Source organism: Mytilus californianus, unplaced genomic scaffold, assembly GCF_021869535.1.
Source record: "Mytilus californianus isolate M0D057914Y unplaced genomic scaffold, xbMytCali1.0.p SCAF_10, whole genome shotgun sequence".
Lineage (NCBI taxonomy): Eukaryota > Metazoa > Mollusca > Bivalvia > Mytilida > Mytilidae > Mytilus > Mytilus californianus.
The window spans coordinates 44,809,784-45,098,141 of record NW_026262582.1 but is presented as its reverse complement, the minus strand read 5'-3'; the positions used below and the strand labels follow the sequence as shown (position 1 = coordinate 45,098,141).

Genomic DNA, 288,358 nt, shown 5'->3' with positions numbered 1-288,358 from the left:
AAATCAACTCCGTGGACACATGTTAATTCATACAAAATGTGCACTAGTCCAACGCTTCAAGTTTACACCCCAATCAAATTACAAAAAGAAGCATTCAATTTTGATCATTTAACCTTGGACGCAATATGTTAGTATGATATAGCCAATACTATAGAAACCTTTTACGCAACCGCCTGTCAAAGAATATTGGACAAAAGGATGAGATGACCACTCTGCATCGGATTATTTTCATGCTGTCAAAAACAGATTACATAATAGGTAAGATCAGGTAACTCAATAGTAAGCTAGCTGTTAGGTGCATCATGAAATCATTTAGTTAAGGGTGGGATCATATTAACGGAACAGTTAATAAAAGGCAATAAAATTATGCGTCAATGTTTCTGGAAAATCTCTTTGATCAAATATATTTCATTATCTGAGTTTATTTATTGTGTATTCTGCCTTGATCCCAAGATGATAATGATTTCATGGTTTATCTTACAGATTAGGAAATCAGAGAAAGATTGAACTCATATTGAAGTTGAACACCTGCTATTCTGAATTTGAAGGATGTTTTGCCATACTAGGGAAACTTTTAAAAGTGATTTGCATTAAAATTTACAAAATACAGTATATACCTTTATTTTGCGAAATCAACTGCTCCTACAATTTTCAATCCAGATCTCTGAAACTTCACACATATTGAAATTGTGCACCTGCAATTTTCAATTGTTTGAGGTGTTTTTCCCCATTTTGCCAAATTTGTGAAAACATTTTTCAGCAAAATCAACAAAAGATGGCAATGATATTTTGATATCTAATGACATCACAAACTACTGTGTTGATGGTTAAACGTCCAACAGCAATGGCATCGACCTAGTGGATATAGGACGGCTGGGTTGTCTGTCCTTTGTCCTATAAAACCGTAGTTTTTTCATTTCAAATTCAATTTCGGTTTCAGAAAAATAATTTGGGTTAGATAAAATACATTTAACAATCCACTGTTGTGTGTTGCATAGTCATCTAATGTTTGTCGTAAACGTTTTTTAACATGAATAACTTGGCAGGTGTCACTGAATATTTTCTTCTGGTTCTTGTTTGCTGTGTGATGTTCAACTCTTCAGATTTGTTTTTGATATTACTAACATTGCTTATATACCTCTGCTGGGTACTTGCATGAAAATACGAAAAATGTTTTTTTTTTAAATGCGGTATTAAATCTCAGGAAATCATTTAAATTAAGGAATGTATCTCCTTCGTGCAAAGCTTTGATTTCGTGTCTGTGTTTGGATATACTTTTTTGTTTGAAAGCCAAAGATGTATAAGAACTAAAACAGTTGAAGAGCTAAATGACAAAAAAGTGCCCAAACAAGCTCCCGATTGTGTCCGTAAAATTTTCAATTGTTACCACTTTTAACCTTTGGTCTAAAAGTGTCTATGTATGCAGCAACCCTTCATGATAGGAAACTGATGTACTGATAAATTGTATCAACTGGGATTCATGGTATTGATTCATGGTATAGATTGCAACAGGTTATCACGCACGACGTGTGTCACTAATTGATCAGGAACTTAAACTTTATGGAAATGCCTGTACCAAGTCAAGAATATGACAGTTGTTTTCCATTCGTTTGATGTGTTTGAGTTTTTGATTTGCCATTGATAATGGACTTTCCAATTTGAATTTTCCTTGGAGTTCGGTATTTTTGTTATTTTACTTTTCATTTGTGTTTAGTTTTCATTGTAATGCTTTGTGGATTATAAGACGTCTTTTCGTTCTGTTTAACTTGTTTGGAATGTCGTGTTGTCTGTCTCAGACAGGTGTTTTTTTACAACAATTTACAAACCACTACACAGAAAAACTAGAACTTGGGCAACGTGGACAGGGGTTCAACTCATATACTGTCAGTTCAATCTCTGCTAGTGGCATCCATCTTGTCAATGGCAGGTACTAGTAATTGCAATATGATGTATCATAAAGGAGAAAAAAACAGCAAGTTGAATAAATCAATGGTAATTTTTGACTCATATATTCCATAATAATATTAAGTACAAATTTGATGTGCATTTCGACAATTAATTACTCTTCAATGTGCTCGAGGCTTAACTATTTGAAAATCCTAAACATGGTACAGACGTTGAAAAGCTGATAAAACCAAAAAATTACCAACAGTACGCCAAATCCGACAAAGGAATTACGGAATACTAGCTACTGCCCTGGTGAACTCTCGGAGACTAACAGTCCACATGTAGAGGTGAAGAAACAGTGTTAGTTATAACCTAATGCTCATCAGTACAAGTTTTCTGCACCAGATGCACATTCTGGGAATTAATGTCTATTCAGTGATACTCGAGGCCAAAATCCAAAAGTAATACAAGCGTTGACGATCTAATAAAAGCAAAAGGGACCAAATATAAGTCAAACCAGACAACGAATCTGAGATTATCTTTAGAGAGATGCCTTCTTTAAATTAGAATGATTTCCAACATATTGTATTCGTTTTTTCATGCCAATACCAAAGAACAAACCGAAACCAGAAAAAAAAAATCAGAACTATATAAAAATAAGGAGATGTGGTACGATTGCCAATGAGACAACTATCCACCAAAGTTCAAATGAAGTGGATGTAAGCAATTATAGGCAACCATACGGACTTCAACAATGAGAAAAACCCATACCCTATTGTCGACTATAAAAGGTCCCGACATGAAAAATCTAAAACAATTCAATTGAGGAAACTAACGGCCTAATTTATAACAAAACAATTTACGAAAAACAAATATGACAGACATGAACCAACGAAGGAGATATTTTTTAATTTGAATATCTATTTTAAAAATTTTCAATTTTACTGCAAATTTCAATAAAGCAATAGCCGTATTTTTATGTGATACAGTCGGGACTAACAGTCTACCAGCAAAAAGATCGACCGAGTGGTAGAAATGAGAGCTAGACTAACCTAAGATGGCTATACCTTTCATGTCCCTGCTGGTCATATAGCTCGTAACATTTCTACAAATTTAACAAGAGTCTGCTCGTAACATTTCTACAAAGTTAACAAAGGTCTTCATCTTACACAAAAACTGCTCCAACAGAGTTATGAGGCAGAACACGAGTTGGCTAACTGGTACGATATATCGGTGTCTCAACAAATAAGGAACCAGATATTTTACAACGTTTTAATTGGTCCATAGTAGAAAGTTGTCTGATTGGCAATTATACCAAAATGTTAATGTTTATGTATTTTCAAATAAAAGTAAAGAATTTGCCTTGCAGATGGCTCGACCTGTGAATATAAGGAAGTTAACCTTCTCGTTTAAAGATGATCAAACTCTAGTTTCGATACTCCTTTTGTAGAGCACATCATAGAGAATCTAAATGGATGGTGGTGGTGGGTGTCTTTCATTTCTGTATTCTTTAGTTTTTAGGCCCTTTTTCTCTATTCTTTTGATTTTACGATTTGATAAGGGACTTTCCGATTTGAATTTTCCTTGGAGTTCGGTATTTTCGTTATTTTACTTTTTTCTTTATATTGATTGCCCTTTATTCTCCATTCTTTATATTTAAGCACCTCACTAGTCTCTATTCTTCATTTTTTTTTGTCCATATTTCTCTTTTTTTTTTTTTTTTTTTCCATTTTTCTCAATTATTTATATTTTTTGCCCATTATTCTCTATTCTGTAAACCCCTATCTACATCCTCACCATAGGTAACTATGTTAACGCTTACACGTCTACTAGCTTTAACAACACTATTGTCGATAGTACCATATATGATTTTGTACATTTATTAAATTCAGATGTTTTAAACTATGTAAGTCGGAGAAGACAAGAGCTGAATTAATGTGACACTAATTTGCTGATGCTCAATTGTCAAGTTTCGATCAAGAAGAGACGTATCAAGGTTACAAGGAAACTGAAGAAATCGAATGAACTCTACAAAAAATGTGATACCGGGCGCGTTGAAAAGTGTCTCTTGCTATGCATGCATCAACCTCCATTCGAATCCCTACGACAAAAATGTCATGATTCGGAAAGGGATTAGGAGACAGTCAGAAGAGGAAAAGAGAATTGAGGATTTTACAGAGAAGTACAGTGATGATTATCCTATAACAGAACTTTGCCATATTACTACTTTCAGATTTGCAGGAGACAGGAGTTGGTCATGGTGATTGATACAAAAAAAACAGATTATACTTTAATTTAGTTTATTGTCGACATTATGAGTTTGAATATCCTTTTGGTATATTTCGCCTCTCTTTCAAATACATTTAGATTGTTTATTGCAGATGACTCGGATAAACAGTCTTCAATTACATTAAAATCTCATAAACTTTACAGGATCGTGAGGACACAATCAGGGGAGAAAATATTTTAAATTATTGTCCCTAGAAAAAATAAAAAAGACAGTTTTGACATTACATGCATTAGGTCATGATTTATACTATAAAAGGTTTATGACTATGAAACATTTCTACTAGCCAAGAATATTAAGTTTAATTGCTTAGTTTAATGGTCATGTCCGGAATGCCAGAGATGGGTTATGAAAGGTAGAGTTGCTAAAGATCCACTTATCTGTAACAATTGCATCGTTTACCAATATATATGTTGTTGGTCAACTTCCTTTATCTTAACATAGATATATATATGTTTGTACGGACTATGCATCCAGGTACCCATAAACATTAATTGGCTAACCAGAAGGCAGAAACCGTTGCAGAAACCTTAATCTAGCTGTTGTCGACAGTTGTGTTGCAAAAGAAATGCTGACAGAATAAGCTTCGAGTTTTTTTCCGACCTTATGGTTCAGGTATATTAATTATTATCAGTTCATTAAATGTGAACAACACCGTATCATCTAAAAATATATGCTCAGAATCTATCCGAAAACATGGGACAAATACATACAACATACAGAAAAGTTCTAAGTAAAACTACAGGTTTATGTCGTTTGAGTCCAAGGAACACTTGCCACACTTAAAAAAAAATGGAGTGAACTTTTTGAAATGATTTTTTTTAAAGTGAGACGAGGGGAAATCTTCGACCGATGACAAAGTTAGTTGGACAGATCGGGAAAGTGGTCAAACAAAAACAGAATATATTTCCTCAAAAAAACAAAAAAACAAAAAACTCAAGAGCAAGACAGTTTTGAATAAGACGAAAGGTTTACTTCCAACACATACATCTAAGTTACTTGCTAGTTGGAAAGAGCATACGATATAAAAGTCAAGATCCGTTTTGTTGGTTAAAATGAAACGTACTTTAGCAAAGTTGTTTCACACTAATATTTTTAAAATTTAGAAGGACAGGATGGATGGTCTTGAAAGTAGCAATAGTTAAATACGCTTTAATGAATAGAAGTAATCGGTTTTGCGTGGAGTATTGTTCTTTGATATAGGGGACATATTTCGATCCTTAACTCATGTCCCGTATAGACGAGACAAAAATATGTATTCCAAGGCTTCCTGACATATCATTTAATGCTCAGACATTCCCAAAGATATTTTAATGTATTAAAGCAAAACAATGCTCAATTTTCAAGAGGCGGCGTTATATGGCCAATCGTTGTTTGTCTTGATTATTGACCAAGATCTACCAAAATACAAGCTACGAATGTTATTTAAATGTATGATAACAATACAGGTATTTCTGTAAGAAGGCGGAAAGTGCTATATATGTGTTCATGTAACGGACGATATTTTTGGAAGTATTTTGGTTTAAAAATGCTGTTTATATAATATAAACAGTTATAATTCTATAGTTTGATTCGACATTTATATCAACTGGGGGAGGGGGAAGGGAAGAGGGATTTATACATGTGTAAATTCTACAATTATATAGAAATTGAATTTATATTCAGGAATGTATCACATTCAATAAAAATAGTGAGGTATTTCAAATTAAAAATCTAAAGTTTTTGAAAATTGTAACAAGCATTTGAAGTTCGATAAACCTTGACGTCTTAAAGCTTGACCGTCGTCGAAAGGTTATTTGGCTGGCTATGACGAAACTCATATTCAGCTGATAACCTAACTAACTACTTTTTTGATGATTTTAATTTGTGTGTTTTATTTGAAATGTGGTATATTTTTTTCGTGCATTCTTACAATACTTCATTTCAATCATATCTTCTTCTTTTTATACTTACAAACCTTTCCATTGAAAAGAATTATCGTTTATCCATTTTAAATATACAAATTGAAATGACAAAACGGATAAAGACACATAAAACATAAATAGATTCAGATGTATTATATCAAACATTAAGCATTCGACTTTAGACATAACACATTAAAATACTTAACAATGTTCTACTTTTTGCAGATAAAACCTTCAAAGGAGGAGTCGCAACAATCGTCATGGAGGTTACAACGATCATGAACGTAGATTAACAAACAGTCTTTTGGGCTACCAAAAGATCCGTTCGGCTGTCCAGTACCGAATGCAAAGTAATTCATCTTGGTCATCTTTCCATTCCTTATCCATCTCCAATCTACGCCAGAAATATATCTGTTGATGTTACGTCCACCAATGTAGAAACTTAAACCTTTTTTTTTAAGTAAAGTTGTCATTTCAATTCAGAAAATGCTAATGATTTGACCTGATGAAAAGTTAGACATCTGTCACTTTAAAAGAAGATAAGAGATGATAAGGGACAAACTTTAATAAAGTTTAACGATACATTATTTCTTTGGGAAACATTTTAAGATATTACGCAAGGTTAACAATCGTGTAATAGAGAAAAAAAGAATGCCTTCTGTTCATACTTGTGTTTTTATTTAAACTAATACGCTGTGTTTTATATATGAAGTCACTTTTAAAAACACTTGAGCGATTGACTCGAGTTAAATTTCATCACGTACATTTAGAAAGAAAAAAAATAAACAAATTTACGAATAAAAGGAAGAAAACAATTAAACTCCTTGAAAAAACTATTAACACGTTCTCTTTTATGCTGTTTAACGCCACTTACAACTATCTTGACTATATCGTTTTTCCTCATTTGCAGATTCTATCATTCGACTCTACAACCACAATTGGTTGATCATCCTGCATATAAACATAATTGAAGAAAGGATATGGGGGATGGATATGAGACAAACATTTTTAAAACAAAACACTTGTTTAATCAAACGTCTGCATATTGGCAAAGGTTTAAAGGTCTTCAATGATTAACCTGATAGAAGTAAATCAATTATATTCAAGTCCGAAAAAAAACATTGTATGAGTTAGAGGCTATTGCCCTAGATTTATTTACCACATGTCGAATTGTGATGAATTCCTTAACTTTTTGCAAGGAAACGATAACAGCAGATTTCATATTTTAGAGTAAGAACTACTGCAGTTGTCACATTGTTAATTCATAGCCGTGTTAGACATATCGATTTATCACAGAGAAAATTGTTTATCATTATTTCATTTACTGTATTATCATTACTTTGATATACACTTACAGAATGTAAACGGCATAAGAATTGGGGGACAGAAGCACCACGGAAACCGATGATAAGTCGCTTAGCAAGTCAAAAAACTGAGCAATAACTATGTTTTGAAATATATAACATGAACACATTTTGTTGTTATACTATTTATGCAAATAATGACAAATGTGTACTATTCTCCATGTTGGTAATAACAAAAAAATTAACTAAACAAACTATATTATGTGAATTTACCTGTATTCATCTTTTTTAATTCACGTCTTATTAACAGCAATTCATCCAAGGTCTCAAATACTGCCAAGTTCGCACCATGTCTTAAACATATCGCCTTAGAATAATAATAAAAACATTGTACTAACTACACATTGCAGGTGCATAATAGTTACTCTGAATAATTATGAGATCGTTTAAATTGAATTAAATGTATCAATTACCAACCTTCTTTTATTTTTATATTAGATTATAAGTATCGTTAATTGGGAGCAGAACAGTACAAATGTAAAAAATATATAAAGAATAAAAAATTGTGAAAATAAAGAGTATTCTAAAATGTTATTCAAGTGAGGCACATATACAAACACACACACATTCTACGTATATAACAAAGGCAATATCCCATGTCACGTTTTCTTTATTTATAAGGTAGCAACTCTTTCCAATTTTCCTGTAGGAATAACTGCAAGCATCTGTTTGTAAACAAAAAAAAGTCACATACCCCGCATTAAATAAACTTAGTGACGTCCGAATCTAAAACGTTAAAACGACCGAATAAAAAACGAAGTTAAAGAGCTCCAAACGTTGTCTACAATGGTCTCAAAACACTTGTCTGCCATCAAGTAACAGAAAACATTAAATCGGAATGAGTATAGTAAAAAAGAAAAAAACAGAAACCATTAACACAAAATCTTTTGATCTGGGAAGAAATATCTAAAGAAATCGTGTAATTAAAAAAAAATGAAATAACTCTTTGGTCGACTCAACTGAAATTCGTGCAAATCAGCGAAAACAACCAGATGATATCTTTTTCAACATATAGAGGAGTATATAAAGATGTGTTTAAAATAGGAATATAATGTGAAATTATCTCAAAGTTCTGTTCACGTTTAAACAAAAACAAATGTATTACAAATAAAACACAATTAGAGAAAAAAAAAGAGCGAGTCGACCATGAACATATTTAGTTTGTCGTTTACAGATTAAATTTACGAAACGTAAAACAGCGTAACCAGATTTTAATTAAAACATACCTGCATGATTGTAGACTACATGTAGTTCGCAAAAGACAAAACGCAAAATGTAATAGCAAACATACTAAATAGGAGGAAAGTCTACAAATCAAAAGAATTTTGCATATACATGTATGTTAATATTGTGTCAATTCTGATATCAAATTTAATTTTTGTGGGAACAGATGTGTAAAATCGATCTAATGATAGGTGATTCTTGGAAGCAACTTGATTATTCAAAGCTACTTCACAATGAGCCGTGTAACAAACATAGTAGTGTTGTTGTACCATTTATAATAGTCAACGTTCATTTTATAACACAAACCAGTGTTAAGCATTTGTCTTTACATTTGTACTTAGTATTTAATAAATATGTTAAGTGTTTCTTTATCATGATAAGTCGTGCAATTCAATCGAGATAATGCAAATTTATATTTATCCGATATTGACCTAATATTGTATACATAATATGCTATAATATTGATCCTGCTACATTTAATTATATTTTTGTAACTAGTTAAAAAAAACAATGATACCATATCAAAAAAAGTATGTTACTCCAATGCAATCTGTCTACAGTAAAGTTTGAGATATACCTAGTGTGTGATATGACAAAAGTAGTGGATTATTTTAAGGTCTCATTTTTAGTAAATTTTGTTAGTCAGTACCGGGTTACCTCTCAATTTTGTATAGTTATAGGGACTTTGTAGGTTCACCACACGATGGAAAATCTTGAAAAGGAGTAAAGAGGTGGCCTTAGTTTAAAAGTTAATGGAGGTAGTCAAGTCTTTAATTTGTAATCATTTGTGCCTCCATCAAGGACATGTAACGAACTTTCCCAGTTTATATTTGGATTCAAATTTATTCTGTTTACTAAAGAATATTCCAGGAAGAGTTGTGCAAATTAACTTCAGTATAATAATTATATATATCAATTCTACAGGATTATGGTGCTTAGTCCAGTGTTTACATCTTTATTTGTTCATACAGTAATGTTTAAGTGTTGACAAATAACTACTAGTAATCAATAATGGTTCATAGATTTCAAATTTTTTAACTGTAAGAAAAACAACAGTTTTTATGAGAGCTTAATGCATGAGGATCTGGATGGAGTTTTTATGAGAGCTTAATGGATGAGGGTCTGGATGGAGTTTTCTCATTTCTTTATTCTTTATATTTTGTGGCATATTTAAAATTGAGGATGGAAATGGGTAATATGTCAAAGAGACAACAACCCGACCAAAGAGCAGAAAACACCTCAAGGCCACCAATGGGTCTTCAATTCAGCGAGAAAATCACCCAGCTAGGGGCGGGCTTCAGCGGGGCCCTAAACAAAAATGTGTACTCGTTCAATGAAAATGGACGTCACACTAAACTCCAAAACATATAAATGAACTAAAATTAAAAAACATACAAGACTAACAAAGGCCAGAGGCTCCTGAGTTGGGACAGGCGTGAAAATGCGGCGGGGTTAATAGATATAAGAAGATGTGGTATGAGTGCCAATGAGACAACTCTCCATCCAAGTCAAAATTTATAAAAGTAAACCATTATAGGTCAAAGTACGGTCTTCAACACGGAGCCTTGGCTCACACCAAACAGCTAGCTATAAAGGGCCCCAAAAATTACTAGTGTAAAACCATTCAAACGGAAAAAACAACGGTCTAATCTATATAAAAAACCCAAAACGAGAAACACTTATGAACCACATCAACAAACGACAACTACTGAACATCAGATTCCTGTTTTGTGAGATCCCAACCCTCCCACTATACCTCTATCCAATGTAGAATAAACAAACACACAACTATTTGTCTGTCCTTTTTTGCCGATTGCTCTCAATTCTTTATATAATAGCACCATATCATTCTCTCTTAGTACCTCTCTATTATCTATTCTTCAATGAGTTGTCTTTTCTCTGTACTATTAATTGGTTTTACTCTTTATTTCCTATATTGTGCCCATAACTTTATATTTGTGGAAACTAATCAAGACACTTATGCATTATCGCCGAATATGTCTTATCAACTTCATTTCACAGGAGTAATACGACGGTAGACCGTTGTATCTAACGTTTATATTTATCCTAGCTTTTTCTTAAGTTCGAGTTTTGCTTTTTGTGAAAGTTTTGGTGACTGTTGTTTGCCTTTCAATCATTTCTGTTTGGACATATTGTTGACTGTTGTTTGTCGCACGTCTTATGTTTTTTTTTTACGTAATGGTATTGCCATCAATTTTATATGAAAAAAAATAAAATGTACAAGAAGTTAATTGTTAACAGCAAATATTTTGCAATACAATATATCATTCATGATATCAAACGTTTAAAATTGCAGAGATTATTTGTATGTTAGTAAGTTAAAAAATAACAACAACAATAAAACGGAAAATCATTTAACGAAAACTCATTGTTGCGCCTGTCCCAAGCCAGCAGCCTCTGTTAGTCGTGTACGTTTTTTTTAAATTTTATGTCATTTATATGTCTCGGAGTTTAGTTTGACATCCATTTTCACTTACACATTATTATTTAGGGGCCAGCTGAAGCCCGCCTCCGGGTGCGGGATTTTCTTTCTGTGTTGGAGACCTTTTAGTGGCCTTGGGCTGTTTTCTCCTCTTTGGTCGGTTTGTTGTCTCTTTGGCACATTCCCCCTTTTCCATCTTCAATTTTATGCAACGATACATACACACGAACATTACATACATTGTCCTAACCTTTCAAAAGAAAGATATCCAATCATTACCTTAAACAATTCCGAGATGACTGAGTTTAAATGTTTTATCAATTAAATGAATAAATAAAATGGGGTTTCTTTCAAGTTATATAAATACTATAAATTGCCAGTTTTACAGTACTAGATGCGAATTACGTCAATTAGAACTAATGCACGATGGCAAAATGTTGGAAAATCCAATATAAAGGGCTTGTTAATCAAATACGACAACCAATCTATTTCAAAGCCCGAAAATGAATCAGAGATTTACATGAGGGCAATATATTTCTTAATTTGAAATATTTTTTTTTTAATTTTGTTACAGCAACTTTTAAACTTACTATACAATATATATTTTGCCCCATGTTGAAGATCGGACGTTGACTAATGACTATAATTACATGTATCCTCGTCATTTGGTTTCTGTACGTTGTCTCATTGGCAACTACAATATATCTCCTTAGTGTAACATGTATCACGTTTGAAACGTTTAAACGTTAAAAGACGATCTCATCAAGACAACGCAATGCAAATTTCATACAACTATCAGTCTTTTTCCCACGATCTGTTTACCCTTCCGGAGTACCTGAGATCACCCCGGTATTTTTATGGGGTTCGTGTTTTGCTCAGTCATAGTTTTCTATACTGTGTGTTATGTACTGTTGTTTAACTGTTTTATTTTGTTTATTTGCCATGGCATTGTCAGTTTGTTTTCGATTTATGAGTTTGTTAGCTATTATTCGTATGTTTCTCTGTCCTGTATGTTCTCCCATTTATTTGTATTGTAGTCCTGTCATGTAATGTTGTCATTTTGATGTTATATTTAACATTGTAATAAAAGCGGGAGGTTTGGCTAGCCACAAAACCAGGTTCAACCCACCATTTTCTTTCTTAAAATGTTCTGTACCAAGTCAGGAAAGTGACCATTGTTATATTATAGTTCTTTTCTGTGTGTGTTACATTTTAATGTTGTGTTTCTGTTGTGTCGTAGTTCTCCTCTTATATTTGATGTGTTTCCCTCAGTTTTAGTTTGTAACCCGGATTTGTTTTTTTCTCAATCGATTTATGAATTTCGAACAGCGGTATACTACTGTTGCCTTTATTTGAATATTCCTTTGGTATTTTGTTTTTATTTTTTTATCATCAGCTAAACAAGCATTTTGTAGTTTTTAAAATGTTTATTTGCGCAATATATATACTTGAAAAGTAACTATACTTTCGTACACTGATGTTGTTTTATACTTATTTCTAAATTGCAGTTCATTCTGTAGACTCTATTTCACTATCTGTTTCTACAGCTACTACACATAAATCCATCGTCAATAATTGGTTCAAAATCAACGCAGGGTATGTCATTAAGATCATCTGTTATAGGGCATAGTGGTGGTCTGTTACAAACTAAGGCTAAAATAGAATTAGATGATACAAAGCAATGTACTAGTATATGAACAACGGAAAATGAATATGATAGAGCTATTAAGATGTTGACCAAGTGTTAATTAAAGAAAGACCGGTCATTCAATATGGCAAACCCGTTCCGTGGATTAATAGAAGTCAAAGCTTGTCGATGAAATCAAATTAAATGTATAAACACTGTAGGCATAGAAATAAAAATAATCATAACAGGCAGCACTAATTTAGATAAGCATTCCAGTATGAGTTGTTTGAACTTTATTTGAAAATGAAAATAAAACAAAAAATCAGCCTGATAGACATAACAGCATACAAGATAATTCTAAAACGCAAAAAAAAAACAATGATAGTGATGTAGGTCCAAATATTCTTAACTCCATATCATAGCATAAAACTTGCTATCGTTTCAAAAAGATTCGTAAATCGTACGATTACGACTGGTTGTAGGATGACTTACCGAACAAGTTTATGACTGCTTCACATAGGTGTCGGAATCAATCCGCACCGACATTTGATTACGTGTATTATGTGAAAGTCTGAAAATGAAGTCAGCGAGAACCCAATACTGTCAGTTCGTATATGAACATTCTGGATTTTAAGAAGATCTCTGTACAGCTGATAAAAGACGGACGAGCTTATTATGAAAGAAAAAGTAGAAATGAAAGCCTCAATGGTAGATGATTGTGAATTCTCCAGTAGAAAATGAAAGCCTCAATGGTAGATTATTGTGATGTTTCCTTTGAATTGTGAGTTAAACCTGTGGAAAACCAATCCCGCAAAGCTAAGTGGTACAATATATCTGGATGACGCGTTCCAACTCCGATGCGCACAAAATCAATTAGTACTAAGATATATGATCAAACCGTTTCAACCAAACTTTTTCAGGCAGATGAAGAAAAAAAACAAAAAAAAACACAGAAACTCTTTAAAAGTAAGCGTTCATATTTTTTGATATGCTGCAAGCCTCTCTTAAATAATGGTTTATCTTTTTTAAATGTCTTTCTATAGTTTATTCATTAATTTATATCAGGACAATTTGTTTCAACTGGGAATAACATGGCTAATAGAAGTTATCTTTTGGTCCTAGGTTGCTTTTTTATTTATTTTTAATATAGCTCCCATATTTTTTATTTCAAATATGAAAGGATTCAATATACAATTTGTATTTTTTTTACAAACCCTGAGAGATCAATAGATATACACTGGCATGTGCCTTACGCGTGTCACACTTATTAAGTCAATACAAAAATTCCTTACCAAGGGTCTTCTATGACCGTTCATGCATTTTTGCGTGTCTGGATATTTCATTCCCGAGCTTCCAGAGATTAAAATGTGACGCATTTGCACGACTATAACTCAGACGGCACTTTTGGTCAGGTACGATTATAAAATTTGAAATTGTTTTATGGAACACTTTGACTACAGCGTTTAAAAAGCTACAAACTCTTGACTTTATTATATAAATTAATGAACAATTGTCTATTTGCTCGTCGGAATCATGATGGAAAATTTATAAAATTTGGCTGTTAAACATTTGTTTTTACTAAAAAAGGTGTCACCAAGTTTTGGAAACACCAACTCACATTTGATAAAGTTATGCTGTTATATTTAGTCTAATAATCTATCTTAATATAAAACATTAAGTTTTGTTTCATTCATGGTCATGGCTACTACATTTTAAGTGTAAAAAATCTTCTACATCCTGTTGATACCTATATTTTGGCATTAAATAAGGTCACGTTTCTAAGACTATTTATGACGTTTTTACACTAATTGCGCTGCATGTGTACTGATTCATACTAATGTGTGGGAATCAGGGGTTATTTATTATTTGTACATGTTGAAATTAGCTTTAACCTAGCTTTTATTAACTGCAAATACACTAAGATCTTATATCTTTTTGTGTGCTTCGAACCCGTCCAAACTGAATTTATTTAATACTTTTGATAAAGTAATAAAAAAAAACGACGGAATTTACAGCCATAAACAAAAAAAAAATTATAAAAAGAATGAGATGTGGATAATCGCCAATAAGACAGATATACACCAGATGACGTGGATGTATCGGGCAATTTATGTCACCGTGCGGTCTTCAGCGATGATAAACGGCCGCAAAGTTTACTTTTGTGGCATTTTAGTCAAAAAGAAACACGATTGCAACTTAATTTATACCTACGAAAACTTGTTGTTTTTAATTTAATTGTGTCAGCTTTTTGAAAATTGCACCACATTATACTTATATGAAATTGATTCATATTTCCCCCAAAACTGAAACAGAACAGTTATGTTCAATTTTAGAGTAAAAGAGCAAATATATGTTTTGTTATCATAAACTGTATTTTGATTGATTTTCATTTGCTTTCGCCCTTTTAACAATTTCGTTTTATTTTTTTTTAGCCTCGTTTTTTTTTTCGTTGGTTTGTTTCTTTTCATTTTGTTTCACTTTATTTCGAATTTTAAATACACTCTCATGCAATAGGTCAATTATATTAGTCATAAAGAGTATTGCTCTGTGTTCAAGGCCGTACTTTGACCTATAATTGTTTACTTTTTACACATTGTGACTTGCATGGATAGTTGTCTCATTGGCACTCATACCACGTCTTCTTATTTATATATACAATGCATATTTTAAAAGTTTTCTTATAGACTTCGAACATGAATTCTATTATGATCAGTACAGCCAGCGGAACATTTCTGAGTGTTCACTTGTTTAAAAGTTTGGTGTGATTTGTGTCTCGTTAACGTTCACCCAACATCCCTTTATATAAACAGTTTTTGTAGTTTCATCCTAATTTGTCTTGGATAGATACTCTATTTACATAAACATATCGGTATATATTCCATTTAATTGATACGCAACACCACGAATAGAGTAAATGATCATTAAATGTCTGTCTGAAATGATCGCTCTATCAGGAGAGCATTTATTTCCATAATTGTTTTTTTTTTCTATTGAAGTGCACGATGAAAAACGCGTATAAAACTTGACAGTTTACTGTTTTGGTTTCTTAATTCTACATCCGTCAAGGGAGATAAACTGTTTATTGGGACAAATGGCAGGAACTGAAAAATTTAGGAATAAAAGTATTAAATACGCAAAGACGGAGTGAAATTACATGACAAAGCTAAGACTCAAATCATCTTAACCCTTTGGTACGTTTATTTATTCAATGTATATCTTTAAAACCTGTGTCTAGCTGTTTCTCTTATCTCTTAAAGTTAAATAAAGGCAACAGTATTATGCCGCTGTTCAAAAGTCATAAATCGATTGAGAGAAAACAAACCCGGGTTACAAACTAAAACCGAGGGAAACACATCAACTATAAGAGGAAAACAACGGAACAACAGAAACAATGAAGTGAACAAAAACAAACGCCAACATACATAGAAACGAACTATTCGATAACGACTGCCATAGTCCTGACTTGGTACAGGACATTTGAAGGAAAAAATGGTGGGTTAAACCTCGTTTTATGGCTAGCCAAACCTCCCGCATATATGTAAAAAAAATCACTAAAATGACAACACTACGTGACAGAAATACAGCACAAACACACGCAAGAACACTCATCACAGAGAAGCGCAAAAAAATAACAATATAATAGCCGATACAACATGTAAACCGCAGAATAACAACAAACATCTTCCATTAAAGTTAAAATTGTTATATTATGCATAAGACATGTCGCATATTCCTCCGCTATTTGCAACGATTTACCACTGACTTGATCCAGATGGTAATTTGCCCGTCCATCTTAAACTGTAAATATTTGTGCAAATGTCACATACCTTTAACATGTCTTACGACTTATTTCACGATTTACCACTTTTTGTGAAACGAATAAAAGAAACACCAACTATAGTGATCTTCTTCGGTAAGTGAATATTACTTTCAATGAATGAGATGATATTCAAATGCTTACGTTACTTGTATACTGTTGGTCTTTGCATATTTAGGACATACACATGAGCTACATGTACGTATGCTTCAGGAAAAGATCTTACGTGAATTATATTAAAATGTTCATGACTTACGATTTTTTTTTATTATAAAATTTTTTTTATGAATAGTCACTCGAATGTTTGCGAATAGAATAATCGTCAAAGTCCAAACACAAAATAGCTGCGAATTTATACATCCACAGCTAAACGGATGCTCCATTTACCTGCATCTGTTTTACCGAACGACGAGGAAAATAGGAAACTACAATTTTACATGACAGTTAAGTTTTGTTGTTATTGAAAAAGACAAAAATGTTAATATTAGCACTGCATTATTTTAAGGTATCTATTCACATTATACAATACATATCATGAAGTATATGAAACTTACGTGCCGAAATCACTGTTCAAAAAGAAATAAATTATAATTTAAGTAATATATTACAAGAATGCTTCATTAATTTTAAATGTCTGTAATTAATAATAGACTAACAACGCATAAAGCGTTATCCCTTGTATAATGATATTGAATTAACAAGTATGAACATTTTCGATCTCAAGGATTCTTATAAATTTTTGTATGTATCCTGAAAATAACTAAAAAGATAAAAAAACAAAAATGTCGAAGTACAAGGAAAATTTAGAACGGAAAATCAAATGGCAAAATCAAAACCTCAAACTCACTGTGATATTCCTGGCTTGGTACAGGCATTTCTTTATGTAGAAAATGGTCGATTAAACCTTGTTTTGTAGCTAGCTAAACCTCTCACTTGTATGACAGGTGCATAAAGGCATATTGATATAGGACATTTGAATACATATTGTTATTGAAATCCTTTTCGAGACAGCAACTTTTATATCCGAAACAGTTTCAATATATTAAATACTAGTTAATATCGCATAAAAAGTTCAGAAATATGTATCTCGAAATCCTACCCTGCAAAAGTTATATGTTCTAGATACTGAAATATCCGTTTTATTGAAATGAAATAGTAAGGAGTAACCGACTTGGTTTTGCAAATATAAATAGTTAAAAAAGCGACGAAAGGCATACGTAACGTGACGTCATGACTGCAGTATTTATCGAAATGTTATTTCCCAACGTTTTAAGATGTAACATAATCAATTCAATGATATACATAGTAATAAAACACGGAACTTTTAGTAGCAATACATATTGTTGCATTTCAGTTTTAAAGAAAATTCGTATGACAGGTATTAAAGAGAAAGAAATTAAAGATAAACATGTGTTTGCGATAATAACGTTCATCCAAATAAACCTTTTACTTTTTTCTACAGAATATTCAGTATGCCATACCTCAAACAGTATAAAAGTAACCCAACAGGTTGCTGTTATTCTTCAGGAGAGCATATTGATGTAACCTTTCTAATAGTCATGTGTAATCTAGGATCTGGCAAAATTTTACAAAAATCTATGTGATCGCCCATGTTCGTACCTATTAGCTTAACTTTGGGGTACTGATGACTGCTGTTTCACAAAAACAGGTGATTAGCGAGTAAAACATTTATCTTCAATAGTGTTGGACATAGCTATATCAATATCTTAAAACAACTATCGGAAATTATTTGCCTATACGTTTTAATGAGTTTTGATAATCTATGGGATGTGTTTGTTTTCTAAAAATTCTTACACAGATATACACTCAGGGATGTATTTTTGAGAAACAGTACGCCGGGGAGCTCTTGTCAGTTTGTCTTGAGACCCCTTTCTGTTGAAATACTAATTTGAAATATTTTTTCAAGATAACATTGTTTGTCTGTTTGATTTCCTCCTGATATTTTTACTTACTTTGTCTTGCACGCTCGTCTGAAAAAAAATATGTTTCTTTATTCTTATTTAACTGGCGGACAGGAACATTGGTTATTATTATATATAAATGATTAATCCATTTCTAATGTTTCGAAAACAGGCCTCCACTAAAATATAAACTGACCGAAGTTATAAAGTTTGTATAGATGAACATTCCCTGCCACCATATTTTCAAAGAACTTTTATAGTACATCAACAATCATTTTAAGTATTTCGGGATTATGATTATCTCGATAAACATGGAAAAAAACATTTGCTAAATATCGAAGGTCAATATAACGAGGATAGAAAGACAATGCATTGCCAAAAGGAAGAAAAGCTTGGGATGAAAAACAAAAGTGCATTTTTGATCAATTCTAAATACCAGACTCGGGAGGGAAATGACGTTAAATTTTTAACACAAGATGTATTAACTAGGAATTTTGGACATTCTGATAATGAATACTGATATCAACTTGATGATACTTTATTAAAGATGTACCACTTTCTTAATCGATATGATATGGATGTACTGAGAATGGACTTCCGACTTTATATCATCAAATTACACAAAAATGATACAAATTTCATGTAGATGGTTCAATTATCTGCATCATGTGCAACCGAGAGCAAATGTTTAAAAAAACAAAGACAATAGAATTCCTAAAAGAATAATTCTAAAACAGAACATATATAATGTACATCAATCCTTTTCTGTTTTCTTTGATTGTGACATCACCGAAAACAACCCACGAGTAACATGACGAGTGCAACTAATAGAGAAGGATCCCATCATTATTCTTAGGTACATTAGATAATACTAGTTTGTATTTATGTTCCTGTTGCTCAGTCTTTACTTTTGTATGTAAAGTTAAGTGAATTTAGGGGTCTTTTCGTCCTGTTTTTTTTTTATGGCGTTGTAAGTTTATATAGACTTATGAGTTTAAATTTTCCCCTTGGTATCTTCCGCCTCGTGTTCTTTTTACGGGAACATAAAACTCACATAGATAATATTTTATTCGTGGGATCATAATTTTTCATAACAATTTAATGTTTACTATATAAGATATCATATTATTATCATACGCCTGAAATAAGCACAAAATACGAAATTTGCGATGATTCCTATGTATAAAAAGCATTGAAACGGTTTATAATGGTTGCCATTGACTAGATATTCCTTAGAAAAACGATGCTTTGTCCAATGTATCGTGGGATAGTTTTAATAAATCATATGTATTTAGCTATCAATATTTGCATAAAATGGAATATCATGATTTATTTTGTAAAAACAGTTTGAGTAAAACTGCTTTTTGATGATGTTTTCCTAGTTCTGTAATGCAACAAAGAACAGTTTAAGGTTATACTTACAAATTTGACCTCTTCCTATGTAATAAAAATGAGAACAATAAAACTATGGTATATTTAATATTTTCCAGTTAATTTGACAAATTGTAATTTAAGTACGACAGCTATTTCTGTTAATTATAATCAAAGTATTGTAAACCGTACTACGTACAGGGAATAACAAGTAAATTATACAAAAAAGTACAAAAACTTTCGGGAAAAGTTGATAATAAACAACAATACAGTATTAACGTTAAATGCAGTAAATGCTTTTTTTCATATTGACAACGTCCAAATTATACTCTTTTTCGAAATCAAAACTAGCAGTGTTGCGTGGTTTTCAATGGACATTTTAATCTCTACAGCCCTTTTCTTATTTTTCCCAAATCATCGGGACTTAAAATAAGACATGTTGACATGGTTGAGCCTTAAATCTGTTTTTGTATAACATAATTTGACTGTGTATGAAAACAGAAAATACGTTCTAATATGAATTAATTGAATAAAGTATATTTACCGACAGCAACTAATGGTGAAAAACTTCCTGTACAAACGTCACAAATGGATGGCTCTGTAAACAATGTCTCTTAAAGCAATTTATACAGAAATTTTGAATAATTTTGGTGTAAATGTATTTGTATTGATCTTTTCAAATAATTAAAAACAAAAAACTGAAATACAAACAAACGCATACTTTTGTTTGAGTTTTTTATCGTTAAGTTTTGATTCTGAAACTATTTAATAGCTTTGACATTGACACGGTCTCAAGTTTCTGAAATATTTTCATTATCTAGCAATGGTGCTGATGGACTGCTTCTCTGCGAGGGTATCGCCATCTTAGTTAAAAGTGCTTCGGTACTGACATGATTCATAACAAACATTTCTTGTTTTCATTCTTTTACAAATCATTAAAATTCATCCAAACTTTGTTGTTGTTACCTCAGTAGCACTCGAGATCTGCGTTACATTCTCACTCGTGTCCAGGGAACACAGGTGATATTTAATGACCACTTTATTATCACAATCAAAAATATTGTAATTTTTTTATAATCTTTAAACTAAACAAATTATATAATTTTAAATTAAGAAAATAGTAAAGAACACGCAATACAGTTATTTATACATCTGCGGTTCTCAAATATTCGGCTTTAGGAGTTCCTGATGAAGGTAAATCCAGAAAAGCGTTTCGGACTCATGAAATTATTTGACGAGTTGTTTTCATAATTATTTCATTACATCATCTGTTTACAGATCTACACATGTCTACAAAAAGGTAAATTGTAAATAAGTTTAAGTGCATTCCTATATTTTGTAAAAACTGAGTAAGAAATGTTTGTATCATAAGCCGTCCAGGCAGTACTTCAATACTGGCTATATATGAAAATATGGCTATTGTTTTATTTATATTGAAACAGTTATGAAATATGTATATTCCTCTTGCATAGCTCTGCTTCGTTTTCTAAATTTGAATTAATGTTCACCTCCATTCTGTTTTGTTTGTATCAGTTCTTTATTGTTTGTATTAGGTTTGTGATTTTCAAAATGTTTTGGCCTTTAAGATCAATAATGAGACATTAATTGACAAAATAAACCCCGGTATAGTAGAATTGGTATCGTTAATGGTATTGAATAGATAATCGCCAAAGTCTTTATAATTGAATTTATAGATATGTTAACTAAAACACACTCTTGACCTAGTAATTTCATATCAAATCGATAGCAATTCTTTCTAAATTCCTCCGATGATAAATACATAAAGATATTGTTAAACTTAAGTGCCATCTCTTTTGTCCGATGATAAATACATAAAGATATTGTTAAACTTAAGTGCCATCTCTTTCAGGCACGACTGCCCTTAGAATCAAGTATTATTTTCATTAATGTGTAAAAAGAGATACCAGAGGACAGTCAAACTCACAGATCGAAAATAAACCGACAACGCCAGGGCCAAAAAATAAAAAGACAAACAGACAAATAATAGTACACAAGACACAACATAGAAAACTAAAGACTAAGCAACACGAACCCCACCAAAAAAAATGGGGGTGATCTGAGGTGCTCCGGAAGGGTAAGCAGATCCTGCTCCACATGTGGCACTCGTCGTGTTGCCCATGTTATTACAAATCCGGTAAATAGTCTTATTCGGTAGGTCACATTCGTGGTGAAAAAGGAAGTGGATTGTAATTACGACATAAGGAACATATCCGATATCATCTGTGAAAAGGTATTCCATAACGGTCAACCAACTCGTGATGGCGTCCGTAAAAATTACGAAGGGATGATTTCAACTTCACCATTTGGAACTCTTAGTTTAATAGCTTCCTTGTGAGCAGCAACCATCTACCAAGGAAATCATGATAGGAAATAAAAGCGCGGGAATATCGTATCAATTGGCAGATAAATACTCCGTATGCAGGCGCTGCTTGAATGTTGCTACATAGAAATGTAAAGTTCACAATTGGAAAGCTGAACTCATCTCTTTTGTCGTAAAGTTTTGTTTTCAACCGACGCTCATTGTCAATTTCTAGATGTAAGTCAAGATATGAGGCAGACTTAACTGTATCTGTTGTATCCTTTATCTCTAGTTCGATGGGATAGATGCGTTCAACATCGTCACCAAATTTTAAATTATTTAGTGAGTGAACATCATTTATATAACGGAAAGTAAAGTTAAAGGATATTGCTATATTTTTATCTTTCTTCCTAAGAAGTTTCTGTATGAAGTCAGCCTCATAAGAATAAAGAAACAAGTCGGCAAGAAGAGGGGCACATTTGGTTCCCATTGGAATGCCGACAGACTGTTGAAATACACGTCCTCCAAACGTAACAAATATGTTGTCAATCAAGAAATCAAGCATCTTGATAATGTCAGTTTCAGAAAATTTATTGTTCGAATCAGAGTGATTCTTTACAAAGTAGGATTTATCCCTCCCCAAGACAAGATACTTGTTTCTACGTTCGCCATTCTCTTTTATAAAACAAAGCAATACCAACTCTTTCAATTTGTATTTTAGTTTGGAATGGGGAATACTTGTGTAAAGTGTAGAAAAGTCAAATGTTTTTATACTATTGCAAGATGAGAGAGTCTTAGATTGTTTGTACTCTAAAAGATCTTTGGATTTGTTAAGTATGCACATCTGATTCACGCCACCTTTAGAATAGGCAGTTTCACAATAACTTTGAAGCCCGGCTTTGATTACTGATAAAATAGATGTTAATAATTTTGAAAGAGGTTTCGTGGAGCACTTGGAAGACCCGGCAATATACCGTTGTTTGTAAGGACACTTATGTAGTTTAGGTATCCAATACAGTGATGGAAGATCCAGTTCTTCATCATTGGTTGAAATTCCAAAGGAGCATAAAACAGACCTATGATTATCCATGATTTCCTCTTTGGTAAGTGTCGTGAGGGTATATGTTGAGTTTCCAAGTGAATTGTCAATACCTAATTCATTTATCAAGCAGTTTATGTAATGAGATTTACACACAAAAACGATGTTGTTTGGGGCTTTATCTGCGGGGACAACAACATATTTGTCATGGAGGTAGGACAAGTGTTTTGCAACATTTGGGTCTTTAAAGATTGACGTAGCATGGGTATTGATAGACCCATTTAGTGTCTTAATTCTGATTTGTATCAACGACCTCACAGCCTTAATCCATTCGGAAAGAGTATCTACGTCTTCTTTCTCGCGTTTAGTCCACTGCCTAGCATAATTCTCGACCGAATCCATCAGTATTTTGAAGTTGTATTTCCAATTGATGGTTTTAGGCTCACGATATTTCGGACCTTTGGATAACACATTTCACAGGGAAGTGTTATTGACAATGTTGAGGTCTCCGGTAATAACGTGGCCAGCCGGATAATATGTGAATTGGGAACTAGCACAGGTGCAATCAGGAGGTTTAGACTTGAAATCGTCAATATTGTAAGTTATACCAGCAACACATGCCGATTACACTTAAAAAATTGCCGTATAGATTGTTTTTACAAAGTGTTATTGTTAGCATGTTATCTGTTTAGGACATTGCCTGACCCGCCTGGCTGATTGTCGTGAAAAAGTAAGAAGAGATCCAATTTGTTAATTAGATAAAAGGTCAGGCTTTCTGGTAATTGTGTTTATAGTTGGAGATTGTTTTTCATGAGTCACGTTTTTGTGGTTGATATGTACTGTTGTACCGTCCAGCATTTACTAGTAATTGATTCCAAATTCCATTTTTAATGATATAAGTCGCAGAAGAACGTACAAAGTATTTAGAAAAATGGAAATATTCATGAAGACAATTTTTTGGAATAAAAGCAGACATTTGGTTATCTAAAAATTCTAGCAACCAAAGTTCACAAACGCATACAAGCACAAAATATTCTACAAAAGACTACAAACTGAGCAACATGAATCTCATTCATTACTGAGTGTAAAGTTTCAAGACTGTTTAGGGTTCATGGTAATTTCGTATTTTAATCAGATCGGATTTATAAATTGCTAAATAATGTGGCTTCTTACTTAAAAAAGAGTAACTGAATACTGTACACCACATGAATTTAGCATTTGCTTTTTGGGGTTCATATTATTGATTTAATTATTTTAATTTTGATATTACGTGAGTATTTTTGGATTATTTCATGTCTTTTCTAGTTATATTTTTTGTTTGCTTTTATTAATGGATATTTTTGATTGTACGTTTTGTCTTCAACCTTTCCGTAGAAAACGTTGCTACACTACTTACTAAAAACAAACAAGGAAGTGTGCTGAACAATACAAATGCCTGCAAGGTATACCTTTAAACAATTATTTAATTATTCCTTATGTCATTTATGTTTGTTTTAAACCTAAGCATACGATATATTGATACATACAAAAGGCAGATATCTCTGTATCTGAAATAAGGCTTCTATAATGTATCAATTGCAAAATCTAACGCTTATCTAACATGCTTTTTTGGGTTGCTCACAATATTTTTCAATATAACGTAACTATAAACAATTGTCATACAAGATCGAGGTTCAACTAGCTATAAAACCAGGTAATACCAGCAATTTTCTTCGGAAAGTCAGGAAAATGGGAGTGTTTTTTTTTAACTTGTCCCGTTGATTTTTATTGACTTCCTCTTTTTGAATTTGCCTTGGAATTTGATATTTTGGTTATACTTTTTTATTATCAATGTTCAAATATTGCAAATCAATGTACGGCAAACGGATCTATGCTATGCATGCATCTTAAAATTACTCACTAGGTTCGGGAGCAAAGATAAGGGATATGCTGGCCCGACTATTATAAGCAGAATATTTTAAGCACCTGTATGTATTTCCCGATCTGTAAAAATAAAAGTACAGACTATAACCATTCAATACATTTTTTTTAATCAAAAATACAGAAAAACAGAACATACATATTGATGTGATTTGAGGCAAATCAATAAATCCGTAACTCGGATTCCTGCATTGAAAATAATGATGAGTCTTTTTTTAGTTTAACTGGACTAGAAAATGACGACTAACAATCTAGTATTAAGTTAGAAATATAAGCCGTGAAGTACGTTCAATACTAATTTGTTGGCCTTTCTTGATTTGTTTGTCAATTTCTGAATCTTGGGTTTTCTCTGCACATCCAATAATGCACCTTATATCTTCAATGCGTTTTTCGTCGTAGAATATATCATATTATTTGATATCAATTTACTTTGTTCCTTAATTATTAATCGACCTCTCTCAATCATTGAGGAGGTTAAGGCTTTAAATACAAATTAAAGCAGTGATATTATAAATATAAAAAACTGTTATGGACACCTTGTTTATTACCTGTCTTTTTCAATAGTATACAGAATTATCTTCACCAACCGGAAACCAGACACCGCGTTTTTTAAAAGTTGATTCAAAACCCATGTTTGTTGTTTTTCTTCACAAACATGTCGGAAATATCTACTCATGATTACTAAATCATGTAGCAGATATCATAGTTCTTCTCATAACCTATAAGTTTCTCTGATAGGAGACTTCAAAACTTTCGACATTAAACACACTTTTCTTACGTTTTGTACCTTTAGGCCACTCTTGTCATGTTGGAAATTAATTCTCAATGGATTATCTCCCTTTTAACATACCTAAGATGATTTTAAATTTTAAAAGTAAACGAAAACTGATGTCGTAAATGCAAACGTCTCATAAAGGATCTAACTTGGAATTAAAATTTATTTTCTTCACACTTCAAAAATGAATATAAATAAATCGTTTGATGCTAGTTTCGTGCTTATTATTGCAATTAAAGCTCATTAAACATACTTGTATATTTCAGTTTACCTGTTACGAATATTGTACTTTATGTTTATCAGTGGAAATTATATCAAAATATTTTGGAGGGGAAAAAACGACATTAATAAACAGTACTGTAAATGTACTTAATCATATGCACTCAAATAAGATCTATTTACACTATCGTCACAGTAGTCAAACTAGTCTAATCCCGCCACATTCTTTATATATCTGTCCCAAATCAAGAACTTGTAATTCAGTGTTTGTCTTTTGTTGCTGTGTTACATATTTATTTTTCGTTCATTATTTTGTACATAAATTAGGCCTTTAGTTTTCTCGTTTGAATTGTTTTTCATTTGTCATTTCGGGGCCTTTTATAGCTGACTATTCGGTATGGGCTTTGCTCATTGTTGAAGGCCGTGCGATGACCTATAATTGTTAATTTCTGTGTCATTTGGTCTCATGTGGAGAGTTGTCTCATTGGCAATCATACCACATCTTCTCTTTTATATGAAAGATCTGAAAGAATCAAAAAGTGTTCAATCCTTTTAAACATTACTGTGGATTAATTACTATTCGTGTGAAGCAAATTTTCGTAGATGTCGTATGTAAAGATAAACCGCAACTTTAGATAATAAAAAAAAATACAAATTTTATATAGTCTTCTAGGCAGATTTTGGCAAAACCACGAAATTAGATATTCCCTAAAAATGTATGTTTTCCTTAATCTACGAAACTTAGTGCCTTAAGAAAATAAAAGAATCAACAGTCGGTATTATGATCTTAGCACTTTAGATCAGAAATGTTAGTTGCAACGTAACTTTGACGTAATGAACCTTAAATTTACATATTATTAAAAAGAACATTTGAATCTTAGAATTTGATTGATTTATCTATGAGTCATAGCCTGTTACAGGAAGAGATATCTGAAACATATAAAGACTTCTTTTCGATGAAGACATAGATCATGTCTAAAAGACAATAGCATGTTATTCAAATGAGAATATCTTAGCAGATTTTGAAAATTTGCATGAAATTTTAAAAAGTTGAAGCCCTAAATAAATCATTTAAGACAAAACATGCAAATATAGATACTGATATATTACAAATAAAAACATCATAGATACCAGGCGTACAAAGTTGTACGCAAGATCTAGATGTGCGTATGTCTTCGAAACATCCGAAGGTTGTTATTTAGTAGATGCAAGCAGTGGCTTGATTATACATATTTTTTTTAACATGGTTGAAGTCACAAACAGACGTGTGAAAAAGGTACTGAAAAGATGTCTAATCTTGATCTGCTAATCGTATTTGCAAAAATTGAATATCATACCTTGATACAAGAAATGGTCCACGTCTTGCGTAACATGACCTTTCCTCCACACCATTCACTATCAAAATTGACGTATTTGAACACGAAAATTCTAAGGTTACTCTGTCATTAACCCAGGTTCCTACATCAATGCGGAAACATGGGTAACTGCATTGTGCACTCGCTAAAAAATAAAAATAAAAAAAGATCAGCAGATGATCTATTAAGAGTTTTCAAACCAGATGACATTATGACAATCTAGCATTGTATTTCTGTTGGGACCTATACGACCTTTGGACCTTCAGACTAGTATATATATATATCACGTTATAGTTTGCATTGTCTGTTAGGTGTTGGTCAATATGTTTTAGATACTGTTTTCACTTGTTTGATCGCAGCTCAGTGATTGAATACACAAACGGAATTATACAAACCCACACTAATTTTTAAAACTATTACACATTTCAACGTTTACACTCATATTATTAATCGCGTTAGGTACTTTAGCGGTTATAACAATAGCTAATGCAATCCATAACAACTAAACAGAACTTGAAATTTGTTATTTTTCTAAACTAATCAAATATGCTAGCAAAATATCTGTTGTAGGGCTGTTTCCGAACCGATTTTGATTGCAAATTTGTCTCTTTGGTCTTTTTTTCTTTACACTGATTACGACTAAACATTAGTAGGAGTTGAGGCTATTTTTATGACCCCTTAGAATATAAGTAAGAAGTTTAGAAACTCGTAAGCAGTTATATGAAACATATCTTGTTTTTGTTTGTTTTAAAGAATATGTTTTTCTATTTGTAAAATTAAATTGCTATATAAATTCAAAACTTTAAGACCTAATACGATTTTTGACTTTTTATTGTACAACCATTTATCTGAAGTTGAAACAAAACGAAACGCTAGACCACGGCTCGCGGTTTTTCGCAAATAAAAAAAGTTGACGGCAAAATCAAATACACAAAATAGAAACTAAAAACCGAGCAACAAGAACCCCACAAAATAACCGGGGTCGATCATAGATTCACTGGAAAGGTCAGCAGATCCAGTTTATGTGACCCGCGTCGTGATACTCTTTGAAAAAACGTACGTTGTTCAATCAAATCAAATGAACGTGACATCAAGCAATAGCGGATTGGTAATTGGTTTCCATCTAACACTTAGACATCACAAATATGTTAACTATATAATAGGAAGTACCAACTTATCTCACTTATTTGTTGCAAAAGTATATAAAAATCATATATTTTCGGAATCAGTATAGATTTAGCTATTATCTGACCCAATAATTGACATTTTACACCAAAATGGTATATTTTCGTGTCTAGATATGTCTATTTGTGGTGGAAAGACCTTCAATTGTTCTCTGAACAAGTGGTTTTTATTTATTATTATTATTATTCTTTCTCCGCCAAACTTTAACGACCTTTCCCTGAAACAGTACGATACATGTTGAATTGATATTATGTATCATGTATCGGTTGATCAAAAACTATCTTGAGGTTAAGGCACCACGCAACAGCATTTCCTTTATAGCGGTTATCCCCCTACACCGAAAACCTTTTTATCGATTTTCCTCAGAAATCGTATAAGATATCATTAAAAAAAAAATTAAATTGTTCCTTGGGACATGGCGCAACTTTTTACATTTAAGTCGAAGTTATTTGTTGACTTTTAATAGGAGTTATCACTCCTTAAATATTTGACGTAAGTGGTGTGTTGCTAAATCTCATAAACCGTTAGTCGTAAAGGCATAGGACTTTTTTGATTTGAGGTCCTTGCTCCGTGACCTTGAAATTGAGGTCAAGTTCGAAGGTCAAGGTCATTACCTAGATTTTGACCTTAGCTTGTTATCGAAATTACTCGATAACTGTAAAAGATGGCTGATTGAATGTAATGGAGAAAATGTGTCTTATAGAGATCTACATTTGTTATATTTGTCCAAATTATTGAACCAGCCGTTATGGACTTAAGGCCCCAAAACCTAAAGTTGTAACCCTGTAACACTCTCTGGAGCGAAATTCTTCACAAATATTTTAAATAATTCTAATATGTAATCTTTTTTCCAAAAGCTGCTTTTATAAACTGTACTTTTTAATGTCTAACAGGCTTATAAACTACCAGTTTATATAATATTTTAATAAATGTTATGCAATAAGTCTTTTAACACTGTAAGATATAGACTCGTATTGAGGATGATCTATCAATGTTATCTATTAATGTTCTACTATAAATATAGATTCTACCACTGCATCGAGTGTGATACGATATTTATCCAATCGAGACAGTTAAATTTTCAAATTTAAAACGCGAGCTCGCCGAGCGTTTTCAATATTTAAAATTTAACTGTCGAGAGTGGATAAATATCGTATTACTCGAGATTTGGTGGTGGAATCTGTTTCTCTAATGATTTTCAAACAATATGCAGGCAAACTTATTCCGTCTTTTCGAATGATCTGTAAAAAGATGTGTTCTTTCTATGTGATGTCATATGACATGGTCGCCTTTTTTCATGCCGTCACAATAGGAAATTCAGAGGAAAGCAAGTAAATTCGACGTCATAATAGGATTTTAACCAATGCAGAACTGAGATCAAAGGAACCACACGTTGATTAAATTTTTTTATACAATGGGCGCAGAAAGGGATAAATTGACGAAGAATTAGAGAAACTAATATCTCAAGTTGGACTACAAATATATCAATAAATACTGATGTTCTGTAACTACAGGTTACATAAATCAGTATGTGATCTGATACTGGAACTAAAAAGTCGGGGTTATGTAGCCTTAGACCTAAATCATATGTGAACACTCTAATAACTATAAACTAAGTTCTATTTATAATGACCAAGGGTTGTTTTCTAAATATGGTAAAGGTAGTAGCTATCCTATCAACCATACACACTAATAAAACAATTTGTGAGCTTGATAGTACCAAAAATCAGTCTCAAATGGTGTAAATTTAACAAAAAAGGAAAAAGGAAAGACCTTTCAATTGTTCAGGAACAGTTGACTTTTAAATGTATTTATAAAATTGAGAATGGAAATGGGGAATGTGTCAAAGAGACAACAACCTGACCATAGAGCAGACAACAGCCGAAGGCCACCAATGGGTCTTCAATGCAGCGAGAAACTCCCGCACCCGGAGGCGTCCTTCAGCTTCATTTTTAAATTTTCCAACTAGATAGGAATCCTGTTAAAACGTTTAATATTATAATTAAGGCATTCCCTTTGTCAGTTAATTTTTCATATATTACGTAAAAAAATTACTTTTTACAAGCATGTCTTAAATCCGTGATCTATGCATTACCTTTTTGTTAAATCCTTTGAGTATTAATTGTAGGTGTGTTTAATGGTCATTCTGATATCCCGTTTCTGTTATGAAAATGTAATCAAGCAAGCTTCTTGATTAAAGTATCAGTAGTAGCCAGATTTCAGTCTGAAACGGTCATATTGGTCTGATCAAGTCTGAATCGACTGAATTTACCGCGAGAGCAAAACGTAAAGACTTTTCATACTTTCAGACGCCGTTCGGATCGATAGTCCCATCAGATAATTCAGTCCGTTAAGGCATGTCAAGATAAACAAGACTGAGTGTTCTAGCGAGCGATTAAGATCTGTTAAGACGGTTTCAGACGAAATCAGACCATGGATACACAATAACGTTAAGATGTTGTCAGACCGTGTTCAGTCGTGTTCAGATTTGAATAATTTGAATACAAAACGGGGTAAATTTACCCAGTGTGTATCAGGGGTTGCTCCCCTTTTAAAATAAAATCGAAAACTTAAAGATGACGTTCTTTTATCTCTAAGTGGTGTTTTGTTTTTAAATCTATTTCATTAAATATCCTTTTATCCTTGAATTTTTTACTACGTAATTATCAAACATTGTTTCTTGTTCAATGTGATATGTAATACAATAAAGTGAAGTGAATAAATCTGGGACTATTATATTAATTCTTATATATAAATGTTAAGAATATTTAAAAGTGAATTTCACCGTTGTGTGTGTTCGTGTGTTTTAATATACGGGCGTTGAAAAATGTAGCTATTTAAATATAACTTTTTAATTTGTTTGCTTGGTCGAGCCTGATGATTATTTATTAGTTAACTTTTTATGTCTGTAAGGAGGCCGTCACACGGATAGTGTTACAAAATCAATGATTGGCACTTGAAAAAAAAGGTTTTTTAAGTTCTTCAACAACTTTTGACAAAATCTAAACAAAGTTTTACTCTTTTAATATTCAGGTTTCATAGTAACATTAAATCTATAAAAAAAAACTGAAGTTCAAAATTAAAATAAAGCACTTGATTCATTCGGAGATATTTTACACGATGCTGATGTGGTAGCTTCCGAGTAGTTTCGATTAACTATTGAGGGACACCATTTTTGTCGCTGAAGCCTGTTGACGTCTTTTTATTTGCATTGGTAAGGAAATAGGACAAACCCGTGAGTACGATATATATATATATATATATATATAAACGCCTAAAAAGTGTACACAACAACACCAATAACAAAAAAAGGAACTATAAATGTAATTATTTATAAATATTTCGGATAACAGATATCCTTCATCAGTAAATATGATTGTGATGTTGGATGAATCATATATCAGTCTACTTAGATTAAACTATAACAATCTTGAAATTTATACAATAAAAAAGTCCAACGGAACATCAGGTAAGACGCTTGCACAATTCTAAATATGTGTTAAACACGACATAGGTTATATGACTAGTTACAACAGAGAGTTCAAATATATGCTTTAAATAAAAATAATAATGTGCGATGTGAACTAGCACAATTCTAAAGCTTTAACGGTGACGACAGTTATGATGTTACAAGAACGATTGCGTCAATAAGAATTCCAAATAAACAGCACTGAACGATCTAAATTTGTAAATATTTCAAATTTGACAACGGTAGAGTAGTTACAACAGATTCTGTGTATTTAAACATCGCAAACAAACGGCCGTTCAAATATGTAATAATAAATTTTGACTAAGGTTAACTAGTTGAACGTGGCTTGGTACTTTTACATCCCTAAAAAAATTAAGCAATTTAAATTGGTATATTCAACAGATTTATTTTAGAGATGAGTAAGGTAAAGAAATAGAAACAGAGACTGTAATAATAAGTAATATAACCCAAATGTGAAGCACTGCATGGAGTCGAACTACATCTTTTCATTTATCCCATTTGGTGCCAAAGTTGTTAATTTTCTTATCCAAAATCTTTCCCGAGTGAATCTATCCTCCCTAGACCAAGCAGAGTTGTGGTCATTGATTGTAATGGTCAGTCGATTGAGATCTGCCTTAGTGTGGCCAGGGGATCTCAAATGTCGACTGAGAGGGAGGTCTGGCTTGCATTGGTAGTCGCTACGATGACCGTTCATTCGTTTGTGAAACGGCTGTTCTGGCTCGCCAACATTCTGTTTACTACATTTACACTGTAGGAGATACACAACATTTGTAGTCTTGCAATTAACATTGCAAGATATGGTGTATTCTGTACCAGTTGAGTGACTGTTAAAAGTCTGGGTAACCAGTATTTGTTTGCAAGTCAGACATCGTTTGTTTCCGCAACCCTTGCACGAGCCCACAGACGAAGAGCCTGCTTGAGAGGATAAATTAGCTCTCACTAGCAAGTCTTTAAGGCTTTTGGGCCTACGGAAAGCCAGTACAGGTGGCTCGGGAAAGATCTTGGATAGCTTAGGATGTTTTTTTTTTATTTCTTTCCAATTTTCAAGGATTAGGTGAGATAAGTTGTCAAATTTTGGATGGTAAGTCAACACAAAAGACACCCTCCCATTGACCTTTTTGACTTTATATTGTAAAAGTTCATTTCGGCTGATGTTGTTAGCACGTTAAAAAACTATATCAATGTCTTTTCTTTTGTAGCCCCGATGTTTTAGGTGACCGCGAAGTTCTTGTAGTCGTTTTTTTTTTCAATATCGTTGGTGGAGCAAATCCTTTTTATTCGTATGGCCTGGCTGTAGGGAATGCTCTTGGTGCAATGTTTAGGGTGACAACTCAAAGGAGATAGATATTGATGTTTGTCTGTGGGCTTGCAATACAGATCTGTAAATATGTTTCCATCCCTCACTTGCGTTGTAGTGTCAAGAAATGTGATCTTAAAGTCAGAGATTTCATATGTGAATTTTATTGAGGGATGGGCATCGTTGGCATGTTGAATGAACAAATTTAGTTCTTGTTCAGTATTATCCCACTTCATGTCAATATCATCGATAAATCGGAACCAAGAGAGGGGTTGATAAAGAGAAGAATTGAGAATTCTCTGTTCTAATTTCCCCATAAAAATATTGGCATAAGACGGGGCCATCTTTGTTCCCATTGCTGTTCCATTAACTTGGAGAAAGTGTTCACCAATGAATGTGAAGTTATTGCATTGTAATACCAAATTTAGAAGCTGGATGAGACATTCAGTCGGTGGCTGTAAGGTGTTACGAGAGTTTCAGACTTCCCTACAGGCTTCAATACCATCGTCATGTGGGGATGTTAATATAGAGGGAGGTAACATCAAGCGAGAAAAGGATTGTTTCAGGTGGGAGAGGGTTCTAAGATTCCATTTTCTTAAGATAATGTGTTGTGTCTTGTATATAGGATGGTAAATTTTCCACATGTGGTCTCCAATGAAAGTCAATAAATTCTGATATTTTCTCTGTAGGGTGGTCATTGGCGGAAACAATTGGTCTACCTAGATTATTGACTTTATGTATTTTGGGCAGAAGATAGAAACGCCCCGGCTTAGATTTTTCAGGTTTTAGATATTTAAATGTGTTTTCATCAATATGTCCCTGTTCACACATGTTTTTCAGGTTTGTGGTGATCTCTTTGTTGAATTGAGGGGTAGGGTCAGAGTCTAATTTCTTAGAAAATCTCTCATCAGAGATTTGACGTTCTGCCTCTTGAATGTAGTCACATTTGTCCATGACGACAACAGCGCCACCTTTATCGGCTGGTTTTATTATAATGTCGTCTCTGTTTTTAAGTAACCGCACAGCTTCATTTTCTTCAGACGATAAATTGTTGAATGTTTGGGAAGTGGCAGTGGACAGATGTGTTACTACGGATTTAATTTTGTCAATAATATGTTCTAAAGTAGCACATTTACTGGGTTTAGGAATCCATGAACTTTTTTTCCTGAATCTGGGAATATCGACATCATATTTTTATATATATAAAAATGCACTACCAATGCAAGCCAGACCTCCCTCTCAGTCGACATTTGAGATTCCCTGGCCACACTAAGGCAGATCTCAATTGACTGACCATTACAATCATTGACCACAACTCTGCTTGGTCTAGGGAGGATAGACTCACTCGGGAAAGATTTTGGATAAGAAAATTAACAACTTTGGCACCAAATGGGATAAATGAAAAGATGTAGTTCGACTCCATGCAGTGCTTTACATTTGGGTTATATTACGTATTATTACAGTCTCTGTTTCTATTTCTTTACCTTACTCATCCCTAAAATAAATCTGTTGAATATACCAATTTAGATTGCTTAATTTTTGAGGGATGTAAAAGTACCAAGCCACGTTCAACTAGTTAACCTTAGTTAAAATTTATTATTATATTTTAACGGCCGTTTGTTTGCGATGTTAAATACGCAGACTCTGTTGTAACTACTCTATCGTTGTCAAATATGAAATATTAACAAATTTAGATCGTTCAGTGCTATTTATTTGGAATTCTTATTGACGCATTCGTTATGTAACATCATAACTGTCGTCACCGTTAAAGCTTTAGAATTGTGCTAGTTCACATCGCACATTATTATTTTTATTTAAAGCATATATTTGAACTCTCTGTTGTAACTAGTCATATAACCTATGTCGTGTTAAACACATATTTAGAATTGTGCAAGCGTCTTACCTGATGTTCGGTTGGACTTTTTTAATGTATAAATTTCAAGATTGTTATAGTTTAATCTAAATAGACTGATATATGATTCATTCAACATCACAATCATATTTACTGATGAAGGATATCTGTTATCCGAAATATTTATAAATAATTACATTTATAGTTCCTTTTTTTGTTATTGGTGTTGTTGTGTACACTTTTTAGGCGTTTATATAATTTATTTATTGTGTACATGTATCGTTACTCGTAACGATCCAACGCCCTCGTGGGAAAAATCGTTGACTATTATTCAGACGTTTTATATTTATATATATATATATATACAACTCGTCTTAACATCAGCCCAACAATGTTAGATCTGTAAATTTGATTTCGCAAATTTTTTGTTCTTCCCTCGCCGGGATTCAAACTCATGCTCCTGAGATATCGTGACACCAAATCGCCTGCGCTGTATCCGACGCGCTAGACCACACGACCACCTAAACTTCACAAAAGAAAGCTTTCGGTGGCCGGGTGTTACCTTTCCTCGTCAGTTTTAATCTAGCGTCGTAATACAGTACATGATATATAAGGCATGAAGATGTAATTGTTACAGATCAGCTGAAATATCTATTGTAAAGGATCCTACAAATTAATGCAAGATACAGTCACAGAAATAATTATATTTATAAGTACGTCTGAACCAGTGACAACTCTACAACAGATTTATCCATCTGATCACCAGCAGTGATGGTGATACATGGCTGTGTACATTCTGTATATACAACTTGTCTAAACATCAGCCCAACAATGTTAGATCTGTTAATTTGCTTTCGCAAATTTTTTGTTCTTCCCTCGCCGGGATTCGAACTCATGCTACTGAGATATCGTGACACCATATATTTTGTTTTTGGTATCACGATATCTCAGTAGCATGAGTTCGAATCCCGGCGAGGGAAGAATAAAAAATTTGCGAAAGCAAATTTACAGATCTAACATTGTTGGGCTGATGTTTAGACGAGTTGTATATATATATTTATATATATATACAAGTCTAAATTGAAAACAACGTCCAATCCTATGATTGCGTTGGATAAAAACCGCAAATTTTATACGTGTGCATGTAAAACAAATTTCTTGGTAGAGGGGTCTAAATACAGCACAAACAACATTTTCCAAAAGACCAAAATAGTGAAAAAGTATATTTTAACAAAACGCATTTGACTAACAGGTCGAACAACGGATGTTCTTAAACCCTGCTGACTGCCATTGGCGATTGCCAAATAAATTGATCACCAGTACAAAATGGATCTTAATATTAATTTAATACCAAACAGAAAACAATAAACTTGTGGAAAAGATTGTTTACCACAAACATGAGGTGCAAAAATTTTATACACCATATCCGGATTTCGACAACTAATGTCTCTACAGTGATGTTAGGGATCGAAACGGTATTTGGAAGGCCATATAATTTACCTCAATTTAGGATAGACTCTTGAATTTAAAAGAGTCGAAATAGGATGAACGGATCATATAAACCCGAAGGAAAATATAATACAAGCTCAAACGGAAAAATATAAACAAGTCTAAATTGAAAACAACGTCCAATCCTATGATTGCGTTGGATAAAAACCGCAAATTTTATACGTGTGCATGTAAAACAAATTTCTTGGTAGAGGGGTTTGAATACAGCACAAACAACATTTTCCAAAAGACCAAAATAGTGAAAAAGTATATTTTAACAAAACGCATTTGACTAACAGGTCGAACAACGGATGTTCTTAAACCCTGCTGACTGCCATTGGCGATTGCCAAATAAATTGATCACCAGTACAAAATGGATCTTAATATTAATTTAATACCAAACAGAAAACAATAAACTTGTGGAAAAGATGGTTTACCACAAACATGAGGTGCAAAAACTTTATACACCATATCCGGATTTCGACAACTAATGTCTCTTCAGTGATGTTAGGGATCGAAACGGTATTTGGAAGGCCATATAATTTACCTCAATTTAGGATAGACTCTTGAACTTTAAAGAGTTGAAATAGGATGAACGGATCATATAAACCTGAAGCAAAATATAATACAAGCCCAAACGGGAAAATATAAACAAGTCTAAATTGAAAACAACGTCCAATCCTATGATTGCGTTGGATAAAATATATATATATATTACACTACATCCTAAACAAAAATGATAGCCTAGTATTTGATTAGTTGATATGATATCTCGAATTGGGATGTATTGTTTATTTTATAAATTACTGCAGTATGTGACTCAACCTGAGAACTTTTATCTAAACTGTTAGATTAATCAATTGCACCTTATATATCATTGAAAAATTAAAATACAGTTGTAGCATCAACACTGGTAATATTTTTATATTATAACACTTTTAAATTAATTTTTAACAATTGAAATATTATTGCAATATTTAATAATGATTAAATCATTGATCACATAATACCCGTATAAACCTCAGTATATATAGATAAAGAGGGGGCCGGTTATATTATATTGCCAATGAGACAAGTTATCGCCCTACGACAATGGCTAAGGATGTAAACAAATTACGGTCAGTGCTGAAAAATTGAGATCGGGTAGGGATGTTGATTGATTTTATCATCGTTTTATGAAAAATATTGATATGAGATGTTTTGACAGATGAAGGTTGAGCTTTATGTGTTCTATTAATCTGTAAAACATTTATGAAATAACATACATAGCTGTTCAACGTCTTTTCGTGAATAATCAAAAAGACTGCATGAGCAACAGGAAATGTTGCATATACGTCAATAAGATATTTCCCAAACGACATAAGGAAATTCAAAGACACCTAGAGGTCAACATTCAGTCGTTAACAATAAACATGTAGTGTAACAATAGATTGTAGCTCAAACTGGAAAGAAGTGGAGACAAGCTTGCATTCGGCCAATACCCATCATCGTCCGGTCTGAATAAGGACATCAGAGCAAACACATGCATAAGAATGTCAGGATCAACTTCGTTCTATTTCAACCAGATTTACTTGATAACTTGTAAACGTTGAATAACAATTTTTGACAATTTTAAGTTTTTTACTTACGATCTCGAAAACATAAATACATAGGCAGAAATTGTTAAGGATATTGAGTCATTTTGTATAGTCAAGGAAAACAATATGAGGACTTCTTAAATTTCGCGAAAAAAAAGATATAAAAAAGGTCAACTAAAATTTATTCAAATCTCACGATAAATAGGAAAATATACCTGTTTATTAAAGTACCTTGCTTTGTGATTAAAAAAAAAAAGAATGCAATTGTATATCAACTTTTTCTTTTTCTTTAAATTTGTATGTCATTTGTATTGAGGTAACTCATCAAAACGATCAACTAATACTACTCAAAATAGCCTTATTTTGTCATGCCCATTATAATGTTATTTTATAATTTCTTTATTATATTAACTTTGCTGAATGAAAAACATGCTTTCAAAACTTTAACTAAATGTTAACCTCGGTACAAGGACATAGTTCGTAAATATAAATCAACATGCAGACATCTTACACGTTCATGTATTTCACATCCATTCTTTTATGGTAATATTCTATACAAAGCACACAAATGTCGGCATTCACCTCATAAGCTTATCAAACTGTAAAAGGTAGTCAGTATGACTAATGTGGGAAGAATAACTTGTTGACCAAAGTCCGTTTTCAGAGACAAAGAGGCTGCCAAATGTCTATCATCTCTTCTCGATAAGTATGTTGTTGTTCCTGCGGACAAAGCTTCAAATAATATTGTCTTTGTATGTAAATCGTACTACTACGAGTTTCTTGTAAAAGAATTAGGAATAAATGAGCACTCTGGTAATCCCACATACAAAAACATATCATTTGACAAGGATGAGATTTTGGCGAATCATGGGTCCTTCATGGTTTCAGTGGGCGTTTCATTAGGCAATAAATCGGAGGACTTGCCTTGTTTGTGTTGGATAACCGAGCTTCACAGGGTTCCGTGCAGGCAACGGTACATTGCCGGCTCATCTGCATGTTCGAATAAAGAATTGTCCATTAGATTGACAAAAATTCTGTCCGCAGTGAAAGAGGGTCTTCTAAAATACTGTGAAACTGTTTACTCGCGTAGTGGTATTAACCATATGTGAATTCTAAAAAACTCTAAAGAACTTCTGGATGATTTTAAATCTCGATCTTTTTCTGAAATTGGTTCTGTCAAAACTTTTGATTTTTCAGCCCTGTATGCCACCATTCCCCAAGTGAAATTGAAAAATCGTCTAAAAGAAGTAATCCACAATGCTTTTCAAAATGAAAATGGTAACATACACTATAGATTTATTACTTTGGGATACCATACGGCATGTTTTGTTAGTGGTGAACGGAAGGGTGAGACATGCTACACAGAGGAACAGGTGATCAGTATGCTGGAGTTTCTTATTGACAACATATTTGTTGAATTTGGAGGTAGACTTTTTCAACAAATTGTCGGCATTCCTATGGGAACGAACTGTGCGCCTCTCCTTGTCGACCTACTTGTCAAAAACAAGAAGATCAACGTAGCCAGATCATTTAATTTCACATTCAGATATATTGATGATGTTCTTTCCATTAACAATCCAAACTTTTCTGATTGGGTTCCATTAATATATCCCCCAGAACTAGAAATTAAAGAAACAACAGACACGGCTTCCTCCGCCTCATTTTTAGACTTATACCTCGAATTTGACATACACGGTCATTTCAGTACCAGAATCTATGACAAACGAGACGATTTTAATTTTGAAATTATCAATTTACCCCATCTTTGTAGCAATATACCAACTTCACTTGCATATGGGATATACATGTCCGAACTTATTCGGTAATCAAGAGCTTGCAGCTCCTTCTCAGACTTTGTAAATAAACTCATCATAGATCCCAGGATCGAAATTTTATATTTACGCCAGACGCGCGTTTCGTCTACATAAGACTCATCAGTGATGCTCGAATCAAAAAGTGTTAAAAAGGCCAAGAAAGTATGAAGTTGAAGAGCATTGAGAACCAAAAATTCCTAAAAGTTTTGCCAAATACAGCTAAGGTAATCTATTCCTGAGGTAAAAAAGCCTTAGTATTTCAAAAATTCAAACGTCACCAGTGTCTGAGCAGAAAGTTGATGAACCAGGGGTATGTCAAAGAACGTCTCGTCTTTTTTCTAAAAAAGTTCATCGGAAGATACCAAGGCCTTGTTGATAAATATTCCGTATCAACTTCACAAATAATACACGATGATCTTGAAGTATAGATTCTGGGTACTGACACTGTTTATCATCTTAATAACGTGTTATAGTATTGTTTTATGTGTCTTTATGACTATTTCTTTTACTGTTTAGTCTGTTTTTAGTGATATCCATTTGACGTGGCTCTGTACTTATACATCCTGTCATTGTGTTATTGTTCTATGGTACAATTTTTGTATTCTTGTTTTTCATTTTTGCTAATGTGCTTTGTATATATGCCTTTTTGTGTTTCTTTGTTACATATGACGTGGCTCTGTACTTATTCATCCCGTCATTGTGTTATTGTGCTATGTTAACTTTTTGTATTCTTGTTTTGCATTTTTGCTAATGTGCTTTGTCTATATGCCTTTTTGTGCTTCTTTGTTACATATTTGTTTGTTTTAATAGTGATTAAGATTATAACACAATGTTGACTGCTGTACCCCTATTTTTGACATTTTTACCTATTATGTCTGTTTGTTTTGTTCACATATCGTTGTCAATATGATGGAATTTTATGCAACTGTCATACAAGTGAGAGGTTTTTCTGGCTATAAAACCAGGTTTAATTCACCATTTTCTACATAAGAAAATGCCTGTACCAAGTCAGGAATATGACAGTTGATATCCATTCGTTTGATGTGTTTGAGCTTTTGATTTTGATTGGGGACTTGCCGTTTTGAATTTTCCTCGGAGTTCAGTATTTTTGTGATTTTACTTTTTGTTATAAATTCATAGATAGTTCATATATCTTCTTCCGTTACTGTGTTTTCGTACATTCGTGGTTTTCAAAAGTTGGGTTTGAGCGGTGAGGACGATGAAGCCAGGATAAACGGAAATTGTACGGCGCTATTTTCAATACTTACAAAAAGCTGTATGGTCAACTAATTGTTTATAAATATATATATATATATAAATATATATATATGTCTGTGTGTGTAAGTGTTTTTTTTTTACCGAAGTCTTTGATTTAATTTCCGTATTTGATTTCGAACAAACTGAAATTGTAAGGTGTTATTTGACTTACAAATAGCTTTATGTTCAACTAACTAAATAAATACGTAAGATCTCTTTCGATTTCAATATAATAATAAACGAGCCTTCGGCAAATTATTATTACTATTTAAATTAAATAACGAGAGTTGATATCAAGCGATATCCAATTTTCACAAGTTGTTAAACCTATTTCTCGTATGGTCAACACTCTCAATGTGTAAAAATAAAAATTCCGGGAAATATTGATCTAGTCTTTTGCACATTCCAATATGACGTCATATGTCCTTTTCTAGTGTCAAACTTTAACATCAGACATTTTAAGACTTATTGTACTCTTCAGAATGTAATAAAATTTCACAAAAAGAAGATTGTCAGGTGAAATGTGTGAGTGTTTTGTATATTACTGAAGAAATCACAATGTCCGTTGCATGGACGAAATGTACATCGTCTTAACCTTTGAAAGTCATCATTGACCTACTGAATAACCAATGGAAATGCTGTAATATCATCTTGTGATGCTGGATAAGCCAATCAAATTAACGCAGATTTTCGTATCACTTTTTCGTATCACACTCCGTGCAGTCCATGCAGTGTGATACGAGATATATCTATTCATGCAAGAAATAGATAACAGGCCTTGTGTACAACCATAAGAGAATGTTTAATGTCACATCAAACTATCGATTTCAAGTGAACTGAGTTATGTTAGTATAGAGCTATCATACCAAGCGCAGATTTAGTTTTATGCATCTGGATCGGTTAATATTATTTCTAAGCCAGGTTTTATTCTACTTTTTTATTCTAAATCTTCCAACTTGTTGTGTTTGTTTTGAATCTGAATATACACTTATATTAACCATTAACCTGTTTTGATCGGAAAGCGCATATGATCTAACGTTATTGGATCTTTGTGTTATTATACTGCAAATAAACAACCGCATTTCATTTCAAAAAAGATCCTTTGACTTCATGTCCCGGCAGTAAAACAGTACCGAAAGTGCGGCTTCTGTTTGACTTTCTTGTGATGTATAATAAATACGCAGCTATATAAGTCCTGTCGCAGTGAACATTATAATTCCGATGTGAAGGCACAGTACCGCACTATTGCACGTTGAATAACCCTTGCAACAACTCTACGATCGGTCCCAAGGTTTCATGATGCACAGCAACATTTTCTTAGAAATGAATCAGTTTCTTCTGCTAAAAAAAACAAATGGCATTTAATAGCAACGAGAACAGTGCATGCTATTAGGGCCTCTATCGTCCATTATGTAGGGTTTGTTTCCTACCACTATTCTTACCTTCTACGACCCATATTGCTGGACGGGGTCTTTTAAATAATGACGTTAGTCTGGTTATGCAGTATACATTAAAAACATACACGAGACTTTTCAATGATCCATGAACGCAACAGATGCCTTTTTCAAAACAGTTTTTGATTAGGGGCGTTAACAAACGCTAGATCTATATAAGTTAAGGCCGATTTTCAAATAACCGTTTTTGCTCAAATCATAAAATAATTTGTAAAGGGAAACAAATCACACTGTATCCCTGTATAACAAATATTATGAGAACAAACATGTTATATTAATAAATACATCTGGTATAAGATTATTTTTATCCTTTTCATTGCGCAATGATCTGTTTTGCAGTCCTATTTTTGCCGTAAATCTGTAATGTAAAATATGTGTAAAGTCAGAATCATTGTCAATTCCGTCACAATGAGCTATTCTCGTTCCCTGTTCTTTTAAATTTGAAAGCATTAGTACCAGTAAAATATTGAAAAAAATTGACATTAAATTTCTACATACATTTTATACCTTGAAGTTAAGAACATTTATTTTTCTTCCAAATTTTTTAATTAATTGGTTAATATTTATTTATTTACCATTGGTAATTGGTTTTTGTCGGGGGAAGGCACTAATAAATACAACATTCGATGTCCCCTATTCATTAAATCATAGTTGAACCTTTCTTGACTATTTTTCCTGTCAGATTTTGATTCACTTCTGTTTATTTAAAAACCAATCTTGACCATGTTAAACTACGTTTATTTATTTATTTTTTACGTTTAACAAAGTGTTTTTGTTTTTATGAATTGTAGATGTCTATTTAAGTCATGATTTTTGTTATTTCCCCATCCATTTCCATCTGAACTGTAACATTTATCTATAAAAACATTGGACGCTAAGCAAGCTACAAGTAATCAATAAATTTTAAAAAATTTTGTTTTATGACTTCACTATATAAAATGAAATTTAACACATTCAAGTTTTCAGAATGAATATGGCTTCCAGTCAAATGTGTGGACCATGTACAAGGATGAACAAATTAGCTTCTGTCGTAAAATTTTGCACTGATTGTGAAGATCCCTTATGCGCAGATCTAGACTGTGTCACCACCTACAAAGCAATCAAGGCTCTCGCTTCACACCATTTGATCGATGAAAAAGTTCAAACAGACAAGGTTTTTAGCATCAAAAGAAGCTGCAGTGACAATCCAGATATGAGTTTAGAGTTTTACTGCTCGAATCATGAAAGTTTATGCTGTCGTATATGTTCCGTGAATACCCATCGCACATGTGGCAAAATTTTACCGATCGATGTTGCTGCACGTGGAATAAAGTCATCAGTAATGCTGAACGATGTAACAGCAGATTTAAAGGGTTTATTGAGAACTGCCGAGAAATAAGTAGAGGACAGAGCAAAAAACACGGAAAACATCGGAAAAGCTAACGCGACCACTCTGCAAAAGATAGTCAAATTTAAACGTCGTATAATTCAGGAGTTAGATGAACTAGAAAAGAAATTAATGACAGAAGTTGATGAAACTGAGAAAAAGCTTTTCAAAAAGGCCGAATCTGGCCTTTCAGACATTGAAATCTGACGTAGATATACCAGAACAATTGGAATTTCTTACAAAACACGGATCAGAAAGCCGAATTTTGATGCTGTTGAATACTGTCAGAGTGGATATTTCAAAATAAGAGAACGACTTCCAAAATTGGATCCCGTCATACGAGTGTATTGACGTTATCTTCATGCATCAGGAATAAAGTCCGCACATAATTCTCTTGGATCGGTGGAAATAAAATCTGTTCCATGTTTCATTACATACAAACCCTCTTAACTTGATCAAGCCCAGTTACCACAAGAATATGAAAAAATGCCAACAAAATTCAAACTCAAAAATGAATTTAAATTTCCTTATTCTAATGGCAGAATAGCTAGCATTGTTGTAACGAATGATAATAGGCTGCTGTTATGTCATTCGGGAGACAGGAGTAAAGCAATGTCGATATGGTCAGAGACGGGAGACCACATTCAGGACTGTAAACTGGCTGCTCCTACAAGGGGTATAGCTGTAATACCAGGAGATGAATCAGTTGTAACATTGCCATCCATTAATTCGGTTTAGTTTGCTAACATAACCAATATTGTAACAGGTAATGTAATAGGAGTTCCTGATATGGCCCATGGAGTCACAATTGGAAATGACATGATAGTATTGGATGGGATGGGACACGTTTATTTTCTCAGCATGACTGGAAGTCTCATGAAAACTTTCAATGTCGGGAGTAGATTATTGTATTCACTGAAGGTAAATAAGATGAGTATGATCTTTTGCTATGAGGGAGATAATGATATACTCCATTACATTGATATCAATGGAACTGTTATTTTCTCATACAAATCTCTTCGTTATTTCAATGGACCAATAGACCATTGGATGGTAAAGAGAATCTGTATGTAACAACCTGGAGAACTAACCAATTACATCGTCTGTCAACTGAAAGGGAGATGGATTGAATGAACCGTTTGGAATTGCTGTCAACAAGAATTACACTAAACTGTACATAGCAAACGAACTGGGAACTGAAAATAAAGAAGTATTGATATTTGATTGTGCTTAGAAACTGCGTACAACTCTAACACATTGCAAAACTAGTTTCACTTGATAATTTGTTAAAATGCCTCCAAAAAATAGAAATCCTGTCCTGTATGGTTTGTTCTTCCATTTGGAGAATTTATGTTGATTTGAAGGAAATTACAAAAACACCATATTCTACAGAGAAATAATTATGACATTACCGCAAAGCCAGTGATTAGTGCATTGATAAAAAGAAATGATCCATAAGGAGAGAATATTAATCTACTGTTAATTGGCCACGTTATTTTTTAAGTACCTAGCAATCTATTAAGTTTTAGAGTGTATTACTTGTATATGATGTGTCTGGTACTGACAGTTCTAATCAAAGTTATACAAATACTCTTTCAATTTAAAAAAATACCATCTTTTACGCATTTGAGTGTGCAACTCTAGAGGCAAGATTATCAAGCATAGAGTTTCATTTACATAAAAAGAAATATTTACAGTTGTTATTGTCTGATAGAATTAGATACAACTCTTATGTGCTCTAACATGTTCAATGAAAGAGAAACTTTTTTTGTTTGTGAATATATCATTTAAAAAATATCAAATATGTACAGCACAAATTTATCATTCAAATTTTATGTTTTTGATAATGCACTTTACAAGTATTCAAAACACCAATGAAAACTCATTTTCAGATTAAGATCGAAATTACTATATAAATTTTTTGACTTCTATTTCTCCATGAACAATATGCTAAATGGCCCTAGTACATAATTGGTAAACAAATGTTCAGCATCAAATGGAGTGAAACAAGTAAAACAAAATGTATTGTACATGTAAATGTGTTTATCTGTTATTAGCTAATAAGCTTCTGCATGAAATTTTGAAATTTCGTGATAAACAGGTGAATAAACCTGTTTATAATTTCGCCTTGCCTTGCCTTGTGATTTAATAAATGATTACAATGCGATTATATAACAACAGTTTCTTTATTTAAACCTTTATGTCATTTTTATTTTGAAATATTTTGAATGCTCAGGTTCTCCTACACTACAAAGATTTGTAAGGTTTTTGACAGAAATGTCTTTTTCTGTTAAACGGATGCTTTGCAAGTTTCATAAGTATTGTAAAATAGTGGTAAATATTTCTACAGGTATGTTTTTTTTTTAACTGATATGTGACAGGGTATATATTTTTGATAAACAAAATATATGAAAAGGGTGGGATACATAGCTGTCTCAGCTGCTCACCCCTACCAAAGAAAGATTACAGCCTATTTACGAGTGTTAGACATGATTTTGCTCCCCACCTCCGACAAAATTTACAGATGAAAATTCGATTACGATCATTTAGACAAAGGGCGAATTTCGGTTCGAATTTGTAGTCAATTTATATGTATTTATTAATAATTTCGTATCATAGTTTCAGATTGAATAATACAACATTTGTAAGGTAAAACATACCAGTCTTGTGTAAATGTTTGCATCAATATATTTTTATTCTTTGATATATGTAATTATCGAACATTTCAAGGCTTGGAATTGAATGTATTTCCCTTTCTTTGATTTTTCTGAATAAAGAAAATGATTTATTTATTAACGGAACTTGTTAATATCAAAATTTTAAATGAATTTAAATGGTGAAAATTATAAACTGATATATTCGTCACCATTTTAAATTCATATTCGAATTTAAATGTTCATCTTGTTACTTTGAGTATGTTTCCCTAAAATGATGATGTCTATTGCGTAGAAAAAGGATAAATAAAATAGGGGCCAATTTGTCAAGGAGTAACATCCTGAAAGGTAAAATAAGTAGATCAGTAAGTGATATTGTATAAGTAGCTTTTTGTCCATAGCATTCCAAATTTATATTTTTTTCAATTAAATCATCAATGCAAAGTTATGCCTTGAGGGGTTGATAGCATTTAAAATTAAAATACCAACTATTTTCAGCTGAATTAAAATATTATTACGTTTTATAACGTAAAACTGGAGTGACCCGGAGTATTTATAAACTTAATGTAGGACTAAGGTTGTTATGGAGCGACAACTTTAAAACTGATTCGGATTTAGTTTATATTTGTCTTATCTATTACTGACCATCGTGTTACCAAGAAACGATAGCAAACACAATTCTAACATCACGATTTATAAGTTTGTTCTTGTGTAGCTAAATTAAGCAATTTAAACTCCGCCCATACAACACATGCCATTTCTATTAATAAATGAAGTAAAAGGGAAGATAACTCCGTTGTAAAAGATAACGACAACAGTATGTATAATACCATTTTTTACTATTTATTAACATATACTATTACTTTTCTTATTTTTCAAAGGAGATGTTTACTATTAATATATGTACAATGTACAAATATACTCTGAATTAACAATCGAAGTTGTACATAATGTGTGTATGAAATATTGATACGTGGTGACCATTCGAAATCAATAAGTGATTTTACTTCCTGATATGATATATAAAACTTTGTTCATTCTTTTTTTTTTTTTTGGGGGGTGGATTTGATTTGATTTGCTTGTTTGTTTGTTTGGATATTTTCACTTGTAGTTTTACTCAAGACAGGCATTCCTTTTAGATAATAAAAGATAATATGTAATAACACGTCAACATCATTCCGGTACTTTTACAAAAATAGGGATATTGTTTAACTTGAATTTGCTGTTATAACATTTATGAAATCCTTTTTAGGTGTAATACCACCATTGATTTTCCCCTATTAGTCTTTGTTAAATTTTCACTTTTCAAAAGATTGTGCAGAATTAATTTATCTTTGTTTCAAAAAAAGAAATACTTAGCATGATTATAGTTTTATCCTGTCCAGTACTATAGACAAAATTTCACATCACATTTCATTGCATATAAGAAAATAACCATCACTGGAAGTTAACCAATCAAATTTTCACCCCTTTTTTTCCTGAGTACAAGCTTTAGTAACCATGTAACCTCAAGTTTCCAAAATATTCTATAGAAACATCAAATAAAAAAATAATGGTGCTTTGAAACACCAAAGATATATGTTTATGACTCAGAATTTTTTACAGCAATGAAATGTACGATTAATTTCCTACAACTGTTCAAATTCAAGGGAATATTTTTTTCGACCCTTTTTCGTATGCAACCGGATGCGATGTACTATGATTTGGTGGTATTACACCTAAAGAACAATTTTTTGTTGAATAAACTGAATGCGATTGTTTTCCTTTGTAATACTGGTTATTTCAAGCATTACTGTCAAGTTTTGTCATAATCAGTTCAATAATTTGAGAAAAATCTAGTATAATGTAAGACGACATCTACAGCCATTCGAGCAAACTTTCTTCGAAAAATCCAAATCAAGCCGCATCATGATAGAATATAGTGTGGACCAATAAATGATCAAATATTTATCTCATCTGCCTACAAACAGTTGAATATGATACAAAAGTTGACTCTAGGATGATGAATACCACTAATGGACCTCTTTGTCTTCATTTTTAGGTCCCTTTTGGTCCATTTATGCTTCTCATTTCCTCAAAATTTCAACTTTTAGGCCAATAAATACAAATTTTGGGGTAACTTTCACTCATTTATGAAAGAAATGTGATCACAAATAAGTAATCAAAGTATTAAAGCTGAATAAACTATCCATATAAAAGTTTACTGACTCCATTGAGGTTTCAATAAGTCCTTACGTAAAACTTAAATTTACGCCGCGTTCCAGAGAGGGACATAACAAGCTTCCCTTTTAATGAATAATTTGTTGTTACTGCTTCAAAAATCATTTCCTTTACTAATAACTATATATTTATTAAAGTATTACATAGGAAAAAGTTTTCTATTATAGCAAAATATAAGAAATAAGGAAAAAGGAAGAAGCTCCCTAAAACACTGAGTATGGCTTGCTCTGTCTACTAATATTCATGGTAGAGTCTTATTTCAAGACAATTTTCTTATAAAATGTGTTTTTGAGACTCAATCCACTCAGAATATTTCATTTTTGTAATATTTCACTTAAATAGCATGAAATTTTAACAAATTAATGAGGGTACACACAAGGTCAAAGGTGCATGTGTAGCGTCCCATATTAGGTGTAATACCACCATTGATTTTCCCCTATTAGTCTTTGTTAAATTTGCACTTTTCAAAAGATTGTGCAGAATTTATCTGTGTTTCAAATAAAGAAATACTTGGCATGATTATAGTTTTATTCTGTCCAGTACTATAGACAAAATTTCACATAACATTTCATTGCATATAAGACAATAACCATCACTGGAAGTTAATCAATCAAATGTTCACCCGTTTTTTCCTGAGTACTCGCTTTAGTAACCATGTAACCTTTTTCGTATGCAACCGGATGTGATGTACTATGATTTGGTGGTATTACACCTTTGAAGTAAGAATTGCATGCCCCTCATGAATAGCTTTCGGTCCAGAGTCTAGTTCTGTCTTTGATATTAGTCCTTTTTAGTTTAATCAGCTGTTAAATGTTTTAATTGGGTTTCTGATTTTCGATAAGATTGTCCATGATCGACACTTGCGAGACATTAATTGTCGATCATGAATGTAAGGTATAACCACTGCTATTAAAAGTAGGTTCCGCAGGGAATTTACCAGCCAAAAGCCAGTAACCCGGTTTGCACATCTACTGCAGTAAAATTGTACGCGTTATTGTTAATGGCATAAAGCTGACTTATTGTTTAACACGAAAGAAAAAAAACATGAAATTTCAAAGGCGATAACGCAAATGGCAACACTGGCGGGCATCATAGTTTTGTCTTTATCATTGCTAAATAATTCAAATCAATAGACATGGTCAAATTATACTGGCTCTTCTATAGTTTGGTTTATCGTCTGATTGTCCCCTTAGTATCTTTTTCCCTTTTGCATGAGTCAATTTAATCTAAACTCGATTAGGGGAAATTTATTCTGTTTATCATTAGTGCACGTCATCTTAATTTGAATTTCATGTGTATCTTATGTTGATTTGTGAAATTCATTAGACGTCGAGTTCCAATTGGTGACAATAGGTTACATGGCATATTGAGACAGGTGAGCATACCAGTTATAAAATCGGATACGAACAAAAAATATTAAACTGAAAATCAATACCAAAACTACTTTTCAATTACATGTAACGATTTGCTTTGAAAATTTCAACATAATTTGCTTTTATGATGCAACTACACATCATGCCCTTGTCAATTGTATTTTTTCCTACATTTAGTATATAGTGTTATTAACTGGCTGTTTCTGTATTTGCCCTGTTAAAGATTCGAGGTTAGCTGTATTGGGCCCGAGACTCGAAGAGTCGAAGGCCAATACAGCTAATCGAGAATCTATAACAGGCTCAATACAGAAACAGCCAGTTCATAACACTTTTATTAAATGATTTTAATTCTTCAATTAAACTAAGCAACTTACCTTAAAGTAGAAGAAGACACAGAAATTCATATCTGAACTTGTCTTTTCGCATTCACGATGGATTTTTTGTTAACATTGTCAGATGTAATTTCTGATTTCTCGTCCAAGTACTTAATCTTATGCTATTACAATTCATTTTATCTAGCAAATATAAAGTAGCTGGGAAGAATAAATCAGACATTTTAACTATTCTTGCTCTAGAATCGTCTGCATTCTGATAATTGATCAACGGAAATGAAACAGTAAAAATAATAAGTCGTACTCGAAAAGGCTGAAAAATATTTCCGGTTCAGACGTTACAATACACTGAACATCATTTAAACTTTTTAAATGATATTAAGTTCAAATATATGAATACAAATGATTTTTATGCATAACGATACGTCCAAAGTTAACTGTTACGTAAGCTTATGCGTAAGAAAATTGAAACCGGAAGTGAACGTCCCGCATTTATCATATTAAAAATTAACATTCCTTTATACTTCATTAAGCATAATATCATGTAATATATAATCTATATTTGTATCTAAATCATTATTTTTATTCATATGTATACATGAATAATCTAAAAATGCAAAACAATACCAATTTATTGACCAGATTGACCAAACAATTTGTAAATATGTTTTAACAATTAGAACAATTAAAACAATTATATTGGCATCAGGATATTTTTTTTTTTAACTTTTGATTTTGAAGTAAACGAATGTTCATTGATTAAACTGGCAAAGGCCATTTTTGTTTTTTTTTACCATCAAATGTATATGTTAAAATCTGTTCAGATGGATATTATTTAAACACTTTGCACAACATTTTAAACGTAGCAGTCAAAGCATACAAGTATGGAGTCCAATATACTCAAAATTTGGGAAAAAATCTAATGATGATTAAATGTAGCGATGACCTCTTAAATTTGAAAACATTTAAACAAAAGCTTGTACAAATTTTTTAACTGTTAAATAGTGCATATAAAAGTTTTATTCTAGCGTGTTGTCATTTTTATGACTTTATTCGATATGATATAGTTCTTACATGTCTTTGGAAAAAGTAATTGAAATGTAATTGATTACATTGGCACCGCAACTGTTACGCAATAATTACAGTTGAAAATCAATGTACTTGTATTGTTATTAATTACATTTAAAAATCAATTTGATTGAAACGTAATTAATTACTTTGGCATGTAATTGGTGTAAGCTATTATCATCAATTGACCCCCGTACTCGCAAACTTTGAAAAATGTCTACTATTTAACCACATAACTAATTTAAACCAAGATCGGGCTGAACTACCCACAGAGTTTAAGGTTTAAAGTTTGTGTTTATTGTTCCTGTCAATCAATCTAAGTGCCGTCTATGACTAAAAATAGATCTAACGTGTAAAATACAATTAATTTTCTTGACAGCATAATACATAGAGAAAATCTAACGTACCATATGATATCAGAATACCAAGATCTAACTACTTTATATTTCTACCAAAATTACTAGATGACTTATAGGAGTTGTGGCCCTTAAATGACAATTTATGACAAATTTTGGTGTTTTACTTACTTTCTCGAAAACTGTAATACACAAACAGAAACTGTAATCAGAAACAAAATCATCAGTAGTTAAGAATAAAACAAAATCTTTATTCAACTGAACCCATCTACAGATTTCAATTAGGAGTTATCGCCTCCAAAAAACTGTTTTCGAGTAATGTTAACGTTTTGCCTACTAAATTGTAATCCATTTAGAGATAAAAAGAAAGATTAACAGCAAATACAATCATCAATACAAGACCTCAAAATGTTAATAGGACTAAAACCATTAATTTAGAGATTATTGGAATTATTCAAAAGGAATGTAACAATATTTTACTATTTTACTAAAATCATTTGTTGACTCCTTTGGAATTCTTGTCCATTACATTGTGTTTACCAAATGTAACGTTATTGCCTAATGTCTTGAAATCTGTAATGAACACTAAAATTAGTTCAGATAAACTTTAAAAGGCAATGGATACTCAAACATGATCAGCAATACTCCGTATATGCAAACATTTAATATCTTTGTAGGCGTAAATGATTAATTTGATCCTGTTACTTAAAAGAAAAATCAATGGCCTTCATTAAGCTTGAATGCGCTTTAAAAACTGTCTATTTGAAAACGAAAAATGTTCCTCCGCAAAACCTTTGATTACGTACAAGGTGAACATAAATATCAAAATACCATATGTTTCTAAAGAGAGCAATTCTGGTTGTTAGAAACCTCTAGTTACCATTTCGTATGGTTTGTGTCTTGTCATTTAGAGCCCTTGAGGTTATACGGGTTTATTAGATAATTATACAAGCCAGTCTGATTATGGAATTGAAACAATTACATGTGTAAGAAAATCCAATGCCCTGAAGAATGAAGAAGAACCCTTAAAACTATAATTGATGATTTGTCACCTGTAGAACGCTGTGGGATGTATCAACAGTCACTCAAATTAGTAAAGCTATCTTTAAGATCTATAAGTTTTTGCGTTTTTTGCCATGATGTTTTCATTTGCATCGACTTATGAGTTTGAATATTTCTTCCCCCTCTCTTTTAAAGTCCATTTTCAAATAGCCGTCTTAATTACAAAATTTAATTGTATACCTTTGCATACAATTTGTATGGAAGGAGCATGGTTTTGAAGTACTTATATATTCATTTAGAAGCAGTTATGTTTTGACATTTTGTTTAATAATCTATTTTGCAATTCTATTTTTACCATCTGTGTGAAGTTAACATTATTGATCGACCCCACACAGTACATGATGCATATACCTCTTGCTTTGTATAGGCAAGGATACAGCTTGGACTATGTTTATGAAATTATGTTGTTTTCCTCGGCAAAAAAATAACAAAGGCAATAATTTGATTAATTTAAAAACAAATTGGACGTTCAGCAAGCAGCAATCAGTCAACTGAAAAAAACACGTATCCAACGTTTATTTTTTCATAATGTATATATTTTTATATGTATTCACCCCTACATGTAGCAATATAAAGTCAACAACTAACAGTGTGAAATCTAATTGTTCTCGATTGTAAATATAAAAACAAGAAGATGTGGTATGATTGCAAATGAAACAACTCGCAACAAGAGACCAAATGACACAGACAAAATTACATTTCTGACACTTCACTAGTGAAATATATAATAAAACTGAACCTATATGTTTTTTTCAGATTAATTATGGCTTCTAGTCAAATGTGTGGACCATGTTCTAGGGTGGACAAACTAGCGTCAGCTGTAAAATTTTGCACTGATTGTGAAGATCCGTTGTGCGCAGATTGCGTCACAATGCACAAAGCAATCAAGGCTCTCGCTTTACATCATTTGATCGATGAAGAAGTTCAAACTGACAAGGCTTTCAACATCAGAAGAACCTGCAGTGATCATCCAGAGATAAGTTTGGAGTTTTACTGCTCAAATCATGAAACCTTATGCTGCCGCACTTGCTCCGTGAATACCCATCGCACATGTGGCAAAATTTTACCAATAGATGTTGCTGCAAGAGGAATAAAAACCTCAGTGATGTTAAACGATGTGAGAGCAGATTTAAAGGCTTTATTGAAAACTGCCAACCAATTAGGAGAGGATAGAGCAAAGAACAAGGAAAATATTGGTATAGCTAAAGCGACCACTCTACAAATGATAGCAAAATTTAAACGGGAATTAATTCAAGAGTTAGATGAACTAGAAAATAAATTAATGACAGAAGTTGACGTAACTAAGAATAAGCTTATCGAAAAGGCCCAATCTGACCTATCAAATATTGAAAGCCGGCAAAAGGCCATCGTAGATATGTCAGAACAGCTAGAATTTCTTACAACGCACGGCTCAGACAGCCAACTATTGATGCTGTTGAATACTATTACAGTGGATATTTCGAAGCAAGAGAATGACTTTCAAAATTTAATCCCGTCTTACGATTGCAGTTATATTAATTTCAAGGCATCAGGAATAAAGTCCGCTCTTAATTCTCTTGGATCAGTGGAATTAAAATCTGTTCCATGTTCTATTTCATACAAGCCTTCTAAACATGCACAAGCACAGATTCCACCAGCATATGAGAAAATGCCAAAAAAATTCAAACTCAAAAATAAATTTAAAGTACCGTGTCCCGGCGGGAGAGTAGCAAGCTTTGTAGTAACGAATGATAATAGGCTACTGTTATGTGATTCTGGAGACAAGCGTAGACCATTGTCGATGTAGTTAGAGACTGGAGACCACATTCAGGACTGTGCACTTGCCGGTACCGCGTGGGGAATAGCCATAATACCAGGAACAAACGAAGCGGTTGTAACATTGCCTGATATGCACTCGGTTCAGTTTGTTAACATAACCAGTATGGTACCAGGTAATGTAATAGAAGTTGCCTTGGAGCCTTATGGAGTCACAATTGTAAAGGACATGCTTGTATTGGGTGGGACGGGGAAAGTTTATTTCCTCAGTATGACTGGAAGTCTTAAGAAAACTTTCAATGTCGGAAGTGGATACTTGTATTCACTGAAGGTAAACAAGACGGATATGATCTATTGCTGTGATCCACAGGGTAATTCACTTCATTGTATTGATATAAATGGGACTGTTATCTTCTCCTATACATCTCCTACTTTTAATAGACCAGTAAACATATCATTTGACGGTAAAGATAATGTTTACGTTGTAACCTGTAAATCACACAAATTACATCGTCTGTCACCTGATGGGAAACTCCTTGACATCCCTCTCAAGAATCAAGATGGATTAAATGAACCGTTTGCAGTTGCTTTCAACAAGAATTATACCAAACTGTACATATCAAACGGACGGGGTATTAGAAATAAAGAAGTATGGATATTTGATTGTGCTTAGAAACTGCATATAACTCTAAAGACTTGTACTAGAGTATCACTTTATAATTTGTAAAAATGCCTGCATATAAATTGAAACCTTGTCCTGTCTCTGAAAGACCTTGATGAATTGTGTATAAATGTTCTGTTCCCTTGTTCGCAGAAATTATGTTGATTTAAAGAAAACAACAACATCACCATATTATACAAAGAATTTATTTTATTTTATAATATTACCAGAATGCCAGTGGTTAATGTATTGATGTAAAAAAAAAAGTATCCATAAGGAGTAAATATGAATTTACTGTTAATTGGCCAAGTAATTTTACAGTAATGAGCTGTCTCTTAAGTATCAGCGTGTATTCGTTGAAAATGATGTGTCTTATGAAGAAGTAATATTGACAGTTTTAATCAAAGTTAAACAAATTCTCTTTCAATTTTCAAAAAAAAAAACACATCTCTTAAGCATTTGAATTTGCAACTCTAGAAGAAAGATTAACCCGCCATTAATCATTTACATATAAAACAAAATACAAATGTTATTGTCAGATAGAATAAAATATATCCATCTTTATTTTTTCTTGCTTGTGAACTGTCTGCAGATTTCATTAAAGAAATAGTAAAAGCTGTAAACCTTTTTCGTGTGGCCATTTGAAGCATAAACTTATCATTCAGATGATATTTTTTTCACATAATACACTGTAATCAAAACATCAATTAAGTTTAATTTTCTGATTATGATCGAAATCACTCTAAATCAACTATTTTTGCCCAAGACTTCTGCAGGCAAAATATGCAAAATGCCCAGATTCCATAATTGCTGAACAGATTTTCAACATCAAATGAACAGAAAGTAGCAATAGAAATATATGTTATTAGATAATCAGCGTTTCATGTTTTTTTTTAATTTGGTGATAAATAGTAAAAGATACCTGTTTCATGTGTTTGTAATATTGCCTTGGCTTGTAATTTGATAAAAGATTACAATGCAATTATACAACAAAATATTTTCTTTATTAAAACTAGTATGTCATTTGTAAGGAGGTAGCTCATTAAAGCAATAAACTGTCAATTAATCAAATTCAAAAAAGCCTCAGTTTTTGACGTGCCTATGTTATGTTACATCTATCAATAAAAACATACTCTTCATAGATGATTTTTCTGTATGATATTCATTTCATTAAATAAGAAGCAAACTCTCAATCTATTGAAAGATATAACTTAAATAAAAATTTCATGAAAACAAATTAATACAATATAAATGGTGTTTATTAGAATTAACAAATTTGACCACACTTGGCTGTCGCTTAATTAAGCACAGTAGATACAAAACACATTATACATATGTTATGAAACATTTGTGAACTAACTAGTAAAAATAACCAACAAAAAAAAATATATTCCAGTAGTGCTTCACATTTCAGTAATTAACAACATCATCAGTTGCTCCTATTTATTGGATTGATGAACTGATAGAAAGGAAAAACAATTATTTATCTTTATTCTAATTCTTAATACTCCACTATAGTAGTCCACAGAAGTAAAGTTGGTTTTACCTATTCTGTTAATGTTTGTCCTTGGTCAGTTCCATTATTAAAAGGTATTGAAATAAGTGTTACTTGCCAAAATAGATGTGTTTAAATGGAAAAAATTTATCAGGTGTAAGTTTTTATCAAAGTTCTGCAAAGAAAAATTCTGTTCCAATTACATTTCTTTACAATATTTTGAAAGAAGAAAACTTAAACTGACCACCTGTGATATAATATAAACTAGAATTCTATACTTTCGTCATGATTTTTTAAAAGACACCAAAACACACCCAAATGATATATTTTTCAGTTAAGCTGTCAGAAAATTAACAGCAATTAAACAGTTGCATATTTTACTTTATATTTGCATGAGTGAAAGATATGTAAATGAAGGGTTAGATCTTAAATGAAAATTATGGACAGAAAGGTCAATATAAAATAGAAATGACGCTAACATACAAATCAATCTACATCATAGGTAGATATACTTTGATTGTATTTTCTAATTCATTTCTTTGTTTATACTAGATAGTCTTGTAGAGAGGTATTATTGTTAATTTACTTTTTCCTAGGTGTTTTCTTTTATCATGCAAAGTGGCATTGTCATGAGATGACTACCAAAATTCCATTTAGTGGTGTTGTTGTGTTGCATTACCATTCAATATAAATCAACGGAAATGTAGCGTATATGTAAATGAGACATCAATTCAAAGATATCTCAATTTATTCAAGAGAAAAGCACTTATTTTTTTTTTTGTAATAACTCTATATTTTTTAAGAACTAAACCTGGCAAATAATTATTGTTTCCATGAACAGATAAAGCATTATTCTTGGTTGTTTGTTCCATAACAAATTTTTAAATTGTAATCAATGTTTTATGACGATTTGATGGCTAGTATAATGACTATGATTATTAATAATATTCTCAATACAGATTTAATTATCATGCAGGCGGTGTTGCCACGATGGAAACAGTGCAGGCGGTGTTGCTACGATATCAAAGAAGCAGAGATTCGAATCCCACGGAGGAAAGAACAAAAAATTGCTGACGAAAATTTATAGATCTAACATTGTATGGTTAAACTTGAGACGAATTATATATATGTTATAGATTATGTTATTAGCCCTGTATAACCACGGTTATCCAATAAAGAACGTCTGTCCTAAGTTTGTCACGTATTTAGACGTATAGAATAAAATCATAATTTGATGTGACGACGGACAAAACATAGCTGATATGAAAGATATACCAGGCTACTTGCCACTATACATCATGTACTGTGTTCCAACCCTAGATAAAGCCGACGAAAAAGTAGTACAGGCTGTGTTGCCTCGATGTCACATAAGCAGGGGATCAAATCCCACTGAGAAAGAACAATAATTTGCTCACGCAAATTTACAGATCTAACATTGTTGGCCTAAATTTGAGATGCATTATATATATAAATATTACAATACATCATGAACAAAAATGATAGCCGTGTATTTGATTAGTAGATATGATAAGTGATTTGTATTGTTTATTTTATAATTTACTACAGTACGTGACTCAACCTGAGGATTTTTATTTAAACTGTTAGATTTATCTATTACACCTTGGACATCATTGAAGAATCAAAGTATAGTTATTGCATCAACACTGGTAATATTTATATACTGACTGACTTTAAAAACGCAACACTCATTTTGTTGATTTTTTTTCCACATCATGTTTGATTCTCATACAACTACTATTAATGCTTACCATACTTCTTTCTCTTAAGAAAAAATCAACATCTGACTTACCTGTGGTTATTGAACATACCGGATTTTTGAAGTCGCACGAATTTCTTAAAGCGAAATTTGGAACCCATAAAAGATTTTTTCAGTTTGTTTTGCTTCGTGAAACAGTTCTTTCAACCCTTTGCCACACTTAAATCAGTTTAGAAATGTTGCATCTCCATATTGCCAAGACTGAGGAATAAAAAACTGAATCAGCCCATAAGAATACTGCAAACAGGAAAACGTGAACGTGCTGCAACCATACAGTTTGACTTCAGAAACTCGTCTTGCTGTCCTTCCGACAACGATACAGGTAGACGGGATTTGTTACTGACAATCAATGACCAGATCAACATGTAGTGACAATGCAACGTCAATAGAATTTGATTACGCAACGTCATTTGCAAGACATGTTTACGGCCGCAACGTCAACTGCTTATCAAATTGCCGAATGCCAATGAGCACAGATTCATGCCATAAACGTTTCCCATAAACTGAACTGCCAAAGAATCGACCGAAGAAAAACATTTAAAGCCCTGAAGTTTCCACCGCATAATTGCCAAAACCCATTGAAACGGGTGAAACAAACGCATATTCAGAAGGTGTAAAACAGAACCCAAAACATGTGGAACAGAATTTGTTGATCTTTCTGACAATCATTTTGGCGTTTGTTACAGGGAGTCATTGCTTTTGACGGTGCCACATTCATTCAAAAATTTAAAAAGAATAATCTAGTGTTGCGTTTCTAAAGTCGGTCAGTATATATTATTGCACTTTGAACGTATTTTTTAACCATTAGCTTAAAAAATATATTGCAATATTAACTATTGACTAAATTATTGGTCAGACAATACCCGGTATAATATATATATATATATAAAAGAGGCCTGGTATATAATATTCCAAATGAGACAAGTTATCAAACAAAAACCGAGCCTAAGGATGTAAACAACTTAAGGTCAGTGCTGAATAATTGAGATCGGGTAGGGTGTTAATGAATGTTATCACAATAATTACGTAAATATCGATATGATATATTTTGAAAACTAAAGATTTAGCTCAAGATGGAACGGAAAAAACACAGCATCGTCGTACGGTCCGATTGAGGACTTCAGACCAAATACATTCATAAGAATGTCAGGATCAACGTAGTTTTTATTTAAACCGAAATTATATGAAGATTGATTGCAGTGATTCTTTAATAAAAATAATTTACAAATTTTAGTTTTTCACTTACTATCACGAAAACTTTAAAATACAGGCAGAAACTATTAACAGAAAAATTCATCAGCAATGCAGGATATACAAATACTTAATTTAACTCTACCCGTCTAACGATTTGAATTAGGAGTCAATGGCTTAAAAAAATACTATTCTCGCCCAATTTTAACGTGTTTAGCGTTTCTATGTATGTTGGCGTTTGTTGTTGTAGCAGTTCAGTGTTTCTGTTGGTCTGCAGCCGGTTGTACGAACGTGTCATTAGACTATTGAGTCATTAAGTCTTCATTAGCCTAATGCATCATAAAGGCTTAATGAAGACTTAATGACCCATTAGGCTAATGGAACGTTCGTACAACCGGCTGCTGTTGTTTTCTTCTTATAGTTGATTTAATTCCCTCGGTTTTGGTTTGTGACCCGGATATGTTTTCGTTTACTCGATTTATGACTACTGAATAGCGGTATACTACTGTTGCCTTTATTTGCCTTATATGTTGTTACTTAAAAAGATACAAAAAGAAACATTATCAGAAAACACGATCAGCAATACAAGACAAACAATATTAATATGACTTATATAAAAGTAAGGAGATGTGATAGGATTGCTAATCAGAAAACTATCAACCAAAGTTAAACGAAGTGAATTAGATGCACTTTATCTGTTAAATATGGAAATGGGGACGTTTAATCCATTGCTTCATAAAGGCAAAATACAGCTTATCTTTACGTTTCAGAACTATGTTTTTGGTTTATTATTTAAGCTGTGGCATGTGTGGCATGGCAAAGTTTCTTTTCATCCAGCAAACATTCTTTTTCCACCAGCATTCCAAATTTCCCGCTCTTCATCTTGGTAGTTTTGCAAGCAGCAGTCAACTATCAATTATTTAAAAATATTTTTTCAATAATTTCAATGATAGTTGAAGAAAACAAGGACCTATTGGTAATATGAACATTTTTTTTTTCAGCGAGTCGCACTAAAAGTTTTTTTTAGTTTGTTTTCCTTAGTCTATGTTGCTTTATAGACATTCTCAATAAGCTTTGTCAGCGGAACATCTGTTAGTTCAGTTGACTTAGAGTCTCCGAGGGTTTCACCAGCCTGTAGCCAGTACTTCGATAGAGTCGTGAAAATAAGATTATTGTTTTATTTTACTGATATAAAATTTGATATAAAATCGTTCAAATTAAGGACTGTATTTCCCTCGTGCATATTTTTTCTTCTTTTTTCGGATTAATGTTATTTATCAGTCCTTTTGGGTTAAATCATCTTTTCAATATTGATATTTGGTTTGGATTTTAGAGTACTTTTGGTCTCGAGCATAACTGGAAGATATAACTTGTCAAATGTGCAACTGCAATGAGCAGTAAATTTGGCACCATTAATACTATAAATACAACAGGGTCATTCCATTGTCGGTGGCAAACTGTTATTCTCGAACGTTGTCTCCAACCCAGTAGTCAGTATTTCGGTATGTAAATCTGCGGTTTTAACATTGGTACCGTTTATGTTATTGGCAGAACGTTGGCTTTTTGTAAAACAAGGAACAAAAGAAAAACATTTATGCTTTTCGTGCTTTCGCTTTATGAAATATGAAAGGCGACAAACATAATGACCGCGTCTGTGGCCACCATATATTTTCCCTCACCATTGTTAATTACCGATTAAAACAAATAGCTTCGGTCAGATTACTCGTTCTTATATTTTTGTTTTATCAGTTGATTTTTCCCTTGATATTCTCTGTCCCTTTGTATGATTTTGATCTAAACTAGCATAAAGGCTAAGTAATGGTGTTCATCCTTTGATCACGTCGTCTCATTTTCATTTCAGGTTACATAATGTTGATTTGTATTTCCAGCACTTTGTTGGTGGTACATATCTGATTCAATCACTGGTAAGCTCAACTGGCCCATTATGCCATATTTGAGCTTTGATTGTCAATTAGTCTCCGTCGTCGTTGTAAACTTTTAACAAAATCTCCTCTTAAAGCACTTTACCACTTTCAACTAAGCTAGGCTGAATGATTATTAGAGTAAAAAGTTAATCGTTTTTCTTATTCCATTCAATTATAATGACAACAATGGTTCGAATTAAACTTGAGGGAAACATCACCAGCCCAGTAGTCAGCACTTCTGTGTTGACATGAATTATCATTGATATGGTCATAACTACAAATTAACGGTTTACAAAACTTAGAATGTTTGAAATACTAAGGCTTTCCTACCTCAGGAATAGATTACCTTAGCTGTATTTGGCAAAACTTTTAGTAATTTTTGGTCCTCAATGCTTTTCAACTTCGTACTTTATTTGGCCTTTTTTACTTTTTTTATTCGAGCGTCACTGATGAGTCTTTTGTAGACGAAACGCGCGTCTGGCGCAAATACAAAATTTCAATCCTGGTATCTATGATGAGTTTATTATCCAAGTTATTATTGACTATTACCAAACTAAAAGACAAACTGAAAGAGTTGTATTTGTTTCATAAAAAAGAATGGCGAACGTAGATACAAGTATCTTGTATTGGGGAGGGATAAATCCTACTTTGAAAAGAATCTATCTGATTTAAAAAAAAATTCTCTGAAACTGACATTATCAAGATGCTTGATTTCTTGATTGACAACATATTTGTTACGTTTTGAGGACATGTTTTTCAACAGACTGTCGGCATTCCAATGGGAACCAATTGTGTCCCTCTTCTTGCCGACTTGTTTCTCTATTATTATGAGGCTGATTTTATACAGGAACGTCTTAGGAAGAATGATAAGAAGTTAGCAATATCCTTTAACTTTACTTTCCGCTATATAGATGATGTTCTCTCACTAAATAATTCAAAATTTGGTGACTATGTTGAACGCATCTATCCCATCGAACTAGAGATAAAGGATGCAACAGATACAGTTACGTCTGCCTCATATCTTGACTTACATCTAGAAATTAACAATGAGGGTCGGTTGAAAACAAAACTTTACGACAAAAGAGATGATTTCAGCTTCCCAATTGTGAACTTTCCATTTCTATGTATCAACATTCCAGCAGCTCCTGCATACGGAGTATATATCTCCCAATCGATACGATATTCCCGGGCTTGTATTTCCTATCATGATTTCCTTGATAGACAGTTGCTGCTCACAAGGAAGCTATTAAACCAAGAGTTCCAAATGGTGAAGTTGAAATCATCCCTTCGTAAATTTTACGGACGCTATCACGAGTTGGTTGACCGTTATGGAAAAACCGTTTCACAGATGATATCGGATATGTTCCTTATATCGTAATTACAATCCACTTCCTTTTTCACCATAAACATGACAAATGTGACCTTCCGAATTAGACTATTTACCAGATTTGTAATAACATGAGCAACACGACGGGTGCCACATGTGGAGCAGGATCTGCTTATCCTTCCGGAGCACCTGAGATCACCCCCAATTTTTTGTGGGGTTCGTGTTGCTTAGTCTTTAGTTTTTTATGTTGTGTCTTGTGTACTATTATTTGTTTGTTTGTCTTTTTATTTTTTAGCGATGGCGTTGTCAGTTCATTTTCGATCTATGAGTTTGACTGTCCCTCTGGTATCTTTCGCCCCTCTTTTATCATAAATATATAGTTAATCTGACATACCAATAATGATCAGATGCCAAGAATCCCTACCTTTTATTTCAACAAAAAATATTAGATATCTACTAATTGAAGTTGTAGCCCTTTAATGAGAATTTCTTGCCGATTTAAGTTTCTTTGATATATATCTGAAAATTTAATGAAACTGTTAACAGAAAAAATTATCAACAATACAGGACATACAAAATTTGTATTTTACTGAATACATCAACCAATTGTTTTAGTAGTTATTGCCTTTCAGAACATTTTGTTAGCTTTTATATCCATTATGCTGATAACTATTACAGATTTTATTAAATGACAACACTACGTGACAGGAATACAGTAAAAACAAACGCAAGAACACTCAGCACAGATAAATACATAAATAAATAAAATAATACAAGTAGTACATGTAGTATATTATAACATTTAAACAGCAGAACAACAACGGACACCTCCAAAAATTTACGACATCACACCAGGACACCACAAACGAAATGTGATATGCGCTTCACATGAATGGATCAACGTCGCAAAAAGTGACGTTTTTTTTTTGTGACGTTTAAATTATCACAGGTAAATTTCTAAAAATAAAATAGAGTTATTTATTTATAGACACGTACAAGGATATTAAATTGGGATTGAGTTTGTAATGATGTTATTTTATATATTTTCTAACCATGACAAGAATATTAAAATGGAATTGTGTTTGTAACAGTGTTATTATTTGTATTTTCTAACCATGTCGGTTTTTCTTCTTAATTAAAACTGTGTATAAACAAAAATAATCCTGTGCATTTAGTGTATTTTAATTCGCGTGTTAGCCTTTTATGAAATGAATAGATAAACACATTAAAATAATGATCAATTTCTTAGGAGTTCTTGCCCTTACCATTCTTTACCGATTAAAACGTTATTATCTATCATCTTGAAATCTATATTTTGAGCGTTCCTGATGAAGGTAAATGAAGAGATTTCGAAGAACTTCGGACGCATAAAATTTATCACGCGTTGTTTTCGTTTTTTAGCGGTTTTGTTAAAGCTGCATTGCAAGGTAGAAAGATCGTGTAAATAACACAATTGAACATGAAGTCACGTAAAAAAATAAAGCCAATTGACGGAAACTGTATACTCTTACCATCTAGGGTCCGTTTGGCTTTACACTTTTTTAAAATAAGCAGTCCTGTCAGTGTGGTAATGGATTTATAGTCCAATACATGCGTTAGAAAATCCAAAGGTTATCTTGTATGAAGAAGAATATTTTTTGTCCTATGTTTTACGAATGTAAACAGTCACTTTAATTGGTGACGCTGACTTCAAGATCTATAGTTTTAAAATGTTCTTCTTTAAAATTGTTAGAGTAACATGAAAAAGGAAACAACTTATAGGTTAGACAAACTGTATACCATCCTGTACCAACGTTATGAAAAATGCATGTATTTTATGTTCTTATGTAGTCATTTAGCAGCTGTCATACATTTCTATTATGTAATTACCCATTTTACATTTCTATTTTACTATAGATGTGTAATGGAGGGACAGTGTGAAAATTATAGTCACAATCCATGTCTGATTCGCATGCTTCTCATAGCTAAGAATACATCGACTAAGTACATAGGCGATAATTTGAAAATAAAATGACTGTCATATATAAATTTGTCTCGATACAAAACCTGGTATTGCTCACCACTTGCCTTTTGTACAAGAGAGGCTAAAGATACTAAAGGGACATTGAAGTTCATTAGTGGAAAATAAACAGACAAAGCCAAGGCAAAAACAAAAGTCTACGGAAGAGTAAGCAGATCCTGATCCACTTGTGGCACCCGTCGTGTTCCTCATGTTTGTGCAAAGTCGGGGATATAATGTATGTCTACAACGGGGTTGAATGTATTACAATTAAAACATATTCGTCATCATCTGTGAAACAGATATCCGATAACGGTCAACCAACTCGGGATGGCGCCTGTAAAATTTAAGAAGGTATGATTTCAACTTCACCCATTGGAACTCTTGGTTAAGTATATACTTGTGAGAGCAGCAACCATCTATAAAGGAAATCATGATAGGAACTGCTGGAATGTTGCTACATAGAAATGAAAAAGTCATAATTGGTAAGCTGAAATCATTTCCTTTGTCGTTAAATTTTGTTTTCAACCGACCTTCATTGTCAATTTAGAGATTTATGTCAGGATATGAGGCAGCAGTTAACTGTATCTGTAATATCTTTTATCTCAAGTTCGATGGGATAGATGCCGTCAACTTAGTCATTAAATTTTAAATAATTTAGTGAAAGAACATCATCTTTATAGCGGAAAGAGAAGTTAGAGAATACTGATAACTTCTTCTCATTCTTTCTAAGAAGTTTCTGTATGAAGTCAGTCTCATATGAATCAACAAACAAGTCGTCAAGAAGAGGAGCACAGTTGCTTCCCATTGAAATTGCCAAATGTTTGTTGAAAAACACTTCCTCCAAACGTAATCAAGTAATCAAGAATCTTTATAATGTCAGTTTCAGAAAATGTTTTGTTTGAATCAGAGTGTTTATTACAAAGGACGATTTATCCCTCATCTAGACAAGATAATTGTATCTACGTTGACCATTCTTTTTTATTAAACAAAGCAAAACCAACTCTTTTAATTTGTCTTTTAGTTTGGAACGGGAAATAATTGTGTAGAAAAGTGTAGAAAAGTCTAATACAATAGTTCTGATCGATTTCTTCTATTTATAAAATAACCCCAAACGTTGTAGGTGAGTTCGACTTGAATTCCTCTGAACTCAATGGACTCTGATTTTCACTTTTCCTGCCGAAGGTCTGGGGTTATCTCCGGCTATCTCTGTCAATACAAACTACCGTTACTTTATGGCCAATAGTGCTGACATGGCGTTAACATTAATCAATCAACAAATAGATGTTTAGAAATATAAATACATGTACTCATCCCTACATGGTGCAGTATAAATGTGATGAGGGTCGACAAACTGCATGAAATCCAAAAAGTAAAATAACAGAAAAATCGAAATCCAAGGGAATTAATTCAAAACGGAAAGACCTTTATAAAATGACAAAATCAAAAGCTCAACCACATCTAACAAATAGAAGAACTGTCATATTCCTGACTTGGTACAGGGATTTCCTTGTGTAGTAAATGGTGGATTAAACTTGGTTTTATAGCTAGCTAAACCCCTCACATGTATGACAGTCGCATAAAATTCAAATATATTGACTACAATGTGTGAACAAAACTAACATACATAATAGATAAAAATGTCAAAAACAGGGGTACAGCAGTCAACATTGTAATATAATATTAATCACTATAAAAACAAAGAACTATTTCAACAACAAAAACACAAAATGGCGTAAAAACAAAGTACATAAGCAAAAATAAAAGACAAGAACTCAAAATTGACCACAGCACAATGACGGGTTGTATAAGTACAGATCCACGTCATAAGTATATAATCCAAAATGGATAAACAATAAAGGTTGAACATTTACAAGGACAAAAATGGGGAAACTTTAATTAACTAATTCAAATTATTAAAAACGTCAGTACCTATAATCTATACTTCAAGACCATCATGTATTATTTGTGAAGTTGATACGGAATATTTATCAACAAGGTCTAGGTATCTTCCAATGAACTTTTTTTAGAAACAGGACTAGACGTTCTTTGACATAACCTTGGCTCATAAAATTTCTGCTCAGACACTGGTGACGTTTTATAAAGTCTAAATACAATGTTGCAAGCTCTTGAATACCGAATAACTTTGAAAATGTATATCCCATATGCAGGTGAATTTGGTTTATTGCTGCTAAGGTGGGGAAAATTTATAATTTCAAAATTAAAATCATCTCGCTTGTCATAAATTCTGGTACTGAGGTGACCGATTATGTCAAATTCGAGGTATAACTCTAAAAATGAGGCGGAGGAAGCCGTGTCTGTTGTTTCTTTTTTCTAGTTCTTGAGAATATATTAATGGAACCCAATAAAAAAAGTTTGGATTGTTAAGGGAAAGAACATTCTCAATATATCTGAATGTGAAATTAAACGATCTGGAATCATGATATTCTTGTTTTTTGACAAGTGTCTGAAGGATCTCCGACTCATATGAAAATAAGAAGAGGTCGGCAAGAAGATGCGTACCGTTCGTTCCCATAGCTCAATTGTTCAAGATCACATGTACATTTTCTGAAACTTTACTATATCAAATGAAATCAAAATATATTATTTTCAGAGAAAATATGGCTTTTTGTCAAAGGTTTGGAACATGTGCACGAATGCACAAATCAGATTCTGTCGTACAATTTTCACTGATTGTCAAGATGCCTTATGCGCAAATTGTCTTGTCACCTACAAAGCAATTAAGGCTCTCGATTTACATCCTTTGATAGAAAAGGAAGTTCAAACTGACAAGGTTTTCAGCATCAGACGAACCTGCAGTTACCATCCAAATATGAGTTAAGAGTTTTACTGCTCGAATCATGAAAACTTGTGCTGTCGTACATGCTCCGTGAATACCCTGCGCACATGTGGCAAACTTTTACCGATCGATGTTGCTGAACGCGGAATAAAGTATTCAAAAATGCTAAACGATGCGACAGCAGATTTAAAGGCTTTATTGAAAACTTCTGAACAATTAGGAGATGACAGAACAAAAAAACAAGGAAAACATCAGAAAAGCTAAAGTGACCACTCTACAAAAGGTAGCCACATTTAAACGTAAATAAGTTCAAGAGTTAGATGAACTAGAACAGAAATTAATGGCAGAAGATGAGGAAACAGAGAAAAAGCTTACCCAGAAAGCCAATTATGATCTCTCAGACATTGAAATCCGACGAAAGGATATCGTAGATACATCAGAACAATTGGAATTTCTTACAAAACACGGCTCAGAAAGCCAAATATTGATGTTGTTAAATATTAAAACATATTCGTCATCATCTGTGAAACAGATATCCGATAACGGTTAACCAACTCGGGATGGCGCCTGTAAAATTTAAGAAGGTATGATTTCAACTTCACCCATTGGAACTCTTGGTTAAATATATACCTGTGAGAGCAGCAACCATCTATAAAGGAAATCATGATAGGAACTGCTGGAATGTTGCTACATAGAAATGAAAAAGTCATAATTGGTAAGCTGAAATCATTTCCTTTGTCGTAAAATTTAGTTTTCAACCGACCTTCATTGTCAATTTAGTGATTTATGTCAGGATATGAGGCAGCAGTTAACTGTATCTGTTGAATCCTTTATCTCATGTTCGATGGGATAGATGCCGTCAACTTAGTCATTAAATTTTAAAATATTTAGTGAAAGAACATCATCTTTATAGCGGAAAGAGAAGTTAGAGAATACTGATAACTTCTTTTCATTCTTTCTAAGAAGTTTCTGTATGAAGTCAGTCTCATATGAATAAAGAAACAAGTCGTCAAGAATAGGAGCACAGTTGCTTCCCATTGAAATTGCCAAATGTTTGTTGAAAAACACTTCCTCTAAACGTAACAAATATGTTCTCAATCAAGTAATCAAGAATCTTGATAATGTCAGTTTCAGAGAATTTTTTGTTTGAATCAGAGTTTTATTACAAAGGACGATTTATCCCTCATTTAGACAAGATAATTGTATCTACGTTGCACCATTCTTTTTTATGAAACAAAGCAAAACCAACTCTTTCAATTTGTCTTTTAGTTTGGAACGGGAAACAATTGTGTAGAAAAGTGTAGAAAAGTCGATTGCAATAGTTCTGATCGATTTCTTCTATTTATAAAATAACCCCAAACGTTGTAGGTGAGTTCGACTTGAATTCCTCTGAACTCAATGGACTCTGATTTTCACTTTTCCTGCCGAAGGTCTGGGGTTATCTCCGGCTTTCTCTGTCACTACCGTTACTTTATGGCCAATAGTGCTGAAATGGCATTTACCACAATAAATCAACAAATAGATATTTAGAAATATAAATACATGTACTCATCCCTACATGGTGCAGTATAAACATGATGAGGGTCGACAAACTGCATGAAATCCAAAACGTAAAATAACAGAAATATCGAAATCCAAGGGAATTAATTCAAAAAGGAAAGTCCTTTATAAAATGACAAAATCAAAAGCTCAACCACATCTAACAAATGGAAAACAACTGTCATATTCCTGACTTGGTACAGGGATTTCCTTATGTAGAAAATGGTGGATTAAACTTGGTTTTATAGCTAGCTAAACCCCTCACATGTATGACAGTCGCATAAAATTCCAATATATTGACAACAATGTGTGAACAAAACAAACAGACATAATAGATAAAATGTCAAAAACAGCGGTACAGCAGTCAACATTGTAAAATAATCTTAATCACTATAAAAACAAAGAACTATTTCAACAACAAAAACACAAAATGGCGTTAAAACAAAGTACATAAACAAAAATGAAAGACAAGAACTCAAAATTGACCACAGTACATTGACGGGATGTATAAGTACCGATCCACGTCATAAGTATATAATCCAAAATGGATAAACAATAAAGGTTAAAAAATTTACAAGGACAAAAATGGGGAAACTTTAATTAACTAATTAAAATTATTACCAACGTCAGTACCTATAATCTATACTTCAACACCATCATGTATCTGTGAAGTTGATACGGAATATTTGTCAACAAGGTCTAGGTATCTTCCAATGAACTTTTTTAGAATCAGGACTAAACGTTCTTTGACATAACCTTGGCTCATCAAATTTCTGCTCAGACCCTGGTGACGTTTTATAAAGTCTGAATAGCAGCTGCTAGCTCTTGAATACCGAATAACTTTGAAAATGTATATTCCATATGCAGGTGAATTTGGTTAATTGCTGCTAAGGTAGGGAAAATTTATAATTTCAAATTTAAAATCGTCTCGCTTGTCATAGATTCTGGTACACCGATTATGTCAAATTCGAGGTATAACTCTAAAAATAAGGCGGAGGAAGCCGTGTCTGTTGTTTCTTTTTTTCTAGATCTTGAGGATATATTAATGGAACCCAATCAGAAAAGTTTGGATTATTAATGGAAAGAACATTCTCAATAAATCTGAATGTGAAATTAAACGATCTGGCTTCATAATATTCTTGTTTTTTGACAAGTGTCTGAAGGAAACTCCGACTCATATGAAAATAAGAAGAGGTCGGCAAGGAGATGCGTACAGTTCGTTTCCATAGCACAATTGTTCCAGATCACATGTACATTTTCTGACACGTCACTACATCAAATGAAATCTAAATTTAATTTTTTTCAGAGAAAATATGGCTTCTAGTCAAAGGTGTGGAACATGTACAAGAATGGACAAATCAGCTTCTGCCGTACAATTTTGCACTGATTGTCAAGATCACTTATGCGCAAATTGTGTTGCCACCCACAAAGCAATTAAGGCTCTCGCTTTACACCTTTTGATAGAAGAGGAAGTTCAAACTGACAAGGTTTTCAGCATCAGACGAACCTGCAGTTACCATCCAGATATGAGTTTAGAGTTTCACTGCTCTAATCATGAAAACTTGTGCTGTAGTACATGCTCCGTGAATACCCTTCGCACATGTGGCAAACTTTTAACCGATCGGTGTTGCTGCACGCGGAATAAAGTCATCAAAAATGCTAAACGATGCGACAGCAGATTTAAAGGCTTTATTAAAAACTTCCGAACAATTAGGAGATGACAAAGCAAAAAACAAAGAAAACATCAGAAAAGCTAAAGTGACCACTCTACAAAAGATAGCCACATTTAAACGTGAATTAGTTCAAGAGTTAGATAACTTGAACAAAAATTAATGGCAGAAGTTGAGGATACAGAGAAAAAGCTTACCCAGAAAGCCGAATATGATCTTTCAGACATTGAAATCCGACGAAAAGATATCGTAGATACATCAGAACAATTGGAATTTCTTACAAAACACGGCTCAGAAAGTCAAATATTGATGTTGTTAAATACTATTAGAGTAGATATTGCAAAGCAAGAGAACGACTTTCAAAATTTGATCCTGTCTTACGCATGTAGTGATATTACCTTTAAAACATCCGGAATAAAGTCTGCTCTTAATTCTCTCGGATCAGCGGAAATAAAATCGTTTCCATGTTCTATTGCACACAAACCTTCTAAACACTACCAAGCCCAGATACCACTAGAGTATGAGAAAATTAAAAAAAAGTAAAGCATTATCGACATGGTAGGAGACGGGACACCAAATTCAGGACTGTAAACTGGCTGCTCCCGCGTGTGGTATAGCTATGATACCAGGAACAAATGAAGCAGTTGTTACACTACCATATATAGTCGCGATTCAATTTGTTTGCATAACCAGCATGACACCAGGAAATGTAATAAAAGTTCCTGTAAAGTCATTTTGATTCACAGTTGTAAAGGACATGATAGTATTGGGTGGGGCGGGAAAAGTTTATTTTCTCAGCATGACAGGGAGTCTCAAGAAAACTTTCAATGTCGGAAGTAGATTATTGTATTCACTGAAGGTAAATGAGATGAATATGATCTATTGCTGTGAGGTATATGATGGTTCACTCCATTGCATATATGTCAATGGACGTGTTATCTTCTCATAATCATCTTTAGATTTCAATGGACCAATAGACATGGCATTGGATGGTAAAGAAAATCTGTACGTGACAATTAGGAAATCAAACAAATTACATCGTCTGTCACCAGATGGGAAGCTTATTGACATGCTCGAATCATAAAAACCTGTGCTGTCGTACATGCTCCGTGAATACCCATCGCAAGTTGACCGATCGATGTTGCTGCACGCAGAATAAATTCATCAGTAATGCTGAACGATGCGACATCAGATTTAAAGGCTTTATTGAAACTTCCGAACAATTAGGATATGACAGAGCAAAAAACAAGGAAAACATCGGCATAGCTAAAGTGACCACTCTACAAAAGGTAGCCACATTTAAACGTGAATTAATTAAAAAATTAGATGAACTAGAAAAGAAATTAATGACAGAAGTTGAGGTGACAGAGCAAACGCTTACCAAGAAAGCCGAATCTGATATTTCAGACATTAACATCCGACGAAAGGCTATCGTAGATATATCAGAACAATTGGAATTTCTTACAAAACACGGCCCAGAAAGCCAAATATTGATGTTGTTAAATACTATCAGAGTAGATATTGCAAAGCAAGAGAACGACTGTAGTGATAAAACCTTTAAAGCATCAGGTATAAAGTCTGCTCTTAATTCATCTCGGATCAGTGGGAATAAAATCGGTTCCATGTTCAATTACATACAAACCTTCTAAACACGATCAAGCCCAGATAACACCGGAATATGACAAAATACCAATTAAATTTATTCTCAAAAGTAAATTCAAAGTACCTTATCCTGGCGGATCAATAAGTAGCATTGTTGTAACGAATGATAAGAGGCTATTGTTATGTTATTCCGGAGACAAAAGTAAAGCATTGTCGATATGGTCAGAAACTGGAGACCACATTCAGGACTGTGCACTTGCGGATTGGGTTTGGGGTATAGCTATGATACCAGGAACGAATTATTAAGTTGTAACATTGCCTGCCTTGAATGCGATTCAGTTTGTCATCATAGCCAGTATGGTGCCAGGTAAAGTGATGAAAGCTCCCGACAAGTCCTAAGGAATAACTGTTATTAAGGACATGATGGTATTAGGTGGGAAAGGAAAATTTAAGTTTATTTCCTTAATATGACAGGAAGTCTATTGAAAACATGCAATGTAGGAATTCATTACTTTTATTCACTGAAGGTAAATAAGACGGATTTGATATATTGTTGTAGCGTAAATACTGATACACTCCATTGCATTGATGTATTTGGGACTGCTGTTTTCTCATATAAACCTCCTGATTTCAATGGACCAGTAGAAATGGCATTAGACGGTAAAGAAAATCTGTATGTAACAACTCTGAGTTCATCCAAATTGTTTCGTCTGTCACCAGATGGGAAGCTTCTTGACATCCTACTGAAGAAGGTAGATGGATTGAATCAACCGTGTGGAATTCACGGCCGACACTCGGCTAACCGAGAGATTGGTCGGTTAATCTATATTGAGTATGCGGCTATATGGGCGGTTGGTCTGTTAATCGGGTCGGTTATACGTCTGTTAAGAGTAAAACGCACAATTTAAATGTTCAACTCTGTTAAATATACAGATTTTTGGCATATTATAAGAACCAAATAAAAAAAAGAAAAGTGTCTGACAAAATCATATCTATCATAGAACATTTTCCACATGTAAAAACATTTCATAGTCTGCGCAAACTTCAGTAAAACTAAAAGGCGTCGCGCAAGTATGTGGTATTTATGCTTATACGCATAGCAATTGTTTTAATAAAAGGCGAAACAAACAATTTTAGATATCATTTAAAGGACACAAAATAGTACTTTGGTTCTAAAAAATAAATTGACATTAGTAAATATTTCATAATTGTAATATAACGTGAGTAATACCACGTTTTAGTGACTATTAGAGGAATAAAGTCTGTTAATGGGTTGGACAATTAAAATTGTGTCAGTTAAGAGTTATTTAGCCACGACAATAGTTTTGCTACCTTTATAATTTCCCATTAAAAAAGTTAAGAATGAGATGTACTTGAGTAAATAAAAATGACAATACGGTGCAACAGTATCCTTGTAGTAAGGGCATTTTTATTTTGACTTTCTTTGCATTTTATTGAAAGGTGTGTCACTGCAATATAGCGTGATATGGATTGGCCGCTGGAATATGCATGAATTTATTATTAACGTTTTCAATCAGCCTTGATTTTTGTGTCTGTTCAAAGAAGCACGTTCAAAAATCCGACTGAAAGTGTCTGTCTTATACAACACCGGGTACATATAACGTGTTGTCGTTCTCATATGGACATGATATTTGCCACTGGACGTTAAACTCTAATTCGTCAGCATCATCTAATTAGTTCTTTTGTTCTATGACTTAATCATATGTTGTTTACAAAACATTCTAAAGAAGTAAATGGAAAGAAGCGAATGCAGCTACATTTGATTATCTTACGTTTTAATTCATTTTATTCCATTTAGTTCCTTTCTATATATACATAAGTGCAGAGGAGAACTGCAGTTGTGCGCTTGTAAAATTCTAGCATTTGTCACCAATTTGAGTACATCGCAATCCGTTACTGTTTCAACCACCCTCTCCCCCTGAAATTTTGTTTTGTTTGCACTTTACAATATTTACTGAGCTATCAGATTCAGCGGTTGACAGGAGGCCAATGTTTATCGGACTCCAGTCTCAAATAACATATAAAGTGATATACAGTAAAAAAATTGCAAAGCATCTATATAGACATCTTCGCTAGCCAAGGGTTACGATCCACTTCCCTCCTCTCCAGCCAAGGGTTACGATCCACTTCCCTCCTCTCCAGGAGAGGAGGGAAGTGGATCGTAACCCTTGGCTAGCGAAGATGCTATATAGATATCGTTGTCTATACTATTAATTTAAAAATAAGGAGATGTGGAATAAATGCCCAAATTGTTTTAATAATCATCTTGGAGGGTCTAAATAGTAAAAAGGGGTGTTTCATGCGTGTATTCTTAAACAATTGTTATTTTTCTCTCTTTTTTAGCAATGCATCACTCTCTACTGTCCTTATCTATTATTCTATATTCTGCGTCTCCATCCAGATTCTCGTGTATATACCATGAGGGTCCGGATTGGGGTGTTGTTTATTTCTGTATTCTTTAAATTGTTATGTCACTTTTCTCTACATTTTATTTATTCTTCTCATTATTCTTTCTCTATTCTTTAAATTTTAGCATCCCAATATATTTTACTTACTGATGTTTAGTTACATTACGACGTTTATCTCTGATATAAAAAGCAGATGTGGTATGATTGCCAATGAGACAACTCTCCACAAGAGACAAAAATGACACAGAAATTAACAACTATAGGTCACCGTACGGCCTTCAACAATGAGCAAAGCCCATACCGCATAGTCAGCTATGAAAGGCCCCGAAATGACAATGTAAAACAATTCAAACGAGAAAACTAACGGACTTATTTATATATAAAAAAAAATGAACGAAAAACAAATATGTAACACATAAACAAACGACAACCACTGATTTACAGGCTCCTGACTTGGGACAGGCACAAACATACATAATGTGGCGGGGTTAAACATGTTAGCGGGATCCCAACCCTCCCCTAACCTGGGACGGTGGTATAACAGTACAACATAAGAACGAACTATAAAAATGATGTATATACTGGTTACCAATGTAGATGACAAATTGGTGTCATTCATAACAACGAAACAGAATTCACATGATATATGCGACCATTCTTGAATGAAATTAATATTACTTTAATATTACACTTTTTGAAACCATTTTTATCAATTTCCAATTTCCATTGTCTAAATTTATGTTTCATTGTTCATGTGTTGTTTCTGTATATTTTAGCCACTCGTCTAGAGCCTACCCATTTGATCCGATAACTCCCCATAATGCAATCAAATTATATTTTCATTGCCATTCATAACTCTTAACAGACCAAATAACAGACCGGGTTTTATACATCCGACCCATTAACAGACCAGGTTTTTAATAAAAATTGATTAATATCACCAAAATACAGATTTTCGTGTAGATTTTTCACACAATGATATTAATATGGTTAACAAACATAATGCCTGTCTTTTTTCGATGTTCAAAATATTGCATGCAAGTAAATTCAGCCAAGTTGTCATTTTATGTACATTTTGTGTGTGTAAAATGTGTATAAATTTATTGATGAGTAACCCGCCTTTACATTTTATTGATTGTTTATCGAAGCTAGAAAAAAATAATTACACCACTGGATTCAGTACATTGAATTGTTTTGTCAGACATGAATAATTTTTATGATAAAAATATATTTAAAAAGTTATACAATGAAACATACTGAACTTGCAAGTATTTTCTCGATAACACCTGATTAACAGACTTTAGCCAACCCAATTAACAGACCAACCGCCGATATAGCCGCATACTCAATATAGATTAACCGACCAATCTCTCGGTTAGCCGAGTGACGGCCGTGGAATTGCTTTCAACAAGAATTACACCAAACTGTTCATAGCAAACGGACAGTATGGTGTCGATAAACATGTATTGATATTTGATTGTGCTTAGGAACAGCAGATAACTATAAAGACTCGCAAAACTAGCTTCACTTGATAATTTGTAAAAATGCCTCTAAAAAATGAACCCCTGTCTTGTCCCTGAAAGCCAACGTTGACTTGTGTATTAATGTTCTGTTCCCCTGTTTGAAGAATTTATGTTGATTTAATGAAAATTACAAGAACGACATATTTTACAAAGAATTCATTTTATTTTATGATACCACAAAGCCAGTGATTAATGCATTGATGTATAAATGATTCAGAAGTATTGAATATTGATTTGTCATATATATGTCATCTGGTACCGTTTATGTTATTACTACCACTGGGTCGATGCCTCTGCTGGTGTACTAATAGTCCCCGAGGGTATCACAAGCCCAGTAGCCAGTACTGGCATGAAAATACGGTTTTGTGTAATTGAAATTTTCTGTTACAAAATTTTGAAAATTATTAAAAATTAAGGAATGTATCTCCCGCATGCAAAGCTCTGATTCCTTGCCCGGCTTTGGCTATACTTTTTTGTCCTTTTTGGTTTATAGCTCTTCATCTTTTTAATAAGCTTTGGATTTTCAAATATTTTGGCCTCGAGCATCACTAAAGAAACATTGATTGTCGAAATGCGCATCTGGTGCAGTAAATTGGTACCGTTTATGTTATTACTACCACTAGGTCGATGCCTCTGCTGGTTGACTAAAAGTCCCCGAGGGTATCACCAGCCCAGTAGCCAGTACTTTGGTACTGGCATGAAAATACAGTTTTGTGTTATTGAAATTTTCTGTTACAAAATTTTGGAAAATATCTTAAATTAAGGGATGTATCTCCCTCATGCAAAGCTCTGATTCCTTGCCCGGCTTTGGCTATACTTTTTTGTCCTTTTTGGTTTATAGCTCTTCATCTTTTTAATAAGCTTTGGATTTTCAAATATTTTGGCCTCGAGCATCACTGAAGAGACATTTATTGTCGAAATGCGCATCTGGTGCAGAAAATTGGTACCGTTTATGTTATTCACCATGTATTTAAATGAGCTTCCTTCAAAGTGTACGAGGTTTCTTCCGCAGTAAACGTGTCTCTGCTGAAGAGGTAATATTGACAGTTTATTTTAAAGTTGTACAAATATTTATTTTCAATCTTGACATATTTAAGCATCTTAATTTGCAATTTTAGATGAAAGACTAACAACAGAATTTCATGAAGATGCGTATGTTTTTCATTATCAATAACTGTTACTTTCTGGAGAAATTGGATATATTTTATATATATACCAGGAAATGTCTTTGGTGAGGGGGACATTTCTTTATTTTACATTCTGCAGATTCCAATCAAAATTTATTAAAGATGTACATGTTTTCATGTTACCTTTAGAGCATGCACATAAACTTAAATGACATTTTTTCAGATAATCCACTGTATTTAAAACACCAAATAAGGCTCATTTGCTGATTAAGGTAGATAGGGTGTCTTCCTCCATCTTGAATTTTGAAATACCAGAAAACAATCGGTCTAGATCTTTAATAATTGGTGCAAATTTTGAGAGTAGTAGGTAATTCATGTGTAAGAATTTTCATTTTAATATAGAAAATGACATATTTTATCATATTTATGGTTGTATTTTACAAAAAAACGGAATACTTTTGTTTGATTCTATTATTTCCATCTTTGCCACATAAGGGGAGGCAACTCAAATGTAAGGGCAGATAATTCAGATAAAGGTACTTTTACACTAGAATGTGTTAGGAATTTGCCTATTTTGTTATGTAGCAAGAAAACGGGTCCCGTGACCCCATTTTTTCTTTTTCTTATCTGAAAGCATACTATTAGAGCTATCTTTTCATATTCTATCTCAAAATTCTATGGTGTAGTTTTCGTTTTATGGCAGAAAATTGGGTTTTCCATGCATAATCTATACAAAATCTGTCAATTTTGCACAACCTGTAGCGTGAAAATAAGCCCCGTGACCCATTCTTTTTATTTTATTTTTTTAAAAAGCATGATATAAACTACAGTTTGGCAAATTATTAAAAAAATGTATGGATTATAATTTAGACACCCCATCTACCTTAAGACTGAAATAACTAGTATATAACTATTTTTTTATTGTGTTTGTTAGAAGTAACAAACCTGATCACATGTGGTTGTCCCTCAATTAAGGACAGTTGATATATAACACATTATAAATATGTGATAAAACACTTATGTACAAGTAAAAATAGTCAACAATAAATAAAATATATTCCAGTAGTGGTTCAAATTTCAGTCATCTACCACAGTTGTTCCTATTTATTGAATTGATGATCCGACAGAAAGGAATAATTAGGGTTTATTTTATGTCTTATTCTTAATACTGCATACATGTAGTAGTCCCCAGAAGTAGAGTTAATTTTACCTATTCTGTCACTTTTTGCCCTTGGTGAGTTCCATTATCAAAATTGTTACTTGCTAAAATAAAATTGATAAAATGAAAAATAAATCGATCCATGTGTAAGTTTTTATCAAAATTTTGATTAAAATTATTCTGTTTCAATCACATTCTTTACAATATTTTGAAAGAAGAAAATTCAAACTGACTAGCTGTGTGACAATATCAACTAGAACTCTGTACTTTTGTCATGTTTTTTTTTAAATGACACACAACAAAACGTTTTTAGTAGGGTTTGTTGGCCCAGTCTTTAGTTTTCTATGTTGTGTTTTGTGTACTGCTCTTTGTCTGTATGTCTTTTTTTCATTTTTAGCCATGGCGTTGTCAGTTTATTTTCAACTCATATGTTTGAATGTCCCTTTGATATCTTTCGCCTCTCTCTTAAACAAACCTAAAATGATATATTTTGTCAGTTAATCTGTCAGAAAATTGCCATTAGTTAGAGTTAAAAAGAAAATTATGGACAGATGGGTAGATGTTAACGTAAAAAAGACCCTAACATACAAATCTATCTACATCATAAGGTAGATATAATTCTTTTTCACATGTATTTTCTGATTTATCTTCTTTATATGTACTAGATAGTCTTGTAGAGAGAGACTGCCCTAGATGTTGTCTACTATCACGCAAATTAGCATTGCCTTGAGGTGACTACTAGATATCCATTTAGTGTTGTCTTGTTGTGTTGCTGTCCCGTTCAATTTAAAAAAGAAAATGTAGCGTATATGTGAATAAGACAGCATTTCAATGATATCTGAATTTATTCAAAAGAAAAAACGTGTCGAATGTATAAAAAATGATGAGAAATTGCATAAAGCATATAAACAAGGACTTATGTAAATATTGTAATAACTCTATACGTTTTGTAAATAATTATTGTTCATTTGTTTCCTTGAACAGATTAAGCATTTTTCTTGGCTGTTTGTTACATACTAAATTTATATTTTTTATAATTTTTTATTGACTGGCGATTTGATTGGCTAGTATAATAGCTATGGTCATTTATAATACTCTCAATGTAGGGAAACAAAGATAATATTGGTTCTATGCTCCATCTAAAAAACAAACAAACAAATCAGCTTCACTGTTCTTTGTACACATTCAAGTTGTGTATTACAATAAAGCAATATAACTTTACAATAATATAGCTTTTGTTAGTCGAGAAACAAATTTATAATTTGTTTTAAATGTTTAATGACAGGCGATTTGATTGGCCAGAATAATGGTAAATTTGATCGACTGTGTTACAACCCCAGATAAAGCCGACAAAGAAAGCCATTACTCGACTTACGAAAGCTATATTTTTGTAAAGCCTAGTTGGTGGAGTAGTCTAGCACGCTGGACACAGTGTAGGTGGTGTTGCCAAAATGTCACAGAATCAGGGGTTCAAATCCTACTGAGGAAAGAACAAAAATTTCCTGACGCAAATTTGCAGATTTTACATTGTTGATACAATACATTCTGAACAAAAATGATAACCGTGCATTTGATTAGTAGATATGATATCTCGGAATTGATTTGTATTGTTATTTTTATAAATAACTGCAGTACGTGACTCAACCTGAGGACTTTTATCTAAACTGTTATATTTATCTATTAAACCTTGGATATCATTGAAGAATCAAAATACAGTCATTGCATCAACACTGGTAATATTTATATATTATTACACTTTAAAAGTAATTTTTAACAATGAGCTTGACAAATTATTGCAATTTCTTATATTGATTAAATTACCCGGTATAAACATCTGTATTATATAAAAAAAGAGGCCTGGTATATTATATTGCCAATGAGACAAGTTATCTCCCTAAGACTGAGGATAATGATGTAAACAACTTACGGTCAGTGCTGAAGAATTGAGATCGGGTAGGGATGTTGATTGATTTTATCATCGTTTTTATGTAAATATCGTTATGAGATTTTTTGACAAATAAAGGTTGAGCTTTATGTGTTTTCTCAATCTGTAAAACAGTTAAGAAAAAACATACCTATCTGTACAACGTCTTTTCGTGAATAATAAAAAAAGACTCTACATGAACAACAGGAGATGTTGCATATACGTCAAATATACATTTCCCGAACGATATAAGGAAATTCAAAGACACCTAGAGGTCAACATGCAGTCGTTAACAATAAACATGTGTTGTAACAGTAGATTGTAGCTCAAAATGGAATGAAGTGGGGACAAGCTTGCAGTCGGCAAATACCCATCATCGTCCGGTCTGATTAAGTACTTCAGATCAAATACATGCATAAGAATGTCAGGATCTACCTTCTTTTTATTTCAACCAGAATTACCTGATGACTTATAGGAGTTGAAAAGCAATTTTTGACAAATCTTAGTTTTATACTTGCGATCTCGAAAACATTAGTACACAGGCAGAAATTATTAAGGATCTCAAGGCAATTTGTACAGTCAAGGAAAACAATATGAGGACTTCTTAAATTTCGCGAAAACTGATAAAACAAAAATTTATTTAAACCCAACATCCTACAGTCATATAAAAGGTAGTCAGTATGACTTATGTGGGAAGAATAACTTGTTATAAATTTATCGATAGTTCATATATCTTCTACCTTTACTGTTAATTCGTACATTCAGGGTTAAAAAAAAGTATGGGTTGAGCAGTGAGGACGACAAATCCAGGCTAAACGGAAATTGTATAATGCTATTTTCACTAACTTTCAAAAAGCTGTATGATCAACTAATTGTATATATACATATGTCTGTGTGTCTAAGTGGTTTTTTTTTACCGAAGTCTTAATTTAATTTCCGTATTTGATTTCGAACAAAGGGTAATTGTAAGGTGTTATTTTCATTGACTTACAAATAGCTATATGTTCAACAAATCGTATAAATACGTAAGTGCTCTTTTATCAAATAATTTTATTTACTTTCCGCATTTAATTTTTTTTTTCCATCATAAACCTACTGAAAATGTATAATGTCACATCAAACAGTCAATTTCAAGTGAAATGAATTATTTCTGTGTGTGTAAGTGTTTTTTTACCGACGTCATTTATCTAACTTCCTTATTTGATTTCGAACAAACGGAAATTGTAAAGTGTTATTTTCATTGACATACATTTTTCCATCATAAAACTATTGAAAATGTTCAATGTCATACCAAACTATCGATTTCAAGTGAAATGAATTATGTAAGTATAGAGCAATCATACCAAGCGCAGATTTAGATTCTGGATCTATCTATATGATTTCTATGCCTGCTTTTGTTCTACTTTTTTTTATTCTAAATCTTTCAACTTGTTGTGTTTGTTTGAATCCGAATATACACTTATGTTCACCTTTTTTTCCATCGGAAAGCTCATATGATGTAGCGTTATTGGATCGTTTTGTTATTATACTGCAAAAATAAATAACCACATTTCATTTTAAAAAAGATCCTTTGACTTCCCGGCCAGGCAGTAAAACTGTATCGAAAGAGGGCCGTCTGTTTGAATTTCTTGTGATGTATAAATACGCAGCTAAATAAGTCCTGTCGCGGTGGAAATTATAATTCCGATGCCTCGTGTAGGCACAGTACTGCACTCTTTGCACGTTAAATAACCCTTGCAACAAATCTACGAGAGGTCCCAAGTTTTCCTGATGCACAGCAACATTTCTGCTTATATCCTGTGTATCCTAATTTTTCCAAAGGCAGTCCAAATCACCCACCTTGTGCATGTTGTGTACGGGAATCATTCGAAAAGCTGTTGATTTAGAAATGAATCATTTTCTTCTGCGAAAAAAAAAAGGCATATAATAGCAAAGAGAACAGTTCATGTTATTAGAGGCCTCTATCGACCATTATATAGGGTTTGTTTATCCCTGCCACTATTTTTGCCCTCTAGGACCCGTATTGCACTGGGTCATTTAAGTAATGACGTTAGTCTGGTTATGTACATTAAAAACATACATGAGACTTCGAGGCTCCCTGAACGCAACAGATGCCTTTTTCAAAACTGTTTTTGATTAAGGGCGTAAAGAAAGGCTGACTTAAAGATCTATATAAGTTAAGACCGATTTTCAAATAATCGTTTTTGCTCCAATCATAAAATAATTTGTAAAGGGAAACAACTATTAGATAAGACACACTGCATCCCTGACTGAACACACTATAGAAAGAACATGTTTTTATTAAAATATATCTGGTATAAGCTTTTTTTATTTTCGTTTCGTAATGACCTGTTTTGCAATCCTATGTTTGCCATTAATATGTTATCTAAATTATGGGTAAAGTCAGCATCATTGTCAAATCGCGACCAATGAACCATGCTCGTTTCCGTTTCTTTTATATTTGAAAGCATATGCAGCTGTTGTTGCAAAATAAAAAACAAATGCGTTAATTTGAAAATTCGTAAGGGTTCCGCGGAACCCAGTGTCTCGCCTACTTTTACTGTTGTCTTTGTCTTCAGTGTGATAGGGGAATGCACATATTAGATTTACAGTTAATGAAATAAAACGTTTGAAATGTATGAAAAAAGTTATGCTTGTAAAAAATGAATACAGTATGCAATCAAATCTATAGATTTATAAAAGAGTTGAAACATAAATTTATTGAATGAACAAATGATAAAGAAGATAAAAATTTTACATTTTCCGCTAGATACTATCTTTTGATTGTAAGAAGCTTCTGTCCAAGTTTGGTAAAAATCAAGGATAGTTTATGAATCTAATAAATGTTTTAAAAACTTTAACTGCAGACTGTATGTAATGTTAACTGGAAGAAAAACTAAGTAACAAGTAATATACGGAAAAACAGTATATAAATTTTTACAAAATTTCCTTCTAGATACTAGCTTTTGATCATAACCAAGCTTCTGTCCAAGTTTGGTACAAATCCTGGATATTTACAGAAAGTTATTAAAAATTTTAAAATTTTAACTGGAAGAAAAACTAAGTCCATTTATAAGTAAAGTACGGATAAACAGGATTTTTTTTTAACAAAATTTACTTCTGGATACTATCTTATGATCATAAACAAGCTTCTGTCCAAGTTTGGTAGAAATCCAGGATAGTTTAAGAAAGTTATTAAAATTTTAAAAACTTTAACCATAGAGTGAATGTTATGTTAACTGGCAGAAAAACTAAGTCCATTTATAAGTAAAATACGGATAAACAGGAATCTTTTTTTTTTTTACAAAATTTACTTCTGCATACTATCTTATGATCATAAACAAGCTTCTGTCCAAGTTTGGTAGAAATCCAGGATAGTTTAAGAAAGTTATTAAAATTTCAAAAACTTTAACCACAGAGTGAATATTTGTGGACTCCGCCGACGACGACGACGCCGACGACGGAATTTAGGATCGCTATGTCTCGTTTTTGCGACAAAAGTCGCAGGCTCGACAAAAATGGAACATCGGAAATAAAATGAGTGACATCTATACAAATTGTTTTACCATTGGTAATTGGTTTTTGTCGGGGGGAGGCAGTAATAAATAGAACATTCGATGTCCCCATACCTTAAATCCTAGCTGAACCTTTCTTGACTATTTTTTCCTGTCAGATTTTGTTTCACTTCTGTTTATTTAGAACCAATCTTGACTATGTTAAACTACGTTTAACAATGTGTTTTTGTTTTCATAAAATGTAGAAGTCTACTTTAGTCATGATTGTTGTTATCTCCCCATTATTACCACTAGAACTGTAACATCAATGTATAAACACATTGGACATTCAGCAAGCAACAAGTAATTAATCAATTAAAAAAAATTATATATCCAACATTAATTTACAAATATATTATATATAAATATGATTAAATATTTTCATTCCGATGTTTCAATATAAAGATATCGACTTACTGCGTAAAATTAAATTGTTCCCGATTGTAAGTAATTTTTCCGACTTCACTACATAAAATGAAATTTAACACATTCTACTTTTCAGATTAAATATGGCTTTCAGTCAAATATGTGGACCATGTACTAGGATGGACAAATCAACTTCTGCCGTAAAGTTTTGTACTGATTGTAGCCTGGGGTCCTGGCTAATCTGTCAGTATAGCCAGGCGTGTATCAATGTCCTGCCTGTCAATGATTGGTTAATACTAATTTTGTCGCGCAATGTTTGTTTTACATCTGTATCCAATCAATTTTTGTTTAACATCAATTAGTAAAAATTAGACTGTATTTATTTTTCTTTATGAATTGATGTACAGTGTTATCATATCTAATTATTAGTATGATGATAATTAGTAAGCAGAAAAGGGTTAATTCTTATCAGTAATCAACTGGTGAGAAAGTTAAAAGTTTAAGATTTCACATGACCAAGGTGTGAATTGGATTTTACTTTTACGACCTAATTTACATGTACACATGTATCTCAAAGGGCAAAATATATATGGAAAAAAACATAAAAAGTAAAGGCCAACAAAAATTGCAGTTATTTTTTTTTTTTGGGAGAGGGGTTACATTTCAAATGATGTGTACATGTGCGAAGATACACCATCGTACATCTATTTTAAATTATAATTACATTAGACAATTACAATATTTATTAAATTTGATTTTTATAAATAAAGAGTTGTTTCGTTGACTCTTACCCCATATAATCCTTCCTGATAAAATATATATTAAATGTACAACATTTTTCAAAGTTTCTTTTGATTACACATACTAGTATTTATTTATACTGTTTAATATATATTTATTTTATTATATTACTGACAATAGGGACTCGTCAATCTGAGAGCAAAATGTATTGAATCAGAAGCAATGTTTCTTAATCATTGGTTTTGAAATCTCTGGTTTACATCAAACATCAAAATTTATGCAAATATTTATTCAGCCTCACTTTAGATTCAGAGTCAACTGGCACTGAATCGATCACGTGGTATTTGTTCCCCACCTGGCCCTTGCGACGCGCAGCTAGATCGGGCCGGGATGCCAGGCTATACTGATTGTGAAGATCCCTTATGCGCAGATTGTGTTATCACCCATTAAGCAATCAAGGCTCTCGCTTTACACCATTTGATCGATGAAGAAGTTCAAACTGACAAGGCTATTAGCATCAGAAGAACCTGCAGTGACCATCCAGATATGAGTTTAGAGTTTTACTGCTCGAATCATGAAAGCTTATGCTGTCGTACATGCTCCGTGAATACCCATCGCACATGTGGCAAAATTCTACCGATCGATGTTGCTGCACGCGGAATAAAGACATCAGTAATGCTGAACGATGTAACAGCAGATTTAAAGGCTTTATTGAAAACTGCCAAACAATTAGAAGAGGACAGAGCACAAAACAAAGAAAATATCGGAAAAACTAAAGCGACCACTTTACAAAAGATAGCCAAATTTAAACGTGAAGTAATTCATGAGTTAGATAAACTAGAAAATAAACTAATGACAGAAGTTGATGTTACTGAGAAAAATCTTACCAAAAGGGCCGAATCTGACCTTTCAGACATTAAAATCCGACACAAGGTCATCGTAGATATCTCAAAACAATTGGAATTTCTTACAAAACACGGATCAGAAAGCCAAATATTGATGCTGTTGAATACTATCAGAGTGGATATTTCAAAGCAAGAGAACGACTTTCAAAATTTGGTCCCGTCATACGAATGTATTGATGTTAACTTCAAGGCATCAGAAATAAAGTCATCACTTAATTCTCTTGGATCGGTGGAAATAAAATCTGTTTCATGTTCAATTGCACACAAACCCTCTTAACACGCACACGCTCAGATACCACCAGAATATGAGAAAATGCCAACAAAATTAAAACTAAAAAATGAATTCAAAGTACCTTATTCTAACGGGAGAATAGCTAGCATCGTTGTAATGAATGATAATAGGCTACTGTTGTTATTCGGGAGACAAGAGTAAAGCCTTGTCGATATGGTCAGAGACGGGAGATCATATTCATGAATGTGCCCTTGGTGATAACGCATGGGGATTAGCCATGATACAAGGAACAAATGAAGCAGTTGTTACATTACCATCTAAAAAATCAATTCAGTTTGTTAACATAACCAGCATGGTACCAGGTAATGTAATAAAAGTTCCCAAGAAGTCCTATGGGGTAAGTGTTATTAAGGACATGATAGTATTAGGTGGGAAAGGAAAAGTGTATTTCCTCAGTATGACTGGCATTCTCCAGAAATCTTTCAATGTTGGAAGTGATTATTTGCTTTCACTGAAGATAAATAAGATGGATATGATCTATTGCTGTGAATCAGATAATGATTCACTCCATTGCATTGATATAAATGGAACTGTTATGTTTCATATGAATCTCCTAATTTTGATGGACCGGTAGACATGTCATTGGATGGTAAAGAGAATCTGTATGTAACAACGTGGGGTACACACAAGTTACATCGTCTGTCAAAGGACGGAAAGCTTATTGACGTCCTACTGAAGAAGGGAGATGGATTGAATGAACCGTATGGAGTTGCCTTCAACAAGAATTATACCTAACTGTATATAGCAAATGGACATCACGCTGGAAATAAACAAGTATTGATAATTGATTGTGATTAGTAACAGCATAATACTCTATTACAAAACTAGTTTCACTTGATAATTTGTAAAAATGCCTGCATAAAAATTGAAACCCTGTCCTGTACCTGACAGCAAATGTTGAATTGTGTATGTTCTGTTCCCCTGTTTGAAGAATTTGTGTAATTTAAAGAAAAAAGCAACAACACCATATTTTACAAAGAATTCATTTTATTTTATGATTTTACCACAAAGCCAGTGATTAATGCATTGATGTAAAGAAACGATACATAGGGAGTGAATATTGACTGACTGTAAATTGACCATGTCTTCTGCTGTAGAGAGGTATCTCTAGAGTGTAAGAATGTATTCCCTTGCAAATGTTTCTGGTGAAGCAGTTATTTTGACGTTCTAATCAAAGATGTAAGAATTCTCTTTCAATTATGAATAAAAACCATTTGTTAAGCATTTCAATTTGCAACTCTTGAAGAAAGATTATGAAGCACAGAATTTTATTATACACAAAAAAAATTATTTACGATTGTTATTGTCCTATAGAATTAAAGAACTCTTATATGCACTGGAAACATGTTCAATGAAAGAGAAACTTCTTTTGTTTGTGGATATTTCATTGAAGAAATATGAAATCTGTACATATTTTATTTTGATTATATAAAGTACAAGTTTACATTCAAATTTTATTTTTTGGATAACACACTTTATTCAAAACACCAATGAAAGCAATCTCAGCAAAAAGAATGAATGATGAATTGAATTTTATTCTTACTGCAGTCTTGTGAAGTGAAGTTTATTTTACTAAGCTTGTCAATTCTGTCAACTGGTCATTTCCATCTAAATCGTATCAAAAGCTATTGACAAAAATGTAACCTGACAAAATAAAATTGCTTAAATGTGTAAGCTTTTATCAAAATTTAGCATAACAACATTCTGTTTGAATGACAATATTTTGATAGAAGATATCTTAAACTGACCAGCTGTCTGACAATATAAACTGGGATTATACGCTTTTGTCATAATTTTTCAAAATTCATTACACCTTTGTCCTTTAAGTTGTTAGAAAATTACCAAAGGGTTGTATATTTTTCATTAGCAAGATATTTGTAAATGAAGGGTTAGAATTAAATAAAAATTATGGGCAGAGAGGTAGATTTTAATATAACGGAGACCCTAACCTTCAAATCAGCTACATTACAAGGTAAATGTAAAAGGATTTTGATCATATATATTTTCTTTACACATACTGGTTAGTCTTGTAGAGACATTCCTTTGTGTTGGCTACTATCATGCAAAGAAACATTGCCAGAACATGACTAGATATACATGTTGTTTTCTGGTTGTACTGTTGAAAATGAATAATAGGAAATATATGATATATATATTAATGAGACAGCAATTCAGTGACATCAGTGACTTTTAGCGAAAAAAGTGCTTTTCAAAATTTACTTCATCATGGAGATGCTCAATTTCTAAGAAAGAAGATATATTCATGTTTTCTGAGAAATTTCATTGCATCTTATTTCTTTCATATCTTTTTTGTCTGAAATATCAATTATTTGTCTGATTTTTTCTAGCATGTTGCGAGACCAGGAATCATTTTATTTATTTTTCATCTCCAACAGTCAATTAAGAGCAAAATTTTCAATGACAGAATTTTAAGTAAACTCATTCCAGGTCAGATAAAGCATAAAGACAAACTTTAGAAGTTTAATAAATCTAAGTTGATGTTGTTATTTTAGGCCTCCACCACCAGGACCAGATAGTTTGTTACCACATGCCTGCCTGACTCACTCTCACTAAAGTCAAAAAGATGAACTGTTCTAAAGTTTCTATTAAATAATAAATGTAGTCATGCTCTTGGTTCGACCAACCTCAATACCAACTGGCATGAAAAGTTAAATGAAATTTCATAAAACATATAAACAAGCACTTATGAATTTTCTTGCAAGAAAATGCTGTTATAAAATCTATACTTTTGTGAGGTGGATCTGTCTAATAATTATTTTTTAATTTTTTTGCATAAACTGATAAAGCATTTTTCTTGGTTGTATTTCAAGAACACACTTTGTGACCTTAATTAACATTAATGTCAGTTGAAGGACCTTCAATATTAACTAAAAGTGATTTACTGCAGAAAAGTGAGCAAAATGATATTTGAATAACTACATTAACATGAATATTCAGTTTTATCTACACACACACCAAAAAAGTGTATCAAATATCTCTCTTTACATAAAATTTCCGAATGGGAGATAATCTGTAACCTCCCTAAAAGATAATTTTTTCAAACTGTTTCCATAAAGTTATTTGGAAATGAGAGATAGCAAGCAATGCAAAGAAAAGCACATGGCACATGGCACAATAAAAATGAAAATACTGTGTTCAACATATTCAGAGTGAACAAGTATGTTAATAAAGAAAATATATTATATACAAAAGTAGAAAAGAAAGACTTTTATCAATGATAGATAATTCTACATATGAGAATTGATATCTTAAGACATTTACAAATATTTAACTATTGTGTTTATATCTCAAACACAGAATTGAGTTTTAACAAAGTCAGATGAAAACATTTTGCTATGCACATCAAAAAAATTTTTTTTTTAAATGAAATGATAGAAAACTCCATTATGTTATATTTTTACTTTTAATATTGTGCTGTTTTTATTAAAGCCATAATGAAATCATGTTCCTTTTAAAAATAAAGTTATTGAAACTCAAAAATATTTTATAGTGTATATACTTTATAACAATAAGGAGATGTGGTAGGATTGCCAATGAGACAACTATCCACCAAAGTTCAAATAAAGTGGATGTAAGTAATTATAGGCAACCGTACGGCATTTAACAATGAGAAAACCCATATCATATATTCGGCTATAAAAGGCCCCAACATAAAACATATGAAACACTTGTTTGCCATTTAGGACGGTTGATGCAAATCTAAGTAACATTGTTATTATTTCAAACATATAATATATATACATAACAATGGAATGTATAACAATATGATATATTTTTAAAAAAATCATCAGATTTTTTTAATATATATAGCATGAAAAACTAGTTCCTCCACTTCCAATTGAAATAAATAAAAAGGTCCTCACTCATATACTACAAAGAAGCTTCATTTTTTCATTCATACCACTGCACTTACAAATAAAAATTTTGTACACAAAGCAACCTCTTAGAAAATTACTAATTCAATAACAAACTTAATAGCACTGTTTCAAGATATAAAAATAACAATGGTATACACTCATCATACAGTTCTTACATATATTTTCATACTTGTGAAAACTCTTTGCTTTATACTTTTACTAAGAATAAAAATTTTAAAAATACCAATCAGAATATCCCTTGATCAAATTTTTTATCTGTAAATTTCAATAAATTTTGGAAAATTACTGCATTCTTTTTCAAATTCTGTGAAAAAAAACTAATCTACAGTCTCCTACACAAACATATTCTATATTGCCACGAAAGGCTTTATTATAATTATTGGGGGTAGCCATTGCTGTTGCGGTTGAACTGGCAATGTATGGATATGGGATTTACACTAGTGTCAGAGCATTTTTATTTATTATAAAAATGTGCATCTGGTGCAGAAAAATTGGTATCATTTATGTTATTCATGAATGAAATATTAATGAAAATTGTTCATATCAAAATGAAATATCTTTGAAACGCATCATAAATTTTACAATGTCTTTTTCTTATTACCTTAATCCAAAAATTTTACAATGTCGTTTTCTTAGGCCAAAAATAAAATGTTTGATGTTGCCTACCTACAAACCTAAAAAGCTAAAAAAACAGCCTACCCAAAAAAATTTATGACACAAAATCGTTAATTTTTTTTTTTTAAAAGCTTTTTTTGTTCTTTAACGTCATTTCCTTGTCTAAAACATGTACCTTGTTGCCCCCCCCCCCAAAAAAAAATAAAATCCCTACCTACCTATCCAACCCCAAAAGGCATGGGTAGGCACCATTAAACAAAGAATTTGTTAAGAGTGGCCTTATTACCTTCATCCATAATTTACAATGAAAAACTGTACCTGGGAGGACAGAATCTTATGGGTTTCAGGACTGATGCAACACCATGAAATTTAACATGGAAAGAAAATAAATTTTTCATTCATTTGCTCAATTTTCTCAGCATCTATAAAAGAATATCTGTAAGTTTAACAAATTTATAGATGTCATTGAAGCATAAACGAAACTTAAAAAACAAATTTATGCGCTATTATTTTAAAAGAAATATTCTTTCACCCATGTTTAACATACTACATTATACTCAATACATTCATTCACTACTAATATATATCTTCCAAAACAAAGAGAAAAGAAGTACACATTATAACACAAAATATCACAACCATTTAAAAATGCTTCAATAATAATTTAAAAATTCTTCACATCTAAGATCTGTTTTATAATAAATATCACACATTCTAACATTATGACAGAAATACATCATTTGGACAGGACAAGACGTCTAAATGGACGGAATCAACAGTTACTTTTGACATTTGTCGGTTACACTTGGCACTTGAACACTTTTACCTGAAAAAGATGAAAAAATAATTACTAATCACAAAAAATTTGTCAGCAAAAATTTCAGTTAATTTTATATCATTTAACTGTTCCTGAATTTGATGTTACACCCATTTCTTTGTATCTCAAGTAACATCAAAAAGTAATTCCAAAGTGCAAGTATCAAATAATTTCTGGAGATGTTTCGTAGCTAAAATTCTGATGATTAATGTCCCACAACTATGGAATGACAAATCAGAATATTTTCAAAATTCAAAGGGAACTTACTTTTACTAATCAGAACCTTCAGGCTTCTGCAATCAAGGGGAACATACATTGATACCACCCTAGGCAGTTGACATGAAACTGACATTGTTTTGTACAGTCTAACATAAATCTCAGTATCTATAACTGGTTTCCCTCGACATAGAAATTCTGAATAGACTTACATAAATCTCAATTATCCTGTAAAAACTTATAAAAATCTTAATTATCCTGTACAAATTTACATAAATCTCAATTATCCATGACTGGTTCCCCTGACTCCATATCATCTAAATCTGGCACCATTGATTCTATCTGCTTCTTTTTTCTTCTCTCATTCATTTCTAGAAAGGAAAAGAGATCTTGATTTTAACCTATTTTAAATCAATTACTAACAAAATTAATCTAGGTGCATCATATAGCAGATACATTGTTATTTTGAAAGATAACCTTCAAATAAGTTGTCAATTTATGTTATATGCTTGTCTTTTTCCAATTCTGTATGGTAATGGTAATACAACTGCATACCAAATACCATAGACTTATCATAAGTCGTTCCCTTTCAACAAACCTAAACACAAACATGGACTTGTAAACTATGTAAAAGTTTCAAAATCAATGAACCATGATGAGGGGGTGGGGCTATATAATCCATGGAAACTAGACTTGCAAATGCCAATACATTTGCGTACAAAATATCATTGACTTAACATTAGCGGTTCATCTTAAATTGATCTAATCACAAACTAATACATGTAAACTAAGCAAAAGTTTCAAAGTCAATAGACCATGACTGAGGGGGCGGGATCAAATATTCTCCATGGAAATGAGATGTGCTAATGCTTATACAACTGCATACCAATTATCATTGACCTACCACTAACGGTTCCCCTTGAACTGACCTAATCACAAACTAATACATGATAACAAAGCAAAAGTTTCAATGTCAATAGACCTTGACTGAGGGGACGGGGCCAAATAATCTCCATGGTAATGAGATGTGCCAATGCTAATACAACTGCATACCAAATATTATTGACCTACCACTAGTGGTTTACCATGAACTAGACCTAATCACAAACTAATACATTGTTGCCACCGCCGCCGTTGCCGCCACTGCCGTCGACGCCGGAAACAGCATACCTATGTCACGCTTTTTGACTCTGTCAACGCGAGACAAAAATTGGAGAATCCAATGTACTCCAAAAGGCTTGAGGCTCAACAGGGTAAGTGTCTACATTTATGCATGTATCACCTTCCATACCAATCCACACTCAGTCAAAATGTTACAATTGGTAAAGTTTTATACACTGGTGACGCATTATTAATTGTGCGATACCAAATTTTGTGGAATTTGTTGATATAGGGTAACTCGAATTTAACATGTTCAATGAAGTACCAGGGCTCACGATACCATGCGACTTGGGCAACAAAGTGGCTTTCCCGGCCATCACTTTGCTTTGCCTGAAGTCAAAAGCGAAATCTAGTTGCCCTGTTGTTTATGATACTCGCTTTCAGTCGCTTTCATCATCCGCAATATTCAATTTTTACCAAGTCAATTAAACAGCAATTTTTCAGTAAAAAGTAAAGAAATTCAAAGACATAAACGATTTATTTTCTCCAGAAAAGAGGTTAAAGCATCGATTTTAAAGTTGGTTGCATGTTATTTCATAAAAACAATTTTTTATCACTTCCGGTACTTGTTAGAGAGCGTACATCAAAACATTCTAATTTTCAGCAAAATAAGTTTGTTACTTCATTAGAACATGATGAAATTTGCCTGAAGTAAATTTGTTATCCATGTATTGCATTAAAAACGTCATATTCCTTTCCAAATAGCGTGTCAAACATCGTTTATAATTGTAAATTTTTCTTCGTCCGCCATTGAAATATTTGTACTAAACTACTGATCAGAACCGGACCAGCTATGACCGAAATCCGGATTCTTAGGATAATAACTACTGAAGAATGAATGGCACAGCTGACAGAGGAATATTGATCCCAGAAGGAAAAATTACGCATTCCATGCGCATTAACATACTTTTGGTTAGATCTACTTGATTAATGTATATATTTCCATGTATATGAATTGTTTCAATTTATTAATTAAAATTGCTCAACATTGTAGTGCCGCGAGCGAACGAGCACTTCTCTTTCAAATCTCACCACTTCTCCCTCTCAGTTTCAAAACGAGAAGTCACTTCTCCCTATGATTCTGAAGTAGTGTGAGCCCTGAGTACATGTGTATGCAGACTTTGGCAAAACCAGGATATGAAATACCAACAAAAATTGCTGCTCATGAAAATAAATGAATCCAGGGTATCTGACAACAAAAAATTTACAATAAAAAATTCAGGACATTGAAAAACACGAAATTTTATATAAAAACAGCAAAGGCCAAATTAAGTATATAGGACATTTCATTCCAAAATAAACTGAGCATTCAATTATTTTCATTTTCGACATTATTCTTTTCTTTAAAAAAAAAAAAAAAAAAAAAAAATGTGTTATTATCTCCCCTGAAACTTGTGGCCATGTCAACTTCCAACCCTATAATTTCAATACTTTGTTTTAGACCCCAACCACTCATAACCTAAAATTTTAGTTTCACATACAATTCTTACAAAATTCTAAGGAAAACGCAACCACCAACAATTAATTAATTTGAGTGCCTCCCATTCCTTCAGCATAATCAATTTGGAACAGCCCTAATGTAAAGCACATATATTTGAAAGTAAAACTTAACTGGAAAAGAAGAGTTAAAAAAAAAATACCCTTACCATCAACTTCAGGTCTATTTTGAGCAGGAAGTCCTAGAATGGGCATATCATCTAAGGCACCATTCATCGATAACATTTCTGGTTCTTTCCGTTTGTGTTTAGACATGCCATACTGACTACCAATCAAAGTCTCTGTATTATCACTAGTGTCTATATGTCCATTCTCCATGACTGTTTTACTGGTCGCTGATACTTTCTTTTCTTTTCTTGGAGATGGGGCTATATTAACTGCAAAAATACAAATATATTTATTCATGCTAAGAAAACATGGATAGATCTGGATAGAATTTTAGTAGAAGTTCTGCGTTTATCTCAAAAGTTTTTTTTGTAGATTAAGGACAGATATTTAATAGTATTTGTTAAAGATATGCACACCTTGCACAGACTTGGGGCATAGAAACAAAAGAACATCTGAGAGATGTTTACAAAAAAAACTATGAGAGATAATTGATTGGTTAATTGTTGTATGTTTAACGTCCAGTGGCAAATATTTCATGCATGTTCAGGACAAGAACAAATTAGCAATAGAGGAACTCAAAAGTTGTGCGTAAACAAAATATCTGTGTAGTGATGAATCATACTTTGTACCCCGAAAATTTAACCACATGTGAAAATGTCTCAGCTTCAAAACGAGCCATCATACATATCTAAGTTTACGATATGGACTGAGCTACAGAAGAAAACGTTACCATTACCACCTATGTAAAATCAATTGCGCATATTGCCCCAAATGCAATAGGTAGGTCCTGTAATAGAGGCCATCTGGGTAGAAGGTTAGGGGAATTTGAACAGCCACTGGAAAATGAGGGTAAATTGGATATGGAGATGAATTTTACCTTGCAACGACAGACCCCTCAAAGAGTTGTTGCAAGGGTTCTTAACATGCAGAGAGCATGGCTAGCTATCTACACGAGGCATTTATGTCTTAATACAGTCTAAAGATATAACATCCCTTCCTTTCCTCCATTTAACTTAATAGAATACCCCTTAAAGATGTTATATTCCTACAGTTATGATTGAATCTTTTCTAATTCTTACCAGCCGCATTTGTTGGTAGTCCTTCCACTAATCTAGCACCCTTTCCTAATTTATCAATCATCAGAGCTACATGTTTCTTAACTTTAGTCGTATCCTCTGGCATCTGAAGAGGCTGTGGATTCAGTGTCTGGTCCTTAGCAGCCTTAGCCAGTGTGGTCCGTAAGACATGGGTCACTGCAGCATCCACGGACTCTACCCACCCCTAAAATAATATTCATGTGTTACACGATGACAAATTAGTCATAAAAGCTCAAGCATACTGTTGATTCATTATTATTAGTTGGATACCAATTTTCGTGGTTTTCGTGGGTACAGGTGAACCACGAATTTAAACGTTAAACAAATTACAAATTTTCTATCAGGTTATATGCAGACTTTGGCAAAACTACAAAATCACATATCCATGAAAAGGCAAGTTTTACGCAATCCACGAAAATGGAACCCACAAAAAAAAAATCGTAAGGGTTCCGCGGAACCCAGTGTCTCGCCTACTTTTTCTGTTAATCGCAGGCTCAACAAAAATGAGGAAGTAAATCAATAAAAATATTCCTCTTGATACTATCTTTTGATTGTAAGAAGCTTCTGTCCAAGTTTGGTAAAAATCCAGGATAGTTTATGAATCTAATAAATGTTTAAAAACTTTAACTGCAGACTGAATGTAATGTTAACTGGAAGAAAACAAAAATTTCCTTCTAGATACTAGCATTTGATCATAAACAAGCTTCTGTCCAAGTTTGGTACAAATCCAAAATAGTATAAGAAAGTTATTCAAATTTTAAAAACTTTAACCACAGAGTGAATGTGTTGTTTCCTGGCAGAAAATCTAAGTCCATTTAAAAGTAAAATACGGAAAAAATGGATTTATTTTTTACAAAATTTCCTTCTAGATACTAGCTTTTGATCATAAACAAGCTTCTGTCCAAGTTTGGTACAAATCCAAAATAGTATAAGAAAGTTATTCAAATTTTAAAAACTTTAACCACAGAGTGAATGTGTTGTTTCCTGGCAGAAAATCTAAGTCCATTTAAAAGTAAAATTAGGAAAAAATGTATTTTTTTTTTTACAAAATTTACTTCTGGATACTATCTTATGATCATAAACAATCTTCTGTCCAAGTTTGGTAGAAACTCAGGATAGTTTAAGAAAGTTATTAAAATTTTAAAAACTTTAACCACAGAGTGAATGTAATATTTCCCGGCAGAAAAACTAAGTCCATTTATAAGTAAAATACGGAAAAAATGGAATTTTATTTTTACAAAATTTACTTCTGGATACTATCTCATGATCATAAACAAGCTTCTGTCCAAGTTTGGTAGAAATCCAGGATAGTTTAAGAAAGTTATTAAAATTTCAAAAACTTTAACCACAGAGTGAATATTTGTGGACGCCGCCGCCGACGGAATGTAGGATCGCTATGTCTCGCTTTTTCGACTAAAGTCGAAGTTCGACAAAAATGAATCCACAGTATTTCACTGTTTCAATGGTTACCAAGGCTTTGAGAAATCAACTGGACATTTGGTCCAGTAAACCATTCTTCTTAACTGGACCAGACTATTTTTTACAGGACATTTACACATATGATTTGGACAAAAATTAAAAATTTTACTGGTCATTTGTTACAGTAATGCATATCACTTAAATTGACCAAACCAATTTTTACTTGACTTTGCCCAATGTAGGGCAACCTTAGGAATGACTACTGTTTGATGACATCATAGGAAGACAGCCTACCAATAACAGTTGCTACCCATTTTGATTTGTTTCTTCTGTTTTATGTATATGTTCACCCTACCCAAACACAACTCCAAGCCAACCTTTCATTGCTCTCACTCTTTTTAATGCTACATGCTGAATTTAGAAGCAGCAAATAACAATTCTAGAGCCTTTTGGTTTGACCAACTTATCTGTTCATTTGATATTAAATAAAAAAAAATTATAGAATTGACTGTAAGAAATATAAAAACTCACATTATCAAGGCTGTCTGTAACTACAGGTGTTATGGTATTGAGCAAAACTTTGTATTCTTCATCAGACATATTGGTCCATAATTTGATTATATAGTTAAATAAATGGGTCCCACTACTCAAACCACAGGCAGCTATTTCTTGTGAAGTTTTATTATCCTCTATAGCATCTGCTAAATGTAAAATCTGAAATACAGGGTAATATTTTTACAAATTAAATATGTAGAATACAATGTAATATAGTCCTAATTAATTGCAACTCTTGTATACAGTGTAACAGTGTAATATTTAACTAATTCAAATTTACAGGGGGGGAGGGCGGAGGTCACTGGTTACCCCACTGCCCATAATTTCTATTTTCAATTGTAACAGAGTTGTATTTGCTTCCACCACTATTACCCATAATAAAAACATTATGTGGTGTGCAACTCTCCTATACATTTTTCTTCTAATAACCATATAAAGTCCAAATTACACAGAGTTAAAAAAAACGCAAAAATTATATGTTGACACATTATTTCAAATCAAATTTTTTAAATCTTGCTTTAAAAAGATTTCATTGAATCTTGAAAAAAAAATAAACATACAAATTGTCAGAGGAATCATTATCATCATAAGGTATTATGTTTCTTGGATTCTGTGGGTATAGATTATAATTCTTAAGCATATAAACATTACCTCAACCACTTTTTAACTTTTTCTATCCTTACCATGGGTATAAATGATTAAAAAATGTTCAAAGAGAGATAACTCTGTAATGTTCAGTAAAGTATTCTAGAAATTATTAATTCTGACAACATGTAAAGAAAATATCCTGTTTTTTAATTCTTTTTAGAAATATTATTACCTGTCTATATGTTCCCTCTAATAATGTATCTAAATTTTGTAGTGGAGCTGGTGTCTTGTCCTTAAATCGTGTTAAAAGTCGTCTTTGTATTGATCTAAACTGTGCTGATCGTTGGGAGAGCAATTCTTTACATCTATCTGCATTTAATCGGAACTGTGGAAAAGAAATCGCTTTTATAATTTTTGTGAAAAATCAAATTTAAGAAATATTTATCATAATAATCACAATTTACAATTTGAGTGATCTAAACAAAAATCCAGTTCAACCTGATGCAAGAATTAGACTTGACAAATTTCATTTAACAATTATAAATTTGGAAGGATTTTTACCATTTAAAAACCTTCAGCAAATAGTCATTTCTGGAAATAACAGTATAGAGCATTACAACACAAGAGTGGACACCCTGAAATTTCTCGCTGCTTAATGGATTATGAAAAATAGATTGTCTTTGAGATCAATGTCATGCTACTATATACTAGGGATGTCAACTCGGTGAAGATTTACTAATCGATTACACGTTGTATTTACCGAGCGATACTCGAGTACTCGCTCGGTAAATCATTTACCAAATGGAAACACAAAATTATACCTATTGTATGTATTGTGGGTCGTTGACTTATGAATGTTAAACACTCAATATTATTACCTAGGACTAGATAATAGTCCAAGGAATTTTATACCATAATTAATAGCTCATTTACGTACTAGATGTACTAATAATGTAAACTGGCAATAATCTAATCAAGTTATTAATTAATATCTTTAGAAAATGATTACTCAAACAACAGTATTTGGGAACCGTAAAAAATCACATTTATTTACCAACAAAGGGGTGATGATTAGAACTTATTAATCCCTTTAATCATTTTCTGAGGGTCGTCACAGGGTCAATGAATTTGTTCTTATTTAAAAAATATTACCTTGTCAACTTTTTCTGGGACGAGGCGATTTCTCAAATTTTAGGTAACTTAAAGTCCTGCTGATGAAAATATATGCTCTGGCGATACAGAGGTGGGGCAATGACTAAGATTAGCTAAATGTGTAAGCCTCGGAAAAGTGCTTTTGGTTATATATCTTACCTCTGTTAGGAGGAATTTTAAATGCAAACATTCGAATTGTATTTTAACTTTTATTAATTTTGATTAATATTTAATTTCACGGGCGGCGCTCTAAAAAAACATGTTTTTTTTGTTTAAGCTTAAGAAAGCAACAACATTCTAACAGGAGACGATTAGTCGAGTATCAATTTGGCAAACGATACTCGGTACTACCGAGCGATACTTGAGTACTCGAGTACTGGTTGACATCCCTACTATATACTGATCAATAAATCATGAAATTGGGTCAAGGTCAATCTAAAAAACTGTTTGTGTGTATCCTTGATTTATTTTTAAAACTTGAAAAAATAGTTCACATTATCATCCAAAGTTTAATCATTAAATAAACCATGTGATCATTGAAAAATTATACAACACAATTTCAGTTCTAAAATATTCCTGTCTTAATTACTTCTATCTTAAATTGCTTTTTTGCTCTAGTCATGATAAGTCATGACTCATAAGTAGGAAACAAAACTCACCTCAAAATGAATGTCTACTAAATCAAAGTATTCCTGTAACGGCACCTGGCCGGAATAATATATAGCAAAACTTCCCGTCTTTCCCTTGTTAAAATAATTATTTAAACGACTAGAGAGTTCCTTGACTATCAGCCACATGCCTTCAAACCTGTCACACTGTAATCTGTACCGTTCTAAAATATATAAATTTCAAAATTTTAAAACTTATTTAAATAATAATACTTGTACAATCGTGGTTGATATGTAGATACAGATGTTCCTAAAACAAGACATTATTATATAATTTCAAGTCACAGTGAGGCCTTCTACTTGGAGCAAAAGGGAGCAAGTCCAAGACTACTCTTGCACTGGTTTAAGTCACATTCTTTGTCTGAAGTCTATCCCTCAACATCTGTGCATTAAAGTGCTGTTTCAATCACCCAACCCTCCCCTAACCTGGGACAATAGTGCAACAGCACAATATAAGAACAAACTGTAATTTAGTCTGTAAATATAAGTTGGAAAAGGCTTGACTAATCAGATCGACACAAAGCACAATAAATGATTAAAAAAAGACTATAGACTCAAAGTTCATTTTTTAAATTTTCTTAAATCACATTTTTTATACAATGAACACAACTATTGATACCATTAAAAATACATCCTTTTAAAATGTATCTGATAAAGTGTCATAAGCCTAAACATTGGATTTTTTAAATAACCTAAAATGAATGAAAACTATAAATGATCTTCCATAATAGAATAATAATGCAGCTCTTGGACAATTTTATACTTACGAGAAGTTTTTGAGGCAAGGACTGTGACAATTGGTCCTCCATAATACTGGAATCCTAACGCAGCTCCTGGGCCTGAAGCATTTTCACCAAGTAGCTCTGAAATATAAATTTTTTAAAGTTTAAGTTTATATCACAGACCTTCCAAACTAGAAGCAATTAATATACTTGGTTATCTCTAGGGTAATATGATCATCATCACCACATTCAAGGCAGGAAGGATAACAAATTGTTCAATTCAAGAGCAGAATCTTTTTCAAGTGATTTCAGGCAGTTTCCAATCCTTTTACTTGGGATTTCATGTTCAAGTACACAGTTTCAACTACTGAAAATATAAATAAACACTTCATGGTCATCCAGAGGTGGAACTATGATTTTTAAATTTAATAAAATGAAAACAATAAATTTTCTTATTGTATGATTGATGATAAACAATTTGCTTGTAAACTGAACAACCATAAAGCAAATTGTCTTCATGTTCCTGAAAACACAGGCAACTTTGGCAAGGTAAAAAAAATATTTAAATGGCAAATTTTGTGTAAAAAAACATGACTTGCATGCTAGGCAAATAATTTCAATTTTTTTAACAATTTATTTTTTAATGGCATTTAAAGCTGACTGGGTCATTAATTTAGATGATGACCTTGCCTGTTTGTCAAATAGTGATACTATTATCATATGTCTACCCTATTACTTATGTTGTTTAATAGGCAGCAAAATATTTCATTCATTATAAAAAGGCTTCATCATACCTGGAAATATATCATTCAGGTTTGTTGGGGGTTTATTTGTATCCAATGTGATCTTATACTCAGCTGTTTTAACTGGTAATACTGGTTTGACTACTAACTTCAGTGGTAGCTTCACTGTGGCTGTAGCTACCCGTGGTGCTCCTGTAAAGTAGGAAAATAATACAGTTAGGTTAGGTTCAAAACATACTGCAGCAAAATGTTCAAAACATATTGCAGCCAATTGATAAACTAAACAGCCAGTGGCAAATATTAAAAGCATATACTGATGTTAATGTGATTATAAAGCCTGCTTGAAATACTGAGCCAAATTTTGGATATGCTGGTTAACATGGTAACAAGTAGACAGGTCACAACATCCCAAAGAGTAAACCATTTTTTTCATTACTCTTAAATGCCACATTCTTAGTGCAGATGCAGCAAATGCCAATTTTAAAATCTTCAGTTTGACAGCAATGTGACAGATTGATAAATTGTCATTTAGTTAATGTCTGGTGGCAAATATTTCAAGCTTATAAAATTTGTTAACAGTTCTGAAATAAAACATGAAAAGAAAGTAAAACTAAATGTACTGTGACCAAAGCTAACAAATTGATATTCCTCGCCCCTAGCAAAGTTCAAGATTTCCTAAGAGACCCCAAAAATAATTTGGATAAAAAAACAAAACAGGATGGTGGTGCTTTATAAAAAGATTCCACGAAACCTAAAATAAATGCTAGAGAGGGGTTTGAGAGGTGTTGTATACACAAAATGATCTTAGATAAAGCAATCACAAAGTCCATGAAATGCAAAGTGAATTCCAAAGAGGGAGAATCAAAATGTAAACATAGTTTACTTTGGTGAACTTTCATTGTAAGGCTATAGACTCGCCAACTATTAAAGCATATCACCTTTTATTGATATTTACCTGAAGCACTAGTATAGTTAGCTGTGACAGAGACTACTAAATCTGGATGTAATGCTTTTCTCTTTTTATTGATATTTACCTGAAGCACTAGTATAGTTAGCTGTGACAGAGACTACTAAATCTGGATGTAATGCTTTTCTCTTTTTATTGATATTTACCTGAAGCACTAGTATAGTTAGTTGTGACAGAGACTACTAAATCTGGATGTAATGCTTTTCTCTTTTTATTGATATTTACCTGAAGCACTAGTATAATTAGCTGTGACAGAGGCTACTAAATCTGGATGTAATGCTTTTCTCTTTTTATTGATATTTACCTGAAGCACTAGTATAATTAGCTGTGACAGAGGCTACTTAATCTGGATGTAATGCTTTTCTCTTTTTATTGATATTTACCTGAAGCACTAGTACAGTTAGCTGTGACAGAGGCTACTAAATCTGGATGTAATGCCTTTCTCTTTTATTGATATTTACCTAAGGCACTAGTATAGTTAGCTGTGACAGAAGCTACTAAATCTGGATGTAATGCCTTTCTCTTTTTATTGATATTTATCTGAAGCACTAGTATAGTTAGCTGTGACAGAGGCTACTAAATCTGGATGTAGTGCCTTTCTCTTTTTACTGATATTTACCTGAAGCACTAGTATAGTTAGCTGTGACAGAGGCTACTAAATCTGGATGTAATGCCTTTCTCTTTTTATTGATATTTACCTGAAGCACTAGTATAGTTAGCTGTGACAGAGGCTACTAAATCTGTAAGTAATGCTTTTCTCTTTTTACTGATATTTACCTGAAGCACTAGTATAGTTAGCTGTGACAGAGGCTACTAAATCTGGATGTAATGCTTTTCTCTTTCTACTGATATTTACCTGAAGCACTAGTATAGTTAGCTTTGACAGAGGCTACTAAATCTGGATGTAATGCTTTTCTCTTTTTATTGATATTTACCTGAAGCACTAGTATAGTTAGCTGTGACAGAGACTACTAAATCTGGATGTAATGCCTTTCTCTTTTTATTGATATTTACCTAAGGCACTAGTATAGTTAGCTGTGACAGAAGCTACTAAATCTGGATGTAATGCCATTCTCTTTTTATTGATATTTACCTGAAGCACTAGTATAGTTAGCTGTGACAGAGGCTACTAAATCTGGATGTAGTGCCTTTCTCTTTTTATTGATATTTACCTGAAGCACTAGTATAGTTAGCTGTGACAGAAGCTACTAAATCTGGATGTAATGCTTTTCTCTTTTTACTGATATTTACCTGAAGCACTAGTATAGTTAGCTGTGACAGAAGCTACTAAATCTGGATGTAATGCTTTTCTCTTTTTACTGATATTTACCTGAAGCACTAGTATAATTAGCTGTGACAGAGGCTACTAAATCTGGATGTAATGCCTTTCTCTTTTTATTGATATTTACCTGAAGCACTAGTATAGTTAGCTGTGACAGAGGCTACTTAATCTGTAAGTAATGCTTTTCTCTTTTTACTGATATTTACCTGAAGCACTAGTATAGTTAGCTGTGACAGAGGCTACTTAATCTGGATGTAATGCTTTTCTCTTTTTACTGATATTTACCTGAAGCACTAGTATAGTTAGCTTTGACAGAGGCTACTAAATCTGGATGTAATGCTTTTCTCTTTTTATTGATATTTACCTGAAGCACTAGTATAGTTAGCTGTGACAGAGACTACTAAATCTGGATGTAATGCCTTTCTCTTTTTATTGATATTTACCTGAAGCACTAGTATAGTTAGCTGTGACAGAAGCTACTAAATCTGGATGTAATGCTTTTCTCTTTTTATTGATATTTACCTGAAGCACTAGTATAGTTAGCTGTGACAGAGGCTACTAAATCTGGATGTAATGCATTTCTCTTTTAATTGATATTTACCTGAAGCACTAGTATAGTTAGCTGTGACAGAGGCTACTAAATCTGGATGTAATGCTTTTCTCTTTTTATTGATATTTACCTGAAGCACTAGTATAGTTAGCTGTGACAGAAGCTACTAAACCTGGATGTAATGCCTTTCTCTTTTTATTGATATTTACCTGAAGCACTAGTATAGTTAGCTGTGACAGAAGCTACTAAATCTGGATGTAATGCCTTTATCTTTTTATTGATATTTACCTGAAGCACTAGTATAATTAGCTGTGACAGAAGCTACTAAATCTGGATGTAATGCCTTTCTCTTTTTATTGATATTTACCTGAAGCACTAGTATAGTTAGCTGTGACAGAGGCTACTAAATCTGGATGTAATGCTTTTCTCTTTTTATTGATATTTACCTGAAGCACTAGTATAGTTAGCTGTGACAGAGGCTACTAAATCTGGATGTAATGCCTTTCCTCTTTTTATTGATATTTACCTGAAGCACTAGTATAGTTAGCTGTGACAGAAGCTACTAAATCTGGATGGAATGCTTTTCTCTTTTTATTGATATTTACCTGAAGCACTAGTATAGTTAGCTGTGACAGAAGCTACTAAATCTGGATGTAATGCCTTTCTCTTTTTATTGATATTTACCTGAAGCACTAGTATAGTTAGCTGTGACAGAGGCTACTAAATCTGGATGTAATGCTTTTCTCTTTTTATTGATATTTACCTGAAGCACTAGTATAGTTAGCTGTGACAGAAGCTACTAAATCTGGATGTAATGCCTTTCTCTTTTTATTGATATTTACCTGAAGCACTAGTATAGTTAGCTGTGACAGAGGCTACTAAATCTGGATGTAATGCTTTTCTCTTTTTATTGATATTTACCTGAAGCACTAGTATAGTTAGCTGTGACAGAGGCTACTAAATCTGGATGTAATGCTTTTCTCTTTTTATTGATATTTACCTGAAGCACTAGTATAGTTAGCTGTGACAGAAGCTACTAAATCTGGATGTAATGCTTTTCCTTTAATAAAGAAGGAAACAAAGCTTTCCGATGGTTTACTTGGATCTGAAATGAAAAAAAATGCCTACATGGTGAACCAGTTGTTTTGAGCAATAATATACATGTGGACCACTAGCGGTGTACATGTATAGTTTAATTAAACTGATTTAAATTTTTTCTATTAGATTTTTTTTGCCACAGATACATAGATATTGTAAATTTAGAAATTATTGCGATGTTTTTATTATTGCGAAAAATGCGATAGGGTTATAATCGCAATAATTTAAACTCGCATTTTGAAATTTTTTATATGAATTAAACAGGTTTAATCTCAATATCTCAAAAATTAAAATCGCATTTTAGTCTAAAATGACAAAATCGCAATAATAAATGCACGCAATAATTTCTGAATTTACAGTAACTAAAAGTCAATTTGCCTAGACATCAACGAGAAACTTATTAATTTGGCATTAGTTATAGTTACGACCGACAATGGATTTCATCATATTATATTCATATCTTTACAAGACCTGCCCTTGTTATAATCCCATTACACTATATATTAGAGAATGACGGTAAACAATCTTCAACTGAGAACAGAAAATATATAATTTTTCATTTTAAGCAAACTGCAAAATTCATATATGACACAAACCTTAAATCACATTACGAAACATATATTTATTCTGGCCCTAATATGTTTTTTATTTAATGAACTTGTGAGCTGTATTGTAGTTTAAATTTTAGTATTTAAAATCTTACCAACACTAGGGATTTCTATTGAGGTTTGATTTGAAGCCAATGGCCAGCTGGCATGTATTAACAATTTGACATTTTCTAATGTCATCCTGGATTTCAGTTGAACCTGAAAATTTATCAACAATAAGGTTATACTTTTCTTTCTGAAAATTACAAAACAATGAATTTAATAATACAGCTGAAAGAATATAAAATACAAAACTTTTTTTTCTCTGATTGGAAAACTGTAAAAATGCTCTCACTTGGAGATTTCAATGAAAAATTATACAAAGTCATTTATTCTCTTTTACAACTATTCTCATGTTTCACTGGTTTGCATTGCAAAAAATTCAGCAATAAATGATTTAGTTTGTCATAACAATATCTAAACTATAAATTAAATAAAACAGTTTTTTTTATTTACAAAACCACATTGTTTACGGTAAAGTGTGTGTGTGTGTGTGCCCTCATGTGAGAAACTTATTTATTCATTTCAAAGCTTTAATAATGAAAAAAAAAAATGTACACAGATTTCAAGTATTCCATCTCTGTTCAGAGTTTTATCGCTGTCAGGTCAACATCCTGCATTAGAAAAATTGTACTTTTAAAACAAGTTTCTGGTTTGGGGTCAGTTATGGTGTTCTGTTAATTTGATGTATCCTAAATTACTCAAGTATGTTGTAAGGTTGGGGGGACATTATTGAAAGTCCCTTCCTACACCCTCATATCCATTTAAATAATGGATTAACCCTAATGCACTATAATAGATATAAGAAGATATAAACATGATTAACTAATTAAGATTAGTCATAAATTACTTTATTAGGTTATTGATTGGAAAAGTATACATTTGAGTAAAATTTTGAAAGAACATGCAATTTTATTTAAGAAGTCATTCCTGCGCTTGTACAAAATCAAAGTGAGTACAAAAGGAATTACCGTAATCGGGCTTGTATAGTTCGCACTGGTACATAGTCCGCACCCCCTTCTCCCCACGAAATTTCAGGTAAAAAAACTTTTTGTAACTGTTAGAAAAGGTCTAATGAAACTCCGGTAATTTTAAATCGTGTGTGTCGTTTGCGGTATTTTCTTGGAAAAACATATTTTCCATCACCAAACAGACGCTGAAACTGCTTGTAAATGGTTCTAAAACACTTCACGCTGGTTAAGATAAGTCTAAATCACACAAAAAACAATTTAGAAACTTGTGTATGTTTAAACTGGAAGTTTGAAAAGCACGTGTAAAAGATGAAAAAACCCGGTGAGAGTCGAAATCTGTATATAATAAATATCACTATCATACAACTTTGAAAGTAAAATAGTTCCCTCCTTATATAAAACAGTGTTTAATATATCTATTACATTAATGTTTGAAGGGTCTTAAGCTAATACAAAACATATTTGTCAATAGGAAACACCAAAACAGAACGAATAATAACCGATTACGTTTTGTAGTTTACACATTGTAAGCTAGTTTACGTTTTTTTTTTACTTTTTTTGTACGATTTCATTCAAGCAGATACCAGTTTATATTTAGCAATGCATTGAAAAGAAAAGAGAATTTTGTAATGAAGCATTTAATTTTTAAATTTATCAGTATTAATTTGATATTGAATAAAAATAACTTATTAATATGGATTGGGTAAAATTGTTGGTTTGAAAAATGATAAGAGTGCCCTCTACAATGTCAATAACAAACATGGCGGAACGCAAACAAACCACATCACGAAATTGAAATTTCTCTCATTTCTTGCTTATTGTACTCTATAGTCCGCACCCCTGCTGTCAGGGTCAATTTTGGAGAATAAAACCGCGGACTATACAAGCCTTTTAACGGTATTTACATGAATCAATTCTGTATGATTTTGTAAGTCACTTGTTTAACATCTTGAACCACTACCTACCCTGACAGATATGGACGGAATAGGATCTGAGTCCTGGAATTCTACTCCACTGGCAGTCTGTAAACAAATAAATGTGTCAAGAATTAGTATAACAAGTTTTCCACTGAAAATGTAAGATGTAGAAGATATTTGGTACCCTACGTAAAATTATTTCAAAATATATCTGTTTTCCAAAGAGGATTAAGCAATAAAAATCAAAACATATAAACAAGAAAATGTGGTATGTTGCCAATGAGATAAATATCCATCAAATAATCATGTACAAAGATGTGAACAATTACACTATACAACCTTAAACCATGAACAAAAACCATACTTTATTATAAGTAATAAAATACCTGCGAATGACAAAATGTTAAACATTCAAAAGAGAAAACCAATGGCCTATGAAAATGTTATAAATGTCATGTATCTTCCCCAAAAATGTGAAAACTGTGTGCCTCCAGATGCTTGGCAGATTTTGCCACCACAGTCAACAAAAATTTCTAGATTTTACAATGCCTTATCTCCCTTTCAAAATCTAAAATAAGTCTCTGGTGATCAAATCTTTATCCTTAAAGGCTCCAATATACTTACAGAAACTTCATCAAAGCCTGGGTTAGGGGATACAAATATCGTCAAATCATCTTCTTGTTTCAAATTAGGTGTAATCACTGAAAATACATAATTGAATTTTATCATTTTCAGTAATAGATATGCACATCAAAATATTCTGAACCATGCACAGAAAAATTTGAATGGTACATGCATATATATTCAGTGAAATATATTTCATTAGCATTTTTTATGTTTTACTTTTTGTATTTTTATCTTGATTACTATAGTACATTGGTTCAATGTGTAGCTAAAAATAAATGAAGTTGATCTATGTTTGGTGGTAATAATCATTTTGTATAAGATTTATAACATTTGGTTGAGGCAAAGTTAAGTTAGCATGCAGAAATGGCAAATTCTGCAATTTTTCCATTTTCAAAGGGTCATAACTCAAGAACAGTGAAAGAGACGTCACCCAATTTCTAACTTAATCTGTGTTTGAAGGTAATAAGCATTGTTTATCAGTTTCATAACATTTGGTTGAAGCAATCTTAAGAGTGAGAAACGAAAAAAATTGCAATTTCCAAGTAAATAAGGGGCAGTACTCTAGAACGATAAGTGACTCAGTGCCCAAATTCTAACTCAGTCTGAGAGTTTTGGTTCTTAACATTGTGTATGAGTTTCATAAAATTTGGATTAGAGTTAGAGTGAAGGAATGAAAATGAGACAGACAGAAGGAAGGAAAGATGGACAGAAGGTCAAGCGTAACACTTAATGCTCCCTTTGTCTAGCGGCGAGGGCATTAAAAAAAAACTCAGAACGATTTTTTATAAGCGAACTTTTGATGAAGAAAGCCACAAAATTTATACTATGCTTGAATTTTCAATTTCTATGTCAGTGAAATAGCTATAAATAAAATCTATAATATAGCATATGGTAAAAAAACAAGAACAATAGTTAATCTAAACATTAAGTTTCCAGTAAATACCTGATTTGTGAGCAGATTTTTTAATTCTCTGTTGTAGTGAAGCCATTTCTCTATCTAATTCATCATAATTCAATTCTCTGGCTTCTGTCGTTGGTGGAATAAACAGAGCAGGATCTGTTCCCAGGTAGGAACAATCTAACCGACCCTTATCACTTAAAGTTACTATTACACCCTTCAGTCCACTGAAATAAACAAAAGACATTTTACTCAATATGTAAACTGATTCACTTGAATTGTTGAGTAAAATAAAAATAAAATTCTTGATAAAAGTATGAAATAAACTGTTTATCTTTTACAAATTGATGAAATATGAGTTGATAAGGCTCACCTAGATTTATGATTTTGTTAAACATAAGGTAAGAACTTCAGAATATAAGTAATCTACATTCATATCCGTAGATATGGGTATTTCAACACCCTGAAGTATCCAAGTACATCCTGAGGCAAAGCCTAAGGTGTACAGGGTACTGAAGATACCTTAGATGAACTTAGATAACGAATTTATCCCCAGTCTTAGTCCGAATCTGATGATTTTTAGGGAAATTCAAGCACAAAGTGTAACTTGAAAGCAATGTTTTGTTTATTATTTAAAAAAGTTTTATTGAAATTTAGGCATTTGACATATTTTCTACGGGGTGTAGGGTACTTACTACCTTTGGTAGAGCCCTACATGTAGTCAAATATAAGACGTTTTTTAATTAAGAGACAAAGAAACTGGAATCAAATTTGGCGCTCAATGTTGCGAGCGTTACGTCATAGACAGTGTAACGTCACGTGAATCATTTGCATAGCTAGGCCAGTAGTCCTGTTCATAAACAATGTGGCGGCTAAGTGATGCATTTACTTAAACGGCATAATAGGATAGAATCGTTAGTGGATTACATATTCTGATTTCAGACATCATGGATCATCTACATAATTCAATTTTACACCAGGAACAACCATGGAACTAAGGAAAACAGGCGTGAAGTTCCCCGGGGTAATGGGTAGCAACATCCGGGTATATGAGTAAGCAACACCCCGGCCTATAGGTTTTTTAATGACGTGCATTAGCCAATCAAAATCCGAGATATATACTAAGGCGGTGATAAATTTGTTTAAATACTCAATTTTCCAGTTTACAGGGTTAAGATGACATGTTCTTTTATCAATTTGGCTTCAATTTTTTTTTAATTTAGCAAAATGTCCAAAAAAGTTAACATACTGTTAGATGAAAAAAATTTGAACATATTTATTAATATACCATTCCTTCACAGACCATTTTAACTATCAGATATAAAGGGTTTAAGATGAGCAACAAACCTAACATTAGCCTAATTTTTTTTTTAATTTTCTACCAACTTATTCAACCTTAAAAAACATTTCTGTAAAGCCTGTATAACTATTCGTAATTTTTTTAGAAATACTTACGAAAAAGATCCTAAACATATCTGTACAGGCACATGATCAAGCTTGGCTGACCATTTTAACATGACATCTTGAAATACCATTAAAGACTTGGTATGTGTGCCAACTAGGTAACTTATAGTCCCTTCTTGCACTGAAACACAAGTCATTTTCTCAATTAAAACATCCAAACAATATTGCTTATAAATCATAACTGGCTTTGTGTAAGGGTTAGATCATTTCCATAAACATAAAAAGATTGCTTAAAAGTTCAGTAAAGTTTTAGGGTTAGACAACAATGCCTTATCACTGGATATCTTTCATAAATAGATTTTATAGGTGTAACACTAGTGGACCTGCAATTGCTGACCCTTCCAGAGCACATGAGTTCACCCCTCACTTTTTGCAGGGCTTCGTGTTGCTCAATCTATATTTGTGTAGTGTTTTGTGGAATATTCTTTGTCTTTAGATCTTTTTCTTTTGGACATGGATTTGTTTGTCAACTTATAGTGTTTGATCACACACATGGTATTTTTTTTTTCTTTTATCCTATTCTGTAATCAGGTTATTTAAAAATGTTCTGAATTTTCGTAAAAGAACCAAAAGTTTTACATTTTTGTACAGAAAATACATAAAAGTTGTTATTTATGCACCTGTATAATTTCATGCATAAATTTTTCCAGGAAAAAAAAACCAAACAAATGGCCTTTGAAAAAAAAATTCAAAAGTAAATAACCCTTTTGACTATTGAACTGTGTAAAAAAATACTGCTTAAATTGACGTAAAAGACTGTTTTTGTCTTAGTGAAAAGCGTAACCTTCAAGGTACTATCTTCATGAAGAACAGCAATAAAAACATTGTAACTTTGTGATATAGGTCATTTACTAGTACTTACTTAACAGATGTTTTGTCTCTACATCTAAACCCTTTTCTCACATAACAAATCATACTGTTTATAGAATATATCAAGATGTGAATTCACTTCTTTTCAAATGATTGAAACCTAACAATTAAATAAATGTACAGGTCAAAAAGAGAAAATTATATTTAACTGCTGTACAATGAAATTATGTTAGTCCTTTAGGGCTATTCTATTAATATGGATGTGTGAAGATATGAAGGAAACTTTATGGGATAGTCGTAAGATTCTGAAACGTACCATATATGGGCATGTGTCATACACACTTTTTTACCCAAGACGTATAGATGGTACAGGGGATGCGTATTATACTGTACACTCTGAAGACATTTTACTTACTTGATCCATGTGGAATGAAACAACTTGGATCATAATCAAACTTTTTCATATATCTTAACTTTCCATTCTCGGCTACACAAAATATATTTCTTTCACCTACAAAAATAAGTTTTATATTAAAATCTTAAACTCCCTCAGTCAACATTGACCTTAGAAATTTTGGTATTTTTTTAGTTTCTGTTTGGTCATATAGCTCCAAACATTTCTAGGTATTTTTACATCCCTGGCCCTCAAATGTTATTCAAGTTTGATTGTTTCTGATGAAGATAAATCATGTAAGCGTTTAAAACTCACAAAATTTATAAAGTGCTATTTTCATTAAACTTTAGGAATATCTAATTTAATAATAAAATAACAAGTTAAAGATTTTACTATTAATTTCAGAAATTATTGTGTGCATTTATTATTGCGATTTTTGAAAAAAGGAACAAAATTATTATTGCGATTTTAAGAATAGCTATAAACAGATACATGTAACTGATAGATTTTAAAATGCAAGAACTTATTATTGCGATACTCACCCAGTCGCATTATTCACATAAATAATAAAATGCTCCGCAGGGCGCAGCTTGATACGACCGCAGAGGTCGAACCCTGAACAGTTGGGGGAAGTATGGACACAACATTCAAGCTTGATACAGCTTTGGATTTGGATTGTGATTAAATATTTGACACAGCATAGGTTTCTAACACAGATTGAATGTGGTCTAAGAACTTAAAAATTTTAAATTGGACATTCACCTATTATGGTCCAATATCCAAAATCTAAATACATGGTTAGATTCAGCATATCAAAGAACCCCAAGAATTCAATTTTTGATGAAATCAAACAAAGTTTAATTTTGGACCCTTTTGACCTCAATGTGGACAAAGTTGATAACGGGGCCCAAAAATCAAAAATCTAAATACATGGTTAGATTCAGCATATCAAAGAACCCCATATATTCAATTTTTGTTGAAATCAAACAAAGTTTAATTTTGGACCCCGATTTGGACCAACTTGAAAACTGGGCCCATAATCAAAAATCTAAATACATGTTTAGATTCAGCATATCAAAGAACCCTAAGAATTCAATTTTTGTTAAAATCAAATTAAGTTTAATTTTGGACCCTTTGGACCTTAATGTAGACCAATTTGAAAACGGAACCAAAAATTAAGAATCTAAATACACGGTTAGATTTGGCATATCAAAGAACCCCAATCATTCAATTTTTGATGAAATCAAACAAAGTTTAATTTTGGACCCTTTTGACCTCAATGTGGACAAAGTTGATAACGGGGCCCAAAAATCAAAAATCTAAATACATGGTTAGATTCAGCATATCAAAGAACCCCATATATTCAATTTTTGTTGAAATCAAACAAAGTTTAATTTGGACCCCAATTTGGACCAACTTGAAAACTGGGCCCATAATCAAAAATCTAAATACATGTTTAGATTCAGCATATCAAAGAACCCTAAGAATTCAATTTTTGTTAAAATCAAACTAAGTTTAATTTTGGACCCTTTGGACCTTAATGTAGACCAATTTGAAAATGGAACCAAAATTTAAGAATCTAAATACACAGTTAGATTCGGCATATCAAAGAACCCCAATAATTCAATTTTTGATGAAATCAAACAAAGTTTAATTTTGGACCCTTTGGACCTCAATGTGGACCAATTTAAAAACGGGGCCCAAAATCCAAAAACTAAATACACGGTTAGATTCAGCATATTAAAGAACCCCATGAAATCAAGAATAAAACCCCATTGAAATTGGTCAAGAAATAAGCAATTTATAGGAAGTATCTTCTTTTGCACAATCCTGTGCTATTAAATATTTCTTGCTATTGCGCAATACTGTACAATTGACAATTTCTTGCTATTGCGCAATATTGTGCTATTGGATATTTCTTGCTATTGCGCAATACTGTGCAATTGAAGATTTCTTGCTATTGCGCAATACTGTGCAATTGAAGATTTCTTGCTATTGTGCAATACTGTGCAATTGAAAATTTCTTGCTATTGCACAATACTTATTATATAATAATTTACACATCCTGTTTGGTGTGTATCTCCTACCATATCATTATTATTTGATTTTAAATATAAATCAGAAATAACCAACTTAAAATGGAAAATTTAAAAAAGAAACAAAAAAGGAAAAAAAGAAAAAAAAGGAAAAAAAAATAAATCCCCCCCCAAAATCTTTTGAACCCCCATTATGATTCATCACCCCCAAACTCAATCCCAGCCTTCCCTTTGTGGTATGGTACCTTGCAGTACAATTTCAGAGAGATCCATACACTTGAACACAAGTTATTGTCTGGAAACTAGAAAAAAATGTGTTTTTTGGCCCCTTTTTGGCCCCAAATTCCTAAACGTTTAGGGCAATTACCCCCAAACTCAAACCCAGCTTTCCCTTTGTGATATGGAACCTTGTAGTACAATTTCAGAAAGATCCATACACTTACACACAAGTTATTGTCATGAAACTAGAAAAATGCTTGTTTTTTGCCCCTTTTTTGGCCCCTAATTCCTAAAATTTGGAGGCAATTACCCCCAAAATCAATCCCAGCATTCCTTTAGTGATATGGAACCTTGTGGTACAATGTCAGAGAGATCCATACACTAACACACAAGTTATGTCTGGAAGTTACAAAAATGCTTATTTTTGGCCCCTTTTTGGCCCCTAATTCCTTTACTGTTATTACCATAACCCCCAAAATCAATCCCAACCTTCCTTTTGTGGTATTGAACCTTGTGGTAAAATTTCATAAAGATCCATTCACTTAAACTAAAGTTAGAGTGCGAAAACCAATGTGTCTTCGGACGACGACGACGACGACGACGCCAACGTCATACCAATATACGACCACAAAAATTTTTTTGCGGTCGTATAAAAATCTTGAAATAATTTCTAAATTTTCAGTAATATAAAATATTTCATTTTTCTAATAACAAATTATTAGTTTTGTAAAGAACCAGTTGGAAAGCGATTAAACATGAAATGCCTTGTGATTATTACGTGTACATTTCAACTGAAGTGGTCAAGATTAGCATGTTTAGTAAGAAAACACATCTTCATAATCTGCATATTTTATCATTTTTTTGGTAAGTCACACTTTTTCAAAACAACATGTTTTGTGATAAAGAAAAGACAAAAGACACAAATAGCCCTATGTATGAACTCAATGCAGAACTCACCCAGTATCAATAAAGATGGTGGAACATTAGGATAACTTATCACAGCTATATCTAATGCAGGTTCTCCTATATTGCATGACCAATCGAACTGAAAAAGCAAACAAATTTTTTTAAATGAAATTTTACTTTAAAATAGGGGAAATTTCAGTAATTACAAACAATACATGGTGTGATATTTCTTAACATTATCTGTAAATCTTTGTGCCAGTTTTGATTACTATGGAGTTAATTTCAAAAGTAATGAAAGTGACTTTATAAATTAGGTGTCCAAAGTACTTTTCTTTATTTACCTGTAAAACAAGCAGCTTGAACCATACTGTTCAATTTGTTTACAAAAATGAACAACAAGTCGCAAGGGATGTCATGCAAAGCATATCCTACTCATAATTAGACTGACAAAAATTCCATGTTCACTGGGCAAAGCTAAAAATTCACAGTATCATCAAACATAAGTGACTGCCGGGTAGATCTGAAAATTGCAAACACAGTACAACTCAATATTGTCAAGTTCCAGACCTTTATCAAACCATTTCTTAATACAGAAGCTGACAAATATGCGAAGTACTAGAAAATGAAAATTAATGCAGAGAAAGTCCATGATGATTCCTGAGCAATTGTGCCTTCTTGGTACTTTTGTTTTAATCTACTATACTTTCCTCTATCATCAATGTGCTATTAATTAGCAAATCAACTTTTCCTCTCTAACTAACTGTTAATATCAACAACTTACCGTTACCCGTTTCCCAGACTTTATATTTTGAGATTCTTCTTTTGTTTTTGCATCAACTGCAGTTGCAAGCACTTGATATCTGAAAAAACAAGAATGTGTCCACAGTACACAGATGCCCCACTCGCACTGTCCATAGTACACAGATGCCCCACTCGCACTATCATTTTCTATGTTCAGTGGACCGTGAAATTGGGGTCAAAACTCTAATTTGGCATAAAAATTAGAAAGATCATATCATAGGGAACATGTGTACTAAGTTTCAAGTTGATTGGACTTCAACTTCAGTAAAAACTACCTTGACAAAAACTTTAACCTGAAGCTGGACAGACGGACGGACAGACAAACGGACGGATGCACAGACCAGAAAACATAATGCCCCCACTTCTATCGTAGGTGGGGCATAAAAACAATAAAGATTACATTCTGCATTATTATAGGGTTATTAATTTCAGAATACTGCAGATTCATTTATTCTCGTTGGTGCCAGTTTTTTTTGGATTGAAGAATAATTGTATTTACGTAGATACTAGATTTCATGGTTTTGTCAAATATTAAATACAAGTCTATAGAAAATTTGTTCTCAGTTGAGTAGTCCAATTCATGAATTACTTACAATAACGAAATACAAGAAAATCGGTACCCCACAAATAATAATGTATCCACAGTATATATTTTAATCATTCTTTTTATTGGTTGTTTGCTTAACATCCAGTGGCATATGTTTTATGATTGATTGATTGTTGGTTGCTTAATGTCCAGTGGCAAATATTTCATACATGTTCAGGATGATATATGTTTTATGAACTATCCATCAAGAAAGATTAACAATAAGTCCAGTAGGTAATACACCTTATCGCTAATCCCGCTTGACCCGAGAATCTGTCCCGCTCGAACTTTTGACGTCATACAACAATCACTTTTCCATTGTGGCGTCAGTCATTTGGTATTATGACGTCAAAATTTTACGGGAACCTGTGTGATGTCCAGTAATGGCGGACAAATAGCGATAAGGTGTATTCTGCAAATTTGTGCAACTTGAATAGGATGTGGGAAATTTGGAATGTTATTATATTCAATTTGTGGTGATGATTAAGCTGTCATGCAGAAAACTGAACTAACAATGAATTTTCTAGCATTTCTCAGGGTCTGGTTAAAAGACTCAATTCCAAATGAGAATTTAATCCAAAACATGCAGAATCCCCCAAATTATCAACTTGCCCTTTCGAATACTTTTTCACAAATTAATTAATTTTGCGTAAAGATTTGCCTAAATTGCATTAAAATGACCAATCCAAAAACACCCTGTTAAATGTAAACAATTCTTACTTGTAACATTCCACTTGCCAGGATGATGAGACTGTCACAAAGCTGTCTAGTTTTGGAATGTATTTTATTGGTCCTGGTAACAATGCTCCAGGCAAAAACCGACTAAATGAAAAACTTTCTTGTTCAAAAAATGACAATGTCCCATCCATAGATTGCACACAAATAAAATCTCTTCCTGAAAAAGATAAATGTTTACATTGGTTGAGCAAAATAAATCAGTTACAGAATAAACTATTTATGTATTAACCAGTATTAAAGACTTGAAGTTATTTATAATTTGTAGCCAAAAACAATTACATATGTTCCTTAAACAAATGTAATTATTAATCATTTCTAAGATATAAAAAATAAAAGAAGAATGTGTCTGACGACACGAATGCCCCCACTCAAGCTTAGCAATTTTAAAAAGTTAAAAAGGGCCATAACTCACAAAAGGTAAGTGAGTCGCTGCCCAAATTCAAACTGTCTGCTAGTCTGGTTCTTAGTACTGTGTATGAGTTTCATAAAACTTGGATGAGGAAAACTTGTTAGAGTGTGGAAACAGATTGGACGGACAGGGGTAACACTAAATGCCCCCGTTGCCTACGGCGGGAGCATAACAAATTATGTATAGAAGTAATACAGAATTGACTTGAACAAAAATCTTTAAAATATTTTTGTATTATTATGGTTTGATTGCAATTATTAAGTTTAAGGATAAAAAGCATAAATTTGAAAACAAGTCTTCTACATCCACTAGATAGCCTCCGCCCCCCACACTTATATGGATCTGTACTTTATTGATATTTTTGCCAAAATTTGCATTTCCCTAATTCACTACTACCTAACATTTTTTGCCTTGAAGGCTAAATTAAATCTAAAACAAGAGTGCACACGCTGAAATGTCTCGCCTTCTTTACTAATCATTGATATTATGTTGATAGTCCTAAATATAAAGCTTTATTACAACTGTCACATAAACTTAACATTAACCAAGAAAACTAAACACTGACCGATGAACCATGAAAATGAGGTCAAGGTCAGATGAACCATGATAGGCAGGCATGTACAGCTAACAATTCTTCCATACAACAAATATAGTTGACCTATTGCTTATAGTTTAAGAAAAACAGACCAAAACACAAAAACTTAACACTGAGCAATGAACCTTGAAAATGAGGTCAAGGTCAAATAAAACCTGCCTGACTGCCAAATAGATCATAAAATATTTCCATACACCAAATATAGTTGAACTATTGCATATAGTATTAGAAAAAAAGACCAAAACTCAAAAAACTTAACTTTGACCACTGAACCATGAAAATGAGGTCAAGGTCAGATGACACCTGCCCGCTAGACATGTACACCTTACAATCATTCCATACACCAAATATAGTAGACCTATGGCATACAGTATAAGAAAAACAGACCAAAACACAAAAACTTAACTATAACCACTGAACCATGAAAATGAGGTCAAGGTCAGATGACACCTGCCAGTTGGACATGTACACCTTACAGTCCTTCCATACACCAAATATACTAGACCTATTGCTTATAGTATCTGAGATATGGACTTGACCACCAAAACTTAACCTTGTTCACTGATCCATGAAATGAGGTCAAGGTCAAGTGAAAACTGTCTGACCGGCATGAGGACATTGCAAGGTACGCACATACCAAATATAGTTGAACTATTGCATATAGTATTAGAAAAAAAGACCAAAACTCAAATACTTAACTTTGACCACTGAACCTTGAAACTGAGGTCAAGGTCAGATGACACCTGCCGCTAGACATGTACACCTTACAATCATTCCATACACCAAATATAGTAGACCTATGGCATACAGTATAAGAAAAACAGACCAAAACACAAAAACTTAACTATAACCACTGAACCATGAAAATGAGGTCAAGGTCAGATGACACCTGCCAGTTGGACATGTACACCTTACAGTCCTTCCATACACCGAATATACTAGACCTATTGCTTATAGTATCTGAGATATGGACTTGACCACCAAAACTTAACCTTGTTCACTGATCCATGAAATGAGGTCGAGGTCAAGTGAAAACTGTCTGACGGGCATGAGGACCTTGCAAGGTACGCACATACCAAATATAGTTATCCTATTACTTATAATAAGAGAGAATCTAACATTACAAAAAATCTTAACTTTTTTTTCAAGTAGTCACTGAACCATGAAAATGAGGTCAAGGACATTGGACATGTGACTGACGGAAACTTCGTAACATGAGGCATCCATATACAAAGTATGAAGCATCCAGACCTTCCACCTTCTAAAATATAAAGCTTTTAAGAAGTTAGCTAACGCCGCCGCCGCCGGATCACTATCCCTATGTCGAGCTTTCTGCGACAAAAGTCGCAGGCTCGACAAAAATAAACTGCTTCGCTGAGCGCAGCTGGATACGCCCACAGAGGTCCAACCCTGAACAGTTGGGGCAAAAATGGACACAATATTCAAGCTTGATACAGGTCTGAATTTGGATTGTATTAAATATTTGACATATTATAGGTTTCTGAATAAATGTAGTCAAAGAACTTGAAATTGGTTATATGAATTGAATTTATATTCAAATAAAGATTTCTTGCTGTTGTGCAATACACTGTGCTGTTGCGCAATACTTAGTAAATCTGTTGTCAGACTATAAACAATTAAAGTTCAATTCATTCTCAATGTCATATTAGAAATTTATGAAAATGTTAAGGGAGCTTACATCAATAGATATAAACAATTCACCAAAGTTTCATGAGAATTGCTGACAGCATTTTTGAGTTATTGTCCGAAAACTGGAAAATCCCCCCTTTTTAAATGAATAAAACCCCATAACTCAGAAATGTAAAATGTAAAATTTATAAAATTCTAAAGGAGCTTACATCAATAGATATAAACAATTCACCAAAGTTTCATAAGAACTGCTGAAAGCATTTTTGATTTTTTGTCCGAAAACTGGAAAATCCCCCTTTTTTTATGAATAAAACCCTGTAGCTTGGAAACGTAAAATCTAAAATATATAAAAATTGAAAGGGAGCTCATGTCAATAGATATAAACTATTCACCACAATTTCTTGCAAGTTGGTGAAAGCATTCTTGAGTTATTGTCCGAAAACTGGAAAATCCCCCTTTTTTTAATGAATAAAACCCTATAACTCGGAAACGTAAAATCTAAAATTTATAAAAAACAAGAGGGAGCTCACGTCAAAAAACATAAACAATTCACTAAAGTTTTATGCAAATTGGTTAAAGCGTTTTTGAGTTAATGTCCGACATGTTGACGACGGACGGACAGACGGATGGATGGACAGATGGACAGAGGTATACCATAATATGTCCCGTAAATGGGCGTATAAAAACAAAAAATAATCAAATTCAGATGGGGAAAGATGAAAAGTAATCTTACTTTAATTGCACGAAATTTGTTCTCTGGGCAACATTGCACAAATCAGCTGATGTAGTGTTTAATAAATCATTAAATCCGCCAGAATCCCAAATTCCAATAGATGGGGCAGAAATATTCAACTTACCTTTCACTGCACCAAAAGGTCCAAAACAAAAATTAAATGCTGTCCTCTGTAAATTGTGTTCATAGGCCAACTTTAACTGGTAATGTTTACCATGTTCTACTGAACCAACAGAAGCTGTACAAAAAATACATATAATAATAAAAATACATATAAAAATAAGAATACATATAAAATAAGATTACATATAAAAATAAGAATACATATACATTCTACTACATACTACTGCCTAGAGTAAGATGGGATAGGTATACATTTGAGACAGCTAAATGGATAATTGTCAAATGCAAGCAATTTAAGTTGTTTTTCTATTTGTTGATTTGTGAAATATTGTATTGCATGAGACCCCATTTTAGATGAGTATCTGTTCCTCTTCTAATTTTTGACAATATGTATAGGCAATATACATGATATATTGACTTCTGTGTGATATCATCACTCACTGTCACCTTTTTTCATGCAGAAGAAAACAAGTGAAACTGTGAGCTACTGCTCACTAATGATACCCCCGCCGCAAGTGGATAATTTTAATAGTGTAAAAATATGTAAGTGTTTGGTAAACAGGAAGTTGTTGAGTGATGAATCTGAAAACGCATCACACGGTATAGCTGACTTATATAAACCCTGAAACCAAATTTCAGAAATCCTTGTATTGTAGTTCCTGAGAAAAATGTGATGAAAATTTTCAACTTGGCTATCATGTGTAAAATGATACAAGTGTTCGGTAAACAGGAAGTTGTTGAGTGATGAATCTGAAAACAAATCACACGGTATAGCTGACTTATATAAACCCTGAAACCAAATTTCAAAAATCCTTGTAATGTAGTTCCTGAGAAAGATGCGACGAAAAATATTCATGGGACGGATGGACGGAGAGACAGGTGTAAAACAGTATTCCCCACTTTTTTAAAGCGGGGTATAATAAAAATTATGAGAAAGGCAAGTCCAAAGAAGAGTTATGATAAAACAAACCACAAATTCATTATTAGAAATAAACAACAAGGCATTATTTTTTTCCATCGACAAGTATATTTCTAAAATACATTTCTGATAAAATAGCTGCTTTTACAACACAATGTACCACCCCAAGACTTTTTTCGGGAAATAATATTTAAGTTCGTAAATGTTTGTACCTAAAAACCACATGGAACTGTCTTTATTTTTCCATAATTCTGATTCAATTTATATTATTTATTGAAATTGAATTTTAAAAATGCTGTTAATTTGAATATCAGTATCAAACATCCTTCGCTCACTAAATTTACTAATTTGTCTTACCATATACATTATACACTGCTAACTTTCTGGGGTGTAAAATCGCTATGTGTATACTTTCTGTACTCCTGAAAAATAGAAAATAAAAAATATTGTAAGGCTTTTTTATTTAAACATGACAAGACACCATAAACACTTCAAATTTAAACTTGATTACATCAAAGTCGTAGAAATGAATAACAAATTTTTATCCTTTTCAATATTGTTAATTTTCATATGAAAGGCTTGGTAATTAAATTCTAATTTCTTGTACATGGGATGTTTTTACGTTGAAATAATGAAATTGTAATCAATTTGACTTCGGTATGAGGCAGGAGTTTTCCTACATAAAACTGTGTATGTAATTCTCAGAATTGGTGATACATGTACTATAATGTGATATTTGCATGAAATGAAGGGTAAAAGACCAGAATAACTTTCAAATTCAATCAAATCAATATATATACAATTGCAAGACTTCTTCAATAGATGCAATAATGCTTAATGTTTTCAGAATAATGGAACTATAATATCAAGATGATAAAGAGCAATGGAATTAACCTTTAGTTTTCTATTTAAAATCTCATGTTCATTTACCCTAAATCCATTTTTTTCCAGTGAGAGAATAAAATAAACTTACGAAGCAAATTTTCCAGCTTCTATCTGTAAGATGGGGTGTTGTAAAGAGTATTCCAGCATGACATCCTCTGGTCTGTATCCGGACCATCCATCATCTGTTTTAGTAGGGCGAGGGTTGAATACTCTCAATATTCCATGATAACTACCAATTATTATTTTATCTAAAACAAAAAAAATATATACATGAGAAACTGTTAGTTTACATAAAAAAAGAAAAAAAATCCTGGATTGTGTAGCTGATCAAATTCTCACGTCAAACTAAACATGCTTAATGCATATTCTCACTGATTTGTTAGTACTCTTGTATAAGGTCTAAAGCTTAAATTAATGAACCCAGGAACTAACTTTTCAACAATCCATGAACATGTAAGAGTACTTTCAAAACATACAAGTTAGAAACACACATAGACATAATTTTATGGCACAAAGCCAAAATTCAAATAGTGTTGCTTTCTCCTTTTCCAATTGACCAACACATATTGTTGAGTTACTGCCTCATCTTGTTATAGATGTCAGTCTTCGCACTCAACCACAGGCCCACCAGTCCAAGCTTGTAAAAATGCTGTCAGGCCTGTAAAAATCATATCTACAGGCCAATATAATCTAACTAAAATTTTTGTAAAATTCAGCTTCGGGCCTGTAGATTCAAAAGTTTAGCGTGAAGACTGAGATGTAATCATAGAATTTCTTCTTCTAAATTTTCAGTATAACTTAAGATTTTTAAATTGGCATAAAATCTATATTGTCAAATTTCATACCTAATTCATCTTCAGCGTTATCTAAGTTGCCAACACACAGACAACCTTGATCAAATTCTTCATCTTCTCCGACGGTTGTTGACCACCAGTCTCGAGCTTTAAATAACGACATAATTTTCTTCTAAGATAAAATCATCTACTGCAAAACAAAAATATAAAATTAAAAAGAGAACAATATATATGTAATCCACTTATTAATAATATTTATGTTATGAAATTGTCCTCATAAATAATGTATTTCAAGGGAATTTATCTAAGGCCACACTTAAAAATATTTTGGTTTGCCCAAAACCTACCCAAAGGTAGAGACAGTAGGTAGGTAGGTAGGCATTTTCTTTTCTTTTTTTTCGATAAAGAGGAATTGAAGTGTCAGATGTTTTTTAGTCTTCATGCCTATCTGATTAAAAAAAAAACTTTTCACATCTGGACAATAAAAAATTTTGAGTAGGCAGCTATTTTCTGGGTAGGTAGGGTTAGGGCAAACAAACATATTCTTTTTTATGGCCTAATTTTTTTTTACATTTTCAGTGGTTATAAATGGTTTCATTAAAGTGTGAATAAATATTGAATACGATTTTTTCGACTCTCACTCATATTTTTCTTCATAAGACAAAATATTGCCTATCAATGTTGACACAATTTGATTTTGTTGCTTGACCTTTTAATATTTATACATGGGTCTTGAAGTTAGCCAAACGTGGTAACTTATCAACTTAAAGAAGTCAAATTTCGCAACATTTTGATTAAGGTCAATATTTTCTGCTGAAACATTGATTGACTTGTTGAAGTCTTATTTTTTTTTTAATTAACATATAGGAAGACAACCCATAAACATGATAAGACATACAAATTTAGACCTCTATGAGTCAAAAGCAAAATTATACTTATGTCTTAGCCCTTACAGAACTGGGAGTATTGTGTTACTAAATACATTTTCATATTAATGAAAAGCTGATTGTAATGGGAAATTGAATCGAAGCATACTGTCTAATTATTCCAATTAATCCATGATCATATTCAAGCCAATTCCCAACACTAAACACTGCTAAATTTGAACATGTTTTACGAGCAAGTCTGATAAAAGATCCTTACTAGAAAGTAGTAACAAATTACATGGCTTTAAAACAATTGAAAAACATTCAGAAACAATTTTTTTCCAAAATCCTTCAGCCAGTAAAACAAGTAGAATTGCCCTCCAACATGGAACAAAGGGAAATAACTCAAAATTACTTAAATTAACCCCAAATCCCCTTGACACACCATAAAATGTTACATATGACTATGAATTAAGGTAATATGATGGTGGGTTTTTTCACTCATAAAAATACACTCATTGTTGGACGTACAGTAACCTATAGTTGTTAATTTCTGTGTCAATTTGTCTCTTGTGGAGAGTTGTCTCATTGGCAATCATACCACACTTTCATATTTTAATACATTATAAGACTTAAGAAGAAGAAGCTGGTAATATATGTCCTTGGTCCCTTGCTGTTACCCAAAATAAGGTTGATTTTCATCTCACACAATAGCGACTAAAGCCCTCAAAATCCTAGTCCAATGGACCCGAATTTCAGGAACGTCGATTTATATTATCTGGAAATTCAATTCTGCCAAATTTTACCGAGTTTGATATTCTATATTCATCTTGGAAATTCTGGGCAGGGCTCGACATTACCGTTTGTCCGATTGTCTGGGACAAGTGGACACAGGTGTCGGGCAAGTAGATTCACCATACTACTTGTCCGATGGGACAAGTGAAAAATCGAGGTCAGATGTAAAATAGATCAAATTCAAGACGTATACATTTCCAAAAATATGAATGATTGTTTTATTGATCATACTAGATGAAATAAATATTCATTGATTAAACCAGAGACATATAATACTTGTATAATATGTCTCTGATTGAACGTATTTGAGGTGTAACACCACTAATTCGGACCCGGCCAGAAAGCACATGCCAGAAAGTAGTACATATTTAACACAAAATAGTTCCTACGCATGGGTGTAACTTTCAAAATATGTAGAATATTTAGGTAATGTTGGTATCAAATGAAAGCTGAATGACTGGTGATCATTGTAGAACACTTTTTGACACATAACTTTGAATAATAAAAAAATTGCATGATATTTAAAAAAAGAGGGTACATTTTTCCTGTTTGTCAGATCTGGAGTACCTGTTTTGGTACATCCGAAGTTCCGGGAACCAGTTCTTTCTTATATGCCATTAAAGGTATGTTGATTTTTTCAGTACAAGGCACCATAAAGTGTTGCTTTGACATGCAATGATTGTCACTTTATTTGAACTTAAAACAAAAGTGCTGTGCCTGCTTGAAATTGAGGAATTTAACATAGAAAGCAATAGGGCCATGAATTAGTGGTGTTCTTCCTTGAACATGCTTGCAGCCATTGACAAGGGGAATATAAATAAGGGGGAAAGAAACCAATGTTAATGCTTCTTCTTAGTATAAGCCTCCTTGAATTAGGAGCACCTCCATATGGAGTTTTACCACAACTTTAAAATTTTAAATTAAAGTACTTTTTATTTGATTTTGCTTTTATGCGTAACAATATTTTATTTAATAAGATCTATATATAAAAATAATAAGTTAAGATGTAAAAATTAAATAAAATCTAAAAAGGCAGATTTTTTAGTGAAATGTTTTATGTACTTCATGATCATATATCAATGTATATACAAATCAAAATAAATTGTAAAAGCTTGTTTTGACACCATTAATAAATTAAAAAGGTTTAATCATATACGAGGTGGCCAGGTGTATTTACATCCTTGGTTTAACCCATACCACTACTACAGAATGAATAGGTCCATAGGAGAACCTAGTGGTTTGGGAAGAAATGATGATTAAATGATCGACACATGATAGTGACATTGAGTCAGAGAACTCAGTCTTGCAAATAATCTTTCAGTCTGAAATAATAAAATGAATTTTGATGTGGTTTTCATATAACATAACAAAATGCTCCCTTTATTATGTACAATCAAAGCGCAAGTGTTATTATTGCATATCATCAATATTTAAGATTTTCAATTATGAATTCGGACAAGTGAGTTAAGAGTTCGGACAAGTTGATTTTCTTGCAACTTGTCCGAAGGGACAAGTTAGAAAAAATGATAATGTAGAGGCCTGCTGGGAAACCATTTTGAAATCAAAATAAATATTTGCCCACCTCAAATGGAATTGTATCTTATTTTATCATTTCTTTTGAATATTTCTGGAAATATTTTGCACCAATAAGCACAAAAAAAGGTGAGACATTGTATCTTTGCAAAACTTTCTAACCGTTAATGAAGATTTCGTGCCAAAATTAGGTCTCAAAGTTCCCCCCAAAATTCTCTCTCAAAGTCCAGACGGAAAAAATGGCTTCAGCGCTATGACCTTGTAGGAAGGCGTCACAGAAAAAAATTAAAATAGCCTTTCAAGACGTCATAATTATTTGGACTATCAAAATCCTAGCTAATAAAATGCTTCGCTGGGGCGCAGCTTGATACGACCGCAGAGGTCGAACCCTGAACAGTTGGGGCAAGTATGGACACAACATTCAAGCTTGATACAGCTCTGAATTTGGATTGTTATTAAATATTTGACACAGCATAGGTTTCTGACACAGAAAGAATGTGGTCTAAGAACTTGAATTTTTTTAATTTACCTATTATGGTCCAATGTCCAAAATCAAAATACATGGTTAGATTCAGCATATCAAAGAACCCCATATATTCAATTTTTGTTAAAATCAAACAAAGTTTAATTTTGGACCCCAACTTGGACAAACTTGAAAACTGGGCCCATAATCAAAAATCTAAACACATGTTTAGATTCAGCATATCAAAGAACCCCAAGAATTCAATTTTTGCTAAAATCAAACTAAGTTTAATTTTGGACCCTTTGGACCTTAATGTAGACCAATTTAAAAAACGGGACTTAAAATTAAAAATCTAAATACACGGTTAGATTTGGAATATCAAAGAACCCCATTAATTCAATTTTTGATGAAATCAAACAAAGTTTAATTTTGGACCCTTTTGACCTCAATATGAACCAATTTGATAGCGGGGCCCACAAATAAAAATTCTAAATTCATGGTTAGATACAGCATATCAAAGAACCCCATATATTCAATTTTTGTTGAAATCAAAAAAAGTTTAATTTTGGACCCCAACTTGGACCAACTTGAAAACTGGGCCCATAATCAAAAATCTAAACACATGTTTAGATTCAGCATATCAAAGAACCCCAAGAATTCAATTTTTGTTAAAATCAAACTAAGTTTAATTTTGGACCCTTTGGACCTCAATGAAGACCAATTTAAAAAACGGGACCCAAATTAAAAATCTAAATACACGGTTAGATTTGGCATATCAAAGAACCCCAATAATTCAATTTTCGATGAAATCAAACAAAGTTTAATTTTGGACCCTTTTGACCTCAATATGAACCAATTTGATAGCGGGGCCTACAAATAAAAAATCTAAATACATGGTTAGATTCAGCATATCAAAGAACATCATATATTCAATTTTTGTTGAAATCAAACAAAGTTTAATTTTGGACCCCAATTTGGACCAACTTGAAAACTGGGCCCATAATCAAAAATCTAAATACATGTTTAGATTCAGCATATCAAAGAACCCCATATATTCAATTTTTGTTGAAATCAAACAAAGTTTAAATACTGGACCCTATCTTGGACCAACTTGAAAACTGGGCCCATAATCAAAAATCTAAACACATGTTTAGATTCAGCAAATCAAAGAACCCCAAGAATTCAATTTTTGTTAAAATCAAACTAAGTTTAATTTTGGACCCTTTGGACCTCAATGTAGACCAATTTAAAAAACAGGACCCAAAATTAAAAACCTAAATACACGGTTAGATTTGGAATATCAAAGAACCCCAATAATTCAATTTTAGATGAAATCAAACAAAGTTTAATTTTGGACCCTTTTGACCTCAATATGAACCAATTAGATAACGGGGTCCACAAATAAAAAATCTAAATACATGGTTAGATTCAGCATATCAAAGAACCCCATATATTCAATTTTTGTTGAAATCAAACAAAGTTTAAATACTGGACCCTATCTTGGACCAACTTGAAAACTGGGCCCATAATCAAAAATCTAAACACATGTTTAGATTCAGCAAATCAAAGAACCCCAAGAATTCAATTTTTGTTAAAATCAAACTAAGTTTAATTTTGGACCCTTTGGACCTCAATGTAGACCAATTTAAAAAACAGGACCCAAAATTAAAAACCTAAATACACGGTTAGATTTGGAATATCAAAGAACCCCAATAATTCAATTTTAGATGAAATCAAACAAAGTTTAATTTTGGACCCTTTTGACCTCAATATGAACCAATTAGATAACGGGGTCCACAAATAAAAAATCTAAATACATGGTTAGATTCAGCATATCAAAGAACCCCATATATTCAATTTTTGTTGAAATCAAACAAAGTTTAATTTTGGACCCCAATTTGGACCAACTTGAAAACTGGGCCAAAAATCAAAAATCTAAATACATGTTTAGATTCAGCATATCAAAGAACCTCATATATTTAATTTTTGCTAAAATCAAACAAAGTTTAATTTTGGACCCTTTGGACATTAATGTAGACCAATTTGAAAACTGGACCCAAAATTAAAAATCTAAATACACTGTTAGATTCGGCATAACAAATAAATAAATGTGATCAAAGATTTTACAAATCTAATGCGCCATACTGTGCAATTAAAGATTACTTCTTGAAATTTTTCAATATTTGAAATTTGAAAAAAAAATAATATTTGAAGAATAATTCTTTTTAATTTCTGAAATCTGAAATGAGAAAAAATTGGCCCCCCACAATTTCTTTTTATTCCCCCCCCCCTTTTTCCCCCAAAAAAATTCTTTCCCTCAAGATATGGTCATAATCTCAATTCAAATTTCCAATGGAGTTGGCAACCATAATTACCCATTTAAATTTACCATAGTGCTAACTTAATCTATTTTATAATAGAATTAATAAAAATATAGTGTCAAATCTTTCATATGGATTTTTTTGTAAAAAAAAAAGATGAAAACATTTGCAGATATTTTTACTGGTCTTTCTTTATAAATATGCATTTCTTTAACCATGATTTAAAAGCAGAGTAAGGGAAGTAACCAAAACGTTGTATTTGGATTACCTCCCTTACACTGTTTTAGATTATCTTTATTGTTCATTAACCATTACTTTATACATAATTTAAAAGCAGTGTAAGGGAGATAATTTCAATGATGTATTTGATTTATCTCCCTTACACTGCTTTAAATTATGTTTTGTACTAAAGTATTTGTCCATTAACCAGGACAACCTTGTTTTTCCCCCTTTTTTGCCCCTAATTCCTAAACGGTTTGAGCCATAACCCCCCAAAGCAAATCCTAACCATCCCTTTGTGGTATGGAAACTTGTAGTATAATTTCAGAGAGATCCATACACCGTTCCACAGTTATTGTCTGGAAACTAGAAAATGCTCATTTTTGGCCCCTTTTTGGCCCCTAATTCCTTAACTGTTGGTACCATAACCCCCAAAATCAATCCCAACCTTCCTTTTGTGGTATTTAACCTTATGGTCAAATTTCAAAAAGATCCATTCACTTAAACTAAAGTTAGAGTGCGAAAACCAATATGTATTCGGACGACGACGCCGGACGACGACGACGACGACGACGACGACGACGACGACGACGACGACGACGACGCCAACGTCATACCAATATACGACCACAAAATTTTTTTTGCGGTCGTATAAAAACCCTGCAAATTGTGTTGCCTGTTCTGAGGAAGTACCTAATCAGTTTTCGGATTCTGTGTCTGACATTTCTGATTTGACCTCCCTCAGAATCCATTATCAAGCCCTAATAACTCTATTTGGGAAAATGTTTGCCATCTTCTAATCAGAAAATCGCTCTGGATTCAGAATCCCACAACTTGCACAAGGGATTAGTATGAAGTATGAAAGGCAAACAGATGTTTAAATAGGTCTTATTAGCAACCATACCAAATATCATTGATTCTGATAAGTTTTCTATGATTTGCAACAACGTGGTTTCAGGATTCGAAAAGATAAATGGATATGTCAACACATTGTTTACATGAATCCAAGACATCATCGGCCATTTTTAGGGTTCCGATCGTGACAGATCATAATCTATAGGCTTACCGTGTGGATTTGAGTGAATGATTTGATGAGTATTAATATTTTTGTCATTTTAACCCATTAAGATATAAATACATGTTTTAAACTGCTACATCATCGATCATATCTCATAAAACATAAACTTTTCACATTCCTGTAGTTAGAATGTTAGAAATGCGCAAACTCGAGAAATAGGTCAATTCGTACCAAAATGTCCGTACCTTTCAACAATAACACTATACAAATCCTTGCTTTTTAAAAAAATAAGTGAAAAAAAGAACGTATATTATTACATTCGTACAAAACATTTGAGATACACACAGAACTACAAGAACATGTTTACCAAAAGTGTCATTGTTTTATACAGACCAACATCTAACAAATGATAACTATCGATTTCTAATTATTGGGACGAGTTTAGGGCACGAATTTATAAGTTCCTTATTACAGATAAGATCGACACTGCGTAATCTCGGACTAATGGCGTAATGAAAGCTTCAGCGTTAAAATACATAAAAAATAACATCACACAACAAATAGTTCAGCTTTTTCAATTTAAAAGGAACTTCAAGCAGATTTATGTGCAGACCTCTGTCTTTTGTTATTCAATATTAATTTCTTTTTTACGGTTGTATGTTTGATTTGTTTTTATAATTGTCTCTTTGTTTTCTGATTTGTATTTGTTGTTGGTGTTTTTCTATAATGGTATTTTTTTTTATGTTTATATTTTTTCTGTGACGTTGTTTTTTTTTTTTTTTTTTTTTTTCTTCTTTTTTTATTGATTGATTGATAGATTGCAACTGTGTTAACACCAGTTTGTCAACTTCATATACGAGTGTCTGTATGGACAATTTAGTTCTGTTCTGTAATTTTTATGCCATTTTCTCTATTTATTTTTTTTTATTCTCTACTGTAAACTCAATACATCCCTTAGTGTGTATATTCTATGAAATAGAAAGTCATAATGTTTTAACTTAAATATCGTGTATAAACATGCAGTGAAAACGGAAAAATCCTAAACAAAATTCACAGTTTTTTAACAGAAAGGCAACGCTTCTCATATTCTCAAAAAAAGGAGAAAAAAAGCATTATAATGAGGTCAAATGAATCCCTGGAAAGCAACACCGTGACACAAAAACACAACTAAATATCAGACATTAACAGTCCACACACATTTTTTAATCTAAAAACGTTGTAGTATCCAAAACTAGTTCCTACTGAAGTTAAAAATGGAAGAGTGTCTAGCTGTCCCGTGTCAGAAATATCGTCATTAGGTGTCTTTGATAAATCGTAATGTTTGATTTGTCCTTTAGATTGTGATTTTGGTGTCAATGGAAAAACCGGTTTAATTTGATAGTCTCTTTTAAACTTTTCACGACAACATTACAAATTGTGATACAATTCAAAAGATCAGTAAAACCAACGACCTGATTTATGCAACAAAATATAAAAAAAATCAAATATGACAGACAACAACCACTTAATTACAGGCTCCTGCGTGACAAGGGGAAGGACAAATAAAGAACTTGTCTCGTACACTAAAATCTCAACGAATTTAGTGTAAATTCGGAAGTCATGAAAAAAGTAGTTTAAGAAAAGCATGACCACGTGCAATGCCAAAATATAAGTCCATTGTATCGAAAGGATGTAGGATTATTAATTTTCATAACTGTGAAGGAATACATATATATTAAGTTAAGTTTTACTTTATAAAAAAGAAACATATGATTTTTTTTAATTTCTTTTTATTTATGAAAGCGAAACATAGCGACCCTAGATTTCGTCGTCGGCGTCGGCGTCGTCAGCATTTAGGTTCAGTCTGTGGTTTAAGCTTTTTGAGACATCAATACATTTGTCAAACCTTCATTGGATGTTATGAAATTCGGACAGAAGCTATAGACCCAAGACAGCATCAAAAGCAAAATTTTGAAAATAGTTATTTTTGTTTTTATAAATGGACTTAGTTGTATAACAGTTAACGATTAAGTAGACACAGTCTTATATAGAGGTTAACATTTTTCAGTCATCAGTATAACTTTGTCGAACCTTCATGTAATTTTACTTAATTTAGACCGAAGCTTTTTTATGATCAATAGAATCCAGAGCAAAATTTTGAAAATATCTATTCAAATTTTACGTATTTTACTGATAGATGGACTGATTTTGTTTTATAGTTAACAAGTAGATACAGCCTGTGGTTATAGTTTGATACACAAACGCATGCGCATCAATTATTTTTTCGAACCTTCATAGAATTTTATGAAACTTTGGCAGAAGCTTTTTTCATGATTAAGAGATACTGTGAAAATATATTTTTATTCATTTTTAATATTTAACCAATAGAATAAGATGGACTTTTTTTTTTTTTTAAGTTAACATTTACAGACAGTCTGTGATTGAATTGTTTTGACATGATAAATTTGTAAACCTTCTTGGATGGTTATGGAACTTAGACAAGATGCCACCTCTAGATCAAGAAAAAGCATCTCTCTCTCTCCCTCTCTCTCTCTCTCTCTCTATATATATATATATACAAGTCTAAATTGAAAACAACGTTCAAACCTATGATTGCGTTGGATAAAAACCGCAATTTTTATACGTGTGCATGCAAAACAAATTTCTTGGTAGAGGGGTCTAAATACAGCACAAACAACATTTTCCAAAAGACCAAATGAGTGAAAAGGTATATTTTAACAAAACGCATTTGACTAGCAGGTCGAACAACTGATGTTCTTAAACCCTGCTGACTGCCATTGGCGATTGCCAAATAAACGGATCACCGATGTAATAAATGGGTCTTAATTATAAATTTAATACTAAACAGAAAACAATAGACTTGCGGAAAAGATGGTATACCGCAAACAAAAAGGGGGAAAGGTTTTTGTACACCATATCCGGATTTCGACAATTAATGTCTCTTCAGTGATGTTAGGAATCGAAACGGTATTTGTAAGGCCATATAATTTACCTCAATTTAGGATAGACTCTTAAATTTTGAAAGAGTCAAAATAGGATGAACGGATCATATAAACCCGAATTTCCAAAATATATATATAAAGAAAAATTGATTTTTTTTTTTAAATTCTGTAATTTACTGATAAATAGACTCACTTTTTACAGTCAACATTACACTTTTAAACTGACAGCATCAATCGCAGGCGAGACACAGCTAGGGTTCATCGGAACCCTTTACGAATTTTATTATTTAACCGGTTAGGTTACTTAAATGTTTAATTTAAAAAAAAAATAATAAGTCGGGGATTTGGTTACCCCAAATTAATTAAAAACTTTTCTTTCCGATAGAAACAAAAATTTGGTTTGGAAGTTTGGCTGTTCCTGTATAATCCTTATTAAAAACGGGATATCACATCCTAATTTATTCAGTTGGTGATATTTTTATAGAACGGCCCGTAAAATTAGCCAATTCAATCCATGTAAGCTCATTGATCCTTATAATAAACTTATAATTGAAATTTACAGTCAATTCAACATCGTAGAAAAATCTTTAAATATTGTTTTTATCGGTACTAACACTGATCTTATTTTTGAAGAATTAAAACATTAAAAATAAATACATATTGCTATACGTGTACACTGTTGTGAGTACTTTTATAAAATTATGCTGCTATTATATATATAAAAACCGCAATTTTTAAACGTGTGCATGCAAAACAAATTTCTTGATAGAGGGGCCTAAATACAGCACAAACAACATTTTCCAAAAGACCAAAAAAGTGAAAAAGTATATTTTAACAAAACGCATTTGACTAACAGGTCGAACAACAGATGTTCTTAAACCCTGCTGACTGCCATTGGCGATTGCCAAATAAACGGATCACAAGATCTTTTAAAATTTAAAAATTTAATACCAAACAGAAAACAATAAACTTGCGGAAAAGATAGTATACCGCAAACAAAAGGTGCAAAAATTAGTACACCATATCCGGATTTCGACAATTAATGTCTCTTCAGTGATGTTAGGGATCGAAACGGTATTTGGAAGGCCATATAATTTACCTCAATTTGGGATAGACTCTTGAATTTTGAAGAGTCGAAATATTAGAAATAGGATGAACGGATCATATAAACCCGATGGAAAATATAATACAAGCCCAAACGAAAAAATATAAACAAGTCTAAATTGAAAACAACGTTCAAACCTATGATTGCGTTGGATAAAAACCGCAATTTTTATACGTGTGCATGCAAAACAAATTTCTTGATAGAGGGGTCTAAATACAGCACAAACAACATTTTCCAAAAGACCACAAAAGTGAAAAAGTATATTTTAACAAAACGCATTTGACTAACAGGTCGAACAACAGATGTTCTTAAACCCTGCTGACTGCCATTGGCGATTGCCAAATAAACGGATCACAAGATCTTTTAAAATTTATAAATTTAATACCAAACAGAAAACAATAAACTTGCGGAAAAGATAGTATACCGCAAACAAAAGGTGCAAAAAGTAGTACACCATATCCGGATTTCGACAATTAATGTCTCTTCAGTGATGTTAGGGATCGAAACGGTATTTGGAAGGCCATATAATTTACCTCAATTTGGGATAGACTCTTGAATTTTGAAGAGTCGAAATATTAGAAATAGGATGAACGGATCATATAAACCCGATGGAAAATATAATACAAGCCCAAACGAAAAAATATAAACAAGTCTAAATTGAAAACAACGTTCAAACCTATGATTGCGTTGGATAAAAACCGCAATTTTTATACGTGTGCATGCAAAACAAATTTCTTGATAGAGGGGTCTAAATACAGCACAAACAACATTTTCCAAAAGACCACAAAAGTGAAAAAGTATATTTTAACAAAACGCATTTGACTAACAGGTCGAACAACAGATGTTCTTAAACCCTGCTGACTGCCATTGGCGATTGCCAAATAAACGGATCACAAGATCTTTTAAAATTTATAAATTTAATACCAAACAGAAAACAATAAACTTGCGGAAAAGATAGTATACCGCAAACAAAAGGTGCAAAAAGTAGTACACCATATCCGGATTTCGACAATTAATGTCTCTTCAGTGATGTTAGGGATCGAAACGGTATTTGGAAGGCCATATAATTTACCTCAATTTGGGATAGACTCTTGAATTTTGAAGAGTCGAAATATTAGAAATAGGATGAACGGATCATATAAACCCGATGGAAAATATAATACAAGCCCAAACGAAAAAATATAAACAAGTCTAAATTGAAAACAACGTTCAAACCTATGATTGCGTTGGATAAAAACCGCAATTTTTATACGTGTGCATGCAAAACAAATTTCTTGATAGAGGGGTCTAAATACAGCACAAACAACATTTTCCAAAAGACCACAAAAGTGAAAAAGTATATTTTAACAAAACGCATTTGACTAACAGGTCGAACAACAGATGTTCTTAAACCCTGCTGACTGCCATTGGCGATTGCCAAATAAACGGATCACAAGATGTTACAAAATGGATCTTTGAAAATTTATAAATTTAATACCGAACAGAAAACAATAAACTTGCGGAAAAGATAGTATACCGCAAACAAAAGGTGCAAAAATTAGTACACCATATCCGGATTTCGACAATTAATGTCTCTTCAGTGATGTTAGGGATCGAAACGGTATTTGGAAGGCCATATAATTTACCTCAATTTGGGATAGACTCTTGAATTTTGAAGAGTCGAAATATTAGAAATAGGATGAACGGATCATATAAACCCGATGGAAAATATAATACAAGCCCAAACGAGAAAATATAAACAAGTCTAAATTGAAAACAACGTTCAAACCTATGATTGCGTTGGATAAAAACCGCAATTTTTATACGTGTGCATGCAAAACAAATTTCTTGATAGAGGGGTCTAAATACAGCACAAACAACATTTTCCAAAAGACCAAAAAAGTGAAAAAGTATATTTTAACAAAACGCATTTGACTAACAGGTCGAACAACAAATGTTCTTAAACCCTGCTGACTGCCATTGGCGATTGCCAATAAATGGATCTTAATTAAAAATTTAATACCAAACAGAAAACAATAAACTTGCGGAAAAGATAGTATACCGCAAACAAAAGGTGCAAAAATTAGTACACCATATCCGTATTTCGACAATTAATGTCTCTTCAGTGATGTTAGGGATCGAAACGGTATTTGGAAGGCCATATAATTTACCTCAATTTGGGATAGACTCTTGAATTTTGAAGAGTCGAAATATTAGAAATAGGATGAACGGATCATATAAACCCGATGGAAAATATAATACAAGCCCAAACGAAAAAATATAAACAAGTCTAAATTGAAAACAACGTTCAAACCTATGATTGCGTTGGATAAAAACCGCAATTTTTATACGTGTGCATGCAAAACAAATTTCTTGATAGAGGGGTCTAAATACAGCACAAACAACATTTTCCAAAAGACCACAAAAGTGAAAAATTATATTTTAACAAAACGCATTTGACTAACAGGTCGAACAACAGATGTTCTTAAACCCTGCTGACTGCCATTGGCGATTGCCAAATAAACGGATCACAAGATGTTACAAAATGGATCTTTTAAAATTGATAAATTTAATACCAAACAGAAAACAATAAACTTGCAGAAAAAATAGTATACCGCAAACAAAAGGTGCAAAAATTAGTACACCATATCCGGATTTCGACAATTAATGTCTCTTCAGTGATGTTAGGGATCGAAACGGTATTTGGAAGGCCATATAATTTACCTCAATTTGGGATAGACTCTTGAATTTTGAAGAGTCGAAATATTAGAAATAGGATGAACGGATCATATAAACCCGATGGAAAATATAATACAAGCCCAAACGAAAAAATATAAACAAGTCTAAATTGAAAACAACGTTCAAACCTATGATTGCGTTGGATAAAAACCGCAATTTTTATACGTGTGCATGCAAAACAAATTTCTTGATAGAGGGGTCTAAATACAGCACAAACAACATTTTCCAAAAGACCAAAAAAGTGAAAAAGTATATTTTAACAAAACGCATTTGACTAACAGGTCGAACAACAGATGTTCTTAAACCCTGCTGACTGCCATTGGCGATTGCCAAATAAACGGATCACAAGATGTTACAAAATGGATCTTTTAAAATTTATAAATTTAATACCAAACAGAAAACAATAAACTTGCGGAAAAGATAGTATACCGCAAACAAAAGGTGCAAAAATTAGTACACCATATCCGGATTTCGACAATTAATGTCTCTTCAGTGATGTTAGGGATCGAAACGGTATTTGGAAGGCCATATAATTTACCTCAATTTGGGATAGACTCTTGAATTTTGAAGAGTCGAAATATTAGAAATAGGATGAACGGATCATATAAACCCGATGGAAAATATAATACAAGCCCAAACGAAAAAATATTTATAAACAAGTCTAAATTGAAAACAACGTTCAAACCTATGATTGCGTTGGATAAAAACCGCAATTTTTATACGTGTGCATGCAAAACAAATTTCTTGATAGAGGGGTCTAAATACAGCACAAACAACATTTTCCAAAAGACCAAAAAAGTGAAAAAGTATATTTTAACAAAACGCATTTGACTATCAGGTCGAACAACAGATGTCACACAGTCTTAAACCCTGCTGACTGCCATTGGCGATTGCCAAATAAACGGATCACAAGATCTTTTAAAATTTATAAATTTAATACCAAACAGAAAACAATAAACTTGCGGAAAAGATAGTATACCGCAAACAAAAGGTGCAAAAATTAGTACATCATATCCGGATTTCGACAATTAATGTCTCTTCAGTGATGTTAGGGATCGAAACGGTATTTGGAAGGCCATATAATTTACCTCAATTTGGGATAGACTCTTGAATTTTGAAGAGTCGAAATATTACAAATAGGATGAACGGATCATATAAACCCGATGGAAAATATAATACAAGCCCAAACGAAAAAATATAAACAAGTCTAAATTGAAAACAACGTTCAAACCTATGATTGCGTTGGATAAAAACCGCAATTTTTATACGTGTGCATGCAAAACAAATTTCTTGATAGAGGGGGTCTAAATACAGCACAAACAACATTTTCCAAAAGACCAAAAAAGTGAAAAAGTATATTTTAACAAAACGCATTTGACTAACAGGTCGAACAACAAATGTTCTTAAACCCTGCTGACTGCCATTGGCGATTGCCAAATAAACGGATCACAAGGTGTAATAAATGGATCTTAATTAAAAATTTAATACCAAACAGAAAACAATAAACTTGCGGCAAAGATGGTATACCGCAAACAAAGGTGCACAGATTTTTGTACACCATATCCGGATTTCGACAATTAATATATATACATTGGTTCTTTGTCTATTGTTATGTTAGTTCTTTTGTGTGCTTTGTATCGATCTATTGAGAAAAGCCATTTGCAACTGATTTTTACAGTTTTGTCATATGTAGTGCCTATACACCACTGTCCCAGATTAGGGGAGGCTTGAGAGCTCACAGACATGTTTAATCCCGCCACATTCGTCATTTATCTGCCTTCCCAGTAAGTAAGTAAATTTTATCTAAAGTCGGCATATATGAACACAATAACAGAGATAACATGAGCTCTAATGAGCCCTTTAACCGACTATCATATAAAAATCATGCACTTTCACGCAGATACTAATGAATAAAAATTAAAAAAACATGCAAATATAATGAAAGCAAATTATTTTGGATTTCTGCACCTCCACTGGATCAATGCTCAGGTGGCCGAAATATCTAGCCGCCTATGTGCATTGAATGGGGGACCTCTGCAATCTCCAAAATATCATAAAATACTCAAAAACTAAAAAGAATAGATAAATAAATTAATTTAGCACTGGCATTTACTAGCAGCTATATAAAGCCTATAAAAGGCAGAGCAAAAGGCCAGAAACTAAAAAGTCAGGAACCTGTAAATAAGTGGTTTTCGTTGGTTGATGTTCGTCATATTTGTTCTTCCACATCAGAAAACACAATATACGAAAGTCCGAGTTTGTCCACTTTATTTCTATATATAAAGAACGATAGGCCGAGTTTGTTATAGTCCTAATTTGTTATGGTCCGAGTCAGTTGTAGGCCGAGTTTTTCAGTAACAATTATAGGTACGAGTTGACCCTTTTCACAAATGTAAAATGCAACTAGAATAACTCTTTGTTACTTACATATCTTGTTTTTTTAATATAAGTTTCATGCAATTTAGATAACTACTACAGGTGAAAGCTGGTCGATAACAACATAATCATTTTAGTCTCGTCTGTTCGCGATTACACGCTGACGTTATCGGCCATATTTGTTTTGCTTTCCGGTCCGAGCACCTTACCCTTCCTCCAAACATATTGTGAGATCTATTTAACCGACTGACGATGCGGAATCAAATTCGAAAGATGAATTATTTACAGTATTTCCTTACTGTTTTACTGGTAAGAATTGTATGTCAGTGGAAGTATGCATTACACGTTCGTATCGAAGATTACGTTACCAAGTCCAAGTTAAATTTTCGACTTGGTCATTCGATCGGTATGTGCAGTCTTCCAAAGACCTTCGAATTTCAAGAAATGTTTATATTGATTTAACACATGTTTACTTTTTGCAAGAATTAATTTTTGCGTACCTACCAACCTTTTGGTGCTTCAAATTTTGAGGTCCCCCTCTTGCACACACATACACGTTACTGGTCTTAGATGTGGCACACACACACATCCTGGGTAAGTTTTACTCAGTAATTTAGAGTTTATTTCCAGTAATATGAGGCAGGCATTACCTGTGAAAGGGGACGAAGTCTATATAAATTATTTTTTTAATTCAAACATATCGTTTAAGTTCTAAATCTGTTAAAAAAGAAACGGAAATACCGTAACGTTTCCGATTTTGGTTCTGTTGTTAGGGATTTTAGTTGTGACGTTATTTTAATTATGACGTCATATTCAATGTAAACAAAGACGCTATCATCAGGTAACGTTTTTTCATATCAAAGAATAATTAGAAATGAAATTGTTATTGTGTTCCTTCCTATAATTTACTGGACTGATAAATATATATTTCACTCAAAGTCTCATGACAAACGAGACCGGAAGAAGGAAGTAGATTTCTGCGCAAATGCGGGAATTTAAAAAAGTTACAAAAAAAAAGTTAACGATTTTGAGTTCATTAGTACAATGAAAATTTCGGGAAATTTTCCCGATTTTTTTTTTTTTTTTTTTTTTTATTGATTTTTCTACTGTAATAGGGGACTTCGTCCCCTTATTATACAGATACAGATACACACCAAAGGTTGACTGGCTTAGTTAGAAAAAATGTGTTTCCTTGAATTTCTCCTGTTCTGACAGTCAAAACCTAGCTAAAGAGTAAAGGGCATTTGTTTAGCTGTTCATGTGACGTGTTCATGAAGGTTGTATAAATAATAATATGCAGCCATGTCTGGTTGTAATAGGAACGACAAAGCAGATGTCTCATATAGATAGGGTGCAATATCCTCTGCAAGTTAAAGCTTGCAACAAAAGTCTGAAGGGTGGTAGGTGGCCTGTTTCAAGGTAAAATTTCCATCCTTATCTAACGCACTCATATTACAGTGGCAGTTAAAATTTCCTACCTTTCACCCTGCCCTGGCGGCCTCTGTAGTTGTGTTCCTTTTCCAGATTATACATGTATTCATTATTGATATGTTCCTTGTCCTGATCATGCATGAAATATTTGCCACTGGACATCAATCAATCAATTGTTCAAGTTCCACTCAATATATTTTTATACTGTGCAGACCTACAATGTACATAGGCTATACATTCTTCCAAGTCTTATGATTAAGCACAGAGTTCAAGATGCTGTGACTGACTACATGGACTATGCTACATCAAGGCTTTCATTGCTACTGTTAGACCCAATTGCCTCAAAAAGAATTTTTTTATGAAAGTAAACATTTACCAGCTCAAGATGCAGACAAGTTAGTCAAGGATGTTTTGGCCTTGGTCACTTGGATTGGTTAATACAGACTGAGTGAGATGCATGTCTTTTTCAATCCTGTAGACACAAATCTTGATGGTTATTTGAACCAATTATTGAATTAAATAATTTGGTTGGCACAGGCAGGTTGGTTTAAGGAAAAGAAGGCAAGTCCATCTGCATGTATGCTTCATCAGCACCAGAGTATTCAGACCTTCCTGATTCTAACTACTCAGGCTTTGACTGAGTCTTGGGTATAAAGTTTTCAAGCTAGTAATTTTTTCATTATGACAGCTGCTAGTTCATTTACTGAACTGCTGAGGGTTGGCATATAATTAGAACCTTGATTTTTTCTTCTGATTCTTTACAAATAGCAGATTCTTCAACGTTGTGTCTTTTTTTGGTGAAATTATGCATTTACACAATGTAAGGTACATACGTATGCATGGTTTGTTCGGCTAACTCGATCAATTTTCATACTAAAACTTTTATATTAGACAGGGTATTTATTACAATAGACATAAAGATATAGTATATATAAGGGTGTGCATATTACTATAATGTTTATTTTCTTTCCACAAATCTGCCAAATGTTGAACATTTTTGGACAGGAAATTGGAATGTGCCTTTCAACGTCAGTTTGTTCTAATGAAATGTGTACAAATACATTCATGCATAAGCATGAAAAGTTGGGGCATCATCTGAAAAGATTCATCTATAGTCTTAAGTTATCTTTCTTTGACCCCGGAAATTATATTGGAATCTTGAATCGTTTGTATATATATATATATATACATGTACATGTACATGATGTATATATGTTTTCACTATTAAGGCCAGTCATTGACACTTTTTCATTTAATGTAATATTTTCCTTTAGGGTACATGTTTATCTGTATATTGATATATTTTACCTATACAATGTTTGTCTTTTATTGACAGATGGCTTAGATATCAAATTATATATTTATGACATGTTAATAGCATGAATATTGTTATTGAAATATTGATTGAACATGTTTTTTTGTTAATTTTATCTTAGATTTTAATAAAAAAAAAACGATGACTTTCTAATTTTTATAGTTTCTTTTACTAGATTAGTATAGATTTTTTCGCATTTTATTTATTTATTTTTTTTGGAAATGCCTGAACAACATGCTGCAATTACAAAACAATGTTTTTGCACAAATAAAGAGTCTAAGGCAGATATAAGTACGCTGATGTTGCACACTTCGGAAGATGCACTGCCAATTTAACAGTTTACGTCAGAACTTCGAATTTGAATCAAAGAAAGTTTAATATTGTTTTTTTTTTAATGTCAATCATTGGGATGGCCAACTCGGCAACTGATTACCATAATTGCCTTTTGTTTATTTAGTCTTAAGGGATTAAAATCGGGATAATATATAAAATGTCCGGCTGGCTAAAAATAATTTTGGAAGCCCTGATATATATGATAGACATTAAATAGCTGGCCTTCATGTATTGTAAAAATCGTTAAATATCCCAAAATAGAAGTACTTACCAGTGTGTTAATATAAACATGAGCTATCTACAATGATCTATGTGGTGTAAATTTTCTTTGCACTGATATATATATCATGTATATAAGTCATTAATATACCTATACTTCAGATTAATAAAAAAATTACTGAAACAGTGTGAAATATCCATACATAAATAGTGAGACGAGAAATAAACATTAAATAACAAAAATGCATAACAAATTGTATCAACAGGTCAAATTAACATGAAAGTACGATTTGAGTGTACTCGCAGTTACTGAAAGCTAGTTAAAAGCCAAAATCAATTAAAGTAATAATAAAAAAATCATGCATCAGAGACTAAAATCAACTAAAACACATCCCAGGGATTTAGTGTTTTAACGTCATGGACAGTCAAAGAAGACATGACTTGTGCAATGCCAAAATAAAAGTATCGACAGGCAGTAATTCCATATTCAATTAAAAAAAATATAGGTCACCATATCTTATTTTGAGATATATACAAGGTGATAAAACTAGTTTGATTCTTAAGAGGTCCATATGCATTTTGTTTTTGCTAGTATTGTATTGTCATGATTGTCATGATTGTGGAAATTTAAAGGGATTATTGATAAAGAAATATAGAACAGTTGTCACTTTAAAGCTACTAATTTGGGGATTTAATTTAAAAACAAACAGCAAATAGAGAGTAGATGTAATAAATATTGTTTTTAAAATTTTCTTACTAAAAAGTAATATGTATTTGTACAGAATATAGAAATAAACATTCAGACAGCTACACATGCATTGCATGTGAAATCCCTGACCTTGTGGTCTCTTCATGTGTCATCTTGGGTGCAGGAGGTTCAGGGAATAACCCAGACTGAGGCATACTTTAAAATTGGCATATATACTGCTTCTCTTCCAAGCATGCAGCATTTAAGAGTAATGGCAGAGGCTGATTGGCCTTTACTCTACATGTATCAGTTAACATGTTCTAAATCTTGTTGTGTATGCTGATCTGTTACAAGGCAGCATAATACATGTACATGTAATATATATACATACACCATATTATTGTCTTATATGTTATATTTGCCACTGGACATTAAGCAGCTACTTATCATGTTTATCATGTGTTTTTCATTATTGTCATCAGTATTATTATTAATCCATCGTATTTCTATTGCAGTTGAGCTGTATACCACCTGTTTACTTAGATGTCATTAGTATGGACAGCCAAAATTTAAAATCCGTTTTAGGTGAGATATGGTTGATTTTGTAATATTGATAAAAAAAAAAAAGATCAGTTGACTGTTGAAAAAATACTTTAAAAAAATTAACCAGGGTGAATGGATGCACATTTTGCCATTAGTACTTGTTGAAAAATTACAAACCTAAGGATAGGTTCTAAGTAAAGCAGTTAGAAAGGTGGAGACATATAGTTCAGCTTGTCTTGACGAAACCTTGTTACCAGTTATAACTGTCTTGATTGAACTCTTGTATCACAGATGTATCAGATCATACATGTACACCAATGAATGAGTAACCACTGACGCAATAAACCTATAGACGTCAACATTTATATATTAGCACACCCAGTAGGATCCGAATCCGAATCCGGAGGAGCAATTACATGTGTAGTGCAATTCGTAGATAAATTCTGGATCCAATTCCAACGGAGGATTTTTATCCTCTGTGGGAATCAGATCCATATTTTACTTACCCACAGTTTGTCACATGTAATTGCTCCCCGGGGTTCAGATCCTTCCATGGATTTCGGATCGGGATACCCGGTGTGTATAAGTCTCACAAAAAACACTTGGTGGTAGTGTGTTAGCCTCAAGTGTGGGAGGTCGTGGGTTTGAACCCCGGCTGGGTCAAATCAAAGACTTTAAAATTGGTATGTGCTGCTTCTATGCGAAGCACGCAGCATTCAGCAGTTAGAGCAAAGACTGGTCGGCTCGGAGTGAGATAATGTGTCCGAGTAAGGTGACATGTCTTTCTGTGGACTGTTGCTTTGTGTGCTAGCACGTTAACAATCCAACCATCCATCATCATCATAAGTCTCAAAATATAAAACTCTCCCTTTTAATTGCAATCAGTGAAATAACAAACAGGACTGAAGATTGTACCATACCGCCACATGACATGTATAAAAATAATTTAGTAATTACTGTATATGACGTCAATCTAAAATAGGGAGATGTGGTATGATTGCAAATTAGACAACTTATCTATCCAACAGACCCCAATTGAAGCAGATTTAGGCAACTATAGGTCATGGTACAGCACATTAGAGCCAATCAATGATAAGCATAATAAGTATTTGAAAACTTGACCATTGAAGAATTTTTTTTTAACTTTATTAGGGTGGTTTATATACAATAGTATATATGTACATGATGCATGTGATGTAAAAATACTTATATATTAAAAAATGATATCCATACTGAGGTTAAATGTTAAGAGTGGAATCATGTTATTCTAAATTTGTTTTATTTAATGTCCCTATTTTACTTCTAACACTGTATACAGGCATATTATATGTCCCGAAGAAAAAATGTACATTTAGTTATTTAGATTTAAACACCAGCATGTGTTGACGGCTAATGGCTGGCTTAAAGTCATTTTAGGTATTGTGTCAAAATATTTTAGAATATTAATAAAATGTTATTGCATATTGATTGTGAAAAAGGAAAATCCGCTGATGGTGGTATGTCTGTTGCAAGAATTATTGATTTGTTAATATTCATTGGTATTTGTCTTTAATAATGTACTTGTAATTCAGTACTTCTCTGTTCTGTTCCAGGTGGCCATGAACTTGTATTTGTAAATTTTTATGCAGATTGGTAGGTATTTTAAAAAAGATATACACATTAGACAAAACTATACAATGTTAAAAAATCAATATATGAGCTGTGTTGGATAGAAATTAAATGTTTGCAAGTACACATATACATGTACATGTATAAGACTTTGATTGATTTTGGAACATTCAAATACGAAATGAAAGATGATTTTGGTCTTTCTTATAACAACTCATTTTAAAAATAATAATAGGGCTAGTTACTTGTACCGGGAATAGTAAATCAGATCTACTCAGCATGCTCAGAAAGGCTTGAGACCACCTATAAAAATCCCTTAATTAGGTAGACCCTATCACTGAGCCTCCACCATTAAGCATTCTGAAAAAAAAAGGGATAACCCTCCTACTTTAAACAATATTTTTGATACACATAAAGTTGAACTCCGTCTCATCATAGAGAACAGTTGGTCAGAAAGGATTAATGCCCTCGCTGTAGGGGTATTAAGTGTTACCTTTACTGTCCGTCTGTTCGTCAGTCCTTCTGTACGTCTTATTTTTTGCACTCTAACTTTAGTTTGCCTCATGCAAATTTTATGGAATTCATACAGGATGCTAAAAACCACAACACGCAGACAGAGTTAGAGTTTGGGTTGCTAGTCATTTACCGTTCTAGAGTTATGCCCCTTTTCAACTTAGAAAATTGCAAAACTTGAGGGGGGCATTCATGTCCTCCGACATGTATCTTTTATCTGAAAATCTAAAATGTTGGAAATAAGTTTTGACAGATACAGGAATGCCTGGAATCTGCTTTATAAAACATTGGTATATAAAATTCTCATAAAAATTTGTATGTTTGCAGGTGTAGATTTAGTCAGATATTAAAACCAGTGTTTGAAGAAGCATCAAATAAAGTTAAAGAAGATATAAAGGTTTGTATTTAACAAATCAGAGAAATGTAGGAACTGTTCTCGCTGCACACAACTTCAAATCATTTTACCATTGTAAATTGTAGCAATAAGTGCCAGTATTTGTAAAAATCAGGCAAATTAGAAAAATTTCAAAACATGGCTGAAAAAAATCTGCCGACCTTAACATCCTATTTTGAAGTTACCCTCATCCTGAGTTAGCAATGGTTGGTCTCTCATCATGCTCATTTCTGCGTGTCTGGTAATTCGGGAAATTTCTAGATAACTTTTGGTTAGAATGAAAGCAAATTACAGAGTTAGCTCCCCTTAATTGTTAATTTTCTATTGCATTTCAACCAATTATATCTTAAAATACCAGAACAGGAAATGGAAACAAATGTTATATTTGTGCACCATAACATTTTGAACTTAAATTAATGTAAAGTTGAGCATGTTTTTGTTAATAATCATGTTTTCACCACTGTCTGATTCTTTGTCAGATTGGCACTTAAATAACAATATTCTCATGATTGTTTTATTCTGAGAGGAAAATTTTTTATGCTAACAGGGATTTTAAGTACATATAGCTTATTTTTTTATGTTTAGGAAGTGTTACATTTATTGATTTTTGGTCTAAAATCCATATGTTACACCTGTCACACCAGAAGCTTTTGGTAACATTTGTTACAAGAAAAAGTTCCTGTAATATCAACACTTTCAGGTGATACAGTAAATCAGGTGTTACAGTAAAATCTGTTAAAAATGACACGCAAAGAACAGTAAAATCTGTTAAAAATGACACACAAAGAAGTTGAATCTGTTAAAAGCGACACACATCAATCAGTAAAATCTGTTAAATATGACACACAAAGAACAGTAAAATCTGTTAAGAATCACACACAAAGAACAGTAAAATCTGTTAAAAATCACACACAAAGAAACACTGGAGAAATATTATTATAATTTTTGTGGTTTTGTCTCACATTTGATTTATTAATTAAGGGGATTGGTTTTTGTGGTTTCCAGTATGTAAAAGTAATAATTTTTGTAGGTTAAGGTTTTAATTTCCTGGATAACTATCCACTAGACAAATGAAATAAAAAAGCCCAACAAAATTTTCTGCTAAAATTTAAATTGTTTGATGTTGCTTAACTGCCCTCCTGAAAAGCAGCCTACCCAAAAAATCTTATGACACAAATCGTTTCAATTTTTTGTTTAAAACATGTAACTTATGTTGTTGGCCAAAAAGAAAAAAGAAATGCAAATCGCTACCTACCTACCCAACCCTTCTAGGCTTTATAGGTAGGCAAACATCAAACAAAGATGTTTTTAAGGGTAGCCTTAGTTGAGTGTTGAATGGACAAACTTACGGGACAAACAGAAGTACCAGTAACTATTGTTTTAGAGAAAAATGTTTGAAAAATAAATGTTCAGTAACCCAGTTATGCATGAATGACAGGGAAAAAAGGTTCTTTTAATTGTGTTAAAAGAGTAAAATTGTGTCTGACCTTGTTAATCTTTAACAAGCCTAACTGCCTTAACAGGCAAGTTTTTTTCTTGATATATATATATAACCTGATATTTTTTCAATTTTTTTTTTCTTTCCGGGACAAAGCAATTTATTATGACTGTTTTGAATCCAAGATTGGAAGCCCAAAATGTATTGTTGATTACTCTTGGACTTAACACTTAAGAAGTTTTCCACAACATATTTAAGACTTAACATATATTGATTTCTTTTTTTTATTTTTGTAGGAAGAGGGAAAAGTAGCTTTTGCAAAGATAGACTGTGATTCAGAGAGTAAGTACTACATGTACTAAAGTACATAGAAAAGAAATACATAAGTTTATTACCTTAATGTGCTAATTGAACACCTGTTGCATTTTTATACGCCCGTCAAATTTTTGACGGGACGTATTATGGTATACAAATGTCCGGCCGTCTGTCCGTCTGTCTGTCAGGCGTAAACATGTCGCACCGTAACTTGAGAATGACTTATCCAAATTTCATGAAACTTAACATAGTTGTTCCTTATGATGGTCAAACGATCTGTATACTTTTTGGTGAAAATAAGATTAAAACTTTTTGAGTTACGGGACTTAGTAACTAAAACAGGTGTGTGTTATTTATACGCCTGTCAAATTTTTGACGGGACGTATAATGGTATACAAATGTCCGGCGTCTGTCTGTCCGTCCGTCTGTCTGTCTGTCCGTCCGTCTGTCTGTCCGGCGCAAACATGTCGCACCGCAACTTGAGAATGACTTATCCAAATTTCATGATACTTAACATAGTTGTTTCTTATGATGGTCAAACGATCTGTATACTTTTTGGTGATAATAAGATTAAAACTTTTTGAGTTACGGGACTTAGTAACTAAAACAGGTGTGTGTTTTTTTTCACATGTCACGCCGTATCTCAAAAACAATTTATGATTATTGCTTAAAACTTTACACACTTCTTAGTTATATTAACCTTAAGATCTGTATACTTTTTGGTGATGATTCAAAATTTTATTTTTGAGTTATTGAGTATTTTGTAAAAAAAGGGGGAGGGGTTTTTCACATGTCGCGCCATATCTCAAAAACAATTTATGATTATTGCTTAAAATTTAACACACTTCTTAGTTATATTAATCTAAAGATCTGTATACTTTTTGGTTCTGATTCAAAATTCTATTTTAGAGATATTGAGTTTTTTGTAAAAAAAAAAGGGGGGTTTTCGCATGTCACGCCGTATGTCAGAAACTATTTATGCTTATTGCATAAAAATTCACACTCAAGACGACAGGCGTATCATGTGCTCATGGCGCAGCTGTTTATTTATTTATTAGAAAAGCCATATCAAATTGCATAAATTTTCCGAATTTCCTAAAAACAAATGAAACATTATTGTATTTTAATTTTGTTATTGGTCAATCTTTTTATGCCCCCGCCGTACCGGAGGGGGCATTAAGTTTTACCCTTGTCCGTCTGTACGTACGTACGTACGTACGTACGTCCCGAAATTGGTTTCCGTTCTCTAACTTGAGTTTGCCTCAACCAAATGTAATGACACTTATACACAATGCTTATTACCACAAAACACAGATCAAGTTTGAATTTTGGTGGCGTCACTTTAACCGATCTAGAGTTATGCCCCTTTATAAAAGGAAATATTGCATAATTTTTAGTTTCCGTTCTCTAACTTAAGTTTGCCTCAACCAAATGTTATGAAACTTATACACAATGCTTATTACCACAAAACACAGATCAAGTTTGAATTTTGGTGGTGTCACTTTAACCGATCTAGAGTTATGCCCCTTTATAAAAGGAAAAATTGCAAAATTTTTATTTTCTTCTAAATATCAAGTTTATATAATATATTTTTAAAATTGGAGTTATCTTCCTTTGACCATGATTATAGTTGAATCAACTACAATCAATGCTTTATACAATGCAATGTTTAATTTTGACTACCACTGATAAAACACAGATCAAGTTGAATTTGGGTAGTGTCACTTTAACCATTATTGAGTTATGCCCCTTTATAAATAGAAAGATTGCAAAATTTTTTAGTTTCCATTCTGTAACTGAAGTTTTCCCCAGCCAAAGATTGTGAAACCTATACACAATATTCATTCCAACAAAACTCAGTAAAGATCAAGTACATTTTTTTTGTTTCAGTTCTCTAACTTGAGTTTGCCTCAACCAAATGTTATGAAACTTATACACAATGCTAATTACTACATAATACAGATTAAGTACGAAATTAGGTGGCAACACTTTTACCATTCTAGAGTTATGTCCCATTATAAACATAAAAATTGCTGAATTTTTTAGTTTGTCTCATCCAAATGTTGTAAAACTTATACACAACCGTTCTAGAGTTATGCATCATTACAAATAGAAAAATTGCTGAATTTTTAGTTTCTGTTCTCTACTTAAGTTAGCCTCAACCAAATGTTATGAGACTTACACACAATGCTTATTACCACAAAACTCAGATCAAGTTCAAATTTGGGTAGTGTCACTTTTACCGTTCTTCAGTTATGTCCCTTTATAACTATATGATATGCAAGCGGGGGCATCATCTGTGTCCACATGTGGACACTATCCACATTTATTTAAAATTTAATTTAAAGTGTGTTTTTTGGATTCTTGTTGAATACTCAGTTATATATCCGACATGTATTGATATCTGCTGACAGGAAATTGACATCGTAAACTAAAATGGGTATTTGGCCGATTTCAAAGTTTTTCTTCAAATGCATAACTTTCAAGGCATTTATAAAGGAAATACGTGAAATTTGAAGGAGATAAATTAAGATATAAATATTGATATCTAGTGTTCTTATGTCTTATGAACATCTGAATGATAATGAAAACTACATGTTCTTTTGATAGATTTTATGTACTTTTTGATTTTCGTATCGAAAGAGGTAAAATAGTGGCACTATCATACCCTTGCCTTTACCAACAAGTTTAATTTCAAATTATTTGATTTTTTTTTGCAGATTCTATAGCAGCTCAATATCATATAAGTAAATATCCAACATTAAAGCTTTTCCGTAATGGGGAACCGCTCAAAAAAGAATACAGAGGTCAAAGGTCGGTGGATGCCTTAGCAACTTTTATAAAAGATCAGATAAAAGATGTTGTTGAGATGCACAACACATTAGAATCATTAGATGAAGTTGATGTAAGTATTATTTAAAAAAAAAAATCTTATATTGTCATAACTTCAATATGGAGTATACATTGAACATATATGCCTCATGAAAAACTTAATTGAAGCTTTATTTTATTGAAAAAATTACGGGATAAATAACAGATGTTACTGATTTACATGTTTCTGCAATAATTTGCATCATGTACACTCGAGACCATTAGTCTTGGAAACCAAATACTCAAATCTTTTGTTGAAGTTGTGAGTTTGAAAGCCACTCTTGGCAAGGTGTGTTTGACTCGGATCTGATTGACTATAGGATTGCAAGTTTTCCTGCTGAAGGTCATTTATTCTCCAGTGACTTTCTCCAATATAAACTAGCTACCATGATGTAGCGAAGCGTACTGAAGATAGTGTTAAATATAACAATCAACCAATCAATCTATAAATATAACATTCATAGAAACTTTTTTGAAATGAGTACTTTATTAACTTTATTTTCAGACAAATAAAAGAAATGTAATTGGCTATTTTGCCTCACAAGATTCAGACCAGTACAGGACGTTTGCTAAAGTAGCCAATCAGCTGAGAGAGGCTTGTAAATTCCATGTCGCTATAGGGTAAGATAATACATGTTTTTGTTCTGAGAGAAAAAAGAACATGAAAAAAGGAAAAAGATATAATCATGATAAAATATCTAGGGCTGTTCCATTATTAAAAATGGATGTGGAAGGGAGGAAGGAACTCCCAAAACCCCACAACCAAAATACTTTAAAAGATGGAAACAACACTTTATAAATTTCATGTGACTGAAGAACTTTTCTGGATTTACCTTCATCAGGAATGCTCAAAGCTGTATGCATACTCTGAATGGACAGACAACCATAAATGATCCACATTTGAAATAAAGATGTGAGCTTTTTATAATCATGGTAATAAGCCATGAAAAGTTGTGATAGGATTGCTTTGAAAATAGAGTGATATTCAATGACATTATTTGAATTTATTGGCAATAAATGTCTAATTTAACTTTTTCATTAGAAAAAAAATGTTATGTTTACTCAGTCTGCACTGTTAGCCACTAGTCCAATGCCCTAGACTAGTAAAATTTTATTTGGACTAGTAAGTTTTTGCAAAACTTTGTTCAGCCACATAAGAAAAATGTTGGAATATTGGTCTTCAGACTAGATGTTTGAAAAGATTTTGGTGCAGACTGTTTACTTTGGTAAAAATTATTTGGAATCCATGTCATGTCGGATGCTTATAATGTATGTTTTTAAGTTGATATTGTATAAAGTTGAAATTTTTAAGAAGAATAGAATGAAATACAGGATTGTTTGAAACTGATTCTTTGGAATTTAAAACAAGCAAATACTTTAGGTATGGCATGCTTATAGATAAAACTTTTAAAGGAAAGTCCTGACATTTGGATCAAACACCACTGGCCACATGAAGATGAAAATATAAAGCTTCCTTTTTGTCGAGTCTTCGACTTAAGTCGAAAAAGCGAGACATAGCGATCCTACATTCCGTCGGCGGCGTCCACAAATATTCGCTCTGTGTTTAAAGTTTTTGAAATTTTAATAACTTTCTTAAACTATCCTGGATTTCTACCAAACTTGGACAGAAGCTTGTTTATGATCATAAGATAATATCCAGAAGTAAATTTGTTAAAAAAAAAAATTTCATTTTTTCCGTATTTTACTTATAAATGGACTTAGTTTTTCTGCCAGGAAACAAAACATTCACTCTGTGGTTAAAGTTTTTAAAATTTTAATAACTTTCTTAAACTATCCTGGATTTGTACCAAATTTTGGACAGAAGCTTGTTTATGATCAAAAGCTAGTATCTAGAAGGAAATTTTGTTAAAATTTGTACCTGTTTATCCGTATTTTACTTATAAATGGACTTAGTTTTTCTTCCAGTTAACATTAAATACAGTCTGCAGTTAAAGTTTTTAAAACATTTATTAGATTCATAAACTATCCTGGATTTATACCAAACTTTGACAGAAGCTTCTTACAATCAAAAGATAGTATCTAAAGAAATATTTTTATTGATTTTTTTCCTCATTTTTGTTGAGCCTGCAATTAACAGCAAAAGTAGGCGAGACACTGGGTTCCGCGGAACCCTTACGAATTTTTTATTTTTGTGATTGATAAAGTGTTAGTTGGAAAGAAATTGAGTTTTATGTTATGTATAATTAATATTCAACAGGCCAGTTGCAGAACCAGAAAGAACAGGAGGGGATACTGTTGTATATAGAAAACCAAATGTGAGTAAAATAGGGAGATTAATTTGTTCAGTTTTGAATAAGGGCTGTGCCATTAAAACATACATGGGACCATGGGCAGGCACTTTGAAAATCTCAAACTATTTCTGGGGGTCCAAAATTTTTGGTACAGGGATAAATCAAGTGAAATTCTAAAATTGCCTATATAGGTGATAAAACTATTTTGAAATTGCCTTGCCTGAGTACCATGTATGTTTAAATGGAACAACCATAAAAGCAAATGCATGAGGAATTTTGTCGATAAGAGAGAAATACAACTGATCAAGTTCGAAGGAAAATAGCACTTTTTGTCGAGCCTTCGACTTTTGTCGGAAAAGCGAGACATAGCGATCCTACATTCTGTCGGCGGCGTCCACAAATATTCACTCTGTGGTTAAAGTTTTTGAAATTTTAATAACTTTCTTAAACTATCCTGGATTTCTACCAAACTTGGACAGAAGTTTGTTTATGATCATAAGATAATATTCAAAAGTAAGTTTTGTAAAAAAAAAATTCCATTTTTTCCGTATTTTACTTATAAATGGACTTAGTTTTTCTACCAAGAAACATTACATTCACTCTGTGGTTAAAGTTTTTGAAATTTTAATAATTTTCTTAAACTATCCTGGATTTCTACCAAACTTGGAAAGAAGCTTGTTTATGATCAAAAGATAGTATCCAAAGTAAATTTTGTAAAAAAGTAAAAAAAAATTCCATTTTTTCCGTATTTTACTTATAAATGGACTTAGTTTTTCTTCCAGTTAACATTACATACAGTCTGCACTTTAAGTTTTTAAAACATTTATTAGATTCATAAACTATCCTGGATTTTTACCAAACTTGGACAGAAGCTACTTACAATCAAAAGATAGTATAGAGAGGAATATTTTTATTAATTTTTTTCCTCATTTTTGTTGAGCCTGCGATTAACAGCAAAAGTAGGCGAGACACTGGGTTCCGCGGAACCCTTACGAATTTTTTATTTCAACTGGTTCTCTTCAAAATTTGAAACCTTTATGCTTGGTTATTTCTAACATGAAGCATAAAATTTACTGCTCCAGTCGTTTCTGTATTATTTCCTATTCATAACTGAAAAGTTTTTGCATGAAATTAAACAAAAATTTCAGCTCACACCTTTCGCATTTTTGAATATCTGTGTTTTTACAGTTTTAAAAGAATCAACTTTTTGTGTTATTATTTTATGCAGACTGAAACTAATAAGAAATATTTTTTACTTTGCAGACAAGAAGAGAAGATTTAACTTATACTGGTTCCCTGGTGTCATATGAACACCTGGTTCAGTGGGCCAATGATAAATGTGTACCTCTTGTAAGGGAGATAACTTTTGAAAATGCAGAGGTAAGCTGACTTGTCCCCTGCCATGTGGCTAGTGAAAATATATAGGCTTTTAATTGTAATATTTATGAATACAATTTGCACATTCATGAATATCATTTGGCTATAGTCCTAACATACATAGCTAATAGTTAATTCCAGTCTTGATAAATATGATTTGATATATTAAAAAATCGAGAACATTTTTATAAATTTTTTGTTTTGAAAATTTGAAAATTGTTTATTAATTCTTATCTGTTGCCCTTATCATAAAAAATCTTATGACTAAATTTCCACTGAAATATTAATGACTCACAAGTATTTTTCTAATAAGAGTTTTTGTTATAATAGTGTCTAGCTCTTTTTAAGCAAAGATAAAAATATGATATGAAATTCTTGTCTGGCTTAGCTGTCTATCAGGAAATAACTCTCACTTGATTCAATTTATGAAAAAATGAAATTTAGTAATAATTCATTCTTAACCTGTTTTATTAGTCCCTTACGGACGAAGTCGAAGGGGACTTCAGGTTTGCACTCTGTCTGTCCGTCTGTCTGTCTGTCTGTCTGTCTGTCCGTCTGTCAGTCCGGCAAATCAGTTTTCCAGACTTTTTTTCTTCATGCTTGAAGATATTGATTTGCTATTTGGTTTATTGTTTTATCATGACAAGTTACAGGTCAAGTTCAATTTTCACGATTTTAGCTTTTCTCTTTGTTCAGTAAAAGCCCTTTCTCTAGAATTAAGTTTTTGATGAAATACTTATTAATTAGTAGTTTTCTGTTCAAAGGGAAATAACTCATTTTTTAAAAAGCAAAATGACATTTGGGATTTTTTTCCTTTTCTTTGGTAAATTGTATGAAGAATTTAGTGGTAGGTTTGTTTGTCATTCTTGAAGATATTGATTTGATAATTAGTATATAGTTTTATCATGACAAGTGACAGATCAAGTTGGAATTTTGTTCCAGTCTGATGATTTTGTGCTGAGTTATGGTCTTTGGACATCGAAAATTCACTTAAAGAATCCGTTTTCAACAGTTTTTTCCGTCATGCTTGAAGATTTTGACCTGATATTTTTATGTAGTTTACACCATGACAAGTTATAGATCAAGTTAGAATTTCGTTCCATTACAATGAATTTTTAACCGGTAGGGGACTATGTATTGCCATGCAATACTCACAGAATGCTTGTTAATTTTTGAATTGTATTTTTATAGGAATTAACAGAAGAAGGACTGCCGTTCCTGATTCTTTTTTACAATCCTGATGATAAATCAATTATAGAAAGATATAATACTGAAGTAGCTAAACAATTATTACATGAAAAAAGTAAGTACATGTTTGAATAAAAAATTGAATAGGAAGGAGACATTTTATCTTATTGGGATTCTAGTAACTTGAGGTTATTACTGATACTGTAGATACAGTATTATTTGATTTGATTTGATTTTTGGTGTTTTAACGCCACTTTTAAGCACCGCTTTTGGGCTATTTCGTGGCGGCCAGTTTTTATTGGTGGAGGAAGCCGGAGTGCCCGGAGAAAACCACTGACCTTCGATAGGAAAACTGACAATCCTAGTCAGTTAAGATTGGAGTCGAGTGCACCCGCACGAGCGGGGTTCGAACTCACAACCTCAGTGTTGACTGGCTAGTGATTACAGTAGTAACTACTTAGACCACTCGGCCACCGAGGTCCCTACAGTTTTATTTGTTGGATACCTATTTTCCTGGTATTCATCTGAGTACAGGGGAACCACAAGTTTAAATGTTCATCGAATTATAAATTCTCTAAAGGAATGTATGCAGACATAGGCAAACACTGCAAAATCAGATATCCACAAAAATACAAGTTTTCCTCAATCCAGGAAAATTGGTACCCACAAAATTAACTAATCCATAGTTAATACAGTCGACTCCACTTAATTGCATACCGCTTAATAGCATAATTCGGTTAATTGCATACTTTTCTCCTGCACAAAACCATTTCCCATTCATCTAATGTTAAATTGTCCGGTTATATGCATAGCCTTACAAGTGGCATTTCGGTTAATTGCATAGAAAATAATCGCCAGCTTGATATGCTTAGTTAAAACTGACGAGATTTTTGACCGGAAACGGCAATTTGGTGAGTATATTTTTCTTGAATGCATCATAATTTTCGTTATTATTTCATATTTACTTCTGTGTTATTTAAATAAAGTTTCAAAACAGTTTCTTTCGTGTTTATATGATTGTAAAATAAGCCTCGATGTGTACACAGGTAAAGTTTCCCATGTTCTATTTTAAGCCTCGAGGTCATAAAAATGTCAAACAGCTGATTGTTGTAAAAACACGACCATTCTATCTCAAAAGGTGTTAATTATTGATTGGATTTCAAACATTGTTCATAGATTACATTTTGGGTGAATTTTTAAAACAATAACACCTGCTAATTATCGATCATTATCCATTGTGTAATCTCGTAATTCGGCTTGGAGTGATCTACACTTATGTTAAATTTTATAGGGCATTTATATTTGGTTGAAGAATTTTATACATCAATCTTTTATATTTAATATTTTTTGAAAAGAACATTAACTTCTAATTATTATATTTTCTCCGCAAATAACCCGTGCAGGGCCCCATTACCTGTTAACTGCTTTGCATATACGAAACTAACGAGGTTAAAGTAACAGTGTTACATCACTGTGCAATCGGTAAATACTGCATATCAAAGGCAGTTCATTACACATTTATTGTTTAAAATGATAATAAACTGTGTAGTATTGTTAAACAGTTTATTTTAATCAGACCGTAACAATGTACATTGTACATCCGGGTCATAGAAACAAATCTATTTTTAGAACAATTTTATTTTCGTATCTCAGGTAAAGGAAAAGTTGGTACGTAAATAAACTAAAACAAAATGTGTTTATAAACGTTATTGAAAGAATACACAATGAAATAACATGTATGACACTAGACAAATAACTTTTATTAGAATAAATAAGCATTCAATATGTTGTAAGTGGATTATGGACGTTCATCTTTCTTCAGGGATTTCCTTTACTGATCTGCACTATCGATGTTGTTTGACTCCGTAATTTGGCATTTCGGATATAAGCATACTCCGCTTAATTGCATATTTTCGTCTGACAAATAGGCTATGCAAATAACAGGAATGTACTGTATAGCTTCTTTTGATAAAAGGCTGAAAATTAATTATTGACCCATCAATTAGTGATAAACAACTTCATTATGACTTTTGAATTTGAATATTGATTTGTTTTAAATTTATACTTAGCTTGCCTTAACTCTGGCCAATTTAGACCATGTGTCCATTATTTAAATGTGAATGATGACCTCAAGATTTCACCAGTATACACAGAATGTCTGAATATATTTTACTTTATCTCACACAATTGTAGGCATACCAAGTTTAAATGGTTTTATGGCATAGCAATTAAAGTTGTGAGAATGGCTTTTTTCCAAGAACTAGTCCTTCGCCTTTATGAATTTAACCACTACAGATTGGTTAAAAAAATTCATCAACAATACTAGTCTTATAATTTTGTACCCTAAACACGTGTTACGTCTACATAAGACACATCAGTGAACAAATACCTCTATTTGATGACTTGTATTAATTTTATTTCATTGATTATATTTTCAGGTGCTATAAATTTCCTCACAGCAGATGGATCAAAATTTTCCCACCCTCTCCATCATTTAGGGAAATCAGCTAAAGATTTACCAGTTTTAGCTATAGACAGTTTTAGACATATGTATGTCTTCCCACATAATGTAAATAACGATTTAGAGTAAGTAATTTATTTATTGTTTAAATTTCTTTATTTGTTGGTGTTTTTTTCATGGATGGGTGATATGTCTCCCAGCAAACTGTACCCTTAGGGCTATTTAAATATTTTGTGGGAACTTAGAAAGGGACTTCTAAAATACATCAACAACCAACATACTTTCTTTTAGTAGTTTTACATACATTAAGTTTTTATACAACTATAAATAACCAGGATTCATGTTCCAAAAATAGAAATTTACTTCATACTTCATTCATTTGAATGGAAAAGCGCTTAAGAACTGTCACATGCAAAATCTAATTATGTCTTGTCTAGTACTCATATAGTATTAACATGTCTTTATACATGTATGATGAAATATAAAACATGCACAGTTTTAGAGCTCTTATGCAAAGTCATGTTCAAGAAGGTTAGTTTTCCAAGTTTGTGAGGAATTTTCTCATAAAACTGAAAACAAATAATGACACATTGAATATATTATTATTTTCTCAATCAAATATCTCTATTCTCTGACAGTGTATTTGTCCTACTTTGGCTACATCAGCTTATTGTATTGAGCAATCTTGAAGGTAACTTACTTTTATTTACTTTCAACGAATCAATTACCCAATGGTCTTTTCGTTTGGTCATTATTAGTCCAATCATGAGGAGTGAAAAGGAGACAAGTAGACATTTTGCTTCACTTTTCTTTCAGAAAACCAGGTTTATTATCAACTTTTATTGCCGATTTACACTCAGGCAAATTACATAGAGAATTTCATCACGGTCCAGATCCGTCCACAACTACAACAGAGCCACCAGTCCCAGGGGTAAGTTCGGTACTATGACATGTTTAGTAATCATCTTTTCTAATTTTATTTCAGAAAACCTGGCTTATTAAGTCAGTTCATAGCTGACTTGCACTCGGGTAAATTACACCGAGAGTATCATTATGGGGCTGAAAAGACGGAGTCCTATCCGACTCCGACTATCCCTGGAGTAAGTTATGTCTTTGGTTGCGGGTTTATGGTTGTGTAATAAATTGCATGCATCATGAATGTTTTAGGGGCTTTAGCTTGTCAAGAAATTGCATGCATTAAGAATATCTATCTTTGGAGAAAATTTACGGTTGATTATTTAGGTTTTCTACTTAGGGAGGCATGTTGGATAATTATACCCGTCTAATTCATGCATATATGTACCTAGGACATTTAACCTATTTTATTGTACAAATTACCTTTTTTATGTGGTACGACTTTCTTAAAAAGCAGTTTATTTTATTAATTTGGAGCTTTTTAGCAAGATATTTAAGATATATCAGATTAGAATTCCTTTTAAATGGAACTCCTAATTAAACAGAAATAAAGGAAACAATTTGCATGTGTTACATTATCCATTATCAGTAATTCAATTCAAACATTTCATCACAATTTTGTCAAAAATTTCTAAATTAACCAGAGAATTAAAAAAACAGAAATTATAAAGATTTACCTCTTTAGAAACATATACTTTTAACAATTAGTTTCATCTATTAGGAAAAAAAAATCTGTCTTTTTTATAAGTTTTTGAAAGAACTGATATTACAATTTGTCCAGATAATTCAGCAGACCTAGAGACTTTTTTCCCGCACAAATCGGGTCCCATTCCATTATAATTTTAACCACTGCAACAGGGTCATGAGAAATATTTTCAGGCATGGGTTAACTGGAAGATCCTCTATGAAATACATAGCATAAAATGGTGGAACATTGTTTATCATTGACTGTATGTGCAAAAAGTAGTTAGATGATTGTTTATTGTTAGCTTAAAATCTAGTTGCAATAAAGCAAACAATGTAAAGCGAGTCAACCAGGATGATAAGTTGAAAATTGTCCGATTGGTGTCAGCATGCTGCATAGCCATGATATGCAGGGTTTAAGCTAGGATTTTGAGGGCTTTAGTCATTTTTATGTGGGATGAAAATCAACCTTATTTTGGGTAGCAGCAAGGGACCTAGGATGTATATTACTATCTATACATCTTTGTCAGACTTTGAAGGACTTGGGCATACTAGGCAGTTACTGCATGATTTGACTGATGTGGCACTTTAATACGAAGATTAGGATATAAGATCTAGAAATCTAGTTCACAATTTCACTTTAGTTAGTTTCAGGGTACATTCCTAATCAGCAAAATTAGGATCCATTTTTTTTTAAACCAGGAATCACAGCATAAATGAACTTGTAAGGACTATTTCACTGCATTATTCATACTCATTATCCTTAAAAATGTTTTAAAGCGATATTGAGAATTAAATCTATAAATTTGGAACCAAAAATTTTTACAAAGCCTTATTGGAACAATTCTAATGACTTTAAATTGTAAATTTATCATGAATAGATCACGTTTACTTTCGATTTCCAAATGAAATAAAAACAGGAAGTGACAAGTGGATAATAAATTCAGAATGAATCCGGATTCATCTACGGATTGGTTCGTGTTTAAAAAAGGCAGGAAATTATCATTTTTTAAATTAAATTTGCTAAATAAGAACTATATTTGTCTCTCGTTACGTTTGATACTTAATTATTTCATATTTTACGTTTTAGTGTCTTTAAATTCGTAAGAATACTTTCGCGCATGTGCAGTTCATCGTAAAGGAAGCACCTGTTTGACTCGTGAAAACATTTCTGAATGTTATGAATAAAGTTCTATCTTTTTGATCGAAATTTGTCGAAAGTTTTTGATTAAAAGTTATATCAAATATGACGAAAATATGTTCATTTGACGAAACTACGACAAGCGAACTGCAAATTGTGATCGTTTGAGAAATATTGAAATTAAAATGCGAACTGTCAGAGGGAAAACTCAAATGACGAAACTAAGACAAACGAAGTGCAAGTTGTGCTCGTTTGATAAATATTGAAATTGAAATGCCGATTGACTGATTTTACTGGGGAAAATAATTATGATGATCAATTATGAGGTTGATAAATAATTAACGGATTAGTGACCCATCCGATGGCGTTAAGCGGATTATCTGTAATCACAACTTATAACACCTGTTGTAAATGTTAATTAGCTGAGGGTCATAAACTTGTCAGAAACAATAAGACCGGTAGAATTATAGTATTTTCATGCGAAAATATTTTTACTCTTTCCAAATTTGAGTGACGAAATTGATTTGGAATACTTTCGTCATTTTGAAAACCGTTTCGTAAATGACGAAAATGACGAGCGCTAGCAAAATCACTGATGATATGCAGAATGAATGGATGTTCATTGGTCAGTAGGAGTAAGCAGAGCCATGACATGCAATAGAGATAGATCTAAGTCCATTTCCAAATAGGTATCAATGATATGCAGAATAGAGGTTAATCATTGCCCAGTTGGTGTCAGCATAGACACGATATGCAGAAAAGTGGTTGACCATTGCCCAGTTGGTGTCAGCATAGTCATGATATGCAAAATAGAGGGATGTCATTTGCCCATTAAGTCAGTATATCCATTGCCCATAGGTGCTTTGACAACTATGATATGCAAAATATTACTATGTTTGTAGAACAGGGTTTTATTAAAATATATATAGATGTCTATACCCAATTGGTATCAACAAGATGAACATGTTGACAAATGTGTAATATATCTTGTAAATGTCTGTGTGCATTATGTATTTTTAAAAATCGTCCTAATCATGCATGAAATATGGCCACTGGACATTAAGCAACCAACAATCAATGTATTTAAAAAAAAAATATATTAAACTCGGTACAATATCTAAAATCCCTATCATTTTATTTATTTTTTAGGAAGCTAAAGAAGCAACAGGACATTTACCACACGACAAAAGTGAACCAGAGCAAAAAGTCAAACAGCCAACATCTCCGCCAGAATCTTCATTTATAAAACTAGCACCATCACGAAACAGATATACAATTTTAAGGGATGAGTTGTAAATCTGCTGTGAAATATTTGAATGACTGGGATTGGTGTATAATTGTGATATGAATGAGAAACTAACGTGAAAATTGGTTTCTGTAAAAGTGTACATTTCAAAAATACTTTATTTTTATTTTTTAGATGTGCAACATCTTGGCAAAATACATTGACATTGTTAATTTCTGATCACTTAGAATCATGTAAAATCTTTATTTACTTTGTAAATTGTAATAAAAATTGAAAATATTATTAGCCTAAAGCGTGGTGAAGAATGTTGTTATTTCTTGAATTATTTTTAGTTAATTCTGTATAATTTGGAAGTATTGCTTACAGTTTTTAAAATTTAATACAATTTTGTAATCTTTATTTTTTGTTAATTATAATAGCAATTGAAAATACTTTAACCTGATGCATAAGTGTTGTTTAAAAATAGTTTACACATTTAAAATTACCAAACTTTTGAATTAAGATCATATCATATCATAACCATTGACGTTTCAACAGCACATTGCATGCCTTTCTAGGGTAAAACGTTAATGAAGGGGATAGATCTGGATTAGAGAAATAACTCTTAACCAGTTGTGTGTTTGTAATAGGCAGTTTCATCAATGATTTTTAAGCATTCATATGAAACCGAACTAAAATATGTGTTACTCAGAAGCTCTTAATATATAGTTATAAAAACTGGTGGTACAAACGTACTTTTGATTTTGATTTTTAAGAGTTTTGTCCCTTACCCTAGGTCTATTTTTTTTACAATGGCCAGAATTTATTTAAGATAACAACTGAATAACTAATAATATTTTTGAAAATTAAAAAAAAAATTGTGTATATTATTTGCCAATAAAGCACCCAGGGTATTTAAGCCTAGAAAAAATGGCTTTTTCAGTTATGTTAAGCTTAGATCATATTTGGTGTTGTATCCGAACCAATTCTTTATGTTTTTTGGTGTGATGATCAGCACTGAATATGTATAATTGTTTTGATTAGTTAATATCACCAGAATCATGCAGAAGGTAATGATATTTGAAACGGTCAAGTAGTTTGCAAATTACCTGACTTTTGGAATTAAATTTACTATTATTCTACTTCAAAGTTTGAATAAACGAAATCAAAAGTTTGAATTTTGGCCAAAAAGCTTAATTGTTTTTTTCTGATACTTGAATACTTCTGAGGTGAATACTGTTGACTACTTCAGTATTTGTATGAGTCAAAATTTTTGTATTGTTCAAATAATTTTGATGATCAAAAAGACGTCGTCATCTTTACAATACATAAAACAGTAATTTAGAAGATGAAATGTAAAGCTAAACGTAGAGAATCTGCCTCTGTTGTGATTCTGGTGGTGAACAATCTGGTGGAGGGTTACCTTTGAATTATGGGTGCTTATGTGACAAGTTTTATACTGAATTTTACAGCAGTATGTGTTTCTGACGATTTCTGAATCTAGTCATTCAATTTAGAATTTATCGAGCACTATTTAGTAAAAAAATTTTAAGATATGGAAATCAATAATCTTGTGGAATTGACTTGTATGAGTACCTACCGCCTGCAGAGTTTTTGTTAAAACACTTGACACTTTTGTTTTTCAAATATCTTATAAGATTATGTTGAAAATGACCATTTGCAAAAAAAGGGGTTGACACTTGCATGGATTTTACTGTAATGTGTTTAAAAAAATAAATATGTGTTATTATTTATGCTATTCACTTCAACATTGTGTTGACAGAAGTATTACATGCTAAATACACAGAAAGTTTTTGTCCTAAATACACAGAAAATGTTTGTGCTAAATACACAGCAAATGTTGGTGCTAAATACACAGAAAATGTTTGTGCTAAAAATACAGCAAATGTTTGTGCTAAATACACAGCAAATGTTTGTGCTAAATACAGTGCTAAAAATACAGCAAATGTTTGTGCTAAATACACAGCAAATGTTTGTGCTAAAATAACAGCAAATGTTTGTGCTAAATACATAGCAAATGTTTGATTATGTTTTTTTTTTATTTGATTTCACAAACCATATTTAGAACTTATGAATTTTGAAATTACAGTCATAATTTAAATGTCTTTGTTTTAGCAGACAATAGTGATAAATGCATTCTTAAAGAATATTCAAAAGTATAAATGTTCAGATGTTCAAAGAAAATTTGTTGAAAAAGGGAATATGTTATTGTTCATGTATTTGTTAATATTGACATAATTTATTGATATTTTCTAATAGTTAATTATTAATCATGGAATTATTATCCAAAAAATGACAACTTTTTTTTAAGCAAAGTTGATGTTGGTAGATTTGATGAAGGTCAACTCGTATGAATTGAAGTAGATCCTTAATTTTTATTTAATAAAAGAGAAACAAAATTTTAAATGAAAATTGGAAGAAAAAGAATAAGAAAGTATAGGACTTCAAACAATATATGTTACGAGATATATACAATTTGTTTGTTATGGTTTTATTTTATGTTGTTTAAAACAATGGAAACCAAGTCTAAATTTGCCAGAATTTTTTTTTGTCCGACATTCTAAGGCCATTTAAAAGCGATGTTATGTTACCAAAACCTTGCTTCAAATCTGTTAGGGATTGACATCATACATATTATTTTCTTTTTTGAATGTGGGGGATAGATTATATAAAGCACATAATCAACATGTATGGCTTGTAACTTAAATAAAAGCATATTGTGAATGATTTGTTGTATAATGATTTTTTAGGAGCGTCTTTTCCTGAGAGAATAAATAAGTTTCTAGACATCTAATGCCATCTATATGGACTAAGAGGGAAACAGATAGAGCCTAGTTAAGAGATATCTGATCGTTCGAGACCCTCATTGGTAGTCAAGGTCATTAAAACCTCCAAAGTAGTACTTTCTGAAAGAGATACATTTACAACAATGACATACCTTGTTATGCAGTTTGAAATTCACTAGTGGTATGGTTTATAAAGTGTTATAAATTTCTATTTGTTGTCTATATTTTCAAAAACCAAAAACAGTTAAGCAAAAAAAAAAGTTTGAGAAACATAACCTCATTTTTAATGGCCTTATTATATAGATTTTATTTTGTATAGAATTTTTTATGTTTACGAAAAGTTTATAAATATATATAAACATAAGTACTCAGATGTTTAGTTCCCTGTTGCACAACATCTGGTCTCTTTTTATTTATTGTCTTGCCTTCTGCTGCTGCCATTGTTTTCTGTAAATAATAACAATAAAAACAAATCAGACTATGTGTATAATTATTTGATAAGTTGTGTAAACTCCAGTTTTGTGAAAAGGCTAAGCAGTTCCTGCTTCACTTGTGTTGCCGTTCATGTTCCCTAGCAATTAAAAGCTGATAATGAATTGCAGATGTTTGGCAAATATTTACCATTGCCATGTATCTCCTTTTTATTTTTCTATTAACATTTTAACCCATTGAGATGTATAACAGCCTTAGATATGTTTCTTGCTTATGGTTTTGTTGTCTGCTTGTGCTGATTTTGTGTCATGAATTGAAAATATATATTACAGACCATAACTGACATCACTGAGAAAATAAACTTAGTGATGAGACAATACTCAACATATGGTCCTTATAGCTGGATTTTGTACAAGAACAAAATGTTCTTGGTTTAACCAGTTTTATGTGTCCACAGAATCCACCTGTACCTAACTAGAAACTCTACATGCATTTGTTTGCAAGAGAATGTAATTGTAATTGATCTAAATTCGCAAACATTGTAAGCTTAGTAATTCACCTTATGTTAATATGTCAGCTCCTGAACATGCATGAAATATTTGCCACTGGACATTAAGCAAACATCAACCAATCATCTTTTGCTAAACATACTATTGTAGAAAGGATCTAAAAAGATAGATTATATTATATTTGTTATTGGTAAGAGAGATTTTTGTTTGTTTGTTATTGTTGATAAATTATATAAGTGTTAGATGACACTGCCTATTGTTTTGAACTGAAGAAAATATGACCTTTTGAGAATTATTCAGAAGTAATAATTTGTGGTGTATGTGTGCACAAAGTCTTATGATACAGGGTGAAATGAAGCTGAAAACAATGTTATATGTATGATTCGCCAAAATTTTCTTTAACCAAATTTTTTATGACTTTTTCGGCTGATTGACATGAACAGGCTTAAGCCAGAAATATCTGTTTGATTATAGTGAAAAGAAGAGATATTGAAGACCACTTCTGTAGTATTTATTGTAAAGCGTAAGAAAATTATTACAGGTTAAAACAAGCATTTGTGATGTGCATCGTGAAAATGTGAATGTATACATGATGGAGCTGTTTTTGTTTTGTTTTGAAAGTGACAGTCACATGACAATTTCATAACTAGCACTCTATTGAAATTTTTGTTTGATATCATCAGCCATGTCTCCCTTTGTCATAATAGCAAAACCAGAGAATGACGTGGAAATTTAATTTCATAATTGAATTTTTTTACATGAAAATTTTGGAAGAGTCTAATTTCATGTTGCTTTAAAAATATACAGTCTGAGATGTTAAAAAAGTGAAATTATTGTTCATCACATTTAATATATAACATTTAATTGTTTCCTCATTCTTCATGCAAGTAGAGATCGTGTGATTTCTCTTTGTCTGTTTGTGCTCATTACATTCATTGTGCATTTCATGAAATAAAATTTGTATATAAAAAATCTTTGTTATTGAAATATTGTGGGGAAAATAACACACATTTTTTTTATAAGAGAAGAAGCACAAGATATTTTATCCATAATTTTTTTTTAGCAAAGAAGAATTTCACATTTTTGTCGGAATATTGTTCATAACCCTATAAATGAGTGTGACACTAAAAACATTTTTTGACATTGATGAGGGTCTGGATGGGGTTTACAATATAGAGCATAATCGGCAAAACATGCAGAAAAGAAGGCAAAAAAATTCAGTATAGAGAATAATCGGCAAAATGTGCGGAATAAAGGGCAAAAAAATTAAGAATAGAGAATAATCGGCAAAATAAATGAATATGAATTACCTAAATATGAGTCCCAACATTGAAACCCTTTCACCTGCCACAGCTTAATCAAAACAAGAAAAATATATAATATTCAGATCATTTTAATGTGTATTTTGTGCTATATAATATAGGTAGTGCGGTTTCATTATTATTTCATATGTATAAATGAATGGATTTGATTGGAAAAGATGTGTGAACTGTTTATTATGGTTGAAATGTTTGAATATTCATAAGATAAATGTTTTATAAAGTATTTTCATTGTTATTTTAATGAAATATACCAATCTTTAGTTCTGCAATGTTACTACAATTGACCTCAATGTTGCTCCTGTTCCCCCAATGTTTGCAAAACATTTTGTTTAACTGATCTCCAGCAGTTTTATGCTGTGATGCTGAAAAATAGCAGGAAAAATGGTTTTATTTTATAGCAAAACAGTCACTTTGGTGTGAGACTTCAAATATTTTCTGTTTTGATGTTATTTTCTTCAATCAATTCAAAATCAGAATGAGTGTATATGCAAATTTGGCATTAGTTCTACTAAAAAAAGAGGCTTATCAGAAAACCCTGAAACAATGTTTGTCAGCCCTTTGTAACTGATATCTATGTTTTCATTCATACTTCTGATTGAAAAAAGCATTGTCAATGAATATAACACAATAGTACAAAACAACTTATAAAGTTATTGAGAGAAATTAGGTAAAAAAACATCTGATATTTTTTTGTTTGCACAACAAGAATAAAGAATTGGTATTGAATATCTCATGGCAAATATAACATGCATTTCAGGACAAGAACAATAATGGAATATGGACCCTGCTTTGTAGTAGACTGAGTCAAATTTTTAACCAGCTCGAGTCCACAAGTCAATAATCTGCAGGAAGACATGCCACGCTATACCTGGATACTGTAATTTCAGAAATTATTGCTTGCATTTATTATTGCAATTTTTGAAGAATGGCCAAAAATGCAAGATTTATTATTGCGATTTCTAGAAAATCTGCATTAAGATATATGTATCAGAATGTGAGTTATTATTGTGATACGCAACCAGTTGCATTATTGGCATTAATAAAAACCCTGCGATAATCAGAATTTACAGTACATAATTCTGAATCTTAGCAGACAAGTCTTTGCTGTCTCTCCAAGTGTTAATTTTCGGTCTTTTGTTTGATCCCACATGGATTCAAACCCATTTATTCACACTTTCAATACAAGCTTGTTACCATAAGATAAACACATGTTCTTGAATAAGCTTCATCACGTATGGCCCAGACCAAAAGTTTTAAACGTTTGAAAGCCCAAACAACAAAAGATCCTAAACTGAACTGCCAAAACAGGCAAAAATTCAACACTGTCTGAGGAATCGAGCTGCAAACAAGGATTTATCACAATTACATATTTATTTCAATTACATTAATTCATGCCAGCACAGGGCACTGGCTATGCACCAGACTGTACCCTGAGACCGGTAGTCCAGCAGTAGTGGTTGGACCCTATTGACAGATACATGTATCTTACTCCACACTTAAATGGTGCATTGTTTCAGAATTTGAATGCATACACAAATTATACCTCTTGCTGGACCTGTTATTTGAACCTAGTTTCTACCCTGCATCAAGGATTTATATAGTGAGTATATTTAAGGAATGACTAATATTTGTTCTGTCTATGAAGAAATAACATCAAAAATGTGGTGCACACAGAATAAACCGTGTAGTGTGTTATTTAAAAAGTGCACCACATTTTTGATGTTATTTCAAATACACAGAAAAAATATTGCAGTCAATCCTTATAATTTAATTCATAACTCCATTTTAAGGAGTAAATCATGAAAAAAACGTTTATGACGTCACGGTCACATGACAAAATTATGTCTGAGCTGATAGAAAACTTTCAGCCAATCATAAGACGTGTTACATCCAAAATTAAATTATATCTTACTATATAAATCCTTACCTGCTGCGCATCTAGCAAGCTGTCAAAAGTTCATTTGTTTTGATTTTGATTTTTGGTGTTTTAACGCCACTTTTAAGCACCGCTTTTGGGCTATTTTGTGGCGGCCAGTTTTTAATGGTGGAGGAAGCCGGAGTGCACTGAGAAAAACACCGACCTTCGATAGGAAAACTGACAATCCTAGTCAATTAAGATTGGAGTCGAGTGCACCCGCACGAGCGGAGTTCGAACTCACAACCTCAGTGTTGACTGGCTAGTGATTACAGTAGTAACTACTTAGACCACTCGGCCACCGAGGCCACTAAAGTTAATTTGATCCAAGCAAGTATTTGAAATTGACATTATCATTAAATGTCTACATGGGAAAAGGAAAAAAAAGATGTTAAGAAAATAGCAAAAAAGGGCAGAATAAAAGTTAGATATGTTTGCTCAACTTATTCTACTTCTTTGTACAATATGTGAGGGTCTGGATGGGGGTTTCATTTTTGTATTCTTTGATATTTAGACCATTTCTCTCTATTCTTTATACTTTTTGCCTATTATTCTCTATTCTTTATATTTTAGCACCTCATTGTTCTCCATTCTTTATATTTTAGCACCTCACTGTTCAAGCTGCTCATCCTGACTTTTTTTTTAACTCAAACTCCTGTCCTGCCTTTTTTTCAAATTTCATCCTAGCCCCCCCCCCCCCCCCCCCCCCCCCCCCCCCCCCCCCCCCCCCCCCATAAAAATCAAATGGTAGCTCCCTTAGTTGAAGTCATTCGATCATTGGAGATTAATGCAAAATAAACATCTGACAAATCTTATTTGACTATGATAGGAGAGTTGTACCTCTTTGACTTTTAATCACTATCAAAAAGTGTCAATGCTTGCTGTTTAGAAAGTGCACACCTGATGTGAGTTTTGAAATTTAAATAACACATTTATTATCGGAAAGATGATGAAACCTTGTGAGATTGAATATAAAAAAAAGTTATAATAATATACTTTTTATGCACCTGTCCTTAGTCAGGAGCCTGTTATTCAGTGGTTGTCGTTTGTTGATGTGGTTCATAAGTGTTTCTCGTTTCTCGTTTTTTATATAGATTAGTCCGTTGGTTTTCCTGTTTGAATTGTTTTACACTAGTCATTTTGGGGCCCTTTATAGCTCGCTGTTCGGTGTGAGCCAAGGCTCCGTGTTGAAGGCCGTACTTTGACCTATAATTGTTTACTTTTTACACATTGTGACTTGGATTGAGAGTTGTTTCATTGGCACTCATACCACATCTTCTTATTTCTATTAACTCATATGTGATCATATGTTTTGTAATATGTAACATTTTAATTTTTTTTGTAACGTCTGTGATGGCTGTCTTATTGTCGTATACACCACATCTCATTTCGTACAAACATTGACTTAGGGAGCTACAATTTGATTTTTATGGGGGGCTAGGATGAAAATTTTGTCCTGCTTTTTTTTTTAAATCTCTGTTGTGCCTTTTTATTTTTTACTCTATTCGGTCCTGCCTTTTTTTTATTAGTTTATCCTGACTTCTTTTACATAAAAATTGTCATCCTGCCTTTTTTTTTGCAAAGTTGCTCATCCTGCTTTTTTTTTACTCAAAACTCCTGTCCTGCCTTTTTTTTTTAAATTTAACCCTAGACCCCCCCATAAAAATCAAATAGTAGTACCATACTTTCGGGACAAGTTTGTATTTTTGGGTGGGACTGTAATTCAAATTTATTCCGAGAAAATTGCTCAAAACAACTGAATCTACAAAAATTGTAATTTTGATCACTACGTACACAAACAGTTACTATTAAGACTGTTTAAGATAACGCTGAAAACGTAACAATAACAAAAAAAAGTTATTGTTACATTGGACACTAATTGCCGGAATGCTAGGTTGGGTTAGGAACCGATTAATTACGAACGTAATAATAATATTTGTGTCTACGGTGACGTTGTGTTGTTTTTACATTAAATTGCATTTCAATATATACTGGGAATAGTAATATATATAGTATGTCAAATGTATGTAATATTTTAAAATACAACTTGAAAACTTTTATTCGTAAACAATTCAATTATACAATATCGCATACAGATTATTTACAACGGCAGCTTCTGTACACCTAATATGTGCTTTTGGGTGCATGTTTTAGTCCGACGCAATTTTGGTAGCGTGCACGTTGGTTTTGCAGACTTAACAGTTCCACTCTGCAATTCCCTTTTTTGAAGTTATACCATTCGTATTGATTTTATGCCCAATTGCTATCTATATAGGAAGAAAAAAACTAGCTTTGGTTTGGACGTACTCAATCTGATTTTGAAACGAAACTACGTCCTCCATGGATGCATACATACATACACAAGTTCACAATATTTTAGAACACTGCTTTCAAACTTTGCTTTTGATGTATCAATTATTCGCGAACTACATTTATAAAACTGTATAAAATTTGAATCTTTTTTTTTTTTTTTTTTTTTGTATTCAAACGCATCGTAAGTTTTTATTTTTCACTCAAAGAAAATTTGGTAATGGGAATAACTTTGTCCATTTTTCAAAGTATAATGACATTGATAAGGGTAGGTGTGCAGTTGAATACGTAGAAGTGAATACTTTTCTTCTAAACATCGATATATTCTTCGCCTTTGGTACTACTAAACTGGACAACGTAACAATAAAATTTGTGTTATTGTTACGTTTCAACGTAATCGTGACCAGTGCCTACTATGAACTGGGACTATCATATTATGTCCCAGCTATGAATGACTGAAATGTTTCCGATGTTTTTATTTTTGCGAAAATTGCGACGGAATAGATTTCGCAAAAAATATAACTCGTATTGTTGTCCATTGTGCAATAATCACCATATATACGACAAAATTTTCTGAATTTACAGTATAACGACATGGTTCGAAATATGAAAAAAAAACAAAGAGCACACTTAAGACTCGATACTTTGAAAGTTAGTAAAGATTCAAGATTAATCTTTGTGAAAATAACCTGGTTCAGAAAAATGATTGAAAAGGTATAAAAACCCATCGAGAAATTAACCCTACATATTTGACACACATTTGGAGTTAATCGGTTATCAACTATCATAAACTAACGTACAAAGGTATACAAAAGTATACAAAAGTAAAGAAGTTATCACTGATAACCCTACGCGTGAAATAAATACTTTGGGAAAGTCATCCTTTTTGATATGCTATGTTGATTATACATTGGTTGTTATATATACATGTATATAACTGTGTTAACTTATAATCGAAACATGAAGGACTTAGATAACAAAGTAAACACATAATAATGTTATTTTGGAACGGAATTTTCTTAAAATGAGGACGTATGTAGTTCAACCCGATTTTTGGTAGGGTTCATAAGAGGGTATGAATGGGGTTTGAAGAATAAAAAATACTCAAGTCCGTTAGTTTTCTCGTTTGAATTGTTTTACCTTTGTCATTTCGGGGCGTTTTATAGCTGACTACATGCGGTATGGGTTTTGCTTATTGTTGAAGTCCGTACGGTGACCTATAGTTGTTAACTTCTATGTCATTTGGTCTCTGGTGGAGAGTTGTCTAATTCGCAATCATACCACATCTTCCTATTTTTTTATATATAATATGGTGGGGGAACCTAAAAAATGAAAAATTAATGAAATGACAACCCAAACCTTCTCGTATTGCTGCCCACGAATTAGGAGCAATCTTAAAAATTAAAATAGAATCTGTATTTCTATATTCTTTATTTTTAGACCATTTTTCTCTTTATTTTATTTTGCCCGATATTCTTTATACTTAAGCACCCTATTACTCTCTGTTCTTTACTTCATTTGACTATCTTTATCTATTTCTGATTTTTACAGCGAATGACCGTGAGGGCATTCCGGTGTTGTGTTGCCGCAGTCATTTCTACCCACGTGACTTGCGTTTTTGACTGATAACCGAACGTATTTCGTATGAATACGCGGATATTATCGAGTGCAAAATAACATTCCTTATCGCTTGTTATATATTAATTTCATCAATTAATATTCATGAACATAATTTTTAAGAACATAGATAAATGATATGCAAATGTTTTGTCGTGAGAAATATATATATCAATAACAAATCAAGAATATCGAAAATTTGTGTTAACGCACGCGGAAGAATATCTCAAGAACGTTTTGCAACAAACGCGGGAAAATATGAAAGCTACTCAAATCCAATCTATTAGAAAAACGAATTATTACAGAAGAGTGTCCACCATGCACTTGCACTGCACTATCATTAGAATAGTAGAATAGAATGATATTGAATTCCATGTCATTAATTCATCATCCACACAGGAACTTGTCTCAGAAAAAAATATATCTGTGCAACATTTCAGGTATAGAGATGTGATTTTTTTTCTGAGACAAGCACCAGAACTTGCGGTCATCCGATGTTCAGTACTTCAGTACTTTGATTTATTTGACCATTATTCTTTTTTTTTTGTAACCCATCCAGAACCTTGTATAAAGGGTGTCTACATGTTCGACGATAGAGTTTTCTTAAACTTCTGTTAAAAATTCTATGAAAGGATGATCTGGTGTCTTTTTCTGAGCAATTAAAGTTTTAAGAAAAAATCCTTTTAAAATCAAAGGCAGATAATTATATTGAAGTTGCTAGGACAATTTGTGATTTTTTTATTTTTCAAGAAAACAAGGCCCGTGACCCCCTATTTTTATTTGATATTTTGGAAGAATTTATGAAAAGATTCTATAGTTTAATGTTTCCCAAAATAGAATTAAGTTTCCCTTACATAACCCACATAAAATAACTGTGACTTCGTTAACTTCAATGTATTCTAACGAAAAAACAAGGTCAGTGACCCCCAGTTTTTCAATGGTATTGAAATTTGAAAATACATAGACCCTGAAGTCTTTTACAGAAGTTTAAGAAAAATTTATCGTCGAGCTTTTAGACACCTTAGCTACCTTAATCCGTTAGGTTGTAGTCTTTTAAAGTACACGGATGTCTGTGAACCCAATTTTAGATTTAATGTGAGTCAAGCCATTTTTTTATTTCTTTAGCAATAGAGTAGTCATCAAATAAATTTATATTAAATCATTCTTGACCTAAATCCTCATTCCTTGTATATATATTTGAATGAACATGGATATCAATTGGAACCGAATCTCAATCAAACCCATGACACATCATTTATAACGAGTTTATATATATATATATTTCATTAGCTGATATTAAAAAAAAATCACCAACGCGTTTTTTACTACATGTATATCAAAAATCTGTGTTGATCAGAATATAATGTGAGAATTAAATGAAAAAAACTGTCTTAATATTTTCCGTTTTACTTTGTCAATAAGTCAGTTGAAATAAACAAAAAAATATCAAATAGGACTATTTTGCAATTACAGAGACAACTATTTTAATTGCTCTTATCAAACCTTTTTCCATCCTCCTTTGTCGACTGTATTCTTTACAGCAAAGTTAAATTATGTACTTTCATGTGATAAAATCGCGTCATTAATCCAGAATGTTATTACATGAGTTAAGCGCGACCTTAAAAGTTAAAAATCTCATCAAAAAGAGGTTGGTTAATTGCATAATATTTTTATGTTTAAATGAGATGACCCAGCTGATGAACACACCTCTCTACTGTTTCTATATGAGATGTAACATTGTTCTCTGTGATTACCTTATGTGTGCCTATTATTAGGACCTAAAGGGCGGTTTGGTACTATCTTTCACTGTATCTTTTTCAAATGGTTACATCGAAACTATTTCACAATGTTATTTTTATCGTCTCGCTCCAATATGTATCGGTAACGTCAAAACAGGAAACAAAAATACCGTTAACGTTATTCAGTGGCAAGATTTTTAACGTTGTTATTCGTCGTGAAGGTACCTCCATATCGACCCTCTTTCAAACATTTCTGTGTTGCCACCAGACGTGGTCCAAATTGTCTTTTTAACTGGTCCGAATTGTCTTTAAAAGTGGTCCGAGTTGTCTACAAGAGTGGTCCGAGTTGTCTTAAGATTGGTCCGAGTTGTTCTCTTTGTAATATGCCATATGTATATATACTGTATTTTAATACACTGATGAGCCGTAAGGCTCAAAGTTAGTAAATAATCTAAAATTTGAAAACGTCGAGAACATGTTAATGTAATATGAATATAACCCTTGCTTAATGTGTACTAACCGACACGCTGAGCCAGATTTAAATTTTAAAGTGCTAGTTCAGAAGGTATAGTATAGTATAGTTTTATTCAGGCAAATTCAAGCACATATATATAAATTCACAAGACAAAACAAGACAAATAATATATATATATATATATATATACTTTTAAAATAGTATCATAATATATTTTAAAAACAGTGCTTAGAAAGAAGCCTGAGGTATCCCATAAAAGCTTACATAGTATAGCTTATTTACAATGGGGTCCCTTGTTTGAAAATATATAAGAATAACATTTCAAATTATATGTTAAAATTTGACTTTCACCAAAAAAAAAGAAAGATCAATTGTTTCTTAAAAAACATATAAAAAATCTCCAGTTTCTATATTTCTTCCGGTTATTTTTAATTGTTCTTTAACTGCAGTCTTAAAAGCAGATCTATTTGATATATTTTTTATGTTGGCTGGTAGATTGTCCCAGTCTTGTATAGCATTATAGACAAAGCTGTTTTTATTACAGTTTTTAACATTTGGTACAAAATAATTATTATGTGCAGCACTTCTGGTATTATGATTATTCAAGTCAAAATGTTCACATGCATAAATACTCTGGAGCATGTCCATGATATATATTGAATACATGGTTTAATCTAAGTTGACTAACTCTATCTTTTACACATAGCATATTAACTTTATCTGAAATATCACATGTAATTCTAGTCCTTGGACCCAGACCTAGGATGAATCTCACCACCTTATTCTGTACAACTTTTTTGTCATCCCTTTGCCCAGACTACTATACCACGAAGTGCAAGAATAATCGAAATAGCATTGAAACCACAGTAACAGTATTTAGAAATTGATATCGGTATTGAATTTGTCACTTTTAATCTACAAAACGGATGTGGTTTCGCTATCAAATGACTTCATTTTTATCAGGATACAACATAGTAGACACGTAACAGAACTATGTGATAAGTGAATAAATACTATTACATAGGTAAGGAGGTTTAATTACATTTATTCATATACTAGTATTTTAATACTGGATTTTTTTTAATTGGACTATTTTTGTTTAGTTTTTTCCGTTCGTCCGTTCGGACATCTTTCTTTTGACGAATGTTCTCGTTCGTTCTCGTTTTAAAACAAATTATGGTTTTAATTGCCAGACAGAAAAATTGAACACTATCTGTAAATGTTCATTTTTTTGCTTTTTGCAAGATCTCGAAAGAATTAAGTATTGATAAGAACTATTATTTTTCATCCGATTTTTTTCATAAAAAAATAATGAATATAATCAGTAGATTTTCAATAAGGTTTGAAATAAAGGATAATGGATAATAATAAAAGCAGTCACACATTTTTGGAAAGTTGAAATTTTCATGTTTTGTATTAAGAGTAAGATTTCCTTCCACGAATGTGCCCCATGAAGGATCTATTTCCGTAATACATATTGCCTGATGAAGGAACAATTTCCGTATAAAATTTCTATATTGTCTGGTGAATGACGATTTCCGTTTTATTTATTTCACTAACAATATCAAAATAAAAAAAATTATCACGGGGTTTATTTGTAACTCCTTCCTCGTTCATAAATTTCTTCCTTTTGTATGTGATTCGGGATATCATTTCTTGGAAGAATTCAGATTGTTTATAACATAGGTAAGAGTCTAACGATCAGACCGAAAAATGATAAAAAATAACAAATTATAGAAAAGCAGGCATCATGAACTCCGCTTTCAATTTGAGGTTTCGGGCTCAGGATCTTAAATGAAAATATTGAACATCATTATGTATAATTATTCAAGATTCAAGATTCAAAGCTTTATTATCCTCAGACACAACAGTGTACTAGAGGATAATATACATACATACATGAATAAACGAAATATCTATACAGTTATTATAATACAATTATGAAAAACATTACATGTACGAAAACAGGAACTAACACACATTTAACAATCACGTGATTCTCGTGGCACTTTCATTTGTATACAATACAGTCAGTTTAAAGTATATCTATTATTTGGATTTAACACGTAGTATTAATACTTTTTTTTTATTTAAACTGGACATATTTGAAAATTAGGCTGATGATGCTTTTGAGTATCTCTTTTTCATAGTTACTTTAATTTCATGTTAGAACGACATTACACTGTGTCATCATCTGTATATTTCTTTTTATTATTTTACATGTTCTGTAACTTAACGGAAAGGTGTTTTCCTATAGTTAACTGTCATATGTCATCTATCGGGCCAAATATAGACAAAACTTCAGAAAACAGGACCATTCGTCACAACTCGGCTGATTCCGTACATCTATCTATGATAAATGGAGAGAAGCGGAGTCACCCGAGTTTAACCGATTGAAAACAGGACGGTATAATAACGTCACGTTTTGACATTTTGATTTCTGCTTAGATTTTTATTTTTATTTTCTGTTGATGTACCGTGAAGGTTTAGTTTTGTAATAATGGGTTGGACGTCCAAAGCTTAGGCTCGACAAGGTGCTCTTTCTAAAATGTATAGAAAATTTATTACAATCATTTACAGAGAATGAGTAGAAGTACCAAATTTCGAATCATGAATAAGACGAATTTTCAAATCAATATACTAGTTTTATATTAATGATCATGCACAGTTCACTAACCTTAATAAAAAGTTTATTTTGTTAAAAAAATGAAATAATTAGGAATAAAAAGGGGTGTTGTTATTCGCGGAGCTCGATATTATTACCCTGGAACAGATATTATATTTTTAAACTTCGATGCTCGAACTTGAAGTTACCTAGTGAGACTGAGAAATTGGTAGGGACTCCGCGAGAAAATAGATTATGTATTCTATGTAATGAGGGAATAGGTGATGAGTTTCATGTATTGTTTACCTGTAAAAATGCTGATATTTCTGCTTTTAGGTCAAAGTATATACCATAATTTTATGTAAATAATTCAAGTATGAATAAATGTACTGGTCTGCTTTCTTATGTAAAGTCCAAGTGCAAAAGAAATTGTCAATGTTCTTATAGAAAGTGGTGAAATACTTCCATAATACCAAACGTCAGTTATACCAGACTATTCGTTTATGTTTTGTCGACCTTTCCTGTCTCGTTATGTCCTCTAGTACACCTGTATCATGAAGTTTATGCATAAAGATGTTATAGATACTTTGTCTAATTTTAGGTATCGTGAGCTCTGAAATAAGTTTCAGTGTTATTTTTATGCCCCCGCCGTGGCGGAGGGGGCATTAAGTTTTACCCTTGTCCATCTGTACATCCGTCCGTCCGTCCGTCCTTCCGTACGTACATCCGTACGTCCCAAAATTGGTTTCCGTTCTCTAACTTTAGTATGCCTCAACTATATGAAAGGAAACCTATACACAATGCGTATTACCACAAAACACAGATCAAGTTTGAATTTTGGTGGCTTCACTGTTACTGTTCTAAAGATAGCCCCTTTACAAATGGAAAAATTGCTTAATTTTTCGTTTCCGTTCTCTAACTTAAGTTTGCCTCAACTAAATGTTATGAAACTTATAAACAATGCTAATTACCACAAAACTCAGATCAAGTACAAATTTTAGTAACGTCACTTTTACAGTTCTTGAGTTATGTCCCTTTATAATGCAAGCGGGGGCATCATCCCCATTTATTTTAATTTATTTTATTCAATGGTTTTGTTTTTTTTTGTTTTGTTTTTTTTTGGGGGGGGGGGGTCATTTATCCCTAATGACAGAGTTTAAAAGATTCTAGAATAAAAATTTAAAAGACTTGACTCTAAAATGTACATAATCAAGCAACTGTTTGTCTATTTTCACGTCGGGCGCCAAATGTGGAGCAGGATCTGCTTATCCACCCGGAGGACCTGAGACCACTCCGGTTTTGGCGGGGTTCATGTTGCTCAGTCTTTAGTTTTCTATTTTGTGTTTTGTAGACTTTGTTGTCTATTGGTAAATTTTAGTTTTTTGCGATGACATTTTCAATTCGTTTTCGACTCGGGAGGTATCTGCCGCCTCTCTTTTCCTATCTTCTTATATTGTATGTTGTCCACATGAATGTAGAATATAAATGTGGTAGATTTTATTCTTTTCATTCACACGGCAGCGACAAGTTCAACAGAACTAAGTCGAGTAAATGTTGTAAAATGTGTTATTTTGTTTTTGCATAGTTTATAAGTATAATGGTATATTGGTCTGATCTGGTCTGAATGTCTATTACAATTTCCTCGATTATGACATTACCGTATGCGACTTGTCACCGCCAAATTCTACTTTCACAAGCATCACGACGGGCGCGACTAGTTGAACAGGAACTGCCTACCTTCCCAGAGCACATGACTTCAACTCCGGTTCTTAATGGGGTTATTATTGCTCAATCTTTAGTTTTCTATGTAATACAGTGTTATTTTTGTTTGTCTTTTCGTCGTTTTTCTTTTTAATTATGTTGTTGTCTGTTTTTATCAGATTAACGATTTTTTATTTTTCCTTTTTGTATTCTCTCTTTTATTAAAGTATTTTTTATATCAGTTTTATACAGTAAATACTAGAGGTTATGGGATAAAATGATTACTGCACCAACTTGCGCAACAAAGATAGATTACCCAATTAGAAAATAATTAAATTTTATAATTGAATTTTTTATTAATAATAATCTTTATTGCAAAATTACACCCATAAGGGTCAAAGCAATACAAACAAACAATACAATTAAATACAACACAATGCGATACAATACAATACAATAAAACATATTTTAAGAAAGAGTTCAATTAACAAATTTATGTAAAACAAGTAAACACTTGCGGTTAAAAGACTATTGACATATTTAAACGGGCAAGAAAATAGGTCAATGAAAAATCATTGATACGATTTTTATCTGTTTATTTACTGTTTAACTGAATGATAAATTATTAAATGAATAAAGATTTTCTGCCCCCAAGACATACTGATGACCTTAGCCATATTTATTTTTTTTGTCTGGAGTTCTTGTCAACTACGCTTTTGATTAAAGCTTTTATCTGTGTAGATTCCAATGCCGTTAATGAGCTGTATGTAGGTGAACCGCCGTCTGGCGTACCATAATAATAACTCTGGTATCTTTGATGAGTTTTTTTTAGCGTAATATTAATTATATTTGTGCGCGCATTCATTTTAAAGAAAAAGAGGTAAATATATACATAATTCATAACTAATATGTCGAAAATTTTATTTTGAATATAGTAGCAAAAATTTGTTCAGTTTTTTCATATGAAGTAATAAATTCCGATCATTTGATCCATTATATCACTTAAAACAGCCATGCTTTTCCTTGTCATCATTAATACATTTTGAACGAGTTTTAAAATACTCTTTGAGTCTCCTAGACCCACAGATATATACCATATTGAAAATGAAATATTTCTCTCCAGCGTTTCAGTAACAGCGAATACTCTCAGAAGTGTACTTTGTGTCTTTAGTGTTTTTTGTTTGATGTTTTTGTGCTTTGTATCGATCTGATGAATTAGGGCCTTTTACACTGATTTTTATAGTTTGGTTTTATGTTTTGCTGTAACACCACTGTCCAAGGTTAAGGGAGGGTTGAGCGTCCGCAAACATGTTAGCCCCGCCACATTCTATTTGTGCATTTCCCAAGTCAGGAGCCTGCACACACATAGTGATTCAGTGTTTGTCTTTTATTTCAGTTTATCATTTATTGTTTTGTACATAAATCAGGCCGTTATTTTTCTCGTTTGTATTGTTTTATATTTGTTATTTCGGGGCTTTGTATAGCTTGCTATGCGGTATGTGTTTTGCTCATTGTACAAAGCCGTACGGTGACCTTTAGTTGCTAACTTCTACGTCATTTGGTTTCTGGTGGAGAGTTGTCTCATTGGCAATCATACACATCTTCTTACCTTTATATATAAGGGTGTAATGAATTTAGTTTCGAATGTTTGCGAAGCGAAGATTGTACGATAAATACGTGTTAATTCGTACAGATTTTTATCTTTTCAGCTTATAAATGTTTATGAATTTCTTCCTATGCCTACGAATACCTGCAAATACATTCTATGAATGGAATGTGTATTACATATATGGAGAGAATTCATTGTAGATCTTATTGACACTTTTCAAATAAAACTCAATAATATGATATAACAATTAACAGAAACTAGATAACACCAGATTTATTACGAATAAAAAGACTTCATTTGGACTATGTCGGACAGTTGTCTCAATGGCAATCATACCTCCTTATTTTTTTTAAAAAATAATAAAAAGTGTAATACAACCATCAAAATTAATAAATGATGAACATATATAAGCTTTAAAAATTTATGAAAAAAAAATATCCATGATCTTTGTCAGTGCCGCCGGCCTGGAAAAACCAACTAAACCGAGATAAACTGAGTCTGAGGTTAAAATAAACATTCCAAATAAGTCACTAACTTAAATTATCTCTTAATTTTTATGAAAAGGGTTGAAAAACTGTGTCCAGTACCCAATTGGCGAAGGACCGTTACCGGAGTCAAATTTTGGACAAAATACTATAATAAAATCTAATAAAGATTGAAAATGAAATAACATTAGAAATACTACAACATGAATTTGACAAAATTTGGCTTCTTGAAACAGTTGAAAAACAGTTGTTGACTCTTTTTCTAAGAATTCTGGTAAGATGTTTGGGTTATATTCAGAAACAATAAAATGTTGACGATTCCGCATTAATTATCAATCATTGTATGCCACATGTAGAGAAGGATCTGCTTACCCTTTCGGAGCACTTGAACTTTTTGGTGTGGCTCGTGTTGCTCAGTCTTTAGTTTTCTATGTTGTGTTTTGTGTATTGCTGTTAATGAGGGTGGTAAAGGGTTATTTTCGTGCAACGTGTTTTGTCATTTTTATTTCTTATGCAGCCGTGAAAAAGGTTCGTTATTCACCGTGTTTCGTGAAATCGGTAAAAAGATCAACGTACAAGAGATTTTTAATTGTTCGTTCATCGTGAAATGGCAATTTTATTTCGCGTTCTTCCGTGCAGATACCCCCTTTTACGCCCCTCGTTAATCATTTGGTCGTTTTTCATTTTTTTGTCATGGCATTATCGGTTTGTTTTCGACTTATGAGTTTGACTATCCCTTTTGTATTTTTTCGCCTCTCTTTTTATCCCAAGCAGATATAGATACATAGTCGCATTGATAAGTTAAGAATACACATTACTTGGAGTGAAGGAACCCAAATCATGCTTTTGTACGAGTATCCACAGGTCAAAGCAATTGTCCTTTTTTTTATTAATTATTTTATGGTTTTATGTTATACAAGTATAACAGAGAAACGTCTGGCCCAGCAAGGATCCAAGGCCTTATCATCACTAATGAATACTCTTAAAAATGTTTACATATCGACTGATCAATATTGTATTTTATTTGACAGTATGGTTGGTTCCGTTTTTAGTTATGCATCAGACATATTGGGCTTTCATCGTGCTCGTGATATTGAATTAATTGATATCCGTTTTTGTAGATTTTATGCATCAGACATATGGTTCTTTCATCGTGCTCGTGATATTGAATTAATTAATTACCGTTGTTTGTAGATTTCTTGTAAAAGTCGGTAAAAATGTACCTTTTCGTTGTGATGAACTTGGGCAATTGTCTATGTACATTTCAAGTAGTATTAGAATTTTAAAATAGTGTTTACGATGTTTACATGCTTCTGTATAAAGATGGTAATAAGGTTAAAACTAATTGGGTTTCTTGTGTACGGGATTTATTACCTAATCTTGGCCTCAACTTTGTTATGATTTCACAGGATGTAACCTGCAACTGGAAAAGAAATTGTAAGTAGGGGGTCTAGGGGGCGGCAGCCCGCAAGAAGCTGAACGGTTATAGTAAATTTCTTATTGATTTTTTTTTTTTTTTTAAATTGTTTGTAAGCACATGCTTACAATGCTACTGGTGCTACGCCACTGGTAACAAATGCAGTTTTTGATATTGTTAAAAAACGTATTACTGATCAAGTTTCACAAGAGTGGTCAGCATCGTTATACGATTGTGAAAAACTTTGTATGTGTAGAAGAATCAAGACAGATTTTTATTTTGAAAAATATTTTAATTTCTTTTGTGATGTTCGATTACTTACAAAACTACACAGTGGGAAACTTCAATTATATATCGAAGTTGGTTAATATACCAATACTCCAAGAGAATTACGATTATGTCGTTGCTGTAATATGAACGTTGTTGAAAACGAATATCATTTTGTGCTAGTTTGTCCTGTATACAGACCTGTAAGGTCACATTATTTACCAAAATACTACTGTTCTTGGCTAAATATTTATAAATTAAATCAATTAGAAAGGCTGTCAATAAAACTCTGACTATAAAGCTATGTAATTATTTAAAGGCAGCATGGAAAATAAGATGTCATATTATATAAATAACACATAGCTGAGAGGGTGATAGAGCAGATTGTAACCCCGAGAAAACATTGTCAACTGAGGCGAAGCCAAGGTTGACAATGTCTTTTCGAGGGGTAACCATCTGCTCTATCACCCTCTCAGATATGTGTTATTTAATTTATTTTACTGAATGTTCTGTTATTACTGTCTACTAAATTTCAAATTCAAAGTAATAAACTATGTTGTCTTGTACATAACAATCATCCGTATTTATTAAAGCGCACACTTGAGCAAGCGTCTCCGTGAAGTGTAATAGAGCATTTGCCATGGGATAGAGTAAATTGTCTCCCTCGTATTAACCAATCAAAATCTGGCATTTTGACATGAAGTATAATAATACTACTTAACATTGTTTCATGTGTATTGTTTTCTCCTGTTTATCATTGTGTCTTATATGTAATATATGTTTTGATTGTTGTAGCATATATATGCTTTTTGCAAATAAACTCATTCATTCAATTAATCGTGAACTGAGTCAAAACAAGGATTGTGGCGCCACCGTACTTAAAATGTTGGCATGTAAACCATAGCAAGAAATCATTAACAAAATTCTTCTATATAAAAGAATGGTAAGCGTAGATCCAAATATTTTTTAAGTAAAAAAACCCATCAAATTTACTAGTTAATAATATTGTACGCCAGACGAATGTTTCGTCTACAAAAGACTCACCAGTGACACTCTAATTTAAAAGTTAAAAGGCTAAATTAAGTACGAATTTGAAGAGCATTGAGGACCCAACATTCCAAACGGTAGTTACAGGACACATTCGGTTTTAATATAAATCACCATGAAATATTATGTTTGCCATAGTATATTATCTTATTAATAGTCATGTTTACTCATTCTCCGTCTTACGTTTAAAGATCGCACCAAGTTCCAATTAAAAGTACGAATATATCGTAAAGGCAAACGATCATAATTGAGTTAAAGATATAACCAAATAGATCAATAAAACAAATCTTAGTGTTAGAATTAAACATTAGCAAACAAAGCGTTGAAAGTAAATAATTCTCCTGATTTACTTTAGTACCCTCTGCCATTTGATTTAAATCCGATTACGAAGAACGGTGTTATTTTACCCTTAACCTAATATCAATTATAGTTTAGGATTATTGAGTGAAATATCGCTTATAGAAATTGAAACTTGGAATTCTATAATATATATCTACTGGTAAGATTTTTTATTCTATATGAAACCTAGCTATTTCTATAAATGACAGTTTAAACGTGTGTTGTCGATATAAGAGCGAGGACACGTTTTTGTTAATAAGTATGATCACGAGACTATTTATAAAAATTTATGAGCACCAAAACTATACAAATTTAGGTGCACCACAACTATACACATTATGGAGCACCAAAACCGTAGAGCATTTAAACACAAGAGCTAACATCGACTTATATAAACTTTGACTGAGGGTGTTATAGCCACAGTTTAAAACAGAGAATTTATAATAAGAATTTATAATCTCAATGATGCCAGAATCCAAGCACTAATAGTGCTGTAAATGGATTCATTTCTAAATGATTAATACAAAAATGGTAACAACTTGATTAAACATATTATGAAAATTTAGAAATCGCAATGAAGTTTTAAAATGAACTGATGAAAATAACACTTCAAACTAGAATGGATCAATACAGAATGTCAACTTTTGTTCACATTAATGACGTTGTAAAATCTCAGTGGGCTTCTAAATTACGTCTCAGAACATCCAAAACAGAACGCTTTCCCATAATAAAACATGATTTCTTTTTGGTTTATTGTGAATATGTTCAAACATCTTCGCTATCTACATAACACGACTATTACATTTAAATGTCGCGTTTCATAATTTTAATACAAACATTAGTGTCCTATGTTTGCTTATTTGTCAAACAACAAGTGCTTATATCAACATAAAACTGAAATATAGAGTTGATTTCACATCGCCTGATAATTAATATAGTTTAACGTTTATTGTGACATCAAAGATTGAAAAGTTCATGACATTTTGTCAACATTGCAATCCCGTCATTCCTTGATCGTGAATTCGACCAAAAATTCATATATTAATGGAGTATTGAACATTGTATGGTAAGTGCATCTCGCAACTTCAGAATTCTAATCAGAATGGAAAAACCTTTTTTTTTTACGGTATTTCATTGCAACCGTTATACATGTGGAGCAGGATCTGCTTATACTTTCGGAGCACCTGAGATCACCCTCGGTTTTTGTGGGGGTTCGCGTTGCTCGGTCTTTAGTTTTCTATATCTTATGAGTTTGAATATACCTTTCGATATCTTTCGCCTCTCTTTTATAATATTGCAAATCACAGTCATTTCAAATGTTAATTATAACTTGCTGTATGGATATAATGAAATTTTCGTATTAAAAAAAATGAATGTACAACTGGAATAAAAGTTACGTTCGAACAGTTCGCGACGGTATAGTCCTAATTTAGAAAAGGGAATTTTGTATTATCTTAACAGAGTTATTATTTATTTTTGTAAAGTGCACCAAAAGTAAATAACCCAAATTACAAACATATTATTCTGACATAGACATTGAATGCGAACAAATAACGAAGACCGTACGTGTAAGTGCAGCGAATGTAACAAACTATTTAACAATAAAGTCCTTAATTAAGTCAGTTATCAGCATTCAAAACCTGACTTCAAGTACTGTGGAAATACGTAATCATAATTCTGTATTATATTTGCAAAAGTATAGTAATTATCAATAGCTCTGTTTATTCATTCTCCATCTGACGCTTAAAGATCGCATCTTTATTTTTCCAATTTAAAGAACGCATCTTTATTTTTCCAATTCAAACTCAATTCAACTAGTAAACAAAAAGAAAATTCACAAAAAAATTTGATGAATCCTTCATTTTTTAATTAACAGCATACTTCAACATTTGTATAAGCTTGTGTAAAATTGTTTTGCAAGGAACAACTTCATTATCTATACCTATCGATAATGGAGCCCGTCATCTTTTGGTTGTGAGTTAGGTAAGCAATCTCCATAGTTAAGGAGTATCCAAAACTTTGACTCAAATAGATTTGGCTTTTTTAATTTTCATAAAAATATTTACTTCGACTTGTTGACAAAAATATTAAAATTTTAAGAAATTTGAACACAATTTACAGGAATAATTTCACTGGATATATGATATAGCAGTTTGACAAACACTAAATTTGATCATTGAGAAGCTTATTTCTCTTTACTAATAGTATGCGATTAAAACGTTCAACTGATTTTTAAAGAGTTAACTCTATTAGAGGACATTTTCTCAGTAAAGATTTACCGTAAATGCATACGCCTTTGTATTGAATTACCATATCAACATATGAATCATTTTTAGGCGTTTTCTTGTCTAAAGTTGTTCAAAAACCAAACGTCGGAAACATTTAATGTGTACATATGTATGCAGTTTGTTAACATAATAAATAATTACGCTGTAATAAATATTGACTTTTTTTTTATTTAAACACTGTAATGTGATTAATTCTCAATACATTGTTTATTGGTTGTTACCTTATAGTTATGTTTATATATGTCCTCTATAACTATGTAATTGTAGTTTTAAGAGAACTAAAGTATTCGTAATGCCTGAAACACAATTTATCAAACTTTCTCATATTTTGACAATAACGCTCGTACTTAATTATGAAGAAAGTGATTATCATTCTTACAAACTTAGAATAAATATACTTGAACAAGAATTTCTAAAATTTTCAGCTAACCATGATTCTATTTTGCTTACATGAGATTTTAACAGCAGAACTGCTGCCAATTTAGACTTCTATGAAATAACAAAGTCCAATCATGAAACATCAGATAATTTTAATATTTATTTTTCAAACAATCTACACAAATTTCATATGCCATGTATTAGAAATAGTTGCAACAAGACAAAAAACCACTTTGGAAATTTACTTTTAGAAATGTGTAGAAATAACAATCAGTTTATTTTAAATGGTATGGTTGATGGCGATAAAGAAGGTTTATTTACTTGTCGCCAGTCTAGTGTGGTTGACTATTTCATATGTACATATATATAGTTTGTTATCATGTGTTGTAAATATGTCTGTACTTGATTTTTCTGTTCTATTTTCCGATGTTCATTCTTCTCTGAACTGTAAGCTAACTTCAACTCGAATGATAATGTCAATGAACGCGATGACATTTTAATAAACGATTTGGCATGTCATGAAAGAAAGGGCTTCAAAAAATGGGATCGTGAAAAAGAAGCCGAATTTCTGAGAAATATCGATGGAAATAAAATCGATCAATTAAATAATGATTTAACTATGTTAAATATCGGTATACTGGCTCAAGAAAATTTTAAGAAAATAGTTGAATCTGTAAATTGTTTAATGCTGGATTCAGCCGAAAAGGTGTTTGGGTCATTTAGTTAAAAACGACATGAAAAGAAATGTCGAAAAAAAGTTATTAAACCTTGGTTTGACCAAATATGTTGGGGAAAAAAGGCGGTGCTTTCGAATAGCAAAAAGAAGATATAAATACAATAAAACATGTTTAAAAAGAGAGGAGATGAAGAATACAGAACGTGAAAATAAGAGGCAAATGAACATTTCTATAAATAAGCATAAAAAATCCATGAGAAAAATGATGAATGTTTTAAAAATAGTAATTCTAAAGAATTTTGGAAGATATTGAACTCGTATAAAGTAAAAAAAAAAAAGGAATAATATTCATGTTGATATACTTTTTGAATTTAAAAAAAAAATAAATTCGTCTGATTCTGACGCGGTCGAAGAAATTATTCCAGATGAGAATAACGAACTTAATTCACTGTTAAACAGTCCTATTACGGAAAATGAAATTTTTAAATGCATTAAAAACCTTAAAAATGGCAAAGCTTGTGGTGATGACTTCATTATTAATGAATATATCAAGAGCACCACCCAGATTTTCATGCCAATCTATGTAAAACTGTCCAATATTGTAATTGATACTGGAAAAGTGCCTGAACTTTGGCTTGTTGGTAATGTTATATCTTTTTATAAAAACAAAGGTGATCAGTCAGATCCTCAAACCTACAGATCAATAACTATATTAAGCTGTATGGGTAAACTTTTCACGTCAATCTTGAATTTAAGACTTAGTCCTTTTTAAGAAGAATATTGATTGTTAAATGAAAACCAGTTTGGTTTCAGAAAGGGCTATTCCACTATAGACAGCATATTTACTCTGCATATTTTATTTGAACTACTGAGACAAAAAAAGAAAAAAAAACTTTTTTGTGCTTTTATTGAATTTGCTAAAGTATTTGATACAGTTTGGAGATCTGGTCTTTGGTCAAGACTCATTTTACATACAGTGAATGGGAAGATGTATAATACTAGTATATTTGATATGTATAAAAATGTCAAATCACGAATTTTCAGTGATGGGAATATTCTGATTACTTTCCATGTAATGTAGGTGTACGACAGGGAGAAAATTTATCTCTATTTCTCTATTTATCTAAACGATTTGGAAAGCTTTTTTCAGAACAAAAATATATATGGTTCAAAATCTTTATCAGATCAAATAGAGAGCGAGCTAAATATGTATTTAAAACTGTTTGTTGTTTTATACGCAGACGACACTCTTCATATGTCAGAAACACAAGCAGATCTACAAAAACAATTAGACGCTTTAAAGGAATATTGTGATAAATGCAAAAATTGAAAGTCAATGTCTCAAAAAGCAAAATAGTAATTTTTTCTAAAGGTAGACCACTACAGAATGTTATTTTTAAATATGCTAATATTGTGTTAGATATTGTTGAAGAATTTACATATCTTGGTGTATTATTTTCAAGAACAGGAAGTTTCACAAAAGTAAAAAAAGGCACAAGCTGAGAAAGCAACAACGGCTATGTAGGATATTCTAAAAAAAATAATTTAAACATAAAATGTCAACTACAATTATTTGACAAAGTAGTTAAGCCATTCTTATTGTACGGGTGTGAAGTCTGGGGAATGGGTAACACCTCTGTTATAGAACGTAGATAGATATAAGAAGATGTGGTATGAGTGTGTTCGCCTTAAAATTTGTAATCTACTGCTCAATCTTAAAAAATCCACTCCTGACTACATGATATATGGGGAACTTGGTCGATTCCCACTGGATATCTTTATTGAATTACGTACTATTAATTATTGGACAAAGCTTGTAACTGGAGAAGAAAAGAAACTTCCTGTTATTCTATACAATCGTGTTACTGGTAGTTACAATGGAAATATAGCTTGGTGTAAGAATGTAAAATCTGTGCTTGATAATTGTGGACTATCAAATATATGGAACACTAAATATTTTACAAGTAAAAACTGGTTGTATGATACTGTTAAATTAAGATTAACTGACCAGTTCAGACAAACATGGTATGCTACTCTACAAAACTCTCCAAAAGCTCTAAATTATAAATCATTCAAAAATAGTATAAATTTCGAAACCTACTTTGATATTTTAGATGACAAAAATACTGATTCTTTTTGTAGATTTAGAACTTTGAACACAAAAATTCCTATCGAAATTGGTAGATGGCAAAATATTCACAGAGCAAATCGTATTTGTACTTTATGTAATTCCGGTGATATTGGCGACACGTTCCATTATATTTTAGAATGTTCGGCAATGGACGAAAGTAGACAAATGCTGCTAAAGCATCATTTTGTAAACAGACTAAATATTTTAATATTTCAGGGTCTAATGAATAGCAACAACCCGTCTGAACTAAACAAGCTGTGTCTAGAATCTCCTGGGTAACCACTTTATGTCCCTATCTACTTTACATTTGTATTTAAATTTTATACCATGCATGTTAATTTATTTGTATATGTCTCTATACCATTGTACTTTGGTTTACGAGAATAAAGATATATATAATATTGTAAAGTGCTCAAGGCTCAAACAATCTCTTGTTTGGTTTTAATCAAGAATTCGTTTCATTGTCAGTGAAATGTTTATAATTAACGCATGACTTCTTTTTTAGGCATTTCATTTATGGATATGTCTTGGTAATGTAGGGACCAACTTATAATATGGGAAAGTTTAATAAATTGTGTATTAGGCATTAGTTGACACAAAAAATACGATAAAATGATAGGAATTGTTTTAGCTTTCCTAATTGTGAGTATGAATGTAAATTGAGTGAGAAAGTGTCTATTTGTTTATTAACAGTTTCAAATCTATAAATTCTATCTTTTAGTTACAACTAAATCTTATTCCACAGATAATATTTGAATCTAATTCTTTACATCAAATACGATTTCATTAAGTAAGGTAATAAACTTAAAAAAATAAAATTCAAAGGTTCACTTTGATTTAACCCCTATATGTAAATACTATATATATTCTTACCAACCGTGGACCCAGTAATCTGAAATGTTGTAATTTGTAAGTGTTTTAGCTTTAAGATTTTAAAAGTTTTTAGTTTAACGGACTTTTTCCTTTCTTTCCTTTTGCATTGCTTTGATAATGTTTATTTTATAGCAATTTTATTAATATTTACAGTATAAATTTTTACAGCATCAGTAAACTTCAATGTATCTTTTGATTTTTGTTTGTTTAATTATTTTCAATTTTTAATCAATTTCAGTAATAAAAGGTAATCCATTCCATCTGATAAATGTGCCTCAGGCAAATGTAACTCATTTATTGAAATTTTATGCTTTGAACTTGTAGTAGTCATAAACAATAAGACAATCACTTACTTTTGTAGAATTTGATAGTGTCCCCATGAAAAATTGCCCGCCGGACATTATTTCACAGTAAATACTGTCCATGGAAAATATTTACTTATCTAAATGTGTCCCGGACACAAAATATCCTAAGCTGTGAAAAAAGGGAATTAACACAAAGGTCATCAAAATGTTTTATTATACGTGCATTTTAATTAATAAAGCAGGGTGTATTGTGGGAGGACACTATTTTATAACTGTAGCTATAAAATTATATCCACTTAAAGAGACAAAATTTCATGGACAATGGACATTATTTAAAATTTTAAATCTGTCAAAAAACTGTCCAGGCGGACACTTTTTCACAGGACACTATTATGTGAAAATGTCTTACACTAAGAACATGATTTACATTTATTCCTCACAATTAAGACACATCAAATCCTACAATTTCATTGGTGGAGAGCGTTTTGTTATATTTAAGGAATGACTGTAATATTTTTTCTGTGTATGAAGAAATAACATCAAAAATGTGGTGCACACTGAATAACTCGCGTAGCGGGTTATCTAAAAAAAAATATTACAGTCATTCCTTATAATTTAATTCTAAATTCCATTTTTAAGGAGTTAATCATGAAAAAAAAATTGATGACGTCACAGTCACATGACAAAATTATGTCTATGAACTGATAGACAAAACACTTTCAGCCAATTAGAAGACGTGTTACATCCGACATTAAATTATTCTAACATATACATAGGACATGCGTTTAACATAATAATGTTTGTTCTTTTGAAGTTCATAAGAACTTGTTTTATGTTATAGATCTTTACTTTAGTGACAGTTCAGCCTAGCCTTCGGATTAATTGACTAGAATTATTGTTTTTCACCAAACTGCCGAAGTCACTTACATCCCAAGTTACCATTCGTCACAACTCGGACGATTCCGTACCTCCATCTAACGATAGATGGAGAGAAGCGGAGTCACCCGAGGTTTGTCGATTGCCTAAGTTACGTTTGTTAATTGTCAGCTTTGTCTTACAAGTCAAGTGTAAAAATATTTTTAACAAATACTAGATATAACCGTTTGTAAGTCGATGATTACTATATCTTATTTCTTATTAGTCTATTTAAAGATTTCAACCAAGCGTGATAAATACCATAACACAGACTGTTCTTTGTTCATGACAATTCTATAGTGTATTTCATTTTGGTCTAGTGATTTTAACCGACAGTAATAAATAACATAACACAGACTGTGCATTGTTCATGACAATTGCTATACAGTGTATTTCGTTTTAGTCTAGAGATTTCAACCGAGAGTGATAAATGCACTAAAATAAAATGTTCATTGTTCATAACAACTATATAACTGTATTTCGTTTTAGTCTAGTGATTTCAAACGTCAGTAATAAATACCATAAGATAGAATGTTCATTGTTCATGACAATTATATAGTGTATTTCTTTTAAGTCTAGTGATTTCAACCGACAGTAATAAATACCATAACACAGACTGTTTTTGTTCATGACAATTGCCTATATAGTTTATCCATTTAGTTGAGAGATTTCAACCGAGAGAGATAAATACCATAACATAGAATGTTCATTGTTCATGACAATTCTATAGTGTATTTCTTTTTAGTCTAGAGATTTCAACCGAGATTGATAAAAGCCATAAAATAGACTGTTCATTTAAGGGGGTACCCAACATTTTGACTAAAAAAGATATACTAAGTAGCTCGTGTAATTTTCGTAAAATGTTGACAAAATATTTACTTTGACATGATGACAAAAAATATAAAAATTTCAAGAAATTTGAACCACACAATTTTCAGGAATAATTTCATTGGATATATACCAGTTTGACAAACACTAATTTTGATCATTGAGAAGCTGAATTTCTCTCTACCTATAGCATGTAATTAAAACGTTCAGCCGATTTTTAAAGAGTTAACTCCCTTAGATTTTCTGTAACCCTTAAGCTAGATCACGGATAAAATTTATCAAAAGTAATGCTGAAAACCACGCCTTATATGTTCAATGCTGCATAATTATGTCAATATGTATAAGTAATTTATACATTTGTATGAAGACGTTAAATTTTTCAGAGATTATCTATATATAATAGAGATACAATTTACTCCGCAAACACACTGACCGTAGCCAGGGCATTGCCATGATTAATATTTCAGACAGTTAAGTACTTGAATCATTAAAACTATCTATAATCGAAGACGCAAGGAACAATTCGCCGTATAAAAATCTAAAGGGTTGTGGTTAATTTCATCGTTCTTAATCCTAAACGAAAATAACGTCACGTCATTGGTCGAATTCACATTGTCTAGGATGGTGTAAGCCAATCACAACGTTTTGGTGTACACTTTTGAAAAAATTACCCAGAATACATTATATTCTGAAACGGCGAATTTTCTAGAGTTTGTCGATTTAGTATTCTCTATATATTGTAAGTGCATAAAAATGAAGGACAATATTAGTATTAGAACATATGTCATTGTCAATGACATGAATGTTTAAAGCAACAATAAAAATGAACCGTTGTTTCTTTTTGACAGCAATACATTTAAGTACCTACTTTTAAAGTAGCAGCCCGTCTTTTTATTTTAAAGACGATGTAACTTTTTAAAACGTAAATTTAAAAAATAAACTGAAAACAACACTTTATAAATTTCATGCGTCCTAAGCGCTTTTTACGGTTAATCTTCATCAGGAAAGCTCAAAGCCGAATATTTGAAAGCCAAGGATAAGAATCAAAAACAGTTGAAGAGCTGTACTCTGTATAACCAAAATAAGGAGCTAGAATCAATATCCAAATCAATTCAAGGTCAACTTTGCCTGAAGGAGTTGACATCTTTGTTTTTCATTTCGCTTTGTAAACAAAGCCGTGTTCTAATTAAGATAACATATGTTTGACGCATGCGCACAAACTTGCTGTTTACATTCTCGTTATTCATTTTTTGTCCTAATAGAATTTAAACATTTTAGCAGCTTACATAGAATTTTATTATATATTGTTATTCAGACAACATTTGAACATAAAACACCTGAAGAACAACTATGATTGGTATTATAGAAACCAAACTAACGCTCGGTGTAAAATATCGACGCATACCCATGTTAAAATGAGCATCGAGCATGACATGAAGGAATAACTTCTTAAATTTAGAAAAGATGTCACTATGACATACCATTGTTACAACTCTGATAAGGACACAACACATTTCATACTAATATTTCAGGCAATAGGAAAAAGAAGATATTAAGAAGAGATTCAAAACTGTAAGTCGAGAAAATACAGGCAACACCATGGTAAAAAGAAAAACAAAAGATGAACAGACATCAACAGTCCACAAAACACCACACAGTTACCAAAAAAAAGAAATAAAAACCTGAATGCATATAAGTGGTCCAGAAGGGAAGTCCCTCGTGGTTTTCATTGGAAGTACGAATGTGATAAAATATGATGATGCTTACTAGAAAGAACTTGATTAATAATTCATTCAGCTTTTGCTACTCTTGGCCTCGAATTGACAAATGTAAAACAATTCAAACGAGAAAACTAATGGTCTGATTTATGTAAAAAACAATAAACGAAAAACAAATACGATTAACAGCAAACATTGACAAACACTAAACCATACGTAATGTGGCGGGGTTAAATATGTTTGCCGGCGTGCCAACCCACCCTCTGACCTTGAATAGTGGTGTAACAGCATAACATCAGAACAAACTATAAAAATCAGTTGAAAAGATGGAATGGTCGCCAATGAGACAACCTTCCACCAGAAAACAAATTATATTTTAGTCGACAAGAGCACATCTAACTCAATAAACTTATCATAGATACCAGGATAGAAAGTATGTACGCCAGACGCGCGTTTCGTGTACAAAAGACTCATCAGGGACTCTCGAATAAAAAAAGTTAAGAAGGCCAAATAATAAAACAGTACTTTTGACGTTAATGTATTTTCATGTTTGTCTTTTTCAGGAGATCTAGGGAAATGAAGAACAGAAGAAGACAATATGAATATTCTTAAGACAATTATTAGTTTGGTTTCTATTATATCCATTATAGTTGTTCTTCAGGTGATCTTGTTTTATGTTCAAATTCAAAGTAAGTACAGTTTATTCAAGGTAAAACCTTCTAACATTAACGCTTTAATAACATCCAGAGGAGTGGAAAGGAACCCATTGTTGAGAACTGTCCTTAACATTCAATTTAAATCTATGCATTGCCATATTTAGCTTATCTAAAGTCCAGCTATATTTTTGTGATGATGATGATGGATGGCTGATTAACGTCCAGCGGCAAATCAATATGCATATTCAGGACGAGAACATGTTAATGTAATACTAAGATGAATATCAACCCTGCTTTTTACTAGACTGACACGCTGAGCAGGAGTTTTAACGTGCTCGTGCACAAGTCTTTGGTTTGACCCGGCCGGGGTTTGAACTTAAGACCCCCCGCACTCGAGACGAACATGCTACCACGAGACTACCTAGGCGGTTATATTAGTGCATTCCTAAATCCAGGGGTTTAATGTACCTGATTGTTATCACAAAAAGTTCTATTCAACCAGTAGCACGTTGCTAGGAAATAGCATAATATGAATAATCATTTTTGCGTCAAAATTAATTTTAGGTCTTTTTAACTATTAATTTATATAAAGATTGTCAATCGATAGAGCAAAAGGTTTTATTTTCTTTTCAAACACTTAATATATGTACATGTATTTGTCTTCTCAATCTCCCGGTCTCCAGCAAACCTTTTGAGGATAATACCAAAAACACATTCTTGCGAACAGAAAATCAATCTTATGTTTTTGTAAAGTCTGATAACCAACTCAAATGGATATTGGCGTGTCAATAAACTTAATGTATTTTAAGGTAAAATTTTCGTTTTTGTTGTATGACAGACTTCCTAAATCTCCAATCTTTGCAGATAGATGTTAAATAAATAATCGCTGAATATTTGAACATGACTAACATATCCCGCTTATCATTGTAATACTACCGCTTGTAATTTTCACGTTTTTCGCATGACTTCGTTTCCCTATTCATGCAAAAAAAATTTGACTTTCACGTGTCACGCTTACAAAAAATCGGTCAATCCTGAATCACGCTTACACCCCAATGAGACCTACGTATAGGAGATGCAAATCTGTTAAAATACTGTACAAAGAATACAAGTGTAGTTCCTTGGGTTGATGGTTTTGTCAAGTGGTTCCATAAATATCAACCAAGAAATGTTTTCTTCTTAACAGTTATTTAAGGTTTCCACCGATGAACGTTTATGATATCAAAACGACGGCACCAACATGAATTCAGCAATACAAGGATTTAAAATTGCATTACTCTTTAATATTAAATCAATCAACTAAGAAAAAACTAATCATCAAACAACACTCACTGAACATTTTCATATTTGTAAACCAATCTTGAACTGTAAAAAGTAAAATAACCGAACTCCAAGGAAAATTCAAAACGGAAAGTCCTTTATCAAATGGCGAAAACAAAAACTCAAACACATCAAACGAATGGAAAACAACTGTCAGATTCCTGACTTGGTACAGGCATTTCTTTATGTAGAAAATGGTGGATTAAACCTGGTTTTATAGCTACTTAAACCTCTCACTTGTATGACAGTCGCTTAAAATTCCATTATATTGACAACAATGCGTGAACAAAACAAAAACAAAGGAGTAGGTCCGGTAAGAGCCAATTTTGGCCTCAAATTTCAAATTCATCTGATGAAAGATTTTTGACACTTTTTAAACACTTATAATAAGTGTCTACTTCAGTCGATTCGATTAGTTTATGTGAAAGATTTGAACTGATTTAGTCATTAAAGACGCTCAAATTCAAGCTTAAATATGAAAAATCTATCAAAAATGCCATAATATGTCACTTTTCAGATGGTTTTTGTCAAAAATGAAAGTGGCCGCATCCGTATTCACTCTCAACCTTTATATATGTGATGTATTATAATCAAGTACAAATTACATTCTAATATTAAGAATGAACACAAATGCGGCCACTTCCATTTAAGATGGAAATCGTCTAAAATTTAACTCAAAATGCTAAAATTTGAAGATTTCAGTAATTTAGCATGACTTAATGATGATAGTACCCGATATATGTGCAATGTATTGTCAAAAACAGCCCATATTTATGTAGCAGAAGTATTCTACTTTCCAATAAATAGCTAAAAGTTTACATTTTAACAATTTTGTAAAACTGCTATATTTTGGGGCCAAAAAGAGGTCTTACTGGACCTACTCCTTTCAACTCTTATTTGTTTTTTAATTACTAAGTACTTTGAAAATTTCTATAAGGACAATACTTTATTTATTGTTTGTTGATTTTTCAGATAGATTTCTGTACTACCAAAATGACCAGAACAAACACTACTCTATCCGATCCTTAACAGACACAAAGGTGAATATTCTTAATAGGTAATGCTTACCCTGCTGTCAACTCATCTATCACACCGTTTGAGGTTCATGCAATCCGACCATGTTTCTTGCTATGTTTGTCGATAAAATGCACTCTAAGGCTTTATATCTCAGTATTAAAAGCCTTTGCCAGTTTTCCATGCTCTTCAACTTCTTAAGGTGGTACATAACACTACAGGGAGATAACTCTGTAAATATCAGCTGAACGTTTTAATCACATTCTATTGTTAAGGAAATATTAAGCTTCTCAATGATAAAAATTAGTGTTTGTCGAACTGCTATATATGCAATGAAATTTTTCCGATAAAGTGTGTGGTTCAAGTTTTTTGAAATTTGTATATTTTTGTCAAAGGGTCAAAGTAAATGCTTTTTTCCAAATTTTATGAAAAATTAAACGAGCCAAACTAATTTTAGTCAAGGTGTTTGGTACCACCTTAATTGAATTGACCTTTCAACTGGTTTGATTCGAGTGCCACAGATGATTCATGTTAAGAAGAAACGCGCGTTTGGCGTACTACATTATAAGCCTGGTATTTTTGTATAACTGACTAATATATTGTGAGCTGCGTCGGATAGAAATCGACCTTATGCAAGTTGATATCAATACATCTGTTAACCTATTTCGGGTTGAAAAAATCTCTACGGAAAGTCTAACTGTTTAAAAAATTGAGTTGTTATAAGAACCCTACAACGCAGACCAAAATTCATCTTTTATTTCGTATTTGAATGTTCCAAAATCAACAAAAATCTTATACATGTACATGTATACGTGCACTTGCATGAGGTCGATTTCTATCCGACACAGCTCATGTTTAACCTCACATTGCAGTGGCGGATCCAGAAATTTTCATAAGGGGGCCAATGACTGCCATAAGAGGGGGCCCGCTTCGTCACGCTTCAGTGATTTCTAATTAACCAAATTTTTCCAACCAAAAGGGGGGGGGGGGGGACGATCACCCTCCCCCTTAAATCCGCATCTGCACTGGTAAACGACCTGCATGTTCAACAAAACCGAGCTCTTAACCAGGAAAAAAAAGCAAATCACTACAAACAAAACATACCATGTCATTTTCAAATTGCTACATAATTTTTAAAGTAATATGCAATGGTTTCCGTGTGTTTCTTTTCTTGTTAACTCTTACTGTACTGGCAGGTAAACATAAGCCATGCTCAGCTATAACAACTTAAATCACTATGGAAAACACACTTGTCAAAGTTAACAGTTTTATACCGCGTTAAAGAAAACCGTTTTTTTGTTGAATTCCGGTGTAAAATATTTTTGGCAATATTTGTGATAGAATTCTATATCAAGGAATCCTAATAAAAAGGAAAGAACTAAACTTGGCCTATAAGCATAGGTGCTTGAGGACAGGATCCTGTTATGAGCCCCCCATAGTCCCTCCCCCTTGTTATCATAATTAAATCTCAGATTTATGATAATAAGGGGGAGGGACTATGGGGGGCTCATAACAGGATCCTGTCCTCAAGCACCTATGCCTATAAGTATATTCCATAACGTTGTTGACTGAAGTGATTCAATCAGTTAGTCGTTGTTTTATTTAGCTGTTAGAAAGATGTTTAAAGTGTATCACATATATCATCCAATGCCGTTTGGAGTAAAAATATACCATCCCGTAATCACATTCTGGCCACTGGTAATCTATTCTGATTTGATTTGTCCTAGATAAAATTATATAATAATGATTATGCGACATGCGCTTAAAACCTGTTGTCTTTTCTAAAAGACGTTATTATAAACTGCCAATTTTCTTTGTTTTTTGGAATCAGGACAATTGTCATTTCCTATCATGGGACTCAGAAAAGATTTCAAAAGATTAAAATCATATCGGAGAAATACGTTCTGTCTGCGTTTGTTTATTTTCTATAATATTTAAACGCCCTTGATACTTAATTTTGTAGATACCATTGTGATCACTTAAGGATGTTCGCTCCTCTGTTTCAAAATAACAAGATTTTTAAAAGACTGTTATAGATTGAAAGAATATGAATAAGGGAACTTAAAAATTAGAAAGAAACGGTAGGTCCGTGTTCTAGTTTTTGAGATATAATCAATTGAAAATTTGGCGGCAAATGGTTTTCTCTAGATTTTTCATATGTTTAACATTGACACCTTTTTCCTTTCAAAAACAATGAAAAAATAACAAGGATTTTATAAATTTTTCAAAAATGACTTTTAAAACTATATGCAACAAAATTATGAAAAGAAAAGTAGGGATCAGTGGGCAAAATTTTTATTGGCACCACATGGATAAAACTAGAGGATTCCGAATTTCTGAAAAAAAAGTCAAAAACAAGAGTAGCGAACATCCTTAAACATATGCAGAGCTAATATATAGATTATAATTCAATGAGACAGCAAGTAAAAGACAAAAACAACCAGGTGCCGTCTTAAACTTGCAGTGAGGTGAGAGTTTTTTTTTGTTCCGTGTTGAATGCCTCACTTTGACTTTGAGACGAAGAACAGCAATAAAAGCGCTGTTCCTTTGCTTGTTGTGTGTTTGTTTTTGCTGTGCATGTATTGATTTTGTGTCATGGATGGATACCCCATACACATCCTTTGTTTTTCTATTCTATTAAAAGTACATCTAAATGGAAAATGCAGTCTTCAACAATAGACATGTGTTTATACATTATTTCAAACTCTAAATACTTAGTAGTGATTATCAAATTCGTTTAACAATAACAATCAAAGATCTGCCATCTGTACTAAATAACGAATATGGAACGCCATAGCTGTCTTCCGTTGTTCATATTTAGTATATGCTGTGATCATTTAATTATTTTCAGCGTTTTTTTCTCGATTATGAGTGCCCTTTTCATTATGTTCAGTAGTATAACAATTATGTTGAGCAGTAACATCATAATGATCAGTAGAATAATCATTATAGTGTGCAGATCTGGTATTATATTCAGCACTTTAATCAATATACTTAGCAGTTTTGGCTTTATGTTCAGTAGGTAAATTATTCTATTGAGTAGATTTGTCTTTATATTCAGTACTTTTGAAAATATCTTCTGTCAACATATTTTTATATTATGTAGATTTCTCATTATGTTGACTACAGAAACCGAAATATTCAGTGGTCAAACACACTTTATAATCAGTACTGTTATCATTATGTTGAGTGAAATAAATATTATGTTCTGTAGACTGATCATTATGTTCTGTAAAATAAATATTATGTTCAGTACAAAAACCTTTATGATCAGTGGTCAAAATGTTTTATGTTCGGTTCAATAAATATTATACTAAGTGGTTAATCGATTATATTCAGTGCTTTTTTCATCATGTGGTGGTGGAACTATACATTAAAATTATCCAAGACTTCGGGTAAGTAAAACCGAAATATTCCGAGTTGAAACACAGTACAACTCACCAATAAAAAGCTTCAGACCAAATATCAAATAATTCCTTTTATTAACAGCTGAGAAATCTTTGACGAACATTTTAATTGGATGACGGACTAACGAGGTGATTGCACCAATCTGACGAGTGGGGGTATAATCTTATGGATGTGTAAATTTGGGTATTTACTCACAAACTTTACATAGAGTCATTTGAACTAAAGGCGGCCAAGGGAATTATTCCACAATTTGTTTGTAAAATAATGATTCATTAAGGTTACATATGTTTAGAAAATTAGCAAAATAATTATTTAATTCAAAGAAAGCACCAAATTATTTAAAACTCATAGTTCTTTATTCCATCTGCAATATTTTAATTAAAAATGAAACAATAAAAAGCAAAAGATGTGAGTCTTGTCCTTATTTTAAAGGACAACAGGATTTATGCAAGGGGGGTAATTTGATAAAATATCTTGTATAGATCTCACAAGAGAACAGTGTTTGCCAAATACCATCAGTCAAAATAAGGCCGTGGTCCGACATACATCACTGATCTACCTGTCAAAATGTCCGGTAAACAAAAATCTTCTTCTCAAGATACCACTTAGTCAAAACCATTTAAAATAAGGTATAAAACTGCAATTATGACAATCATCTGGTCGATTTGTTAATGATTGTATTTTCTATCAAAAATCTTCTGCGAAATGACGCCTTCAATAGCTGTGGCTTAATCAGTCATCATACAGAAAACTATTTTATAATTTATACTTTGTACTGGATTTCGGTTAATACAGATATATTGTACGGCTGTTATACTCCACGTTTTTGCTTACAAGCAATCAAAATTTTCTCAGTTTCTCACATGCATTATTAATATACAAACCGACCACGTTTATTATCGATTTTTTTTCCTAATATCGGTTGAGAAGGGTGAAAATGTCATAGGAATAGAGAAACAAGAGGGTTCTCAAAAAGCCTGTATCGCTCACCTGGACCATGGCTCGTGAAAGATACTATCAAGATTTGCTCCGTAGTTTCAGAAGAGAAGATCTTTGAATGTGTTCTCATGGGGTCCATTGTTAAACTATGCTCCCCCTGGAGGCCATCTTGTATGGGGATGCGGGCCTGATGGACACCTTTTCAAGGAGGACCATCCAAAGACTATTGTGAATAGGTTTGGTTCCAATTGGTTTTCAAAGGAAAAAATCTTTGAATGTGTTCCCATAGGGTCCAATGTTAAACTATGATCCATAACCAGAATACAAAGTGATTTAAAAGCCTTATAAGAGCTTACCTGTAACAAACCAAATGCATTTAAGCCATTTTTAAGGTCTTGGATTACTGGCCTGGGTGTGGAACTTTCAAACAATTCCTCTAACTGTTCAACACTAAGCAGCTTGGGGAGTGGTCCATTTTGAAGAAAAGATAATGCTAAAAAGGCAATTCTTTATACATTCTATTACTAATGAATGGGTTTCAGTAATGTCATTTATGTTTGAACTTACAACAGTACAGTTTAGAAAATGTCTTAAATTGTGCCTATTGCATTCAATAAAATAAATTGGATTTAAAATCTTTTCAGTGCAAAATGATAAGACTTTTTTCTTGAAATTAAAAATATTCAATGCTATTATGATGAACTAATCAGATGTAATAGAAGTCTCCCATCAACTTAAATGATGAAGTCATTAGATCACATTTCAAGAGCAGTTTCACTTTCAATTTTGAATTTCTAATTAAGTGAAAAATAAAACGAATAAATAATGAATACGGTAAATAATAATTATAAATGCTTCAAAATTTTTATTTATTGTAATGATCAGCTTGATGCTATATTATTTACAATAAGAGGCTTTCAGGAGTCTTAACTGCTCATATTAAATTTATTATAAAACTTGAACTTTGCACATAAATTAAGGCCCGGCCAGCCCTCATCCTGAACATTCCACTTATGTCTTTGATCTTAAAGTTTATCTCAAACAAAGATTCCAGTGTCTCCTTCGGAATGATAAATTTGTCATTATGTTCCAATACAATGTCACTGTAATGGCAGCACATGATTCTCAACTCCATCATCTTAGCACGGCTACTAAGACCTAGTTCAAGGAAATCTTTCTGAGACAGTTTAGAAATAATGTCCGGAGTTATATTTTCTCTTTCAAAATTCTGCTTCAAATTATTCAAACCAGCTCTTTGGAGAATTTCATCCATTTTAAAAACCAAAACATCAACAACCCTTTGGAAAAATATGCCAACAAAATTGCCCGACTTCGTTTCAACTCGGAATATTTCGGGTTTACTTACCGAAGTCTTGGATAATTTTAATGTATAGTTCCACCACCACATGATGAAAAAAGCACTGAATATAATCGATTAACCACTTAGTATAATATTTATTGAACCGAACATAAAACATTTTGACCACTGATCATAAAGTTTTTTGTACTGAACATAATATTTATTTTACAGAACATAATGATCAGTCTACAGAACATAATATTTATTTCACTCAACATAATGATAACAGTACTGATTATAAAGTGTGTTTGACCACTGAATATTTCGGTTTCTGTAGTCAACATAATGAGAAATCTACATAATATAAAAATATGTTGACAGAAGATATTTTCAAAAGTACTGAATATAAAGACAAATCTACTCAATAGAATAATTTACCTACTGAACATAAAGCCAAAACTGCTAAGTATATTGATTAAAGTGCTGAATATAATACCAGATCTGCACAATATAATGATTATTCTACTGATCATTATGATGTTACTGCTCAACATAATTGTTATACTACTGAACATAATGAAAAGGGCACTCATAATCGAGAAAAAGCCGCTGAAAATAATTAAATGATCACAGCATATACTAAATATGAACAACGGAAGACAGCTATGGCGTTCCATAAACGAACATGATTTTTTTTATACTTAGGACATGCACACGAAAAAATTGCAGGGTTAATAATTTTTTTGATATCTCAACCTGAAGATGTTGAAAATTTAAAATTTTATTAGTGGATAAAAATTGTAGCGTAATCGGACCAGTACGACTCTCTCTTTATATTTTCTATATCAATAGGACATACAAAAGTCTACTCCAAGTCGTGCCCTATATCCAAGATTTAATTTAGATGACATATACCCAAACTGGACAAAAAAGGCTTCACTGATAAAGTCACAAGTAGATACAAACAGACGTAAGTACATGTATTTTCTGTGTTAAAGAGTACTATGCTATTTGACTATGTACTATGGAAAAACAACACTATATCAAGAAATAGGGCGATATTAACAAAGGTCAGTAGAATTAAGGGTGGCATGTGATGGGTTTGCATTGATAAACTAGACCGTAGAGTGACCTATAGTTATTTTAAAACTTCTACGTCATTTGGTCTCTGATGGAGAGTTGTCACATTGGCAACCATACCACATTTTATTATTTAATATAGAAAATGTTCTGATAATTATCGGTGCTTTAGATTTAATTTCAATAATGTTCTTGAAAATTCGCCAAAATCATGAAACGGGAAAGACTGACATTTTCAAAGGTATGAGAAGTTTGATGGGATATAATGAACATTATAGTGTGTCTTTTTATGTTGTAATGTTACACTACTGTTTCAGGTTAGGGTGAAGGTTGGCGCCTGTTAAAACATTTAAATCCGCTGCATTTGTGTGCACCTGTCCTAAGTCAGGAGCCTGTTGTTCAGTGGTTGTCGTTTGTTGATGTGGTTTATAAGTGTTTCTCGTTTCTCGTTTTTTATATAGATTAGACCGTTGGTTTTCCTGTTTGAATTGTTTTACACTAGTTATTTTGGGGCCCTTTATAGCTTGCTGTTCGGTGTGAGCCAAGACTTCGTGTTGAAGGCCGTACTTTGACCTAAAATTGTTTACTTTTAACACATTGAGACTTTGATGGAGAGTTGTCTCATTGGCACTCATACCACATCTTTTTATTTATATATACATCAAATATTTATACAATATCTTTGCTGCTTCATTGCGATACTTCGAAGGAAGAACAAACACTGGTTAAGGTGGTACATAACACCTTGACTGAAATTAATTTGGCTCTTTTAATTTTCATAAAATTTTAACAAAATATTTACTTTGACCCTTTGACAAAAATATACAAATTTCAAAAAAACTTGAACCACACACTTTATCGGAAAAATTTCATTGGATACATAGCAGTTTGACAAACACTAATTTTGATCATTGAGAAGCTTAATATTTCCTTAACAATAGAACGTGATTAAAACGTTCATCAACTGATTTTTAAAGAGTTATCTCCCTGTAGTGTTATGTACCACCTTAACTCAGAGTCAAAATAGTGTTTCAGTGTAGGATGTTATGTCTCACTGCAGACTAATAAATTAAAAACATAAAAACCGGACTCAGAGATGCGGTCTAACACAAAGCAAGGTTCATATTGATATCATATACTTTCGACTAGATATGCATGAAATATTTGACTCTGCGCGTTCATCGTCATTTTCCCTTTTGACGAAACCTTTATCGCCTTTTCCTGTACGCAACTATCAAAGTATGAGACATATCATCAAATTGTTTCTTGTCATGCTTAACAAGACGGGTGCACGTGATTGAGTAGAAACTGTTCAGCGAAGACTTGTTTTATTTTCCTTATTTTTCCGTTTAGCCTAAAGGAGGAAAATTGAAAGGCATTCAATATCAAAACAATAATTTATAAAATTGGTGCGTCCGAAGCGCTTTCATTGATTTTTCTTAACCAGGAACGTTCAAATTCATTAATTTGAAAGCCAATGATGTGTAGATACTTGAATATTTCAGTATCTATACATGCTATATGACCAATAGAAACCGAAAAAGAAAAGCCAAATCCACGAGAGGCCAACTTTGCTTTAGGGAGCAGAACCCTTAGTTCCTTAATATTTTCTTAATTTATCATCGACGAATTTAACACATGTATGTTATATATCATGTAAGTGCCGAAACGTTGACTACTAAACTGACGATAAACTAACATACTGTAAACCAACTAGTTTTGGAGAGCGATTTATATTCGCGACTTTCGCGAATAGAAAAATAACGCAAATATAAATCGTCGCGAATATGTAAAATTTGGATCTTTCCTTATTTAATTCGAAAATCACGAAACTAAATTGCCGCGAAAAGAACAAGAAAGGGCTTACCGCGAAATAAAGTATCCGCGACAATAAGTTAGTTTACAGTTATAGTCGTCTACCAATAGAGATATTAACCTTGTGCTAGAAAATTGTAAAAAAACAAAATACAATTTGTGCGTCAGAAGTGCTTTGAAATGTCTGTAAAGAATGTAGAAAAATGTACGTCCTGTTTATCTTTTGTAGGATATTTGACTATAGGTCTGGTGACAGCAAAGCGACCAAACAACACCGTTTATCTGTATGATACGTTGAGCTCTCTCATAACAAATGCCAATAGTCATGAATTGTTAGATATCTATATCATCATTTTACTGTCTGATTTTGATCAAGAATGGAGAAAAAATATATCTTCTACAATTCAAATTAAATATCCTCTGGAAGTACGAACTGGTACCATCCGTATAATTGGGAGCTTTGATTGGATGTATCCGAAATTAGAAAATCTCACTCATCATTATATAGGTCATTCGGAATCAAAGGTGAAATGGAAATCCAAGCAGAACATAGACTTTGTTCTTTTGTGGCTATATGTGTTCAAAATGCAGCTTTCAAAGTATTATTTACATCTAGAGGATGATGTTACTACTGTCGAAGGCTACATTAAAGTTATGAGAAATTTCATCAATGACCAGAAAAATAGATGGACGTGTTTAGAGTTCTCAGAGCTTGGGATGATAGCAAAATTATATCGTACACACGACTTGGAGGCACTGGCCAAAATGGTAGCTTTATTTTACGAAGAACAGCCTGCAGATGTTACTTTTTTAAACTTTAATCCTCAAATGCTTCAGTTCAGTCGTATCATAAGAAAACCAACTCTTTTTCAGCATATAGGGAGAACTTCGTCACTACACGGTAAAATAATGTTAGCGGAAGACCGATTCTTTATGGGAAATTTTCGAAAGAAATTAAAAGGAGATAATCCACCTGCAAAACTTTTGACAAATTTAAAAGTCCATTCAGGATATTCACCTGGCGATGCTTACAATGCCGGGTTTGGTTATTTTTGGTCCGAATCTAGTCCGAAGAAAAACGATTATTTTAGAGTTATATTTATCAAACCTCAAGCTATTCAAAGAATCGTTGTAAAATCCGGGATAGATAGATTTCCGAAAGACAAATTTTACAACGCAGTATTAGAAATTAGTTCCGAGGTGAATAAAACAAACGACTGCATAAACTATAAGGTAATAGGAACATTTGTGAATGGAACAGTTGACGTTCGGAACGTTACTGATCTATCAAATGAAATAAAAACACACTGCATTCAAATAAAGGTTTTAAGACCGCAACACTTTTGGGTAATAATTCAAGAAATATCAGTTTTTCTCTGGCGTTAGACAATTTCAAAGAAACTTTGATTTCTGAACTTTCATCATAATAAAATAAGCTTCCCTTTAAACGTTAAGCTTTGATCATGTACACAAATGTTTTATTGTTTTATACGATGTTTTGTTTTCATTACCGTGTAACGCAATAAGAAGCTGCGGTGAATTTAATGAAGAGGGATTTCATCATTTGGCTATTGTTATTGAATTTAATAAATCTAGGTAATCACGATTATAAAACAAATTATTAGGGATACAAAAGAGGTAGATCGTGTACTATGGGCAATTGTTTTGCTTCCCATAATGCAATAGGAAAGTTTGTGAACTTTCGTCATACAAAACATTTCATTAAATTCCTATATTGTGTTTATGAACATTATAGTCTCTAAATTATTTCTTTTAAATCTTTCACAATCGCGTAATGGAATAAATTGCAGTAATGCATAAGACGAACAATGATTTTATGAAAACATCTTGGATAGGATAAAGCTAGTTTAGGCTAGTTCTCTCCCTTGCAACATACGGGTATCTGAGACACCCTTGTTGTTTTACGTCTGTCAGAGCCAAACAGATAAAGGACAGGGAACCAGTCTAAAAGCTTGTTCTAGTCAGATGCTACTGATAGCTATCTATAATCACATGACAAAATCATAAAGAAAAAGGATGAACATAGGGTAAATTGTTCCAGCAAAAAAAAAAAAAAAAAAACATGAGGGAGAACCGTTTTTACGAGAATTTGTTTTACCCATGACATAGTTTTGAGTTCTTACTTTTGTTATCCCAAAGGATGACTGGGGAATAGAAATATGTTCACTACAGGTCTTTTTCCGACCGGCAGTAATACCCTTGCTAAAGTGGGTCGTCCGTTTAGCTGTGTGGGATGTACAAGTACGCAGCCACGTCCGGTCAGAATGGGAATGTGAAATCCGATGCCTTGTGTAGAGAGAGTGCCACGCTCTCTGCACGTTAAGAAATCTTACAACAACTCTTTGAGGGTCCGTAGTTGGCCTATTGCAAGGCAAAATTTCTGCCCCTATCCAATATACCCTCATTTTTCTAGTGGCAGTCAAAATTTCCCCGACCTTCAACCCGGACGGCCTCTATTACGGGAACTACCTATTATATTTATTTCTCATCCTGAACATGCATGAAATATTTACCACTGGACGTTAAGCAACCAACAATCAATCATATATAATCAAACTCAGCATAGATACCAGGATTAGAATTGTATACGCCAAACGCACGTTTCATCTGCAAAAAACTCATCAGTGACGCTCGAATAAAAAAGATAAAAAGGCCAAATAAAGTACGAAGTTGAAAAGCATTGAGGACCCAAAATTCCTAAAAGTTGTAAATCGTGAAAAATATGGAATTATTCTTTTATCGTATGACATATACATGTTTCGGATATATTTAAATGGTTGGTGAACAATTGTGATATATGAAATACTGATTAGTCTCTCTGTCAATCTGAACGATTCTAAAATAGAGAATAGCAAATGAAAATTACTAAAAGAGTTTAGAAAGCGGTTGTTGCCAAAAGGGACTTTCATTTGAAGCACTCCGAATTGGGTTATTTAATTTAGTACATGTATAATGAAAAATGCAGACACTTTGATAATTCTTATTTTATTTTTAAAAAAGACAGACGATATATATGCAGCAATTAAATCATAAAAAAAGACAGACAATACCATACCAAAAAAGTCAGTAGAAAAAAGTACACAAAACCCCACTCAGAAAACTAAAGATTAAGAAACACGAACCCATCAAAAACCGAGGGCGAAATCAGGTGTTAAAGAAAAATAAAAAGTCACTGACCACTGTGGGAACCCGTCGTGATGATCATGATTGGTTAACATTATTGATAACTCGTTTAAAAACATAAACAGGGCACGAAAGCAGACAGACAGACGGACACACAATTTGCTCACGACCTATTGCTACTGTTGAGGCATGAAATTAAACACCGCAAGCATTTTATTTGTCGAAACAATCTTAAAAGTTATGCTATGATCTTATTGATATGTAATGAAATTATACTAATTGTCTAGTTTGGTTCAATGAAATGTGTTTTTTTAAAGTTACTTCCTAATTCACTCTTCCAACCAAAAAAATGTACTTAATTAAAAATAAAAAAAAAATAAATGAACTATAAAAACAGAAACACAGTCTTACTGTCAAACAAGTCATCTGCCGTCGATACACGACACATGCGCACAAAGGTCTTTATACTCATTGTGGTTTTTAAACTGGTTTATTTTGTTATTATAATAACTATTTCTCAGATAAAATTCCTTCGCAAAAATTACATAAATAAATTTAGCTTTACGGTCCAAATACTTCAATCATACCCAATTAGTTTAATTTATCATGGGCGTATCTACATAAATGCAGATGAACCAATGCTTAGTCTTTTTTGGTTTTGGAAGAAAATATTTGTGTTTTCTAAAAGAAGTTTACTTTTTTTTTTTTAAGTTTGGGACTTAATGGGTCTTATATAGCTTCCTAAATTACTGACACATTATTTGTTGCTTATTTTTGTTGTTGAAATGACGCATATTAAACAGAATTAGAAAGGGTGCACATAAAGCTTTAAATTGACAGAAATACATATACATGAACATATAAATTAAAAACTAATGTTCAAAATTCAACTATCGTCAGGAAGAGGAGAAGTGAGATCCGAACGGTAATACATAAACTATATTTATTGATCAATTTGTAATTATTGCAATGATAGTACACACGGTATATCTGACAAAACTATAAGGCACAATCACTAGTATAGTTTTTTTTATACTGTATGTAAAAGAATAAGATTTATTTACACAATCAGCTTATTCGTGTAATGCAATTGGATCACGCATCTGTACGCTCTTACTAATAAAATATTGAAAAATCGAAGGTGACGGGATTGACAGTGGGCAAGTTTGAAATCGCACAAATAACTGCATAAAGACAACTGGAAGAAGTTCCTACCTGACATGAAAGTATAAAATATGAAAAACGTGCATTATGGTTAGTGAGAACATTGAAGAGTTATCACAGGCCAACTTAAATCACCTCTAGTGATAAATTTAGAATATCGTTGCAAAAAATAAATGTGTCGACAGAATGCAGAAGAAATGCAGAAAATCTTTGAAGCATGAAGATCATGATCATGAATTATAAAATTCATAAGTAACACTTTTCCACATCATGAAAATGCTATAGGCGTTTCGATAACTATTCTATCCATATAACAACTGTCGTCATTACAGACTTAACCCAAATATTAATACTTTGAAATTGGTACGCTGACACTAAACCTACTTGACTGCAAGCAATAATTCCTTGTGTGCCTTAACACATGAAACATCCAAACAGTCTCATTAATTAATGAAACATTTGACCGCTGGTCATTTAAAAGCTACCCATTAATTTCAATCTTAAAACTACAAATAACGATGTCAAGGATATGCTAAATTAACGTTAACCAATTTTGATAAACTGGTTGCAATGAATTACCGTTATTTCCCAGTGAAATAAAAACCGATATTTTCACATGTGAAATAAATCTGATAAATGTACTCCTCTGGCGTCATATAAAAAGAGGTGTTGTCAAGGCGTACGTTTCATAAAAAAATTGAGAATGCGTCGAATTCTACTTTATTTCAACTAAAAAGTCCATGGTCTATGTTATAAAAAGAATAACTAACTTAAGAATTAAAATATCAAAAAATATTCAACTTGTGACCAGTCAACATCGAAAAATAACTCATGCGCTACGCGCATTCTGGAATTAATGTGTTGTTCTGTCACTTGTTGAATATTTTTTCTATATTTCAATTCTTGGATTAGGTATTCTATAAATGATTTTTGGGTTGTTCGCTCAATTTTGTCAATATAACGGAACTATAAACAACTGTCATGCAAGAGGGAGGTGTAGTTAGCTATAAAACTATGTTTGACCAAACCATTTTCTTTGGAAAATGCCTGTACCAAGTCAAGCATGTGACAGTTGTTTTTCCATTCGTTCCGTTGGTTGATATAGTTGAGCGTTTTATTTTGTCAGGTGTTATGGACTTCCCCGTTTTTTATTTACCTTTGAGTTTGTAGTGTTTTTTTTAAATACTTTTGTTACACTACCAATAAACAGTCGAATAAATGTGTAAAAAAAAAAAAAACATTGTAATATTACTTTTTATTATACAAACTAGTTTAACTTAAGGACAACCTTTATGCTTCAGAAAACTTCACTTCTGCCAGAAAAGGATTTGCTTTTGATGCCAATATATTACTTAAATATATATTCGAGCAATATGCATGGCACACTATTGAATGTTTAGGGAATTTGTTTCTTTTGTAGCATATAAATCACTGTGGTTTGTCATAATGTAAATTCACTGTGTCTAAACTACCCCGGCAAAAAATGTTTGGACTCGATGGTATCTAATATCCGGCACGGTGACGGAACATTAATAGACAGATAAAAGGTAGGTTTCTGATTATTTATTTGTTATTTTTATGATATCGAAGAATATATATACATATTTAACTATTTTCTATTGTGAGATGTAATATTTTCTACAACCGTTCTAGATTAACGGAGAAATAAGTAAAAATGCACGTCAAAATGACGAATTGAATGAACCTTGCCTCGAATTTGTTTAATATCTCGTTAAATTGTTCACATTATACTGAAAGAAAAGTACGGAAAGAAAGATATTGACATGGAGATTGCAAAACTAGCCACTTTGAGCACCTCAATACTTGTATGTCTGTGTATGGAACGAAAGAAATGCGTCATGTCAAAATGGAAGGAGCCGGTTTTGTCAATGTTGTTTACTACACAATCAACCAGTTTTGTCTATGTATATGACCCGGTTTTGTTTTGTTTTGAAACCACAAATTTATGAAAAGCAACGTTAACACGGTCCTAAACATTGTCCATCGAAAGAAATTCAACATATATGTTATTGTAAAACAACTTCACTTGCGTTTTTTCAACAAAAATAAATACTACATATTATTTATACAAGAGTGTAAGCACTGACATGTAGCGACTGCTTGAAGGGAAAATAGTACTATTACATTTTTCCCAGCATTAGGTTGGCCTTTTGTGTACACAAGGCAGGTGAAGGATGTCAACGTAGGAGCGCTGTGATTGGATGTAAGGGTACAATATATTTTTTTATTAATCTATGAATAACTGCAGTGTGTATATTTACAATATAAATTTTGAAACCCATTGAAATATTTTCTAGAGAATTATTCGAAAAGACTTCCAAAATTTCATAAATTTGGTGTAAAATGACGGTGGGCATGGATAACATAAACAACCTCCGTTGGAAGTTGGTCATGAAACTATTTGGCTTCAATTTTTAAAACAGAATGATAAAGTACTAACACCACACATAACTGTTTTGTGTAGGTTTTTATTATAAAAAGTGGTAAATTTAGTATTGTCGCCTACGGCAGAATAAATAGTACCGTTTTCCCTGAATGATCGTAATTGAATCTATTTTGAAGATCTGTAAGATAATTAATTTGATTAAAGTATCACATAAACTTAACAGTGTTCATGGAACCATAAAAAAGTCAAGGTCTAACTGAAACCTGCCAGACGAACATGAACACATTACAATCATTAAAACCAACCAAAAAAATAAAAAATAAAAACTTAACATTTACCAATTAATCAAGAAAATAAGTTCAAGGTCACAGAAATAGTCATGTGGCGATATGACCTATTACTTATGGTATTAGAGATACGGACTTGTGTTTCATATTTGGTTTTCGTAAATTTGTTTGTACATTAATTAGGCCGTTAGTTTTCTCGTTTGAATTGTTTTACATTTGTGATTTCGGGGCCTTCTATAGCTGACTATGCGGTATGGGCTTTGCTCATTGTCGAAGTCCGATCGGCGACCTGTAGCTGTTAATTTCTGTGTCAATTTGTCTGTTGTGGAGAGTTGTCTCATTTGCAATCATACCGCACTTTTTTTATATTGAACACGAAATGTTAACCTTGATCATGGATATCAACCATTATCAGTGTGACATTCACAGCTATTCATTTTGTTAGGAAATCGATGAACTATGAAAATGAGGTCAAGGGCAATGGACATATGACAGATAGAAACATCGTAAGATAAAAGATCTGTGTGCGAGGTATGTTGCAGTCAGGCCTTCTAACTTCTGACATATGAAGCTTCACACAAATAGTTCAAGCCGCCACGAATTTGCATCCCTTTGTCTCGCATTTCGATGATTTTAAAATACCAATGTGAATTTTTAGAATAAACATGACAATCCTACTCACATACATCCAATTTCGCAGGTATCCCTGTTTTCTTATTTCTTATAAAATTCTTAGTTGGTACACATGTTTACGATTTAGTTATATAACATTAGTGACGAATCCAGGCGGCGTATAGGTCCGACGCCCCCATCTCACCTTTGATGGCACCAACAAAAAATTAAATGATGTTTTTTACGATTTATTTTAGCTTAAAATCGTCCAAAAAATTGTTCTCCTCGCTACGCTCGGCGGTATGTAAGTTGTTTGAATTACGCCCACTTTGAAAAATACCTAAATCCGTCCCTATATATTGTCAATGATATATTATCCAATGTCAATGTACGATAATCATAACACAATGGAGAGATACCAGAACCGTTTATTGATAGAACTATTAATAAAATAAACATTATTGCATTTTCTTGATGGCCTGAGACTATTATACAAATTTATACTTAATATTATCCTTTTCTCCCAATAAACATTCATTTTCTATGGCAATTATGCATGCATATACATTTGTCTTCTTATCATGTCTTATAATAAACACTTAGCCTTAAGAAGATTTATTTTAAACGATCATAGGAAAGATAACACCCCTTGGTAGATTGGATTACTTATAAAGATAACCATCCTGTTGTGCAGGAAAATCACATATCAAATGTGCGTGTTTCAATTTTTAAAACCGTAAACTCTAATTTCAAGTTTTATCACTTACATAGAACGTAAACCTCAATTTGCGTTATAACCTTCATTTCTATCTATTTCGCAGTTAAAGTATTTTTTTAACTGCAAAGCAAAATTATAATTATTTTTGTTCCAATAAAGTAGGAATTCAAGTGTTTACAGATTCAAATAAATTATAATAAGTTGTCCTCTGAAAGAAATCGTTTTCCAACGAGCCACCAGACTCCTTTTAAACGCCGAAGTTCAATTATGTTATGCGATAATGCATTTTTTTCTTTGACAAAACCGGGTTCTGCCTTGTGAAATCTAGGACAGAACCGGGTTGTACACATTGACAAAACCGGCTCCTTCCATTTTGACATGACCCATTTCTTTCGTTCCATACACAGAAATACAAGTATTGAGGTGCTCAAAGTGGCTAGTTCTGCAATCTCCATGTCAATATCTTTTTTTCGTACCTTTCTTTCCGTATAATGTGAATAATTTAACGAGATATTAAACAAATTCGAGGCAAGGTTCACTCAATTCGTCATTTTGGCGTGCATTTTTACTTATTTCTCCGTTAATCTAGAACGGTTGAAGAAAATATTACATCTCACAATAGAAAACAGTTATATATGTAAATATATATTCTTCGATATCATAAAAAAAACAAATAAATAAACATAAACCTACCTTTTCTCTGTCTATTAATGTTCCGTCACCGTGCCGGATATTAGATACCATCGAGTCCAAACATTTTTTGCCGGGGTAGTTTAGACACAGTGAAATTAACAACACCTAATAATATAAGACCCGCATTGTCACGAAGCAAACGATGTCCAAACATGAATGATGGTGTTTCCGCAGGTAATTAATTAAATCGCTGTTAAGGTACTGTGCCTGAGCTAGCCGCACACCCTCGAAAGAAAGGGTATATGTATACACATGCTGTTCTCAACTACCAGTCCTTCATGTGCAGTTTACCTTAACAAGCAGTTCCGGAGAGATTTAGCTTTACTTGACCTTTTAAATGGTAACACATCAGAGTAAGTCTTATTGGGTTTCGACGACGAGGAAATGAGCTACTCAGTAATCAAGATGAGTTATACATTTGAATGAATGTTGTAACGATAATCTGATTGGCAAACACATGTTATTTAAGTACAAAACGAAATAGTTTACGATATATTGTCCGCCCAAGTTACTTACTGAGTACCCCCAAAATAGAGAATAAAAGTTCAGGTATAGTTTCGAGTGAAAAATATGCGTAGTATTTTTTTGCATATCATTATCCTGTCTAGCACCAATGAGCAGAATCAATAAATTGACAATTATAACCGAAACTGAAGCATAACAAATAACCTTTACAATCCAGTAGATAATTATGATTTACGGTTCATGTAATCAGAAAACATTGCATGCCATTCTCAATTTTAGTACACATCGTTATTCTACTAAACGAAATTTAGCATCCAATCTTACATTTGTAATGGACTAAATAATCGAAGGGCATTTTAATTTTACACGACTTCTATTTAGATTAACGTATCTATTTCTACACTACTAAGTGAATTACATGTGACGCATGTACAGCTGTTAGTAAATGTCAATTAAAAATTGTAAAAGTTAAAAACCTATATATCACATCCGTACCAGTTTCAATAAAATCTAGCAATGACAAATATCATAAAACAGTTATAAATCTTATTCTACCAAAAAATTAGAAACTGATGTACCTCGTGTACTTTCCTGTTTACAATTTTGCGGCTGCATAATATAAACACCTATTAGCGTGACATAAATTATACAAACCATAAAACATAACAAAATGTGTTTCGCTCTGTATGCAATATATCTATCTTTTATTTCACCCCCCTGTGTAATCTCGCTTGTCATCATTTACAAATTAAATGCTTCTTTTTTCAGTTCTAATGACTTTTTCAAGAAGGATCCTAACTTATTTGTTTGTGAAGGCGTTGATGGATTTAGTAAACAATGAATTTTTTCTTTTTCATTTAAACTATTAAAGTTATTATTTTCAGTACATATGTGTTCAAAAAAGGCATTTCTTAGTGTTTTATTATAATCACAATAGAGTAAAAAATGTTTCTCATCCTCTAGTATTTTACATTTATGACAAAGTCGTTCCTCTCTTGGGATTTTAAAATATCTCCCCTTTTCAATTAAGAGGGAGTGTATATATATATAGACGTTGTATGTTATACGGAAATGATCTTGGAGTGCCTCGCGATTGTTGTTAGGCAATCCAAATTAATGATTTTATTGAAACATTCACATGATACATGTAATGTAATTATTCTTGTCCTTTTTTTACGTTCGGGTAGCATTAATGTAATAGTGATGAGATAACCACAAGTATGAAATAACTTCATTTAAGGAGGTACCAAACACCTAAGGGAGTTAACTCTTTAAGTCTTAGATGCATGATTTTTTTTTATTAGATGTTAGTGGCTTTGAACTAGCTGTCAGTAACTGCGAGTACTCTCAGATCTGTACTTAGTGTCTTTTTGTTGTTTGGATGTACAAGTACCCGGCCTCGTCCACTTGTATTTGTATTTTTATCCATCTGATGAGTTAAGCCTCTTTCAACTGATTTTAATAGTTCGTTCTTATGTTGTACTGTCCCAGGTTGGGATCCCGCTAACATGTTTAACCCCGCCACATTCTGTATGTATGTGCCTGTCCCAAGTCAGGAGCCTGTAATTCAGTGGTTGTCGTTTGTTTATGTGTTACATATTTGTTTTTCGTTCATTTTTTGTACATAAATTAGGCCGTTAGTTTTCTCGTTTGAATTGTTTTACATTGTCATTTCGGGGCCTTTTATAGCTGACTGTGCGGTATGGGCTTTGCTCATTGTTGAAGGCCGTACGGTGACCTATAGCTGTTAATTTCTGTGTCATTTGGTCTCTTGTGGAGAGTTGTCTCATTGGCAATCATACCACATCTTCTTTTTTTATCTTAACGTTTTAATCATATATAATATTAGTAAAGAGAAGTCAAGCTTCTCAATGATCAAAATTAGTGTTTGTCAAAATGCTTTATATCTAATGAAATTATTCCTGTAAATTGTGTTGTTCAAATTTCTTGAAATTTTATATATTTTTTCAACAGGTAAAAGTAAATATTTTGTATAAGTTTTATGAAAATTAAACGAACCAATAAAATTGAGAATGGAAATGGGGAATATGTCAAAGAGACAACAACCCGACCAAAGAGCAGCTATCAGCCGAAGGCCACCAAATGGATCTTCAACGCAGCGAGAAAATCCCGCACCCGGAGGTGGTCCTCAGCTGGCCCCTAAATAAAATTGTGTACTGGTTCAGTGAAAATGGACGTCACACTAAACTCCAAAACATATAAAGAAACTAAAATTAAATGTGTCTGGCTAAGTTTTTTTCAATATTATTCAGGCGTATAAATCGCAATAAATTTGCTTACGGTAGATTAACATATCCGTAGCTGAATTTATTTCTTGAAAAAGGAAATATATGGAATAGGCTTATAAGCAATAGTCCTGGATTACCTTCGAGTGAATTGTCAAAATAGTAATTGGTATACCGTCGGAAAATATCAGTAAAATCTAAAGTACAAAACTTGATTACAAGACATTATTTTTTTTTATGTCTGAACATTTAAGCTGACGTTATTAGGATAACAATGGTCGTTTTTGATGCCACCGCTGGTTGACTTTTTGTCCGTGGGTATAACGAGTTCAGTAGACGTAAAATGTCATTGATATGCTGATCTTCTGTATGTTCAAGGGTTGAAAACAATCTTTACCTAAACGTACGATTAAAAGATGCAAAAGAACGCATGAATAGAAAACATGTTATAATAATCATTAGTTTGAAATTCTTAACATTATTATTTGTGTGCACATAGAAAAAGACTGATCATTTCTTTTTACTTTTTATTTATTCTGAATCCCCATAGCATAACCGCAGCTATGCGTGTTATAAGAATTACAAGCTATATGAATTTTCTTTTGATAAGAATTTTTTACTGCAAGGCGTGACCGTAAATCATGAATGATAGAACCTGTGTATTGAATAGCCTTCATGTATATTCCGTTTTCTAGCCTAAAGTATTTTAAAAAAAGTTATTTCGAAAAATTTCAAGGCCATAACATTGTATCTGGTTTATACGTAGTTTAAGCACACGCTCTCTGTAACTGTTATTTTGTAAACTACACTGTGATGAATCATTCATTTTAATGTTTTTATAAATATTAGTTAATTTAGATGAAAAAAAAAACAACTGAAGATAAATCATGAATAGTGTATGATCAAATGACGTAATAAAAGTTTTCATGAGAAATAAATAAGTTATAACGTTCGTACTTGTGAATTTCCTTTTACAAAAGTACTTTGATGTATGTCTCAACTTAGGTATCCACCCACTAATCCAAACAAACGCTCTACACAAATGCAAAAGTTATTCACATTCAAAGTTATGTTATATATTGTTTATATAGGAAAGTATTTGACATATTCCTAGGCAATAGTAACAAATTCATGGCAGTATTATATTGCTACAATAACTAGACGGACTGGAATAGTTAGCAATTAGCAATTAATCGGTAATGAACTTTTCATGTTTTACTGTGATTTTGATTAGTTATCTAACAAAATCGCATGATGTAGTGCTTGCTAGCTATACAGTGTAAATTGAAACACGAAAAGGTTTTGAATATTATCGCAAGGCATGATCGAAAGAGAAAAGGTGAACACATATATTATTATACTATGTATACTGAATGACAAAATTATACACAAAATAAAGCTTGTTTCAATGACACATATCTTTCTAAATGTTAAACTCTAGGGAGCAGCTGTTAAACTTCAATAAATTTTTTTTTGTTGGAATTCATCTACCTTATAAGCACATTGACGTACAAAAATGTACCCATTGGCTTTAGAGTATAAGGTGGTTAACCCATATATTTAACAAGTATTTAACAATTATCTTAAATGGAGGAAATTCTTATTGAGCTGCATATTTTCTCGATTCTATCCTGGATTATTTATTTTAATTTTCCATATCCGTTCATATCTAGTTTGTTAGATGATAATTACAGTAGATGTATGTTTCATTATTATACGTTATTTTGATTGGCTAACAGCAATCTCGCTTCATTCTTCATTTCAAAATGAATTGCATGAATTGAAACATACATGATGACACACGTTTCCACAATAAAATGCACAGGTAAATAAAAGAAAAACTTGATAGTAATCGTGTTAATTCATGATCATAGCGAAAAAATGTAATTATATGTATTGAATGCTTCTTTTGGTAATTTCATAGGGTTGTAAAAGCGTTGACCGTGCGTACATTTTTACAAAATGTACTTCGGTCAACAATTTTACACCCCAATGAATTTACAAAAAGAAGCATTCAATTCTTAAATGAATTTTTTTAGAAATCTATGATGGTGATAGCCTGGTTCAGTTTTCTATTTTGTCACCTGCTCAAATTTTATTCTAATGAGTACGTATTTACTAGGACTATTTTGGGGAAGATTTCAACTCAGTAACACCTTGAAATCGGTTATACATTCCTTCGTTGTATATAACTTTGGGTTTCTATAAAGCCCCTGTCGCCATTCCCGACAATGTAAAGCTGTTGTTGTCGGTCAATGATGAAATACAATTTCAGAAGTAGTAATGACATGTTCTAAGAAATATGCTTTGTTCACGGCTCAGATATATATTTCTAATAATTTTAAAAACACCAAGTAATTTTGCGCTTAAACAAATTGTGCCCCTCCATGACATACCATGGGTTATTGAGCTATAACGATAAAAATGGCGTTAGTCATACTGACTTATAAAATATCTATGTTTAAATAAAGGCAACAGTAGTATACCGCTATTCGAAATTCATAAATCGATTGGGAAAAAAACAAATCCGGGTTACAAACTAAAACTGAGGGAAACACATGAAATATAAGAGGAGAACAACGACACAACAGAAACACAACACTAAAATGCAACACACACAGAAACGAACTATAATATAACAATGGCCATTTTCCTGACTTGGTACAGGACATTTTAAGAAAAAATGGTGGGTTGAACCTGGTTTTGTGGCTAGCCAAATCTCCCACTTTTATGGCAATGTTAAATATAACATTAAAATGACAATATTACATGACAGGACTACAATACAAATAAATGGGAGAACATACAGGACTGAGACACATCCACATAATAGCTATCAAAAGGTACCAGGCTTATAATTTAATACGCCAGACGTATGGATCAGACATACCGGAAATGGGATGGAAATGAATAGAATCATAAACCATATGTATTTTGAAATGTCAAAACAAAAGAAAATTTATTAATCTTTGATTGTATTTCCGAAGTATTAGTGAAGATGATATGTCCTTTCATTTGCATCAATTTTTTGCCCGCAGAAGTTTTACGTTTAAAATGAAAATTAAATATACCGCATGAATTGATGTGAATATTTACAAAAAGGGATAACACTTTCAATATGATTAAATCCAATTTCTTTCTCTGTTCTATAGAGTTTAAAATGTATACAAATCATTAACCGTATCAAATATTTGAGAAGTCATTAGCTACGCTACATCATTACGGGTATGTTTCGCATGTTGTTCGTGTTAGGGACAGTATCACACAGAATCGAATCCATACTTAAAACATAAATTACAATTTTCCTTTGAATAAATACGTTCGTAAATAAAAACGTCGCCATCGAATAAGTCTTATTCAACATTGGCACCTTTCTTTCCTAAACACTTAAAAAAAAAAAAGAACAAGGATTTTATAAGAGTTTCAAAAATGACATTACAAACTATATGTATTAAAATTATGAAAAGAAAAGTAGGGGTTAACGGGGAATAGTTTTAATGGCACTAAATGGATAAAACTAGAGGATTCCAAATATCTGACAAAATTTCAAAAACAAAAGTAGTGAACATCCTTAAATCAAATTAATAAATTCCATAAGGATGTACTGAATTTACAAATCAATTTGTTTCGATACTTGAATTCTGGGAATAGCTTCAATCAATTGTACAGCAAAACTATCTATCTTCATCTTACTCGCGCATTTAAGAAAACGTGAATTTTATTTTCAATTTAGTTTCTTTTTTTTACGTCCTCCAATTAAAGGAATGATTCGATTTTAGAATATATAGTTGGAACAAATACTTAGAAACATTTATTTTTTATAGATATCAATAAAGTTCGGAAATTGCAATACATTTTAAACAAAAATATAAAAAGAACTAAAACACTATCAAGTACACTCCCAAAACAATAATAATTTAGATTTTTGATAAATTATTTAATAAATTAAAATTTCCTATACCGTTTTGTACTATCTATAACTTTTTTGAACTATATTAATATGTTTTATTAATTTATTTTTGTTTTTGAAAGTTTTGTTTCATTCATTTTTTGGGTTCTTGGCTATGTTTCCTTTAAATATTTTTGGGGTTTAAAAAAGGGAAAATGGCATATGCCATTTACCACTCAGTGAATATCTCTTTGGTATCTTTCGCCTCTCTTTACCATGATAATGCTTAAAGTTACCATAAATAATTTCGCTAAATGTTATCATAATCCCTCACCTAATTTACCATACACTAAAGCTAAACGATATCATATACGTTCGCTAAACGTAACCATAACCTATAGCTAAATAAACTCATCATATATAAACGATATCAATTTCAAAAGCTAAACAATATAATATTAAGCTTAATGATTTCATATATTTTAGCTAAATGATGTCATATACGTTCCCTAAACGATACCAAATGTTGTAGATAAACGATATTATATCCCATCCTCTCAATGATGCCACGCTTTTACCAAAGCTCTGTACTACACTTTATGTGTCAACCTTAAAATAAAACTATTTTCGAAACGCTTCTTTTAACAACACTATTCATCAAAATTGTACGAACAATGTCCCAAAAACTGCACAAACAATTCCCGTACATTGTAAGGACGATGCACGGATGCTGTATGTACGGTACACGAACAACACACGGATGAAAAAGTGTAATCTTTTACGCTATATGTACTGTAAGATTACCTTTCAATGACTGGTTTGAATTATTTGAAATTGGATCAGTCAATTTACTAAGGCCTTAAATATCAACATATGCATAATCCTAAATTTGAATAGATTATATAGGGAAAGACGTCGTTTTTCATGTATCAAACATTTTGAAATTGTTAAAATTATAATCAATCGATCGTTCCATTTTTATATATTCACATACATTAGTTGGAAATTGCCAGTTATAAATCTGCATCTGAAAAAAGGGAATTAAGTGTTTCAGATATATGTTTAACTAATAATTTAGGTAAGTTTTATTATAATTTTTTGTGTGATTTTTTTTCCTTTTTCTAATTAGTTTAGAATTATGGTATAAATTTGTCAGGTTAATGTTTGTTTACGAATTTGTTTCACATGTAAGTAGAACTTTTTATGGCTTGTTAAAAAAAGGTAATTACATCTCTGCCTAAATCAAACTAGCAAACCACTATTTTTCTTGAATTTCTGGTAACACCTTCATCCTGAGTGCAAGATATGAACAAATAAAGAAAATGTCTGATGTAAGTTTTTTCTGCTTTTACAGCACCTGAATAATTGTGTATTTCCCCACAGTTCGCTATATTTAACTTGGAACACCATACTTTACAGTCTATAAAAAATTTCACCTTTTTCAATAAATCAGTTTTCCCTCATGCAAGCTATACTTTAAGCAGGGGGTGAATATTTTCAAACAAATTGATGAAATCTATCGGTCTGATCAAACGGAATCCCAACTTTCGTTATAACTTTACTGATGTTTACGGACTATATGTATGAGTTTGCGACTAAAACAATCAGTAAACTGTAAACTAACTTATTTTGCGGATACTTTATTTCACGTTTAGTCCTTTTTAGTCCACTTCGCGGCGATTTAATTTCGCTATGTTCTAATTCACTTGATGTAGTTAAATAAGGAAAGATCCAAGTTTTACATATTCGCGACGATTTATATTTGTGTTATTTTCCTTCTCACGAAAGTCGCGAAAATAAATCGCTCGCGGAAATTAGTTGGTTTATAGTAATTTACCAGTGCCGATTTCTTTCGTAATAAATGGCATTAACAATGAAAATTACTCTTGGAATATGATTGAGATGAAAGTAGCAAAAAGCTATGATTTCATGTATTTTGTCACAAGGATGAAACTTAACTTAACTTATCTTAACTACATGTTTTTATGAACATGGATCATCTAGAGGAAACTCCCGACAACGCGGTAACTTTTAAGAAAAAGAAATGTTTTACCTTTATCTTAGACTGGTTCTCTGACCTTTATCTTTTTGGCTCTGACAGACAACAAAGGTATATGTTGCAAGGGAGAGGACCAGCCTAACCTTTATCTATACTTTATAATCAAAGCCCTGGCTACTTCGCACCTTAAAATATAGGAAACCACAATGAGGTTGTAACCCAATTTTAACACTTTTACAACTATTATATCGCACATGACGCATGTATCTGCATATGATTCCTTGCCTACAATGGAGACTAGACACATAAAAGGTATGAAAAGCAAATCAATGTACTATTATCTACTAACCCGTTAAGCATGGTGTTGAATATTTTGATATGATTTTCAATATACATTACATTTCTGATAAATACTCCACTGACCGTTAAAATCTTTAAATTCTGTTAACCGAAGAAAAAAATTATCTCAAATAAATAACAAGACATTTATAAAGTTCATTTTATTCATAGTATAAACGTAGTAAGCGAACTGCGAATTCTTTATTATGATTGAGTGAACAAGTCGCAGTGGGAAGATCATCTATAACTAAAGACCAATGACACATAAGTTTTCATTCCTAAATCGATTAGATTCGATCCCATGATAACTAAGATAAAACCAATTTACTATTCTATCTGATAAGTTTTCAAAGCCTAACTCAATACACATTTTATTTCATTTGCGCCACAAGATTATATTTCATTTGCGCCAAAAGATAAAAAAAACTATATTTGCGCCATTTTACAGTTTACATATACCGGACAAGTTAAAAGAGTCAATGTTATATCGTGAATCACAACAATTCAGAATCAGAGTTCGAAAAACATCTGGTGACATTACTTAAAGGTCATCAAAGGTTATACTTACAGAACTACAAGGTAAATTCTCTTTGCGTTGCCAAATACGATACAACATTGCATTTGCAATATGCAATTCAAAATCTATTTTCCTAATTAAACATAGAATAATACTTATATTATTTATCTGCATATGCACGAATACATTTTTATAAATTTAGAAGAAGTTTTTTGAGCGAACACTTCAGTGTATAGTGCATTCTTTTAGGTTTTATGATCACATTGATTTATAACGTTGATTTATAACAGAACTGTGTTTTAACATTATTATGAAAAGCCTCTTATCAGTGTATAGTGCTTTCATCATGGATTTATGATGCCTGATTTCTGATGAATATGTGTTATTACGCAAACAAAAACTGTTTTAAAGTCATTATTAAAAGTCTCTTTTGAATAAATCTATTACTAATACTATTTACCTGTATTTACCTGTAGTATAGGCGCAAATGAAATGTTTTTTTTTTTGCGCAAATAAAATATGGTTTGAGGCGCAAATAAAATGCCAATTAGCGCAATAGCAAAGCACCGAACACACCGACGGGTGTCAGGATTAACCAAATGAAAGGACGAGCGCAGGGAGGTAAATCTTTGGGAAATCCTGATACAAGCGTAATATACAAGAAAACATAAAAAATGTGCATTATCTTACTTATATCCCGCAAAAAAGTATTATTTGCTGCAAAGATTTGCCGGATTGTATTCTATTCTACCGATCCCATTAAAGTGGGACAATCTTTTCTAATGCGTTAAGGTTTAAATACACCCTACGGCTCATTTATAATGTGAAATTAAACTCACCTATTAACTATAGAAATCACTGTCCAGTTACAATAAAAATAGTATCGGTTAGTCTATGACAAGGTGTGTACTATCAAATTAAGCGAGGGGCTTTTCATAAACTATCCAATTTAGTACATATTTACGACTCAAGTAATCTTTTAATTGGTCTATTGATAGTTTATTTTGGTTGACTACTTGTATGAAAGGTGTTTATAAAAAACAGAGTTCATTAACTAAGTTTCCTAGTTTGTAAATTTACTGAGTGACAGTGATTTATTAGATTATGAGTTTATAAATGCATCAAACACGAATTGGGAAAGTAGCGGATTATATTTCAATCTCACATAAAATATGAGATTTCAAAAGGCCCTTGACTCCAGAATGAAAAGATGGTAGCTGCTGGTGTCAGTATGTATATTAATATAAAGCAGTGTCTTACTACATGTACTTCTTTTCATGGTAAGATGAAAAAATTAATTGACCAAAAACTGGCATATATAATTAAATTACAGCGGGAGCTGTACATGTTTTGAAAACATTTTTCAATTTCACAGTAAAACGAAAGCTATAATATATTTGAAAAAATATAGATACATGTGCTCATAGATAGTCTAGCGGATAGGCATTAAAAGCAACTACCAATAGATCAAAGATTATAGTTTTTTTTTCCAAAATAAAAACTGAAACATTTATCAGAATAAAGATAAAGGTAGCACATTCCCTTCAGACATTATCGCAGTTTTTCAATTCATGATGAAATGAATCAAATTCTTAAAAAAATATCATCAAGTTGCCTTAATTTTCCTTCACAAGGTTTCATAGTACATACGTTTTAACTTTTTTGTGTACAAATTGTTGCATGGATGATAAATAACCGAAATTATAAGATAGCTTTGTACTCTTATCAAAGTATTAAGGACCATATTAGTTGTTCTCTATTTAAATGAAAGAAGCTTGCAATGGTCAGAAATATTTTTTAAAAACAAAGATTATTTAAGCAGGATAAATGAAAATTTTAAAAAATGTTAAAACTAATTACAAACATTGCTATTTGTTTATTTTGGGACACAGCATTTAATTCCCAAAATAATAAGTGGGAATTTTTGTTTTCAATATATTGATTACGATTCAATGAAATCTTACCCTTGTGGTCATTAATGCATAGTTACTTAGTACACGGAAAAGGTATGTAGTATGTACTATGAAACTTAGAAGGCAAATTCAAGCAATTTGATTGGACGGGAAGTTGTAAGTGTTAATTACTTTTATCACATGAAGAAAGAAACAAATGAAATGTTATGGGGTATGAACAAAACAAGTCCCTTTGAAAGTAATTTCATAAAAGGGGGATGATATGTTTTTAAATTTCTATTGTTTTATACCACTTTTACCACGGAATATTTTTTCAACAATTTTTACCGAACTTTTCAGAATGATTGTTTACTTTCTTTTGTCTGGCAATACAATTTTTTCTTCAATGATTGGTACTCATGATAAAATATTAACCCCCCTATTATGAAGAACGTGGCTGTTCCTTTATCGAACAAATTTTGATATTTGTCAGTTGATAGAGAAAAAGGTTAAAAATCAAGAACTGGCCCGAAAAGAGCACACAATCGTAATGTATGTATCACGAAAACGGACAAAAGAACGGTTTACAATACAGTGTGAACCAAAAAGACTGTATACTTCTGTTTACAAAAAAATCTTACACATGAAATGTGAAACATTTGGCTTGTTTTAAAGGTGTTATGAAAAGGTTTGTATTATTATATATTTCTCACACAATGTCCCTTTATTGACATTGGATAAATTAACAAAACTTTTTGTTTCGAAATTTGAAATATGCGTTTACGACGTTTTTTGGTATTTCAGTCTAATAAACGGAGGAAAGGATTGTTTCTGTCTAAGACATATTAAAGATGGAAAATTGAAAAGTAAAATCCAAAATTGACATACGACACGATAATTATCAAAAGAATAAAATGATTTAGTATAAACTGTTGTTTGCATTTTGATAAGGGAAAATAATTACCTTACACAGGTCAATATTTTATGCCTTGAAGCACATTTAATTGAAACATGGTATCGTCCGGATTGGTTTTTTTTTCTTCAAAAAATGACCTGTCGTTCTGAAAGGAAATAACTCTATATAGGTATATAATGACATATAAACACGTCTTGTGTTAGAATAATCTAATACGATCACTTATTGTGACAATAATATGGTTACTTTTCTTCTAACAGTGCAACAAAACCAATATTAAAACATGGATCAATGAGTTTTCTCTCGGATTTGCCACAGTTTAACATTATTCCTCAATGTTGTGCTATAATGTTAAATAAATTATATCTGTTGCACTTAATTGTAAGACGTACTACAATTTTAATATTGTAAAATAATTATATCAAATGACCAATTTGAAAAAAAATTACGAGATGTTTTTTTTAATATATTTAATTTACGCTTTGAAATAACTGATGCGTGAAATACTGCAGGTGTCTTTTAAGTTGAAACAAACACACTTTTAAAAACTGAAATTAAAGGATACATTTGTAATGGACCTCTTTTAATTTATAAGTACAAGGAATATTTTAAAATTTGAAAAATAAACAAGAGACAATCAGATAATTGCCACCAACACCACAGTAACACACACATTTAGAGATTACATAGACAAAGAAAACCACTGACGATGTTCCTGACTTCGGGCAGGCATGTGAAAAAGTGATGGAGAAAAACTTTTTAGATTTCAATCCTTTCCATTTTTCTCAATCATTTTGCCAACGAAAGGTATATAAAAAATGCGATAAAAAAATAGTACAGGAACAGCACTTGGCTCTATAACGTAGGTACACAAACACACATAAAGTAATAATAAACAGTACTGTATCATGGAATGAAATTACTAAATTTTAGGCAAGTTCAAAGAACTTAACACGCTGATATGGAACCGTGCCGTCCAACTTTCTTATTTCGATAGCTGAAATTCGTACAACAATTGATTCATGAATGTTATAAACAGTAAAGCAAGGCTAATATAAAATAAGAATATATGGTATGATTGCCAATGAGACAAGAAACCAAATGACACAGAAATTAACAACTATAGGTCACCGTGCGGCCTTCAACAATGAGTAAAACCCATACCGCATAGTCAGCTATAAAAGGCCCCGAAATGAAAAATGTAAAACAATTCAAACGAGAAAGACCGTTTAAAATGCCAAAAACAATCCATTACATAATTTCAATGCAAGAAATTAACGACAAATATATCTTTGCTTGGTTACTAATTAATGATACCTAATTACATTGTCAATTAGTTTATACGATGGAATTTAAAAACAAAAGCAAAACTGAAAGGGGGTTTGTCTGATTAGAGGCAATTAGTGTTTTTGAAAAGATAGCACGGTCGTTATATTTGAACATGCTTAGTACATAATCAGTTTAGAAAAAAATGCTAGCTTAACAAAAATCAAAAATGTCAAAGCGAAACAATAGAAGTAGTTTATATGAGATAATTTAAACACAAAACGAAATTGAAAGGGGATTTGTTTGATTAGAGGCAATTAGTATTTTCAATAGATAACAAGGTCGTTCGGCACATAATTAGCCATAATCAGTTGTAACATACATGACAAATATTAAAGCAAAAAAATGGAACTTTATTCAAATTTTGCCAAGTCTCCATACAAAAGTCTTGTTTTTATCCTGGTCGTTCGAAAGTGTGGTCAGAAATGGTACAATTCTTTTTTACTCTTCTTTCAGGATATCAAAGAATATGAAGAAAAAGAATAATATTTTACAAACAATATTGGGCTTAGTTACAATTATGGTTCTCATAGCTGTTCTGCAATTAATTTTGTTTTTTATTCAAATTCAAAGTAAGTATTACTTACAGCACTTAAGGTAACAACACAATATAAAATCCAGCCTGAAGAAACTCTTGTCTAACTTGACTGATTCACTTTTTTATTTGTATAATTAGGATGCTAGTCTCAAGATAATAGCGGTTCTCATTCGTACAAGACAGGGAGCTGCTTGACGAGCTAGTATGGTGTATTTTCCTGTCATGCTTGCTTGATGCAATATCAGTTACTGTTTTACTTTTATATTTTGTTGAGTTTGTCGACTTTGTTTGTGCTGTATTTCTGTCACGTAGTGTTGTCATTTTAGCGATATTTTTTACATTGCCATATAAGCGGGAGGTTTAGCTAGCCATAAAACCAGGTTCAACCCACCATTTTTTTTTAAAATGTCCTGTACTAAGTCAGGAATATGGCAGTTGTTATCAAAAAGTTCGTTTCTATGTATGTTGGCGTTTGCTTTTGTTGCACTTCAGTGTTTCTGTTGTTTTCCTTTTATAGTTGATGTGTTTCCCTCGGTTTTAGTTTGTTACACGGATTTGTTTTCTCTCAATCGATTTATGACTTTTTTATTTATAGGTGTAACTTGTGACTTTTGAACAGCGGTATTCTTCTGTTGCCTTTATTGAATTAAACATGATACTTATGAACACCTTATATCATACACAAAAACTTTACTACACACTAAATTATTTTTTTTAGGATTCAGCTGTTTACATAAACTTTTCTTAAGTTTGACAGATGAGTACTATCCTTTGCAAACAGTTCCATGTCCATGTTTTTGTACCGTGAAATAACACTTCCTTCCAAGTGAATAATACGATTTTTGGTCGTTTTGTTCAATTGTGTCCTTAAGCGGAGGTGATGTTGGCGTAAATGACCTTATTGAATGTATGAGCCTTCTTAAGCGCACATTTTAATCGATATCTTGTAAAAGACGAGTGGTCAAAATGGTCATATAGGTCCGTGCTTTTCTACTTTGGCATGATATCTGTTCAGGGTTTATTGGGGCATTATGAGACTTATTGTCCCTGTGGTCTATATATTGTTCTCATTTTGTGTTTTTGACCAATGGATTCCCTATTGTAGGTTTTTGTTTATTATATTGACATTACGATGATGCAGTTTTTGTAAGTTAACTCACTCCAAGAAGTGCGAAAAAAAACAAGGGTGAATACTGAACAGAGTAAAATCAGCTTTAATGACCTAGTATGGTTTAAATGGTATAGTAGATCAATAAACAGAACTATGTGATCTGCTATCGTTTTGTTTGCTATGGAGGCGCTTGTAACTCCCAACCTTCTCGCTACCAATGAAACAATAAAGTGGTCTCATAAAAGCCTTTAATTTTACGGCAGTGCAAAAATCCAGATCGAATAATGAAACAGTTGGAAATTATTTTTTAGGGGCCACAAGACGATAAAATTCCGGAGATCGTCATCAAAACAGGCCAAAATATTGTTAATACCGTGAATGCATTTGAAAATTCAACGAATAAGTAATCGTTGAAATGATATAGAATGTAAGTGTTTTCGTTCTTAGCTGTTGTCAAACATTGCAGAGTATTCTAGAATTTCTTAAAGATAGCTAAAAAAATCCTAAAGTGATCCATTTTGTCAAAGTAGCAATTTCCTAAGACCATCATGCCTATTTTGTCAAAATCATTCGACGTAATAGGAAAATGTAGAAAGGCTGACTTGATGACACAGGAGATAAGAATCGTGTCTTGTCCTATTTTGTCAATGAGATCAGCTTCACTGTCAATTTTGCTGTTCTGAACTGATTGAAGTGATTTGTTCGATGTAACGATTTATGGGAACAGATCGAAGTCTTTATATTTCTTTGTTACAAGACAAAGTGGAGTTGCAACTATTAAAAATGAGGAAAGGGATCCAAAGGTCCATATACGGGGCAAGGCAGGGTTTCTTTATATTCAATTTATTCGGCAATATGGCCTATTGTGCTGCTAGTAATAAAACAAAAATAACTAGGCACAAAAATTATCACTTTTTTTTTTTTATATAAAACAAGTTACACCTATAAATAGCAAGCTACTCAAAAATTTTTGTTCAGTTTTCTCCAATAAAATACGTAAAATGCTCTAAAATTTCTTTAGTCTTATACTTTTGTAGTTTGTTCAGTTAAAATCCAAAACATTTTACACAATAAATGTTTACTGTTAAACTTAGACATATAACTATAAAACCAGGTTTAGATATAAGAAGATGTGGTATGAGTGCCAATGAGACAATCCTCCATCCAAGTCAAAATTTATAAAAGTAAACCATCATAGATCAAAGTACGGTCTTCAACACGGAGCCTTGGCTTACACCGAACAGCAAGCTATAAAGGGCCCCAAAAATTACTAGTGTAAAACCATTCAAACGGGAAAACCAACGGTCTAGTCTATATAAAAAACGAGAAACGAGAAACACTTATGAACCACATCAACAAACGACAACTACTGAACATCAGATTCTGACTTAGGACAGGTGCAAACAATTGCAGCGGGTTTAAACGTTTTAATGGTACCAAACCTCACCCTTATCTGAATATAATCCAAGTTAGGAATATGACATTTGTTTTCCATTCGTTTGATGTTTTTGAGCTTTTGATTTTGCCATTTGATAAAGGACTTTCCGTTTTGAATTTTCCTTGGAGTTCGGTATTTTTGCTATTTTACTTTTTAGAATTTGCCATCTCAACTTTAGTCTTTAAGACTAAAATTTAAATGGCAAATTGTATTTGCAGTTAAGAGAATTAACATGATTTTGTCATAGGGAAAAATTTAATTCAAAATTCGTTGAAATTATGATAAAATATGGGATGCTGAACTATTTTAGAAAGTACGAACCATTTAGTTTTTTTAACGAAGGAATCGTTTGTTGTTATAGTAAGAACTTTTTGAACTATAATTATCATATAAGGATTAAAATCACGATACCTTTGGAAACAAGCTTCCGTATTTTTTCCCATCTGTACAGTCAATTATTTACCTTTTGTGTTATGAACAGACACGATGAATAATGATAGTTATAACTTTTTCGGTGTGCTTTCTGCCACTTACCGAGAGATTTTATCATGCTGGGGTATTGTGCTTACTTTTTTTATTTATACTTCAGAGAGTGTTTTGTTCTACCAGAATAACAATGACAAAGAGCCATCTTTTAGATATTTAACAGATACACGGGTAATTATACTAACTGAAAAGGAATTCGGTATCATTTAAATGACATAGAGACACTAACAACAAATAGAATATACCAGAATAATCACGTTTTTATTTAGTTTAATTTGTTCACGACTTCAGATATGTATGCTATGTTGTTTGATAGCAAATCACATGCTTCACTTATGATAACGGAATAAATGACTTTTTGCTATTGCATAACAGTATTTAAATATCAGATTAAATGGCAATATTGGCCATGCATTGATTAATTGAATGGCTTTTGCTTTGCTTTTTGTCCTTTTCGGTTTTATCAGCTCTTCAATGTTTTGAATAAGGTTTGGATTTACAAATATTGTTATATTAAGAATCAAGAAAGAGACATTTGTTGTCGATATGCGCATCTGATGCAGTAAAATTGGTGCCGTTAATGTTTTTAAACGAAACTGTTACGGAGTGAATTGATTTGTGCCACTGTGTTACGTGACGCTGTTGCAGGATTTTCAGACTTTTCGCCATACAATATTAAATCAAGATAACCCTTTCAGAGCATTGGTGGAGTTCGTGTTGCTCGGTCTTTTGTTTTTATGTAGTGTTTTGTGGAACTGTTGTTTGTCTTTTCATCATTTGTTTTCTTTTTTGCCGTAATTTATCGGTCTCTCTCCGACTTTGGATTCTCCATTTAGTATTGTCCGCCTCTTTTTTAGTCATCCTGTCATTTATTGCATTGAATTTTTCACATATTCTTGTTAGGTAAGAATGAACAATTATTTTGTCCTTTACGTTAGATCACCATGGACACAAAATGACCTGGTGAACACTGTTAAATTGTTCTATAACATTATGGTTTTTTATATATATTTTTCATATAGTTAAACATTTGATTTTTCATACATTTCCCATGAGAAATAGGACACTTTCCCGTAAAAAATGCAACTGCCGGTAACGCAGATAAAACAAACCAAGCACATGGACCTTTCTTTGTTTACCGCAAATTTTGATGTATAGTGCATTATCTATTGAACAAAACTTTATTTAATTAAATGTTGTTAGGAGCGATTAGCGTCTGAACATAGGCATAACAGGTAACAATATGGGCTAATACTGCAATGCCATAGGGGACCGGTCTTTATTTATCTCTAAGGGCGGCCAATAAAGAGGGGGTCAGAAAAATTTATACCCTGGAAAAGGGGGTCAGAGGTTTTGTTTTATGTTCGAAGAAATGGGGCAAGGTAATGAATTTTTTTACTTTCAAATTGAAAATAAAAATTAACAAAAATAACAAACATGACAAATGATCGAGAGGGAGAATTCTTGTTTAAATTCAAAGTTTACACCACAATACCATTTGAGAAAACAAAATTTTTACACTTGGTTTCTGGTACTGTTTTCAGGTTTTGCGTTTGTAATGTCACGTGACCATTCGATGCCGTCATATACTATGTTATCCATGAATTTGTCTTTGCAAAATTTTTCATATATCCATTTGTTTTGCATATGATATTATTATCATGTAAGGGTCATAACTCTCCATTCAGGAATTATGCTTGATTTTTTTATGACGGTTTGAAATTTTGATTACAATGAAAAGAATAAATCAGTGTGAACGAGACAGTATTTGTTAGCAAACAAACCTATTTTGCAGAATTTTAAATGATTATTCTGATTACTGCGACATCCGGTAGCATTTTTGAACTTATTAGATAAAAACATAACATAAATTACTGAATTTACAGTATAGTATATGTGTACAAAAACGTATTCCGTAAAATGCCATGGAATTTAAAGAAATACAAAATTGTTAACACAATCAATTTGATTTGAATAACTTTAGAATTCAATGGTTTTGAGACTAGTAGGAATAAATTAACATATCAAAAAAATGAAAAACAAAAACACATCTTAACTTTTGAACTTAACATAACAAAATTGCAAAATTATTGATAATAACAATAACAAAAGGAAAAATAACATAAATACCGAACTCCAAGGAAAATTCAAATCGGAAAGTCATTTACCAAATGGCAAAATCAAAAGCTCAAACACATCAAACGAATGGAAAACAACTATCATAATCCTGACTTGATACAGGCATTCCTTTTGTATAAAATGATGGATTAAACCTAGTTTTATAGCTAGCTAAACCTCTCACTGGTATGACAGTCGTATAAAATATCATGAATGAGAAACATTGGTGGTTTATCTACCTTTTCCAATACATGTATATTTATGAAGTTTATTTTATTTTTCATTGGCAATTAAGGTGAAATTAAAAAAATCAAGAATTCAAAATTGATACTATAAGTCGGAAGAGCATTAGTTAAGGAACAAAATAACCTAAAAATATTGATAGGTTATGGAGCTCCTTTTCGAGATATTTGATTTTAAGAATATGGCGGGAAAAGGCTGACTCGGACTTTTACCTTATATTTGCATTGGTATTATTTGAGTCTCAAATCAAAAGAAAAGAAATCTAGAACCTGCTTAAATTTTGGTAAATGACCTTTTATGAGCTATTAAATCTTATATGAAAAGATAAATGGGTGTTATGGGGAAAAATATTTTACCTTGTATTGTAGGGAAAAAACCAAGGAGTCCGAACATCTAACATAAATTCCAAAACCTCACCTAAGTACATCCTTAAGGACAAACAGGGACAAAAGCATAACATCCCTACATGTACAAATATTACCTAATTTTCTATGAAGATAAGTATTGTACGGTAGTATTTAAAACATCAAACATAACAAAAATCTAATAAAAAAAACATATGTAAAAGTTGGACTAGTACATGTAGTACTGAATCCGAAGATGATTTGGTTTCATTTACAACTAGAAGCGGTAGAAACATAAAAAGATTCAATCTGAATAAGTTTGGAAATAAATGGTACTTGTATAAATGTATTTAAGACATTGTAAATCTATCAGATTAAAATCTAAAAAAAATCTTTTTCAATGGACTTTTTTTTTTTACAAGTTTTGTATAAGGAAAGCATGTTTATTACCTATACATAGCCCCCCTTTTTGCCCATCAAAGATGAATACCGATCTTTGCTCTGTTTAGGTTCTCATTTACATGGACCTATACTGTGGATTCATTATTATTCGTTGGATACCAATTTTCGTGGATTTTGTGGTGACCTGGGAACCACGAATTTCAATGTCCAACGAATTACATATTTTCTATAAGAATATATGCAGATTTTTGCAAAACCACGAAATCAAATACCCACGAAAGTTTTCCTCAATCCACGAAAATTGGTACCCACGAAAATAAATGAATTCACAGTATATGTATCTTTTCATAATTCCGTTTAATAAAATCTCCTAAATGATATTTGAAGCAAACTCCCATCTGTTTTACAGTCATCATCATCAATAATAAAAGTCATTACAGCTTTGAATCTACATGTATGTGTAATCCTTATATTTTGTTTTCAACAAACATTTATAACATCTGTTTTGTTTGATATTTACACCACTTGGTGTCTAATAATACATTTTATATTGTTTCAATAGCTGTAGTTTTTTTTTTTTTATATTTGATTAGCAATTTAAACCAATAAAAGCAGAATTGAAAAAATTTATTATCAACACTATTTGTTTATTGTATTTATGTTTTACCCGAGTACAATGGATTGTCGTACAGTTGTGATAGGTTAAGGCATAGTGGAGGAAAGGTTTGGGAGATGGGTCAATATTTTTCTGACACTATTAGAAGGGGGGTCACATATGTTTTACAAAAGTAGAAAGAGAGTTCATTTAATATTTTTCAAACTTTCAAAATAATTTGCTGGCTCCCCTTGTGATGAATAATAACCGGTCCCTAAGCCCAGGACGTGTAACAAAATCCAAATGATATTGCAAATGAAGTGAAATCATAAACATTCCCATAGAAAGCATCTCCAAATATTCGTGCATCCTCCGTCTTACGATAGACTATTTTCATATTACCGACTTTTGACTACGGATTATATAATTTGTCGACTGGTTACCTTGGACATCATGGTACTCGGTCAATTAAGAGCAACCAAAATAAGTAAAATCAAACATATAATCGGTGTAATTTGAGGGGAAAGTTTATTGTTTTCCGATGATTTTGTAGTGAAAAAAAATGTTAAGCAGGTAATTTTCCCCCAAAATTGTACCGATTGAACGCTTGGTTTTACTTTTTTAGCTTGCTCTTACCTGACTTGGTACCATGATGTCCAAGGTAACCAGTCGACAAATTATATAATACAGAGTCAAAAGTCGGTATTATGAAAATAGTCTATTGAATAGTGATATTTAGTAAAAATCGGTACAATCTGACTGGAATCATATGTTTCTCTTTGGTCTCTTCTATATGTTTGTCGTTTGTTTAAGATCTGAAAACATCCCAGAACGGGTCATGTTCAGTAACCTTTTAGCATCCAATCAAATGTATGCATTAGATTTTAAGTTCCGGTATCTTTAATTGATTTTTTTGGGCAGGAAACACAGAGCACATGCGTCGACAAAAAAGATCTTTTTATTTAATTTTGTTATGACATATTTTTATATCTCATTTAAATATTTAGTTTGTCGACGCCTGCGCTTTATGTTTCCTAGGCCTATATTTGATTGAAAACCGAACAATTTTGTCAAATTTTGTAAAACTCTCTATTTTTGACCTATTTGGAATGTAAAATTCAACGCTTAAAAAAAGACTTTGACGAAAATAGTTCTATTTAACTTCCTCGCATGTCTATTTATCAACTTAAAAGATTTTTTGTCTTGAAACATTTAAATTAATAATCGAGGCCAAATATGGCCCTTACCGAACTTACTTACTTCTGGTTAATATATCTTACACGAGTGACAAACAATTCTAACGGAGCAATACGATTGAAATTGGTATAGCGCGGAATATTGAAAAACCGTAAATAACGTCAGATTGATAAGTCGAAAATAAACTGACAATGCCATGGCAAAAAAGAAAAAGACCCAAAGACAAACGCCGGTATAAAAAAAAGATAGAAACCTAAAGCATTGTGAAGACTGAGCAACACGAACCCCACCAAAAACCGGGAATGATCTCAGGTGATTCGGAATGGTAAGCAGAGCCTACTTCTCATGTGGCACCCGTCTTTAAGTTTTATTTTCATTTTGAACTTTGTTGTTTTATTTTTCAAGTTACTACTGTCTCTTCACCATCAATAATGGGAGGATATATACAGCGACCAATGCTTCAATTAAAACTATTTTTGTCATTTTCCTTTATTTTACTTACTTTTATACATGCATTTCGAATCGCATTAAACCTGATACATGCATGACATGTGATAAGTCAGGAGCCTGTTGTTCAGTGGTTGTCGTTTGTTGGTGTGGTTCATAAGTGTTTCTCGTTTCTCGTTTTTTATATAGATTAGACCAATGGTTTTCCTGTTTGAATTGTTTTACACTAGTCATTTTGGGGCCCTTTATAGCTTGCTGTTCGGTGTGAGCCAAGGCTCCGTGTTGAAGGCCGTACTTTGACCTATAATTGTTAACTTTTGATACATTGTGACTTGGATGGAGAGTTGACTCATTGGCACTCATACCACATCTTCTTATTTATATGACACGTGATATATCCATGCCACGTGATACATGCATGACACGTGATATATGCATGATACGTGATACATGCATCGTACACGATTCATACACGAAAGGGTCGACTTACATTGCCGATGTTGTGACAGTAGTCAGGTTTGAGTCTAAAGAATTAAATTTGTTTTCAGCCAATATTAAAAAAAACAACCATTATTTTTTTGTTCTTTTTTTGCAAATCAATTAAAGTTCCTATTTTGATACTTATCTATGATTCATAAGCTCATCGACTGTCATCGAGTAATTTTTTCTTCGTATTAAAGAAGAGGATTAATCTCTTGCCCTGCTGACAGACTTGGCTTTTTTATAATTATATTGTTATCTGTAAGATCCAAGCATTGTAAAATATAAATATAATCACAATCTGCAAAACAAATATAAAGGTTACATTTTCTATAACAGTACGAAACTAAAATGTTCATAACATACTCATAAATACCGAACTCCAAGGAAAATCAAAATGGAAAGTTCTTTATCAAATGAAAAAATCAAAAGCTCAAACACATGAAACGAATGGAAAACAACTGTCATATTCATGACTTGGTAGAGGCATTTCCTCATGTAGAAAGTGTATAAGGTACTGCTTATGGAATATTGTTTTTTCCTTAGAATCAACAGGACAAAACACAATCAACTCCAAGTCGTTCCTTATTTCCAAGATTTAATTTGGACGAACTATACCCAAACTGGACAGAAAACGCTTCACTGTGGAAATTACAAGGCGATACGAATAAACGTAAGTATATATGCTCCCCCACCATTCTGTAGTCCTGAGAAAATCGGGTTATATTCGTAAATTAGTATAACTCAGGGTTGTCTGTTTTGTATAACAATGATGGGCTGTTTTCAATAATTATCGATACTTTCAATCCATATTTCAGTACTATTCTGCAACATTAGTCAAGTTCTAGAAATACGCATAACACATAATTTGAATTATATGAGCAATATAATAGATAAAATAATCAAAATAAGCTACGGTAAAGTATATCTACATCACTACCCTAAAACTGTATAGTAACAATAATGATCAGCGTACGATATATATTTCATTACTGGCGACAAGGAGACTAGTACTCCCAGAGACTGGCAATTTACAAGCAGTCTTCCCTTCTAACTTAAATTAAACTGTTATATAAACTCAAACCATATGCGTCCACAAATATTCACTCTGTGGTTAAAGTTTTTGAAATTTTAATAACTTTCTTAAAATATCCTGGATTTCTACCAAACTTGGACAGAAGCTTGTTTATGATCATAAGATAGTATCTAGAAGTAAATTTTGTAAAAAAAAATTCCTGTTTATCCGTATTTTACTTATAAATGGATTTAGCTTTTCTACCAGTTAACATTACATTCACTCTGTGGTTAAAGTGTTGAAAATTTTGATAACTTTCTTAAACTATCCTGGATTTGTACCATACGTGGACAGAAGATTGTTTATGATCAAAAGCTAGTATCTAGAAGGAAATTTTGTAAAAATTTATTTCCTGTTTTTCCGTATATTTCTTATAAATGGACTTAGTTTTCCTTCCAGTTAACATTACATACAGTCTGCATTTAAAGTTTTTAAGACACTTATTAGATTCATAAACTATCCTTGATTTTTACCAAACTTGGACAGAAGCTTCTTACAATCAAAAGACAGTATCTAGAGGAAAATGTAAAAATTATCTTCTTTATCATTTGTTCATTCAATAAATTTATTGTTTCAACTCGTTTATAAATCTATAGATTTGATTGCATACTGTATTCATTTTTTAACAATTCAAACGTTTTATTTCATTAACTGTAAATCTATTATGTGCATTCCCCTACAACACTGAAGACATAGACAACAGCAAAAGTAGGCGAGGCACTGGGTTCCGCGGAATCCTTACGATTTTTTTTTATATAAAATCTCGCAAAAGTATGACCCATATTTTTTACACATCCCCGTACACCCAATAATAGGAAGTGAACCCCCCTCTCCCCCCGGCCATGAAGTAACGCAATCAAATAATAAGATAAGAGGCAGAAGATAACAAGCCGACATTCAACCTCACAAAATAAGAGACACTGACAATGTCAAGGCCAAAAGACGACGAAAAGACAAACAAGTCCACAACACACTGTATAGAAAACGAAAGACTGTGTACTCGAACATCTCCAATAACTACGGGTGATCTCAGTTACTCCAGTGGAGTAAACAGTTCCTGTTCATTTTGGCACTTGTCACGTTGCTAATGAAATGAATAATTTCATCTTATCATTCCCGAATAATTTGAAACACCATCTATAAAATGATCCGAATTTATTTTTATCTTCAAGTGCATTTTTATCTTGTGATGACTCAAAAACCAATCTATTTCAAGGTCGGCTATAATTATTGTCCCTTTTAAAAAATGGATAATTACCTATCGTAGAATTAAGATTAATTTCGAACATGAAAGAAAATGATTTGTTTAAGGTCTGTTTAAGAAATAAAGAAATGCATAAATGTCTGCAATGCATGAAATTAAAACGTAATATAAAGTAACCTCATTAAAATTTTAAAAAGAAATGTCTTTGGAAGTTAATACATATTCTCACTAAAAGGATATTTGGTGCAATTAATTGATACCATAAATGTTATTGAATCTGAAATAAAAAAAAAAATCCTTTCAAAAAGAATATTTATCATCATCACAAATATGAACAAATACTAGACTAAGTAAAGATAGTGTTTTGGTTCTCTTCTTTAGAATTTGAAAAAAATAAATATTTGGGGGTAAAAATGAGGAATTTGTAATATGAAAAAACAATGAATTTCGAGTTATATATGAAAAATGTTGTAGAAACTAGATGAATTTGAAAATGTGTTGCCAAAAGTTTTTAAAGATTTTTTAATAGAATATTGGAAACCACGAGGATTTTCGTAACAGTTTTGACGCAATGAATATGAAAAGGCAGAGATGTTATGGAGTATTTAGGAAAAGTGGAAAACGAGAACATTAAATAGTCTTGTCCTTATCTTGTTTCATTGGCAATCATACAGAATCTCCTTATTTTAATATTAAACTTAATAAGACGTTTGATGCCAATTGTCGAATTTGCGACGCGAATTATTGAAAAACATTGAAAATGAAAGAATATTAAAGTAAAGGACTCCCTATTGAAATCCTCTGTAACAAACTACCTCATGTATATTGTTTGCGACGCCGAAAATGTTAACTATTTCAGAGTGTATAAAACAATTCGGCTGAAGGATGTACCCTACTCTGTTTCAAAATAGTCTGTTACAAATTGATAGTATATAAATAAAGGAACTAAAAAGCAGAAAACAATGAAGGGTCCGTGTGCTTGTTTTCAAGTTATACGCCATTGAAAATTTCGCGGGAAATCATTCTCTCTAGATTTTTCATACATTTAACATTGGCACCTGTTTTTTTTCAAAAACCATGAAAAGATAACAAGGATTTTTTAAGATTTTCAAATATGGCTTTTTAAACTATATGTAATAAAATTATGAAAAGAAAAGTGTGTGTTAGCAGGCAACATTTTTTAGTGGCACTACATGGATAAAACCAGAGGATTCCGAATATCTGGCACAAATTCAAAAACAAGAGGAGCGAACATACTTAACAGGTCAGCCGAAATTCCGACTAATCGACTTTGATGTGGGGAGTTGTAACATTGAATTCAGTTCGAATAAATTATTCATAAACCTTGAATTTACTGAAAATTGTTGTTTGCTTCTTCTAGTTATACATAATTAGGAAATACATAAGATAAGGAGATGTATAATGACGTTGATTTAAGCAGCTATAGGTCACCGTAGACGGTCTTCAACGGAACCCAACCGTAAGATCAGCTCCGACATTGCAAAATATAAAACAACTATTCAATTGAAATAAAAAAGTGGCCTGTTTTATGACAAACCAATAAAGTAAACACAAGTTTGACAGACATAAACCAACGGCAACTAATGAATCACAGGTCCCTGATTTTGGATATGTAACTCTAGAATTAAGAGCACATTTATGTTAGAATTAAGCGGGGCGCTCAACCCTCTTCTAACCGGGACACTTTCAGAATCTCTGTTTAACAATATAACATAATGTATGCATCTTTTGTAGGATATTTAACGTTAGGTATGGTGACGGCAAAGCGACGAAACAACACTGTTTACCTCTTCGATACGTTGAGTTCTCTCATTACAAATGCTAATGGTAAGGATTTGCTGGACATCTACATCATAATATTGCTGTCTGATTTTGACGAAGAATGGAGAAAAAACATATCTTCCACAATTCAAATTAAATACCCTGACGAAGTCAAAAATGGAACAATACAAATAATAACAAGCTTTCATTGGATGTATCCAAGGTTACAGAATCTCACTCACCATTATATAGGTCATTCGCAAAATAAAGTCGAATGGAAATCAAAACAGAACATAGACTTTGTTCTATTGTGGTTGTATGTATTCAAATCGAAACTCTCACATTATTATCTTCATCTTGAGGATGATGTTGTAACAGTTCCAGACTATATCAAAATTATGAAAAACTTTGTCAATCACCAAAAAAAAAGATGGACATGTTTAGAGTTCTCGGTTCTAGGAATGATAGCGAAATTGTATCATACACAAGACCTAGATGCACTAGCCAAAATGGTAGCTTTATTTTACGAAGAACAGCCTGCAGACGTAACTTTTCTTTATTTCAATCCTCAAATGCTGCAATTTAGACGTATTGTTAGAAAACCAACTATTTTTCAGCATATAGGAAAAACTTCGTCACTTCAGGGCAAAATAATGTTAGCGAAAGATCAATTCTTTATGGCAAATTTTCGTAAGACGTTGAAAGGAGAAAATCCACCAGCAACGGTATTGACCAATTTAAAATTCCGCCCTGAATATTCACCTGAAAATGCATACAATACAGACTTTGGTTACTTTTCCTCCGAAGTTGGTCCGAAGAAAAATGACTATTTTAAAGTTGTATTTAAAACACCTCAGGTTATTCAAAGAATTGTTGTCAAATCTGGGTTAGATAGATTTCCAAAAGACAAATTTTACAATGCAGTATTAGAAGTCAGTTCTAGAACTGATAAAACCAACGATTGCACAGACTACAACATTATAGGAAATTTTGTGAATGGAACAATTGATGTTCAAAACTTTACTAAGAGAGCAAATACAAATAAAACAAAGTGTATTCAAATAAGAGTTCTGAGATCTCAAAAATTTTGGGTAATAATTCCAGAAATATCAGTTTTTCTTAAGCGTTAAACAGTTTTAAATAATAAATGATTATTTCAAAGTTAAATTAAACACACCTCATGCTTTTCGAAGATGTTTGGTCAAATCAGGGTTAGATACTGGTAATAAAAAGACAAATTTTGAAATGTAGTATTAGAAGTCAGTTCTACAACTAATAATACCAACGAATGTACAGACTTACATGTTATAGAAAAGTTTGTGAATGGAACAGTTGATGTTCACAACGTTATAAATATAGATAAAACAATTAAAACCAATGTTTAGATTTCGGAATGCTGTGGAGTGCTCCGATGTATCATACTTTTAAGTAAGATGTGGTTATTGGGGTTGTTTAAATGTGGGAAATGTGTTACTTATCTCCTTTGTGCATATACTCATACGTCTGGTATTATGAGTCCGTTTTAGATGGGACGTCTCATGGTATTTTTTCTATGAATATGTCCAACAAAAAGTTCAAATTTGTTTATTGTTTAACCACATAATTTAAACGGTATATAAGGATTAATATAAGAAAGAAAGCTTCCATTTGATTTAAACACAAATTTGGTGGTTGCATTATAGAGATACCATAATATTTTGAAAATTTGTGAATTGTCATCCTACAATTGGGTGAAACCTTCGGAAACATGAATTTTCTTGGTTCAACAAATCTTTATATCCCTCACTCAGGCCAGAGAAATAAATGTATAATATTCTACATATCATGCACCAGATCAAGTATGCTTGGATTGATTTAGAACAAACATTATAATATTATTTGTATTGGTGATTCAAGACTCGCTTTGGTTTTTGAAAGCTTTAAGGTTTGTCGTTCCAGAGTATGGGATTTTTAACAGCCATGTCTGAAGACACATTTATTTGTATGTGGATATTCTGGTGCACATTTCCCAACACATCCATCTAACTAACTTGTTATTAGATATTCCACATCATTCTCACAAAAGTTCTAATGTGCAAATCGGGGTATCATGTGCTCTTGGCGTAACCGTTTTTGACGTATTGTTTGGCCTAATAACATGGAATACATGTACGTGTATTTTGACAAAATTATTAAAGATTATTGGCAGAAATGTGTATTTAAGCTGTTCGTTTTATGAGCACTCATAAACGTGTTCATGTATGTCTCTCCTCTTATTTATGAATACGAATTTGCCGCGACATTATATAGCAAGGTAAACCAGTAAAGGCAAACTTGTTTGGCTATCGAGTATCGGATGAATCTTGAATACCAATACAGTAATGTTTTCCGTATTGAATATCTTCTCCTTTCCGGGACATGTTTCTAATTCTATATATCATTTTAACCAATATAATCTATCCCACATCATAAGGCACCCAATGAGTTCCGATATCTGTTTAGCAATAATTTCAAGATGTCATAAATATCGTATGAAACTAATAGCTTCGCACCTGGACGAAAAGAAACACATGCATTTTTCATGATTTTGTTTTGACACAATGCATTAATAAAGAATGGTCTTATACCATTATATTGCTTATCAAGATTGAAATAAAAGCACATTTTAAAGACAGTAATCTTAAATTATATGGCATACTAACCACAAAAGAAAGAACATTACCACTTACTTAATTTTTCAATGACTTAAATATTAAATGTGAATCAATATAATCAAAACTATTCATGTTATACTTTGTTTAATCTATCTTTATTTTATTTTTCATATAATAATGTCTGTTATTATTACGCTCATTGTTGGCGACGTGATTTGAAAATAAAATATTTTGATGTTTGTATTGTCTTTGCTATTGTTCATGTGTTTTCAATTGTTTTTGCTGCAACTCGAGGTTTGTCGATTGTGTTTTGTGTATTGTTGTTTGTCCTTTATAAATTGAACTATTTTCTGGGTTATTTCCCCTTAATATGCAAAGTTAAAAACAAATCTAAATCAATCAAAAATATTCTACTTTGTAATCAAAAATATTTATTCAGACTTCAAATCAAATGTCATTGTTCAATTACATGAAAATTCTTTTTATTGCATTGCACTCCTACATTGAAATTTGCTGAATTAATTAAAAGTCTAGACCGATTTTGTTCTGCATTTTACAATCCAGTATGGAGGAAGAAACCCATACTACCTTAAATGCTTTATTTAGAATGTAAGCAATCTTTTCATCTGATGAAACTCTGTCGCTGTGATAGGTTTGAATTAAATGCAATATGATTTTCTTTAAAACATATCTTTCCAGAGCGGTTTGTTCACGTGGGTTGTTTTTACCTTGCGTCAATGGATTCAATGATAAAATGTTATTAAAAGTCTTTTTGCCAATTACCGATTTGATTCTGTTATTTCATACTTTTAACACCAGTTTTATCCTTTGCTAATCGTATACCTGTTTAAAATTGAGATGATAGAAGTTACCGACGTTGAAATCTCGTAAATCGAGTTAAGGATGTACACCTCTGAGGAGCCAAACATTTCTAGAATTAAACTTTTTTTCTTAACCTGATTTTTGGGTTTATATGACTGTAAAAAAATAATTGGTAAAGAAAAAAATCTTATGGTGGTGCACTTCTTATTTTGCTACGGCCCTTTGAAAGTACCCAATTTTGATGATTTTCCAATTTTTCATCAATTTTTACCTATTTGTGGGCTATAATCGTGAAAAAAATCACAGTTCCACAATTAAACTTTTTTCATACTTTCAATAAAGATGAAGTGGACCAATCTGAATAAATTTAACTAAAAAAAACTATAGGTAGGTGTTAATATAAGAAAGTTTTATCAAATTTTGATGCTTTTTTGTGTCAAATTTACCATGCTGTCAGTTTTGATTTTTCTCAGTTTGAAGAACAAAATGCATATTATTTCAACTTTTTTGTTATAAATGATTGAAGGAATCTGATGTTCAGTAGTTGTCGTTTGTTGATGTGGTTCATAAGCGTTTCTCGTTTCTCGTATTTTATATAGATTAGACCGTTGGTTTTTCCCGTTTGAATGGTTTTACACTAGTAATTTTGGGGCCCTTTATAGCTTACTGTTCGGTGTGAGCCAAGGCTCCGTGTTGAAGACCGTACTGTGACCTTTAATGGTTTACTTTTATAAATTTGGACTTGGATGGAGAGTTGTTTCATTGGCACTCATACCACATCTTCTTATATCTATATCTAAATAATTTGAAAAGAAAAAAATGATATGGAATGTACATGATTCTGGTAAAATCATTTTTTGTACCCTTCACCCATTTTCTCAAAATTTTGGCTAAAAAGACTGACTTGATTGGTCGTAAAATTTGAAAAATTGATTACTCAAAAACTACTCATTGTAAATACACAATTTTTTTCACTGAGTTAAGTTTAATTATAACATTTTTGAAATTCATTGATAGTTTCCACTTGTATCACATATTTTGGAAATAATTCCAGAACGAGATTTCAACGAGACTGAAACGTCAGAAGAATACATCCTTAAAATAATCAAGGTAACAAAAAAAAAACCAAAAAACTAAGGGAATCGCATTGACTACTAAATGGAGCAAGAACCGGTACGTTGAAAAGGTAAGTGTCTCATGCTGTGCATGCATCTCCCGCCATACGAATGTGCACTCAATCAAAAAGCAACAATCGGACAAAATTGGCTGCTGTCGATGCAAAGCACTATAATTTAAAAAAGTGATATATAGGCGTTTTAATCAATTTTAGCTTAACAAAAGGTTAGATGCAGTGACGAGATTCGAAAGCTTCAGCAAATTTTGCTAAATCTTCATTGTTTTTGAAAATGTTTGTCCCTCCTAAGGTAAGAACAAGTGGATCCTTTATTACACAGTAAGCTGCCATTCACGGATGCTACTCTATAATTTGATTATCAATTTTCAGTAATACAATTCGGGAAACTGTTATAGTTGTTTAATTTTCTGATTGTTTTGATTCATGAATCACCACTTCCAAGTTCCGAACTGACCAACAATTACAAATGAGTGTGTAATATGAACGTACGAATCATTATGAAATTCATTCATCAAATAGAATTAAGAATGGAAACGGGGAATGTGTCAAGGAGACAACAACCCTACCAAAGAGCAGAAAACAGATTAAGGCTACCAATGGGTCTTCAACACAGCGAGAAAATCCCGCACCCGGCGGCGGACTTCAGCTGGCCCCTTTACAAAAAACTTTCTTCATATACTTCCGGTTTTGTTTTAATTTGAAAAAAAAGAATTATGTTGGATTCTACTTTTTCCCTTGTGTAGGAATTTAGAATTTCTGAAGGTCATGTGGTCAACAACACAGGTTGTACAATAAAAAAAAACAAAGAGAAAAGAAAAGAAAATACCAATACAGGTTTTAATCATTCATTTATTTACTTTCTTGAAATCTATTTCTTGATTTATTCATTTTTTAACGAGCATTTAAGAAAGATATGTTCAGTTAGAAAAATAATCGGGACATTGAACTCGTTTTCTTGCTACAAATCAAAATAATAAATCTACTATAAATTCCTTTATTCAGTTAAATTATCGATCCCCGTATATGACTTTGTTAAAATTTATATCAAACAAAATCTATTCTATTTTTTAAAAACAGTCGTATTAAAAAGATAAAACTTATTTTCTTTATTCTGACAAATAAGTCGCATTTATGTTTCATTAAAGACCAACTGTTTTCTGGTATTTTACAGTTATAATACAAGATGACGGAGGATCCCTCATCTACTTGAAGTGTTTATTTTATTCTTTTCTTTTTGGCAAAGCCCAATATTAATATCTAATCATTATATTTATTTCTGCAGGATACTTTTTACACATACGAATGTTCCAAACATTTCGAAAGTTCTTTTTTTTTTCTAGTTATTCTGAATCAGTAGGGCATGGAATCAACCTCACGTTTAACAAAACAAACATTTTTTCAATTTTTTTCTGAAGAAAAGTGATATTTACTATACGGCGTAACGGTAAATGCATGATTACGCATCTGCACTGAAAAGCCTCTAACCACATTTGTTTTAGGTCGTACTCTAGTCAACAGGAAAATAGGTGCAATTGGATCATACTAGCACGCTCTTTAGTTACACACCATCTTTAATGTTACGTAAGCAGTTTCCTTTTTTTGTAAACTGCGTTGTGATGGATCATACAATTTGATAATAATTAATTTTTTTTAAAGGAAAACGTCCAGCGAAGGGCTGAAAAATCCATATTTGTATGTAAACATGATCATTAAATTATGTTATCGTTTTTATGAACTAGTTTTATGTTGTATATCTCTACTTCGGTCTCTACCAAGCCTTTTAAATTACTAATCTAAAGGCTAAGCAACACGAACCCAACCAAAAACTGGGGATGATCTCGGGTGCTCCGGAAAAGTAAGCTCCACATGTGGCAAAAGAGGGACGAAAGATACCAGAGACACAGTCAAACTCATAGATCGGCAACTGTCGTGGAATATAACATTTGTTTTCAACTCGTTTGTTGATTACGTTTGATTTTGTCCGTTTTTATGGACTGTGTTTTTTTTGTTAAACTTTTTTATTAGATATTGCTTACAATTGAAGATTTTTTAATTATTGACACAAAATAGATACAACTGATTGATTCAATATAGATAATATAGATATTTAGCTCTGGTTTTTGTCCTCAACCATCCACTAGACGGACCAGAAAAATTAGCAATTGTATTTTCTAAGGTTCAATTTTTGAGGTAAAATTACTCCCTATTCTTTTCCGAATTACCGAATTTGGGTCCACAATGCTCTTCAATTTCGTACTTTTGGCTTTCTTACTTTATGTATTCTAGCGTCACTGATGAATCTTGTGTAGACACGGTCTAGTGTACCAAATTATAAGCATAATATCTCTGATGAGTGTTTGGTTTTACCCTTGTCTGTTGTTCAAATATGGACATGTCATTTTAAAATTCCTATGGTAGATGATACATAGAAAAAGAGAGAACTTTTCTTTTTTATTAGTCGACGACAGAAAAGTAACGAAATGGTCGAAAGACAAACAATTCAAAGACAGCCAACAACACTCAACTAACACAACGTGATATTGAACAGAAAAGCCCGAATACACAACGAAAATGAACTTGAGCGCTCTACAAAGGAAAGCAATTTTTGATCTACTAGTCGAATCTATCAAGTTGCTTTTGAAAGAAGCATCTGTTTATTAGTGCATTTGGTCATATTCATGAACTACGAAACGAGGGCGAGATTGATACTTCCGGAAATGTTACATGCCAGTTTCCGTATTCCACAAATGTGTTGTTACAGTCAAGCACGTATTAATGAAGACCGTTAAACGTTTGAAGCGATTATTTCTCATTTAGATTTCTTGACGACTTATAAGGAATGACAAACTCTTATCATTTGTTCATCGAAACCATTCAGAGGAAAGGTACAATTAGATAATGCGCCTGTTCTAAATCAATTCTTATAATAAAGTTTCGTTATTTTAGAGGATTATTTAGACATGTAAGTTCACTGAGAATTTGAAATGTTACGATATTTTCATTGATAACACTTTGTCATTTCCCAATAAGAATTTAAAAATTGAATTATTACGAGTAGGTGTGATTCACTTAGCGACGCAGGAACTAGCTTGTATATGCCAGGAAGTAGATAATCATGAAATAGACTTTCTACATAATATGATCTTGGCGACCGGCTTGCATTATATTTAGTCCAAGCAAAATATGTTAGGAACGACAAAGGTAATAGATAATGCCGCTTTTTGTAAATTAAATGCACCAAATCAGGTAAACGCCTTCATGGGTACAATAGGTCATCTATTTTAAGCCTGACATCTTTTGACGAGTATTTTTTTTTATCACCAATTATCTATAGGGCCAATTGGTTTTTCTAGCTTTTACATATTATTTCCACTTAAGTTTTCTCCATAACAAATATTTTGGAAATTTGTAAAACTTATTGGGAATTGAATATTTTTTTGCAATTTTATTGGGATAAAAAAAAAAGAATATAATTAAGGAATGATACATGGAAAAAGAGAGAACTTATCATTTTTTTTGGTGGGGTTCGTGTTGCTTAGTCTTTGGTATTCTCTGTTTCTTTTGTGTACTGTTAATTGTCTTTTTCTTTTTAACCATGGCGTTGTCAGTTTATTTGCGACTTATGATATAAAAATAAGAAGATGTTATATGATTACCAATGAGACCACTCTTCACAAGAGACAAAATGACACAGAACATAACAACTATAGGTCACCGTACGGCCTTCAATAATTGGTAAAACTTTGAAAGTCCCTTTGGTATCCTTCGTCTCTTTTTTATTAGTCGACGACAGAGAAGTAACGAAATGGTCGAAAGACAAACAATTCAAAGACAGTCAACAACACTTAACTACCACAACGTGTATTGAACAGAAAAGCCCAAATACACAACGAAAATGAACTTGAGCGCTCTACAAAGGAAAGCAATGTTTGATCTACTAGTCGAATCTATCAAGTTGCTTTTGAAAGAAACATCTGTTTATTAGTGCATTTGGTCATATTCATAAACTACGAAACGAGGGCGAGATTGATACTTCCGGAAATGTTACATGCCAGTTTTCGTATTCCACAAATGTGTTGTTACAGTCAAGCACGTATTAATGAAGACCGTTAAACGTTTGAAGCGATGATTTCTCATTTAGATTTCTTGACGACATGAAAAGCAATGACAAACTCTTACCATTTGTTCATCGAAACCATTCAGAGGAAAGGTACACTTAGATAATGCGCCTGTTCTAAATCAATTCTTATGATTAAGTTTCGTTATTTTAGAGGATTATTTAGACATGTAATTTCACTGAGAATTTAAAATGTTACGATATTTTCATTGATAACACTTTGATATTTCCCAATAAGAATTTAAAAATTGAATTATTACGAGTAGGTGTGATTCACTTAGCGACGCAGGAACTAGCTTGTATATGCCAGGAAGTAGATAATCATGAAATAGACTTTCTACATAATATGATCTTGGCGACCGGCTTGCAGTATATTTAGTCCAGGAAAAATATGTTAGGAACGACAAAGGTAATAGATAATGCCGCTTATTGTAAAATAAATGCACCAAATCGGGTAAACGCCTTCATGGGTTCAATAGGTCATCTATTTTAGGCCTGACATCTCTTGACGAGTATTTTCTTTTATCACCAATTTATATAGGGCCAATTGGTTCTTCTAGCTTTTACATATTATTTCCACTTAAGTTTTCTCCCTTACAAATATTTTGGAAATTTGTAAAACTTACTAGGAATTGAATGTTTCTTTTGCAATTTTATTTGGATAAAAAAAAGAATATAATAGAGGAATGATACATAGAAAAAGAGAGAACTTATCATTTTTGTTGGTGGGGTTCGTGTTGCTCAGTCTTTGGTTTTTTCAGTTTCTTTTGTGTACTGTTGTTTGTCTTTTTCTTTTTAACCATGGCGTTGTCAGTTTATTTGCGACTTATGATATAAAAATAAGAAGATGTTATATGATTGCCAATGAGACCACTCTTCACACGAGACAAAATGACACAGAACTTAACAACTATAGGTCACCGTACGGCCTTCAATAATTGGTAAAACTTTGAAAGTCCCTTTGGTATCCTTCGTCTCTTTTTTATTAGTCGACGACAGAGAAGTAACGAAATGGTCGAAAGACAAACAATTCAAAGACAGTCAACAACACTTAACTACCACAACGTGTATTGAACAGAAAAGCCCAAATACACAACGAAAATGAACTTGAGCGCTCTACAAAGGAAAGCAATGTTTGATCTACTAGTCGAATCTATCAAGTTGCTTTTGAAAGAAACATCTGTTTATTAGTGCATTTGGTCATATTCATAAACTACGAAACGAGGGCGAGATTGATACTTCCGGAAATGTTACATGCCAGTTTTCGTATTCCACAAATGTGTTGTTACAGTCAAGCACGTATTAATGAAGACCGTTAAACGTTTGAAGCGATGATTTCTCATTTAGATTTCTTGACGACATGAAAAGCAATGACAAACTCTTACCATTTGTTCATCGAAACCATTCAGAGGAAAGGTACACTTAGATAATGCGCCTGTTCTAAATCAATTCTTATGATTAAGTTTCGTTATTTTAGAGGATTATTTAGACATGTAATTTCACTGAGAATTTAAAATGTTACGATATTTTCATTGATAACACTTTGATATTTCCCAATAAGAATTTAAAAATTGAATTATTACGAGTAGGTGTGATTCACTTAGCGACGCAGGAACTAGCTTGTATATGCCAGGAAGTAGATAATCATGAAATAGACTTTCTACATAATATGATCTTGGCGACCGGCTTGCAGTATATTTAGTCCAGGAAAAATATGTTAGGAACGACAAAGGTAATAGATAATGCCGCTTATTGTAAAATAAATGCACCAAATCGGGTAAACGCCTTCATGGGTTCAATAGGTCATCTATTTTAGGCCTGACATCTCTTGACGAGTATTTTCTTTTATCACCAATTTATATAGGGCCAATTGGTTCTTCTAGCTTTTACATATTATTTCCACTTAAGTTTTCTCCCTTACAAATATTTTGGAAATTTGTAAAACTTATTAGGAATTGAATGTTTCTTTTGCAATTTTATTTGGATAAAAAAAAAGAATATAATAGAGGAATGATACATAGAAAAAGAGAGAACTTATCATTTTTGTTGGTGGGGTTCGTGTTGCTCAGTCTTTGGTTTTTTCAGTTTCTTTTGTGTACTGTTGTTTGTCTTTTTCTTTTTAACCATGGCGTTGTCAGTTTATTTGCGACTTATGATATAAAAATAAGAAGATGTTATATGATTGCCAATGAGACCACTCTTCACACGAGACCAAATGACACAGAACTTAACAACTATAGGTCACCGTACGGCCTTCAATAATTGGTAAAACTTTGAAAGTCCCATATGTATCCTTCGTCTCTTTTTTATTAGTCGACGACAGAGAAGTAACGAAATGGTCGAAAGACAAACAATTCAAAGACAGTCAACAACACTTAACTAACACAACGTGATATTAAACAGAAAAGCCCAAATACACAACGAAAATGAACTTGAGCGCTCTACAAAGGAAAGCAATGTTTGATCTACTAGTCGAATCTATCAAGTTGCTTTTGAAAGAAACATCTGTTTATTAGTGCATTTGGTCATATTCATTAACTACGAAACGAGGGCGAGATTGATACTTCCGGAAATGTTACATGCCAGTTTTCGTATTCCACAAATGTGTTGTTACAGTCAAGCACGTATTAATGAAGACCGTTAAACGTTTGAAGCGATGATTTCTCATTTAGATTTCTTGACGACATGAAAAGCAATGACAAACCCTTATCATTTGTTCATCGGAACCATTCAGAGGAAAGGTACACTTAGATAATACGCCTGTTCTAAATCAATTCTTATAATAAAGGTTCGTTATTTTAGAGGATTATTTAGACATGTAATTTCACTGAAAATTTAAAATGTTACGATATTTTCATTGATTACAGTTTGATATTTCCCAATAAGAATTTAAAAATTCAATTATTACGAGTAGGTGTGATTCGCTTAGCGACGCAGGAACTAGCTTGTGCATGCCAGGAAGTAGATAATCATGAAATAGACTTTCTACATAATATGATATTGGTGACCGGCTTGCAGTATATTAAGTCCAAGAAAAATATGTTAGGAACGACAAAGGTAAAAGATAATGCTGCTTATTGTTTCTGATATCTATCATTTTATATCCGAATAACAGTAATCTTGAGAAAGCATTTTAATGACACAGAACATTGCTTTCTTGCAATTCATTGAACAACCATTCGTTTCGAAATTAATCTACTTTCAAGCCGAAGTCTCTTAGTCCTATGCGTTCCCTCTCTACCTGCAACTTAATTTTAGTATAGGCATAGATTGCTTAAGCCGTATTTGGCACATCTGTTCGGAATTTTCGGTTTCTAGTTCAACATGGTATTTGGTTTGGTCTTCCAACTGTTTTGAACTGAAAGCCACTGACGAGTCTTATGTCGACGAAATGTGCGTCTGGTATATAAATAAAGGCAACAGTAGAATACCGCTGTTCAATAGTCATAAATCGATTGAGCGAAAACAAATCTGGGTCACAATTCAAAATCGAGGGAAACACATCAACTATGAGAGAAAAACAATGGAACAACAGAAACACTGAACTGCTACAAAAACAAACAGACGTAAAAACGGACTATTTGATAACAACTGTCATATTCCTGACTTGGTACAGGACATTTTAAGAAATTATTGTGGGTTGAACCTGGTTTTATGAATAGCCAAACCTCCTGCTTATATGGCAATGTTAAAAATACCGCTAAAATGACAACATTACATGACAGGAATACAGTACAAATAAACGCAAAAACACTCTGTACAGAGAAATACATGAATAAATAATATATTAGTACATTACAACATATAAAATCATTGAAACGAAGATGTGATTAAATGCATTTGTATATCCAGCATTTACCATGAAACCAGATCAAATTGCTAAAATACCCCTCCTTAATTATTGAAATATACCCTTTAGCATTAACCATTATATCATAGTGTAAATTAAATGAACCAAATCGGGTAAACGCCTTCATGGGTACAATAGGTCATCTATTTTAAGCCTGACATCTTTTGACGAGTATTTTTTTTATCACCAATTATCTATAGGGCCCTTTAGTTCCACTAGCTTTTACATATTATTTCCACTTTAGTTTTCTCCATTTCAAATATTTTGGAAATTTGTAAAACTTATTAGGAACTGAATGTTTCTTTTTGCAATTTTATTGGGATAAAAAAAGAAAATAATTAAGGAATGACTAGCCATTGTTTTCAGCAAATCAAATTATCTTATGAAACATACCTGTAATGTAAATATTGCGGCATCAAGAATCAAATCCTCATCTGAATATTGTAATTTCAGGTTAACATAGTCAGAATAACATTTGGCATTAATTTTTAATTCCGTTTTTTCAACAATTGGAGTATGTTTCATTGCATTGAATTAGCTGTAAATCATTTACTAGATGAAAAAAAAAAAGTAGTAGACATTTTCTTAGTCACAAAATAGCAATGGAAAGTTAAGTATATTCGTGAACAGCAGCATTTACGAATTATAAAAATCTTTTTACTGACTATGAGGAAATTATAAAGTTAATTGTCCCCTTCGACACCAACTATTTCCAGACGAGAGGCCAGTGAAAAGTGTTTTATTATACAGAAAGAAATGGTTGTTTCTTTATCACTTTTTATTCTACTTGTATAACATTTTTCGTGTTCTTTGAATCACGATCGTCCTTCTTTTTCTCTAAATATGCTCCGGAAGACCTGCAAATCAGTTAATTAAAGTAGTACGCATTAAACTGAATACGGTAACATGTACGATTGTGATGCATGTTTACACAATTTGGCTGCTTGATCCCAACTATTGTCATATTCACCAGTATGTCTGTTTGGGTTGCAACACCCATTTGTTTCAATACAACGGAACTATAAACAACTGTCATACAGGTGGGATGTTTAGTTAGCTATAAAACCAGGTAACACCCACCATTTTCTTCGGAAAATACCTGTACCAAGGTAGGAATATGATAGTGTTATTTTTCGCTCGTTCCGTTGATTGATAACATTTGATTTGGTCAGTTGTTATGAACTTTCCCTTGTTTATTTACCTTGAAGTTCGGTATTTTTGTTTTACTTTTTTGTATTACAATAAAATATAGCTATAAAATCATCTACACTAGAAAATTGTAAATGTCACTTGAATAGAAATAAGAAGATGTGGTATGAATGCCAATGAGACAACTCTCCATCCAAATCACTATGTGTAAAAAGGAAACAGTTATAGGTCAAAGTACTGCCCATTTCTACCGTTACTTTGGTCTATCCTTAATCCGTTTGAACAAAAATCAGTATAAGAGTCGTAACGGTGCAAATTCTTTTATTTTTTCATATATCACTCCATTTATGAAAGCTCATTTTTTAAGGATGATGATCTAACATTTTTTTGCAAAATAAAAAAAAAAAAACAGAATAAAAAGAAACCAGGGTAATGTATTTAGCATAAGACACATTTTGTCTTAATCATGATAATTCTAAACATTATGAACAAGATATTTTGTCGATAAAATATGGTGTATGAAATGGTGTATGGGCCCTTTATATCTTGCTGTTCGGTGTGAGCCAAGGCTCCGTGTTGAAGGCTATACTTTGACCTATAATTGTTTACTTTTTACACATTGTGACTTGGGTGAATAGTTGTCTCATTGGCACTCATACCATATCTTCTTATTTATATATAAATGAAGTTTTGTATTACATTACTATTGCCTAAGTCCTGGTGAGGAGACATTAATTGTCGAAATCTGGATATGGTGTACACATTTTTGCACCTCATGTTTGCGGTATACCATCTTTTCCGCAAGTTTATTTTTTTCTGTTTGGTATTAAATTAATACTTAAGATCCATTTCGTTACATATGGTGATCCGTTTATTTGGCAATCGCCATGGCAGTCAGCAGGGTTTAAGAACATCCGTTGTTCGACCTGCTAGTCAAATGCGTTTTGTTAAAATATACTTTTTCATTTTTTTGGTCTTCTGGAAAATGTTGTTTGTGCTGTATTTAGACCCCTCTTCCAATAAATTTATTTTGCATGCACACGTATAAAAATTGCAGTTTTTATCCAACGCAATCATAGGTTTGAACGTTGTTTTCAATTTAGACTTGTGTTTATATTTTTTTCCTTTGGGCTTGTATTATATTTGCCTTCGGGTTTATATAATCTGTTCATCCTATTTCGACTCTTCAAAATTCAAGAGTCAATCCTAAATCAAGGTAAATTATATGGCCTTCCAAATACCGTTTCGATTCATAAAATCACTGAAGAGACATTTATTGTCGAAATCCGGATATGGTGTACAAATTATTGCACCTCATTGTTGCGGTATACCATCTTTTCCGCAAGTTTATTGTTTTCTGTTTAGTATTAAATTAATACTTAAGATCCATTTTGTTACATCTCGTGATCCTTTTATTTGGCAATCGCCATGGCAGTCAGCAGGGTTTAAGAACATCTATTGTTCGACCTGCTAGTCAAATGCGTTTTGTTAAAATATACTTTTTCACTTTTTTGGTCTTCTGGAAAATGTTGTTTGTGCTGTATTTAGACCCCTCTACCAAGAAATTTGTTTTGCATGCACACGTATAAAAATTGCGGTTTTTATTCAACGCAATCATAGGTCTGAACGTTGTTTTCAATTTAGACTTGTATATATATATACATATATGTAGCTATAATAAAACGTCTAGATATTAGTTAACGATCTTTCTTACAAAGGCGCTAGATCGTTACAAGTAACGATACCTGTACACAATAAATTAATTATGTAAACGCCTAAAAAGTGTACAAAACAACACCAATATTAAAAAAAGAAACATTAAATGTATCAATAAGTACCTATAAATATTTCGGATAACAGATATCCTTCATCAGTATGATTATGATGTAAAATGAATCATATCAATCTATTCTGATTTAACTAAAAACTTTAAATTCATGCAATTAAAACCGAACAACGCTTGTACAATTTTAAAATTTCAAAAATGACGTAGGTTAGGTATTTACAACAGAGACTGCATATATATGCTTCCAACAAAAATAGTAATGTGCGATAAGAACTGGTACGTTTCTAAAACTTCACAGGTGACAATAATGTATATAATATATACATATATAATAAAAAAAAAGTATGTCCAATCTCAACCATATTCGGGGTATTATATCTGTTCTTTTTTTTAATGGCATATATATTCTATTTGAAATTTACATTTGTTAGAGATACATGAAGTACCGTCCTTATCCGGGCCTCGTTAACGTTAGTGTATAGCAGTGATAAGGTTAGTACTTGTTAGTAAACAATATACCATTTAGCTAATAAGTAATATGCAACACATTAAATAGATATCTGTTCTTTAATATATGAATATGGTAACTTACCGTAATAGGAAACACCGTTTCCGGTTTCACTATCAATTGTTTCCTATCAAACTAGTGACATCCATACTGTTGCTCAGGAGTGAAATGTTTGGTGGAAATTACATTTGGTAATATTCACAAACGACAAGCTAATGACGGCACTGGGTCTACGAGAAAAGTAGCAAGTCAGTTGGCATCTGTGTACATATTTTTCGTGATGATCAGCCACATGCATTTTAGATGTTTTTGTGAGTCGTTGCGGTCTGTTGAGTTATGCCAAATTCAACTGATATTTACAGTTTGTTCCCATGATGTTCTGTCTCGCGTTAGGGAGAGGCTTGAAAGCTCAAAAACATGTTTCACCCCGCCATATTCTTTATGTGCCTGTCTCAGGTCAGGAGCCTATGGTTCTGTGGTTGCTGTTGGTTCATGCCTGTTGTAGTCTTTTATAGCCGACTATACGGTATGAGCTTTTCATTGTTAAAGGCTGTAACGTGGCCTATAATTCCTTACGTCCACTTAATATGAATTCTGGTCTCATTTGCAATCATATTATACCGATTATCTTTCCACCAGAGTTCAAATGAAGATATAAGTCATAATAGATCACCGTATGGCCTTCAACATTGAGAAAAACCAATATGTCAGCTATAAAAGGCCATGACATGAAAAATGTGTAAATATTCAAACAACTAAAAACTAAAATGGTTAAGAAATATAAAAGTAGCTGTGTCTTGACTTCAAGAAAAATTTTAACTGTGACATAACATAGCAAAACTATTTGTAGTATTTTTCCAATTTCTTTAATTTCATATTCTTTAATTATATTGTTCGTCTATAAAGCATGAAAGAAGGAGACGCGTACACTGTCGAAGCACTTAATATTTCTCCTTTTCGCGATTATACGATTCCCTCAGTTATCTTACTCAAATATGAAATAACGATTGGTGGCTCGTATTTATCGAACATGATCGAAATGCAAGAGAAAAATGAAAAAGATACATGTGTTAACCCACTGAATATAGTGAATGATTAAGAAATTCTTAAAGATAAAACCCATCTCGATGAAACATATATTTCCTAACTTTGAATTTCAGGGAGCATCTTTTATACTTAAGGGAAAGTATTTGGAATTCATCTACCTTAAAAGTGCATAGGCGCTAGAGTAGAGGTTTAAAATTCCTTTCGCCCCTCATTATTTTAGCAGTTGTTTAAATAAACTCATTATAGATATCAGGATTGAAATTTTGTATTTGCGCCAGACGCGCGTTTCGTCTACAAAAGACTCATCAGTGACGCTCGAATAAGTGATGAAATTCGCATTGAATATGTTTTCATCTCCTTTTTCTCAATGTAACTCTACGTATTCATTGAAATATTACTGATCAATGCATAATTAGAAAGCTTGATCAGTAAAAAAATATTTAATGCTGTTGGCCTTGTTCAATTTTTCTATTGTGTGACCAGATGAAATTTTGATTTCAATTTGATACGTGTTAATCTATGAGGCTCAGCCTTATTATGGCGTATATATCCTATGCCGTTTTTCGGCTGTTTTGGTTTTCAGTGTTTTTCAACTTTGCATTTTATTTTACATACCAACCGTGTTGATGAGTCTTATAAAGACGAAACTGGCGATAGGCGTGACAAATTATCGCTGATCAGTTTAAAATCAGTTTATCCTTTCTTGGTAAACTCCGGTGTTCCTGAATGGTAAACAGTTCTTGCTCATCACATGGCGCATATTGTGCTGATCATGCAAGCAAAAAGTCACATTTGATAATTTCACAATCATGGAAAGGAGAGTGGCATTATGGTTACGATAATTAGAACCGAGGTCGTTTGCAATACGTTACTGGTGAATGAGGGCACATGTTAATAAGAAAATTTATCATATGACTATAAATTTTCTTTTTTCACATTGGCTAAAAGCATTGGAAATCTTCTTTGATAAAACATTATATTCACCGCTGCTAAAATCACGAGAGGTTGATATAAGATTTGGAACAGGTCCGTGTACCTAAATATAGATATTCCAAGACCACGTCAATGACGTAGTTTTACGACGTCATGTAAGTTCCCTTTTTTTTCTTCTCGTTTTCGATGTAATTTTTGTCTTCTTTTTTTTCGGTGAATAGATTTAGGGATAGTAAACTTTATTGAATATTTCAACCTTTGAAAAATCAGCTAGTATATAAACAGGGTGCAGTTTTAAAAGTATCTTGAGCAAATACTAGAAAATTGCTGAAGGATAAAAAGTCATTTAATAAAACAATTGTTGACTTTTGATTTCAGTTGATACTATGATTTATCAACTCCAGAGATATGTCATACACCCTTGGCCGTTGGTCTCGGTGAATGTCATATCTGTGGGGTTGATAAATCATTGTAACAACCTCATTAACAGTCAATAATTGTATATTATACATAAGTTGACACCTGTTAAAAAAATGAAGATGCAGTAAACACTTAAATGATCTGAAATAATTTATATTGATAATGATATTTATGGATTTTATATTGGTAGGTTGTTTAGTTAGACAAATAAAACATAAGGAGTAACAACAAAACGGTCGAAAACATTGTAAATGATTCTTTAAAAACGTCAAATATCTTTCAACATCGATAAGTCATTGTGACTTCCCTTTAGGTTTATGATGAAGTTGGGTTTAATGAGTTCCTATATTTCAACATGGTGATTAAGGACACATCATTTGACTCATGTAAAAACATTGTAAAGGATTCACAAAAACGTCAAACATCTTTTAATACACTGGTGTATTTCAAAATCGATATAATCCAAAATCATTTTGACTTCTCTTTAGGTTTATGATAAAGTTGGGTTAAATGATTGCATGTTTTTGAGCAGAATTGAATGATTCTATAAAGAGTTCAAATTCACAATTTCAACGTGATCAAATAAAATCAAAATCGTTCATCACTTTTCAAAATCGAGGCCAATTTGACGTTACAAAACCTATAGAATATAAATATTTTGAATAACCTTATTGTAGACCATGTAATCATTTTTAAGGACGTTGCAAACCGATGATAATGTTATGGTATATGAGTTTGAAATATTTCCGAGACTGATACAGCTTCTGTAATGATGAATTATCAAGTTTAATAAATCAGACATGTATCCCTAAATAAGCACAAAGTCGGATATGTATCAGTCATTAATGGGCTTGCAAATGTATGAAGAAAATTGTTTTTCATTTTCCTATTGAAACAAACATTTCTCCGTTATTTCTATTTCAACGCATTTGGTACATTGGTTGATATGTTTTTCAACAGACAATCTGCATTTCCATGGGAACGAACTGTTCTTCTCCTCTAACCGACTTGATATCTTATATTATGAGGTCTATTTCGAACAAAAATATTCCTTATTTTTCTATTTAATCAAGCTTATTTTCATGCTCTATGTTCAGAATATTGCCTATCCATGCACAATGATTTTATAAAGCTTCATTTAAATCCTGATGAATACTGCTTTAATGTAGAATGCCTAATTTTGGTTAAAATACCAATCAGAAATCTGACATATCATCTAAGAACATTTGAATACGTCACGACCTTGCTTGACTTAAAATATAATTACATAATCAAGAAAAAAAACAGATGAAAAGAAATCACACCGTTATTTCATTGCAATCTAATGGATAAGCTTACGTGAGAAAAATAAATGATTGAAATGTGAATCAGTTTATATAAATTGAAGCAAGCTCATTTGACTTTAGAAATCAACACTTTGTGATTCTTTTCGATTTATTTTGTGAAACTCGAACATTTTCAATAAGATAAATTTGGAAATAATCATCATATTACGAAACGGGTAAGTTTTTTTTCTATAAATTCATTTGAAAAAAAATGTTTTATTAGTATGAGAAAAATTGGTTTTTTTATTTGATGTTATGGTTTTGAACTAGTTTTCAATAACTGCGATTACTCTCAGATCAGTTCTTTATCTAATTTGTTCTTATAAAGTTTTTTGTTTGTGTTTCGTTCCAATCTGATGAGTAAAGACTTTGTATTCTTATCTCTACAGTTTGTTCTTATGTTTGGCTGTTACATCATTGTACCAAGTTAGGGGACTGCTGGGTGCCCAGACTTTCTCTATGTACCAGTCCCAAGTCAGAAAAATGTAATTCAGTGATGTCGTTGGTTTCGGTCTGTTGTGTATTTGTTTTTGTTTATTGTTTTGTCATTAATCAGGTTTCGTCTTTAGAATTGTTCAAAATTTTGTCATGTCGGGGCCTTTTTTAGCTGTTTATACGGACTGGAATTTAGGCCGTAGGGTGACCCATAGTTCCTTAAATTCACGCCATTTGGACTCTGTCTAATTTGATATACTAAAACGGTCAGAAATCAAATAATATTCATCTAATACGACAAAATATTTATAGTAATAAGCTACATATGTATTTTACTTTGCGTTTTTAACTTCCATGAATGCAAACCGAGTATCTGTTTTAAGATTTTAAGTGTTTTGTTTTTAAATTTGAAGCCGCTTATTCTTAAGGATGTTTGCTACTCTTGTTTTTGACTTTTTATCAGATATTCGGAATCCTCTAGTTTTATCCATGTTGTGCCAATAAAAACACATATAACATATAAGACATCAACTTAACTACATGGTCCTGACTTTGTTCAGGTACGTGTCGGGGTTGAACATATTATTGAACATCAAGTTTGTATATTTCTACAAAGAATTTGACAATTGGTTCCTATCATTGTTCTATACTTTACTATACCATACTATACTATAAATAAGGCGAATAAAGGGATTGATTAAAATCTTCAAAAAAAAAAAAAAAAACTACTTACTAATAGGTATTGCAAATATAATAAGCAAAGTTTACAAAATTATATTCCAGTCCCGAAAAACAGCAACGGCAAAGTTTATTATTTGCATTGGAACATCCGAGGTACAATTCAAATTAAACAAATAGTAATTGTACGATGATATTCTAAGGAGAAGTTCTTGAAAAATGTCCAATAAACGCTTATGACGTTCGGCGAACGAATTTATAAACAAGATATCTACGGTTTAGTTCACTGCATACAAAAAAGCTCTCGGCAATTAAGGGTACAGGAAGACAATAATTAAATAGAAGTACATTCTGAAGTTTTGCTGTACAAATTTTGTTATGATAAAAAGTCTGTGCTCACTTGATTTATGGTAAAGTTTTGCCATTCAAGTATATATAACATTTCAAACTTGTTTTTATGATTTCAAAGAGAATTACATCGATTAATAAGGAAAATAAATCCAGAATTGATAGAAAAGTTCTAATCTGTCAATATACCAGGTAAAATGAATTAGCCATTTTGGAATTGTAATTGGTTGCTAGTAATTACAGTTGTTGGTTTTTTTTAAACTAGTAGAAAAATAAACTTGTAAGCAAGTCTAAGATATTTCTAAAAATGTCAGGTTCAGGTCCCAAAATTGTGAATTGTCAAGCTCTACATATATTCAGGTATGAGTACAAAGTCAGAAAGTAATGATTCATTATTATAATTTCAAAGATGACTTGTATCAATAACCGTCATCCTAAGATACATCACGCCCTTGTTAATAAAATTATGAAATTATGGAAAAGACAGAAAAAAAGAAACCAAAGCGTCATTGAAATGTTAACTAACTGATAAGTTAACATATAATAACATGTTTACTTGAGTGAAATGTGAATCAGTTTTATTAGATATCGAATGCTATGAATAAGACGTTAGTCAAAAATATGGCATAAAATCTTTAAATATAACTACTTAGGTGTTGCGAGCAAAGCTTCCATACTATATTGCAGTCTAGTCAGTCCCGAAATACAGCAACGGCAAAGTGTATTATTTGCTTAGGAAAACACCCAAGATAACTCAAATAAAAAAATGTAAGTGCACAGTTGCTTTATCAGTTGAGGTTCTTGAAAACTGTTCAATACGTGATTACAGAATTTTCTAACGAGATGTTAGTGTTTAAGGTAACTGCATACGAAAATGTTGACGGCGAAGAAGGGTACGGGATGACAATAATTAATGAGCAGTACATTTTGTATGATTTAAAAAAAAGGGATATTCTTTAAAAAAAAACATTCTATGCGCAGTTGTACTTTTATTAAAACTTTGCCATTAAAGAATATAACATATTTTTTTTTTGTATGATTTTTGAGAAAATTACAACGAATTGTAAATATATTAATTTCATATTTTAAGTCTATTAGGAAAAATTCAAAAATTGTAGCTGTCAATATTCCTGTTCAAAGGAAATTTGCCGTTTCATAATTCTAAAGGATTGTTAGTACACGGAAAATAATCAAAAGCTCAAACACATCAAACGAATGGAAAACAACTGTCATATTCCTGACTTGGTACAGGCATTTCCTTATGTATAAAATGGTGGATTAAACGTGGTTTTATAGCTAGCTAAACCTCTCACTTTTATGATAGTCGCATAAAATTCCATTATATTGAGCACAATGTGTGAACAAAACAAACAGACATAATAGGTAAAAATGTCAAAAATAGGGGTACAGCAGTCAGCGTTGCGTTATAATCAAGCGCTTTTTAAGATATTTCTAAATCATTGCAACGTTCAGATTCCAAAATTGTAAATTTTCAGGCTCTGCATACATAATGTATTCAGGTATGAGAACAAAGACAGAAATTAATGATTCATCATTATAATTTCAAAGGTACTCTTTATAAATAACCGCCATCCTCCATTAAATATTTTATGAATACAGCCCCAATTTACCGTCCCATTTAAAAAAAATACCCATCGGAAAGCCAAGTTCAGACATCAAGTTTCATGTTAACTTATACAACTTAAATACATCATGCCCTTGTTTTGTCTTTAAATACCATTAAACAATTATGGAAAAGACCGATAAAAAGAAATCAAAGCCTCAGTGAAATATAAGCTAACAGATAAGTTTACATATGATGAAATGTATAATTGAGTGAAATGTGAATCCCTTTGTTTTGATATTGACTTTAGAAAATAACATTTTGTGATATTTTGCAGTCCATTTAGTGAAAGGCATCCGTTTTCAAACATTGGAATTAAGAAATAGTTATTCTATTAGTCAACTGGTAAGATATATTGTATATTCATCATATAATCAATTAATGGTAACCGAAAGGCCTTCTACAATGAGAAAAAACCATACTGTATGGTCTGCTATAAAAGGCCCCGACATGAAAATATGAAATAATTCAATTGAGAAAACCAACGGCCTAATTTATAAAAAAGGCAATAAGCGATAAACAATAACGACAACCACTGCACTACAGACTCCTGACTTAGGACAGGCACACAATTTAAGTTAGTGGCAGTGGAATTTCTATTATGAACGCAGTTTCTTAAGCACGTTGATATTCAAAATGTGGAGAGGTTGTTTTTTTTTTTTTTTTTTACCGTTTTTTGAAATCATGATATTATAAAGTTTAAAAGAAGTTATGTAATAGAGGCCAATATGTTGTGTTTTGTTTGTCTTTTGGTCTTATCCTTTTTTATTACAATGGTTTAAACAAACGAAAATTCTTATTTTTTTCTTCTTTTTAAATTGGTGTAATTTCTCTTTGAAATATCACAAAACTATTAGATATATTATAATATATGAATCATTTAACAAAAGTAACAAAACGAATATCATAGGTGGAATAGGAACTGCTTACCCTTCCGGTGCACATATGTTTATTCCTGGTTTTCAGAGGGGGATAGTGTTGCCCATGACCTCAATTTGTGATTGTTGTTTATCTTTTTGTTACATCCATTTGGGTTATGGTGTTATTTCTGTTTATGTTGGAATGACAATTTTTAATTTCCTCCTTGATGATAATGATTATGACGATAGATGACTGCTTAACGTTAAGCGGCAACTTAAATACATATCAGGACGAGAACATGCTAATGTGATATGTATATTAACCCTGCTTTATACTAGACCGATACGCTGAGACAGATTTTTAACGTGCTAGTTCACAAGATAACAGTCTTCAGATACGTGCTTATCGGAGAAGCAACACATACCTCTTTTAAGTTTTTGGTTTTACTCGGCCGGAGTTCGAACCAGCAACCTATCGCACTCAAGGATAACACGCTACCAAGGCTGTTAATTTTCCTCCTTGATATTGTCACGCTATTCTTAAAAGCGTGAACATTGAATAGGAATACACAATGTTAGGCAAAATGCGACAAAGATCAGTTTAACAAAAGTAAAGCAACTAAGGTTTGACATTATGTCTTAAACATTACATAAAGAGTTACTATTTAGGTAATGAAAGAAAAGAAGCGTATCCAAACCATAAGTAGCAGATCAATTCAATATATTGTAAACAAAAATAAGTTTTCAAAAGACACTACAACCCTTTTGCACTATCGTATACTTTAACAAGACCGTGTGCATATAATAACTAACACAATCATATGTCAATGTTCTGTTCAGTGAACCATGCAATAGGGGTTTAGATAATAATCTGGCATAAATTAGTGTCAAAATTTAACGTCAACATGGAAATGTGCACTAGGTTTCATATTGATGCATGAAGCAAAACGGATTCATGGATGAACGGACGGACAAACATACCAGAAAACATATTACATCTACGTTCGCAGAAGTGCTGACACCAGGATTATATTGGATGAAAATGTTGAATTGTATGACATAACTAGTGTTAATAAACGTAATCTTCATTTCTTTTGAATTTATCGAAATTTTCATTCGAAAATAGTATCTACCTGTGCAAAAAAATCACTTGGTTACATCTTATTGAATGACTGTAATTTTACAAAAAGATGTTTCTTTTTTAAAAAGTATTGAAATATTTAATTGAACAACTCCTTTATCGTTTGAATAAAACAGATGTCAAAAATTTCTTTGAACAACATCCATAAAAAGTGAAATAACAAAAATACCGAACTCCAAGGAAAATTCAAAACGGAAAGTTCTTTATCAAATAGCAAAATCAAAAGCTTAAACAAATCAAACCAATGGAAAACAACTGTGATATTCCTGACTTGGTACAGACATTTACTTATGTAGAAAATGGTTGATTAAACCTCGTTTTATAGCTAGTTAAACATCTCACTTGATTGACAGTCGCATAGAATACATTATATTGACAACAATGTATGAGCAAAACAAACAGATATAATAGGCAAAAATGTCAAAAATTAGTGTACAGCAGTCAACATTGTTTTATAATCTTAATCACTATAAAACAAATAAATATTTTAACAAAGAAAAACAAAACGGCATATTACAAAAATGACCATAGCACAATAACACAATGGCGGGATGTATAAATACCGAGCCACTTCAAAAGTATATTGCCAAAATGGGCTATTAAAACAGTAAAGGTAAAATATATATAATGACAAATAAAAAGTACACTATAATACGAAATTAAGTTGATAAACAACTTCAGCACCTATAATCTATACGTTATGACCATCATTTATTATTTGTGAATATTACTATTGAAATGAAAAAAACATCGAACGAGATAAGAGATACTTTGATTGTTTTTTTTTTTGTAAATAAACTTTATCATCCTGGACAAGTGTAGTTGCTCATATTTTGAAATAATTTATTAATTTTTTTTTATTTGATGATAAAATCAACGAGCAGGAAAGATTGTCTACAACAAATTGAACATATCCGAGGTGATATGTGACGATTATATTCCAAAACAGCCGTCCAGTTCGTGGTGGCTTCCGAAAGTGTTTTAATAGATTACTTAAATTTTATCATAGAGAACCATTGGTTTCAACAACTTCGTTGTAACCATAATTTTTTTTCCCTGGAAGTCTTAACAGCACACACAAATCCAAAAAGATCGTAACAGCCGGAAAAAAAATATATGTTAATAATGTGAAGCGGTATTACTATCAAAAGAAAAAAAAAACAACAATGAACCATTGATAAAAGCACACCGGATATCCAGTTCCGAAATCCGCAGAGGGATCCGAATCCCGAGGAGTAATTACAATTTTCTTACTGCAATTCGTTAATAAATTTCTGCATCCGATTCCGAAATAGGGTTATGCTCCGTGGGAATCGGATCCAGATTTAACCTACCCACCGTGTTGCGGTCTCGTGTAATTGCTTCTCAGGATTCGGATTTTTCCGCTGATTTCAATCGGGATCCACGGTATGAAAAGAAAAAATATAAAAAAGGAGTACTGTAAAGTGGTTTGATTTTGCGGGGTTAGAATTTCACGATTGCAAATTACAGACCGGTTCGCGAGATTTTATGTCGTCAGTAAGAAAAGGATTCAAGTTCGAATTCCCATGTGATTGAATCAATATTGTTGTTTTCTGCCTAAACCAGAGATTTATATATTTATAGACACTACGGTGCATCATTCTTTTAATCTGTCTTTACGTTTAACAAAATGTTTAAGATGAAGAACAATTATGCAAATGACAGAGAAGTCAAATCGTTATATACTTCTACACGAGGATCGACGATTTGTATGTTTATACTTTCATAGATCTTTAATTTTTCGTATAAACAAAACATCTGATTTAACATAATGATAGCTATATTGAAAGAGGAGCATTTGACATACGCTGCAATATAAAATTGATTGAAAAGTCAATGTGCAATATGTATGAGTATCTTTTATACTGAAGGATATTTCCATTCTTCATCCTTTTTTTCCTATTTCGTAGAAACAAAAAACAAAAATATGAATATGTTCTGTTCTGTTCTGTTCAAGTTAAAATAAGTCAAATGGGATGTGTACTGCATAAAAATGAGACCGTAATGAAACCACACAATCAATACTCATCTAAAGATGCACATACAATGTTCAACGCATGACAGGTGGAGATACAATATTTTAAAATTTGAGTCACCTTAATCATATCAAGTTGAAAATAAGAATTAAACTGATGTTATCAAAGGTTTACCATCATCATTTAACAATTATCCAAAAATAACAAACCGATTGCGGATGAATTCATGTAACCGAAATATACTGATCATTTACTCTTGCTCTTTTTTGTTTGAATTAATTTCAGAATATCAAAGAAAATGAAGAAAAGGAAGAATACTTTACAAATAATTTTGAGCTTAGTTACAGTTATGGTTGTGATAGTTGTTCTTCAAACAGTTTTGTTTTTCATTCAAATTCAAAGTAAGTACAGTTTTCAAAAGCTGAATGATTGAATTACACACGACGGATGCCCCATATAAGGCAAGATGTGCTCACCCTTCTGGAGCACCTGTAAGCATCCCAAGGTTTTTGTTGGGTTCGTGTTGCAAGGTCTTTGTTTTTTTATGTTGTGTTTGGTGTAATGTTGTTTGTCTTTTCTTCGTTTTTCGGTTTTTGACGTGGTATTGTCAGTTTGTTTTCGACATGAGTATGAATGACTGTTTGGGTATCTTTCGCCTCTCTTTTGAGTGCAGCATGTAGTGAAATTTAATCTATCAATATAAAAATAAGGAGATGTAGTATGATTGCAAATGAGACAACTATCCACCAAAGTTCAAATGAAGTGGAGGTAAGACTTTGTCAAATGATATGAAAAAAGTAAAATCACAAAAATACTGAACTCCGAGGAAAATTCAAAACGGAAAGTCCCTAATCAAATGGCAAAATCAAATGATAAAACACATCAAACGAATGGACAACAATTGTCATATTCCTGACTTGGTACAGGCATTTTCAAATGTAGAAAATGGTGGATTGAAGCTGATTTTATAGCGCTAAACCTCTCACTTGTATAACAGTCGCATCATATTTCATTATATTTACAACGATGCGTAAACAAAACAGACATAATAGGTAACATTGTCAAAATAAACAAACATTTAACAAAGAAGCACAACAAGCATGTATCAAATATAACAACCACATTCTTTGCTTACTTATATATGTATTATAAATCAACCCATAAAGGATTGAAATATTTAAAGTCCTGTGACTGCATTCACATCTACTCTTAGTGTAGAGTCGTGTTTGACGTGTATGAACGACTGGTATAGTTTAAACCCCGATTCAAAATCATTTAATGCAGTTTATTTTGGCACATTATTTATCTGTCAGTAATGCTCAAAGCCAAGTATCGCCGGAGGATAAAACGAATCAATATATCACAAACTATGACACCAAGATAAGTTTTGTTACGAGAATAATCTTTAAATCAGCCCAATGTTGTTCAGTTAACTACAAATTACGCAAGAAGCAACATCAAATTACATCATGCATGCCGTTGCAAAAGTATGACCTAAAGAGTTATTAATATCTGTTATATTTTCGATTGCACTGACCAAGGACTAATCTTAGTATACAAAATACCCAACTTCAATAAATCTAAGTGCTCGTAGGGAGTTTTTGCCAAAGCAATGATTAACCATGTACTTTCGTGTCCATTACTGCAGTCTGTCCAATCTGTCCAGTTTTAATGTGACATGTGATCTGCTTACCCTTCCGTAGGACCAGAGATCAACCCCAGTTTCTGGTTTAGTTCGTGTTGCTCAGTCTTTAGTTTTCTTTGTTGTGTTTTGTGTACTGTTGTTTGTATGTTGGTCTTTTTCTCTTTTAGCCATGGCATTGTCAGTTTATTTTCGACTTATAAATTTGAATGTCCCTTTGGTATTTTCAGCCTCTCTTTTATATACTTAGTTAGATATAAAAAAAAGTTGTTCAACTAAAATAAACGAGTATTATATAAAATGTAAAATTAATATACAGAACATCTGATTTCTAAACGATATATCAGTTCAAAAGATACATAGCAAATTATGATAAAAGAGGGACGAAAGATACCAGAGGGACAGTCAAACTCATAGATCGAAAACAAACTGACAACGCCATGGCCAAAAATAAAAAAGACAAACAGACAAATAATAGTACAGATGACACAACATAGAAAACCAAAGACTAAGCAACACGGACCCCACCAAAAACTGGGGGTGATCTCAGGTGATCCGGAAGGGTAAGCAGATCCTGCTCCACATGTGGCACCCGTCGTGTTGCTTATGTTATTACAAATCCGGTAAATAGTCTAAAATGTGGGATCTGCAGTTTCTCAATTCTTAACTCGAACTGTTCGAGAAGGTACGATTCACTTTAAAGTTTGTGAGTCGCTATTTTGTTCAAATAATAGTAGAAAAATTCGTTATTATACCTTCAAATGGAACAAATGATATTCAAACTACCTACATGTATTTTTTTACTTTGATTCTAAATACAAAAAGCAGATGTTGTATGGATTGGTCAATTACTAATTATATTTTTGATTTTATTAGCACATTTTTTTGCTGACTTTTTTTATTTATTTTGATTCAGATAGTTCACGGTTTTATCAAAATAATAACAGCAAAGATTTGTCTATCAGACATATAACATCAACAAAGGTAAATTAAAATTAAAAAGTAACCGCTCTACTGTATTATTAGTATATTGAATTAGTAAGTAATTTGATAATGTTGGACCATGATTATGTTTCTTTATGCACATCCTTAGGTATTGTTCTCCAAATTGTTAAAAGTGCTATCAATGTCCCGTCCGTATGCATGATGAATGCTCACAAGGTGTATAGACAGACGAAAAATACCGTTATAAATGCCGTCAAGGCAACAGTGGGCTACCGATATTTAAATATCGGTACAATCAAGGTACCAAACAGAAAAAAAAACAGGGAATCGCATAAACTCCATAAGTAGCGAATCCTTGTGCGTCGACAGCGTAATTGTCTCCTGCAATGTATTTACAGCCGCCCGCTATGTGAAACGCCTCCCACTCAAAATTGTCGCTCTTCAGTTGGTAAACAGATACACGACAGGGTGATTCCTTCATACCCCATAACTGTATATGTGGGGTCATAGTAAAAAGACACTACCTAAAAATAATGCATTTTCTGACTCAAGAACTTTTTTGTGTCAAATCCAGCAAATCGTGTCAATACCAGAATCATGGCAAAAGTAATTGTAAGTGGAAAATGCAGCGGTCAACGTTATCTGTGGCAAGGGAAAGTTCCAGATTAAGTACTACATAGTTGCATTTCATTCATTTTTTCAGATATAATAATCGATTTTGTTTGTTTTTTTTAACATTTAATAAAAATATTTTTTCACGTTCTGAAACTTACAAAATGCTTCAGCATTTCATGTTGCTTACTGCAGGACAATATGGTATACCGTACATTGGGATTTTGTCGCGGGTGTTGAATTTTCGCTTTGTTTGCGAAAGGAAAAAACACGCTAAAATTTCACCCTGCTTTTATTTCCTGCACATTCCAAGATTTATCGTTGTTTAAAGTGTTCATACTTTATACTGTTTATCATCGAGTATTTACAAAATCAATATGTTAACTCTTTTCATCGTAAAGGGTAACTAACATAATGGATAAAATCGATCTTTTTGATTGATCAACAGATCAGAAAAATGTGCATTTTTAGTTAAGATCTCTGTTTTTATATTAACTTAATTGGCTAATCAAACACTTAGTCTTATACATGTTAAATCAGCAATCAGTTGCATCGTCATCAATATTAATCAACGACTATCAATTGAAAGTTGTCAAAACCAGACCATTGTTTGCACAGTTTGTAAAATAAATATATTTACACAGATTCATTTGCTGAAATATACTTTAACATGTTTAAAAAAAGTATGCCGCATTGTACATAGTTCACTTTACTTGAGTGTTTTCCGAATTCAAAGAATGTGAATTTAAATGTGTAGTGCTCGTATTTATTTTTTTGGTTCGTTCTTTCTCGGCATATCAGGTTTATGTTATTTACATCATGAAACACTACTTTGATTTTGTTCTCAAGTATTTTCCCTATCAATGGCAATAATGCAGAGTGAAAATGTAATTTTCCCTTTTGTCGTCAAATCACGGTTAAAAGCAGACGCGAAAAAAAGACACGATATACGGTATGATTAGATCTTTAAGATTATTATTACCTTTAAAAGTTAGAACTTATTGTAAATGTAACACTAATTAATTACTATTTTATTGCATATGTTTATGTTTTAATGAACAGAAGGTTATTGTACGTTCCCCAAATCGTATTTTATACCCACAATTTGATTTGGATAATGTTTATCAAAACTGGACAGACAAAGCTACATTGTCAAGATCACCAGGAGAAACGTATAGACGTAAGTTTATATTATGCGTCATAAACCCATTTTTTTGTTGTTGTCAAAGGGGTATAGAACACCTAGGGAAGTTACCTTTATAAAAATCAGTTGAATGTTTTAATCACATGCTATTATTAAAGAGAAATCAAGCATCTCCATGATCGAAATTGGTGTTTGTCAAACTGCTACATATCTAAATGAAACTATTCCTGTAAATTGCATGGATCAAATTTCTTTAAATTTTTATATTTTTTTCTATCAGGTCATGCTTTGTTAGTCATATGATTGTGCAACATATTTCCAAATGGAAAAAAAGAGGGACGGTGGGAGGGGTTTGCCATCCCGAATTCCCGAAAAAAAGACATTCTTATCCGGATCTCGAAAAATTAATAATCAATTCTCGAGTCCCTATAAGTGTAATCGACACCACGAAAAGGTCCTTCCGTCCCTCAAAAAAGGTATATATTGACAAGTTGCATAGCTCAATGATGTTGATATTTATCAATTAGATAAAATCCGTCATCCTTTTGTATTGTTTCAATTATAAATGTGAATTAAGCTTTCATTATACGATAAATTTTAAACTACTATCATAGTGAACCGTTTTTTTTTTTTAAGAAAAATGTGCTTGCACATAAACGCATATTTTAAAATGTTATAGGAATTAAGTAATGCTACGTAGTATGTTATCCCAAAAAAAGAGAAAAAAGATGATGTTATCGAATATTTAGGTAAATGTCGTCTTCTGACTTTTTAAATGATCAAGGGCTGAATGTATGGGGTCACAAATATTTATAAATCTATGTAGTCGATTTCTACCGTTTACCATTTATGGGGTATAATATTTCATGATGAAAATATGAATATGGTAATTATGTTGCCTAAACTAAATAGAAAAATGATCATTTCTTTTTAATCTCTTTCGTAGGATATTTGACTATAGGTCTGGTGACGGCAAAGCGACCAAAGAACACTGTTTACCTCTACGATACACTGAGCTCTCTCATTACAAATGCTAATAGTGAAGACTTCAGAGAAATCTATATCGTTATAATGCTTTCAGATTTGGACCAAAAGTGGAGGACAAATATAACTTCAGCAATCATAAATAAATATCCACAGGAAGTTAAAAATGGAACTATCAAAATAATTGGGAGCTTTGATTGGATGTATCCAAAGTTACAGAATCTCACACACCATCGTAAATGGCATTCACAATCAAAATCCACGTGGATAGCAAAACAAAATATAGATTTCGTTCTATTATGGTTGTATGTATATAAAACGAGGCTTTCAAAGTTTTATTTGCATCTTGAAGATGACGTCATAGCAGTTGAAGGATACACCAAAGCTATGAAAAATTTCATCAACCAACAGAAAGGGGAGTGGACGTGTTTAGAGTTTTCTGAACTTGGCATGATAGCTAAATTATATCATACACATGACTTAGAAGCACTTGCTAAAATGGTAGCTTTATTTTACCAAGAACAACCTGCAGACTTTTCTTATTTACAATTTAATCCACAGATGCTTCAATTTCGTCGTATAATAAGGAAACCGACGCTGTTTCAGCATATGGGGATAACTTCCTCACAATGGGGTTATGTACAGTCACTCAAAGACCGATTCTTTGTGGGAAATGTTCATAAAGAAATAGGGGATAATCCAACCGCAATAGTATTGACAAATTTAAAGTTTCTCCCAGAACATTCACCTGAGCATGTATACAATACCAGATATGGCTATTTCTGGTCCAAATCTAAGCCGAAGAAAGATGATTACTTTAGAATTGTATTCAACAAACCTCAAGCTATTGAAAGAATTGTTGTCAATTCTGGGTTAGATATATTTCCAGCAGACAAAGTGTACAACGCCGTATTAGAAATAAGCTCAAAGAATAATAACAGAAACGATTGCATAGACTACAATATAATAGGAAAGTTTGTGAATGGTAAAGTTGACGTTCAAAATGTCCCTTTTCCATTGAATACAACCAAAATACGTTGTATTCAAATAAGGTTTCAAAACTCACAAAACTTTTGGGCGATCATTCAAGAAATATCAATTTTTCTAAGGCGCTGAGCGGTGTAAACGAAACTTGCAAATTTTATCAAATTATAAAAAGGAATAAAAAAAATTCTCTTAAAATATTATGCTTTTTCTGATTATTTCTTTAAAAATTATAACATAACTGAGAATATAGGAAATAAGAGAATAAGTTATGCAGCTATGTATAAGGGTCTGGATTGGAGGTCCTTAAATTATGTTATATTAATTTTTAAGGGGGTTCGCGGGTATAAATCTTTTATTTTTTTTAAACATAGGATTTTGCTATATTTTTCTAAAAATGAACTTTATCATATACTTAATAGAAAAATAAAATAAAAAAATGGGGTCACCGTTCATTTAAGCTTACAATCTGTCTTCGAAAGAAGCATACATGTTTGTACAGGTACTTTTTTTTCTGTTAAACTAATAGGAGAAATAGAGGTAATATTGAAATAAAAAAAGAACTAAATTACAGAAATCGCTCAGATTTTACAATAGTTTAGTTTGAGTACAGCTTATTTGAAAAACATAATAAAAAATATAAGTCACCGATGAGTTAAAAAAGATATTTCAATTTTAATGCAAAAAAATGGCATTTTTGCACCAAAGGGAGATATTAAAAGTCATCTTGGGCTAAAACAAATTGATTTTTTTGGTTGATTTTTGTACCATATGAAAGAGTAACAACTAATAAAGTAATAAATAAAATTTGTAATGAAAAAAAAAATGTTTAAATTTTTGCTGAAATGTTTGTACCCTCGAGCCTCCTTGAGTCAATTTTCTCTATTCTTTATATTTTAACAGTCCGTTATTCTCTATACTTCATTTTTTGCCTTTTTTTCTATTCATTATTTTTTCCCCCCTTTTTTCTGTAATATTGGCCCATTCTCTCTTCTGTTAACCTCATCCAGACGCTCATATATTCGAGCGCGTACATCCATCACGGGACTTTTCATGCTAAACAATACGACATAAGATAGGCGTCCTCATTAATATACTTTTGGAAAAGGGATATTGCCATGAATATCATTATCTGAAGGTTTGAAACTGCATGTGTGCGAATCCAATATCTAATCCTAGCTGGAAGTTACCAGATTAAATTGATTGTTTTGTGGAAAATTAAAATGTCGAGACAAATAAACTCAAGAACAATCCTGAACACCATACACTAAAAAAATGAAAGATTAAGAAATACGAACTTTTCACAGTTGCCTCTGCACTTGCAATTTTCTTCAACTTGTGTTTCACATTTGTGCTCATCACGTGTATATCACACCGGTCAAACGTTTACATTACATGCATTTTACACACATTTTCTAGTGTTGTAATCAATGAAAACAATTGTATCGTTAGGTTTAGTGATCCAACTAAACTCGGTGTCCTTGGAAAAGTTGTAACCAACTAAATAGTAATTATAACCCTGTGGAAATTAGAGACAAATATAATATAATATTCATCATACACGTTCTTTTTTAACAGACTAGACATAAGCATAACTATTGTGGACTATTGGTCACCTATTTTTCGAAGAATTTTTTGAAAAAAAATTGTAACATCAATTTTATTATCAATTACATACAACAAATAGTTTTTTTTCAATTTATGATTAAATTACTAAAGTTCATATTTTCGACACATTTTTTCATTGGATTTTCATTTTCATTAATTTGAAATATATTGATATCCTGACATAAGTAGCCGTGCTTGATTTCGAAAAAAAAAGAGCATTGAAAATAGGATTTTTTTGTAATTGTGCTGAAATTATGTGTTAACTTCAAATTTCCTGAAACTGGTATATTTGCTAAAAATATGATATTTGAAAATAAGAAGACGTGCTGTGATTGCTAATCTAATGAGGCAGCTCTCCACCACAGACCAAATGACGTAGAAGTAAACAATAATAAAGTCTACGTACGCCATTCAACAGTGAGCAAAACCCATACCGCAACTTGGTTTTATTTAAAAACCCTGTTCAGTGTGCATTAGTGAAAAATACAAATTACAGTACAGCAGTGTTGTTTGAATTCCAATTAAAACTTTATTGAATATATGTATAACATACCAAATTCTTTGAAATTTGCCGTCCGTTCTTTAGCAGTTTTACTAGGTTCTTAGTAAAATAATGTTTAAAATATACATATTGTTTTTACAAAATTACCTAGACGATTATAAAGAATGTTTTGGATTTTCTTTTATAAAATTGCATTCGTATTATTTCTTTGATAAAAAATATCAAAACTTTGCTGTTCGTTCTTTTTCAAGTGTTTGTAAATGCAGCTTTTGTGTGTAATTCTATGGTAAATTCAGTTGAAAAGCCAACTACATGTAACTTCTTTTTTACAAGGCTTAATGCGACAAAATTCCGAAAACTTCAAGTGAAATTATATGACACTAATCGAAGAATTCAAATATGAAAAAATATTCAACTCGTGACCGAACAAGACTTAAGATATAATTCAAGGGTGGCTTGAATTTATATTGATTTTACCACGGGTTGACCCTTTATATAAATATTTTACCTAGATCAATAGCGAGAGGTAAACATATCGGCATAAAGTACTTTGACCTATAATGGTTTTCTTTTTAAATTTTGACTTGGATGGAGAGTTGTCTCATTGGCACTCATACCACATCTTCTTATATCTATATAAAGTGCCAACCAAAGGTAAAATCCTTTTCGATTGGCCATTTGATGAGTGTTCTGCTTCCTATTTCATTTGATAACGACTTAAGGTAAGCTTTGGTACCCGTTTGTACTTACACGAATAATTTTCAATATAAAGTACTTGAAAAGAGATTTAATCATATACAAATACAATAACCCTGAAAATCATAAGACTACATTCATGTGTTTACTGTATTTCTATTATATGCTGTTCCTTTGGTATATATATATATACGTTTTATGGTGGATAAATTGTGAGTATAGTATCATTTGAGGTTTTAGAAAAATCACACTCTTAATTACTGATCATGAATAAGATTGAGTATTGGAACAAAATTTCGTGGAGCGTCAGTTCCATAAAGTATGAGAATACTTCTAGATGGAACCTAAAATTATAGTAGATGGAACCTAAAATTATAGTCGACAATAATTCTATAGTTAACTAAAACTAGCCACAACAAACCAAGTGATCGCTTCTTTCAAATCATAAATTAGTGTGATTTCTGATTTATTGATTATATGTTGCTTAACATCCAGAGTAAAATTTTTCATTCATGTTCTCATTGACTTATTACCCAAATGTGTATTATACGAATATTCTTGAACGTACAAGAAACTCATTAAAATCACTTATTACCAAACGATTCTCATTCCAGTGGGGAAACAGATAAGTCTGCAATTGGATCAAAGCCCTCTAATCCAGCTGCTCGTATCTGCTTATCTGACCAACTTCCACACATTTGCTAATCATAAACGGACTACACAGTACCAAGGTTCAAGTTTTCACTTAAGACACTCACAACGATTTTAAAATGAATCATATGCAAGAAATCGAAATACCATCGGATGGAAAAGAAACAGCCTGTCATCTTGGACTGCAGCTTGAAAAGTGAATACAGGTGTTTTCGTTACTTCTCGTGTGATGTCACTTACGATATAGAAAAATCGCAATTGTTATCACACTATAAGTAACTGAACAAAATTGACTATTGAAATGAAATTGCGGTCCGCTCTTAGGACAAAATATAAACTCGAAGATCTTTGAAGTCTGTTTAAACCATTTAAACAAAATTAAACCATTTAACCCAAATAAAAAGATCCAAAAACTCATCCAAAACTCAATTTTTCTTACTAGATAGGCTACCTGACGGGAAGTCAATTTTTAACTGAAATCTCTAACCATATAATTGGTCTCTGGTGGAAAGTTGTCTCATTTGTAATCGTACCACGTCTTCTTATTCTTATGTTTACTAGTATAATAAATTATTTCTTACCTATATAACATGTTACTTTTATTATTCTTCCCTTAGTTTATTTATTTTGTATTTACATTGTGTCAAAGGTCAAATGTATTTGTTCAGTGTATGTTCAGTGGTATTAATATGTCCTTTGATTGAGTTAAGCTATTTCAGTTGATATTTTATAGTGTGTCTTTCTATGTTGTGATTTTACACTATTGTTTCAGAAAAAAGGTGAAGGTTTGGTACCATTAAAACGTTTAAACCCGCTGCATTTGTTTGCACCTGTTCTAAGTCAGGAATCTTATGTTCAGTAGTTGTCGTTTGTTGATATGGTTCATAAGTGTTTCTCGTTTCTCGTTTTTTATATAGATTAGACCGTTGGTTTTCCCGTTTGAATGGTTTTACACTTGTAATTTTTTGGGGCCCTTTATAGCTTACTGTTCGGTGTGAGCCAAGGCTCCGTGTTGAAGACTGTACTGTGATCTATAATGGTTTAATTTTATTAATTTTGACTTGGATGGAGAGTTGTCTCATTGGAACTCATACCACATCTTCTTATATCTATTTACACCGAATAACTGAATTTTTTTTTAATTAACAATCAAAACTCATTATATCATATGACATAACATTTATTATGCAAACACAATCAAGGTAAATTCTAACAAATATCAAATCCCTATACTGTCACAATATCCACAGTAGTAGTAATACACATCCAAAAGGCTTGAGAAAGAGTTGTTGAATCACCAAATATATCATAGATATCTCTAGCACGATTTGGGGTATTGAACACTTTTGAGAACATGTTACCAACAGACGCTCTATATCTCTGTACCGTTGTAACTTATGGTTTATGAGAATAAAGATTGTGTGTTTATCAACTATTTTATCAAGTCTGGAATATTTGTCATAACAACCTTTGGAAAACCAACCAACATGATTCATTATGTCATTGGTAGACTCATATCCAGCAACCCCAAGAGTAATAGCACACCCACTCCTAAAGCTGTGCTGTGTTTCCCCCTTTCGATAATGATTTTGGTCTCTAAACGGCAATAGATCGAAATCAAAATGGTTATTTTCAACAACTTCCTCAGTCGTTACTCTTCGGAAGTGAGAATGGAGAACTTCTCCTCTGTAATTAACTCATGACAACTCTCAGTTGTATCGTAAAAATTTTGAAGGTTCAAAACATGAATCGGGAATATTTGGATGAAATCTTTTCCCATTTACTCTCATAATTTCAGTCTAAAAATAAAAAGGAAAAAAATAAAGGTAAAATTACAGAGAAAAATTTAACCAACTTCCATTTCGCGTGACTTATTTAGCCACTAAAGGATTAGACCCTCCTGGAAATGAATTCCGAAGCTACAAAAATAAAATTTAAAAGAAACGCATTAAATAATAATAATTGTTGAAGTTAACTTTATATCCTTGATTACTCTTTCTTAAACTTTGGACATTCATTCAAATACCGGTAACTGATTTTTATAGTTCGTTTTTATGTTGAACTTTCCATTTCTATATAGCAACATTCCAGCAGCGCCTGCATACGGAGTATATATATCCCAATTGATACGATATTCCCGGGCTTGTATTTCATATTATGATTTCCTTGCTAGAGGATTGCTGCTCACAAGGAAGCTATTAAACCAAGAGTTCCAAATTGTGAAGTTGAAATCATCCCTTCGTAAATTTTACGGACGCCATCACGAGTTGGTTGACCGTTATGGAATAACCGTTTCACAGATGATATCGGATATTCCTTATGTCGTAACTACAATACCCTTTCCTTTTCACGAATGTGACCTACGGAATTGGACTATTTACCGGATTTGTAATAACATAAGCAACACGACGGGTGCCACATGTGGAGCAGGATCTGCTTACCCTCCCGGAGCATCTGAGGGGGCTTTTTTAGCTGACTATGCGGTATGGGCTTTGCTCATTGTTGAAGGCCGTACGGTGACTTATAGTTTTTAATTCATGTGTCATTTGGTCTCTTGTGGAGAGTTGTCTCATTTGCAATCATACCACATCTTCTTTTTGATACACGACACACATATATATATATATATATATATATATATATATATTATTGAATTAATAAATTAAATAAAGATCCATTTTGTTACATCTTGTGATCCGTTTATTTGGCAATCGCCAATGGCAGTCAGCAGGGTTTAAGAACATCCGTTGTTCGACCTGTTAGTCAAATGCGTTTTGTTTAAATATAGTTTTTCACTTTATTGGTCTTTTGGAAAATGTTGTTTGTGCTGTATTTAGACCCCTCTACCAAGAAATTTGTTTTGCATGCACACGTATAAAAATTGCGGTTTTTATCCAACGCAATCATAGGTTTAAACGTTGTTTTCAATTTAGACTTATTTATATTTTTTCGTTTGGGCTTGTATTATATTTGCCTTCGGATTTATATGATCCGTTCATCCTATTTCGACTCTTTAAAATTCAAGAGTCTATCCTTAATTGAGATAAATTATATGGCCTTCCAAATACCGTTTCGATTCCTAACATCACTGAAGAGACATATAATGTTAACAATAAGCAAATGATTGAGTAGTATCATCATCATAAACATAATTTTTAAAACAGGTTTTCAACTCCATATTAAAAATAACCCATTAATATGGTGTTCCTGCCAAAATCAATCAAACACTAAACTTTGAAAAACACTATTAAAGTACTCAACAGCATAAAAAACGATCAAATATATATCCTTGTGTTGACTTTATTAACAAGTATAAATTAGAGTGACAAACAAGAAAAAAAATTGCCGTAATTCAGATTGTTTAAGTACTGTCACTTTAAAACAACATATCAAAATGTTTTAAAAATCAAAAGGAAGCTTTCTCCCATCAACCCGAATGTTGTTTTAACATTACGAGAGAAAGAGTTTTAGAAATTTTGAGCTCTAATCCAAAAACTGGAACCCCTCCTTTTGTTTTTGTTGTTGTAAAAAGTCCCATCAGTCCGAAACGTTAAATGAGAAATTTATAAAAGTCGAAAGGGAGCTTAAGTCAATAAATATAAACAATTTACCAAAGTTTCAAGGAAATTGGTGAAAGGTTTTTGAGTTAAGAAAGAAGTGTTGACGACAGACGAACTGACAACGAAAAACTATAATATGTCCCGTTTTAAAACGGGCGTATAAAAATTATATAAATACTTGACCTGTGTTTTTTTTTTTTCATATTAACCCATTCAGTGATGGCTGCAGAAATCTTGTTATCGTCATTAGAACCTAACAGTTTTAAACATTAAGAACATATGTCCGGATTTTTTTCATACTGGCGACAAGCTTGCAGAGCCTTTTTATAGAAATCAGTGTCACTATGTCCTGCTTTAAGAGCACATTTTACTTACACTTCCATACTAGCAAGCAACACACGGGGCGAGGTTATCTTAGGTCTGCCCGCTAAGACTATTACATTTTTCAAGGCACCATCTACTCGTTCTGCATGAACAGAAGTTTATACCTTCAACAGGTACGCAAAAAACCCGCCACAGATGCTGCACGAGAACAGGGGTTTCAAACTTTTGCAATATCATTACTCACAAATGTTTCGCAAATTCAATTGAACATACAAATGACTAAAACTTCGTCAACCAAAAGTTGTCTCAGAAATAAATAACTTAAAATAAAGAGTCACTCGCCCATACAGTACTTTACAAAAAAATCGAAAAAAAAATCAAGCACACCTCGGCCCGTAACTGTAAGTTCAATTAACATACAAGAGTCACAGGAATGCAAAACATTATGCCATATACTAAATCATTATTATCACTATTTTCTTTTTACAACACGTGCCTCTAGCTAAAACTTCCTGGCACAAAACAATAATTTCAAGTTAAACTAACTCTAAATATGTGTCCGGATAAAACCTTTTGACACACAAAAACAACAGTAACTCCCGGCTAAACCTCCTGGTTACTTAAATACAAATAATAAAATTAAAACTCACTAAAGATTGAAATCCAAGTTTCATCAGCGTATCAAAAATACGGAGAGACAGGACAGAGGCGTCTGTCCTCGCCGACTGCAGCTTGAAAAGTGAATACAGGTGTTCTCGTTACTATTCGTGTGATGTCGCTTACGATATAAAGAGAATGTAGTACCTGTATAACATTTCTGATTAATATTTGAAAACTATCTATAAGTAAAAAAGTTATGTACAATGCACCAATGTTAAAAATCATCCAGACTTTCAATTTAAGAAGTGTGACGTAAGCGGCGTTTTTCTCACAATGACGTTATACATAGATATAAGAAGATGTGGTATGAGTGCCAATGAGACAACTCTTCATCAAAGTCACAATTTGTAAAAGTAAACCATGATAGATCAAAGTACGGCCTTTAACACGGAGCCTTGGCTCACACCGAACAACAAGCTATAAAGGGCCCCCTAAATGATTAGACTAAGTGTAAAACCATCCAAAAAGACAACCCACGGTCTAACCTATATAAAAAACGAGAAACGAGAAACACTCAAGGACCACATCAAAACAATACCTCCATTACCCTGGAAATGTAATGGCAGGTCACATATGTGGAGTTTTGAGATCCAAAAAGAACTTCTGGAAAATTTAAAAATTTCGGCCATATTCTAAAAAATGAATTCTATAAAAAATTTGTCAATCCTTTAAACCACATTACCACATGAAAAGTAAAAACCTCGTCTAAAAAAAATAATCCAGTATACCTTCCTCCATAAAAATGGTACCATATGCTACAAATTTATCGATTTGGGGTATAATTCGGCATATTTTGTTAAAAATGAGCCCGAAAATGAAACATGGTACGCCGAAGAACATGTGATAACTATGCTGGAGTTCCTCATTGACAAAATATTTGTTGAATTTGGAGGTAGAATTTTCCAGCAGGTTATCTGCATTCCTATGGAAACCAAAAGTGCACCTCTCCTGGTCAACCTTTCTCATTTTCGTACGAGTTGGAATCACATCAGACACTTGTCAAAAGAAAATGAAGATCAAAGAAACTAGATCATTTAACATCACTTACAGGCATATTGATGGTGTTCTTTCTATAGACAATCCAAACTTTTCTGATTGGGTCCCATTAATATATCATTCTGAACTACAGATTAAAGAAACCACAGATACAGCTTCCTCCGCCTCATTTCTAAACATTTAAATCGAATTTGACAACTGAGATCACCGGAAATCCAGAATGTATGACAAACGAGACTATTTCAATTTTGAAATTATAAATTTTATCACCTAAGCAGCAATATACCATCTTCACCTGCATGTCGTTTATACATTACTTAACTCATTCGATATTCAAGAGCTTGCAGCTGCTAATTAGACGTTGTAAAGCATCGTCGGTATCTGAGCGAAAATAAATGAGGCAGGGTTTTGTCAAAAACGTCTCGACCTTTTTCTCAAAAAGATCATCGGAAAGTAGAAAGACTGAAAGGTGCTGAAGTTGTGTATCTTTTTCTAAATATTTAACAGTGTTCCCTTTATTTGTCTTTGTGCTATTATTTCAACGTAAACGGGTTTTTATATGTAGGCGGATGTTCCATTCATATTTTGTCTCACGGAATTATACTCTGGTAGCACAGCCGTTTACGTTCCTGGTAGGGAGGATTCGGCTTGTGCTTTGAAAGCTCCAGGTCTTTGGATAGCATACTCAGAAACAAAACAATACAAAAAGTAAATAGAAATGGCAAGAGGTGACGATTGCGCCGAGCAATGTATTCCCCTTTATAACAAATAACCAAGATCGATAAAACAGTTTCATATTTTATAGACAAAGGCAATAAAACACAAACATCACCTTATGAAATGTAATGCTTAAATGCTCAATATATTTTCATACTAGAACTTCAATTAGAAACACTCATAATTAATTGACCAAGTTAAATGAAAGTGTTTGGCCATAGTATTATAATTTTTTTTTAATACTAAATTCACACAGTACCTATTTAGACGTGACAGTTTACTAAAATATCAAGAACTGTACACTAGTCGTTCGTTAAAAAATAGTAATTAAATCATTCAGGTTCATGACGTCACACATTCTGACATAAAAATATACAAACTGTTGCCCACTAGTTTTGTAAACTAGAACATAAACCTCGTAATTCCATGCACTAGGGATCAAAGTCAGTCCAGTAAACAAAAACATCGCATTGGATAAAATCTTGTTGGCTTCCAGGTCCAACCAGAACCATGTCTGAGACTCATAGTTCAGAAGTAATGACTAGTTCAAAACCTTAAACATGTTAAAAAACATTCGACAATACAAAAATTAATTCCAGAGTAAAGCTCGAACAACTCAGCACATTGACGACCTTTACTCTAAAATATCCCTCTCGGATGAACCATTTTCTTTAATATAGTTCTCAAAATGTACCCGTCTCTTTTTAAAATCGATACTCATAAAATGCGTAGTAAGTGTACAAATACCTTTTTGTCATTTTTGGATTATGTGCTCTTCGTATTTTTAATAAGCTTTGGATTTTCAAAGGTTTGGCTTCGAGCAACACTGAAGAGACATGCATTGTCGAAATGCACATCTGGTGCAGACAAATTGGTACCATCAATGTAACTACTACCACTTGCTCGACGTCTCTGCCGGTGGACTGTTAGTCCCCGAGGGTCACCAGCCCAGTAGCCAGTACTTTCGGACTGGCAAAAAAATACGGATTTTGTGTTATTAAAATTTGCTGTTACAAAATCATGGAAATTATTTTTAAGTTAAGAAATATATATCCCTCACGCAAAGCTCTGATTCCTTGCCCGACTTTGGCTATACTTTATATAGATATAAGAAGATGTAGTATGAGTGCCAATGAGACAACTCTCCATCCAAGTCAAAATTTATAAAAGTAAACCATTATAGGTCACAGTACGGTCTTCAACACGGAGCCTTGGCTCACACCGAAAAGTAAGCTTGTTGGTTTATAAGCTCTTCATATTTTTAACAAGCTTTTGATTTTTAAAGGTTTTGGCCTCGAGCATCACAGAAGATACATTTATTGTCGAAATGCGCATATGGTGCAGACAAATTGGTACCGTTAATGTAATTCTATGTTTTGGAACGGACACGTAAATTATGAATTTAGAAATGTTTGACTCTGAAGCCGAAACAAGAATCAATTGTTAAGAAATAGATATATAAATGAAACAATGAAACTGAATAAATCTAATTTAAAACTACATTTTATCAGATCGAAAGTTTTCCCCAATCTAAAAAAGTATTGTCTAGTCGAGGTTTAATTATACAAGTCTGGACATCGAGTCTGTA

General features: G+C 32.3%; 4 protein-coding genes and 1 long non-coding RNA gene across 8 annotated transcripts; 3 read left to right on the top strand and 2 right to left on the bottom strand.

Annotated features, from left to right (window-relative positions):
• Positions 1-6,214: 6,214 nt before the first annotated feature.
• LOC127718221 (uncharacterized) lies at positions 6,215-8,745 on the bottom strand. The gene is made up of 3 exons (XR_007989637.1): positions 8,669-8,745; positions 7,656-7,749; positions 6,215-6,526 (listed from the first exon to the last, which is right to left on the bottom strand). It is a non-coding gene; the product is annotated as an uncharacterized LOC127718221 (long non-coding RNA).
• An 83,127-nt stretch (positions 8,746-91,872) lies between these two features.
• On the bottom strand, positions 91,873-131,756 carry LOC127718217 (protein PTHB1-like). Of its 2 annotated transcripts, none has more exons than XM_052224192.1 (24): positions 131,620-131,756; positions 124,408-124,546; positions 123,651-123,810; positions 123,035-123,099; positions 121,760-121,873; positions 118,231-118,405; positions 116,905-116,983; positions 116,175-116,262; positions 112,984-113,079; positions 111,750-111,879; positions 110,340-110,521; positions 109,394-109,470; positions 108,818-108,874; positions 106,938-107,040; positions 106,137-106,241; positions 102,389-102,529; positions 101,640-101,735; positions 100,864-101,036; positions 99,285-99,437; positions 98,441-98,623; positions 96,473-96,674; positions 95,435-95,662; positions 92,900-92,998; positions 91,873-92,420 (listed from the first exon to the last, which is right to left on the bottom strand). In XM_052224192.1, exons 2-23 carry the CDS (start codon positions 124,517-124,519, stop codon positions 92,907-92,909), a joined length of 2,811 nt encoding a protein of 936 aa, XP_052080152.1. In that variant the 5' UTR covers positions 124,520-124,546; positions 131,620-131,756; the 3' UTR covers positions 91,873-92,420; positions 92,900-92,906. The 2 variants fall into 2 exon arrangements, with proteins under 2 accessions (XP_052080152.1, XP_052080151.1); XM_052224191.1 differs by having other exon boundaries at positions 131,692-131,756.
• A 9,106-nt stretch (positions 131,757-140,862) lies between these two features.
• LOC127718216 (endoplasmic reticulum resident protein 44-like) lies at positions 140,863-168,916 on the top strand. Of its 2 annotated transcripts, none has more exons than XM_052224190.1 (13): positions 140,863-141,021; positions 145,214-145,283; positions 146,834-146,873; positions 147,690-147,759; positions 149,491-149,536; positions 152,230-152,414; positions 152,886-153,001; positions 154,599-154,656; positions 155,896-156,012; positions 157,201-157,312; positions 159,636-159,783; positions 160,644-160,758; positions 163,548-168,916. In XM_052224190.1, exons 1-13 carry the CDS (start codon positions 140,965-140,967, stop codon positions 163,692-163,694), a joined length of 1,281 nt encoding a protein of 426 aa, XP_052080150.1. In that variant the 5' UTR covers positions 140,863-140,964; the 3' UTR covers positions 163,695-168,916. The 2 variants fall into 2 exon arrangements, with proteins under 2 accessions (XP_052080150.1, XP_052080149.1); XM_052224189.1 differs by lacking the exon at positions 160,644-160,758 and adding an exon at positions 160,475-160,589.
• Positions 168,917-178,351: 9,435 nt separating this feature from the next.
• LOC127718210 (alpha-1,6-mannosyl-glycoprotein 4-beta-N-acetylglucosaminyltransferase-like) lies at positions 178,352-279,338 on the top strand. 2 transcript variants are annotated; one of them, XM_052224184.1, is made up of 5 exons: positions 178,352-178,435; positions 196,895-197,020; positions 199,280-199,347; positions 205,821-205,938; positions 276,035-279,338. In XM_052224184.1, exons 2-5 carry the CDS (start codon positions 196,930-196,932, stop codon positions 277,186-277,188), a joined length of 1,431 nt encoding a protein of 476 aa, XP_052080144.1. In that variant the 5' UTR covers positions 178,352-178,435; positions 196,895-196,929; the 3' UTR covers positions 277,189-279,338. The 2 variants fall into 2 exon arrangements, with proteins under 2 accessions (XP_052080144.1, XP_052080143.1); XM_052224183.1 differs by lacking the exon at positions 276,035-279,338 and adding an exon at positions 208,093-209,888.
• LOC127718209 (alpha-1,6-mannosyl-glycoprotein 4-beta-N-acetylglucosaminyltransferase-like) lies at positions 224,378-246,811 on the top strand. Its single transcript, XM_052224182.1, has 5 exons — positions 224,378-224,566; positions 230,934-231,049; positions 234,154-234,221; positions 240,423-240,549; positions 243,911-246,811. The coding sequence occupies exons 2-5, from the start codon at positions 230,947-230,949 to the stop codon at positions 245,065-245,067; spliced, it is 1,455 nt and encodes a 484-aa protein (XP_052080142.1). The 5' UTR covers positions 224,378-224,566; positions 230,934-230,946; the 3' UTR covers positions 245,068-246,811.
• Positions 279,339-288,358: the final 9,020 nt, after the last annotated feature.

What these genes read in the sequence shown, in the direction of transcription:
- LOC127718217 (XM_052224192.1), bottom strand. Translation starts at nt 124,519, where the DNA reads ATGTCGTTATTTAAAGCTCGAGACTGGTGGTCAACAACCGTCGGAGAA. An exon ending in TAACTATACTAGTGCTTCAG is followed by an intron (nt 102,530 to 106,136) that starts GTAAATATCAAT and finishes CCTACTTTACAG; the next exon opens with GAGCACCACGGGTAGCTACA. An exon ending in TTACAGACAGCCTTGATAAT is followed by an intron (nt 96,675 to 98,440) that starts GTGAGTTTTTAT and finishes ATATTATTTTAG; the next exon opens with GGGTGGGTAGAGTCCGTGGA.
- LOC127718216 (XM_052224190.1), top strand. Translation starts at nt 140,965, where the DNA reads ATGCGGAATCAAATTCGAAAGATGAATTATTTACAGTATTTCCTTACT. An exon ending in AAGTTAAAGAAGATATAAAG is followed by an intron (nt 147,760 to 149,490) that starts GTTTGTATTTAA and finishes TTATTTTTGTAG; the next exon opens with GAAGAGGGAAAAGTAGCTTT. An exon ending in CGACTCCGACTATCCCTGGA is followed by an intron (nt 160,759 to 163,547) that starts GTAAGTTATGTC and finishes TTTATTTTTTAG; the next exon opens with GAAGCTAAAGAAGCAACAGG.
- LOC127718210 (XM_052224183.1), top strand. Translation starts at nt 196,930, where the DNA reads ATGAATATTCTTAAGACAATTATTAGTTTGGTTTCTATTATATCCATT. An exon ending in GATCCTTAACAGACACAAAG is followed by an intron (nt 199,348 to 205,820) that starts GTGAATATTCTT and finishes CTATATCAATAG; the next exon opens with GACATACAAAAGTCTACTCC. An exon ending in ACAAGTAGATACAAACAGAC is followed by an intron (nt 205,939 to 208,092) that starts GTAAGTACATGT and finishes TATCTTTTGTAG; the next exon opens with GATATTTGACTATAGGTCTG.
- LOC127718209 (XM_052224182.1), top strand. Translation starts at nt 230,947, where the DNA reads ATGAAGAAAAAGAATAATATTTTACAAACAATATTGGGCTTAGTTACA. An exon ending in GATATTTAACAGATACACGG is followed by an intron (nt 234,222 to 240,422) that starts GTAATTATACTA and finishes TTTTTTCCTTAG; the next exon opens with AATCAACAGGACAAAACACA. An exon ending in ACAAGGCGATACGAATAAAC is followed by an intron (nt 240,550 to 243,910) that starts GTAAGTATATAT and finishes CATCTTTTGTAG; the next exon opens with GATATTTAACGTTAGGTATG.